This window comes from Phoca vitulina, unplaced genomic scaffold, assembly GCF_004348235.1.
Source record: "Phoca vitulina isolate PV1807 unplaced genomic scaffold, GSC_HSeal_1.0 scaffold36, whole genome shotgun sequence".
NCBI classification, from domain to species: domain Eukaryota; kingdom Metazoa; phylum Chordata; class Mammalia; order Carnivora; family Phocidae; genus Phoca; species Phoca vitulina.
In genome coordinates, this window is record NW_022589739.1 from 14,700,892 (window position 1) to 14,986,703 (window position 285,812).

General features: G+C 44.6%; 5 protein-coding genes and 1 long non-coding RNA gene across 10 annotated transcripts; 3 read left to right on the forward strand and 3 right to left on the reverse strand.

The window, feature by feature from the left end:
* Positions 1 to 19,078: 19,078 nt before the first annotated feature.
* On the reverse strand, positions 19,079 to 50,400 carry CHRDL2 (chordin like 2). 2 transcript variants are annotated; one of them, XM_032427228.1, is made up of 12 exons: positions 50,319 to 50,400; positions 39,161 to 39,273; positions 35,195 to 35,288; positions 33,050 to 33,192; positions 30,801 to 30,894; positions 29,793 to 29,848; positions 27,939 to 28,107; positions 26,868 to 27,062; positions 24,542 to 24,715; positions 23,630 to 23,684; positions 20,284 to 20,376; positions 19,157 to 19,241 (listed from the first exon to the last, which is right to left on the reverse strand). In XM_032427228.1, exons 1-11 carry the CDS (start codon positions 50,398 to 50,400, stop codon positions 20,286 to 20,288), a joined length of 1,266 nt encoding a protein of 421 aa, XP_032283119.1. In that variant the 3' UTR covers positions 19,157 to 19,241; positions 20,284 to 20,285. The 2 variants fall into 2 exon arrangements, with proteins under 2 accessions (XP_032283118.1, XP_032283119.1); XM_032427227.1 differs by lacking the exon at positions 23,630 to 23,684 and having other exon boundaries at positions 19,079 to 19,241.
* A 13,972-nt stretch (positions 50,401 to 64,372) lies between these two features.
* Positions 64,373 to 147,037, forward strand: RNF169 (ring finger protein 169). Its single transcript, XM_032426915.1, has 6 exons — positions 64,373 to 64,886; positions 94,237 to 94,310; positions 116,760 to 116,906; positions 120,650 to 120,768; positions 137,754 to 137,853; positions 138,474 to 147,037. The coding sequence occupies exons 1-6, from the start codon at positions 64,385 to 64,387 to the stop codon at positions 139,656 to 139,658; spliced, it is 2,127 nt and encodes a 708-aa protein (XP_032282806.1). The 5' UTR covers positions 64,373 to 64,384; the 3' UTR covers positions 139,659 to 147,037.
* A 90-nt stretch (positions 147,038 to 147,127) lies between these two features.
* Positions 147,128 to 211,265, reverse strand: XRRA1 (X-ray radiation resistance associated 1). Of its 2 annotated transcripts, XM_032426917.1 has the most exons (19): positions 211,090 to 211,265; positions 208,532 to 208,587; positions 205,105 to 205,202; positions 200,760 to 200,944; positions 197,356 to 197,427; positions 196,109 to 196,181; positions 193,048 to 193,145; positions 188,247 to 188,380; positions 176,615 to 176,743; positions 175,704 to 175,921; positions 167,506 to 167,546; positions 164,115 to 164,240; positions 156,566 to 156,659; positions 155,604 to 155,719; positions 153,653 to 154,000; positions 150,897 to 151,095; positions 150,017 to 150,132; positions 149,703 to 149,808; positions 147,128 to 149,299 (listed from the first exon to the last, which is right to left on the reverse strand). In XM_032426917.1, exons 3-19 carry the CDS (start codon positions 205,196 to 205,198, stop codon positions 149,046 to 149,048), a joined length of 2,403 nt encoding a protein of 800 aa, XP_032282808.1. In that variant the 5' UTR covers positions 205,199 to 205,202; positions 208,532 to 208,587; positions 211,090 to 211,265; the 3' UTR covers positions 147,128 to 149,045. The 2 variants fall into 2 exon arrangements, with proteins under 2 accessions (XP_032282808.1, XP_032282807.1); XM_032426916.1 differs by lacking the exons at positions 149,703 to 149,808; positions 155,604 to 155,719; positions 156,566 to 156,659; ... (7 more) ...; positions 208,532 to 208,587; positions 211,090 to 211,265 and having other exon boundaries at positions 149,261 to 149,299; positions 176,615 to 176,679.
* A 169-nt stretch (positions 211,266 to 211,434) lies between these two features.
* SPCS2 (signal peptidase complex subunit 2) lies at positions 211,435 to 238,212 on the forward strand. The gene is made up of 5 exons (XM_032427121.1): positions 211,435 to 211,564; positions 227,324 to 227,407; positions 228,176 to 228,336; positions 229,953 to 230,087; positions 236,873 to 238,212. Exons 1-5 carry the CDS (start codon positions 211,451 to 211,453, stop codon positions 237,057 to 237,059), a joined length of 681 nt encoding a protein of 226 aa, XP_032283012.1. The 5' UTR covers positions 211,435 to 211,450; the 3' UTR covers positions 237,060 to 238,212.
* A 9,445-nt stretch (positions 238,213 to 247,657) lies between these two features.
* Positions 247,658 to 264,382, forward strand: NEU3 (neuraminidase 3). 3 transcript variants are annotated; one of them, XM_032427233.1, is made up of 4 exons: positions 247,658 to 247,792; positions 248,288 to 248,385; positions 252,947 to 253,158; positions 259,180 to 264,382. In XM_032427233.1, exons 2-4 carry the CDS (start codon positions 248,361 to 248,363, stop codon positions 260,257 to 260,259), a joined length of 1,317 nt encoding a protein of 438 aa, XP_032283124.1. In that variant the 5' UTR covers positions 247,658 to 247,792; positions 248,288 to 248,360; the 3' UTR covers positions 260,260 to 264,382. The 3 variants fall into 3 exon arrangements, with proteins under 3 accessions (XP_032283124.1, XP_032283122.1, XP_032283125.1); XM_032427231.1 differs by lacking the exon at positions 247,658 to 247,792 and having other exon boundaries at positions 247,813 to 248,385; XM_032427234.1 differs by lacking the exon at positions 247,658 to 247,792 and having other exon boundaries at positions 247,813 to 248,385; positions 252,947 to 253,152.
* A 13,089-nt stretch (positions 264,383 to 277,471) lies between these two features.
* LOC116646332 lies at positions 277,472 to 278,276 on the reverse strand. Its single transcript, XR_004302110.1, has 3 exons — positions 278,227 to 278,276; positions 277,760 to 277,801; positions 277,472 to 277,556 (listed from the first exon to the last, which is right to left on the reverse strand). It is a non-coding gene; the product is annotated as an uncharacterized LOC116646332 (long non-coding RNA).
* Between the last annotated feature and the right edge of the window lie 7,536 nt (positions 278,277 to 285,812).

Here is a 285,812-nt window from a genome sequence, read left to right on the forward strand (position 1 = left end):
GAAACCCAGCTCCTGAGGTCACGCCGGCCTCTTTCAGTGGCTGTAATTTTGCACGGCCCCGTCTCCCACCCCACGCCCGAGTAGGCTGGGGCAGCTCCCAGGCCTTTGGCACATATCTGGGGGGAATGTGAGGATGAGACAACCAGAAGAGATCACTCAAGCCAGGTCAAGAGGAATTGTTCGTTACAGATCGTCTCCTGACCCAGCACCGGTCTGGGGGACACACAGACTGATAATGCAACCTTGTGCTCACGTCATGCCTTCACCCGTCATTCCACTTAATCCTCCCTCATAGCATCCCATTTACACTCAGGCTTTCCAAGTCAACACCACCAAGCTGCTCGTACCTCTGTCCCCCGTGCCGTGCTGACTCACATCTCTGGGGGCTTGCTTCTCTGCTGTTTTCTCTGTCCAGATTGTTCTTTCTTCCTTTTTCCCTGTCCTTGTCCGCTTTGCCTGGTTTCTCCTCCTCGTCCTTTAAGACCCAGCTCTGGCATCACCTTTTCTAGGAAGCCTGCCCTGACCGTCCTCCCACCCCCACTCCCAGCAGGTGGGCCTATATATTTCTCAGTGTGCACTCATAATAATCTCTCTTCATCACATTGTTCACAATGTTCATCACATTGTATTTTAATTACCTGCTTACAGGTCTGTCTCTTTACCCATCTCAAGAGCAGGGATGGGGTTTGGACTAGGTCTAGTTCATCTTTGTGCTGTAGCCTACAGCATAGAGCTGAGCATAGAATAAGTCACTGAATGTGGGACAACCTCCCCCCCCACCACCAAGACAGATGAGGCAGGGATTGTGATCCCCCACTTTACAGAGAAAACCGAGGCCCAAGAGGAGTTACCTGACCTGTTCAAGGGCCCAGGGTGAGTTAATATCAGAGCAGGGACTAGAATCCAGCTCTCCTGGTGCTTAGATTACTTCTCTTATGCTCCAAGGACAGCATTCACGGAATAGCCAGCCAAAGGGACCCACTGAGCCACACTAGGTGTATTACTGCTATAACAAATCACCACAAACTTAGTGGCTGAGAACACCACATTTATTGTCTCACAGTTCTGGATGTCAGAAGTTCAAAATGGGTCTCACTGGGCTAAAATCAAGGCATCAGCAGGTCTGTATCCCTTTCTGGAGGCTCTAGAGGAAAATCCATTTTCTTACCTTTTCTAGCATCTCGAGGCTGCCTGCATTCCTTGGATCCATCTTCAAAGCTAGCAATGACTGGTCAAGCCTTTCTTACATTCTGTCACTCTGGCACTCCCTCTTTTCTTTCCCTCTTTAATTTATTAGGATCCTTGAGATTACATTGGGCTCACCCAGGTCATCCAGATGACCCATCTCAAGGTCAGTTGATCTACAACCTTAATTCTTTTTGCCCTGTGATCTAACATATCCTCAGGTTCCCAGGGATTTGGAAGTAGCCATCTTTGGGAGGGGGAGCATTATTTTGCCTACCATACTGGTGGGCAAGGAGATAGTGGATCTGTTAAGGGTGGAATGACCGGACTTCCCAGTGTGCCAGGGATTGTTCTGCCTTAAAGCTGTCATCCTGAAATGATTATTGATATTGCCGTTTTCTCTCTCAAAAACATCCTAGTTTATATGGTAACCCTAGGCACAGACTATTGGAACAGGAAGTCTAAGCCTACCATTTTGCAGATGAGGAAACTAAGGCATCCAGAAAGGGAAGAACTTGCCCATTGTCACATAGCTACCGACAGAGCTGAGACTAGGATCCAGAATTTTTGCCAGGAGGAAAAGGCCAGCTTGGTGCCCCCTTCAAACTGAAATATTTCTTTCATCAAGTCAAGAAGGCTTCCTAGAGGAAGCGGTAGGCAGTCATCAATGATAATGAAAATGAATTTATTAAATACTTCCTATGCTCCAGGCACTGTTAATTAATGCTGAATGCTTTATATGTATTATCTCATTGGGTCCTCACAAGAATCTTGGGTCATTTTACAAATAGGGAAACTAAGATTTAGAGTGGTCAAGTGCCCACACCAGTAAAGTCTCAAACCCTTTTCTTATTATAAACCTAATAATCTTCCTCTCTACCTAGAGCGTTACTGGGCTCCAGGAACTAAGAGGGCTGGAAGCCGAGCCTTGGAGAGGCATGGACTGACGGGTGGGGAGGGAGAATGTGGAGGGGTGCTGCTGTTATTGAGCCTGTGAACTGATGAGGGAAAGGGTTTGAGGATGAGGTGGCTCAGACAGTTGTGTTTAATTTGCACTGAAGACAAAAACTATGGTCCTAGCAGGAAGAGTTTATTTTAAAGGGTTTAGTTATTTTTTCAATATCTGCTCCATGTAGAACATTTAGAAAATACCAGAAGTGAAAAGAAGATAGTAACAATTGCGATAATCCCATTCTCCCACAGAACCACTGTTGAGACTTCGGCAAGTTCCCCTACAGGGATTTTTTCTTAATAAAACATGTCAGCATAGGAAACAGTATAGGAATAATGTTGTCAACACCTGTGTACCTGCTGTCCCACTTAAGAACATGTGGTTACGTATAAAATTGGTGTCTGGCGTAACTTCTCCCCATTGTGTTCCCTCCCTCCCTGACAAGAGGTCCTTCCAGGCTTTCCTCTATGCATATCGCTTTTACTTGGTCGATGTCAGTGTGATTTTACAGTTTTGTACCAGAAGAGTTCAGGAGAGACATCAGGAGGTCCCTAACGCTCCCACACTCGGTGGCTCCCCCATTTTTCCTTATGAACAATAGCAAGCCCTGGCTCCACCCGCACTCCACCCTTGGTGCCTCCTGCCCGGTGTGCCGCTGGGGACGCGATGTGGCCCCTGTCCCACCTCCTAACCCACCTGTCTGACCAGCGTGTTCTCCATCCTCCCGCTCTGCCTCCACCTCTCCCTTTTCTCCCGCTCAGCCTTCTCCCGTCAGTCTCTTCCCTTGCCATCCCCATCCCCTCGGTCGGGCATCGAGGCCCCGGCCTTCCCTCCTCTCCATGGTGCTCAGCCAGTCCCAGCAGCCGCCCCGGCAGAGAGAGCAGCGGGTGCCCGAGGTCCTGCTGCCCAAGGGCTGTGAGGCCTGCCCCCCAGCCCCGTCCAAGCCTGGGATTCCTCTGCGGCCGGCCGCTAACTCCTTCCTTGTCAGGACCGGAACGGAAGCGCGCTTAGAGACTACCCCCCACCCCCACCCCCACTTCGCAGCTGGGGAGACAGGCTGAGAGAAGAGAACCAGTCTGCCTGGCATCACTAGGCAGAGTGGAACCAGAACCCAGGGGTCCCGCCCCTCATTCCGCTGCTCTTGAGACCCTTCCCACGGGCGTAGCACCCACTAGGCTGGACCCCTCCCGGCTTCCAGAGAACTGGTGTGTTGTGGGGGTGACGGGGGTGTCGGTCAGTGCCACTGTCCTGTCCGGAGCGAGGGAGCACCCGTGGCAGGAGCACGAGCAGGGTGGGTGACGGCCCGGCAGCTGCCATTCAGGAGGGGCAGAGCGTGGGAACTGGCGAGGCCTCCGGAGCCCACTCCTTCTCGGGAGGGGTGTGGCTGGGCGGGGCTCCGAGGGACTGCGCTTTGCCCAGGGTAACATTCACAGTCTGTGGCTCTCGGGCAACCGACTGCACCGAGTGTCTGTCTGCCCAAGCGGCATGCAGAAGGGGAGAAAGAAACCCGCGGGGCCTGAGGAGATGCCGGCCTCTCTTCCTGTGTCCGAGTGTCCCACCTTTCTTGTTTTCGGAGACCCCTTACTCCCTTCCCTCCCCTCCTAACTCTCCTCAGCCTCCATCCCCCCCATCCTTTATGTGCTAGAGTTCCTTGGAAAGAGGAGGGCTCCAGGTGGTGATGGGTATGAACAGGTGTTTCGGGGAAGGAGCAGACCTGCGTGGGGACAGTGGGGCGGGTGACCCTTCTTGTTGATGGTTTTGAGGTCATCCTGCTAAAAGTTTTAAATGCCAGAGGGAAAATTTGATCTTTACCCAAACGGCTGCTGTTGGATGTACAGAGTCAGGGGACAAGATTGAGGCCTGGCTCCATCATTTACTAGTTGTGTGATCTTGGGCAAGTCACTAAACTTCTCTAAGCCTCCATATCCTCATCTGTAAGATTGGATGGCGATAACATTTCACGTGCAGATTAAATAAGACAATGTGGGGCAAGGACCCAGCACAGCGTTTGGCACACACATTTAACCACGGTAAATGGCAGCTGCGTGACTCCTGCAGACATCCTGGGCTCACACGGGGCCCCTGTTGCTAAGACCCAATCTCTCAGACCCGGGGCTTGACCCCATGGAGGGTCAAAGGTGAGGGGGATTCGTTCTCTGTACCCTGTCAAACACAGAGCACCCAGTCTTTCTGAGGAGCTAGCTGCATGCACACCCAGGAGCTGCAGTTCTTACTAGCGAGGGGTCACATGTGCCGGGGTAGGGGTGGGTACTGGGAGGGAGCACCAGGAGGTGTGGGGTTGACATGCAGTTCTGGCCAGACCACGTGTTTTTCAGTAAAAGCTCAAAGTTCTGCTGTGGATGCCTGTACCCAGCAGCGGGCCAGGCCAGAGCGGGCTTCCGGGGGTGACAATGGGCAGCACCTCCCGCTGCACGCAGACCCCTCTAAAACAGCATCCACAGGCAGCCAGGGAAACTGCAAGGACCACGGTGTGGATGCTTCACTTCCATTAATGATATGGTATTGGACCAGCCTCCCAGCAGCCGCCCTGAATCTCAGGTTCCCCTTTTGTGGACGGTGGTTAATATCACCCACCTGACCGGGTGATCTGTTCAATGAGACATCATGTACAGAGCACACTGCTCAATGCGGGCAGAGGGTGCTCCCCAAAATGGTGGTGATTAGGGTTTGTGTGAACCTCACCTTCCAGAAAGACTGTGAGCCCTCAGAGGGCTATGCGGGGTGTTTTTTGTTTGTTTGTTTGTTTGTTTTTGCCTCTCAAGACCCAAATTGTGCCAGGCTTCCAACTGGGGCTTTATCTGTATCCATTGACCAAATGACTGGATCATCTGCTAACCTGAGTGAGGGAAGAAGGCGAGGATTTGCCATTTGGTGTTTTCATGTGGGTGAGGTCATAAATGATGAATCACGTGTAATTGGATGCTGAGTCTCGGTGTGGTTTCCAATTTGTGATCTCATTTTATTCACACAACCCCTGCCCCCTGCCAACTTCGTGTCTTGGGGGAGGATTTGGAGAAACTGGAATTGGTCTCCCCAATTTCCAGATGGGAAAATTGAGTTTGGGAGAGGCCAAGTGACTTATCTGGGTCACCTGGCAATCAATGGCATGGTTGGGGCTTCGCCCTTCCAGCCTAAGGGTTTTTGCAGGAGTCCAGTGGTAAGTCTGGGCTGCTCGGGTTGCAAGGAATAGAGACCCGTTGAGGTACTGTGGGGAGATGGGGGATGGCAAGAGGACTTCTCAGGCGACACAGCCTTTTTGATATCAGGGTCTAACCTGCAGTTCTGCTGGCCTGGCAGCCCCAGCTCCCAACTTAGGCCCTCCTGGTCCCATGACTCAGCCTCCCACTCGTCTGTACTCTTTTCTGCCCACCCTCTAGGCCTCCCATGTAAGCCCCCTAAGAAACAGAATCTATTACCGAGATAAGCATTTTGGTTGCAAGGACCACAGGCTCTCTCAGGCCATTTTAGGATTCCTTCTCTGGGGGTGTGGGGGTGGGTCGGCGGTTTGGGGGGGGACTAGATGGCCTGGAACTGGGGAGGGCTCAGACCCCAACGCAGCTCCAACACTCCATCCTCCTCCACTCTCATCCACTCATTGCCATGGCAGGTCCCAGGCCAGACCCCTGGAGGGAGCATTCAGACAGACTGAGCTATTCACCACCGGTGAGCTGATCACCTCACTAGACAGACTCTTCCCAGAGACCACCTTGGGGCTCCAGGGAAGTTGTGAGCTGGTGCTCTCCCTACCTCTGGTGTCATCGGTGGCCTCCCCAGTGCAAACACTTGCCCACATTGCTTCTTTGAAAGGGGGTGGGGGTAGCATAGTTGTTTCACCAGAAGAAAATGTTGGGCAGGGAAGGCAGGGCTGCGAATATCCTTAGTGCCTTCAGATTGGATTTGCCTCTACTTACCCTGGAGTCCTCCTTGGGGGCAGTATACCTGAGCCAGGCCACCTCTTAGAGCACTTAGTCTCCCTTAGATCTATTCTAGAGATGGGCGCCTTTACCTCAAGTGTGGCTAGGGTGGAAGGGGCATTTAATTCAAAGCTGGCAATTTATGGGTCCAAAGTGGCCATTCTCATCAGAAGGCACTGTGCGGGTAGCAGGATGTCTGAGGCAGGGGATGCCTCTCTATTCCAGATGGATCTCAGAGTCTGCAGGCAGAGTAGAACAGCCAGTTTATTCCCTGGGCCCACGGTCAGAGCCCTGTCAGCCCACAAGGTGTGTGATAAATGGGGACTCAAGGCAAGCATTGCATCATGGAAAGTTCTGGGCAGCAAGTGGAAAGATGTGATGAGGCACCCCCGTGGGTATGGGGGAAATGGCTGGAGTGAATGTGCGGGCCCCAGATAAACTCACCTGGAATGAGCCCATCACAGAGTAGAATTCACTGTGTCATCAAAAGAGGAAGAAATGGTAGCCAGGTCCATGCCCAGGGTGAGCGTGGGGATCTAGAGGCTACAGGGGGGCAATGCCCAGGGGCTGTTGTGAGGGACCCAGCACAGCCAGGACTCCTTGGAAGGAGGTGACCCCTCCCTGCTATGATCCCTGAACGGGGCCTGTGTGAAGGCCAGGAAAATTACAGCTCTTGCTTTACTTTCCCATTGCAGGAGTGAGCATCCGTATGCGGTTGGACGGGTCCATGGGGAGGGCTAGGGAGATCAGGGTAGAAGCTACCCAGTAGGGAGCAGCCAGGCTTCCCATACCTCTGTGAGGGCCAGGATCTACCTATGTCATGTGTCCAGGGGATGCCACTGAATCCAATCAAAAGCAAAACACGACAGGGTAATCTGGTGTTTCTGGTCATGGGCCTCCCAGTGCCCTCTTAGCTCTCATCCGTGGGGGTGTTCAGAACAGGAGGCTTCCAGGAGTGAGCAACTGGCCTCCTTCAAGTTATCCCCACTGATTTAGAAGGAACCCACGGCCTCCTGAGGCAACATAGGGAAGCTCCAGTCTCGACTCTACTGGGTGACCTCAGGCAAGTTATTAACTGCCTGAGCCTCAGTTTGCTCAGCTACAACCTGGAGAACACAATATGTTTTCTGTTTTGTGAGTTTACATGAAAGCACCTTAAATGCAGACTTCTGTTCATACCTGAACGGTTCTTGCCATTAGACTGGAATAGAATTTACTAGAAATCAGGGCCTACCTGTCCAGTTTACCATTGTGTACCCAGTGTCTGCCACACAATAGGTTGCTCAGTAAATCTTTTCTAAATATGCCAACAATGGAAAAGGGGCATTTCGAGACTCATTATTAATGACAGTCATTCCCTCGGCCAGCAAAGAGGCAGGCCTCTGAAAAGGGCATCAGGTCAGCAGACCCGAGTTTTAGCCCAGTCTTGCCACTGACTTGCTGAGGAATCCGGGGCAAGTCACATCACCAGGCCGAGCCTCAGCCTCTTCATTTGTTCGATGAAAGGGTCGGACAAGAGGAGTTCTCAGGTAGCTTCTTGGTGCTCTGGTCCTGAGGATTTGCTGGGGGTGACCATGTGCTCACCCCATCTGGGTTCATGGTGACCATGGGACCACTCTCCTGGCCGTGCCCTTCTCCCCTTGTGTTTTCTTTCTTCTTGGTATTTTTTACTCTGATTCGTCTGTCTTCACTTGCGGGAGTTTACATGCTGCTTTGGCCTTCTGTACATACGTACCCTACCACCCACCCCCCCAGTTGGGGGATCTCCCTGTGGGCAGCACTGTCTCCCCCACCCACCTTATAGGCAAGACTGTCTTCTCCCTCTGCCTGCACATCCCCACCCCCTTCAGAATGGGACAGGCCTCATCTCACTGGGTCTCTCTCCCCAGGATTGGACCCAGAGCCGTGGCCGCCCTCACGACGGGTGGGGGAGGGCAGAGTGACATGCTTGCTGACAGACTGAGGCGGTGTTCCGAGGGGAGCGGGCCAGCAGCCGCAAAGGTGCAGTGAGTGCCAGGTGGGCCTTGCCAGCCGGAGCTATTTTTAGAAGCCATGTTTGCAAATTTTGTGTTAATAGTGTCTCTGTCCAAGCCCTGGCTCCCAGGACTTAGAGAGGGAGAGAGTCTTAGAGAAACCCTCCCTCCTTGTTCACCTCCCCCTCGTTCGTGTGCTCCTCCTCACAGGTGGCTGGGATTAGAGGGGGACAGCCATCTGTGGGCAGACCCATGCACATGGTGGGTAGGGAAGGGGTAGGGGTGGAGGAGGGTGCAGAGGCTTAGAGCTCAGGTTGCTAGAGTCCAGTCTCAGAGGGGCAGCAGGACCCCCAGCCACAGGTCACCTCTGTCAGTGCCCATGTCATTGGATGGGCACTGTCAGTTGCCCGGTCTGTCACCACCTTAAGCAGTGAACTTGAGCCCCCACCAGGGTATCTCTCTGGCGACACCCACCCTCACCCCAAGTTCCCCCGACAGGACTTAACTGAGCCTGTTCTGACCTAGGCTGAGCTCTGATCCCAGTGCATCTTCCCGGCCCAGTCCATCAAGGGAGGCGACTGACTGGCAGGTGGCAGAGAGGTAAGCAAGGCCCCTATAGCCCCACCCCTGAGGGGTGATCTGATCTGACCGGGATGGCAAGGACATTGAGCACATTATTACCACTGTGATGGGTATTCCAAAGGACAAATAGTGGGCGCTGAGAGAGTAGAACTTGCTCTGCGCTGACAACTAAAGTGTGAGCAGCAATTAGGTAACAAGTGAGATGCATATGGCTGGAGCAGATTCTTAACAGGGGAGGCTGGAGTGTACAGGCCCAGAGCTGGAGCCCAAGGTTCAGTGATTCTGTGACCATGGATGCAGGGGATCCCTCCAACCACAGGGGCTTCCAAGGAGGAGGCTCCCATCTTTTCCTGGTCCCCACCCATCCACATAGACCTACACCCCACCCCACCCCCAATGCCCAAGGCAGCCCAGGATGGAAGGTGCATCCTCTGGAGGGCGGTGCCACTGTGCATAGCCAGGGATCCTAAAGATCAGGGCTGGAAGGGACCTCAGAGAGCCACCACTGGTTGTGTTAGGACGCTGCTTGAATAGCCCCGTGCTGGGGAGCTCATTCTCATGGACACCTTGATAAGGGAGTTAGCAAGCTCTGACTAGGAAAATTCCTCCAGCTGAAACCTATGAGTTCCCAGCTGGCCCTAGCCTTGCTCTGCTGGAAGACAGCCTCCTATAACTCCTGGAATCACAGGCTTGGAACATTTGGCTTTCACATTTAGAGCTTTGTGACCTTGGGCAAGGCGCTCAATCTCTCCAGGCTTCATCTGTAAAATGGGGATATTAATGAAGTCGGGAGGACTAAATAAAACGAAGTCGGGTGGGGAAAGCCTCAGCCGGGGGGCTTGGAACACAGTAAGCGCTCAATAAACATTAAGTCTCAGGAATGCTACTAGGTTACCATCATGACCACGTGATCCACGGGGAAACTGAGGCCTGGAGCGGGAAGGGACCGGTGGGCAGGGGTAGCCCCCCCCCCGGGGGGGGCGAGGGCAGCCGAGCGGGGAGCAGCGCGCAGCCGGGCCGAGCGGGGGCGGACGGCCGTGGCCTCAGGGGCCCTCTCCCGGCTCCGGCCCCCCTCGCCGCCCGGGCACCGCTCGGCTGCCGCGCTTTACGAGCAAAAACAAACACGTCCCACAAGCGGCCCCTGTGCGGCGCGGCCCCGCGCCCGCCAGCGCCGCCGCCGCCCGGTCAAAGCCGGCTTTGTGCCCGCCCCGCCACCCCCGCGGCCCAGGCGATTTTAATTAGTGTCTGGGTCTGCGCCGGGAGATGGAAATCAAAGCCCCCGTTCTTCCAGCGCCCCAGCCCCGACCCCCGCCTCCTACCTGCGGATCCCCAGGCTCCGCGTACCCCTGCTGGCAGCCTCGGGAAGTGGAGCCCTCCCGGAGCCGCCGCCTCGAGTTCGAATCGCGCCTTTTACAGCGCATGTTATCGGCGCCCCGAGCCTCAGTTTCCCCCGTAATAATAACACTCGGCTCCGGCAGCCAGCCCCTAAAATGTTGTTGGGAGGGTTGCTCAGGGCTGACTCGGCCGAGCAGCCACCAGAGGCATGGGGAGGGGGAGAAGGCTTGAGGGAGGAGGCTGGGTCGTGCATAGTGCTCCAAGTCCGAATTTTTGACCCTTAGGCTCTTCAGGGCTTCTTAAAGGGGTAGTCCGGACGGACCTTCCGGTCCGCCTGGGGTGCTTGTTTAAAATGCCAAAACCTGGCCCCACTCCACACCTGATGAATCAGAACCTTTGGGCTTGGAGCCTCAAAATCCACATTTTGAACAATCTCTATGTTGATTCTGGTGCACGAATGTGGGATTTGCAAAGGATGAAGGAGCCATATTCTGTAAGAAAAATGCAATCCTTCCCATCTCCCCAGCACCACGACTGAAGTGGGACATAAGGAAAGGGAAAGTACTACTAGTCAGTGCAAGGTCATGGTGAAGAGTACAGGCTCTGAACCGGAGTGCACAGGTTTGGAACCACATTCTACCTCTACTCATTGGCAGTATGACTCTGGGTAGGATTACTAAACTCTTTGCCTCAGTTTCCCTAACTATACAATTTGGATGGTAATAATAATGTGGCAGACAGTCCTAGGGTCCCCGTGATGTTCACACCTTGTATAATCCCTCTCTTGGAGTGTGGGTGGAGTGATTTGCTTCTGGCCAGTGGAATATGGCAAAGGTGAAGGGATTTTGCAGAATTAAGGTCCCAAATCAGTTGATTTTGAGTCACTCAAAAGGGAGATGATGTTGGGCGGGCCTGATTTAAACAGGTAAAAGCCCTTAAAAGAGGAATTGGACCCTCCCTGGAGTCAGAGACTCTGTTCCTAACTTTGAAGAAGGAAGCTTCTGTTGTAAGACCAGCTGGTGTCTCTAGGAACTGAGAGTGGCCCCTGGCCTGGCAGCCAGCAAGAAAACAGGGACTTTAGTCCTGTAACCACAAGGAGATGAATTTTGCCAATAACCTGAGGAAGCTTGGAAGTGGGTCTTTACCCCAGTTGAGTCTCAGATGGACTGTTGAGACCCTAGCAGAGAACCAGCTAAGCTGTGCCCGGACTTCCGACCTGTATAAACTGTGAGGTAATAAATGTGCTTTAAGCGGCTATATTTGTGGTAGTTTGTTACCCAGCATAGAAAACAAATACAGATAGTATCCACCTTATAGGGTTCTGGTAAAGATTAAATGAGGTCACTGAGGCAAAGCTAACGGCTTGGTACTTGCTCATAGGAGAGACTCAGTAGTCATTAGCTGCCATTGTTATTATATTTACAATACAGTACTTTACAAAAATAAATTTTAATCAGCTTATTAATGTGTTTACAAAAACCATAGGGTTTGCAAGCCAGAAAACTACTACATTTGAGCAAACTTGCTAGGAGACCTTCCCCTTGCTGGGTTATGTCTGTTGGGATGCTCTAGGCTGTAAGTACCGAAAACCTGACTAATAGTGGCTGTCTTGGGTTGGGATTCTTAGAAGCAGAACTTAAGGCAAGGAATCCTGTGAAAATAATGTATTAGGAAGTGTTTCCAAGACAAACCACTAGTAGGGAAGTAGAGAAGTGGGACTGGAGGGGGAATGTGATATCAAGCCAAGTCCCGCAACCTTGGCTCCATCTTGCCGAGGAGCTCTGGGGACAATGCAGATCACTCCTCAGAGCTGGCCAGATCAGTGAGTACAAGGCAGCTGGAGGACTGACACCTCCATACCCAACTGTCATTGGTTAAGGGCCTCCTTTCGGGTAGGGCAGGGGTGTAAATTCCCAGGCTCTTCTGGCTTTCCATGCTCATAGTCAGAGTGGGCTCCAGCAGCCTGAAGGCCATCCTCTGACAAGGCGAAGCAGGTGCTGGATGTTGGGAGGGAAAGCACAGTGGGAGCCGGTGTGTATGAAAATGTTAAAGGGATGAGAGGGTCATTGGCAGTGCTGCCGCGGTGGCATAAGCTATAAGGACATCTGTTGTTTGCTTAACAAGAAACGTAGGTGGTCCCCAGATTGGCTCAGTGTGAGTCATTGATGTCATGGAGGACTCAGCTCCTTACAGCCTTCCTCAGCACTGCTGGCTTTCATATCCTCAGCCTCATGATCACAAGATGGCTGCTGCAGCCCCATATCTCATGTGCTTAGCTGATAGCATCTGAAGTAGGAAGCAAAAGAGGGCGAGCTTAAAGGCTTTCTCTTCATGTGACTTTCTCCTTTGAGGAGGAAAATCCTCTCCTTTGATACCTCATCAGAATTGGATCATGTACCCAGCCCTAGATCAGTCACCGGCAGAGGAGAGTTGAGTTGCTAAGGCTGTCTTAGCTCTATCAGGGGTTCACCCCAGCTGCTGAGCCCCCATCCACATGGGGTTCTGTGAGTAAGGAGGAGGTAGGGGAATGACGGCTGGGAGGGCACCCAAGAGTGTCTGCCACAAGTCATCACTTTTCCTCATTTGCAAAAGGGGGATATTGGTACCTGCCTCTGAGATTTGTGGTGAGGATGAAATGAGCTGATTTTAATTGCTGTGTTCATCCACACTGTTTTTTCTCTGTTGCACTGAGCTCGCTGAAGGCAGGGGCCATGTCTGGCTCACCCTTGCTTCTGTTGATTCAACCCTCTCAATAGTAACCCTATCTGTTTCTCTCCCTGTGTTGCCACACCCTAGTCCAGACTGCCACCACCTCTCACTGGTAGCTGGGACAGCTTACTCATGGACCGCTCAGCTTCCATTCTTGGCTCCCTCTAGGTCTTTCTCCCACAGAAGCCTGATGGATCTTTGTAAAACACAAATCCGATTGAGTTATATCCCTGCTGAAAATCCTTCCAGGCTCAAGAAAAATGGCAGGGTGCAGGCCGGTAGTGATATTCAGTGTAAATACTGGCTTGGAATAGGCCCTGGGCAATCAGAATAGGCACCAACATTGACAGCCATGTCGCCACATCCGCCCTGAGCATCAGCCCTGTTTTAAGGGCCCCTAGGAGAGCTGGCCTCTGCCTACCTCTCTTGGCTTCTCTCTAGAGACTGTCTTTCCCACCCCCCATTCCCTGCCTGCACTGGGCCAACACAACTCTCCTGCCGGCCTGATTTGCTTGCCCTTCTCCAAATGTACCACTTGTCTCCAGGCTCCTGGACATGCTGTTTCCCGGGACTGGAACATGATTTCTCCACGTCTCCTGGCTTCTTCTTTAAAGCCTCCATTTGGGGCCCCCTCTTCCAGGTCACTTTCTCTGGCACTCCTCTCCCCCGTCATGGTCTCTCACGGCCCCTGTGCTTTCTTCTGGCAGAGCACTTGTCGCTCAGTCATCATTGTGGATGTCCCTTTCTCCCTCACCAGACGGGGATCTTTCTGAGGGCCCAGTGGGACACACAGGACAGCTGCATCCCCCATGCTGGTAGTAGTAGGTGGTGATAGTGATGGTAGTAATGGTGGAGGGCAGGACAATTCTCAGACCCAGGCCCCACTCTGACCTTCTTTCAGCTGCAACCCGACCCATAGTACAAGGAGTCCACGGGTTCAAGAGGATGTGTGCCCCCACCCTCCTTCCCCACACTCTGCGAACCCAGGATCCTGGAATTCTCTGCCCCAATAGCCCAAGTCTGTGTCCAGGACCATGTAGTCCTCTTCCCCAGGTTTGTCCTTTAAGCCAGAAAGGATAGTTTGCCCAGGGAGTGGGGAGGTGGGAGGTGGGTTTGGATGCAGCTTGGACATTGTTTCAGCTACTATCACTAGGTAACAAATTACCGCCAAACTGAGCAGCTTACGACACCTATTTTTTTAATGCTCATGAATTCTGTGGATCAGGAACTTGGGCAGGGCACAATGGGAATGGTCTTTCTCTGTTCCACCATGTCTGGGCCTCCACTGGGAAGACTCAGTGGCTGGGGGCTGGAATCATTGGGAGGAGTGATCAGACAGATGATGCTGGTAGCTGGCTGGGAGCTCAGCTGGGGCTGTCCCCTGGAGTATCTCTGTGTGGCCTCTCTAGGTGCTTAGGCTTCCTTACAGCATGGCGACCTCAGAGTTACTTAGCCTTCTTACATACTGGTTCCAGATGCCAAGGGCAAGTATCTCATTAAACAGGGGGGAGCGGCAGGCAGAGGGAGAAGCAGGCTCCCTGCTGAGCAAGGAGCCCAATGTGGGGCTTGATCCCTGGACCCTGGGATCATGACCTGAGCCGAAGGCAGATGCTTAACCAACTGAGCCACCCAGGCGTCGCCATTCTGGACGTGTTCTAAAACCACCAAAGACATGCAAACCGGGGTGTCTACTTATGTGTGTACGAGGTCCTTCACACTCTAGGACAGAGCTGAAATGAGAAGAGAGGTGGATTGAGAGCAGGAAGTCAGGCGCCAGAGGTTAGTTCTCTGTGTGTTTCCATGTTCTGGCAAAGAAGTCAGAAAATTTTAAGTTTGAACTTAGCCTTCTAAGTCATTAAGAAGGTATATTTCCAAGGTAGGAAGATAGAACATATTTATTTAATAGTTTGTTAGTTTGATTTAAAACTTAAATATTTAGGATATGATGTGCAGTCTCCATTTGTTTTCCATCCTGGGCCCTGCAATATGAGGGGTGGTCCCGGTAGTGGAGGATGGTAGTGGTAATGGTGGGGAGAGGAGTAGCAGTGATCATTCAAGGCTCAGTAACCACTTACTGAACATCTACTCTATGTCGGCAGTCAACCATGTCTCACCACTGTTGTCTTCACCATCAATGTCGTTCCTCCTTCCCTCATGTCCTTCTTCAACAAGCATGCATTGAATGCCTCCTGTGGATGAGGGGCTGAGAATGCAAAGATGACCGCTATATGGTCTCTGGCCCAAGAAGCTTACCGACCAGTGGGAACCGATCATTGCAATCCAAAAGCATGTGTTTGGTTACAGAAGATCATATAATGCTGGGGCAGCAGGGAGGCCCAGGGAGGGCTTTTTCTGAGGAGGACTTGGAGCATAAGCTGGAGTACTACAGGAAGAGACCAGGGAAAGACATTCCGGAAAGAGGGAACAGCATCTTTAAGGTGTGGAGGAGAGGACACTGGTTTCAGAAGTGGTCTGAAGTTGTAGTGATGGTAGCTAGGAATGGGGATCCCTTTACTGACCATTTGTGTGCTGCCCACCTCCTTATTTGAGGAAACTGCTCCTCCCACTCCAATCATGATTCTAATACCTCATCCCTGATCACCTAAGATGGATTATGTACCCAAGAGAGACCAACCAGATTCATTCCCCAGAATCTTTCTATGGGAATTGGAAGGGCAGCTCCTTTGTCCCCTGTCTGATTGAGAGCTGTTAGGAGCCCGAGCAGTTGAGAACTGAAAGAGTTGGTTGGGAAGAACAGACTGGAGTGCAGGGCGCAACAGAGAATGTCCTGATGGGGTCAGAGCCTGTGGTCCAGGTCTTCCTGGAGCTCAGGTCCATCCCAGCTTGGTCAGGTAGAGCAGCAAACTGGATCCCAGAGTGCTGCTGGGAGAGATGATGGCGAGTTGGGGCCAAAGAGGCAGCAGATCCTGAGGGGCCAGGAGGGAAGGCATTGAAGAAGGGCCTTAATGAGGGGAAACAGGGTAAGATTTGCGTTTCTGGAAGATCACTCTGGGACGGCAGGCAAGACTTGCTGGGAAGGGAGTGGCAGGGGGCAGGGGTGGCAGCAGAGGAGCTGGTGAGAAGGCTGATCTCACCTCCAGCCCCGACATCAGGGGGCAAGAGAGGGTGTGGACATGGAAGTCAGACGCTGCGGGCTCTGTAAGGGCCAACTCTAGGCCACATTGGACCTTGGGCAAATCTTGTGGCTCTGTTTTGTGTCAGAGGTGAAAAGGTAGGACTGGGGAGAGACATCAGATGTACTATGGTCATTTAAGCAGCCTTGAGCTGGGGCAGAGATCCAGGTCCTAATTCCCACTCTAGAAGGTCTGAGATAGCTCCCTGTCCACAGAAACGCATGCCACCCCCCCCCTTCCAACATCAGTCAGCCTTCTACAGCACCTCCTGTTCCTCTTCCATGACCTGGCCTTGCAGCAGGGGAAGGCAGGCAGGCTGTCTTCCAGGGACCAGGGTGCGGGGAAGGGGGGTGGCCGGGCCTGCCCTGCAGAGAGATGCCATTGTGCCTGGTGGGGCCCCAGGCCTTCCCTTACCCCCAGGACAGCCCCAAACCACAGGCCACGTCCTGTTTCTCAGAAATACTGAATTTCCCAGAGCCCAGGGTTCGTGGAGGGACAGGGGGAGGTGGCTTCAGAGCTACTGGAGGAGGAAGAAGCCTCCCCAGGAAACCTGGAGGGCAGGCTTGGCGTCATAATAGGAAGATCAGGTTTGGGTGCCAGGAAGCTACATGGGAAGGTGGAGGCTCTGAGCCTAGGTTGGTTGCACCTGCCCAACCGCAGGACCTGGCCCCTTCAGTGTTCTAGGACCCATCGGGGTATAGAATCGCAGACCTTAGCTAGAATCTAACCCCTCCAATTACCAGTGTGTGATCTTGATTAGGTCACTTCCTCTCCCCGTGCCTCAGTTTCCTCATTTCTTAATGTGGTTGCCAATCCCCACCTCACACCTCACATGTTATCCTAGGGATCAGATGAGACAACAGACTTGAACGTGCCTTGTTAACTAATGGCCAGCCTGTGGGAGGGGATGCCACCGTTTCTTCCAGAGCCCAGCCTGTGCCTCCTGGTCACCAAGTAGGACTCCCTGCTGGAGTCTCGGGGAGCCCTGGGAGTGGAAAAGCTGGGCAGCCCTGGGAGACCACCCCTTCCTTCTCCCTCATCACACTCATGGGGAGACCAGCAGGGTGGCTGAAGAAGAATGGATTTTAACTTGTCCTTAAACCTCCCCTCTTCCATCCTCACTCCTCTTCTTCTACTTTCCCTGTCATGTGAGGTCTCCTCATCACCAAGACTTGCTTACATCTCTCCCGTCTGAAAAACCCTCTTCTTCCATGCATGTCCACCGCCAGCCACTGCCTGCCTCTCCCGTCTCCTTTACCACCAAAGTTCTTCAAAGACTTGTCTGTTTCCTCACCTCCCTGACACCACCTCAGCCCCCCAAAACCTCTTCCCGCCTCCTCATTCTCCTGACAGTGCCCATTGCCACAGGCACCAGAAGCCTCCTGGTCCCTGCGGAGGACCCTTCCCAGGCCCTGTGTTACTGGACTCTCAGCCACCACACCCTCCTGGCTTCTCTCTTGCCTCCGCGGGGATTCCTTTGCTGAGGCTCTGGGGTTCACTCTACAGACTCTTCCAGGCCAGTGCCACCCAACTCCTGGCTTCAGTTACCACCTGTAGGCCAACAGCCCCCCCAGACTCCCCTGTCTCTGGCCCGACCTTCTCCCCAGACCCATAATGTACCCCAAGAGCCAGGGGTATCTCCTGAGACTCAACGTGTGCTCAGTTGAAACTTCTGGGTTCTCTCCGCAGTCAGCACATGAGACACTGCGCACTACCCTCCTCGCTTTCTCTCAGCCCTGTGTCTAGTCCGTCGTCGGTGCTGCCTTCCCTTCTGGGCCCATCGCCTCTCCCCTGCCCCGGCCATTGTCACACGCCGCCATGCCGTTCTTCACCCAGCAGGCAGAGCCGGCTTGCTAACCCACAGATCTGACCAAAGCACTGAAACCCTTCCAGGGCTCCCGGCTGCCCTCAGGATGAGGCCAGAGCTTCTCAGCTGGGCGTTCAGCCTCACCTCCCTTTGCTCTTTGCCTCAAATTATACTGTCCAGCAACAGTGAGCTGTGTGTGACTCCCCCTAGAACATGCGCTTTTCCATCTCCCATGTACCATCTCTTCTTGTGGCATCTCTGACCCCCTTCCCCCCGTCCCTCCGCCTTTTCCTCTAATCCTCCTCGTCCTTCAGAGCCAGCTAAAGTGTCCTCCGTCTGGGCAGGCCTGTGCTCCCCACGGCCCTGCTGTCGCAGGGGAGGAGGGGGAGATTCCAGCCATGTTCCTCAAACCCCAGCCTCTCAAACCAGGCCCCTGGGAGCTGGCGGAGGGTTAGTGGCATTCGTCCCTGCCCAGGGAGGGCAGCACTGATAGGCAGCTTCGCAGACTTCCCAGACGTCAGACACCCGGGTACAGAGACCGAGGCTCAGGGGACAATAGTCAGAGCCCTCTAAGTGGCTGCAGGTGGCAGAACTCCAGCCCTTAGGCCATCTTACACCGCCCCTCCACAGCTTCCAGTCCAGCTTGGGGTGGAGAGCAGTGCTGTGCTGGAGGGGAAGCACGGGTCTGGGAGGCGATGGGCCTGAGTTCTAGTCCTGGCCTCCCTCGCTATCACTGTGAGGCTTTGGGGAAGACATTGGCCCATCCTGATCCTCTGTTTCCTCTTCTCTAAAAGCGGGGTAATTCCTACACTGTTCATCTTAAGTGGAATCGTGAGCATTTAAAACATCTTTGAAATTGCAAGTAATCGTACGTGTAGGCAGGGGAAATTATTAATGTTGTCTTTAATTATAACTGTTAGGCTCTCTTCCCAGACTGTGGTGCTTATACCATCAGTGACGCAGACGGGGGGAGGAGTGCGAGCCTGGAGCAGGAGACCTGGCACCGGCTCGGCCTTTGCTACTGCCCTGCCCCGAGGCTCCGCGAAAATTACCGCTCCTCCTGAAATTCAGTTTCCTCATCGCAGAGCGTGGCTGACAACTCTAAGGATCCCTGGAAGATTCCCTGGGGAAAGTGCCTCGAGGCTCCCTTTCCCCCTCCACTGGCTAACTGGAGTCAGTCCCTTTCGTAGGCTCAGGGCCAGTGAGCTCCAGAAAGGGGGGCGCCCATAACAGCAGGAGGAACCATAGCTGGGGGCCAGGGACGGAGGCAGTGCAGAGCCGGGAGAGGCCCCGGAGGCAGACAAGGCCTGGGCAGGGAGGCTGGGGGAACAGTTTGCTCCGAGGACAGGGGCCAGCTTCTACCCCTGCCGCATCTGTCTCTAACCCCGTAAAATGGACATAACCAGGCCTGCCTTGCAGTCCCTGTGGGAACACACGCAGACTGGACATGAACTCAGCAGGCAGGGTTGAGGGGTAATGCAACTTATCATTTATTAATATATAACAACAAAAACGATAAAGCTCGTATCTGCAACTGTTTAGGTCTTTGTTATAAGGTCTTGGTTGCTTTGTCTGGACTGGCTGTGACCTTCAGCTCCGGGGTCTGGGCTAGGAAAACGTTCCAGTGACCTGGATAGAGGAAAGCAGAAGAGGGGTGTGGGGCTGGGGGTCAGCTGTGGGGTGTGCATGTGTGCATGCATGTGCCCAAGAGAGGCAGAGTGACTGGGGTGGGAAAAACTTAGCACAAGAAGGGTGGTGAGAGCCTGGGTTTGGAGTCCACAGGAGTGGTCACTTCCTCTCCCCATGCCTCAGTTTCCTCATTTCTTAATGTGGTTGCCAATCCCCACCTCACACCTCACATGTTATCCTAGGGATCAGATGAGACAACAGACTTGAACGTGCCTTGTTAACTAATGGCCAGCCTGTGGGAGGGGATGCCACCGTTTCTTCCAGAGCCCAGCCTGTGCCTCCTGGTCACCAAGTAGGACTCCCTGCTGGAGTCTCGGGGAGCCCTGGGAGTGGAAAAGCTGGGCAGCCCTGGGAGACCACCCCTTCCTTCTCCCTCATCACACTCATGGGGAGACCAGCAGGGTGGCTGAAGAAGAATGGATTTTGACTTGTCAAAATGGATGGGTATTTCCATCATAAAACCCTATCCCGATCAGTTCTTGGCTTGTGACCCCCACCTTCAACCAACCAGCATTTGGGGTGTCACCTCTTGGTGACACGCCCATCTGTGACTTCCTCTCCCCCTCCCACCCCCCCACCCCAAGCCCCACCTGGGTCCATCTTCCTCAGTATAGTGTAGGGAAAATCAAGGGGCATCAGAAGGAAAGTGCTTAGGAAGTTTTCAGTAGGAAATAGTCCCATAGAGAGGGGGTAGGCAGTGTCAGGGTGTGGGGGCTCAGGCTTCCCTCCTCCACAGCCCTCTCTCCTCCACTCCCAGGACCAAATCCAGATGGTTCTGCTTCACCTTCCCGCTCCCAGGCGCCCTGAGTTGAGAAATCTCTGGCCCCGACGCCCACTGGATTCCTGTGCCGGGAACTGCCCATCTGTGGCTGACAACCACCCCGCCCCCCTCCCAGCACCAGCGGCCGGGAGCTCCCCAAGAGGCCCCTGGCCTCTGGCCCGGCTCTCTTCCCAGGCCCCCCTGCTCGGCCTAACATCCCACCTTCATGGGTGCCGGTGAGGAGCTGGAAGTTCTGTGCCTCTTTCTGGAAGTCTTGCTTCCTGACTTTCTTGATCTGAATCAAGTGGAAGATTCCTGAGGGCAGAGGCAAGGGCATGAGCAGGAAAAGGTGGGGCCATGCAGTCCGTGGAACTGGGTAACTTAGACACAGCCCGGACCCAGTCACCCCTCCCCTCCCCTGTTCCGACCATAGCCCCATCACATCTTGCCTGGGTCACTACACTAGACTTCTGACCCCTCATACTCCCCCTGCAATCTGTGATCCTAACTGCAGTCATTCGAAACCATACCTCAGCTGTCCTTCCCTTTCCCTGACCTCTCATCACCTCTCTGCTGACCCTCCAGCTGTCACCCTCAGCATCCTGCTCTCACACTACTCACCTGTCCACAGTGTGGGGTCGGGGGGAGGGGGGAAGCCCATATGGACTGGTCATGCTTTTTTCTGGGTATAGGACGTGTGATAAAAATCAATAGGTGTGCTTATCGGACTCCCAAGAACATCAAGTGTCAGAGTGGTAGGCCCCCTTTCAGTGCGAGGCTCTGTTCACCCAGCCCCTGGGCAGCCTTCCTGTGCTCCAGCCCTAACCGACTACTTTAAAGTCCCCCGAGGGGCCCAAGCCTTTACATAGGGCACCCCTCTGCTGCAACTCCTTCTCCTACTGACTTCTGTTTCTCCTGTTGCCTCCAGAGACTCCTACTCATCCTCCAGGCTTTGGCTGGGAAGTCTTCCTTGATCTCCCCTCCTTGGGGCACCCAGAAGCTCTTAGCTGCTGTTGATGATTAAACCTATTTCCATTGTGCTATCATTGTGTCTGTTCTTGCCTCCCCTGGTTACTTCTGCAGGGCTTTTCCTCTCTGGTTCCCCTGCGCCTGGCCCACATTAGTCATTTAGGATAAGTGAACGAATGAACAAACGAGTGATGATCCCTCGATGAATGGATGGGTAAGGAAACATATGTGTACCCAATCTAGCCCGGGCCCTAAAGGGAATGAGGCATTAGCTGGATCTCCTGATGTTTGCGTCCCATGGGGAGCTGGCCCCGGGTACCACACAAGGCACTGAAACCCCGAGCACACGGGCTGTGAAGTTGCACCAGCTGTGACCGCCCGAGTCTGTGGCCAGAAAGAACAGGTGTGACGGCAAGGCCTCTGCCACCCAGCACAGCTCCCAAGAAAACGAAGAATTGGCCTTGCTTATGGAAATCTGAGTAGGAGGCCACTGAGGAGAACGGTCAGCACTAAGATCCAGGAGGCTGGGAATGTCCAGCATCGTTCTCAGGACCCCCAGTCCAGATGCCAAGGACCAGGATATGGGAGAGACTCGCTCCAAAGGCCCAGGCTATATCACAAGCCTGAGATGGTGATAAGTCCTTCTGCCCAGGCCTGCCACTGCACACACCCCAGAACGCAAATGGAGAGGAGGTGACAGGGATGAGGGAGGGTCTTCACACTGTAGCCTGTAAAGCATGATTGTAAGAACTGAGCTCTTGGACCTGGAATCAAGAGCCAGCCTGAGGAGCATGGCCATGCCTTTGGAGGGTGTGCCAGGTCTGAGGGCAGCTGGGCTCTGTGAACCCCCAGGGCAGAGACAGTACCGGCAGGTGAGGCTCAGCTCAATGCGAAAACAAACCCTTTCTAGGTGGAGCCATCCACAGTGGAGGTGGGGTGGGGGCATGCGGAGTCAGGGGCTGGAGACCATCCAGGAGACCATCCGGGAGGCCGTAAGGGGTTTCCTTCCTAGACAGGGGCTGGAATCAGGACCCCTGAGGTCCCTTCTACTCTGAAACTCCAGAATCGAAAAGGCTCTTAACAATAAGCCAGCTTCTGGGGCCCGAGTCCAGGTGTTGGTGTCTCCAGGCCAGTTCTCCCCTTCCTCTCCCTGCCCCCGAGGCCCGCTGATTCCACTCCTCTGGGTGAAGAAAGAGGGTTTCCCACTGACAGTCCGAGCTCGGGAGTGTTTGCTTTGACCCCCACGGTGTAGGGCAGGGAGGCACTTAGGCAGCCCAGCGGGGCAGGAGATGGGGAGGGGGTTTTTGCCAGTCACAGGAAGGTAGGGCCTGGCACCGTGAAGTTGAGGAGTCCCCACCACCTGCTCCTTTTCTGCTGGGCCTGGTGGTATTGAGATTGGCCTTGAGCTACAGCGCTCCAGTCTGCGCCATCCTGGGCACACCTTGGCCTTGCTCAGGCACCTCTCTGAAAGCATTAGGTCGCCTCCGTGGAAGCAGCTCTGGGGAGACTCAGACCTGGGTTTGAATCTTTGCTTGAGTGCTTAAACTGTGTGACTTTGAGCAAGTCGTTTTACCTCTCAGACTCAGTTTTATCTGCAAGATGGTGCATTAATGCATATCCCTCAGGTTTCTTCTACGGATGAAATGAAACACTTTAGCAGGGGCTACTACACACCCATCACGGGGCGGAGCACAGGGCATGGAAGCAGAGGCTCCAGGGCCGGTCTGAGGCTGTTGCTGCCACCCTTCTTTGCCTGCAAAGCGCTCCTCTTGCCTTCCTAACGCCTGTCCAGCCGCAGGCCCCTCCTCCACGAAGCCTTCCAGCCTGACCAGCTCAGCTCCCGGGGAGCTCCCACTGCATCCAAGTCACTAAGTCCTGGGCTCCCACGGACAGAGACTGGGACCTATTACTCTCTGTGGTCCCAGTACCTGGTGGGGTTGGTGGGGGTCTGGAGGAAACCAGCACCTGTCCAGGCACAAAACAATGATGAGGGCTGCTGAATCTAACTCCTCGGCTGTGGCAGAGCCCCCGCCCAGTCGCTGTTTGCACATCCCTGTGAACTGAGCTTGCTCCCCGCTTCTTTGACAGAAAGGGTCTAGGTATGAGAAAGTGCTTCCTCTCGTTGGTGGAAGCATGCTTCTCTGTAATTCTAACTGAGGAGGTGGGATGAAGATACTAATGTTAGCACCTACTGTAGGTCAGGGCTGTACCCATGTTATTTCATTTAATCCTCCCAAAACCCTCCTTCCCAATTAACAGAAGACAAAACTGAGGCCCAGAGAGGTCAAGTGATTGCCCAAGGCCACACAGCTAAGAAAGAGCAGAGCTGGGATTCAAACTCAGGTCTGTCTGATTCTCAAAGCCCCTGCTTGTCGTTCTGACCCTTGTCGTCACTCAGAACACAACCACTCCCCCTGCCTGGAGCAGTCCTTCAGAGCCAGGAAGCCAATGGTCCTGTCCCCCTGAGTCTTCTCTTCTCCAGGCTGAACGGCTCCGCTTTCTTCGTCCATTCCTCCTAGGACAGGAGGCAGAGTAGAGCAGGGAAAGAGCCGCATCTGACGTCACAAGACATGGGCTCTAGCTCCCGTCCTCCACTTACTGGCTGTGTGGCCTTGGGCCAGGTACTTCACCTCTCTGAGCCTCAGTTTCCTCATCTGTAAAATGGGGATAATAATACCTAACTCTCAGGATCGTTGAGAATCAAATGAGATAATGAGTGTGAAGCACTTTGTAAACTCTAAAGTGCTCCACACGCTGGTTATCATTATCATGACCATCCCCTCTTCCACCCCTGCCCACTCCAGCCAGACCCATCGGGAGAGAACAGTGACCTCACAGCTAATTCACACTTAAAGGGTTTAGTTTGTTTTACTCTACCCCGGGGATCTATGTTAGGCAAGAAGAGCCAAAAAGCCCAACTCTCAGCAATTCCCTTCTCAATGACAACTCCTCTTGACCTTCAGCTGGTGATCTGAGCATCCTGTTGCATCTGGTGAGTTTCGCACAGAATGAGAACTATGTTCTGATGTCCACTTACTGGAGGGATAGAATCCACCACACAGAAAAGGCTGAATGAGACTAGTCTCCAGGCCCTCCTGCTTTGAGGATGCCGTGAAGGCTCTTCTGCCTGAGAAGCTCTCCCCTCATAGCGTGCTGATGTTCTACCAGTAGACATGCCTTTTGCCTCAAAATGCCTTTTGCTTCAAAATACGCTTTTGCATAGGCATTACCCTTCCTGGCTCCTCGCAAGTGCAACAACCCCTTCCTCCCAGGAGAGGGAGCACTTCGAGGCCCTGGCGTCACCCCGTGGATGAGCTTATCAGAACTGTCAGAGAATCACAGACAGAATCTCTGTCTCCCTCTATCTTGGAATTGGAGACTTAAATCTAGAAGGGTAGCCAGAGGCAGGTCTTCCTGGGCTAGAGGCCTTTGATCCACAAAATGCCCCTAAGGCCCCTGGTAAGGGGGACATGCCAGAGGTAAGCCCGGCTGGGAGTAGGCCAATGCTCACCTTTTACCAGCTTCCAGAGGTAGATCTCCACCTGCTCAGAGGCCTCATGCTCCAGGGCAAAGCGATGTAGGTTGTCTGGGCTTGGAGCTACTGACGTGTGGACGAAGACCCGGCCTGGCACCTTCGGACACCTGGTGGCCCTGATGTCACTGGGGCCAGGATCTGCCTTGTCCTCTGGGGAAGACAAGGAGCTCGTGAACACTCTGACCCCCACCCCCACCCCTGCCTGGTAGGCCCAGGGAGCCAGGCCACGTCTGACATCCCCCTCAGGTCTTTAAGGTCCTTGGGAAAGTTCTGGTGCCCTGGTACCAGAGAGAGGAGCCGCCTCTCCCATTCACCTCCCATTGATCAGCATATCAGAAAACTTCTCATCCTTCTGCACCCCGCTCCTCTTCCACCTCCTCCAGGCAGCCCACTTGGAACAGCGTAGCTTACCCTGCTTCTTCCCACTCACAGCCTTTAAAACCCTTCTTGCTTATGCCTCCCACTCGTGCCCTTGGTCTCACTACCTTGCATTGCCTTGTAATTGTCTCCCTCGGGTATGTTTTTCTCTACAAGCGACCTACGGGTGAAGGACAGGCTGTCTTTTGAGTCACCCAGACCACCAAGCACAGGCTCTCATGAACATACACAGAATGAAAGGTGTGGGAGGAGTGAGGTGATCATGGCGACAGTGAAGATCATGGTTGTTGATGGTGGGAGAGGTGGTGGAGGGGATGATGATCCCACTGTAAGAGTGTGCCGGGTTGTGTGGGGGGATGCTGGTGATAGTGGTGATGGGTTTTGGTCCCAAATTGGATCCAGTCCTAAAGCCTCAACATGCTGGAATTCCAAGGACATTCTCCAGAATTTTCCACATACCAACATTCCCTATTTTTCAGGGACTGAAGGACTAAGTCCCTACACATACACACTTCCTTCGAAACTCTTACTAGTTATGAAGCCCTTTGAGATGTCCCGCTAAGACTTGTAAGGCTACAGTCTCAATATTTTTAAGGGAAAATGGACGGAGGTCTGTGTTTGTGAAGGAGCCTAGTAGTGAGCTACAGCCAGGCTCCAGAGACTTCAAGTTGAACCCCTACCGCTCATGTGTTTCCGGTACCACCCCGTCATGCTCCCTCTCTAACCCTTTCCCAGTAGCATATTACTCCGACCCTATCCCTTATGTTTGGATTTTGATTTACAATTTATGACACATTTTCCCTCAACTCTGTCTGAGGCTCGAGAAAGGAAAATCACTTGTCTAAGCTCACAAGAGTAAGTTAGGAAGTCAGTTGGTAAGCAAGCTAAAGTGGATGCACCCTTCCTGACGTTAAAGCCTGGGGTAGGTGGAGACTTAGGATGATTGCAGCCACTCTGTCATTTCATTTGTAAGCTATCTGAGAGGTGAGGAGTACGTGAACTATGTGAAATCACAGTAAAATACCTGGCACTAGAAGGTTCTCGGTGCATGTTTCCTTCCCCTTTTTTCTTCCTTATTCCTCTCCCTTTGGTTTTGCCGACCCAGCTGGCTAATCAGCCCGCGCCTTCTACCCCACCTGCTCAGCCTTGAGGGAAGGGGCCTGCTCCTCACGACAGCTCCTGCTGACAACCACAGGCTGTTCCTCCCACGAGATACTCTGATGTTTGCTTCTGCACGCCCACTAATCCTAGGCTCACACAACAGTGCTGGAAGAACTCAGCTGGCTAGTCTGGAAGCCTGCGTTCTAACTCCAGTTCCCCCACCACTTTGCTGTGGGACTTAGGAAAATCCCTTCTCTTTTCCCACAGGTACGTGAGGGTTGAAGGATGACCGCAGTGGTCAAGAGCACTGTCTGTGGAGCAAGACAGTCCGGGGCTCAGACTCCAGCTGCCATTCGAGCTGTGTGACCTTGGACAAGGTACTTATCTTCTCTTGGTCTGTGAAATGGAGAAAAATAGTCCTGCCCTGTCTGTGTGTTGTGAGGAGTCCGTGAATTCATGCATGCAAAATACCTACGTGGCACATGGTAAGTGCTCGATAAATATTGGCTCTTCCCCCCTCCCCAAAGTCCTAATATCCCACGATCTTGTGATTTCATAGAATCTGGAACATTATTTGATTGATTCTGTGTATATGTGCGATAGTCTCTGAATCGACCCACTAGAGCCTTAGATGTTCTCTAAGGCAAATATTTTGTGAGCCGGGCATTTTCCACTCCAGTGCATCTAAAACTCCTGCAGCCTGTGGCTCTGAGTCCATGCCCCATTTGTGTCGGAGATGTTCCAAGTACCTGTGCCCTGGGGGAGAGGGACCCTGGGCCCACTGTGGCCAGTGCCCTCCCTGCCCCCAGCATCCTTTTCGTACCTGGGCAAATCTTGCAGCACTTCCCGGCCACTTTCTCGGGGCGATGGCAGGGGTACTCAGTGGGGCAGGTCACCCGCTGGCAGTCCTGGCGGCCGTCCTGACAGGTGCACAAGATGCAGGGCAGGGGTCCAAAGGAGCGGAAAGCTGGGTGCCACACCTCCCCATGGGAGTACGTCTTCCCACTGTGCACGCAGGCTGGGCCAAGGAGGGCGGGAAGGGAGGAGGGTCAGTGCTGCAGACCTGGGCCAGAGTCCAGGAATGGGTGGGGCGGGAACTCGGGGAGGCCCTGCTCCAGTGGTCTGGCCCAGCCACACGGCCTGCAAAGTGGAGGCCGGGTATAAAACTGGTCCCCTGTCCCTGACTTCTCCCGTTTCAGCACTCAGGGCTGACCCGTGCCCAGTACATTCTTGCTGAAGATGGAGAGTCCTCCCCCTGCCCTTCACGGGCACCTCTGGCAGGGGGAGCACTGAGACCCAGTTCATACCTGGCGGTGTGAGCTCGGGCAGGTCCCTTCCCCTTTCTTAGCCTCAGTGTCCCATCTGTCCCAAAGGGGCCGCGGCAGGTACCTCCCCAGCTGTGCCTGCCACACCAGTGGGAGTCCTGCACGGAGCCTGCTTTCCTCCCCTTCCCCTGCTCCTTCCCTGCTGCATCCTGACCACCTGCCCACAGCCTCCTCTGCTCCCTCCTTCCTTTGTCCACAACTTTCTCTCACCGCTTCCTTCTATCGTAGTATTTATTTACATGTCTGGAGCCCCTAGAGGACAGGGACCATTTCTCATCTTTCTTTCATCATGTTCTGTGCCCCTCGATTCCCAGCAAAGACATGGCAGAGGCTCAGACAATATTGTCATGCTGCCCCATGGTCTTGGTTCTAGGGCTGGTTCTGTCTCACTCGGTACTCTGAACCTCGGTGCCCTTTCAGGACACCTTCAGTTTTGATGCTTTATGAATCTACAAGCTCCTGGCCAAGTTGAGGTCAGGGCACTGAGTGGGGGGTGCAGGGATGGGAGGCGGGGGCAGTCGGGGCCCCCTTTTCCCACCTCAGGGATCAGAGGGGTTTCCCATCCCCACCTTTCTTATGTTTCTCCTTCAGGACAATCTTGACTGTCGTGCTGCCTGCCCCCTTCGGTCGGAAGTGGCGAGGGATGAAGCCCAGAGGAGAGCTGAGGCCAGTGGGGGCTGGGGTGCCCAGGCCTCTCTTTCTCCCACTGTCCCCTGAACACGGATCCTGGGAACGTCTCTGCAAATGGCAGGAAGGATGGGGATCACTGATGGGCCAGTACCGGCAGGGGAGCCGTAAGACAGGGGCTGCAGTGAGGCCTGCAGCTAGACACCACCAGGACTTCCCAGTAAAGAGAGGCACATGTCAGGGATGGAAAGATCTGGATGCGGCCTAAGACGTTCTCAGACAATGGATCTTTGAAAACTCTCAGAACGGTGGTTTGGAAATCCTGCCTCCACCAAGCCCTTCTCAGGCCCGTCAGAGCCAGGGCCTCGGGGCTGGAGTGAACAAAGGTACTGAGGTCTTAATCTGGGAGACACAGCGATCAGGGACCTAGGAAACTTCCTATTTAAGAAATGGAAGGTGAGGCTGTGGTGAGGATGAGAGTCAGGAGATTTAGGTGATGGGAGAAGAGGATGGGCCTCTGAAGGTCTCACCAGGCCCCAGAATCTTCACAGGGTGGAAGACTAAGAGCAGGCCCCATCTGGACACCCTGGGTCTCCAGAGCCCCCTTTCTTGAGCCCCTGGAATCCAAGATCCTGAGACCCTGCCCCTCTAGACCAGGCCTTGGGCAGACTGGCAGTGATAGAAAAGGGTCTGTGGTGAGGGGGGTGTAATGGGGCAGGGGCATCATAGCTTATAGTTAGAGGACTGGGCAGCTCCAGGCCATGGCAGAGGAACAAGTGGGCTTATTACCCCCCTCCCTGATACCGAGTCACTCATATTCCTTCTCCTACAGCCCCTTCCTGCTCAGATAGTCTCTGAGTCAGAGACTGGCCAGACTGACCCCACAAGAGCACCCAGGAAACTATCTCAGGCCCCAGAAGAGGCCCAGGTACATAGGAGGCTCCCAGGAAATGCCTGTCAAGTGGAATAGTGGCAAGACGGAATCGAGGAGCCCAACCCTTTAATGGGACTTGCTCACGTCATCCAGTAAGTAGCTGCTCAGGGCCTGGAACTGAGCCTGGGTGAGCTTCGCTTAGCACACTGCCTCCTAGGGAGAGGATGGAATGGCAGAGGAAAAGGGGGAGCTTGCTAGTTCAGACCCCTGGGGAGTCCCTGAGCACGGGAGGCCAGCCTCCAGTCCCCCGGGGCCCAGGTGACCCAGGCTGAAAGAGGAGGTGGAGTTGTTCCCATTGTAGACATAGCACAGAGTGGGGATGGGGACTTGAGTCAGTGTGTAAGCCCATCCTCCTACCTCTTTCCTCTCTGACCAGAGAAACCTGGGCAGTTTAGTTCATCCTAAGTCCAGACTAAGATGGAGAGGGGCCAAGACAGAGGGGAGGACAGAGAGGTAGCCCCCAAACAAAGAACCAGTACCTCAGGGGCTGGGTGGGGACGGCTGGGCCAAGACAGAGACCATTCCCTCGGGGGAATGTGCTGCCCAGAGGCAGCCTGAACTAAGGACAGACACAGGCTTTGGAGAGAACAGCGTCACAGTGTTCCTCAGGAGGGAAATGGGGAAGTTTGGGGCCTGCTCTTGTACGGCATGGTACTTTTTCCCAGGCCCCTGTTGACCCAGCAGCCATGAGGCTAGGGAGAGGGGCTGGAACAGGGTGGAGCTCGTGTTGCCGACCTAGGGGACAAATGAGAAGTGAGGACAGTAACTGCTACTGACTGCCCCAGAGTCCGGGGCTCGAGGCCGTGGCTCCCAGCTGCCCTCACCACCTCTCCGCACCCTGTCAGTAAAGCTGTGCACTCACCAGCCCAGGCTGTGACTGCGTGGTGTCCTCTTCGGCTGATCTCTCACTTGACCCATCTGGAAACCCAAAGGGAAGTTGGGTCAGCCTCCAACTCCTCAGCCTTGCTGACTGGAGCCCTGCAGGCCTTCAGCCTCCCAGGCCTAGTGCCACTTGTGCAGTCCCTGCACACCAGCCCGTCCCTCTGCCCCAGTGGCGCCTTATTCCCACTTCCCACTACAACCTGTCCTTACCCTTGGGTTGACAAATTCCCTACAACTGGGTTGCTGCCTCAGTTTCCCCACACTGACCTCATGGTCACCGTTAGGACTGAACTTCTTGGCTGGGCTGGAGCATCTTATTCAGTGCCCATCATGGATGCCCAAAGGCCCAGCATCCCATCCCTGCAGCCTTGCTTAGTTGCAGCCCCCTGGGGAGCCACCCTGTCCAGCCACACTTGAGGTCACCAGGCTTTGGTCTATACTATCCACTCAGGCACCTCGGTCCTTCCAGTTGGAAGACCCCAGGACTCTGTCTTCCACCCCGTGGGGTGCCAGCACACAAGGCCCTGAGGGGGATTCTCTCTCTCCAGCCCTCACCTCACATAGAGTCTGGCTCCCTCCGAGCATTCTTGGTTCAAAGACCAAGGACGCTGGAATCAGACAGTCTGAGGCCAGCCTCTCAGTGCACACAAAACACAGCTGAGGCCCAAAGAGGGGAAGGAATCTGCAGGAATTAGCTGGACGAACCAAGACTAAACTGGAGTCACCTGGCCCCGGTCCAGTGCCCTTCCACAATGCCAACGTCTAGAGAAGCATTCTAGTATGAAGCACTCCCTTCCCCAGTCCTGCCTCCTCCAGGAAGCTTTCCTGAACTACCCCAACCCACAGGGTACAGTCTGACCATCTGTGCACTTGATTCTGCTCAAGCCATTTGCCCTTCACTGGCTGAGGTTCCCCCACCTCTAATAGTCCCTGGCTAGGTCCCTGGGGTGGGGTGAGTGGGCACTGCCAGATCTAGGGACAGACTCACCTTTGCAGGCCTGGCAGCAGGATGCAGGCAGTGGGAGAGGTGTGGGGCAGCCTGGTTCTGGGCAGGTCATGAGACCACAGTAGATCTGGCCTTCCTGACAGAGCAAACGGGAGATGAGCTCCGATGAGGAGCAGCCTTGGGGTTAGGAGAGCCCCCTGCCCTGGGGGCAAATGGCCTTGAGGTGGGAGAAGAAGGGAGCAGCAGAGCATCCTGGGCAAGGCCCAGCCAGCTCAGAGGGGGAGTCCCCTGTACCCTTCCCACTCCCTCCCCAGGCCCTGAGGTAACATTCATCCTTGAGCTTCTAAAGCGTTTTCAGACCCTGTCTCTCCCTAGGCTCTCACAGCAAACCGGTGAGGTGGGGTTCTTCCATCCTACGGATGAGGAGGACCTGAAGGGGGCCTGAACTGCCTGAAATCAGAAACACAGCCCAGTGGAGTGGACTAGAGCCCAGCCTGCAGGCTTTTCCTACTGAAGAACGCCCTCCTCCCCTGACCTGGGACAGGGGGCCCAGAGAGAGGACGGGGATCAATGGGACACATGTTGGGCTCATCGTGCTCTTACTGAAAACCCTAGGTCCCCAGCTTCAGGACCAGCCTGGAGAGGCAACACTGCCGAGGGAAGGGCCTTCTGGGAATCAGAAGCCAGATGACCTCTGGTGAGTCACTTCTCTTCTCTGCGCCTCACTTTCCTCCTCTGTGAAATGGGAGCACTCCCATCTGGGTTGTGAAGAGCAGATGAGGGAGTGGTTGTGAAAACCCTTTTTAAACTGGAAGGCATGGTGTGCCGGGCAGACAGTGGTATCACCTCGAGTCCTTTCCCTCTGCCTTTTCCCATGAGCCTCAGAAGTGGGCCAGGAGTCAAGCCAGTCCCATTTAAACAAGGAGGAGGAGAAAGAAGGGGAGACCCCGGGATCCAAGGAGAAGGGACAAGGAATCACAAGAATGTTCTCACCACCCTACCGCCACGCCATCACTTCTGTCTCCCCCCACAGACTCCTCCTCATCCGGGCCCTTGTCCCTTTACAGGAAGTAGTGCAATACAGGGAAGAAGGAAACATGAATTTTGGAGTCATGTGGTCCTGCCTCTGAATTCTGGCTTGGCCATTTAACTAGCTGTGTGACCTTAGGCAAGTTGCTTAACTGATCTGAGCCTCAGTTTCCTCATCTGAAAAATAAGAACAGTGATTTCCTGCTCTTAGGGCCTTTGGAGTGCTGTATATAAATACAAGGCATCTCTGTGAACCGGCACGTACAATATGATTAGACTGCCGGAAGAGGCTCAAGCCCTGTAAAAAATAATTGCTATGTTGATTTCTAAGTGGTCACTCTTTATTATTTGTAAATTGTTCGCTCTGCAGCACAGATACTTGAAGATTCAGAATCTCAGACGGATAGGATCCTCTCGCTGAAGAGATGGGGACGCAGGCCCCAGAGAAGTGACTTGATCAAGGTCACACAGGGAAGCGTGGCTCAAACATGGGTGTCTGGCATCTAATCTAGGCCTCTTACCCTGATGTCACTGCTAACTCAGATTAGCAGAGAGGAACGGAGGCCCAGAGAAGTTTGATGAGCAGGTGGTGTGGAGATCAGGAGAGCAGGAGTTTCTCCTGCCAATGCACAGATGAGCTAAGCCCCAGGGTAAGAATAACAGGCTGAAAGCCACCTGTCAGCCTAAAGCAGGGCCACACTGGAGCCCACCGACCTTCTAGATCAGGCCCTGCTTGGCTTCAGTCTCTGTCCCCTGGTAACACTGCAGGGTCAGTTCTGCCTGTGCCTAGGTCCAACTCTGACCACAGCCGGAGGAGTTTCAGCGACTTCAGATTAAATCCATTTGCAACGAGCCGTCTGACCCTGTCTCTGAACCCCAGGACTGATCATTCACTCATTCTCTTATTCATTCAGCAATCATTATAGACATCTGTGTGCCAGGCCCTGGGCCAGTAGCAGCAAAAGATACAAAAATGAATTGGGCATGTTCCCTCCATTTGAGGAGTGCAGAGTCTAGTGGAGAACCCAGAAATGGGCAAATGTGAGTACACGGGGGAAGCATGTTTTAACAGGCAGCTCAGGGGGACGAGGAAGGCCAGAGACGGGCAGGACATTCCCAACCCCAGCTGTTCCCTTCCCCCGGAGCCCATTCACTCTCACTTTGCTTTGACCAGGAGGACCACTGTCCCCCCAGACCACACCGCTGTGCTTTGCAGGCCTGTCTGTGCTGGCCTGGGCTAAAGGGAAGGGGGAAGGTCTTACAGTACAGCTGCAGAGGACACACTGGTTGGGCAGGCGGGACGGGAGCAGCTCGTGGGCACTGAAGATCTCTCCGTGTTGGTACATGGTCCCATTGTGCTGGCAGTACTTTGGGGGGGCCCGGAGCCCAGAGGGGGGGTGAGGTTCTGTAGGGGGGGGGGGGGGGCAAGAGGAAGAAGAAAATGAAGTTTCACATTGCTCCAAAAGCTTTGTCAAAATTCACTGCGCCACTTTCCTGAAGATTCTGCATCTTATCCTGTCTAGGCATTTAAACCAAGTTCTGGCCTCAGCCTTCCCAGCCAGTCTCCATATAAGCTAATCGAGAGGTCTCGCTGATACCTACATCTGACCATGTCACTCCCTCTCATGGGTCCCCATCATGGCCTTTCAGCCCCTCAGTGTCTGAGCTGGCCCTCACAAGAGCAAGAAGGCAAGGCCAGAAGCCTAAGCTCCACTGAGCCCCATTTGGTGGGGACCTGCGTTAGTTCATTCCCCATTCAGTGAGCATATCCATGAATCCCCTCTAGTGCCAGGCCTGTTCTAGGTGGTAGGGAGACAGCAGTGAACAAAACAAGGTCCCACGCAGAGTTAGATCCTAGTGATGTCAGCTGGATGATCTAGACTGTCCCTGTGCTTGGTGTAAGCTCCATCATTCACTGGCCACCGCAGCCCTACTCCTTAGCACCTGCCAGTTAGCCAGTCCTCATCCTGCCAGGTAGTGGGGTATAAGTCTCCAGTCCTGAGAGAAGCCACTCGTTCTCTCAAGACACCTTTACTAAGCACCTTCTCTGTAGCAGGCGACAAGCTAGGCATTGGGAATGGAATGCCCAGTAAGACCCAGCCCCTCCCACCAAGAAACTCACAATGTAATTGGGTAGAAGGACACTCTACAAGCAGTGACACTGGTATGGTAAGGGCTAGGGCGGATGGGGGCACAGATAAGGAGCCCTTAACTCAGCCGGGAGTGGGAGCTGGGGGTTGTTCAGGGAAGGCTTCCCGAAGGAGCTGATGGCTGAGCTGAGTCCTGAAGAACCGTTGAGCCAGGCGTGCAAAGGGGCAGGGCAGGGGCAGGGAGAAGGAGAGAGGAACATGTAAAGAGGAAGGGGCCAAGGCACAAAGCAAGGGGAGGTAAGGCCTCCTGGAGTGAGCCTCTGCCAAGGAGGGGACATGATGCCCCCCTCACCGGGCAGGATGAAGCTCAGAGCCTCTGCTCCCCAAGGGGACCCAGAGCCAAGAATATCTATGACCCAGGTCAGAGCCATGGGGAGATCCCTGCTGGGGTCCCCCATGGAAAATGAGCCCCTTTACACACATACTCCACACACAGGTCCCCAGCTCACCAGGAGAGCCCTGGTTGCAGAGCCTGGAGACCACAGTGTGGAGCCCCGTTTTATCACCTTCCTGATGCTTCTAAGCATTGATTCTCCTCTCAACATCTCCTCGCCTCCTGGGTTGGTCTCCCCACTGGCTGCCCCTCGTTGGCCATTTGGTTACATACACACTCGGTTATGCCAATTCCTTCTCAGACCGCCTCTCCTCTCCTCTCTTTTACCTTTACTTCCTAGAATCCCAGTCTCAGAGGCTCTTAGAATCTTAAAATCATAGAATCATAGGCATTTAGCATGAAGACACAGAGAATGCCTGAACCTCAGCACCACGAGGAATCTCCGAGTCCACGTGCTTCAACTCCTTTGGTCATTCCCAGCCCCAGGGCAGTGGTCCTGGCCTCTCCCTACAAGGCCTCCCAGCCCCTGCTCACTCATCCAGTGACACACGGCATGTCCACTCCCTCTGACAGACCAAGGGGCGGTGGCCTCTCTCTCTTCAGCTCCTCTTCAGCCAGCCAGAGAGGGATTGGGGCCCAAGTGTGCCATCCACGGGTCAACCACACCCCTGTTTCCTTCAGCCACTTTCCACATTTTCTCCCTCCTCCTGCCAAGCCCAGCTACTTCGGAATGAGACGTCTGCTGCTACCCCAGCCCTTCTGGGGGATCCACGATGTTTCTTCCCCTGAGTACCTTTGCCACCTCCAAACCTCTGATGGCTAGAGTCTGCCCCCTCTCATTCCAGGGGCCCCCCTCAGCCAGAAGCCCACACTGGGATGGGGATGAGGGTCAGTGGGCAAGGGAGAGGAAGGAGGCTACTTACCCACACACCGGGGACAGCACTGCTGTGGCTCTGTCACAGGCTGGGGACAGTGGACAGGAGGGCAGTGGAGGCGGTAACAACTCACATGGGCACTCTGCAGGGGACACGGGGGGGGGGGGGTCCTGATTCCAAAGAACCATTGCCTCCTACCTGAACCCGTCCTCTCCCCAAACCCCATCCCAGCTGTGGGACACTACACTCGTTTTATGCCTGCGGCTGGAGAAAAGCAATCAACTCAATTTGCCCAGTCCCTCCCCTTCCCCTGCTCGCACACCCCAGCACGGAGGAGGGTGCAGTGTGCATGGGTTTGCACAGACCTGTGTCCCCTTCCTGGTGTTTGAGAAATACGAGTAAAAGGCTGGAGTTATTTTGATGTTGATCTTCACTGTTGTTGTTTTAACTCGGGGATTTCCTTCTTTTCCCTCTGGGCCTGAGCTTCATGGTTAAGAGAGGGCAAGTGACAGGGATGGGGACACGACTAGAAACCTGATGTGGAGAAGACTCAGGGCTTCATGATCCACTCCCTGAATCTCTGGGAGGTTTGGGTAACCTTACATGAAGCTTTGGAGCTGGCAGCAGCAAAGGAGGGGCCCAGAGTTCTTACGCTTTTCCATGTACAGCAAATGGAAGAGAATGGGGCAGAGAAACAGAGAGAGAGAGAGAAGGGGATGAGCAGAAACAGAGGAGCTGAAGAGAGAGAGGCCACCGCCCCTTGGTCTGTCAGCCTGACCTAGGCATCCACACCTTACTCTCCCCTCCGTGTTGTAATGAACCATTTACATCGGTCTTGTCTTTTCAGCCATGGATTCCCAAGAACAAGGGCCAGGCCTGGTCTGTTCATCTCTGAATCGTCAGCTCAGGGCCCTGCTCCAAGCCAGTGCCTGTTCCGGTCTGGATGAAGGAGGGAGTGAATGAATGAGAGCCAGGAGAGGAGTGCTAGAGGGCCTCTTGGTTAGATGAATGGAGCCAGCTTTGTCCAACTGGGAAGCTGGCAGGTTTGCTTCCAGCCCCCCTGCCCACTGAGTTTCCCCGCAGCACCTCTTGCCCCATGGAAAACCCTGGACCAGCCCCCAGCCCCTCTGGGGTCACTGCTCCACAAGATGGCCAGCTCGCAAGGACTCATCAACACTAAGGGGCATCCCAGAGTCCACAGAACTGGGGCCTTCTAGAGGCCTGGTGCTCCTGGGTACTTAGAATGTCTAGAGGGTGAACTGAGCCCCTCAGATGAGTAACTAGGGTGGAGTTCAAGGAACTGTGTGACCTGAAGAGTTAGGATCTCTTTCTTGATTCTGGCCTTGGAGGAGCCAAGGGATGGAGACGATCCGCAACCTACAGCCAGAAATAAGGTGGAGACAGGCAAAGGGTTGAATGCGCAGGTGACCAGGTCTTGCAGCCAGATCGCCTCTCCGGGAAGTCATAACTACCATGTGCTGAGTGGCTACTAGGTAGGGGCTTTATCTTATATATAAATATATGACGCCCCTTCATCTTCTCAGCAATCCTCGGGGTAGGTACAGCTACCACACTTCCACAATGAGGAAAGAGCCTCTGTCCTAGAGGTTGAGTTGCCTAAGATCACACAACTGATGAGCACTGTCTCCAGGATCTGGGTGCTTTCCGTGATGCTGAGCCACCTCTGGTGGCTGGGGTGGGGACTCCTTCATGCACTCAGTATCTCTTGCGTGACTGCTGGGTGCCAGGCCCTCTTCTAAGCTCTAGGGACATAGCAGTGAGACCAACACGGTTTCTGCCCTCACAGAACGTGCATCCTAGGAGCAGGAGACAGACGATAAACAATAAACAAGTAGGAACAAGATCATTTCAAATGTTAAATTTATGACAATAATAAAGCAGGGTGATGTGATTGAGTTAACAAAGACTATTTTAATAACAGCTGTCAAAGAAACCTCATAAGGGGTCACAAGTATGTGATGAACTGCGAGTAGGAGGGACCATCTGTGAGAAGATCTTGTGGGGGAAAACATCCAGATGGAGGAACAACCAGGTAGGACTGAGGTTGAAGTGTTGGTGCAGGTAGGAGACGAGGTCTGAGAAAAAGGCAGAAGGTAGCTCCTGCAGAGCCCAACGCAGGAAATTTGAATTTTACTTTAGGTGCAACGAAAAACTATTAGAAGGTTTTAAGAGTAGAATAACGCCATCAGTTTTATGTGCAGAAAAGATAATTCTAGCTGCTGTGTGGAAGACGGACTTAGAGAGGGAACAGGGAGACCCGTTGCGAGGCTGATGTAGCAGCCCAGGGAGAGATGAAGGTGGCTTTCATTAGGGGAGCGGTGATGGTGGAGAGAAGTGGAGGGATTCCGGGTATATTTTGGAGATACCCGCACAGTCGCTTGGGTTGGGGAAATGCTGCATGTGTGAACTCTGGGGAGGGAGAAATGAATTAACTCCAGTGGATCACAAAACTTGGACTTTGTCAACTGGACCACATGATATGTCTGGAATTTTCTGTTATGGTTTTCTTTCTGCTGTCTGGCTATATTTCATAAAGTTCTTTTTGTAAAGGCTGATTGGCCTCATATGTGCTAAGGAGAACCAAGGGGAGGCGGTTGTGGGGGGCTGTGTCCACGCTGGAACCATGGGAGAAGGAGTGGGGAATCAGAGGGAAACTTCCCAGGAGGAATGAGACTCCAGTGATCAGAGTCAGGAGGGGGACTGGTCACCCACCCCCAACTTCCCAGTGCCTTTCAGAAGCTCTTCTCTGCTCCCACTTTGAGTATTGTCTTAAGGAGGAAGACTCTTACAGGCCTCCCGCATTCCTCTCTTGGCTTTGTGCAGGGAAAGACTGGCACCAAGGGGCTGGTTCCAGGTAGGTACCCTGTCTCTGCCCCCCTCCCCTCCCCCCCACCCCAGCACCAGCACCTAGACAGAAAGAGCCAAAGATCTCACACCAACCGGGCTGGGCCCCAGGCAGCTGAAGTAGAGCTAAGGGTGTTGCAAGCCTCCCAAATCACTCCCCCTCCATCCTCACCCCTCCACCCTCATACCTGGCCTGAGAATTCTGGACCACATGGGGGTCTTATTTATTCCACCTAGTTGGTAGTACAAGGCTCTGTGGAGGGTGCTGGGGTGGGATTGCGGGGAGACAGAGGTGAACAAGAAGATCTGGTCTGGGGTGCCTGGGTGGCTCAGTCGGTTAAGCGTCTGCCTTTGGCTCTGGTCATGATCTCAGGGTCCTGGGATCAAGCCCCACATTGGGCTCCTGGCTCAGCGGGGAGCCTGCTTCTCCCTCTCCCACTCCCCCTGCTTGTGTTCCCTCTCTCACTGTCTCTCTCTCTGTCAAATAAATAAATAAATAAAATCTTTAAAAAAAAAAAGAAGAAGAAGATCTGGTCTCTGCCCCTCTGGTAGGTCAGCCTCTGGCAGGACACCAAACTGGGTCTGAGTGAGCGCCCAGGAAGATCTGCTCTCAGGGGCTCCATCTAGGAGGGGCAGTAATGGACAGGCACAGAAAACTGTCATCCTTGGCCAACAATGATCAGGAGGAAGGGACAGAGAAACTTATGTGGCATCCCAGAAGAAGACACCCTTGCAGGTGAGGCATCAGATAAGGCTATTGGGGGTAGGGGGTGGCATTCGGGTGAAGCCTTAAAGAACCAATATTTGAGCCAGTGGCGTTGGGAGAACACATCCTAAGGCCGGGCGGCAAGAGAGGTGGCTGGAGGAAAGGGCCCAAGGAAAGGAAGGAATGGGAGGTCAGGACAGAGAGGCTCTTGTCCTGGGACATAGGCGAGGCCGGCAGCAGCAAAGGTGGAAGGAAGGCCGGCTGAAAGATGGAGGGCCCAGCTCCCCAGCCCGGTCCAGCCACTGCCCCGCGGTGTGCCTTATCTCTGGCAGGTGCACAGGAGCCCCCGCGCATTGAGTACTCACTGGTGAAGCGGCGTGGCCCCACCCTCCCTCTGGGGTGCCCTACCTGTCACAGGTGGCCAAGGGGCCAGAGGAACTTACTTCTGAGCAGGTACAGCGCAGGCAGTACATCAGGCCCTGTGGTTCCAGGTAGGGGTGCCAGCTTTCACCGGGCGCATATCTCTTCCCATGGAAAAGGCAGAACAGGTCTGGACCTGGCAGACCAACCAGCGCTTTGTCAGTCCCGGGAGGCTCCAGCCCAAAGATCCTGCTTCGTGCCTCCTTCTCTCTGGCTTTAGGAAGGATGTCATCTGGACCAGATAGGCGAAAAGAACCCACCAGATGTGCTCTCCCAGGCAGGGGCCCGGAATATCTGAGTCCGTCAGCTTGACTACACACTTGCTGTGTGACGTTGGGCATGTCACTGCCCCTTTCTGAACCTTAACACTTCTCTCATAGGACAGTTAGGAAGATCAAACAGTGAAAGTGCTTACAGATTTAAATTGTGGTATAAATGTTATTAGATGAACAATCTGAGGCCCCGGAGGATAAATTACACCTTTAAGGTCACATAGGAAGTCCGTCACCCAGCAGGGATGGTAGCCCACGTCTCCTGACTCTCAGTTCAGTGCTCCTTCTACCCTCATAATCACACCGGCTTCCTCTCTTTTGGTCCCATGTTGCTTATTTATTTCCTACATCTCTGCAAACACACACACACACACACACACACACACACACACATCCTTCCCACTGCTGACCCTCTCTCTCTCCACACACACACACACACACACACGCACACGCACACACGCATGCACGCACACCTTCTCTCTGGGTCCTGTGACCCACCTTTTCAATAAAGCCACTCAGAGCTCCTCCCCTGCTTTTCACAGCCTACTATCTCAGGGAGCTGTGATGAAAGGGTTTAAATTGGGAAAACAAGGGCTGCCTAGGGAAAGGTTCTTCGAAAGCTGACTTTTAAATATCCTTAATATAGTCATTGCTACTACTACGACTGCACGTCAATTGGCTATTTTTGTGACCTGCGTTTCAGTTGTCAATATGCAAGGGAATGCTTCAAGAATGAGGAAAGTTTGTTTCATTAGGTTAGATACCTCTCCTGCAAGCCTGCTTTCCTGAAACCACCTCTCCTCACTTCTCACACCCCATCAGCCGCCCAGCCTGCCCTCCCCCTCCCCTCTTACTGGACCACCACCTAGCCCTGGCTCAGGGCTCCGGGCCGGGCTTCCAGCCCCGCGCCCCATCCTCCCGCCTCTGGCCCTATCCCTGCCACCCTTGCTCCTCACAGGTAGCGGGTGATTTTTACAAGCCAGAAGGGATGCTGTCATTCTTACAGGAAAACTCTACGTTACCTAAAGAATAAGCTGAGCTCTTCTAGGGTGGAAATGAGGTGCCCAGCACAAGCTAAGTGTCCACAAAGGTTTATGGAATTAAATGAGATTGAGCTATGGAAAAAGGAGCCAACGTTTACTATCTTCTCTTTACATAAATTACTTAATTACCCCATTGACATTGTTGTTTTGAGCATTAAATTGGGTAATGCTTGTCAAATGCTTACTTACTTAGCCCAGTTCCCGACACTTGTTGAATGCTATTATTATGATAATTGTGGTAACAATGACCCTGCAAGATGGGTCATCTTGAATAGGTGATCCAGTCCCTCTAAGCTGGGTTATTGGGATCGTTACCATCATTAAGAGAAAAGGAGATGGAAAAACCGAGGATCCAGTGCCTGGGTGACTTGCTTAGGCCATCCACCTAGCGACTGGAACCCAGGACTCCACTCCCGGGCATAGCTCCTTGCAGTTCACCTCCCTTCTCCATGGCTTTGTGCCCGATCCCAGGGCCTAGGGGCTCCACTCTCTGCCTCAGCGGCCACCATACCCTATTCCCTATTTTCTTTCCTCGTCCCCTACTGGTCTAGAATCTAGAGGTCGCCTTTCACACTTCCTCCTGCCTGCTTTCTAGGTCTTTCTCTTTGACATTTGAACTCATAGAATCACAGAGAATTGAAAGCAGCACACTAGCAGGACAGCAGGACAGGAATTCCCTCTCAGTGTTGGGGGGTGGGCTGGGGTACCGTCCGACACACACCTCCAAAGGAGAGGAGCTCCACGGCCAGTCCTAACCTTTAGAGAGTTTCCCCTGTAAGAAGCTGGAACTGGCCTGCCCCTGGCTCTTTGCACTGCTCCTGCTCAGCCTCTCGGGCCTCCCAGAACAAAGATTTGAGGCCACAGTCATGATGCCTCCAGAGTCTGTGCTTCCTGGGGACCCTAAGAGCACACGGCTGAGCTCCCTCCCCGCGCCCTCCCCAGCTCCCCAAAGTAGAGGGGGGGGGGGGAATCGGACAGCAGATCCCTTTCCCAGCAAGGCCCCCGGCTGGCCCGTATCAAATGAGCTGTGTTTATCTCTCGGCCTCTGCTGGCTGAGAGGGCGGGACACAGCCCCAGCTGGGGTGCTTGTCAGAGCCAGCCCAACTCTCCAAGGACTGAATAATGTCTTTCTTCCTCAGTCCCCTCCCCCCACCAGGGAGGGGCCGATTGCGACACTACCAGGCGGCCTTAGGTCTCTGCCTTGTTGCTGAAGAAACCCTCTCCCACCTTCCTTGGGGCGGCCCCGCAGCCTGGCTCCCGTGCCAGTTGGCACCCCTCCCCCTCACTGCCTGCTCAGAGCATGGAGACAGAGCAAATGTCTCAGCCCGTGCCCAGGCCGCCCCCCCAACAGACCTGGCAGCCGCTGAGAACATGGGGGGCCTGGCAGGCTGGTCCCGCCACCCCAGGAGGCCTCCTGCGGCCACAACCCCAGCCTACCACGCCCTCCAAGGTGAGAGGCACAAGGAAGGGTGGCATTGCCTGGGGCTCCCCCTTACACCAGGGAAGTGAGGGTCCAAGGCCATGCCAACGCCAGGCAGAGGGAGGAAGGGCCAGGCCGCAGCCGCCTCCATCCCTGCAGTCCTGGCATCAGCCCCTATCCTTGCTAATGGCTGGTGGAAGGAGCTCTAGCTCCTTATGCCACGAATTCACTGTGTGACAATGAGGAAGACTCTTCCTTCTCTGAGCCTCAGTTTCTCCTCTGCAAAATAAGGGCGAAGGTGAACTTTGATCTCCAAAGGTTTCTGCACAGATACTGCTTATGAATCCATGATTTCACAATTCTAAGACTGCAAGACTCTAAGTTTCTAAGATTCAAGATTTGAGAATTCTGTGCTTCCAAGAGCCTACATTTCATGAGAACATGAAAGCTTCTAGAACTGTACAATTTTGTGGCTCTAAGATCTGATTATTTCAAGCTTCCATGATTTAGGATGTATTGATGGTCTCATACACCCAGGTTCTCAGGGGCTCCGACGTGGGCTAGGATAAGGTTCAGGGAGCCAGTGGGGCTGATCCTGGGTGGCACGAAGAAGGAGGCAAAGTCTGTCTCTCACATCCCCTCCTTTCCCATCTATTCCTTTTGGTCTTCTGTGGCCTTCCCATACCTGTCCTAGCCTTGGTCCTGCCCTGTTTCCCTCTCCACCCACCACCATGCATCATCCCATCCTCCCTCTGCCCAACTCAGGGGGGCACTGGGCCTTCTCTCAGGGATCTTTAGGAGTTAATGGCCCCTAGCAGTGATATTTAATCCAGGAAAAAGACAGTAGTGGAGGAAGTTTTCATTTGAAAAGGATAATTGGCCCTCTTCCAGGCTTGAGATAGAGAAAAATTAAAGTTGGACAGGTCTCATACCCCTCAAAACCCCTCACTCAGTGGTGGTGTGTACACAGTCCAAAGACCCTGGCTTTGGAATCAGATAGGTGGGGGCTCAAATTGGATTTGGCTTTTTTGCGGGGGGAGGGGCAGAGGGAGAGGGAGACAGAGACTCTTAAGCCGGGCCCCTGCCCAGTGGGGAGCCCAACAAGGGGCTCTGTCTCACAGCCCTGAGATCACAACCCTGAGATCATGACCCGAGTCGAAATCAAGAGTAAGACACTTAACCAACTGACCACCCAGGTGCCCCGGATTTGGCTTTTATCGGCAGCCTGAGTTTAGACAAGTTACTTAATCACTCTAGGCCTCAGTTTCCATAGCTGTTAAATGGGATTAGTAATAATCTCTACCTCTCAGGGTTATTGTAGAATTAAATCAGATAACATATGTAATATGCCCAGTGCCTGGCACATATTAGATGCTCAATTAAATAGTTGGCTATAAAACAAAAAGCAGATCTGGGTGCTGACCCCAAACTTCCCTAACAGTCTGTTTCTCATGGTATTCCTTTTACTCCCATAATTCTATGCGCAGCCCCCAGGCACCCATTAGGGCATGAACATCATGGTACCTGCCACTGAGGTCAAACCTCCCTCATTTACAACCTTACCAACCCTGTTTCCTGTGGCTCCCCACACTCTCCTAGCCACACTCACAAGCCAGACTCCCCAACACCCTCTCTGCTTACATAGACCTCAAGGCTGGGATACAGAGATCAAACTGGTCAGGATGGGCGAGAGGCTGGAGATCAGGCCAGAGAGCGAGGAAGAGGCTCATGAGGGGCCTTGAGAGCCCAGAGGGCAAAAGAAAGCCATGGAAAAGTTTTAAACCTTTAAACTGGGGCATGCCTGTGGTCAGGTTTGCATTTTACCACCATCACTGATCGGAGGGGTTGGAGGGCAAAACTGGAGGCAGAGAGGCCAGGGGAGGCTGTCGTATGGGCTGGTTTTGAGAGCTTGCTAGCCCGGACCAAGATAGAAGCAGTGCCCACGGGCTCAAGTGCAGATTTGGGGAATACTTGGGAAATACGGTGGGTGGGCTGTGGGCTGTAGGGCAGGCTGGATATGGGTGGGGAGGGAAAAGAAGCAGTCCAGGATGGGATTGCGGCTTTAGGCCTAAACCACAGGTGGATGTGGGGCACCTGACCCGCCAAGCAGGGACTGTTATTATCATTACTTATGATTTCTTAGTATCATTAGGAATAGCGATATTACTTCCTGCTATTCACTCAGCTATTGAGCTTTCGTGTATCAGGTCTTACGCACATTGGTGGGCCTGGGCCGTGACTAAGCAAGACACAGTCCCCATCCTCGAGGAGCTCCCAGCCTAATGCAGAAGATGGATAGATAAAATACAGCTGACCTTGAACAACATCGGTCTGAACTGTGCAGGTCCACTTATTAGTGGATTTTTTACAGTACAGTACTCTATGTGTATTTTCTCTTCCTTATGATTTTCTTAATAACGTTTTCTTTTCTCTTGCTTCCTTGATTGCAAGATTATACTGTATAATACATATAACATACAAGAGATGGATTCATCGGCTGTGTATGTTACCAGTAAGGCTTTAAGTCAACAGCGGGCTATCTGTTATTAAGTTTTTGGGGGAGTCAAAGTTCTATGCAGATTTTTGACTGTGCGGGGGTTGGTGTCCCTAACCTTAAGGGTCAGCTGTGCACACAGTGTGACAAGTTCTATGGTAGTGGAAGCACAGAAGCTTTAGGGAAGGCTTGCCCGAGAAGATGCAGGACCTGGCCGCTGAAGGAGTTAACAAGGTGCAGACAGAGGGGAAGGGCCTGTCAGGCAGCCAGCAGGAGCTACCCGCAAAGGCACAGGGGTGGCGGTGACTGTGGTTCATGCGAGGCCACTCACTGCAGGTGGCTGGCACGGGCTGGGGGCTAGCTCCCCTGCTTGCCTGAAGCGTCCACTTGGATAGGCCGCAGCCAAAGCGCTTCCCTAGCTTGATACTGACTGAAAGTGACTGGACTTAGTTGATCTAATTTGAACTGAGGGCATGTCACCCCAGCCTGTCGTGAGCCGGCTCTTGCCTGCTTTTCCGGCCGCGCTCGCAGCGGTGGCCCTGTGTGCAGCCTCCCCTCCTCTTGATGAATATCTCACTCTTCCACCACCCCACCGGGCTCTTTCACACTCGCGCGCCTTCCTGTGCTGTTTCCTCCACTTGGAATGTGGTTCTCCGTCTCGTGTTTGGCCGCTCAGCCTTGTTCTTCAAAAGCTTGTCCAGAGGCCACCCTTTCCGTGAAGCCGCCCCACCCTCCCAGGCCAGCGGCCAGTCCTTCCTCGGCGCTCCCGCAGAACTGGGTTCAGCCCTCTCCGACAACTCTCGTCACTGGATTAGAAGGACTGATTAAATGCATTCTTCTTCCTTACTAAACTGTGAGCTTCTTGAGAGCAGAGACCATATTTCATTAATCTGTGTATCTCCGAGTGCTCTGCCCGGATCCTACACAGAGTTGGGCGCTGGATTAATGAATGCACCATGAAAGAACGGAGTCAATGGAGAGGGGAGGTTCTGGAAGAGGAGGTGATTGATGGTCCTTAATCCTGGAAACCTCTTTCACAAAAAGAATACTTCATCATGTGATAAGGTAGCCAAATCCCTCTTAGCACTTTGACCTTGCCACCTACCAGGAATTAACCTTTGACCTCCCCTTTCCAGCTCTCGCCATCTGCCATCTGAACTCCCAAACCACACACCACCATGTACAAAAAGGTCAGGGGCCTGGGCAGGTAAGAGGATGAACAATTCCATGATCTTCACATGTAGGTAAGAATTTCTAATCTGCCCCATCCAAGGCCATCCCACAGTCTGCCTTGAAACTCTCATGCTATGATAAAGGCCTCCTAGGGGATAGTTAGGAGTGGGTAATGTGATTGGGAATTCTTCCAACAGGAAGCAGAAAAGACAACCAGAAAGAAGCTTCTGGGCTGCAGAGGAAGCTGGAGGGGACCAGAGGGTGTGGGGTGTGAGGAGAGAGGGCCGGGACTGTGGCTAGCCTGTCCCCAGCCTGCAAGGACCTGAGCGAGCCAGCTGTGCGGGAATGTGAGAACGTTCCCATCTTTTCCCTGGCGCCCACACAGCCATACTTTATTTATTTATGGTTCCCGCTCACAAAAACAAACCTGCTTCTCTCCCAGACATAAGCTCTGCTCTGGGCGCTGGCACCCAATGGGGGAGGGAATCAGAAGTGAAAACCTCAGGTCTTCAGGGGCGAAGCTGGGCGACCTAGGGAAAAGGCCCTCACTTCTCTGAACCTGACTCTTCTTCTCTGGCACATGACAGATGTTCAGGGGCACTGTCAAACCAGGAAGGGCAGCTCTGTTACCGGCAAGCGTCAGGGGGGCAGAGATGAGACTATTTACATTCTCTTCTGCCTTGGACACATACACTTAGATTCACGGTATCTTAGAAAGTTAGGGCCTGAGAGATGACATCCAGTCCTTTATTTTACAGATGTGGAAACTGAGTCCTAGAAGAGGGATCAGGACTCGCCTAAGATCATTGATATATGCCAGCACAAACTCCAGTGGCAGTCTTCGGATCTGGGGGGCTGCTTATAGGCTCATCCCTCCCCTAAGGGGGCAGGGCCAGAAGAAGAGGCTTTAAAGTGCAAACAGAAGGATCCAGGTGAGCCATAAGGAAGAATCGGGCTATAAGAACGGGTATCAGAAGAAGACTGGGACGGACGGCCTTCTCTGGTACGAGATGCAATCCTGTCCAGGGGCTTGCCTGAAATGATCTCGGCGCTGCAGCTCCCAGGGGCACCGCACTCACACCAGTCCTTCTCTTTCGGAGTCCAAGGGACCCAGGATCCCTCCCCCAGAGACCGGCGCCATGGCTAGTGGCTGGGGGAACTTGAGAGGCCAGTCCTGGAACAGGTGCAACAGCTGGAACCCTGTGCAGCTGTCGCGGGGCTCCGCCTGCTGGCGAGTGAGTGAGACAGAGACCTCTACTGGTGGGAGGGAGGAGGTGCAGAACCGCCTAACCCACCCAGGGAGGGGCCTGCCTGGAGCTAGATGTCAAGCCTTTGCTCCGGTGCCCCCTTCCCCCATGTACATCTGGACGTGTAGATGGGGATGCAGCTAAGCTGAACAGCAGGGCAGGGTCCCTACTGGTGGGTCTCCCTCCACACCCACTGTTCTAGGCCTTCTAGGTACGCTCTCCTGGTGTCTGAGGGCAGGATGACCAGGCTGTAGATCTAAACTCCCCCAACTTCCTTTTTCCAAAGTCCAGAGCAGACTCAGAATCAAGCGTCTCTGGATCTTAGAGTCTTAGAATCACAGGATGTTAAAGCCAGAATGGTCCTCAATGATGACCTGTTTGGGTCACCCATTTCTCTTTACAGCTGGGAAAACTGAGGGGCAGAGAAGGGCAACTTGTCTGGTGTCACAGCTGGAATTAGCAGAGCCAGGCTGAAGCCTGGACCTTCTGACTCCAATTTGTCCTCCGAGCCACGTCATCCGACTGGAGCTCCCTTTCTGCCCCCTCTCTACTTCTGCAGTCTGGGATCCTGTCACCTGGGGACAGAAGCTCCAATTCCTACCATACGCATTACCCTTGGAGTGAGGATAGAGAGATTGATGTTTTTACTTGATAACTGTCTCCTGAAAGCAGGATTGGACAGCGGGAGGGAAGAGAAAGCAGCAGCATGCCAGATACCTTAAGGGGAGGTGGGGGTGGGGGTAGCAATTAGTAAGGGAAGAGCACAATAGAGAGGCACTGACCTAGGGGCAGAGCACTGGAGAGGGAGTCAAGACATTACACAGGTTCTCATTCCACAGAGAGAGGGTGCCCAAACTGACTAACATCATGCATGTCTGTGGTTCCACCTGGCCAGAGTTGAGACTCCGTCCAGGTTGAACTCAATCTGTGGCTGGAAGCAGAGCCAAGGACAGAATAACCTTTGTTTGAATAGTCTTGCACCATGAGGAGCAAACCGCCATGCATGCTCACAGGCCTTTGGCATTCTGCAGGGCTGAGCCACCTCAGGAGTCTGACATGACGCAGACCTGAGAATTCCCATCTGTTGGCATCACTTCTGAAAGCGCCTGAGGCCTGTCGTGCATAAGACATCTCCTGGTGAATCTTACTTGAACTAAGACAAGGACCTTCCTAAGAGACCCCAAATAGGACCCTGGCAAATGCCTATAGAATAGGATTGTTCCTAGATTCATAGATAGTCAGCACTAGACGAAGTGAAGCTCAGAGAAGGGAAGTGATTTGTCCCAATGCACATAACCGATAAGTGACACATCTGTGTATTCTTTTCTTTAATAAATCTGTGGTGTGAACTTGGGCAAGTCTCTCCCACTTCCTGGGCTTCAGTTTAACTATAAGGGTAGGAAAATTGCAGGTAGAAGCAGATGATTTTCAAAGGCTCTTTCAGCTCTGACATCCCAGAATCTGAACACACCCCTCTGAATGCCAGTCCACCTCACCTTAATTCAAGTCTGCTCTGAGTAGTTTTCTTGCATGTGTGGAGCTAAGCTCCAGGCTGTAGGGGAGATAGAATTCTAGCAGGACCCAGTGAGAGGTAGGGGCCTGAAGGCCAGTGGAGGCGCAGAGGAAGGAGATGGAAGGGGCGTGGGTGGCCAAGGAAAGTTTGCTGGAAGAAGTGTGACCCAGCAAGGTGATGAAGGGCTGGCAAGATACGGGAGGTTGACAGGAGGGGTGTGGGTAGGACATCAGCAATCCTGCACAATGATCTGATTCTGGTTCATCTGTCAGAGATGTATCCAGGGCAGTGATGCTTGGAGAAAAGCCTTGGGGGCTAAGAATGCTGTGCCAAGAGGAAGGGAGGCAGACATGGAGAGCATTCTGTGGTAAGTCCCTTTTAAGAAACAACAGGTAAGTGTTAGGAGGAAACCTCCGGGGCCCAAGGAAGGGGAGGAGACATTTACTGAGTACTAGGCATTGTGCTGGCTAATTTAACACAGTCACCTCCTTGAATCCTCCCAAGAACCCTTTGGGTTCCAGGTGCGTGTGTGTCTCAGATCAAGAAATTGAGGCTCAGAGAAGTTGTGACGTATGATAAGTCACACAGCTGCTGAGGGCCAGAGGCAGGACTTGAACCCAACGCTGAGGTCTTTCCATTACCTATTACTAAGGACTTCTGTGAGTCTCATGCTGCCGGCAGCCCAGAGACGACCAGACATGCAGCCTGCCCTCACAAGCAGAGACAAGAATGAAACAGAATCCAGCCCCACCAGCTCCAGAAAGTCACGTGCAAAAGAAAGGCAGCAAAAGAAAGGGGGAGCTGAGCTGTGGAGAGGACAGAGCGCTAGGCTGGGACTTGGGAAACTGGGGTCTTCATCCCAGTCCCTGTGCTGTGTAACGTGGAGCAGACCCCTGCTCCTCCTTGTCCTCGGGTTCTTTATCAGGTATTTTAAGGTTTGAACTAAGCTCCTTCCTTCTCATTAAGTGAATCTTTGGTTTTGTTTTCCATCCTCACAGCATTCCAAGAGATTGGGGATGGGGAGGCGGTCCACCAGCCTCTTGCAGGGGTAGGGGGAAACTGAGGTTCAGAGAGATTATATAAACTGTTTGAGGTTACACTGCGTCTAAGTGGAGAAGCATGAATTGGGAGACTGATATTTTTACTGACGCTACCATGTACCAGCTAGTTGCTGGTGCTAGTTGCTTGACATATTTTCTCCAATTTAATTCTCACAACAGCCCTGGGATTTTGACTCCCATTTTATAGATTAGGGAACTGAGGCTTAGAGCGGTGCCCTCACCTGCTGGTATTCAAAAGATCTGGGATAGTGAAGACTGGTCTATCTCCCTGTGCCCTTGCTGCCTCCCAGAGTCTTACAACTCCAAATCAGGGTTCCTTCAGATGCTGTGGGGCAGGGGGAAAAAGCATAGGATTTGGAATTGGAGAGCTCGGGCTTTGGATGGCTTACTAGCTCTGTAAACTTAATCAAGTTTCTTCTGTCAACCTGTTTTCTCATCTGTAAAATGCAAATGACAATACCCACCTCATGGGAGTGTTGTGAGGATCACAAGGGGTAACAGAATGAGGTTTGTCTAGTTAGCTCTTCTGTCTTTCCATGGGCTCCCTTTGAATGCAGTGGTCTACATCTTCATCACTTTCATCACACCCTTGCAGCCAGACATGCCCGGCTCTCTCCTGAGAACGTTAAGCACCACCAGCAGCCAACACACACGCACAGTGTCCTGCCCTCTCTCCCACCGCCCTCAGTCCCCCGCATCCTCAGGTCCGTGGCAGCAGCCCCCTTGGCTCTGAGTTTTGCCAAGTTTCCCCAAGTTTCCCCGCAGTATCCCACACTCATCAGCCCTTACTGGTCCGCAGAGAAGTCTCCACTCTCCCTACACAGGTGCTGCCCGATGGCTGTCAGAACAGTTTGAGGTCCTGAGTCCTGGCACTTGCCCCCGCCCCCCGCCACCCCGCACATCCCAGGGGCTCGAATCCCTCCTCTGCCTACCCAGCGCCACCAGCACCCCTACTTACGGGCTCGAGCGTGGGAGTCCAAGGGGAACCAGAGCAGCGCGAGTCCCAGCAAGGAGGAGAGGACCCTTACCTCGGGAAACATCCTTCCTTCTCCCAGGGCCAGGCCGCCGGGCGCTGAGCCGGGAGGGGCGTCGGGAGAAAGTGAGATGAGGACACTGAGGCACAGGGGCACAAAGCAACCCGCAGACCCAGGGAGGGTTGCCTCTACAGTGGAGAGTCAGAGAAGGGTGGAGTAGGTGGTGAGGACAGAAAGGGAGGTCCAAGGTGGGAATAAGAGGAAGGTGGAAAGAGAACAAGGGAAAAGGAGAGAGAGAGATGGAGAGATGGAGGAAGGTGCGGCAGGAAGGGAAAGCAGTAAAAGCAAAGGAGAAGGTGAGAGGGAGGGGAGGAGGAGAAAGACGGGGAGGACAGGGGTCTGCGGAGCGCGCAGCGTTGGCCGAGGCGCGCGGGACCAGCGGGCTGTTCCGGGCGCGCGGGCTAGAAGCGGCCGGCGCCCCCTGCTCGGTGGGCTCGGGGTAGGGCTGCGGGGTCCTGGGGCGCGGCGGGGCGGCGGTACCGGCGGCGGCGGCGGCGGCGGCGGCGGCGGCGACGGCGCGGCGGCCGCGGGGGCTGGCTGAGCGCGGGCCGGCTGTGCACGCCAAGGGCGCCAGGCGCCGCGCTCGGGAGCATTTGTACTTTGCCGCGGGAAGCAGGCAGCCCCGGCCTGGCGCTGGCCTAGCGCTGGCGCCTCCTCTGGGGCACCGCGGGCTCGGTGGATTGGCCACCCGAGAAACAGGCCCACCTTTCCCCTCCTCTCTCGTGCGGGTCTCCGGGACGCACGCTCCAGGCGCGGCGCCGAGAGGAGGCGAGAGGGCTGGGGAGGGGGAAGGGGCCACCCGGACCACGGGCTTTAACCCCTGACTCTCCGCGGCGCCCAGAGCGCAGGAGGACGCAACCCAGTTAGGCTTCAGGTGGGACTTTCGGGTGGGGAAGGATGAGATGTCGGGGTGGGAGAAGGAAACCGCAAGGCGCTTAGGGCGGTGCGTGCACATCACTCTGGATGAAATCAGGACACTTGCCATTCTTAATTCCGTTTGTGGTCTTGGACACGCCTCCTCAAAATCTAAAAATGGGGATCCTAATACGTTCCACATTTTTTCCGAAGATGAAATGAGATAATGAACGTCAAAGTACTCACATCTCAAAAAGAAGGGGTCATAATTCCAGGCAGCTGGAATGACCTTCCCCTTCCTACCCACACGCTCCGTGCCTAGGTCGAAATCCAGTCCAGCGGGATTCTTGGCCCTTCCTCTGGAAGTCTTCCTCTGCTTTTCCCCCTCCCACTCCTGAAGCACGACGTGATCTCTCCTTGGTCTCTGCAAGTAAGGCCTGCACCTCCCTGAGAGTGATGGCCAAGTTCAGTCCTCCTCAGTGAGAGCTGGTTGTCAAAGTCTCAACTTTCCCACCAGAAGGTGAGCTCCCTGGGGTACAGCCCCGAAAGCCATGGTTAGTGCCCCATACCTTGTGTTGAATGAGTGCATGAATTAGTAGGACCCCTGAGCTTTCTGGACAAGAAACACCCAGGCTCTGAAATCAAAAGGGCAGGGTCCTTCTCCATGGCTCTCTCCCTAACTTGCTGGGCCATTTTGGTCAAGTTCATCCATCTGGCTTTGGACCTCAACTTCCTGCCCAGCTTCTCTTGCAGAACTCCTGGGAAGTCCAGTGAGCAGGGGAGGGGAGAGGACTGAGAAGGGTAAGAGGTAAGATGGGATACTGAGCTACATGCCACTCTGGTAGAGAATCATTTCCAGCTTCTCACACTTCTGGCTGGCCGGCTGTAAAGATATCTTCTTACAATAAGGCTGGGCTCCCCATTCCCATGTGCTGCCAGGCTAGCCCCTCCAGAACAGAGAGCACTGGGAAGAACCAGTGATCCCCAGAGATGGAGCTTCCCCAGAGCTCTCAGAATCAGGGACAAGCATAATCTACCCCAAGGTGCCCTTCAGACTTAATATCTCCCACTCCAATCTGGCCAGTCTCTTTCTCTTCCTTGAGTATACTGGATTTTAACAGATAATGAGAGCTTTGTATGTCATCATGCTTCCCTTTTTGCCTTGCTTTCAGGGAGCTCAGAATTAAATGTAGTGCTTAATTGCAGAAATGATCTCATCCCAAGGATCTGGGACAGAGATATTTTCTTTCTCCATCTTTGTTTAAAGTCTGCTGTACACATATATTCATGTCTTAGATGGATGAGGTGAATGAAGATTGGCCTGTCCTATATCCTGCCGGTTCTACTTCAGGAAAGGTCTGTACCATGAAACCCAAACACACCTCTATCCTCCTCTCCATCCTCACTGCTCCCAGTGGGACCATTGTCATCCCTTACCTGGACTTTGCCAACAGCTTCTAAGCAAGGCTTCTACCCCTAATCTGGGCCCCTCCCATGTATTTTCCTCACATGTGCCCTAAGAATTCTGCTTATTGTTTCTACTGACAAATCTGATCACATCACTTTTTCCTTAAAATCCATTATTGGAAGGGCGCCTGGGTGGCTCAGTCAGTTAGGCAATTGACTCTTAGTTTCGGCTCAGGTCATGATCCTAGGGTCTTGAGATTGAGCCCCATGTCAGGCTCCCTGCTCAGTGGGGAGTCTGCTTCTCTCCTTCTCCCTCTGCCCCCGCCCCTACTCGTGCTCTTGTGTGCAAGCACGTACTCTATCTCTCTCTCAAATAAATAAATCTTTAAAAAAAAATCCATTATTGGAAGTAAATAAATAAATAAATACATAAATAACATTAAATGCAATGTGGTATCCTGGACCGGATTCTGGGACAGTAAAAGGACATTAGTGGAAAAACTGGTGAACCAAGTCTATACTTTAGTTTATAGTTATGTACCAATCTTGGTTTCTTCATCTGGACAGAGGTTCCTTGGCTACGTAAGATGTTAGCATTGGGGAAAGCAGGGTGGAGGATATATGTTTCTTAGATAAGAACTCTGTACTCTCTTTGTTATTTTTCTATCAATCTAAAAGCTTTCCAAAATGGAAAAAAAATCTTTCCAAAATGAAAAGTTTATTAAATAAATAACAGGACAAAAATGATAGGCTTCCTATCATTTACGGAATAAAATCCAAAATTGGTAGCATTGGATTCAAGACTATGCACATTTTGACTCCTACCTACCAATACCATCTACCCTACACTCCACCACTCACTTCCCGAAACCGTCTGTGCATTTTCACACCTTCATATGTTTGTATGTGTTTTCCTTCTGCCTGCACTATCTTCTTCCTCCTCTAGCTAGTGAATTCCTTTTAACTTTTCAAAAGTCAGCACTGAGTGACTTCCTCTCTGAGGCCTTCCCAGGGTCCCCCCAATCAAAGCAATTTTTTTGTCTTTGTGTTTCCTAGAGCACTTTGTATTATAGCTACTGGAGCATAAATATGTATTTGCATTTTGGAGTAAATATTTCTTTGCGTTTCTACTCAGTACTGTGGGAAGCAGGGTCCTTTTACCATTTATATCTGTACTTCCAGCACTTAGCAAGGCCCTGACACACAAAGAAATAATTGCTTCATGAATGAGTGGAGACCTCAGTGATTTGAAAAGATATTACTCTTTCATGGGGGAGCCTTCAGCATGCCTATTGCCATTGGTTTTAGTCAGTGATTGACATAAGAAACAAGCCGTTGAGGGAAATCTCTGCGTCTTCTGTAGAATTGTGTTGAAGATGGTTGTGCATTAAGATGGTTGTCCTTTAAGAAAGGAGACTTGATAGATTCTTCCAAAATCTAATCAGAAAAAAAAAAAAGGTATCTACCCATAGCAATTTGTTGTACCAAGTTTGGTACCTGTTTCTTCCCTCTTAGGGAACTTGCTTGTTGCCTTCCAGGGCAGCCAGCCCATTGCATTATTGGACAGCTCTGTTAGAAAGTTCTTTAACACCAGTTAAAGATTCTCTGTGACTCCCCACATCGCTCCTAGCTCTCCCCCGCAGGGCTATGCAGAACAAGCCAACTCTTTTTGTCTCTTGAGAGCTCTGCAGAGATTTGAGACAGAGAACCCCTCTTCCATACTCGTATCCTTACCGGTTCCAGCCCCTGGAACTTCACACCACATTAAACTTTCTCTTTCTTCAAATGTGCTGAGCTCTTTGGCCACCCCCCCCCACCCCCGCCCCCCCCCATGTTCTGCAATGCTGTGCTTTACTAATGCCCTCCCTCTACCCACTCTTCTCTGGCAGCCTTATTTTCCCCAGGATCAAAATCGTTACCTCCTTCATGTCCAACCCTGTGCCAGGCACTGTGCTAGGTGCTAGGGACACAGTGGAGAACAAGACAGACTCTGGTGCTTGCGGGCCAAGTTCTCACTGAAGTCTCTTCTGTGGTGTCTGAGTTAGCCCTCTCCTCCATGCTTCTGTATCTCCATTAGAGCACTTACCACTTACCATATTGTATCGTCAACGGTTTCAGGTCACGTCCTCTAAAGTGAGTTCCTCGAGAACACAGACTACTGTCTTCCCTAGCCTTCACACAGCTTTGCACATAGTAGCTACTAAATAAAGGTTTGTTGAAGAACATCCTTCTTCCTTCAAATAGTCCTCTTGTGGGCTAAGGCCTCCTCCTGGGCCATCGGCTGCTTGATTATGTAAAATTAGCATAGTGATAAGGATTAGAGAGATTAGCGTCAAGGAAAGACGCTAATTCTGTAAGTAAGATTCTAAAAGCAGATTCATCTAAGAGTGAATGTAAGACTACATAATAGAGACTCTACATCAGTGGTGTGCTCATAAATGTGTAATAACCAGCTTTCCAGGGGAAAAAAGCCCTGGTTTATAGCAGTTGCCAATTACCATGGTGTAGATACTCCCATCTTGGCCCATTTCAAGCTATTGATGTGACATCACTGAATGTGGAGTTGACGATAGGGACCATTATGTAGTATTTTCATTACCAGGTCCAATAGATGTAAATAATTTCAAGAATATTGATAGTACAATGTAGTAATATAGTTAGGAGTTGAAGAGTTTGAATGTTTTAAATATAGTTTATATGTGAGTTTATTTAATTTAATGTTCAGAATGATCATGTTTAACAACCAGCTTGCAAAATTCCTGAAAATTTAACACTCAGCTCCCCTGAGCCCTTAGAGCTAGCTGGAGGACATTGCCTTTACTTGATGATGCCCAGAAAGGTGTGAACAGATTGAGTCTTTGAAGCCGGGTCCAGTTTAGGTACATTGGGAGGAAAGTCTTGTTTAAAGGAACTGTCAAAGTTAATTTACTTGTAAATTGAACAATCCCCGCTCCACTCCCACTCTTCAGCAAGGTTGGAGTTACTTATCCATATAACAAATATTTACTTAAGACCTGTTATTACTTTCGGACACATTCCTTTGGATCTCCAGATATTGTGCATATAGTTGGCCTAAATAAATGTTTGTAGAATGAATGTGAGGCTCACCTGTATTTATTTGTAGGGGATTTTAATGTGGCTTTGTGAACATTTCGAAGTCTTTTTTTCGACCTCAGTGGGCCCTCTCTTCCCAGAACCTCCTGCAAACAGAGATTCTGATGGCAAGAGGCATTGGGAAAGCAGGATGGGGGGAAGACATAGCCCTTAATTTCACAGGGCCCTCATGAGGGAAACTGAGTGCGGACAAGTGTCTTTGGAAGCCACGGAGGGGGAACATCCTTCATCCAGATCCTAAGCTCTGCTGCCAACCGGAAGCATCCTCTCTGGTGACGTGCCATCAGTAACCAAGCACAAAGGAGAATGGGACTTATGCTCCTGCCTCCCCCATGCTCGGGGGGACATTTGCAAAGCAGTCTGTCCTCAGAGACTTCTCTCCCTGGGTCTGTGATGATGTAACTAGAGTGCCAGAGAACGGCGCCATCTAACTTGGCTCCCGTAGCCAGAAGGTGGCAGGCCTTGTGTCCGCCCAAAGATGGGAATGAGGAACCACCAGTTATCTCTGTTTTTTCCCCAGCAATATACAGTTTTCTTTAATTAGTTTTTCAGAGTTCTCTTTTAAACATGTAAATCAAGTAATGTCATTTCCTTGCTTAAGACCTCCCCATTGCTTTTAGATTAAAACCCAAACGCTTCACATTTTGTAAATCCTGCCATGAGCTGGCCTCTGCCTACCCTCTGACCTCAGGCCATTGCCCCCGTGCATACTATGCTCTAGCACACTGGCCTTCTTCTGCTTCCTGGGATGCACCAGGCTGCCTGGACCCCTGAAGGGTCTTTCCCCTTGAAGTTTCTCCTGCTCAGAATGCTCTTCCCTCAGCTTTTTCCCTGACTGACACTTCATTCAGCTCAAAAACCAGTGAGGTTTCCCCAGTCCAGCCTATCTACTGATGGCCCCTACCAGTCATTTTCTATTCTACTGCCTTGTTTTGTTTCCTTTGTGTCGTTTATCATTATCTGAAATGTATTTCTTCACTTGTGTGTCTGCCTCCTCCATGAGCTCATATGAAAGCTCTGTGATAGCCTGGACTTTAATTCCTGATCACTGTTATAATTCCTAGCTCCTCGGACAGTGCCCACACATAGTAGAGTCTTACTGAATTTTAAAAATATTTATTTATTTATTTATTTATTTATTTATTTATTTATTTAAAGTAAGCTCTACACCCAACGTGGGGCTTGAACTCATGAGCCCGAGATCAAGTCACATGCTCCACCCACCAAGCCAGCCAGGTGAGTTGCCCCGAATGTTTTTTTAAATAAATGAAAATAAATGGAGGATAGAATACTAACCTGGATTATCTGATTCATGTGAGGAGCGAACCCTAGATTTAAGACTCTGAGTCCTTGGAATTTAACCACACAAGTATTTTTATCATCATTATTATTACCTCATTATCATCATACCACCACCATCATTATCAGCAACAGTGCTGCGTGGCACATGTGGGTTCTGTTTATCGAATGAATGAATGAATGAATGAATGAATACATCAATGTTACAGCTAGCCTCAAACTACCTTTCTAGTTTTATTTCCTATTCCTCCTTCCCCCATTCTAACTTCTTGCACGTACTCTGCTCCTGCTACTCAGAAACAATCATTTTTGCTTAGCACGCCATGTCTTCACATCTCTGTGTGTTGGCTTATTCTGCTGTTCCTTCTATTTGGAACTTCCATTCCTTTTTTGATGAGTTCTCTTTCTTGCTTTAGGACCCAATTTTGCATCCCATCCAGATAGTCAGTCTCTCTTCTGTGCTTCCCTGTCGCTTTGCCTGCACTACTGTTAAAAACTTGTCTCCTGAATTATTGTTGTGTGTTGACATAGCTGCCTTCTCCCTTAGGTAGAGAGCTCCTTGAGGGCAGGGACAGTACATTTTCCTCTCTGTATTCTCAGGAATCATTGCTGGGCCTGTCACATAGGAGCTTCACAGTATTTGTTGAAACCCATCTGCGGGTGTAGGCTACCTGCAGAGCCATGTGCTAGGTGCTGGAGGAGGAGATGTACAAGGCTGGTCCAAAACACAGTCCCTGGCCCTGAGTGCTTACAATATAATTGGAGATACAAGTCCTTTTCATAGGAAAAAATATCATTAAAAACCAGTGTATCCTAGAATTAAGTATGAGACAGGAGAAAGCTTTGTGCGGTAGAACATGTATAGGACCGGACTTGGTTTCTGGTTCCTATTTTACCGTGAACTCACTCTGTGGCCTTGACACATTATTTCTCTTCTTTAGACTTTGGTTTTCTTCTCTGTAAACAAATTTATTTGATCAGAAGCCTTGGATGATTTCTAAAGCCAGATTCCTGCTCTGACGTTCGGAGTTTGGCTCCATGGAAACTAGGTGAAGAGATGTGGCCAGAGCTCAGTAGTCTCAGTTTGCCCCCTGGTGGTCTCTCTGCAGCATCACAGTCGGGGAGACAGCTGTAGGCTTTTCCCAGGGATGGAGATGGCCGAGCTCAAGCCTTGTAAACAGAGAACTATGGAACAATGATCAGTCTAGAAGAGAACCAATCAGGTTTCTCACTGGTCACTGGTAGATGGGTATAGAATCCTCTCCTTCTTCAGAATAGAGGAACTTGGGAGATCATGCTCTCTGATCTCAGCCACCAGCTAAACCCACTTCATTTCTGTTTCTTTCCAAACCAGTTGGTCTTTGGGAGGCTGCTTTGTAGTCCCCCTGACTTTTTCTTCTGCTCCCATCACAGTGCTCTGTTCTGAGGCAAATTCTTCATTCTGGTCAGTATAACTATCTATCCATTTATTTATGACAAAATGGTTTTGTTTTGTTTTTTTCCTCCCTCTCACTCTTTTCCGGGAGTAGAGCCATAAGCCAAAGTGAAAGTAGTAGAAGGATTTCTTTGGTGAGACGGGGGGAAGAGATAGGCTGTGCTAGAATAAGACATGTGATTTACATTGTGAAAGGTGATCAACACTAGCCGAGAAAGAGCTGTCTTTTAGGTGTTTCACTCAAAGTGGGATTGGGGAGGACCATTTGCCCCTTTATTTCCTTATTCTCTATATGTTGAACCTAAAGGACTTCTTAGAGCCACCTCTATTCCCTCAAAAAACAAAAAAACAAAAAAACAAAAAAACCCACAACTAAATCAAAGATGGAATTGGTTGCTTGGACTCTTGGGCCAGAGCCAAGAAGAAAAAGAATAGGGACTCTGAGGGTAGGGAAGAGAGGAATAAAAACCAAGAAGAGGGGAGGGAGGGGCAGAGAGAAACAGAGTGAGGACAGTTGCTAATTCCAGGTGGATTTATAGGTATCTAGATGGGAAATGTAAGGAAACTCAAGAATTATTTTTTTCCACAAATGTGCTTGTTTGCTAAACAGAATTTTTTCTTTTCTGACAATGCACTGTGCCTTGAACCTTGCTAAACATTAAAGGCATGACTAAGGGTATAACATTCATTCATCCCACATTATCTGGAACATTCCAAATGCTGTACCTAAGCCTGCCCTGCCAAACGGGTGCAGCATCCATACCTTGCCTGCCTTGTTCACTGCTGAATTCTCAGCACCTATATTATCTTGCCATGTAGCAGGTGCTCAAAAGAGATTTGTTGAATAAATGAATGGTACCTGCCCTGTCCAATGATATCTCAATGATATCTCAACTCCACGGGGGTAGGAGGAAGGCTGCTTAGATTATTTTTTATTCCTCACTGATAATGATAGGATTGAGAGTTACCCTTTTTTAAAAAAATTTTTTATTTATTTTTCAGAGAGAGAGAGAGAACACAAGTAGGGAGAGGGGCAGAGGGAGAGGGAGAAACAGACTCCCCACTCAGCAGGGAGCCTGATATGGGGCTCGATCCCCAGGACCCTGGAATCATTACCTGAGCCGAAGGCAGACGCTAAACTGACTGAACCACCCAGGCATCCCGAGAGTTACTCTTATAAAATACAAATCCATAGTACTCCTTTGGTCCAAACGTTAAATCTTTCAATAGTCCCCCAATATCCTGAGTTTCTCTGTAAAATGGAGATAATACTATACACACCTCACAGGGTTACTTTAGGTCTAAATGAGATAGATATATCATAGCCTTGCATGTTCCTAGCATATGGTAGTTGCTCAATAAATTCTAGGTCCTTTTATTCTCTAATTTTCTAGCCTAATGTCCAATCCAGTGTTCTAGTCACATTGAATTCTTTATCAGTCCCACACAGGAATGCCAGGAAGGCCATGCTGTCTGTCTACCTGGTGAACTTCTCCTTGTCCTCCAGAACAGACCTCGAATGTACCTCTCTTCTGTGAAACCTGCATCCCGCTCCATCTTGCTTTCTGCTTCTTCATTACCCTGTATGTGTCTCAGTTACAGGGCACACAATTCTGTTATAATTTTTTCTGTTATAATTATTTACTTATACTTTCGCTTCTCTGTTAGGCTGTGACCTCAGGAGTACAGGGACCAAGGCTTATTTGTATTTGTAGAGTGTTTACAAAGAGTCTGGAGGAGGCGGGAGAGATGACAGTAGAGTTAGCTTTACAAAAAAGAACGGCTTCTTCCTCTGAAACAAAAGGGAAGTAACAGAAGATGACTAACAGTAAGAATGTAGCAAGAATCTTTAAAGCGAAAGGGAGGATGCCAAATCTCAAGGGGAAATCTGGCTTGACGGGGGAAGAATACAGGAAGAAGATGTCACCCCAAGAGATGAGGACGGTATGGGAGAGGTGGCATTGGTATGGTCTGATCCTTCTCCTTCCTAGATGTGTGAGGTCTCAGGATGGACTCAGCACCTGGGCTGGCAAGAAGGGGTTGTTGGGCCTGCAGGGAGAAACGGCCTGTCCCCACAGAATGAGGCTGAATGGCCTTGCTTCACATCTGAGTCTTTCAGTCCAGCTGGAGGGAACTGGAGCTGGCTGCTGGGGAAAGGGGAGGTTTGCAGTGATGTGTATGAGGAGTGCTGGAGGGCTAGGGTGGCGTGGAACTGTTGACGCACTACGAGGAGGAGAGCAGGGAATTTGGGCAGCAATGCAATCCCCAGAAAATATGGTAGGAGTGGCAGAGCAAAAGCAGCTGGAGAGGAAGCGTTGGTCTGGAGGCTCTGCTATTTGTTCCAATTGGCATCTTTGATGACTGCATCGAAGTGAGTCTGAGTCCCTCTTGCCTTGGTGTTCTCGTGGTACAGGTCGGGGCTTAGAAACAAGAACACATGCAACTCTGGCTCATTCTACTCTAGGCGGTCGGACTAAGCTTCTTAGATCGTTTTCCTTGTCAACCATTTTCAGGTGACAAAAACAACAGGTGACTTCAAAAACAACAAACCAGTATCTCCGTCAGAGTACTGTGATGCAAACACCAGGAACTGTGAGAAGTTCAAGAAAAAAGAGAATTTACTGGAAGGATACAGAGTTGACAGGAAGGCTGGAGAGTTGGATATGGAAGATGGGTTGTAACCTAGGAAGGCCAGGCAGCAGGCACCACAACCAAGTTCGTGCCTCAGGAACAATCTGGAATGGCCACCATTACTATGGTAGGGACCCCCCTACTCCCAACCCCTATGAGAGACCCACTGTGGTTGGACACCTACTGTCTCTGTTGCTCTGAATAATTCTAAACTTGTCAGTAGGTCTCGTGTCATTCCCTGAAGATTCGAAGTTCAGAGAGGGTGGCCAGGTGGCCAAGCCTGGATCATATGCCGTGTTCTAGCCACTGATATTCTCCCTGCTTCAGCCTCCTTAGTCTTAGCAGTACTGCAAATACTGCATAGAATGGGGCATTTCCCCCAAGTAAGAAGGACTTGAGGTGCTGATGGTGAACTAAAATAAAACAAAATGTCTACCATGCCCTCATCTTTCCTTTTCCTTTCCACTTATTCTGTTTTCATCAGTTGTCAATTGTGATCATAATCTCAGGCTCCTAGACTTGACACATTAGAATCATCCTCATCGCCCTCATTTTCCCACACAGTGAATAACTCTCCAGATTTCTTAGGTTTGCCTTGCCTTCTGTCCCTGCTACTGTTTTAGTAAGATTACTCTGGCAACGGCAGAGAGGAAAGAAGAGACTGGGAGAAATTGGGAGTCAGACTTCTAGAATGGTAGAGCTAAAAGAGACCTTTCAATTGATCTGTTGTAGTGGTCTTATCTGGGAATATTCATAAGAATTCCTATGGCACTGAGGAAATACACATGCTGGTATTCCATCTTCAGTTTTGGGGTTCAGTAGATCTGAGGTGGAACTTCATTGTTGTTGTTGTGTGTGTGTGTACATTTCTGTGTTGTGTGTCTGTGTGCACTCCGGGTTGAGAACTGCTGAATTCCAATACCCTTGTTTTAAAAATGAGGAGACTGAGGCCCACAGAGAAGTTACCTGTTTGAAATCACACGAGTTAATGAGAGGGGTAAAGGGGCCAGGACCAATCCCAGATTTGTTGGCTTTTGGTCTAGTACTATGCAGACCTCTTATGTTTTCCCTTTGTAAAAGGAAATTTCCTGTCTTTATTTGTATCCAAGAAAGCATGTTGCATGTCTATGGTTCAGCTCTTCCAACAGTAAGTAGGCTTCAGATTAAGAGCCCCAAGCTGTCAAGAGTGAGCCCAGACCAAGGGCCCCATTCCTTTTTTTTTTTTTTAAGATTTATTTGAAAAAGAGAGAGAGGGAGCGCGTGTGCGTGCACACGTGTGAGCTCACACACCCATGCTCCAGCAAACCGGGGGAGGGGCAGAGGGAGAGAGAGAATCTTGAAGCAGACTCCCCAATGAGCACGGAGCCTGATGTAGGGCTTGATCCCAGGACCCTGAGATCATGACCCAAGCTGAAATTAAGAGTTGGCCGCTTAACCAGCTGAGGCACCCGGGCGTCCCCTAAGGGCCCCATTTCTAATTGTAGTTGGCTTGCTCTCTGGATCACAGGCCTCCTTGTCAGAATCTGGGAAAAGCGTACTCAAGAATCTCAACTGGGGTGTGAAATGAGGAGGATCCATAGATAAAGGACAGTCCAGCTGAAGCCATATTTCTGTTTGCCAGGATTCTGACTGGGCCTCTGTGCACACAAGACCTTGTTTCAATTCCCCAAAGACTCTTCTTCAATTCTTGACTGTTCTTCCGCCATCTGGATCTCATCTTGGGAATCGACTTTCTTTTTCCTGCTCTATGACTTCTACCAATAACTCTGGCTTACCACCAGTTCCGACACTGTTTCCGGGCAGTCTCATGGAAACCCCGGGCCTCTGATGCCTTCCATTCCATTATGTTCCTTTTTTGATTTTGCTCTCCTTATAAAATGTATGCTTTCCTATAAAGATTCCCAACAGGAAATGCCATTTGCTTAATGTCCTCCTGTTCAGATCTGCCTTAGTGCAAAGAAAGCAAAGGGCGGGAGAATTGCTGCAGTAGAACCATCTATCAGAGGGGAGTCATTTTTTTTCTTCCATCCCCTCTGCATCCAGAAAGGGCCTGGCATCAAAGTCTGAGCACGTCCCTTGGTGATCAGCCCCAGCAGGAATGATGAGGTCAGAGCTGTCCTTTGGAAAGCAGTTCTGAGAGCTGTAGAGGATGGATTAGAAGAAGAGAGGCTGTGGGCATGAAGACAACCTATAGCAGCTACTGCAATAATCTAGGTGAGAGATGATGAGACATGAATTGGGCAGTAGGAGGGGGATGAAGAGGAGAAGATAGGTGGGAAAACAGTCATTTTCGTGGAAGAACAAGAAACTGACAGATGTGGGAGGTGAAGGAAAAGTAAACAACACTAAGTTTAGAGCTTGAGGAACTCGGAGGATAGTACCTTTAATAGGATGAGGGAAATAAGAAATAAGCTGTTTTGGAAGTAGGGTGGAAGACAGTGACTTTAGTTTTGTACACATGAGGAATGCAGACATCCAAGGTAATGTTTCCATCAAGCAGTTGAATATGCAAGGCTGGACTCAAGAGGTCTGGACTGCAGATATCAATTTGGGAGTTTCAGCTGGAAGAAACTGTGAGGTGAGGGTGAGGTGGCACCCAAAGAGAGAAGAGGACTGAGGCTTGAGCCTAGAGGAATACCTATACTTCAGCCCCAAACAAGGGGGAGGGCTCAAAAGAGTCTGAGAAATTGCTGAGGGTTTGAGAGAAAACCAGGAAAGTATGGTTTTGCCAGCCAAAGGGAGGTCCGGGAAGGATGTGGAGAGGGAGGATATGGAGATGAGGACTGACAAGAAGCTGTTATTTTTAGTAGTTAGCTGCTGGTCACAGTAGGCCTGGTCACAACAGCTACTCTCACATCAAATGAAGCACTGAGGGAGGGTTCTGGATAATTCACATATTCCCCACTCACGTTAGCCTTAGTTATCAGGGTATTGCAGAAGAAATACGTGTAATTACTTCATAAAGTTTAATATCGCTCAGAATTTCCAAATCCTCTCAGTCCTCAACTTCATCGGGCTCAATAAGAGGAAATTGCAAAGACTGGAGGGTGAGGCTGAAGACTGCATATAAGGTAAACATAAATATTAATGAGGTTTCGCCTTCCGCCAACCAGGCCCGGGGAGAACGTTCCCCGGGCTCACTGGAGCCCCGCCCCCTCATAAATATGTAGACAGCACCGCCCGCCGCGCACTGCCCCGCCCTCTACTCTTCTCCCTCGCAACGGACTCTCCCTTCAAACGGGAAACAAGATGGCGGCGGCAGGTCCGAGTACTCGGGCCTCTTCCGCGGCGGCAGCGGCAGCTCTCAGTCGGCGGGGCCGACGGGGCCGCTGTGACGAGATGGCGGCAGCCAAGACTGGGGCCCCGGGCGCAGCCTCTGGCCCCGCGCTGCTGGTGTTGCCGCCACCGCTGCTGCAGCCGCCGCCACCGCCGCGGCCGGAGGAGTCGGGCTGCGCCGGGTGCTTGGAGACCCCGGGGGAAGCGGCGGCCCTGCCGTGCGGCCACTCGCTGTGCCGAGGCTGCGCCCAGCGCGCCGCCGACGCAGCGGGCCCGGGTTGCCCGCGCTGCCGAGCCCGCGGCCCCGGTTGGGCCCGCCGTCGGGCCCGCGACGACGGCCAGGCCGACGCGGAGGTGCAGGGCGAGCGCGCCCGCCGCGGCCAGCCCGAGCGCTGCCGCCCGCGCCGGGACGGGGGCGCGGCCGCCGCGGGGCCCAGGCCGGAGCAGGAGCCGCGCGCCGCGGCCGCAGAGCCAGGTGGAGCTTCCCCTCCTCCCTTTGGGGTCCGGAGCGAGGCCGAGCGCGCCCGGCCTGGCCTGGTTAGGGGGTGGAGGGTCCCAGGCCGTACTCGAGCGGCCGTGTAGACTTTTCGTGGGGTTGGAACTGGGCTCTGTCCAGGTGCATCTGTTTGTGAATTTTGAACTTCGGAATGAAGTACGGACAGGATGGATTTGGAGGGGCAGTGAGGGGATCCCGCGCCTTACGGAAGTCAGAAGTTTGGAGGGAAACAGCATTCTTGGAACAAGTTAGGGCCAGGTTGGAATGGTGTGTGGAAGAAGGGTTCCGAACTTTGCAGGGGCCCTGGAGGATCAGAGAAGTGCTTGGTTTAGTGCTGGGTGAAGAGGTTGGGGTCGAACTGCCTGTAAAGACGTGGCTCCTGGGCCTGAATGGATCAGTGAGAGGTGTGGAGTATCCGGAGTTAAGGAGTAAGTTGCACTTGAGGATGTGAAGGGAGCTTTTCAGACTTGAGTGTGGAGTGGGTTGAGAGAATGAACTCACATGTGCAGTTTTCACAAAGTCTTGAAAAATGCATGCTTAGCACAGAGCCTGGCACATAGTGAGGAAGCAATAAATCAGGGTTATTTATATTTATAATAATTCCAAAAGTTAATAAGCTCCAGTAGTGCTGGAGACAAACAAAACAAAACAAAACAAAAAACTGGATGGGGTTTAAAAGTTTCGTATATGGAGATTGCTTGGCAGGGGCTGCTTCTATCTCCATGGCAGTGTAGATTTCCTACTATCATCCTGGCAGTTAAAAGTCTGTTGTAGGACTGTTGCTTTCAACTTCTTGCCTTTCTTTACCTTCCATAGCCTGCCACTCTTTGGTGCTGAGCTTGACATAGAAAGTGTCCTGTAAAAACCACAAAACAAAACTGTTATAACTTAGGACTCTTTTTGAGACACATCCAATCAAGACAACATCTACAGCTCTTTGATAAGAAATGCTTACCTAGGAGGAGATTTTCAAGAAGCATAATTAGGAAAGGCCAGATATTTGCACCTTTTGTGCTGGGAATTCTGCCATGTGTTATTTTAAGTAGGGAAAAGAAGGCGTTGCTTGTGTATGAAAGTGCAGTCTCTAGAAACTACAGGTTCCAGAATGCAGTGTGTTTTGAGTCGAGCGGACACCTGCCACTGTCCTAGGATACCTTACTTTTTATTTCTACGTCTTTTTTTTTTTATTTCTACGTCTTACTTTCTATATTCCTCATTATTCTTTTTAAGCTTCACAACATCCTTATGAGATAGGTACTTTTATTTCCATTTTACAGATGAAACTGAGGCCCAGAGAGGTTAAGTAACTTGCCTGAATGAAAACCCAGTTCCATCTGATTCTTGCTCACATCAAGCAAGAAGGCCTCCCCAGATGTCATCTAATTTGTGGGTGCTGTGTGATGTTCTCGAATGCTCTTTAATTTACTTCAAATTCTGAGATTATGGTAAAAAAAAAAAAGTATTTCTCTGGTCTCCCTACTAGTACTATTGATTATATGGTCAAATAGGGTAGAAATTTCTATTCTTATTTCTAAAGTCTGGACTCCTCTGTGAAATAGTCTGAAATTTGATCCATGAGAGGGAGTATGGCTCAATAATTTCTGCAAACTTTTTCCCTTGAAGAAATTTGTCATAAAGTGTATCAGTAATTAAGGAAAATTATATAAAATGAGATTCCAAATTAGGATCTGTTGAATCACTGAGTATCCACCAATTATATGTTTATGAGGACTGTGATGAAAAATATTTTTCCTTAAATGTTCTTGTTGGATCATTGAGTGTATATAATTACAGGCTTATTAAGTCAAATCATTATAGAAGAATATTGCTGAGCAGGGTTTGGGAATTATCTTCTAGCTTCAGTGGGTTGGACTTCTTGAAGGTATATACAGTTTTTTAATTTAAAATTTTAATATGCAGTGTATTCACATAATGCAAACAAAAATATAAGAAAGTATACAATGGAAGGGTTCCTCCTACCCCTTTACTCATTTCCCACTAACATCCACATTCTCATTTATTCCAGTTTCTTTATGCTTATACATAAAAATTCAAATATATTTATTTTAGTTTTTTTATCTTTTTACACAAAAGGTTGTGTATTGTATACACTGTTCTGTAACTTGCTTTTTTCATATAACAATACATGATGGAAATCTTGTCATATCACTATATAGAAGTTTTCTTTATTCTACTTACAGTTGCAAGGAATTTCATTGAATGGCTATAACAATTTACTTAACCATCTATTGGTGGACATTTAGGTTGTTTCCAATCTTTTGCTATTATAAATAGCCATTCATAGAATTGTTATATACACATGTATGTGCATTGTTATGGAGAGGTCACCTGTAGCTTTCACCACATTCTCAAAGGATTGCAAAAAGAAAGCGAGGAACCATTGTTTTAACACAGGTCCCTCATTCTACAGAAGGGAGAACTGAGGCCCAGAAGAGAGTAGAAGGTGACCACAGGCGCCTGGGTTGCTCAGTCAGTTAAGCGCCTGCCTTCGGCTCAGATCCTGATCCCAGGGTCCTGGGATCCAACCTGCTTCTCCCTTCCCTCTGCCGCTCCCCCTGCTTGTGCTCTCTCACTCTCTGTCAAATAAATAAATAAAATCTTAAAAAAAGTGACCAGCGAATGGTCATCATGAGTTAGTAGCAGATAAAGACCAAAAGAGTAACCCATAAATAAGGGCTAAAATATAGCCTAATTCCCAGTTAAATGCTCTGATGGCTTTTAATAGGGAAAACTAAAGACCAGTTTTATAAATATTTACATTGTGTTTTTGAGTGGGAAACAGCAATAGAAATAGCAATTTTAGGTATATTCAGAAGTATATTGCTTAGCAATATTCTTTTGGCATATTTAGGCCAGTTGATAAAAGAAAGGTCAGGCCTGCTTTATATTACTGGAAATTAAATTTTGTTGTAAATGCACTGGTGTTTAAGTGAAATTCTTACAGTTTTGTTGTTGAAGCCCCATGGCTCTTTTGGAATTGAATTGTCTATGAAATAAGTGCAAGAGTGTGTGCTTGTTGAAAATTTTGGTTGTGTTGCTGACATTTTTGTTTTTTGCCAGCTCCTCGGCAAGCTTTAAAGTTCAGAACCTTAAGGACTCCTATGTAAAATGTTTTGTTTTATTATATGCCTTGTCAGTTTGCTTTTGGATATAGTTATCAGTTGATTTGTGCAACATTATGTGAAGGCTATTACAACTTTATATTCCTCAAGGAGCTGTAGCTCACTGCATATATTGACATAGCATTTGGGCCATTTTGAGCAATATTCACAAGTATGTAATGAATGCCTAGGCTCTGCCAGCCAGGCACTGTGCTAGGTCCTTGGGAGACATTCGTGAATGAAATGGTCCAAGATTTCTTCCTCTTGGAGCTTATATTCTAAATTTAGAGACAGGCTTGGTCCATTGATTAAAAAAAAATGTAGCACACAGGCACAGATAGGTACCTTTGCAACTGCAGTTGACCCTTGAACAACAGGAGTTTTAACTCCGTGGATCCACCTATACGTGGATATTTTTCAATGAATACATTACAGTGCTGTAAATGTATTTTCTCTTTCTTAGGATTTTCCTAACATTTTCTTTTCTCTAGCTTTATTTAAGAATACAATATATAATGCATATAACATACAACATATATGTTAATCAGCAGTTTATATTATTAGTAAGGCATCCGGGCACCAGTGGGCTGTAAGTAAAGTTTTTGGGAAGTCAAAAGTTACTGTGGCTTTTTGACTGTGCCAGGGGTCAGCGCCCCTCACCCCTGTATTGTTCAGTGGTCAACTGTATATACAACAGCAGTCCTTAAGTCTCATTGGTAATAATTAATGAATTTTAAGAATTCATTTAGTCTTTTGATTTGAAATCAAGAGTGATCATTCTAAATTATACTGCCTTTGAACTTGAAACCAAGATCTTGGGGTGCCTGTGGGTGGCTCAGTGGGTTAAGTGTCTGCCTTCGGCTCAGGTCATGATCCCGGCTCAGGTCATGGTCCCGGAGTCCCTTGGCAGGCTCCCTGCTCATGGGGAGTCTGCTTCTCCCTCTCCCTCTGTCCCTCCCCACTGTTCGTGCTCTCTCACTCTCTCTCAAATAAATAAATAAAATCTTAAAAAAAAAACCCAGAAATCAAGACCTTTTAGGACAGTTCTTTTTCTTCTACCATGGGTAATAATTGAAGAGAAAAGCTAGACAAAGGCCAATGAATGTTTTAAACTGGCAGTTAGAACTTTAAAAAAATTTTTAGTGTTAAAAGAGCATTTCAAAAATTTAATAGTACCTCATTTATCCCTTCGCTTTAATCCTGCCCAATGTCCCTGTTCACTTAGGGTTAACGTACATTTAAAAAATGTCCTCTTTCTGTGACAAACAAGTAGTTCTGGTTTATTACTCAGTTGGCAGACAATGTTTGCTATGTGTGGAGCCTAAATTACATTTAGGACTAATGAATAATGAAATCATGTGATTGTGGTGGAAAAGGACAAGAATTTCCCTCATCTGTACAGGATTTGTTTTAAAATGTATAATGACTCAACTTTTTATCCTTAGTGACACATATTCCAGAATTTCAGAGTGTCCTTATATGTTATACTAATGCAGGAAACAGCTCAGAATGAGATGACCTCACCAACTAAATATTAATTGCCATTGAAGGAATATCTCTGTTCTATAGAATTCAGGATTGAGCAGCAGGAATTTAGGAGGTATTTGTTTTTGTTCATTCATATTTCCACTCCTGCCTAACTTCCAGTTAATCTGGATGAGTTGCTTAGTCTTGAATTCATTTCTGAGTTTTTTTGAGTGTAGGATATAGGATATGTTTGTCAAATATCATCCCACTAATTCAATGAGCATTTTTAGGGGCACATGCTCTGTAAGATAATATAATAAAAAAGATGAATAAGACGTGGTCCCCATTCTTTGAGATTCCACAGTCTAGTTGGACAAACACCTTACCAAATAACGTTACAAAGTAGTAAGTGAGGTAAATGCATAATGCCAACAGAGTATAGGAATGGGATAACTAAGAGTGGAGGAAAGCTAAGGAATTTGAGCCGTATATTGAAAAGAGTAGGAATTCATCAGATGAGGGAGGAGAGGAGGGCCATTCCAGGGAGAAGAACCTGCATGTACAAAAGCCTGAAGACTCTTGGCATATTCAGGGACTGACAAGGAGTTAAATATTGATGGAATGTGGGACTGGAATGGGGAAGGAAAAGAGAAGGGACTGTGGAAGTTAGATCACAAAGGGCATGGTATATCATGATAAAAGAATTTGGGACTTTATTCTATAGATAATGCAGAGCCCTTAAAGATATTTTTAAGGAGGGGAGGGGCAGAGGGAGAGGGAGAGAGAGAATCTTAAGCAGGCTCCACGCCCAGCAAGGAGCCCAACACAGGGCTCCATCTCACCACCCTGAGATCATGACCTGAGCTGAAATCAAGAGTCAGAAGCTTAACTGACTGAGCCACCCAGGTGCCCCTGCCCTTAAAGGTTTTTAAGTAAGTGGAATGACATCATCATAATGTGCTTTAGAAAGACAATATTGGTTGGCGTATGGAGGAAAGATGTGAATAAAAATGAAGAAGGGAGTCCAGTTAGGGGGCTATTTTAGTAGTTCAGGCAAGAGATGAAGAGGGGCTGGACTAAAGCAGTGGCTATGGGGATGTTTTCCTTCAGTCATGCATTAATTTAGTAACTACAAATAGAATAGAAACATTCTTTCTCATGTTGGTGTAGTTGGGAAGATTGGTATATAAACATGCCACTGAAATGTGTAGTAAATGCAATTATAACCATAATGCAAGATAGAATTGTAGAAGGCAATAAAGTACATATAAATAGAGCCAGTTAACGGAGCAGAATCTGGAGACAGATTGCCTGTATTTGAATTCTAGCTCTGCCATTTATAGCTGTGTGTTCTTGGGCACATTGCTTGACCTCTCTGTACCTTAGTTTCCTCATTTAGAAAATGGGGATAGTAATAGCAAAACCATTAAGGTTGTTGTTAAGACTAAATGAGTTATTAGAATGCATGGCATATGAAGAGCTCAATGAATGTTAGCCATTTCACAATGAAGAGAATCAAACTTAGATGGGTCAGGAATGGGTTCAATAAAAGTTAGACACTTGACCCTGAGTATTCAGTAGGTGGATGAGGGCAGGATAAAGATGAGGGAAATCAGTATATTTAGAAGCACAGGAGTATGAAATAACAAGGAGACTTCTAGGGATTGTAAGTAGGAGTGGTTGGAGCAGAGTACATGTGGGAGAGTGGAACGAGAAGGAATTTCAGAAATAAGCAGTTACTGGATAATAGTGGACTTTGAATGCTGTGCTCAGGAGTAAGAATCCACTGAAGAGTTTTAAAGAGGAGTTCATCTTTGCATTTTAGAGTGATTACTCCTGTGGGGTTAATGTAGCAAATGGATTGGAGAGCCCAGATTCTCTTTTAGCAAGATGGCTAACTGAGATAAGAAGACTCCTCTGCTACAAATATCCAGAAAAGCTGGATGATACTGAACTAACAATTTTTTAAAATGCATTCCTGAGCTTGCAGGAAAGACAGGAAAATCTCCAGGTTCTAGAAATACAAATGAAACTAAAAACCAAAACTTTAGTAAGCCTTGAACTCATGCTGTGTTGCCCTGGAGCAGGGTGAAGGGGTGGGGTGAGGGGTTATTTCTGGTTTTCTATTACTAGTGGACTGAGTTTTAACCATGTAGAAAAGGGAACCAAAACTAAAACTTCTGCACAAAACTGGGATTCTTGATGTGCATTCAAAGCGAAGGGGTGGGTAGAGAAAAATCTTCCCACTGACACAAGCCAGTAATAAGAAATCTTGTCTTGATTGCCTGGGTTCTATGCAGAGAGGAAATGGGAAAAAAAGCATCTCAGAAATTGAAGCACAAGACATATGCCTTGCTTATATTTGGGATCTGAGTTTCTGTTATATGGTTTAAGTATCACCAGGCTGAGAAATTAATAAAAAGAAGCTGGCTCCAAACTAGTAATACCCCTGGGTCACCTGGAGAAAGGAAAAACAAGACTCCAAGGGGTACTCCCAACTTGGAAGATTCTCTAAGAAAGAAGCCCAGCTGAAGATGAACTTATAATTAAATGTGACACATGAGGAAACCATTTTCTAACATAAATGAGAGTTAGCAGATAAGCAAGAGGATTATATCTCTGGAAACCAGGATGGTGGAGTAGCAGCTTGAACGATAATTTAAATTAGCACATTTTAAGTGACTAAAGACATTAAAGAACTAATTGACATCCTGGAAAATGAATAAGATGTTATGAAATAGGTACATTTGAAAAAGAGCTAAACATAATGAAAAATATAGTCAGTGAGGTTAAAAAAAAGCTCCGTAAATAAGCAATAGCTTACACAGATGAAGAGAAAATTAGTAAGCTGGGAATTAGATATATGGAAATCCTGAGAACACAAAACAGTAAACGATGAAGGAAAATCTGAAAGAGGTGAAGAAAAATGAAAGATCAAGAAGACCCAACATCTCATAGTAATTACAGAAGGAGAAAAATAGAATGAGGAGACATGGAATTGAAAGAGATGCTGACTTGAGAATATTTCAGAGTTAATAGAAAGACATGAATCCTTAGGTTTTAGACTTAAGAGGCCCTAGAAATAATTAAATGAACAAAACAAATAACCCCCACAACTAAACACATTGCAATGAAACTACAGAACACCAAAGGCACTTTAAAAAGCAACCAAAAAGGAAAGACAAAGGAGCAACAGACCGAGAGCGGACATCTTGTAATCAACAAGAGAGGCCAGGAGAAAATGGAATAATGTCTTCTAAGTGTTGACAGAGATCTGAATTTTGTACTCAGCTAAGTTATCATTCAAGAGTGAGGGAAAAATAAAAAATATTTTCATATAAAAATACAGAGAATTTAGCATGCTATTTCTGAAAGAACTATTATACTAAAGAATGTACTTCAGGAAGAAAGAAATGTAACAGGGAAGAAAGTAGGATACAAGAAGTCATGGTGAACAAAGAAACAGGTACGTAAACTAAGCCAACATTGACCGTATAAAACAAAAATAATTATGATTAATTTGTGGGGGCCAAAACCAAGGTGGAACTGAAATATTGGACAAGGATAAAATGTAAGCTGGGAGGCAGAGTGGTCAGTATTAAAGAGTTGTAAGGTTCTATATATAGTTCAGGAAGATAGAGATATTGATTAACTTTAGGCTCTCAGATGCATATTAAAAATTTAAGGGTAACCACTAAAACAAATACTATTCATAACTTGATCTGCTGCATTTATATAGAACCATATCTTTCCCAAATTAGAGAATATATGTTCTTTTTAAACGAATATAGAACATGCACATAATTAGGCACAAAGAAAGTTACAACAAATACCAAAGGTTGCTATATAACCATGTTATCTGACCCCAATACAGTAAAATTAGAAATTAATGACAAATATAACCAATCCCCCTCCCAGTCCGTGTTTGGAAATTAAAAATGCAAAAACAAACTTCTAAAGAATGTATGGTAAAAAAACATCTAAAAAATGTATGTAAAAGTAAATCATGGAAATTGGAATATATTTAGAATTGAATAACAGTGGAAACAACTATCTCAAAATCTGTGGAATACAGCTAAAGCAAAGCTAAGGAAATTTAAGTGCCTATATTATATTTCATTGACTCTTAAGATGCCATCTTTTGTAAGATGCACTATCATTTTCCAAACAATGCTTTCCTATCACCTAGACCTTTTAACTTTATGCTTCCTGAAAGAGCTGTTATAAATTTATTTAGATATAGATTTAACAGATCACTTGAGCATATATTTATAAAAGAAAGTGAAGTAATAAATTAGTAGGATATTCCTGTTCACAATTCTTCTAAATTTGGTTTTGACTGAATTATAGAGGTCTGTGTTTTTCTATGTAGTATTGCTTACTATGTCCTAGAGAACGTTGGTGATACAGCATTTCTTAAAAGAGTGCCCCATAGCTATCCCTACCATTTTCTTTGACGCTGCTGGCACCCGTCAGGTTTTGAGGCTGATGCTTTCTTGAGCTTGCCAAATGGCTTCAACAAAAGGTTTTCAGATGAGACTCATAGTTCTTCCTCAGATGGTCTATAATAGGCTTGTTGGCTAATATTGAGAGGTTACAGTTGTCCAGTCATGCCACCAGGGATAACACCAAATCACTACATTTTTTTTTTGCAAGCTTATTCTTTAATTGTCTATGTTTATACATAAGCAATGACCATGGCATCATCACTGCTGCCTGACTGACCGTGATTATAAGACTTCAGTTGTAAGAAATATCCCAATTTCAGAGATGTTAATATGAAGAAATGTATGTCCTAGAATCTGTAAGGTATTTGAATTGAAAGACTGAGAATTATTTTTTAAAGATTTATGTATTTTATTTGAGAGAGAGAGTACAGTGGGGAGAGGCAGAGGGAGAGAAAGTCTCAGACTGTGCATGGAGCACAGAGCCCAATGCGGGGCTCGATCTCATGATGCTGAGATCACAAGCAGCACCAAAACCAAGTCAGAAGCTCAACTGCCTGCGCCACCCAGGCACCCCAAGACTGAAAATTATTGAGTTAAGTGGCCAACTGAAGAAGTTAGGAAAGTAACAGCAGATTAAATCCAAAGGAAGTAGAAGATAGGAAAGAATAAAGATAACAGAAATTAATGGAATAGAAAACAAACAGTGAAGAGGATTAATAAAACCAAAATATAATTCACAGAAGATACTAATGTAAGATTTATATTACAGACAAATCTCTGGCAAGATTGGTCAAAGAAAAAGAAAAGGAGGCATAAATAATGTTAGGAATGAAACAGGGAATACAACTATAGATATGATAAATGTATAAAAACACCATAAATATAGAATATGGAATTTTATGCCATGAGTTTGATAAGTATAAAATAGTCAACTTCTTGGAAAATGCAACCTGTCACAGCTTACTCAAGAATAAATAGAAAATATGAATAGTAATGTAACTAAAGAAGAACTTGAACAAATAATAAAATCTACCCACTAAGTAATATGGGGATGTAATAAGCAAAATCCAGAATGTGGGAAACTGCAGGATACATGGCCCATTTTCTTCCACAAATAATGCAGGATGGGTAATCCTTATGCAGACTATTCCAGAGAATAAAAGTGTTTCCAGATTCCTTTTGGAGGGCTTTTATAACTTGTTATCAAAATCATACTAGGACAGGGTAAGGAAAAATACTGGCCAATCTCATGAATGTATATTTTAAAAATCCCAAATAAAATACTCACTAATCTAGTAGTACATTTAAAAAAAAAAAATCACAACCAAGTAGCATTTATTCCAGGAATAGCAATTCAGTTTAACATTAAGAATATAATGTGGGGCGCCTGGGTGGCTCAGTTAAGCGTCTGCTTTCAGCTCAGGTCATGATCCCTCGGTCCTGGGATGAAGCCCCGCCTTGGGCTCCCTGATTCTCCTCCGTCTGCCTCCTCCTCCCTGCTCATGCTCTGTCTCTCATATAAATAAATAAATAAATAAATAAATAAATAAATAAATAAATAAATAAAATCTTCAAAAAAGTAATCTAATATAATTATATTAATGAACTAAAGGAAAGTAAAATCATATGATCATCTCAATAGATTCTTAAAAGAGCATTTGACAGAATTTGCCACTCATTATTTAAAAAGCTAGAACACTTGGAATAGAAGGGAACTTCTTTTTTAAGTGGAACTTGTCAATAAGGATGTTTAGTGGCCAAGAACAGTCAAGACCGTTTTGGAGCACATTGCTTTATCAAATATTAAGCTATTATAAAGCTGTATTAATTAAAACAGGTATTGGTGTCAGGATAGTTGGATAACCGGTGTTAAATAGGTAAAAAATCAAAAAATAAAGAGTCCAGTAACATGCCCTCATATATTTGAATTTGGTAGATGACAGGTGGCATTACAAATCAGTGGGGCAACGACACCATTTTCAGTTGTGTAGTTAGCTAACCTTATAGAAAGCAAGAAAATAATAGATCTTTACCTCATACCATGTACAAAAAATTAATTGTCAGGTCAAACTATAAAGCTTAAAGAATACTAGAAGTATTTCTATGAAAATGGGGTAGAGAAGTATTCATACAAAGAGCATAAAGGAAAGATAATTTGGACACATTAAAACACTTTAGTATGATAAAAGATAATATAAAGTAAGAAGATAAATCACAGGGTGGAAGAAAATATTTTCAATGAAATAACTGACACGAGATTAATATGCAAAATATATGAGGAACCACAAACCACTATGACAGACACCTCATTAGAAAAACGGTGAGGGGATTTGAATAGACATTTCACAGAGGAGGAAAACTGAAAGGCCAATAAATATCTGGAATGATGCTCACTATCATTGGTAATTAGGGAAATGCAAGTTATTAAACCAATGATGAAAGGCCATCAGACTGGCATAATTTATGATCAATTATTTGATAATAATGGAGAACTGCATGCTGCTGGAGGAGTGTAAGCTGGTATAACATTTTGGAGAGCAGTTTGGCCACACCTAGTAAGGTTGAAGAGATACATTTCTTGCCATGTGGCAATTCCATCAGTTGATGTCTGCCCTATATATGAATGTGTGTATGACATTTATGACATATATTCATGTATATACACAACAAAATTTTAAAAATGCTCACTATAGTACTGGAAAAAGTAATAACAGCTGTCCTTGATAGGAAAAGGGATAAATTACGGTTGAGACAATTATTGTTTGTCTCTCCAGAGAAAACCATTGTCAATAATTATACATTTCCTGCCAGACTTTACTAGCTTTTTTACAGTGCATAATTACTATATATGGCTTTTTAATGATAAGAATTAGTAAAAGAAATGGTTTAACTTTCTTTTGATATATAGGGTCAGATTAATGATTAATCAGTTTGGTGATTAAGGAAAGTTCTGTTGCCTCAGGATATCACTCTTATATCCTGTATCTAAAAGTCAATACATATTCTCTTTAGGTCCCTTATTCTTATGGTTCTTTTAAAATGCAGGTACTTCTGAGAGAGAAATAGATAAACTTGTTCATGTAGGGTAGGGAGGTTTTATCAGATTTATGCATTCTTCAAGTTGGGATAGTTTTGGAGAGGGAGTTAGCATTTACGGAATTTACTTTGTACTAGGTCCCATATGTTAGGTTTTACAGTCTATTTACTAGACATTTTAGAGTACCCCATCTGTATAAGCCATTGAACTAGATACTTAAAAAGGATGGACTTGAAGAGAACAAGAAAGTTTAGAGGCGGAACATTGAAGGAAGAACAGTTATCTTTCACACTTAATAACTGTGCCTCAGTCTAATTTAGAAGACTGCATTAAAATAAGTATTAGACAATTGTGATGAAGATATGTAAGGAGTGTTTGCTGATTATTCATACTAATAAAGATGATGCAAGACTGTCCAATTTCAACATCTCACTATCCTTTCTGGTTTTCCAGAGGAAATGGATAGTATTACTATGAAGATAGTTGTATGCAAGAGCAGAGCTGGTTTATCCCAGATTGATACTTTCCATAAGGCTGGTATTAGCTGTTTTGATTGGAAAGATCCTTAGTTCTTAGGCTAAGTAAAGATTCTGTTTATAAGATTATACTCATTCATTAAACTCTTTTGTGCCTATATTATAAACTGACCCTGGGGAACCTTGGAGGTCCTTCTTGGTGACTTAATATTAAGAGCAGTTTGAGAGAGTGGTGGATCACACACACAAAAAGGCCCTAATAGCATGGGTTAAAGTGAGAAAGGAGAAACTGAATATATATTCTACTTTTTGGAGGGCTTTGCTGTAAAGGGGGGCAGGGAAACAGGTCAGTACCTGCTGGGGGACAAGAGCTCAGGTGTTTTTTTCTTCTTAAGAGAGATGATAATAAGTCATGTTTGTGTATTATATTTGTGTATTATCATATTAGAGAGGGAGAAATTGATGATGCTGGAGAGAGTAGAGAAAACTGATGAGTTAAGGTCATGAAGAGCTGAGAGAAGATGCGATCTGGAACACCAGGGGGAGATTGATCTTACACGTGAATAGGGATACTTCTCCCATTCTGGTGACTCTACTCATTGCTGTCTATTTGGACAGTTTTAATGGTTTGAAAGTTAAGTTTTCTAGTGAATCAAAGTCTGCTTGTGTAGTTTTAATATTCAAGTATTTAAAGACCATGATTATTTCTATCTGAATTTTTAGGTTACACTTCTTAAATTAATCTCTTTGGTTCTTCCTCCCTTTCCAAAGGTTCTGGTCATACTACATTACTTAGTGACCTTGTAATATAGTATGCTTTTTTAATCCTTTTTGATCTTTTGTCACCTATGATTATTCTGCCTGGAAGACTCTATCTTCCTGTCACATTATACTCATCTTTTAAGGCCCAGCTGAAACATAAGTGCTTTGTGAAAGTTTTTCTCACCCACATTGGAGTCAGCTACCTTCTTTTGTACCACCACATAAGCATGTGTTTCACTAACGTCACTGGATTTCAGTTCCTCATTTGTGTATCTGGCACTACAATGAACTCTCTGAGGTCAGAGATTATGTTTCTATGTGTTCAGCACTTAATATGGTACTTAGAATGTATTAGATACACAGGCAATGCTTAACGAAGGAAAAAGATTCCTTTAAAAAAAATCCCTAAAAGTTTTTGATTATATGTGATAATTCCTTTACCCTTCTGGTCATCTTTAAATATGCCACTCAGAGCTGACCCTTATGCTTTAAATAATGCCTGACTAGTGAAGAGTGTAATGGGGTGTACTGTCTCTCCATCTGGATGCTAAATTCTTCACACCGCTAAAGATTGTGTTAGCCTTGCTCATACTGAATTTATCAGCAACAAAACTGGCTTGTTTGTTATTGGCATGAACTGCTGTCAAACCATCTTCCTCGTCACGTGTATTTGCCACAAAATTTTTAAGCTTGAAGATAACGTATTTCCAGTTTCGGTTTGGTTTTTATTTTTCTGAATAGCAGTGGACTTATTTTCCCTTTACTTCTGTTTTGCCATTTCTCTTGTGTTTTGTCCAGTGTTTGGTTCTATAAAACTATTATAATAAAAACCTCAAAAGATTGGACTCTACTGAAGTTTACCTTTGCCTTCATTATAAAGAAAAGCTTTACTACAACTCCCTTCAGACAACAGATTCTTTGAAAGACTTTAGTATGAACTGGTGCTAATAGTATTAAAGATCTTTCTCATTAGTTCATTCAACAAAAATTTTTTAAGCCACTGTCTTACACTAAGACACATACATACCTAGAGATCATCCTGTCTTCAAGGAAATCTCCTAGTTTGGGGAGGCAGAGACAGAGACAAGTAATTATAACACAGGTAATAAATGCTACTATCAATGAGATAAGTGCAGAATGTTATGAGGGCCTACAGGAAGCTAATGTCATTCTCTCTGGGTTAGTGGGAAAAGCTTCACAAAGGAGAGGGCAATAGGCAGGGTTTTGAAGTAATCATATAGTGAGAAGGAGAAAAACCATTTTAGGAAGAAGTGGCATATATAAAGTCATAGAGGAGGCAGGATATGGCATATCTAGGTATAGTGAGATGTGTTAAGGCTGGGGAGGGGAGCAGTATTGCAGGAATGGAAAAATGTGGCTGGAATGGTAGATTGGGTCCCAGAGAGAAGCCAGTAAAAGTAAGCAGGAGGATGATAGGGTCGGGACTTTGTTTTATAAAAAACCAGGGAAGCAGTGTTGATGATAGATGGAAAGACAAAAATGAGTCCAACAGGCCAGTTAGGCTACCATTTAATACACACAGAATCTGTACCAAGGGGTATTGGAGGATTTGATGAGAAAAACAACCCTGTTAAGGTAGATATGAATCCCATTTTAGGGATGAAGAAACACAGACCTCGCAAGGGTAAAGACCATTAGTGTTTATCCAGTGGGTGGTAGATTTGAATGCATGTGGTATGGTTCCAAATCCTGCACTCTTTCTAATTTGGTATGATTTCACCTTGTGGACTAGTGTGAATGATTCTTTGCCTCAGAGCAGAAATTAAGTCCAAAGGATATGGTGGGGGCAACAATATGGTGGTCTTGTTCTGCCTAAATCTACAGGGCCTTCATCTCTGCAGCGTTCCTATACCTGGTGTTTGCTTCTGTGACCTCTTTTATTGTGTGTCTCCTGTTGCTTGTGAATGCTAATCCAATGCAGGCTGCCTAACTGTGTCTTACTGTTTGGGCCGTTTCTGGATTCAACAAGGAAACTTATTGCTTTCACTGTACTCTTATTTAATACCTGCTTTTGCAAATCCTGTGGATCTCTACTCTCTTACTTTGTCTTTTTCCAGTCCATGTGTCTTAGTCAATTTGGACTACTATAACAGAATACCACAGATTGGGGGGCTTATAAACAACAGAAATTTGGGTGCCTGGGTGGCTCAGTCAGTTAAGCGTCTGCCTTCGGCTCCGGTCATGATCTCAGGGTCCTGGGATCGAGCCCCGCATCGGGCTCCCTGCTCAGTGGGGAGCCTGCTTCTCCCTCTCCTCCCTACTTGTGCTCTCTCTCTCGCTCTGTCTCTCTCTCCCAAATAAATAAAATCTTAAAAAAAAAAAATAACAGAAATTTGTTTCTCATGTTCCCAGAGGCTGGAAAGTCAAAGATCAAGATGCTTATAGATTTGGTGTCTCACGAGGGCCCACCTCCTAGTTTATAGACTGTCATCTTGCTGTGTTCTCACTTGGTCGAAGGGGTGAGGGAACTCTCTAGGGTCTTTTTCATAAGGACACGAATCCCATTCATGAAGGCTTTGCTCTCATTTCCTAATCACCTTTCCAAGGCCCCATCTCTAAATACCATCACCTTGGGGATTAAGTTTCAACATACAAATTTTGGGGGGATGCAAACATTTAGCACCAGGGGTTGATAACTAGAGTCAGCAGGTCAGATCCAGACTGCTGCTAATTTTTGTAAATAAAGGTTTTTCTTGGAACATAGCTATACTCATTCATACTGTCCATGACTGCTTTTATGCTACAACAGCAGAGTGGACGGTTGTGACAGAGACCTTATGGTCTGCAAAGCCTAAAATATTTTGTATCTGGCCATGAGTTTACAGCCTCAGGCTGCTCATTATTCTTTCCAGATCAAGGTACAAATCAGATTAAATCTTTAAGCAAAGGAGCAAGATGCAACTTGAAATTTGAGTATTATCATTAATTTTTTTTTTTTTAGCAGTTACTTTAGTAAGTACTTTCGAGTTGCCCCACTAATATATATATAAAAAAAAATCTTTGGTGCCATTTTTTTTTTCATTGAATTCCTTATACTTTCCTACAATTGTTAAGAAATTTCTATCCCTGAAAAATGTTAAGTAGAATTTTTCTTTCTCCTTATGGGGAAGTTTCTAACATATAATGAATATTAGTTATATAGCCAACACTGTACCAGACAGATTACATTAAATCATGTTTAATCGTTCATAATGGTTCATTTGAGGGAGGTATTATTATCCTTTGGGGAATGGGGAAACTGAGAGCTAGAGAAGTTGTAGCGTGTCCAGTGTCACACGGGTAGGTGATAATGTCTAAGTGTTCTCCTCAGCCCAGAATCTTTGTACTTGGGGAAGTTATCAGGCATACTCATGTGGCTGGTAATGTGCTATATTAAAAAAAAACAAACACTTAACTGAGTGACTGACACAGGTAGGCGTTCCTGATAGAGTCCCCAAAGTAGCCCCTTCATACTGTATGTGGGGGAGATTCTGCCCAAATTTGGCATTGTTTTCACATAAAAGTAAAGAACACCCTATTCCCCAGTGTATCTATCTGACCTGCACAACTCTTCCAAACAACCTTTCTGCTCTAGCAAATCATATTTATTCACTGTCCAGCCTTCATACTTCATGCTTTGTTATTCACATGCATTTCTCTTTCTCCATCTCTTGAGTTACCTAAGTTTTACCAGTTAGTCTCTGCTTCGTCCCATCTTCTTAAAGCCTGCCTCTCCTTCCCAGCCCTGGTTCTCTTCTGGGGTTGGATGGGGGGGACACCTATTGATTGCGGTGTTTGCTTGTAAGCTTCATTTAGCAATTGCTTACTTTGTGAAAATCCATTTGTCATTGTCTCTGTTGTTATTTAAATCTTTTAAAAAAACTTCTTATAAATTTGTCTTCACTAATAAGCTTGGGGAAGGGGTCTCGTGCCTTATTTTGTGTGTATTTTCTCTTCCCATAGCAACTCCCTTTTTCTTCATTGATCATTCCTGCTTTAATTTCTTAATCTCTGGAAACTTTTTTCCTTATTCATACTTACTTTTATAGGATAACTTGATATCTAATCACTAATATTTTTTTTCCTTTTGTGACTTCTACAATTATATTGCTGTTCTTTTTCCATTTGTTATTGCCATTTCTATGTTTAATGTTTCTTTTTTTAAGCAGGCTCTATGTCCAGTATGGGGCTCGAACTTACCACCCCAAGATTGAGAGTCGTATACTCTACCGACTGAGCCAGCTAGGCACCCCTGTTTCATTCTTTTTTTTTTTTTTTAATGTTTGAGATTATAAGGCATTCAGTCTGGCAACTTGCATCTCTCATTTAACGTAAATGGTTTCCTATCTTATTAAAGCAATAGCTCGCATTATTCTAAAAAGTCTATATAATTTTAATGGCAGAATGATCATACGTTGTATAGAATGTCCATAATTAGCCTAACCATTCCCTCAAAATTGGACTTTTAGGCTATTCTCAGTCTTTGTTTTACAATTATGAACAAGGTTGCAATGAAAATCTTTTTTTTTTTAAAGATTATTTATTTATTTATTTGAAAAAGAGAGAGAAAGCACACGCACGAGGGGGGTGGGTGGGCAGAGAGAGTGGGAGAAACAGACTCCCCACTGAATATGGAGCCCGATGCAGGGCCCAATCCCAGGACCCTGAGATCATGAGCTGAGCTGAAGTCAGACACTTGGCTGACTGAGCCACCTAGGCGCCCCACAATAAAAATCTTTCTATGTAAAAGTTCTTCTATATTTTAAATTATTTTCTTAGATAGATTTCTGGAAATTGATTATTAGGTCAAAAGTTATAAGCATTTTATATGTTCTTGGTATGTGGGCTATGACACTTTGATTTGGTTAGTTCTTTGCTGAAGGATAGTTTTAAAATACAAGAAGCAGGGTACGTTCATGTAGTAGTAATATGTGCTGTTAATTATTGGTACTTAAGTAAGCAGCCTTAAAGTTTGGTATTAACATCTTATTAGCTTTTTAACTTTTTCTCTGTGCCCTTCTTCTTCCCAGGTAACCACTCTTTATATTGCCTGCTCTAAATTGTTACTTGTCTTGGGCAAGGGGGTAAATGAGCAGTTGCATTAGTTTAAGACAGTACTTGGCTGTCATCTGCACTCTTAGAAAGAGTAAACTAAAAAATAGATAAAAGAGAAACCACTTTAGTTTGGTTTTAGAACACATTTGTGGTTCACTCCCCATGTCTTCACCTTCCTAATTCTAAATGGTATGCTTAATTTAACATTAAGATTTCTCCTTTCACATATTCCATTTGATAGTGGTTGTGTGGTGGGTAGTATAAGCAGGTAACCTTGAGATTAGTATGGATAATGGTTTCTTATTTCCTATGTATCTCCATGCTTACATATGTTTTGTTGTAGAGGATGGACTTGGATTCACTGTCTTCCTTTTGCTCTTGTGCATGTCTACCTCTTGCTGTTCTATGCAGTTCTTCTTTTTTTTTTTTTTTAAGATTTCATTTTTAGGTAATCTCTACACCCCCAACATGGGGCTTGAACTTAAAACCTCAAGATCAAGAGTCACATGCTCTGTCGACTGAGCCAGCGAGGCACCCCTGTTCCGTGCAGCTCTTAAATGTTTAGTTTTATAATTCTGACATTCTATAATTGTCTCATTCAAGTATGTTTTTCCTTCCCTAGTAAGATTTTAAGTTTCTTTAGGACTTGGACCACACACATTCTACCTTTATTAGTAACCCTTTCTTGATTTTCTCAAAGGAATATTCTCCACTTTTATCTTCTTCCTCACTGCTCATTCCTTCTTTACTAATGGTCTGTGATTTCATGATGAAAAAATTCTTCTCCACTTCTCCACTGCTTCTGAAAAATGTAGATCTTGCTTCTGGCTATGGTGGAGCAGATTGTAGTGGACCCAAACTCCTCCTGAGAATAACTAGAAAAGTCTGATTTAAAAAAAAATATTATATGAAGGCATTGTTAAGTTGCCAAGGCAGCCAGGACTTCAGACATTTGTGGTTTCTTGGTTAATGGAGAGTGCAACTTTAAGAGGTGGAAAAGCCAGCTAAGCTTTCTTCATAGGGCTGGGGATACAAACATCGTAGTTCAGGGCTGCCAGAGCAACAAGAACTTGAGAGGCCAAGATCCCAGAGAAAAGGGAAGGGCATCCCCACCCCCCTCTTCCTCTCTACCTGCTTTTTTTTCTCTTGAGGATTTGTTGATTCTTAAACTGTGCAGGGTAAAAAACAAACAAACAAAAAAGGCTAAGAACCTTCTCAGAAAGCTATTGAAAAGCAAAGCACTCTTGTAACAGTTCTTTAGTGGAGAGAAAAGTTCAGGACTTCCTCCAAGGAAGGTAGTCTTGGTAAACACCCAGACTCTCAGTTGAACCCTTGGAGAGCTACAAACCAGGCTAGGCTTTACAAGCGTTAACACAGATTACAGCCAGCCTTGAATCAGCTCATGTCCTGATTGCATTGTGAGGTGATCTGCCTTCATTCTATCTGCTTGTGGAGAATATGATGAATCCTCTTTAGGAATATAATATCATCCAGAGTCTCTACAGCTTTTCATACACAGTGAATGACATTCTAACAAAAATTACTGGGTAAACCAAGAAACCAGACCAGTAATAAGAACAGACAGTATAGAAAAAGATTTGTGAGGGGCGCCTGGGTGGCTCAGTCGTTAAGCGTCTGCCTTCAGCTCAGGTCATGATCCCAGGGTCCTGGGATTGAGCCCCACATCAGGCTCCCTGCTTGGCGGGAAGCCTACTTCTCCCTCTCCCATTCCCCCTGCTTGTGTTCCTTCTCTCGCTGTGTCTCTCTCTGTCAAACAAATAAATAAAATCTTAAAAAAAAAAAAAAAGATTTGTGGTATTCCAGTCATCTAATAATTTATTCAGTCAGTCTCTAACTGAAGGATATTTAGGTTGTTTCCAGTCTTTAGTATTGTGATGATCCACAGTGAACATTTTTGTACGTACATCTTTGTACATGTGTATGATTTATCTTTAAGATAAAGGATACCATTGCTAACTCTTGTCTTTATCAAACTCTTTGATCTATGCTAATCTGATACAAAGAAATATTTTGTTTTAAGTTTTTAATATCTTAAAATATGATTGAAATTGAACACATTTTAATAGGTTTGTAAGTCATCTGAATTTATTTTTTCCAAAAGCTGCCTGTTCATGTCATTTGCTTATTGTTTTATAGGATTGTTAGGTTTTTTTTTTCTTTTTAAAAAATTATTAAAAATAAAAAATTATTATTAAATAGTAATAAGGCATAGTAGGTAAGAGCACAGATTCTGGAGCCAGATTGCTTGGGTTTAAGTCATAGCTCTTTCACTGATAGCAGTATAGCCTTGGGTGAAGTAAATGCTCTGTGCCTCAGTTTCCTCATCTGTAAAATGGGAGATAATAGTACCTTCCCTTTGGGTCATTATGAAGATTAGATAAGTTAATAAATACAAAGTGCTTAGAAATGAGCCTGGCATAATTTAAGTGCTACATAACTGCCAGCCACCATAATGGTCCTGCGGGTGGTGATGGAGATGGAAATTACCCAAAGAGATTTTTTTCTTTTTTTTTTTCCTTCCTTTTCTTTCATTTCATTTCATTTCTTTTCTTTTTTTTAAGTAGGCTCCATGCCCAATGTGGGGCTTGAACTCAGGATCCTGAGATCAAGAGTTGTGTGCTCTATCAACTGAACCAGCCAGGCGCCCCACCCAAAAAGTTTTTTTATTTGCCCAAGGACAAGTAGCTAGAAAGTAGGAGTATTCAGATTAGGATCTATGTCTTGGGACCTGAGTCCAAAGTTCTTATTCATCCTGATGTACTGATAAGATATTGAACCTGGGGGCGGGGGGTGGTGGTATGAAAACTCAAGCACAGTCAGGTACAAGGGATGATTATCTTTGGCTTTGGGAGTTGTTAGGGTTAACATCTTCCCAGTACAGTTGAGTGAGGTTCTCTTTCTAATTTTGTATTGAGTATGCTTTGACAATGATACTTCATTCCTGAGGTTTGGTGCAATTAGAAAAATGCCTGTCTTATATTTTGTTTTGTTTGTTTGCCTTTACTAATAAGCAGTCACCCTACCCCAGAGAAAATCCTTTTCAGGAAGGACCTTCGAGGAAGTAATGCTGCTCCTGCAGGTCACATTAGACTGAATGCAATGCTCAGCTTAGGTCACCAGCCACGGGTGGTGTCATTCTTTAAGGCATCATATCCTTAGAGAGTTTCTCTTCCTGTTAAACATAGTAGTAGTTGGACAGGCATTAAGAAAATACTACAACCATTGGATTCATTTACAAATACCAAGATATTTAGCAACTCAATGACACCTGAAGGAGTTTCCAGCATGTCTTTTCTGAGGTGAAGGAAGAAGGGTGAGTAGTTGTTTCTGTGCTGCCGAAAAACTTGAAAATCCCTATAGGAGGTGGTGGAGGAATTGAGTTTGGGACTAACTCCTCTGGACTAAGGAGGGTGGTGGTGTTTTTAGTCTCCCCCATTATCGATATCATTCGCCAAATAGATTTGTAACCAAGGATGAACCTACAATGACACATTATAATCACCCAAAGTCTATAGTTTACCTTATGGTTCACTCTTGTTGTATATGCTGTGGGTTTGGGCAAACACATAATGACATATATCCATCACTGTAATATCGTACAGAGTATTTTTATTGCTCTAAGAATCCTCTGAACTCTGCCACCTCATCCCCACCCCCCCTCCATTCCTGGCAGCCACTGATCTTTTTATTGTTTCCATAATTTTGTCTTTTCTAGAATGTCATATGGTTAGAATCATTCAGTATGTAGCTTTTTCAGAGTGGCTTCTTTGACTAAGTGATACGCATTTAAGTTTCCTCCATGTCATTTCATGTCTTTAATAGCTCATTTCTTTTTAACGCTAAATAATATTCCATTTTCTGGATGTACCACAATTTATTTATTTACCTACTAAAGGATATCTTGGTTTCTTCCAAGTTTTGGCAATTATGAATAAAGTAGATAAAAATATCTTTGTGCAGGGTTTGTATGGACATAAGTTTTCATCTCATTTGGGTAAATATCAAGGCATGCAGGTGCTGGATCATATGGTGAGACTATGTTTAGTTTTCTAAGAAACTGCCAGATACGTCTTCCAAAGTGGCTATACCATTTTGCATTCCCACCAGCAATGAATGAGTTCCTTTTGCTCCACATCCTCCCCAGCATTTGGTGTTGTCAGTGTTTTGGATTTTGGCAATTCTAATAGGTACAGAGTGGTATCTTGTTTTAATCTGTAATTCTTTAATGACATATGATATGGAGTATCTTTTTATATGCTTATTTGCCATGTGTGTATCTTTGGTGAGGTGTCTGTTAAGGTCTGTTGCCCATTTTTAAAAATCAGGTTGTTTTCTTACTTTTGAGTTTTAATAGTTCTTTGTATATTTTATTTTATTTTTTTAACATTTCTTTTTTTTTTAGTCCATTTGAATCCAATGGTTGTAGTACTTTCTTAATGCCTGTCCAACTACTACTATGTTTAACAGGAAGAGAAACTCTCTAAGGATATGATGCCTTAAAGAATGACACCACCCGTGGCTGGTGACCTAAGCTGAGCATTGCATTCAGTCTAATGTGACCTGTAGGAGCAGCATTACTTCCTCGAAGGTCCTTCCTGAAAAGGATTTTCTCTGGGGTAGGTAGGGTGACTGCTTATTAGTAAAGGCAAACAAACAAAACAAAATATAAGACAGGCATTTTTCTAATTGCACCAAACCTCAAATCTCTACACCCAACATGGGGCTCAAACTCACCACCCTGAGATCAAGAGTTGCATGCTCTACCAATTGAGCCAGACAGTCACCCCTAGTTCTTTATGTATTTTAGATAACAGTCTTAAGTCAGCTATGTCTATTGCAGATATTTTCTCCAGTCTGTGGTTTGCCTTCTCATTCTCTTGTCATTGTCTTTTGCTGAGCAGAAATTTTTAATTTTAATGATGTACACGGATCACGTTTTTGATCGTGTATCTAAAAAGTCATCTCCATACCAAAGGTCATCTGGGTTTTTTCCTGTTTCTCTGCTTTAGGAGTAGTATTACATGTGTTTCAACCATAATTTCATCTTTTGGAGAGGAGGAATCTGACATATGACCCTAGAAAGGCAGAAGAAAATAAAGAGAAAAGTCCCACATCAGCATACAACAACTATTTTATTACAAATGATTATTTTTTCTTCATTAAAAAGCAGGGAACTTGAAAGGTTAATAATGTTTGATAAATAATTTGTACAATTAATAATGTTGATTGTATACATGTTCTCCAGTCAGTTTTAAGAGACATCGTAGAAGACTCTGATTTAAAAGGGGAGACTTTGGGGGGCGCTTGGGTGGCTCAGTCGTTAAGTGTCTGCCTTCGGCTCAGGTCATGATCCCAGGGTCCTGGGATTGAGCCCCACATCGGGCTCCCTGCTCAGCGGGAAGCCTGCTTCTCCCTCTCCCACTCCCCCTGCTTGTGTTCCCTCTCTCACTGTGTCTCTCTCTGTCAAATAAATAAAATCTTTAAAAAAAAGGGGGGGAGATTTTGGGCCACCTGGGTGGCTCAGTCAGTTAAGTGGTCTGCCTCTTGATTTCGGCTCAGGTCATGATTTCAGGGTTGTGAGATTGAGCCCTGCATCAGGCTTTGTGCTGGACATGGAACCTGCTTAAGATTTTCTCTCTCCCTCTCCCTCTGTACCCCCCACCCCAGCTCACACTCTCTCTCTCTAAAATAAATAAATAAATAAATAAATAGGGAGATTTTCATTTTTCTAGCCTTTTTCTGTTCCATTTGTCAATAGTCCAAATGGATTGAAATACCATGTTTCATAAAGCTTCAAAGAAATTATTTGATATTATAGCTACTCTATATAAGTTGAAAATCCTAATAGCATTTTTACCCATCATGTTAGACTTTAACAGAGTAGTTCAGAATTTAGAGAAACCTATTGAGGGGTAAATTAAAATGAAATAAAAATATTGTTACTGAATCATTAACTTTAGAAGTTATCTAGCGAGTTGCCTTCGTGTCTCAGGTAGAAACTGAGATCTAAAGATATTTTAATTTTAGTGCATGGTGTGTGTGTGTGTGTGTGTGTGTGTGTGTGTGTGTGTTAGGAAAGCTTCAAGACCACCCAGTTAGGATGATTTACTAGGAGTACTAATAGGACACAGCATATAGTTGTACTCATGGCTATGATTTATTATAGTGAAAGGATACAAATCAAAATCAGCAAAGGGAAAAGGCACATGGGACAAAGTTCAGGGGGAAACCAGGTGTAAGCTTTCAGAGTCCTCTTTCAGTTGAGTCACACTGAAAGTGCTTTATTCCCCTAGCAATAAGTTGTGACAACACATGTGAAATGTTGCCTCTAGGGAAGCTCATTAGAAGGGGCTTTTATTAGGGGTTGATGATCCCTCTGCCTAGCATGTGCCACAGTTCCAGACTCCCAGCAGGAAAGAAGGTAGTCAGCATAACTGGATTGTTTCTACGAACAGTTTAGGTGCAGTAATCTGTACCTAATCAGTTAGGGAGGGTGGGAACTCTCCTGAAATCCAAGTTCCTAGGCACCAGCCAGCCAAGGGCCAACCTTGCTAGTGGGCCTTTTAAGACAGTCAGTCAGGCCTGCTATGTTAACTCTTTTCTGCATTCTCCGTGTATGTGTGTGTGTGTATGTATGTATATATAACACTTAGCATGTAGTGTGCTTTTATTAAATGTTAGCTGTTTTTATTTATTATAGGGATTCTTCATTGATTACTACTCCTTCTATTAATTGTGATCTTCTGCACTCCTAGGAGGTAGGTTGGCCAGTATTTTGATCTTCATTTGATCAATGAGGAGGCCAAGGCAAAGAGAAGCCTTGGCACTTAATTGACGGAGCAGGTATCAGAATCTAATATGTTCTTTTTGAAAGTCCATAGGAAAAAGATGGTTTTTTTGTTTTTTGTTTTTTGCCTTGTTGACATTTCTGCAGGGCATTAGTAAAATAGGAAATAGGATTAAATATTTAAGTTAATGTCATGTTGGACCAATTCATGTTTTATATTTAGCTATATAATTTTTGAACTTTTGGGCACAATGTCATTTAATGTAGCACAGTTCTGTTGGGGCAAAAAGTGATCTTGACTGTTTAGCATTTTGTATTCTTAATGATTTAAACATTATTAATCTTAATCCAAGATTAAGCTAATCTATATCAGTACTGATTTTGCTGAATGTAAATTGGTACCTTTACTCTCAAATTACGTTACATTTACTCTCAAATAAGTCAAGGCATAGTAAGATTTCAGTCACTATGCTGAGTTCCATTTGGCCATATATATGAACTTTGAGATTTCTTAATAGGTATCCCAAAGTGAATTTAACTTTTCATGTAATATACCTATCAAAGCAGTTGGATCATTTATCTTTGTTTCTTGTAAGTTGTACTTGCAAGTAAATCAGACCAAACCACAATTTCTTTATCTCTCCAACACCAGAGACAATTTTATAATTATTAGATTCTATTGTATGCCACTCTATTGGCTGAAATAGTATATAGTATATTTACTGTCAATACACTCATCTGATGCTCATAATGGCCTGTCATGATAGGTATTAGTCTGATTTTACAGAAGAGGAAGTTAAGACTGACTTATCCAAGGCTCTGGAAACTTCTAAGTTGGGGATCAGGCTTTTAACTTTGTATTATTTACATGATATAATGAAGATGGTAAGCTCTTTGGACATTTTTGTTCTAAATGTTAGCAAGAACCATTTTAGAGAAAGCAAATTATCCAACAGTAATTAAAATTTTCATAGGGGCACCTGGGTAGCTCAATTGGTTAAGCTTCCGACTCTTGGTTTTGGCTCAGGTCATGATCCCATGGGTTGTACGATTAAGGCCCATGTCGGGCTCCACACTCAGTGGGGAGTTTGCTTGAAGATTCTCTCCCTCTGCCCTGCCCCCCTCCCCCTCTCTTTCTCTCTCTCAAATACATAAATCTTTAAAAAAAAATTTTTTCATAATTTCCACCAGGCCATCACTAAAAGATTTTTAGTCCCTTGTAAATTTATAAGCCTGAATAAGATTATGCTCCTTATGTTGCTCCCCAAATAAAAATATTTAGATTTTTTTTAAGTAGGTAGGAGAAGAGTCTTATACTTTGTATCAGAAGAAACTATGATATTTGTTATTATATCTTGGCCTGAGGAAGGTCTTTCCAAATATACAAAATACTGAAGCCATGAAAAAGGAGTTTGAGTAGTATAACTACCTAAAAATAACCACTATGAGCAAAGTCAAGACAAATGATAAACTAGGAAAAGTATTGCTAGTCATGTGACATAAGGCTAATTTTCCTTATAGAGAGCTTTAACAAATCAAGAAGAAAATGTTAATATAAGGAATAAAGGAAATGCATAGGCGTTTCATTTCAAAGTAAACGCAAATTACTCAAACATGAAAACTACTCAATCTCACTCATAAAATATGTATATAAGTTACAGAATTTCACCTGTTAGATTGGCAAAACTAAAAAGTTTCAACACTCATTGTGTTGGAAAAGATACAAGGAGATGACACTCTCTTGCATTGCTGGTGGGACCTAAGTCAGTATAGGCTACAAAAAGGAAGGGCGACTTGGTATTGTTTACCAAAATTACAAAAGCACATATGCATATATTCTTTGACACAGTAATTCTGATTCCAGCAATTTGCTGGAAATCACTTGCAAAATGATATACATGCAAGATCATCCATGAGAGCATTGTTTGAGTAGTCTTTGGAGATTTAAACTCCCCTTGTTATCTGTATTTTGGTCCTCCTTTTTATTCTTAGTATTAGTCTTCTCTTTTTTTTTTTTCCTTAGAGGTTGGTTTATGGTCATTTTATAGTTCTGTCTAAAAGATGGAATCAGCCAGGGCTGTTCATTTTAATCAGCAGAAATCTACTCTGGCAAATTTAAGCAGAAAAAGAATTTATTGAGAAAGAATATTGGGTAATCCAGAATAATCAGCCGGGTAGCCAGAAAACTTGGCTTAGAAAATAGCAGCTAGGATCCGAGAGCAAAGTCTGTGTAAAATGAATTCTTTGAAAGTTCCTCGTGACCTGGTGTATTTTTAATTGTTCCTTGTTTACTTTAAGGAATATATATTCTATTTACTGGGTGCATACATATATATAAATATATTAGGATCAATCTGTTAATTTTGTTGTTCAGTTTTTCTACATATTTACTACCTTTTGGTCTGCCTGATCTGTTTTTAATTGTGGTGTGTTAAAATTTCTTGCATTATTTTGGATTTCTTAATACCTCGTTATAATCTTAATTAGTTTTTGCTGTGGTATATGTTCATACAAGTTCATGATTATTATATCTCCTTTTTGGGTTGCCTTTCTAATCATTATGTAATTTCCCTCTTTATCCCTATTAATGTTTTTGGTTTTGCCATGTACTAGTTTTGTGGCCTTAGGCAGGTCATTATCCTCTCATTTTCCTTATTGTAAAATGGGTATAATACCTACTTTATAAAATTTCTGTGAAGACTTGCTGAGAAAATATATATGAAGTATTTTACACGTGATAGGTTCTCCATAAATGGATTGAAAGTACTTTTTTGCCTTAAGGGTTCTTTTTCCTCTCTCCTTCTCCTTCTCTATTAAAGTATCAGATTTTAAATACTATTTGCCTATAATTGGAAATGTGCTTAAGGGATATGATTAAAATAGTCATCAGGACTTTTTTTTATAAGTGAGTGAAGGTGCTAGAATGTTTGCCTCCCACACCGGAGTCTGACAATTCTCTAGTACTTGTAGGCCTTTAAGTTACTGTTCCCTGCTTTTGCATTAGAGCCCGTTTCTAAGTCTCTTCCACATTTCTCAGGTCTACTAAATAAGAGTCTTTCAGAATAGTTGAGACAACTGAAAAAGGATAAAAGTCAACTTTTTAAGGAGCCTACTTTTCTACAACAAATATTTGTCAGCCTCAATGGGATATAGAGTTCTTAGTAAGTCTTAAAATTAATACTATATTTTGATCACTACATGTACAAAGAAGTATATAGACGTGTCATGTACATTTAAGGAGGCAGAAGTGTGTACTTTCTCCCTCCTTTTTGATCGCATTTAGAACTTGTCTTTTATTCCTATTGTTCATTTGGGTTTTTATCATCTATTTATATTACCAGCGTGTGTTGTGTGCCTTCTGTGGTCCTGAATATCTCGGATTTAAAAATATGTAGAGATAAGGGGAAAAAACAATGTCAGTTGAGAAAACAGCACGGAAGGTTTAAAAATATATGGCATGTATCTATTGTAAATTGATAGGGTTAAGAGATCCAATGCTGGAGAAAGAAGAAATTGTGATGAAGTTGTGATCCATCTTTGGAGAGCCTTGAATGATGGGTTGAAGAGTTTTGACTTCATTCTATAGGCCAATGAAAAACACAAAGGCTTTAAGGATAAAAAATCAGGTTATATACCGAAAATATTTACCGGTTGGATGCAAGAAAATACTCTGCTGGCAATATTGAAAAAGAGGAAAATACAGTGTTATGAATAAAACTGTAGCTCATTTAAAATGTTACTTGGTAACATTGAACTAAGCTTTAAATAGGATTTTTTCTTAAGGTCCTTTAACATGGGACTTTATCAGTGAGGCTCTTTCAGACCGCTCTTTATAAAATAATCTTCTTTTTTTCATCCTACATTTATTTTCCTCTGTAACACTTTGTACTACCAGTTGTATTTTATGCACACACTTGTTTGTTTATTGCCTGTAAGACTGTAAACTCCATGAGAGCAAGGGCGTTATTTGTTCATTGCTTCTCCCCAGTGCTTAGAACTTTAATAAATATTTGTTAATGAATGAATGAATATTCAAATTAAGATGACCACAATTTTTTATGTGGTTTATAATGTGGGGACAGCAGTAGGATAGGGTTTTGGGTTCTTTCCTAGAAACTCCAGTTAAAAAGTGTTTTCTTTTCCCTTTCCTCCAGAGTTTATATTCAGAGCACCAATCAAATTAAGCAAGCCTGGAGAACTTCGTGAGGAATATGAAAGCCTGAGAAAGGTACAGTATAAACATGATCGCACCACTCATTTTCTTAAAGTAAATTGAAATGATGACATTAAAGAATACTTGGTGGGAGTTTTTGAAATTTACAATGCAGAGCCTGTCTCCATACTACCTTATACTGTAGCTTTAATAGAGGTAGAGTAAACCTTAACTAAGAACCCCTTTTTAACTGTCCTTTCATAGATGAAACTGTAGCTCACCTGGCCTGTCGTATACCTGCCACAAGAACTGGCCACCAAGAGGGGTGTTCTTGGCATTTATTTACTCACTTACTTATTTAAATTTATTAGAGAGAGAGAGAGATAGCGTGCTCCAGTGTAGGGAGAGGCAGAGGGAGAGAATCTCAAGCAGACTCCCTGCTGAGCCCAGAGCCTGCCACAAGGTTTGCAGGGAGGCCTCCATGTGGGGCTCCAGTCCCACAATCCGTGAGATCATGACCTGACCTGAGCTGAAACCAAGAGTTGGATTTTTAACCCATGGACCTACCCAGGTGCCCCTATTCTTGGCATTTAAATCTTGGTTAAAAGCCAACATTTAAGTTCTAATAATAATAGCTTGTATTATTTTTCCTTACCTTGCAAGGTTCCTCTAATTACATGAAACTGGTGTTATCTTTTGTAGCTTTTACTCTGTTACGTACTGCAGACGAACTGTAGCTTAGGACAGTAAGGGGGGGAAGTAAAATAATTTTCTAGGTAGAGAACATTTACCACTGGGAAAGCTTTTAGCTATGTCCCCATCATCTTATTTTCGATGTTTTCAAGCTTATTGTCTGTGAATCACTTAGAGAATTAAGATGTCAAAAAGGCTGGTAATAAGTATGTTACAAGATCTGTTATCATCCTTCCCCAGCCCTTGTCCTACACCACCATACCTTACCCACCTTTGTAAATTATTCTACATGTGTATATTTAGTATTTTATAAAGGTAATCCACTTAATCTGAATCAGATATCATCATAAAACAGGTGAGACAATAACATTATTGTGGCATTTTACACTGAATGAAAAAATGAGTCTTTAAAAAGGTCATGTTAAAGAGAAAATAGAGAACTTTGTTTAATTACTGTATATTCTTTGACTTTCTCTTTTAAATGAGAGTGTCAAATGTTAACTTGGGTCCTCATGCTCCTTTTATATTGGTATTGTGAGAGGTTTTTTTTGGTTTTTAAATCACTTACAAAGCTTTTTTCTACATAGAAAGAAATTCTTTATAGGGACCACATCAAAAGAACCACAGATTCCTCTTAAATAAAATTCCAGAATCTGCAGATATTTAATTCTGATATACCTTTTTACAAACTTGGAGAATATGGAAATTTTAAAGCTATCAGCTTCAAGATAAAGAGAAAACAAGGAATTGGAGGTGTAAAAAGGAGGTAAAACAGAATGCATAGTAAGAGTAGAGGTTTTTATAAGCTTTGGGAGAGAGAAAGAAACCTTGGGAACTGTGCTTTTACTCCTTTTAGGAGGGAGGGACAGAAAAATGGTCTTAAAAGCATTTTAAATGGCAGAATGATGTTAAGTGAAGTTAGGACAATCTTACCCTATATAAACTGGATTGGGTTGAAAAACATTCACCTATGTTATTTGGGTTAAATAAATGACATATATAGCTCCCTCCCCCCAGCTCCAAGTACCCAAGTTGCTGGCATCCATCGTACAACCTGGAAAATGGAAATTCAAGTCAGGAAATCAAAAGGCACTATATGGCATATCTGTACAGTGGAATAATACTCAGCAGTAAAATAGAATGAATTACTGGTACATGCTACCACTTGGGTGAACCTCAAAAAGATGCTAAGTGAAAAGAATCAGATACAAGGGACCACATATTGTATGATTACATTTATAGGAAATGTCCAGAATAGGCAAATGTAATGGAGACAGACAGGAGACTAAAGGTTGGTTGAAGTAGGGGGTGGGAATGGGGGTTAACAATAAAAGGGCATGAGCCATTTAATTGCAGTGGTGAAGATTTTTAAACCTGATTTATGGTGTGTTCCACAACTTGGTAAATTTACTAAAAGTCACTGAATTATACATTTGAGGTAGATGAATTATATAACATGTAAAATATGTCTCAATAAAGTTGTAGAGAAAAATTAAAAGGCACTAGACATTTGGATGGAGACCTTGATAGAGAAAAGGTGTCTCGTAGAGTATGTATTTTCTAAAACAAAACAAAGTAAATATCTATATTACTGGATGAATATTTATGGAAGGAAAATCCTTAAAAGTTTCTATAAGCAGGGCACCTGGGTGCCTTTGGCTTAGGTCATGATCCCAGGGTCCTGGGGTCGAGCCCCACGTCCATGCTCTGCTCAGCAGGGAGCCTGCTTCTCCCTCTTCCTCTGCCCCCTCCCCCCTATTCATGTGCTATCTCCCTCTCTGTCAAATAAATGAATAAAATCTTAAAAAAAAAGTTTCTACAAGCAAGGGTTGGTGAGTGGAAATTCTACACAACTCATCATTACTATTTTGCTGCATAACACATGCTAGTAATATACTTTTTGTATGGTATATTTTATTTTGTTTAAGAGAGAGTAAAAACTTTTGTAAGGGCTATAAAAAGTTAATAAGAATTTTATTCTTCTAATTCTAGTTCTTTTAAAAGATATTTACTTAGTAATCATAGATCCTCCTACCTGCGGGTAGTGTTACACCTACTAAGGTTACTATGAGTTTCTAAATTGTATGATTCTGTGGATTTATATTTCTGAATATGTTTAAAGTTTTCTTCTTGCCATATATCATAGGTAATTTTGTTTTCTTAATAAGAAAAGCAAGGCAGGAATATGTAGAGCAAAATGTGAAAGTTCCTCTTTTCCTTATTTCTCATTCTCTTCACCATAGTTAACTAGTATCGGCAGTTTAGTGTATATCTTAGGTCCTTTATATACTTACACACACACACATATGCTTTAGTCTTTTTCAGTATAAATGAGATCATTATGTATATTGATTTATACATCAGATATTTTTTGTGTCCCTACTGTGTGCCAGGCATTGAGGATATGGTGTTGAAGAAGACACCGAAGGTCTTTGCCCAGGGAGATTCCATTCTAGTGCAGAAGATAGTAAATAATTAGCAAACAAATACTTACTATATATGAATAAGGTAGGATCAGAAGAGTTACAGGGGAATGGAGAGGAATTCAATTTAAAAAGAGACACAAAAAGACTGTTTTAGATACGGTAATCAGGAAGGTCTCTCAGAGAAGGCAATGTTTGAGTTGCTACCTGGAAGAAGTAAGGTAGCAAGCCAAATAAAGGTATGAGGAAAAAGGATTCCAGGCAAAGGAGCAGCGAATGCAAAGACCCTGAATAGAAACAAGTTTGGCTTGTTCAAGGAACAGTGTGGCTGGAGCTTGAGTGTGCAAGTCGTGGGTGGAAGGATGGTATGGGGATTTGGTAAGAGATGAGTTGGGAGAAATAGAAGGGCCATATCAAAGAAGGCCTAGTTGACCTGTTAAGGAACCTAAATTTATTTTAAGTGTGATGGGAAGCCAGTAAGATGATCTGACTCATACTTTTAAAGGTCTCTCTGGTTGTGCTGTAGGGAATAAACAATAATGGGCCTAGGAGTTAGGAATTGTATTTACTGTGAATAGTAGAGACCCAAAAATAACAACTCAAACAAATTAGGAGTTTTATTTTTCTCAAGTAATAAAAACCAGATGTAGGCAGCCTAGGGCTGATACGGCAGCTTCATGACATCAGGAAGTCAGGTTCCTTTTGTCTTTCTGTTTAGACATCTTCAAGTGTGCCTGTTTCCTTGTACTGTGGGATGGCTGATCCTTCTCTAGACTCACATCTAAACAGAAGGTAGGGGGAGAAAGGCACATATCAGCTGAATTGTTTTATTTATTTATTTAAATTTTTAAAAATCTTTATTTTATTTTTTTTAAGCTTTTATTTATTTGTCAGAGAGAGAGAGCACAAGCAGAGGGAGCGGCAGGCAGAGGGAGAGGGAGAAGTAGGCTCCCCACCAAGCAAGGAGCCCGATGTGGGACTCGATCCCAGGACCCTGGGATCATGACCTGAGCTGAAGGCAGACGCTTAACCGACTGAGCCACCCAGGCATCCCTGGGTTTGTTTTTTTTTTTTTAATTTTATTTTATTATGTTATGTTAATCATCATATATTACATCATTAGTTTTTTGATGTAGTGTTCCATGATTCATTGTTTGCGTGTAACACCCAGTGCTCCATTCAATACGTGCCCTCCTTAATATCCATCACCAGGCTAACCCATCCCCCGACCCCCTCCCCTCTAAAACCCTCAGTTTGTTTCTCAGAGTCCATAGTGTCTCATGGTTCGTCTCCCCCACCGACTCCCCCCGCCCCTTAATTTTTCCCTTCCTGCTATCTTCTTCTTCTTCTTCTTCTTTTTTTTTTTTTAACATATAATGTATTATTTGTTTCAGAGGTACAGGTCTGTGATTCATCAGTCCCACACAATTCACAGTACTCACAATATCACATACCCTCCCCAATGTCCATCACCCAGCTACCCCATCCCTCCCACCCCCCACCATTCCAGCAACCCTCAGTTTCTTTCCTGAGATTAAGAATTCCGCATATCAGTGAGGTCATATGATACATATCTTTCTCTGATTGACTTATTTCTCTTAGCATAATACCCTCTAGTTCCATCCACATCGTTGCAAATGGCAAGATTTCAGGGTTTTTTTTATGGCTGCATAATATTCCATCGTATATATATACCACATCTTCTTTATCCATTCATCTGTCGATGGACATCTTGGCTCTTTCCATAGTTTGGCTATTATGGACATTGCTGCTATAAACATCGGGGTGCACGTACCCCTTCGGATCCCTACATTTGTATCTTTGGGGTAAATACCCAGTAATGCAATTGCTGGGAGATATGGTAGCTCTATTTTTGACTTTTTGAGGAACCTCCATACTGTTTTCCAGAGTGGCTGCACCAGCTTGCATTCCCACCAACAGTGTAGGAGGGCTCCCCCTTCTCCACATCCTCGCCAATATCTGTCGTTTCCTGACTTGTTAATTTTAGCCGTTCTGACTGGTGTGAGGTGGTATCTCATTGAGGTTTTGATGTGGATTTCCCTGATGCCGGCGATGTTGAGCACTTTTTCATGTGTCTGTTGGCCATATGGATGTCTTCTTTGGAAAAATGTCTGTTCATGTCTTCTGCCCATTTCTTGATTGGATTATTTGTTCTTTGGGTGTTGAGTTTGATAAGTTCTTTATAGACTGTGGATACTAGCCATTTATCTGATATGTCATTTGCAAATATCTCCTCCCATTCTGTTGGTTGTCTTTTGGTTTTGTTGACTATTTCCTTTGCCGTGCAAAAGCTTTTTATCTTGATGATGTCCCAGTAGTTCATTTTTGCCCTTGCTTCCCTTGCCTTTGGCGATGTTTCTAGGAAGAAGTTGCTGCAGGTGAGGTCGAAGAGGTTGCTGCCTGTGTTCTCCTCTAGGATTTTGATGGACTCCTGTCTCACATTTAGGTCTTTCAACCATTTTGAGTCTATTTTTGTGTGTGGTGTAGGGAAATGGTCCAGTTTCATTCTTCTGTATGTGGCTGTCCCTGGGTTTTTTTTTAAAGAGCTTTCTCCAAAGCCCCACCCAGTGACTTCCTGTGTGCTTCATAGTCCAGTGTCATAGACTGTCTCCAGCTGCCAGGGAGTCTGGGAAGCAGTGTTTTAGCTGGGTACATTAACTTCCCAAGTAAAATCTGGGTTCTCTTGGAAAGGAAGTAAAGAACGGATAACGGGTTAGGTAGCTAGCAGTCTGTTACTCATGGGACAAGAATGGAAATAAGACCAATTACGGCACTTTGGGATTAAGCAGTATGTTGGGTTCAAGCAGGGTTAGGGTTTTACTTAGCAGTATGATGGAAGGAGAGATGCAATGGACAGGAAATTGTATACAAGGAAGTTGTTTTGTTTTGGACCATGGTTTTTGAGGAGGTTATTTAAGGAGGGAATTGAGGAGATGACGACATGATGGACAGTGAGAGCGTGGTAGGGTCAATGGATTGAGGTTTTGATGGTGATAGAGAATTGTAAAAGTAGGATCACTAGCATACCAGTCAAGCTGGAAAGCTAGGGAGTGGTGGTCTAAATGTGAGAGGCTCAAAAGTGAGACTGGGAGGTAGTTTAGTTACTGGACAGGAGAATGTTTAGAGTATGATCGGGGAGTAGACAACTGAAGTAGGATGGAAGAAAAGACTTATTTAGGAGGAAGTAAAGGAACTGAGAGAGTATACTGATATTGAATTCTTTAGGACTGATCATTGGAGTAGTTGGAGAGAAACATAGGTGCTAAGTTCTTCTGTGAATAAGGGGAATTGACAAAGAGATAGGTAGGTGTCTACCGCAAAGAGGAGTGGTGGGTGTTACAGTCTGATGGTAAATGCTTCCGAGAAGCTAGGATTTTTGAGGAATAGTATGATCTCTTCTGTAACGTGCTGTTTTTTTTCACTACAATATGTGGGTTTTTTGTGGGAGGTAAGGCTTTCATATAGATATTCTTTCATCCTGAATGGTATTTCATAGTATGGATGAGGCATAATTCACTTAACTATTCCATTATCATTAGTCATTTAAATTCTTTCCAATTTCTCCCAGTTTTAAAGAGATGTTATACTGAATACATGTGAATATATGTGAGCAAATACTTCCTTTAGTTTAGATTCCTAGAATTGAAAGTTCAGGGTCAAATGGTATATACACTTTGTATTTTGGTGGATATTAACAAATTGCCTTTTATTTTTTTAATTAAGATTTTATTTATTTATTTGAGAGAGAGAGAGAGAGCCAGCACGAGTGGGGGGAGGGGCACAGGGAGAGGGAGAAGCAGACTCCCTGCTGAGCAGGGAGTCTGACATATGGCCCTCCATCCCAGGACCCTAGGAAGCCGATTAACCAACTGAGCCGCCCAGGTGCCCCCACAAATTGCCTTTTAAAAAGACTTTTTCAACTAACGCTCTCACCAACAGTAAAAGAGAGTCCCCTTTCTTTAAATCTTTGCCAAACTTTTATCATTATTTTTAATATTTTGCTAATGTGCTAGATAAAAATGGTATCTCATTGTTTTCATTTACATTTCCCTGATTACTAGCTAGGAGGAGCATCTTATATTTGCTGGTCATTTATATTTTTTCTGTGCATTGCTTGTTCACAATCTTTGAATGTGAAAACCAGTTCTATCTTTAGAGCATTTGTAAACTTGACTACTAATGGCATGCTTTTTTTTTCTGTGCTTTTATAGATGTATTATACTGAAAAAAGTTTCTGGCTTCTTTTTTTCCCTGACATTTATGGGGTTTTTAAGTGGAAGGAGAAAATTAGCATGTACTCAGTCCTCTATCTTGTTACATTGCTTGAGGAAATAATTTTGTTGTATTCATTCTTTAATATGTGTGTGTATGTATATGTATATACATGTGTGTGTGTATAGTGTATGTACATATTCTTGTTATATTCTTGTCTCCAGTAAATGTTGAAATCAAAAAATAAATTTAGCAGATTATTTCAATATTGATATCTTTGTTTCTATTCTATGTGAGACCATTAGTCCATTTTTGTCTTTTGAAATAATTGATTCATCTCTATAAGTTCTATTTATTGGTTGGATTAAGCTTATTATTTACACCATTATTTCTTCTGCTTATATAGTTTGTTAGATGCTTAATTCTGACCACGTGTTTAAATAGTTGCTTTATGTTAGAGTTAGGAAACATATAATCCACATGCTCTTGTTTGTCTTCTTTGAATCATTGGACTCTGAAAGGTTGAAAGTAGGGGAAAAAAACAGCCTCTGCTTCTAGACTGCTTATCTCCCTGGTTTCTGTAGTGGGAAAGATGAACTGTTCTCGATAATTCTGTGGGTCACATGAGTGGTTTAGGCTTTCTCTGAACTGGTTTACTGACCTATCCATTTTCTTTTTTCTCCCTCCCTAGTGGTTCATTTTTGAGGAGTATTTTCTCTCCATTGCTGGTTGAATTATTCAAGTAGTAAGCATGCAGTTCTTAGTCCTTAGCCAGAGCACAGGGTAATCAGATATGGTCAATGGGTTACTGAAGTGAATAATGTCTCTATGAGGCAGACACTAACTTTTGTGAAGGAATTTTTTAAAGGTGAGTAAACTTTTAGGACGTAATTGTTTTTGAAATTATATATCTTTAAAGTCTCTTCTATTGGGGCACCTGGGTGGCTCAGTTAGTTAAGCGACTGCCTTTGCTCAGGTCATGATCCCCAGGGTCCTGGGATCGAGTTCCGCATCGGGCTCCCTGCTCAGCGGGGGAGCCAGATTCTTCCTCTGCCTGCTGCTTCCCCTGCTTGTGCTCTCTCTCTCTGATAAATAAATAAAATAAAATCTTTAAAGTCTCTTTTATTATCTTTATGCCATGAACTTAAAATATAATGCACTTTATTAAAACTAGAACATTTCATGGAGCGCCTGGGTGGCTCATTCGATTAAGTGTCTCCCGCTCAGGTCATGATCCCAGGGTCCTGATCGGGCTTCCTGCTCATGGAGGAGCCTTCTTCTCCCTTTGCCCCTCCCCCTGCTCATACTCTCTGTCTCTCCCTTTCTCTCTCTAGAACATTTCACTTAAATCTGTTTGGCTATTTATTGCATCATGAGCTGAATGTTGAGCTGGCCTTAGGCACCCCCCACCTCTTTAAAAATCTGCTTATTTTATTTATTTATTTTTTTTATTTTTATTTTTTTTTAATTTATTTATTTGAGAGAGAGAGAATGAGAGAGAGCAAGCACATGAGAGGGGGGAGGGTCAGAGGGAGAAGCAGACTCCCCGCCGAGCAGGGAGCCCGATGCGGGACTCGATCCAGGGACTCCAGGATCATGACCTGAGCCGAAGGCAGTCGCCCAACCAACTGAGCCACCCAGGCGCCCAAAAATCTGCTTATTTTAAAAGGAGCTTGTACTTACCTACAAAGTTTAAAATATATTCTGGCACACTTCAGAAGCAGCAGAGTGCTCGTTTAAATTTTTCTTTCCTATTAGATTGTAAAATCTTTCAAGGTGGATCTGTTTAGTCTCTTTAACTCTCCACTGCATGTAAGATACAGTCATCCCTACTGATCCGTGGGGCGTACGGTCCATGACCCCCAGTGGGTGCCCGAAACTGTGGATGGTACCAAACGCTGTATATACTGTGGTTTTTCCTGCACATACATATTTATGATAAAGTTTAATTTATAAATTAGGCACAGTAAGAGATTAACAATGATAACTAATAATAAAATAGAGCAATTATAACAATATACTGTAATAAAAGTTCTGTGAATGTGGTGTCTCTCTCTCTCTCAAAATACTGTGCTGTACTTACCCTTCTCATGATAACGTAGATGATAAACTACCTACGCGATGAGATGAAGTGAGGTGAGTAGGCACGGACTGTCGTGCAGCGTCAGGCTGCTATTGACCTGATGCTATGTCAGGAGGAGGATCATTTGCTTCCAGACTGTGGTTGACTGAAGCTGCCCACAGCGAAGTCATGGTTGGGAAGGCAGTGGGGGTGGTTACTGTAGTATCGTGCACATAGGTATTCACTGAATGCTGATTGAATCGATCGGTCAGTCATCTAGTTTCAAAGCTCCTTCTTTTAAGATAAATGACTCGTGTAGGGATAAATAGCCGGCACACAATAGAACTAGATATGTTTTAAGATTTCCAGAGTTCTTTTTGCTACAATATTTGTTATTTTTTTCTTATTCCTCGGAAATGTTATTGTGTAATCTTTGAGGAAATGCCTGCCTTTGGCAGGTGCTGATGTGCCTATTTCTAGAACCAGAAAATAGATACAGTATCTCATGGTACATCTTTAAGGGAAGGTAGGCTGTGTGGTATTAAGAAGGAAAAACTCTCAAAACAATAAATTGTAATTTTGACTGCCTGAGGGAAGAACAGTTAGCCATTGCTGAAAAATCTAAAAATGTTAAACCTGGTTGTTTTCTTCTTTTGCTATTTGCAACTATTCAGACAAGGTCAGGATCAACTTTATCAAGGAATGACTTCAAAGAAAATAACATTCGGCAAAGTCAAAGCCTGATCAAATGTAATTATAATAGCGGGCTATTCAAGTGATTTCTGCAATGTGCTATCTTTCCTTGTCTCTTTGATTTGCGAGAGGAGAGGATCAGTAGTTATAAGATTACTGGATTAGTGTAATAGTTTTTATGGTTTAGAGAATAGTTTAAATAAAGTCATTTTAATGCTACTTGTGAAAGCCAAACTAGAGAATTTTGTAGAGCAGTTGCAACTCTTATTTACAAAAAAAAATATTTTATTTTATAAAAATATCTGATTAGTAAAGATTTTAATAAGTTAAATTTTTTTTCCTGCTTATAAAAGTAAACAGAATTGTAAAAAGGAAAGACGTTTGGGTAATGAACCTCAGTAATCTTGCCACCTAATAACCACATTTACATGTTTATCATAAATTTAAGCTTAAGACTTTTCACAAAATAGATTTGGAATCATACTATACAAGCCATTTTTTAAAAGTATTTTTATTTATTTTTGCGAGAGAGAGAGAGAGAGGGAGAGGGGGAGAGGGAGAGCACGAGCAGAGGGAGGGGCAGAGGGAGAAGCAGACTCCCCGCTGAGCAGGAAGCCCAGTGCAGGACTTGATCCCAGGACCCTGGGATCATGACCTGAGCCGGAGGCAGATGCTTAACCGACTGAGCCACCCAGGCGCCCTATACAAGCCATTTTTACTGATCTTTTTATTCAGCATATCATATGAAACTTCCCATATCAATAAATTTAGATCCCTGCCAACATTTTTAATGATTATATAGAATAACAGAAAATATCACTGTAATATATCACATATACGCCAATATTTTCCTTAAGCCAAAACCATTCAAGAATGAGAAATAACTTTTAAAAATGATATTTCAAAAGATTCCACAAGATAATTTTTAAAATTTCTCATCTCTAGCCAGATTTGTGTGAAAATTCACAGGTAATCTGCTTTCATTGGAATTGCAAGCATGGTTATATTTTTCTGGATACAAATGAGAGTTTAAAGTCTCCTTTGCTGCTTCTTACATCAGAGACTCAATTTTTTTTGTTTATCTTAAACTGAAAAATAATGCATGTGTTCTACAGGTCACAATACAGATGTGGTGTGGATAATTTACACTACGATGAACGACATTATATTATAATGAGTAAGAGCCAACTGTCTGAGTTTAAATCCTGGCTCTGCATGTGAATTTGGGCAAGTTAGCTAGTCTCTCTATGTCTTAGTTCTTCATCTGTAAAATGGACACCATAGTACTTAGCTTATAGGGTTATTGTGAAATACATACATACATATGTACATACATATGCCTGGCACGTAGTAATCCATATATAAGGATTATTATTATTCTTTAAAATTTGGAATTCTGAAAAATCTAGCACAAAGTAACCCCTTCCATTGCTGCCATTTGTTTGTTTGTTTGTTTGACTAAGCAATGACTGACCATCAAAAAGTCATAGTTGGAAGCTGGAAAGTTAGTGGTATGAACCAAATGAATTCAGATTTTCTTGAACTTTTGAAGAAGGCCTGTCTTTGCCTTTTCATAATTGATTACTTAGAGATCTCTCTTTCTACTTCTCATATGTGAGTTCCCTTCCATTCACTCAGTGTTTTAGCTTGGCAAAAATAGAGCATCTGCTGGTTCAATTTATGTGTAAACTTGAATGCCTGCAATTACTTTTATATGCATTTCTGCATAATGCATGTAATTTAAAACCTATATTGGAGTAATTTTAAATACTTATTACATAAAGGAGAAAATTTGTAAAATGTTATCTTAGTATAAATATTTATATGTGCTTAATTCTAAACATAACACTCAAATTGAAAGGTGTTTGAGAATTTAAAGTGAAGGGAGTATAGTATCATCAATATGATATCTTTAAAATTAGGTAAGAATCATAAGAGCAAATCAATTGCTTTGGTGCTATTTATGTGATTGCTCAAGTGGAAATCATGGCTTTAGCCTTGTATGCAAGAGATCGTTTGCTATGATTCAGGATGCTGTGAAATGGAAACTGCAGGTAGTCCTAGTTTACCCAAAATGCTTTATTTTTGGTGGCAGCATCAGCAATAATCACCAATTAGACCCTGTAGAAGTGGTAACTGTTAGTATCAAATGAGAGTCTAGGAAACAGATAGAAGATATAAAGCATTGACTGCTCTGGATACCAAAGTAAATTAAAATGTTCTGACACTAATTTGATTAACAGGTTCATTATGCTTGAAGTAATGGTTCTGAAGCAGTGGTATTATACTCCTACTTTATCAGCTTATATTCCTTTCATAACCTCCCTAAGAATTTAAAATATTTTTAATACCTTCTATTAAAGAATAAGCCCTAGACATCAACAAAAGTGTATTCAACCCATTTATTGAGATGGTGATATTTAGTGGGTACAGCCTTATGGGCTATAAGTGTATGATTTGTAAAATTGTTAAAAATATGTTGAAAATTAACTTAAAGATTCCCATTACCACCTTTGTGAACGTCTTAGGAGTCTAGGGCCCCAGTTTGAGACACTTTGGCCCAGAGATAACTAGAAAATGTAGAAAATGAGTTAAATGTGTGTAACTTGTATAATTAACTGAATGTTTTCAATATCATCATCTTAATTTATAGGAGAACTTTGCAGGCAGATGAATGAAACACCATGAAGCTGTATGGTCCTCCAGTTGTCACAGACTATTTCTGTAGTCTATCATTGGGCAGTGGACCATTTTACCAATTCAGATAAGAAAATGAAAAAATTATGGATGAATGAGCTTCTTATCTTTAAAGTGCCATCCGGCAGCCCTCCTCCCACCAGCCCTGTGTTCTTGGCACTGTCGGGTTGGTTGGTTACCTTTTGTTGTGGATTTGAGAGAAGTTCCCCCAAAGCATGGGGACTAGTCGGTCACCACAGCAGTACAGTTTGTATCACGGAGAGTATTTGTTGGAAGGACCTTTTCAAAATTGTTTAGTCCAACCTTATTATTCACTTCAATTGCGTTCTACAAGAATGTAAGCCCCATGTGAACCCCTTTTGTCGTTTTTGATCAGGGCTGTATCCTCAGCACTACAAATATGCCTGACAAGTAGACTCTAGTGTTCTGTGATTATTTGTGAAACTGAACTTTCTGAACACAGATAGCAGTCTAGAACTCAAGCAGGAGAGGGGGAAATCAAGGATGAACAGGACATAGTTCCATGGTCCCCTTCAAAAGAAGCTCATAGTGTCTAGGGGCCAAGAGATTTGAAAACAAGGGACTAGACACAAGTAATTTATTTAAAAAATCCATGATAGAAGTACTTTCTGGATGTTACTAAATATACTTGAAAATATTTCATTTGAAATAGTGTGTGGTATATATATATTTATGTTTTATTTTAATCTCTAAGCATGGCTAGTTAGTTAACATTCGAAGTACTCATAGGGAATACACACTTTGATTATGTAGCCCTCGAAAGACTGTAATCAGAACCTTCACTTCATAGGCTCTGATAAGCCCTTCTGTTATTTCTATAATCATCTAGCACCTGAGGTTTGTTAACTAGCATAACGGATGTTAGAAATGATTTCAAAATTTTTAATTTTTGTAATAAACAAATATAAAAGTGAAGAGAACAATAAAATGAATGCCTGGATACTGGTTACCCAGATTCTACAATTTTGAAGATAATTTTTCATGGTGAAACGAGTATTGTTCAAGACAGATGGATTAGCTACAAATATTGCACAGGCATTTCCGCCCTTGCATGGGTAGGATTTAAGAATCTAGTGAGCTCAGTAGCCTGTTCTATCTATGGAACATTGCCCTGTGGCTAGGAATTTTGTTTGGCTTTGTGTTTAGCTGTTAGTGGAAAATTCACTTACCTGATTCTGACCAGGAGATTAGCTGAATCCTGCTTCTAAAATATTGCCTTGAGTGAACCTATCATGCAAGATATTTATTGTAGTATCTAAGAGGATAGAAAGTTAGCTGGAACTTCATGATACTTACAGAATAGGTTATATGACACTTAACATTTTTTAAGTGCTATAAAATATATATAACGTAAAATTTGCCATTTTAACCATTTTAAAGTGTACAGTTCAGTACCCTTAAGTACATTCACAGTGTTGTGCAACCAGTACTGCTATCTTTTTTTCACCACTCCAAACAGAAACCCTGTACCCATTAATCAATATCTCCCCATTTCTCCATCCCCCCTAGCCCCTGGTAACCTCTAACCTAACTTCCTATTTCTACGGATTTGCCTATTCTAGATTTGTAAAGATTTTATTTATTTGACAGAGAGAGACACAGCAAGAGAGGGAACATAAACAGGGGGAGTGGGAGAAGGAGAAGCAGGCTTCCCGCTGAGCAGGGAGCCCGATACGGGGTTCGGTCCCAGGACCCTGGGATCATGACCTGAGCCGAAGGCAGACGCTTAATGACTGAGCCACCCAGGTGCCCCTTGCCTATTCTAGATTTGTAAATGGAATCATACAGTATTTGTTCTTTTGGTCTGCTTATTTCACATAGCATAATGTTTTGGAGGTTTGTCATGTTGCATGTTTTAGTACGTCATTTCTTCTTATGGCTGAATAATATACCATTTTTGGACATATCACATCTTGTTTATCCATTCATCTCTTGAACACTTGGGTTGTTCCCACTTTTTGGCAGTTGTGATTAATGCTGCAATACACATTGGCGTATGAGTATTTGTTTTGAGTTTTGGTTTTCAGGTTTTTTGGGTATATACCTAGGAGTAGAATTACTGGGTCATATGGATAATTGTAGTTTAAATTTTTTGAGAAATCGTCAAAACTTTTCCAATAGCAGCTGCATCATTTTACATTCCTACCAGCAAAGTCTGAGGGCTCCAATTTCTCCACATTCTTGTTGGTACTTGTTATTTTTTCTTTAAAAATGTTTTTATGATAGTCATTCTAATGGGTATCTCATAATGATTTTGATTTGCATTTCCCTAATGAATAATGATGTTGAGCACCTTGTCGTGTGCTTATTGACCATCTGTATCTCTTCTTTGGAGAAATATCTATTCAAGTCCTTTGCTTAATTTTGAGCTGGGTTGTGTTGTAAGAGCTCTTTATGTATGTTGAATATTAAATCCTTATCAGTTATATGATTTACAAATATTTTCTCCCACTCTCTAGGTCTTTTTACTTTATTGATAATGTCCTTTGCACAAAGTTTTTAATTTGGATGAAGTCCAGTGTATCTCTTTTTTCTTTTCTCTTTGGCTTTTTCACTCAGCACAGTTACATTGAGAGTCATTCACTTTGTTGCATGCATCAGTACTTTATTTTTAATTGCTGAGTAGTATTTCATTGTATGGATATGTCACAATCTGTTTACCTTGTATGCCCATTGATCAACATTTGGGTTATTTCCAGTTCTTGGCCATTACAAATAAAGCTGCTATGAACATTCATGTATGTCTTTGTATAGATAAATCTTTTTCTCTTATAAGGGTAAATATTTAGGTGTGAAATGGCTGGATCATATGGTAGATGTGTGTTTTGTTTTTTAAGAAACTGCCAAACTTTTCCAAAGTGGTTTTACTATTTTAACTCCTACCAATAGTGTATGAAAGTTCTGGTTTCTCTCAATCTTCACCAACATTTGGTATGGTTAGTGTTTTAATTTTAGCAATTCTAATTGGGGTATAGTGGTATCTCATTGTAGTTTTAAAAATTTGCATTTCCCTAATGACTAATGATGTTGAACATCTTTTCATGTCTTTAGTTGCTTTCCATATATTTTCTTCGGTTTAATGTCTGTTCAGATCTTTTGCCTTATTTTTAAAGTCGGTCATGAACTTTCTTGCTTTTCAATTTTGAGTGATCTTTGTATATTCTGGATACAAATCTTTCATCAGGTATATGCTTTGCAAATGTTTTTCTCTCAGTCTGTCAGTGTTTTCATTCTCTTAGAATCTTTTGAAGAGCAGGAGCTTTTAACTTTCAAGAAAGATAGTTTATAAGTTTTTTTCTCTTTGTAGATTGTACTTTTAGTGTTATATTTAAGAATTCTTTGCCCAGCCTAAGTTCACAGAGATTTTCTCCTATGTTTTTCTCCTGGAAGCTTTATAGTTTTAGGCTTTACATTTAGGTCTATGATACATTTCAAGTTAATTTTTATACATGGTGTGAGTATAGATCCAAGTTCCTTTTTGTGCATATGGATATTAAGTTGTTCCAGTACTGACTATCCCTTCTCCATTGGATTGCCTTTGTACCTTTGTCAAAAATCAGTTATCTGTATATTTGTGGGTTTATTTCTAAACTCTGTATTCTATCTGTACCATTGATCTGTTTATTTTTATACCTTTACCATGCTGTTTTGATGGAATATTGTAGCTTTAGTTAGAAATCTGGTAGTATTAATTCTCCAATTGTTCTTTTTCAAGTTATCTTGGCTATTCTTCCTTCTCTATATAAGCATCTGAATTTTAGTATCAGCTTGCTAATTCCTACAAAAAAAAGCCTTCTGGGATTTTGATTGGGATTGCATTGAATCTATAGATCAATTTGGGGAGAATTGGCATCTCAATAATATTGAGTCTTCAGACCCATCAACATGATATATCCTAATTTTTTAGGTCTTCTTTAATTTCTGTCAACAATGTTTGTGGTTTGCAGTTTCCACATCTTTTGTCAGATTTATTTTAAGTATTTCACATTTTTTATATTATTGTAAATGGTATTTTTAAATTTTCATTTTCTAATTGTTCATGTGAGTAAATGAAAATACAATTGATTTTTATATTTTGCTATTCTATCCTATAACCTTGCTAAGACTCATTTAGTAGTTCTAGCAGCTTTTTTGTAGATTCTAGTGGATGTTCTAGATGGAGGATTATGTTGTCTGTGAAAAACGAATGTTATTACTGGGTAACTTTACTACCAGATTTCAGGAATTGCTATAATGCTAGTCATTAAGACAGTATGGTATTGGCATAAGGAAAAGACATATAGATCAATGGAATAGAATAGAATATAGTCCTGGAATAGACCCACTCGTATATAGTCAACTGATGTTCCTGAAGGCACAAAAGTAATTCAGTGGCAAAAGAATAGTCTTGTCCACAGTCGTGCTGGAACAAACTGAATATCCTCTGAATATGTAAAAGTGAATCTTGATCTCTATACAATATACAAAAATTAGTTCAAAATAGGTCATAGACTAAACTTAAAAGCTAAAATTATGCAGAAGAAGACATAGAAGAAAAAATTTTGATTTTGGGGTAGGCAAAGATTTTTAGACAGGAACACAAAAAATCCTAATCACAAAAGAAAAAAATCAATATATTGGATTTTATCAAAGTTAAAATTTTTACTTATTAAGGAAATAAAAGGACAAAAAAATACTGGGAGAAAATATTCTCAAAATGTATATCTAACAATGGACTTGTATCCAGAATTTGTAAAGAGCTCTTGCACCTGGCAAGCAATAAGGTTAAAAAAAAATAATAAGAGTGAAAGGTTTGACAAGACACTTCACAAAAGAAGATTTGCTTCTAAGCACATGAAAAGATGCTCAGCATAATTAGTCAGCAGGTAAATAGTTATTAAAGCCACAATGGGGATGGCCCCTTATAACCTCTAGAATGGCTAAAATTAAAAGGCTAACAATTCCAAGAGTGAGAATGAATATGAGACTATGAATCAGCTGAAACTCTCATGCATTGCTAGTGGGAGTGTAAAATGGTATGACCACAATGGGAAACATTTTGACAATTGTGTTATAATTTTAAACATATACTCACTATGTAACCCAGCAATTCCACTTGTAGCTGTTTAGCGAGGCAAAATAAAACATCTGTCCACAAAAAGACACGTGTTTTTTTTTAAAATTTTATTTTATTATGTTATGTTAGTCACCATACAATACATCATTAGTTTTTGATGTGGTGATCCACGATTCATTGTTTTCATATAACACCCAGGGCTCCATGCAGTACGTGCCCTCCTTAATACCCATCACCGGGCTAACCCATCCCCCCACCCAAAACCCTCAGTTTGTTCCTCAGAGTCCATAGTCTCTCATGGTTCATCTCTCCCTCCGATTTCCCCCCCTTCATTTTTCCCTTCCTTCTCCTACTGTCCTCCATGCTATTCCTATGTTCCACAAATAAGTGAAACCATATGATAATTGACTTTCTCTGCTTGACTTATTTCACTTAGCATAATCTCCTCCAGTCCCATCCATGTTGATGTAAAAGTTGGGTATTCATCCTTTCTGATGGCTGAGTAATATTCCATTCCATTCCATTCCATTCCATTCCATTGTATATATGGACCACATCTTCTTTATCCATTCGTCTGTTGAAGGGCATCTCGGCTTTTTCCACAGTTTGGCTGTTGCGGACATTGCTGCTATGGACATTGGGGTGCATATGGCCCTTCTTTTCACTACATCTGTAAAAGACATGGTTTTTTTAGCAGCTTTATTCATAATAGCCCCAAACTAAATACAACCCAAATGTACAACGCTTGAATGGATCAACAAATTTTGGTGCCCCCAGGTGCACTAGTTTTGACAAGTGAAGGGGGCACCTGGGTGGCTCAGTCAGTTAAGCATCTGCCTTCAGCTGAGGTCATGATCTCAGGGTCCTGGGATCGAGTCCTGCATTGGGCTCCCTGCTCAGCGGGGAGCCTGCTTCTCCCTCTGCCTACTTCTCCCCCTGCTTGTGCTCTCTCTCTCTCTGACAAATAAATAAAATCTTAAAAAAACTAGTAGGCAAAGTAAAGATATTTTCAGGAAAAAATTACATGGTATTTCTTGGTAGTGTGACTGGGTATGAGATGAATGTACAGAAGTCAATAGTTTTTCTCTAATAATTAGCATCTAAAAACGGAAGCAGTAAAAATCATTCCATTTACAGTAGCGGGCAGCTTCACTTTGGTGCAGCTTGAGATCTGGGTTAGCTCCTACTGCCTGCCTCCTGCTGTTAGAATTGGGCTTCTCTGTTATTGCTCTGGCCGTGCCCACCATGGGAACTTGCTCAAGTTGTACAAGCCAGTGTGAGGGGTATTTAACACCCTGCAGAGCAAACTTTGGTCCATGGGAGGTAGGAGTCAGTAGATATATGCTTCCCTTTTTTTCCTCACTTCAGACTGGCAGTCTTGAGATGCATTTCATGCAATTTCTCATATTGTCTTCTGTAGCCAATTACTGGACCAACTGTCACACCACTTTTATTGGCTTTCTTTCCTTGTTATTTTACTCTGTTCAGCTCCCCATAACAAAGAATTATGTGGCCCAAAAGTACTGAGGTTGAGAAACCCTGGTATGTGAAGACAGTGGTTTGCTTTAAAATTCAAGCTCTTCAGTATTCAATCTCTGCAACTTTTAACCGCTGAGTGTTAATTTTTGTGTCTACAGAATGATAATGATGGATACATACAGAGTCCTTAATGTTTAAATGAGGATAGCTCTATAAACTTAATGCCAGGAACAAAGAAGAATTCAGTACAGAGCAGCTATTGATATTTCTTTTTCAAGCGTATATGCTATTTTCTGACACGCCTGAGGCATTTTCCCTGAATATGAAAACTCTTTCCTAGAGACCAAGTTCTCAAGTCCTTATAAAAAACTACCAAAAGGGACGAGAAAATAACTTCTATAGAACCCAGTATAGAGAAGAAAGAAACATGATTCATGTGAAGATTTAAATGCATATGTGGGTTTTTCAATTTTGTAAATTTTTAGCTGTATTAAGATGACAGTGGGTTAGAGACTCAACATTGCAATGGAAAAGTGTTTTTTTTTTAATAAAGATTTTATTTATTTATTTATTTGAGAGAGAGAAAGAGAGAAACAACATGAGAGGGGAGAGGGTCAGAGGGAGAAGCAGACTTCCCGCTGAGCCGGAAGCCCGATGTGGGACTCGATCCCAGGACTCCGGGATCATGACCTGAGCCGAAGGCAGTCGCTTAACCAACTGAGCCACCCAGGCACCCGGAAAAGTGGTTTTACAAGCTGTAGTTGTTGTCAGAGTTCATTGTCAAAAATTTTGAGAGCAGCAGTAAGTATTATTAGGAAGCAGAAGGATACACTTTAAAACACTGGAAAAACCAGAGGACATAGTATGTAAACACCATTAAGCACCAAACAAAACACTAAAATATATACAATAGGAAATTTAATAGTTTAAAAACAATAGCCACGTGTGTGTGTGTGTGTGTGTGTGTGTGTTGGGGGCTATACGGTGCATTTAGGAGGTTTAGTAGCAATCCCTGGTCTACCAGTAGTACCCACACCCCACACCCTCAGCTGTGACAACCAAAGGTGTGTCCAGGCATTGTTAGATGTACCCTGGGACGTAAAATCATCTTCGGATGAGAACCACTGAGATAAGCCTAGATTTGAATTCTAGCTCCAGGACTATGGCTCTGTGAATTTGAACACATGACCTAACTCCTAGAACTTAGTTTTCTCACATGAGGTAATGTATATACATACAGTGCTTAGCTCAGCACCTGACACCAAGGACTTCGATAAATGATAGCAATTCTTTTTTTTTTTTTTAAGATTTTATTTATTTATTTGACAGAGAGAGACACAGCGAGAGAGGGAATGCAAGCAGGGGGAGTGGGAGAGGGAGAAGCAGGCTTCCCACGGAGCAGGGAGCCCGATGCGGGGCTCGATCCCAGGACCCTGGGATCATGACCTGAGCCAAAGGCAGACGCTTAACGACTGAGCCACCCAGGCGCCCCAAATGATAGCAATTCTTTTTTTTTTTTTTTAATAATTAGAGTAACAACTGAGTTTTATTTATTTATTTTTTTTAAAGATTTTTTATTTATTTGACAGAGAGAGACATAGCGAGAGAGAACACAAGCAGGGGGAGTGGGAGAGGGAGAAGCAGGCTTCCCGCGGAGCAGGGAGCCCGATGCGGGGCTCGATCCCAGGACCCTGGGATCATGACCTGAGCTGAAGGCAGACGCTTAACGACTGAGCCACCCAGGCGCCCCAAATGATAGCAATTCTTATGATGCTAAAACTTGTTCTCTTTTTTGCCACTCTGCCTCTCTATGCTCTGAAAAGAAATGCCCCTTTGTGTAGCCTGTGGTCAATTTGTTGAACAAGAATTTCTCATCTAATATCATCAAAAGTCATTGAGCTTTCACGTGGGCAGTTAGCAGAGATTTTAGGTTTGCTTTCTCCCTGGCTATGGATTTGCTTTTTTTCCTTTTGTGTTCTTGTTTGACTTGGGCCGAGTTGGGAGTACATTGTTTCATTTGAGCCTCTTCCTGACATAACATTGTGTATGGTGTTCTTTGTATATTCGTAACCTCTCGAATTAGACTCAGTGTATTAGAGACTAATTCAGGCTTGTAGGAATCAAACCTATAGAAATTGGAAAGATAAGTCTAAATCTTAATTGTTGTTTATTGTTATTGTTTTTGCTTTTTAACCCTGAGGCAACAGCCAATGAAAAATATTTGTTCTTTAGCTTTTTTTTTTTTTTTGCAAATATGATTAAAAATATTAGTAGCCTGTAATTGCTTTGATATACATTACGGCATTTAAGTTTTATTAAAACCCCAGGCAGTGAAAAGAGAATAAAAGGAGATTAAGAAAGGAAACTCTTAATGTACTATAAGTACACAGCAAGACACCACATTAAGTACTTCATATTATTATCTCATTTATTTCTTAAAACTATCTGCAAAGTAAGTAGCATTATCCCTATTTTGTAGGTGAGCATATGATCCTTTCTGATGCTTCATCTGCCCAAGATCATATAGCTGTTAACTAAGTGACAGAACCCCCAGAACCCAGGTTTTTATTCCAAAGTTCATCTTATTTTCATACTGCCCTGCTGCCTCCCCCAATTTAGGAGCATAGGCCTCTGCCTTACATTTCTTTGTAAACCATGTATTTTGACCTACCCTCTGGACCACAACATAATAGCATAAATTGCAGAACATTGGAACTGTGATAATTTTTTCTGTTGTCTCTAGGACTGGAGACCTGTCTTGCCTCGCCCAGCTTCTCTGGCCTTCTGTGGCCTACGTCTCAGCTCTTCTCCTCACTTAATACAGTTATATCTGGTTTATGGGAATAAGGAACGTTTTTAGGTTCAACCTTCTTTGGCTAAGTGAATAAATCTTATTTTTTGATTATGTGTGTTATCTTAGCTTTTATCACTTCATATTGCTCAAGAATGCAGAGCATTTAAATCTGAAGCCCTGCTATAGTATATATATATCAGCAAGAGTCAAGCAAGTGAAAGCAGACTTACTTAAAAATTAAGAGGGCTTTATATCTAGTAAGAAAAATAGTCTCAAACTGCCATGTAATCTGTTCGTTCTGATAGACTACTGAGTAAAAGATGTTTTGAAGTCTGCCGAAAACTCTCCTTCTCGGTGTGATTTGTATTTTTAGCTGAGAGAGGAAAAGTTACAAGAGGAGAAAACCTCTGAAGATCAAATTCACAAGCTGTTATCGGAGGATACGGAAACAGGGAAAAGGAAAATGGATGACCAGAAAAAGAGAGATGAGCCATTAGTACTGAAGACAGATCTGGAACATGTAAGTAGATCACGGTTTTGATGGACAGCTGGCTCAATTTCAGTCATTAGCCCAGGTGACATGGGTCTGAAAACCTGTGTTGGTGAGCTGTGAGAGCAGTAATAGTCGCTGACCGAGTAGTGGACGAGTAGTGAAGAACGTAGTGTCCAGATGGGAGCTGGAGAGAGTAACTCATGAATGGGACAATAGAGTTGTGTGGAAAGATTAAGGGAACAGTCAGGAAAGAAGGTGAGTGAGGGGAAATACCTAGCATAGAATACCACTTGTGGGAATTTGATACGTATGCTGTCATTTTGACTTATGTGTTGTTATTTGACATTTGAGTTTCGTACATCTTATATCCTCAACTAGGTTTCCTTAAAGCTTGTATTTGATTTCCCTCTATTCTTTTTAATGCCTTAAGCAACATAGTGCTAGATACAAGGTAGGTCTTCAATATTAGATTAGTTTAACGCTAATTAGATTTCTAATCTTGCCAAATCTTGCCCGAATTTTTTTCATTACTTATTTACCAAGCAAATTACTGGAAAAGGTTATAAGTGGTATATTTAATGTATGTAAGAAAGCATTTTTGGAAGGCCCACCGGATACTCAAATGGATAATTACAATTGAGTTTTTTTCTTTAGTACATCATATTGGATCAGACATTTTCTGTGGCTTGCTGTGTGTACTTAAGATAGCTTTAGAGTCGTTATCTTTTAAAATAGTTTGTGATTTAGACTTGTGAGTATTTCAGGTTAACTTTCTAATTAGCTGGGATTAATAAAGCTTTACTGTATATAAGACAGACAACATAGAATAGAGGAAAACCAAATCTCTGCCCCAGGATTCGGCCTCTTAAACAGGTCCCAGCATTGTAACAGACTGTGCGGCTTTGGCCAGGTTAGTTAATTTCACTGGGCTTTTGCTTCACTCTTTGCAAAGGCATTTTTCCTGAACTTGAGGAAATGAAATTATTTAAGCTTTCTTGGATCCATGGTATTTGCCGCTGTCAACTGTGCATTTTTGATCCCAGTTATAACAATAATAATTGTTATTATTTAATTCTTGTAAAAGTAACCACTTGCATTTTGGAGGGTTTCACCCTTCTAAAAGATTCAACTTAACAAACATGAAATGCTTGCATACTCTTAATGCTCTGTTCATTGGGAACTACAAAAGGAAAAAGACTGGAGAGGATGCAATTTAGCTAGGAAGGCAAGAGTAAAATATGATAGCTTTGTGCATACAGTGTGTTTTCTGACTAATAGCCCCAACTGCGGTCTGTGATCTCTAGACTACAACTCTGCCTCTTCACCCCAGCAGGGCCGTGCTTTAGATCCCTTAGGCAAAATGCCCCAGAAGGACCTTTCTCTTTAGGACAAACCGATCTTGACAAAGAGAGCTTACCCTCCACTGGGGTCCTTTGATAGAAAGAACCTGCTGTTTTTGGCCTGGCCAGATCCAAGTTTCCTCTAGGAAATGATCTCTAGTATTAATTCATGTCAAGGCCAGGAAATGGCTCTAATTATTTTTTCTTTTGCCACTACCAGCTTTGAAATAGAAATCAACTGCATTTTATAATCTTAAAAAGAATTGTAATCTTTTTTTTTAATTTAATTTTATTATGTTATGTTGGTCACCGTACATCATTAGTTTTTGATGTAGTGTTCCACGATTCATTGTTTTCGTAATTGTAATCTTAAAAGGAATCAGGAAGTATAAATCCTTTTTTTTGCAATAGTTTCACAAAATTTTATATGCAAAAACACATTGAATAAAGTTTTAGATTTTTGTGATTGTATCTCTTTTTCTGTTTGCTTTTGTCTTTTTGAGGACTTTTAAAGGGCTCTGATTTTGCTTTAAATAGGTCTTAAGAGTTTTTGGTACTGGAAAAATAATTTCATTTAGTCTGCCAAGACTACATTCAAATTGGGACCAAAGAGAGAGCCTCCAAGAGAGGCTCAGTGGAAAGCCAGCTGAAGGATTGTATTTTATATAGAGAACAATATGATTAGAGCTGAAGTGATCATTTTACTTTCCTGCACCAAAAGACTTGGTGATTCCCCATTTCCTATGGAATTAAATGAAAATTCTTTACCCCAACATTCAGGTCCTTAGTATTGTTCTAACTGATCTTCCCATCCTTACTCATGCCCCCAAATTCTAGGGAACAGAGCTGTTTGTGTTCCCCCAAATATATAACTTTATGCTTTTCCTCCTTAGAGTCTTTGCTGTTGCATTTTCATCTAATTGAAATGCCACCCTGCTTACCTGTTGAAAGGCTATTCATCTCTCCATACCCAGTGCAAAAGCAGTCACCTTCCTGGAATCTATAGGGATTCCTCAGTTGTTTCTCCACTCCTACCATCTACTCTCTCCCCTCCCAAGTTTGTAAATTTACAGGACTTATTTCTTTCTCCATTACATTATGCTTGTGTATTTGTGTTTCTCTACTAGATTTATAAGTTTGTTGAGTAAGGGAAATGTGTCCTAGCTATTTTAAAATCTCCCACAGTATCTTGTATATCACAAGTGTTTGATTCATGTTTATCAAGTTGAATTCAAATGGAGGGAGGAAAGTGCTTATTCTAGAGGAAGACATTACCATCTGTTGTTATCAGTTTGGAGTGGAAATAAAATGGACATGACAACTTATGATTTGTTATGGTACAGTTAATACCAATAACAGTGTGAATTATTGGAAAACAATTGGTATAACAGTTACAGTCATAGCAAAGAGATATGCTATGAAAAATTGCTCATCATCCAACAACTTAGAGACAACCCTTATGAACATTTTGGTAACTGTCCTTCTAGACTTCTTTTCTAAGTGCATATAAAGAAACTTCAAATGTAAACTGAAAGACTCAAAAAGAGTCTAAAAATGAAGGTAACTGAATGAGTATCAACAAGATGGAAAAAGCTTGACTCTAGGGGTATTTAGAAGTCCTCACAGAGAAAGTGGCATATAAGATGCCCCTGAAGGGCCAATTAGTATTTTTTAGGCAGACAATGTGGAATAGGAGCTACAGGCAAAGGGAATAGCATGCCCAGAAGAGAGGCTTTGAAAGGCTATGATGGTACATGGAGAGTAGAGTAATAGGTTATATCTGTGTGCTTGATAGTATGGTAGGATTAGAGGGAAGAAAGGCTGGCGAGAGCAGTAAGTAGATGATTGCAACAGTCCAGGCAGAAGAGGATGAGAATCTAAGGAAAGGCAGTGTCAGTGAGTATACATGGGAAGGGTTAGATCTGAACGCATTTTAGGAGTAGAGCGGAACAGGCCTGGAGGCAGCTTGGAGATGGACACTCTGGATTGAAGTCCTAGTGTTAGCTACTTATTAACTCTACAGTCTTAGGCATATTAACTATTCTGAGCCTCAGTTTGCCACAGGGAGAAGACAGGTCATCCTTTCTTAATAGGGCTGATATTAAGCGCAAATGAAATAAAATATCGAGAAGTATTGGGTGTATTCAGAACCTCCATGACTCTGAAGAAAGGGAAAGGAGAGAGTCAGAGATGACATCGAGGCTTCTAGCTGGGTTGGTAGTGGGGCTTAGAGAAGAAAAGAGTGAATTGAATTTTGGATATATTAAGTTTGAGCTACATTTGGGATACCCAGATCAGGATCTCCAAGAGGCAGTTGGAAACATGGGTGCTCCCTGAGAGACAGGAGCTACAATAGCTGTGAAACAATAGCTTTGGGAGAGTCCATGGGCACACCAAATAGACAGTGTTGTCTCCCTTGTCTCCTGCCAGTGTCCTGCGCGCCTCTCAGATTCAGAGAACGAAGAACCTTCCCGAGGCAAGATGACACAGACCCATCGCTCGGCATTTGTTTCTAAGAACAACTCCTACTCCTTAGCTTTCCTGGCAGGGTAAGAGACTGATACTGAATTCAGTTGCGATTCTTTCGTTTTGGAGTATGAGACTAAAGGGACTCGGGTGGGGAGCAAAAGTGTTTGTTGCAGCCACTTTTCGGGGAGGTGGGAAAGGGGGAAGATGTGGGAATTGGTTTTCAAATATCCATTAGGAACAAAGGGCTGATCTAAAAGTGATTTTTACCTATTTCTGGCATCCTCAGGGTAGGATTATGCTAATTTCTGTGCTGCGAAGTGTGACCTTTTTATCCTTGGAGGGAACCACAAAGACAGCTTCTGCAAACAATATCCATCCATTCTCTCTGTGGAATTTTTTCTCTTGGTAGGAAGTGAGGCCAGAGTTCATTTTATTTTCAATGCCTAGAACTAAAATATATTTTGAATAGGTTTCAGGAGGGCAAACTGAAAGGTTTTTAAGACCCTTGTCAAGGAATCTCTTGATCCTTTAGACTTTGCAGGCTGTGGGGAGGAAAGGAGGGAGAGGAAATGGATGGATGTTGGATGATGGAGGGAATAATGAAGGGACTCGGTGGAAGGAAAAAGGAAAGAAGGAGGAAGGATGGAAGGAAAAAGAGGAGGAGAGAGGGAAGGAAGGAAGGAAGAGGGGTAGAGGGATACATAAATAGGAGGAAGGGAAGAAGAAGTGGAGGAGGGATGGTAGGAAGGAATCATTCATTCAGCAGACATTCTGTGAACAGCTACTATGTGCCATGCTCTCTGTTTTAATATAAAATGAAAAAACATCATCTTATGCCATTGGGTTGTCTGTTTCTGGTTAAAGCTGGCATTACTCACCCTTATATCTGGGGTTCCTTTCCTCCTTCCCAGCAGTCCCATAAGGTAGATCTCTCTTTTTTGCTGCCCCTGTAGACATACACCTATTTATTTTATTCTTTTATTTTGAGGCTTTTTATTGCTAATCACTAATAAATGTGACCCAAAAAGCTTCCAACTTAAGGATGTTATAAAGTACGAACTATTGTGATCCCTGATGTAGTTTTTATATCTGAATCTTTTTTGTATGTGTTCTTTTGGAGCAGTCTGATTTTCCTGTTATTTCTGAGAGTAACATTCACTAACCGCCCACCTTCCCTTAAATGCCTCCCCTTCTCTAGGTAATGGTAACTCCTTCTTCCAGGAAGACTCTTTCCTGGAGTGTTTATTCATTCATTTGACATTTGTTTAGTGGTCACTGTATTGTAGCCACTTAGGTTTGATTGATGTAATCAGAACCCAATAAGTAAGATGTAAGCCAGCATACTTTCCATTTATGGTAAAGATGAAACTCTTAACGTTGTGCATATGAACTTGAACTGAAGATGCCCTCTAAAGTTAAAAAATTCAAGATTGCTTGACTAAGAATTTTTCAGCTGCTGATTGTATATATGGAGTTCACCCCATTTATAGCAGGCATATTTTAATGATTACGAGAGAGATCTACTGACAAGAGAAAAAGATCGTATCATTCATTCCAATGAAGTCACAATAAATACTCCCTAAAACAAATAAATGTTGCTTTTAGGCAGTCTGTGATTAATTAATATCTCATAATTTGAAATGACTTGGAAAAAAGAGAACTATTTATTAAAATTCAAATATGATGCCGAGGCCAAATTGCCTCAATTAGTTATCACCAATTCCAATCTCTACTCTTATAAATTCGTTCTTATAAGGGAGGTAGCAGGTTAATATGTCGTTACTTAGAAATGCCTAGCAAGGAACTTAGAAAATTCTTTCTAAAGGGTAAAACATAAAGCCCTTATGGAGGGGTTTGCTTTTTTAAATTTAAATTTAAATTTTTAAAAAAGATTATTTATTTAAGAGAGAGAGAGAGAGCACGAGCAGGAGGGACAGAGGGAGAGGGAGAGAGAATCACAAGCAGACTCTGTGCTGAGCACAGAGCCTGATGCAGGGCTTAATTCCACGATCTTGAGATCACGACCCAAGCCAAAACCAAGAGTTGGATGCCCAACCAACTGTGCCACCCAGGTGCCCTGGCGTTTGCTTTTAATTATGTGTGGTTCTGGAATCTCTGTAATACATCTTCTTTTCCTGCTCCTTGGCCCACTCTTGCCCCTACTCTGTATCATTGAGCCACAATGGGACTACTTTATAGGAGAAGAGTCACATAACATTTGACTATTAATGAGTGTTTGCAATTTGTCTTATACATTTCAGCATTCATTTTTTCCAAATATCCAAGGTTGTGGACTGAGTTCAGTTATTAGTACAGTTATTAGAACAATTCATTGGATTTGGTTGGTAGGCATATCTTTTTAGGACATAGTTTGCTGATGTCATGGAAACCTTAGGTTGGAAAATCGATTATGGTAATACTGTGAATTGCCTCTCTTATGTAGTCAACAGGTTTTTTCCTTAGATAAGAAAATATTTAAATTTCAGTTCCAAAGAATACTTAGAAAAACAATATGGACTTGTTTTTGTTTTGTTGTTGTTGTTCTATTTTTTTTTTAAGATTTTTTTTTAATTTATTTTTTAACAGAGAGAGAGACAGCGAGAGAGGGAACACAAGCAGGGAGAGTGGGAGAGGGAGAAGCAGGCTTCCCGCCGAGCAGGGAGCCCGATGTGGGACTCGATCCCAGGACCCTGGGATCATGACCTGAGCCGAAGGCAGACGCTTAACGACTGAGCCACCCAGGCGCCCTGTTGTTGTTGTTTTAAAGATTTGTTTATTTATTTGAGAGAGAGAGAGACAGCACAAGCAGAGGGAGAGGCAGAGGGAGAGGGAGAAGCAGACTCCCCGCTGAGCCGGGAGCCCGACACAGGGCTCAATCCCAGGACCTGAAGTTCATGACCTGAGCCGAAGGCAGATGCTCAACCATCTGAGCCATCCAGGTGCCTCCAATATGGACCTGTTAATGCTGAAATTGTTGCCAGGTGAATTGGGGAGACTCTCTGAGGCCCTAAGGCCTTGACCCAGCCCATCCCAAAGATGTTGCTGGAGGCTCTTGGTCTCCTTGCAAGAAAGAATTCAAGGATAGACCAGACACAACAGTTGAGTGTGCAAGTAGGAAAGTTTATGAAAATGAGAGTCCACTGTTGAGATATGAGAGCAGGCAAGCTCAAGGAGAGTGCACCCTGGGGTTGGGTTTCTGTCTTTTATTGACAGTTGTTCACTACAGGGTGGAATACTTATTCCTTGGGGAGGGGATTTCTTGGGAGCAGTGTTTCATACCTTTTCTCTTTACTTGGTCAGGATCTCTGGCCTTCTTTTCTTGGGTCCGTCTGGTTTGATCTGGCTTCTATGGCTTTGTTTTTGGAGCCAGCCAGGATGGGTCTCTAACTTTCCCTGATAGCGGTAGTGAGCCATCACACACACACGCACACACACACACACACACACCCCTCTTGGCTGGCCTGTTAAAGCCTGACTAACTGCCTACTCTAACACAATGGGATGTAGCTTATGGATATATTAAAAAATAATTAGTATGGTGATGGTTGCACAACAATGTGACTGTAAACTTCAAATGGTTAAAATGATGGCTTTTATGTTATATATATTTTACCACATTAAAAAAAGTATTAGCATTTTTAATAGTTTTTGGATATTTCAAATGCATTTTTTTCCATGTGTTAAGCAACAACAAAAGAATAGGTTTTCTCCATAAGTTCTTTTCCTCAAGAGAGGTCATATGTAAAAGCTTTGGAAGTTGTTACAACTGTATTTAAATAAAATCAATCTGCATTTGTTTTACTTATCTACTTCATAAATGTTTCTTTCTTAAGCCCAAAGGCATAGAGGTAAGAATGAGTAGGCCTGATAGGATGGTTATTTTGGAAGGAATCCATTAATCGACTCTGGCTATGAGTCTTGCAAACAACCCAGTCTCTTTTTATATGAAAAATTCAAAGCAAAGAGGGCTTTAAAGCACTATTCCTACAATTGTACAGTCCTATTGAAAATGAAACGTCTCTCGAGTAGGCAGGTAGAGTAATAGTTAATCCAAGATCATTCCTAAGTTAATCACAAAATATATGCTAATTGAAAAAAGTGAACTTGAACCATAAGATATATCATTGTAAAGTTAAACTTTTATTTGATATATTGAGAAACTGGTTTGTTTGTTCACATTTATTTCCCTTCACTCCTCATTCCCTTCTTCCTCACTAGAATCAAACAAAAAACCTGGTTGCAGATTCTTCCAAAAGCTCAGCCTAGAGAAACTTTCTCTGTTGAGATGTGTCTTTTCAAAAGGCTACATGACCACTTGCATTTTCCTCTTTGCTTTCGCTATCAGGAGGTTTAGAATTAGGGTTTTTAGTTCAGTCATCATGACTTTCCAACATGGCCTATAATTTAAAACAACAACAACAACAACAAACTTTGGTTTACTTTTTCCATATTTATTACTTAATGTGATCTCTATCCTCCATTAAGGCTGAGTCTTTATGTATTTTTGCAGTAAGTCACTATGGATTTTTCTTAGAAATAGGGCATAATCATAAAAAGGGATATAATTCAACCATCTATCCTCTTTCCAGTTTAAAAAATGAAAAAAAGAAAAAGACAGTAATGCAGTGTTCCCTGTATTGCCATTCCATACAAAATCATATCTCACGTAAATGGCGCTTAGCAAGATTTCTGGCACGTGGTAAGTTCAGTGACTATTACTGCCACTCTTTTGTTATATTCTTTTAGAATGTGGACCCTTAGAGCTGAAAAGGATCTTAAATATTATCTAATTCTTTTGTTTTATTGATGAGAAGACTAAAGCCTGGAGAGAGAAGATGGTTTGCCAAATTGCAGATAGCTAGAACAGTAGGGATCTGAGTTAGAATAGTTAGGGGCTCTTTCCACTCTACCCCATTGTCACCCATCTCCTTCGTATAGACCCCTCTGCCACCTCTGCCTGTCTTCCTGCTGGACTTTAAATTCTTTGCAAGCAGGAACAGCATCTTGTTCACCTTTATAGTTGCAATGCTTAGGGAGGCGCCTGGCCTATAGGGGAGGCTCAATAAATACTTGGGGAATGTTTGAGTAAGATAGGTCTTGTGCCTTTGGGTGGATTAAACTGGAATTTTGTCAGAATCCATTGTCAAACTTGCAGCATAGGAGGGCGGGCTCTGGGAGCTGTATAGAGGAACAGACTGGCTGGTGGCTGTTTTATAGACTAGATTCCATAGGATTAATTTGGGATATGGGGAGTCTAGTGACCACAGTGATAAGGCTCATATATTATAAAGTTGCTTTTAGCATTCTAATGCATTAACAACAGCTTATGGTGATACTTTTTATAGATTCTATAAAAGAAAAATGTTTCCCACTGAGTAGTAATTAACTCTTAATTAAGTAGAAATGAACCACATTATTTAGTTTTCATTATTTTGTCCTCATTATTTTGTCCAAATACTTTAAGCCTGAGGCTATGGTTCAGAGTGGGACACATCAAAAGAGACCTAAGGTGTTTACTATAAGGTGTGTTGGAGGAGAGATAGAGACAGCGACTGACAGATTCAGCAATATTAAATGCATGCCCAGTCAGTGTTGGAGTAAATTAAAATATGCAGACTTGTCCCTCTTCCTTAAAATGAACGAATGAAAATACAGATGCTTTCAGGTAACAGATACCAAACAGACACACGAGTGATATGATATTGGAGGACTAGCTCTAGAATTGATGAAAGGAGGCAAAGCCAGAGAGGTGGGGATGGGGAGGCTAGTCTAGGGAGATGATGGGGAAGTAGCAGTGTGAGCTCCAGTAAACTCAGTTGTTCCCCTTCTGTCTCATCTATGTAAAATGCAGGTTGTTATGGCGATCTGCCACGCAGGGATTTTTACTGGGTGGTTTCTTAGGATTTTTTCGACCTCTAAAAGTGAAGCATCTAGAAGTAGCTTAAAGTAGAGTTTTAAAGAGTGGAGAGAATGAAGCCATGGCATGAAAAGAAAGGGGTTGAGGGTAGTTGGAAAGTTCTGTAAAAATCTAAGGATTAGACTTAGCAAGTTGTGTGTGGGGAGTAGTCCAACAGTAGCCATGAGGGAGAGGAGACTGAGAAAGAAAGATGAGGTAGTGAGTTATAAGAAGCCACAGACTTGGTGACGGCCTGGGGCATGTCCTGTGCTCGTGTGTGTGTGTGTGTGTGTGTGTGTGTGTGTGTGTGTGTGTTGGGGAGGGATAAAGGAATTGAAACAAATCAAGCAGATGGCCTGGTTCTTAAGAGGACAAATCTTGTTAAAAGTCGTGGAATCTGGTTGAAAAAGGAAGCTAGCTTAAGGAGAAGTGATGTGGAGTTTAGGGAGAGGGGCAGGATTTATAGGGGTCAGTAATCTCTCTGCTATACCAGGACAGAAATACCTGCTAGTTTTCAGAGGGAGGGTTGGTGAGTTGTCGGGCTCTGTGTCAGGGGAACTAGCTTTTTTCTAGTGCTTCCTGTCATGTTGATGAATGTAAAGTACTCACATTAGTTCTCACATTAATCCTACAAGTTTTATAATACTATTCCCGTTTTGCAGCTAAGGAACATGCAGTTCAAAGACGTTAAGTAACTCACCCAAGAGCTTCTCACCTCATTAGAGTGACAGAGATGGAACTGAACTCAGGTCTCTCTTTATTTCAAACCTATGCACTTTCTCATCAAACCATTGTCAGAACCCTTGTGACCAAAGGCTCTGCACTTGGAACCTGGTCTTGAAATGATCTACCTTTGCAAAGGAAAACTGCCTTCCTTCTGTTTGTTTAATTTATACCCTGCCTTGTTCTAACAGAGGTAAGTAAGAACCTGTCCAGTTATCCTGCCATTTGAGGGGACTGAAGTGATGGAAATGTTCTAAAATTGATTGTGGTAATGATTATAACTGTGAATTAAAAACCATTAAACTGTACACTTAAGAAAAAAAGAATACTAGTGTACACAAGGCAGATAACCCAGATCATAAATATATAAAAGAAGGATTATAACAAAATCTCATCTATTTCTGGGTGCATGGCAACTACAATTGGGCCTAAGGAAGCTCCTGGTTTCATTCAAGTATGTGTGTATGTGGTGGTAGTTGGGAGGGCTCATGCACGCAGGCTAGGGGCTAGGAGGAGGCTCCTCTCCAGCCTTTAGCTTCTTGGTGGAACTTAGCTCTGCCTGACCTGAGAGTTTAATTAAAAAACTAATGTGGTTTGGGTATGTGAGAGTGATGATTGAACAGTTGAGAGGTGAGCTATCTAATGTTTTGTATCCTGTATTGCCATTTGAAAACCCTTTAAGCAGTGTTTTATAAGCATTAAATCTTGCTTTCCAGCTGCATGTTTATACTGGTTGCCTCTCCTTTTCTTTGTTTGTAAGTCAGATTCATTGTGGTTGTGGGTATTTTTAGCCTAACTCTACATCCCAGAAACCATCTGGTCTCTTGGCAATGGAAATTTTAAGCCAGTTGCCTTTCAGACAATGCTGCTTTCTCTTGTTTATGACTTCATTATGTGTTTGGAAGAGAGAGCTTCCCTAGATGTGCTGGGTCTGTTCTATGGCAGAGTAGAGTAGAATGTAAGATCAATATGCTGTGGTAGAAAGAGCACAGGCTTAGAATCATAGAGATACGGGTTAAAATCTTGGCTTCACAACTGTGTGACCTTGGAAGATCACTTCCCTCAGTTCTTTGTAAAATGAGGATGAGGATGCTTATCTCATAGGGTTTCTGTATGTATTAAATGAGATATAATATATTTAAAGCAGCTCAGTGCCTGACAGATATTACATTCCTAATAAATGTTGAAGTTTTCTCTTTTTTTCATAAGGAGGAGAGAAGTGTTTCTGTGCATATTTTTGTTCATTTATAAGAAATTTATTAAATATATCCACTATGTCTTAGGGTTTGAGGGTACAGAAATAGATGTGCACAAAGTAGTGAGAGTAGTTACTTCTTTTATTTTTTCGTGAAGATGTTGTTTGAGTTCTTCCAACCCTAAAAATATTATCAAGTTCACTAGTCTTGACTATTCTCAGCCAGTATTTTGAAGCCTCTTATCTTGACCAAATACTACAATAATAATATGTTTATGGCTATAAGATGTTTTTACCATCATGATTTTTGTGGCTTTTCATGTAACAATAACAACGTAAAAGGGAGAGAATAGAGTTATATAGAAGAAAGCTTTTGTATGCTATTGAAATTGAATTGATACTAATTTTAAAATAGATTGTTGTAAATTAAGATGTTAATTGTAATCCCCATAGCAATCACTAGGAAATAACTACAACATATTTAGTAAAGGAATAAGAAGAGACTCAAAATGGTACACAGGAAATGTCTAACACAAAAGAAGGCATTAATGGAGAATCGAGGAACAAAAAAGGTATAGGACATATAGAAAACAAATGGCAAAATGGCAGAAGTAAGTCCTTCCTTATCAGTAATTACATTAAATGTAAATAACTTAAACTCTCCAAATAAAAGAGAGATTGGTAGAATGGATTTAAAAAAAAACATCCAAATAGGGGCGCGTGGGTGGCTTGGTTTGTTAAGTGTCTGACTCTTGGTTTTGGTTCAGGTCATGATCAGGGTTGTGAGATTGAGCCCTGTGTTGGGCTCTGCACCGAGCATGAAGCCTGCTTAAGATTCTCTCTCTCCCTCTGCCTCTCCTCCTCACTCTGTCTCTCAAAAAAAAAGAAAAAGAAAAAATCCAAATATATGCTGAGACTCCCTTTAGATCCAAAGACAAAAATAGGTTGAAAATGAAAGGATAGAGAAAGATATTCTATGCACACAGTGACCAAAAGAGAACTGGCTGGAGTAGCTAAACTAATAGCAGACAATGTAGACTTTAGGACAAAATTATTACAAGAGACAACACAGGCATTGTATAATGATGAAAATGTCAATCTCTTAATAAGATATAACCATTATATGGGGCACCTGGCTAACTCAGTCAGTAGAGCATGTGACTCTTGATTTCTGGGTCGTGAGTTTGAGTCCCACGTTGGGTGTAGAGATTACTTAAAAAAAGAAGATATAAACATTGTAAACACATATACACCTAATAATAGATGCACAAAATATATGAAGCAAAAACTGACGGAATTGAAGGGAATAGTAGACATTTTAATGATAATAGTTGGAGACTTTAATACCCACTTTCAATAATGGATGTAATATACAGATGAAAGGTAAACAAGGATATAGAAGACTTGCACAATACTGTATATCAAATAGACTTAGCATATATAAAGCACTCTACCCCACAACAGCAGAACACACATTTTATTATAGTATACATGGAACATTCTCCAGAATAGTCCATATGTTATACCATAAAATAAGTCTCAATAAATTTTAAAAGATTGGGATAATACAAAATATCTTTTTTTGACCACAATAGAATGAAGCTATAAGTCAATAACAGAAGGAAAATTGAAAAATTCACAAATATGTCGATATTAAACAATACATTTTTAAAAAACCAATGGATCAAAAAAGAAATCACAAGAGAAATTAGAAAATACCTTGAGAGGAATGAAAATGAAACCCACCATACTAAACCTGTTGGAATGCAGTAAAAATAGTTCTTAGAGGGAAATTTATAGCTTTAAAGACCTACATTTAAAATGAAGAAAAATCTCAAATAACCAGATCTTCATCTGTGGATCCTCCCACCTGACGCACAGGCACTCCCAGCACTTCACACTCTTCATTCACACCTCCACCCTGTAGCCCATTTCCTCTACATATTCCCAGTGGCTGTGAGAACGAGTATTGATGACTAGTGAGCATGTGTAGAAAGCCAGTCAGACTCTGTGGGCAAAGGAGAGACCACAAACTTGAGCTTTAGTGCCACCCTTGGAAAAGCAAAAGGGAGGCTGTCAGCACTTGACCTGGTATGTTGCAGATCAAGACAAGTCATACAAGCTTAAGAATTCTGCCACAAGAGGGAGCAAGAAGCAAGGAGCAAGCCTCAGAATCCCTACCAAGGCTGATGGAAGATATTTCTCTCCCAAAGACAATTAATGAAGACTGGAGGAAGTGACTGCTATTTCAGATGTGAAGATAGCAATGCAAAATGTCAAGGGGGAACATGAAAAATCAAGGAAATATGACACCATCAAAAGATCATAATAATTTTCTAGTAATGGATCCCAAAGACATGAAGATCTGTGATATACCCAATAAAGAGTTCAAAATAGCTGTTTTCAGGAAGCTCAGTGAGCTATAAGGAAACACAGAAAGACAATTCAACTCAATCAGGACAACAGTACAGTAAAAAAAGAAATAGAAGTTTCACAAAGAGAAATCTTAAGGAAGAACCAAACGAAAATTCTTGAGCTGAAGAATACAGTGAATGAAAAGAAAAACGCAATGGAGAGCATCAATAGCAGAATGGGGGGTGCCTGGGTGGCTCAGTCATTAAGCGTCTGCCTTCGGCTCAGGTCATGATCCCAGGGTCCTGGGATTGAGCCCCGCATCGGGCTCCCTGCTCGGCAGAAGCCTGCTTCTCCCTCTCCCACTCCCTCTGCTTGTGTTCCCTCTCTTGCTGTGTCTCTCTGTCAAATAAATAAATAAAAATCTTAAAAAAAAAAAAAAAGCAGAATGGATTAAGCAGAAGAAAGGAGAATGAGAAAGAGTGAAGAAAGCCAATATGATCTGTGGGTTACCTTCAAAAGAAACAATTTGTGAATTATTAGAGTTCTAGAAGGAGAAGAGTAGGAGAGGGAGAAGGGAGTAGAAAAGTTATTTAAAGAAGTAAGAACTGCTCAAATTTGGGGGAGAGGTTTGGATATCTATGTTTAGGAAGCTCATAGGTCACCAAACAAACTCAAAGAGATTCTCACCAAATTAGAAAGCAAGAAGTACAGTTGTCTTTGTTTGCAGATGATATGATCTTATATATAGAAAATCCTAAAGACCACTGAAAAACTGTTAGAGCTAATCAATGAATTCAGTAATGTTGCTGGATACAAAATTAGTATACAGAAGTCACTTATGTTTCTACACACTAACAATGGAATATCTGAAAAAGAAAGAAAACAGCCCCAGGACACCTGGGTGGCTCAGTCAGTTAGGCATCTGACTCTTGATTTTGGCTCAAGTCATGATCTCAGGGTTGTGAGATCAAGCTCTGCCTTGGGCTTCACGCTCAGCGGGGAGTCTGCTTGAGAATTTCTCTCTCTCCCTCCCTCTGCCCCCCCCAACCCTCTCTCTCTCTAATAAATAAATCTTAAAAAAAAGAAATAAAACAGCCCTATTCACCATAGCATCCAAAAAATAAAATACACGGGAATAAATTTAGCCAAGAAGGTGAAAGATCTGTATATTGAAAACTGTAAGACGTTGATGGAAGAAATTGCAGACACAAATAAATGGAGAGCTATCCTGTGTTTATGGATCAGAGGAATTAATAATAAAAAATCCATACTACTCAAAACCATCTATATCAATGCAATCCCTATCAATATTCCAATGACCTTTTGCATAGAAATAGCAAAAACAACCCTAAAATTTGTATGGAACCATGAAAGACCCCAAATAGCCTTTGTTCTTGAGAAGAAACAAAGTTGAAGGCATCACACTTCCTGACTTCAGACTATATTACAAAGCTATATTAATCAAAACAGTATGGTATGGCATAAAAATAGACCAAAGAAATAGAATTGAGAGCCCTGAAATAAACCAGTGCATGTATGGTCAGCTAATATTAGACGAGGGAGCCAAAAATATTCAATGGAGAAAGCACAGTCTCTTCAATAAATGGTATTGGGAAACCTGCATAATTACATGCAGAAGAATGATATTGGACCCCTATTTTACACCACTCACAAAAACTAATTTGTAATAGATTAAATACTTAAACATGAGACCTGAAAGTGTAAAACTCCTAGAAGAAAACATAGGTGAAGAGCTCCTTGACATTGGTCTTGGCAATGATTTTTTGGATATGACACTAAAAGCACAAACAACAAAAGCAAAAAAGGAAATAAGTGGGGCTAAAACTAAAAGTCCTTTTCACAGCAAAAATCAACAAAATGAAAAGGCAACCTGAGGGATGGGAGAGAATATTTGTCAGTCATCTGTCAGATAAGGGGTTAATATCCAGAATATTTAAGGAACTCATACAATTCAATAGCACACACACACACACACATACACACACACACACACACAAACAACAATAACTAAAAAACCCCAAACAACCCAATTGAAAAATCAGCAGAGGAACTAAACAGACATTTTTCCAAAGAAGACATATACATGGCCAACAGGGGGCGCCTGGGTGGCTCAGTCGGTTGAGCCGTCTCGTCTGCCTTCAGCTCAGGTCATGGTCCCAGGGTCCTGGGATCGAGCCCCACATCGGGCTCCCTGCTCAGAAGGGAGCCTGACTCTCCCTCTCCCTTTGCTACTCTTCCTGCTTGGCCTCTCCTGTTCTCTCTCAAATAAATAAAATGTTAAAAAAAAAAGATAAATGGCCAACAGGTACATGAAAAGATGCTCAATATCACTAATCATCAGGGAAATGCAAATCAAAACCACAGATATTACCTCACACCTGTTAGAATGGCTGTTATCCTCAAGAGAATAAGAGATAAGTGTTGGTGAGGATGTGGAGAAAAGGGAACCCATGTGTACTGCTGGTGGGAATGCAAACTGGTACAGCCAGTATGGAAAACAGTATGGAGTTTCCTCAAAAAATGAAAATCCAGCAATCCCACTTCTGGGTATATATCCAAAGGAATGAAATTAGGATCTCCAAGAGCTATATGCACTCCCATGTTAATTGCAACATTATTCACAATAGCTAAGCTATGGAAACACTCGAAGTGTCCTTCTATGGATGGATAGATAAGGAAAATGTGGTGTCTACACACACACATACACACACACACACAGTGGAATATTATTCAGCTATGAGAAAGAAGGAAATTCTGCCATTTGCAGCAACATGGATGGACCTTGAGGACATTATGCTAAGTGAAATAAGAGAGAAGATGCACACTGTATGATATCACTTACATGTGGAATCTCAAAAAATTCAAATATTAAAAACAGAAAGGAGAAACATGGTTGCCAGAGGGTGGAGGAAATGGGGAGATGTTGGTTAAAGGATTCAAACTTCCAGTTGTAAGTTCTGGGCATCTTATGTGCAGTATGGTAATTATAGTTAACAATACTGTATTATATACTTGAAAGCTGCTTTCAAGGATACTTGGAAGTTAAATGATCTCACCACAAAAAAAGAGATGGTAATTATATGAGGTGTTAAGCCTACTATGGTAATCATCTCAAAATACATGAGTATATGAGAACAACACATTGTACACTTTACGTGTATACAATATTATATGTCAATTATATCTCATAAAGCTGGAAAAAAAGAAAAAGCATCCAGATTGCAAAGGAAGAAGTAAACTATCTCAGTTCACAGATGACATGATATTATTCATAGGAAATCCTAAAAATAATAGAATTTTGAAAGAACTAAAGCTAATAAATTTAGCAAAGTTGCAAAACACAAGATCACCACATAAAAATCAGTTGCATTTCTATACTATTAGCAATGAGCAATCTGAAAATGTAATTAGGAAAGCAGTTCCATTTACAATAGCATCAAAAAGAATAGAATAGTTATGAATAATTTTAACCAAGGAGGTGTAAGACTTACACACTGAAAACTGCAAAACATTGTTGAAATAGTTGAAGAAGACTTAAATGAAGGGAAGACCTTCTGTGTTCATGGATTAGAAGACTTAACATTGTTAAGACGGCAATATTTCCCTTGGGGGCGCCTGGGTGGCTCAGTCGTTAAGCATCTGCCTTCGGCTCAGGTCATGATCCCAGGGTCCTGGGATCAAGCCCTGCATCGGGCTCCCTGCTCCGCTGGAAGCCTGCTTCTCATTCTCCCACTCCCCCTGCTTGTGTTCCTGCTCTCGCTATCTCTCTCTGTCAAGTAAATAAATAAAATCTTAAAAAAATAAAAAAATAAAAAAAATAAAGACGGCAATATTCCCCAACTTGTTTTCCAGATTCACTGCAATACCTATTAAAATTACAGTCTCCTTTTTTGCAGAAATGAGCAAGCTGATATGAAAATTCACATATGGAATTGCAGAGGATCTCAAACAGCCAAAACAGTCTTGAAAAAGATCAAGAGTAGAGGAGTCACACTTCCTGATTTCAAAATTTACGGCAAAGCAATCAAGTGTGATACTGAAATAGGGGTAGATATATCAGTCAGTGGAACAGAATTGGGAGTCCAGAAATAAACCCATATGTCAGTTGATTTTCAATAAGGGTACCAAGAAACTATTCAGTGGGGGAAAGAATAGTCTCTTCACATTGGGTGCTGGGACCACAACTGGATATCCACATGCTAAATAAAGAATGAAGTTGGACCCCAACCTCACACCAAATACAACAGAGAAGTCAAATTGGATCAGATACCTAAATGTAAGGGCTAAAACTATACAACTCTTAGAAGGAAACCCTTGGAGAGTTTAGCTGTACAATTACTACTCTTCTTATAGCACTTCTGTGACATGTATGGTGGACTTCAGTGACTGGCTGCTCCCGTGGGTCAAGATTATCCTTCATCAGTCTGTCTCTCATGCTTTGCATGGAGTTGGTGCTCAGTAGAGTCGGCTGACCAAGCGAATGGAAGAGACAGTGACAGTGTCAGCCATACCGAGGTTTGCCAAAAAGATCTTAAATGGTCAGAAACTACTTTGGGTGTCCTTGTTGTGTGCTCCAGTCTGCAAGTACAGGTTTCCTCTCCGGGCCTTTCGTTTCTCCTTTCATTTCTCCAAAATGGAGTTTAGGGGGCATGTGAAGAGGTTCTCCCCAGCAATAGGTAACTGCTATTTGTACATCTGATAATTTGGGCATGTAGCCAGCATCTTTAAATTTGACTCTGCTACTGCTGCCAATATGGATATGTAGCCTGTTTTTAAAAATTATATTAAGCTCATTCTTAATTATGGAGTATTTGGACCTTGAAGGATAGGTGCAGCCTCAGTTTGAACACCTCTAATGACATGGAGCTCAGTATCTCCCAAGGCAGCTATCCGTGAACTGCTCTAATGAAAGTTATAAAGTTCTTTCTTATGTTGATCAGAAAATCTTTTTCTCTAAGTGTCTACTGTTTCTCCAAGGAATGATGCCAAACAAGTCATACATTTGAAATAGTAAGGCTTTCTCTTTCAGCCCTATGTTGATTCCTCCTGACCCAAAGTATATGTTGTTCACGCCAGCATTTTAATCTGTCATCCAGTTTGCTTCTGGGTGGTTTACACCACTGACAGTTTGTGTGAGTTCTGGGGATGCAAATGAATTTCAATACTATTCCAGGTAAAATACAAACCAAGCTGATTTTTAAGCAGCTGCCTTTAGAGAGTGATGTTGAAGTTTCTGAACTATTCCAAAATACATTTCCCACTAGATAGTACAACGCTCACATTATTTGCTTAGGTTCAGTGTTGAGTTTTCTCGGTCAAGTTCAGACATATGATGCAGGTTGGGCACTGTGTTCTCCTGTTGATACTGGGGCATAGATTAGATCAGCAGACTGGAACCATACAGCAAAGTGATGTGGCCAGGATGAGTGATCTCATAGGGTGAGAGGGGTTTGAATGGGAAAAACAGCACCGAAATGCTGGATTAGAAGCCGCTGTGGCCGGGTAGGACAGGCCTTTGCTAGAGATGTGGGGAGAGGAGAGACACCCTGGAAATGCACCTTGTTTCCTCCTTTGTAAGTTTTCTGAGCTAATCCTGGCATAGTGAAACTTTAAAAAAAGTAAATCTTTTGCTACAAAAGAGTAGCTATGATGATGTATTTCATTCTAAAGCTAAATAGAATCATTCGAGGAAATAATTTCTGCTTGGGATCATCCGCATCCACCTTGACTTCTGGCAAATTCTTATTTACCCTTCAAACTACATGTGCCACAGGGAGGCTTTTCCAACCCTGCTCTCACTCCATCCCAGGTAATTCATAACTCCCTCTTTTATGCCATACTGTCTCCTAGACATACTTTTTTTGTTATTGTACCATTTCACTGTATTATATTGAATTATTTATTTGTCTGCCCCACTGGACTCTGATTCCTTGAAGACCCTAAACTACGTCTCATTTTTCTCCATATTCCCAGTGCCCAGATGGTGCTCCTCAGTAACTGGCATATAGTAAGTGTGTGATAAATGCCTGTTGAATAGAGTTGCAGCAAAGGTAAAGTAACAGCTGTACACATTGGTAAAAGCATTATTCTCACTGGACGTGTATTAGGCACAAATTGGAGAGTAGGAAACAAAGGTGAATAATAAGATAATCACAAATTCAAAAAAAAAATTCCTACAGACCCTCTTGTCAATGGGGTAGGTAACAGTCATCTGCATATAATTCTTACACAGTAAGATTAATGTTATCATATGGGTACTGTGGGTTTGGATTGGGTTATAAAGTTATAATGTTGCATGCATAAACAAAAAAACCATGTGTTCCTGAAATCTCTTAAATTACCAGGATTTAGGCCTTTGGAAACTCAAATGTAATGAGTTAAGGAAGAGACTGCATTTAATTTTGACTCCCTACATAAAAATTGAGTGCACTGCTATGTATTTCAGAAGTCCTTTTGTTTCATGGCTGACTTAGATTGCTTGAGGAGACATTTGGGCCTAATAAAAGGAAAAAATTTGTTGTTTGTAAAGGTGATTTTAACACTGGATCCAACCTATTAAAGAAGGTGAATTATCCCTACATCTCTCTAAGCATGAGCGAAACAACCATTGGCCTTTTATCATTTAAGCAGGGTCTAGTTTGGAAACAAAGGCTTAAACCAAATGTCGTCTCTGGAGGGCTTTTCCTCTTTTGACAGGATTTGTTCTTAGAACGTGTTTTGTTAATAAACTAATTCATTTCCTATTGTAGCTGCCCAGGGGAATCGTCTTTCTTGGCAGGTGGCTTTGAAAGTACAGAAGAGATTGTCATTCTTTTTCCTTAGTTGGCACATGGGCTACTTTTGACTCTTGGACTTGTGTTTACTTATTTATTTAGGAACCTAAATTCCAAGGTGGAAAGGAGTCAGAGCTGCAGTGACACTGCTCAAGACAGAGTGAAGAGCAGACTCAGAGCAGCCCCGACCAGCAAAACCAAGGTACACCTCAGACACGGGCTTCTGGAGCCCTCCGCGCCCATCCGGTGGCTCCCTGCACACGGCCGTGAAAGGAACTATTCCAGATGGGCAGAGGCACAGTGGGTCCGAGGCATTCTAATTATGTTGGAGAAGTTTGCAAATAGATGTGAAGGAAGAGAGTTTGAATTAGTAGCGAAGGGTGGAATGAGGACCAGTAGAAGAACTTCTTTGAAAGTTCTAGATGAGTTTTTTTCCCCTATAGGTTTTCTTTTCCTTTCTTTTCCTTTTTTTCTTTTTTCTTTTTTTTCTTTTCCCTTCTGTTCCCTTCCTATTCTTTCTCTTTCTTTTAAACTAAAATTCAGTTAATTAACATGTAGTGTGTTATTAGTTTCAGAGGCAGAGTTCAGTGATTTATCAGTCTTATTCCCTATAGGTTTTCAATTTTATTGTTTCAGGTGTGTAGGAATTTCTGCAGATGGTGTGCAGTCTAGGTTAGGGATTTTCCCATTTCTTAGGCTCCCATCACCCTTGATCCCTTTTCTTAGCCTTCCCCTGCTATCCTTCTACCATCTTGAAGGAACTGTGAAGAGAAAAAAATATGTCTATATGTATGTCTATAGAATCTTTTTAACCTCTTTTAGGTTACGGCCATGGCCCCAGCCTCCAACCCCATCATCGGCGTCCTCCTGTCCACCCAGAACAACCGTTGCCTCTCAGCCCCTGACTTAACGGTCGAAAAACGTCTCCCCTTCAGCTCCCTCTCATCCTTGGCTTCCCTGCATAAGCCAGAACGCTCCATCAGTCCGGAGAGCAATGATAGCATCTCCGAGGAACTAAACCATTTCAAGCCCATTGTCTGCTCACCGTGTACTCCTCCCAAGAGACTCCCCGATGGCCGAGTGCTCAGTCCCCTCATCATCAAATCAACACCCCGCAACCTCAACAGAAGCCTGCAGAAGCAGACTTCTTACGAGGCTAGTCCCAGGATCCTCAAAAAGTGGGAACAGATCTTTCAGGAGCGGCAGATCAAAAAGACCCTTTCGAAAGCCACCCTCACCTCCCTGGCTCCAGAAACAGGGGAAGACTTAGCAGTGTCCGAGGTGACCCATTCTAGCAAGGAAAAGCCGCCTCTGGCTTTACAGACAAGACTGGCGGGGGGTCAGGCCCTCTCTGAGTGGGCCGGACCCACCCCCAGCGACCTCGATTATGTCCCCTCCATTAGCCAAACTAAAGGCGAACAGGGCAGCGAGAGTAAAAGGAGCCCTGAGATCCCATCGGAAACGTGCTGCTCTTCAGAACCCCGAGGCGGAGCCAGTGGGACTTCTTCGGAGAAGGAGCAGGAGGAAGGGCCGGGGCGCACCCCAGAGGCCAAGTTAGACAAAACCTCTATGAGCAAAACCGTGAACATCCCAGTGGCTAATTCAGTGCGGCCCAAAAATAGTGTTCTGGGCGGGGTCCTCAAAACGAAGAAGCAGCTGAAGACGGCCAATCATTTTGATCTGCCCAATGGTGTGCTGGCGGACAGCCTAGGTGAGGAGCCCCTTCCTTCCTTGCGCCGGGGCCGGAAAAGGCACTGTAAGACCAAGCACTTGGAACAAAACGGCTCCCTTAAGAAGCTGCGGCAAAGCGGTGGGGAGGCGGGCGCGGCTGCCCGGGCCCCGGGCCTGCGGGAGATGGAGCAGAAGCTGCAGCAGGAGGAGGAGGACCGGCGGCTGGCCCTGCAGCTGCAGCGCATGTTCGACAACGAGAGGCGGACCGGGAGTCGGCGGAAAGGGAGCGTGGATCAGTATCTCCTACGGTCCAGCAACGTGGCCGGGGCCAAGTAGCGCCCCAGGAACATGTGGCCTGTTTTTAAGAGGTCTGTGGGCCTGATCATTTATCCTGAAGAGCTGAGTGTTCTCACTTTGGGTTTCTTTTCATGGCAAAACACTGTCTGCTATGGTTCTGAGAGGTTCCAGGGCCTTTGTGGTCTCTGTCCAAGGGCCCTGTGTCTCTGCCTCCCGGTGACCACGGCCAGAAGCACTCCTCACCCCTAAGTGACCCACCCCTGAGGGCTTCTGGGCCAAATCTGGCAACACCCACTTGGAACGAGATTCAGGAGCACAGGGGCCAGAGTTAGAGATGGTAGAGGAGACAGGGGATACCTTCTGAAACTGACAGACCTCCTGACTTCTTTCAACAGGGTCTTATTTTAAATCAGCCTTGCAGATAAAAGGGAGTTCTCTCTTTCTGAGAGAAGTGGGTCGGTGTCGCTCTTTGGCAGATCCAAGAAGATCATGTTCCCCCTTCTCCTTCCCTGTGCCACAAGTAAATATACCTAATGAAATCAGTTGAGTTTACCGTCCTACAAAAGTTAATTTACCTTCCCTGTGTAAAAAGTAACATCGGATTAATGTGCTGTCTAGTCGACAGACCAACTTCACGGTCAGTGTTCAGTTTGGTCTTCCCAGGAGCGCTAACACGTAAGTGGTATCAGCGCCATTTTCGATGATGATGGAACTGCAGGGCGGACGTTCAGGTCCCGTCATTCACTAAGTGGCGTAGCCCAGACTGACTGTCGGGGCTCCTGACAACAGATCCCAGAGATTTTCCACACTAACAGGTTGAACAGGTTGCCGTAATGGACAGCAGCCCAAGGGCATGCCACGCACGGGAGCCCAGGGCAAGCTGGCTGAGCATTTGAATACTGATTGTATAAAATCCATAGGCAGATAATTGAGATCGATGGGAACTATATAAATAAATACTATGCAGTTATCCACCCTGCTCCCCCACCACCACAGTTTACAGCCTTCTGTTTTCTGGGGGGTGGAGGGGGCTTCCGCCCTGTGAGACAAATTACAGTTGAACTTCGTTATTACTCTCCACATGTCCAAGGGTTATCTGCAACGTTGATCTAAAATCCCAAAAATTTGCCCAGAAGTCAGGCAAGAGCAATGCTGAAACTCCATACTATGGAAACAAGGTATCTAGCTGGATGCAGCTGGTAAATTCAGTCCCATGGACCTTTGGGGTTTATTTTCCTTAGGAGCTGACACCATGTGTCTTTTGCATCCCTGGTGGTGCTTGGTGCTTCTGCCCGTCTGGGCTCATTGGGAATAGGGATTAAGAGATGATTTTAGGGAATCTCAGATGGGCTGGCATTCCCTGTGCATGTACGAGCTGTTACTATAAAGTCATGTGACTGGCATTTCAACAAAGGTTTTAGAGCTTATATATCCCAGTGTACATTGTCCCCCATGAGTGGCTCCAGCAGGATACTGCATAGATTTTCCAATGATGTTGCCATTGGCAAAAACATTTCTGGAACTGTCCTCAACGTCTAGAAACATCTAGAAATATAGACTCCTAAAATGTTAGAATTGGAAGGGACCTTAATGGTCATCTTTTCCAGCCTCCTCCTCTTACTAAGGCAGAAACTAAGATCCAGAACGGTGACTCACCTGATCACTAGGGATTTACCAGATCACCTTTTGATTCCTCTCAGGAGCATTCTGCCCCCTCTTCTCGGGGGAGATCTTTACTCTTTTGTGGTTACAGGAGGGAGAATTTTAAGTCTGAAACTAGTCAGAAGCTGTTCGAAGCCTCTAGAAGAGAAGGTCGGGCCAGAGGGCTTCAGAGTTATAAACGAGTTGTAGCTGTCAAGCAGTCGGAGTCATTTCCTCATGCTGCTCAGGAACAGCTCCCAGGGAGAAGTTCCAGAGATGTCGTAAGCATTTTGGTCCTCACTGAGATATGTGGAACCTCTTCGGTGACTGCTTTGGTGGGAGGGTCCCTCACTTGAATGTATGTGTTCTGTGTTCTGTGTGTCTGTGTGCGTGCACACATGCAGATGTGTGTTTAAAACACATGCATCCGTCCCATTCCTCTGTATTCACACCACTTGGGTGCCAGGCCCTGCCAGCCACACAGGCCTCCACAGGCTGCTGGACGGTCGGTCCCCAGGATAGCAGAGCCGGTGCTGGTCTGCGGAGGAAGGGGAGGGTGACTCACTGAAGGCCCTTAGAGAAAGCCTCAGTTCCTGCCATTTCCTAGAGCTGCTCGTTGGTCTGAGCGAACATCCCCGGGAGGCTCGTCCGCTCGGTGGTAGCAAAGAAGCTTCTTTTTTCCACTTGCCACCTTTTGTCTAGGTCTCCAGTCATTTGAAAAACACGTTTCAGTTGGAACTGGTTTTTGGTTTTGGAGAAAAGATAAATATTTTTAATAGAAAAAGATATATATTTTAAATATTTCCCCGAAGTCATACTTTTGTTTTAAGGAGTTGCATAGCAGTAGCAAGGAATTTTAGGTTCAGGTGCAGAGCGCAAAGCTCCCTCCTGTGAAGTGAGTATTGCAAACGCCGGATCCAGCTTGCTGACTTTCCCCCTTGCACCTCCTGTTGTGTCTAGAGGGGCCCTGACAGTTGTTCTGCAGACTTCCGGCCGAGCAGTAGTCCTTGCTGTGGAGGCAAAGCAGTTTAGGTTAAGGAGCAACAGGGCTTACCCTCTCATCTGCTTGGCTTTGGAGGAGGAAAAAACCACTAAGGTATTATCTGTATTTTAAGATGCTTCCCGTACTTAACTAACACCTGAACACTTTCTCCTTCTGAAAAACGTCTGTGTCCTGTTGCTTGCTTGCTTGCTTGTGAAGTTTATCACAAATGGTGTTGTTGACATGAATTATTTGGAGAAAGAGAAAGACAAGAAGGGAAAACAGAGTGATGGGGAGGGTTGGTGAGGGACAACGAGAGAGACTCTATTTCACAAAACAGACATTTCTCACGAATCACTGGAATCTGATTCACCATACAAATTTCCCATGTCCTACGAGCTCTGCTCCTTGTGTATATGCATTCTGTGTGTGTGGTTTTTGTTTTTTGTTTTTTTTTATTAAAGGGGAAGTTAGGAGAGGTTGGAGGATGAAGGTCATTCTGTGGTGCCCTGAGAAAGGGGCTCTCAGCCCTTTTCCATAGAGTGGGGAAGACCTTTGGCAACATATTCATGACCTATTGATTGTATCTGCTGGAAGGAGTCATCAGGGCCTGTTGGGTCAGTGTCAAATCAGGGGATTAAGCACCCAGCCCTTGGACCCTTTCATATCATTGCCTCTTTTTAAAAGGTTAATTCATCGTGGCTGAAACTTCCCAGGAAAACCTTTTGTAAGTGGCTTCATTTCTTATTTTTTTAATTTAAGTTTTAGATTTTTGTCTGGAGGAAGAACTGGTGATGAATGCCTTCTGGTTTTCTTGGTTTTGGGTGGTTTTTTTTGTTTTTGTTTTTGCTCATTTCCCCTAAAAGAAAAATGCCCTTAAGAAATTAAAGCTGCTTAATTAATTGCTGTCTGATTACAAAGTGACAGACTAAGATGGGAAGCTGCCACTGTGCTTGACTGGTGAAGCTGATGACCGAAGGCTGTGCTGTTCGCCCTTTCTGTTCCGTTTAACAGACATTCCTGAGCTTCAAACTTGTGCCAACCTTGTACTGGGTCATGGAGATACAGGATGGAAAGGACAGTTCCTGCTCTTGAGGAGCTCAGTCTCTAATGGAATGTATTTGAATGTCTGTGTGGCTGGAGTTCTGCTTCTTCATAGTGACCATCTTGGATGGCCCCATTTAAGATACTGTCCAGCATCTGGCAGGCTGCCTTGAACATTTTAGACCCCTCCCATCAGTATTTCTGAATTTGATTGCAACACTGCTTTCCATTTCCTAAGTAATTTTACCAGAGGAGAATGAATTTTCTCCTCCAGTGACACAGGACAATAATCTCTTCAGGAGAGCTTCTACTTCAGTGCCAGGAAGTGAGGCAGGGTGTGGATCATTGACATGGGCAGAGGAGGCCCACATCCCAACTCCCTGACCTCCTCACCTCTTTCCCAACCAGACCTCTCACCACAGCTGGTAGCAACTTTGGATTCCTTTTCCTTTTTTCTGCCTGGCTTTTCACTGAGATGGAAAACCAGCAGGAGAGGAAAGAAAGAAAAATTGAAGGCTGGATTATAATCATAAAATGCTATAGCTCGAAAGGGCATGGAAATCATTCAGATCAAATTTTTCCCACCTGCTGCCCGTTTTTTTCTAAGAAATAAGGAACGTGAGGTCCAGTGTCCTATGCCCTATTTTATACTGTAGTTTCCTAGGATCTAAATGGTCCGTTTAAATTACACACACACACACACACAATTTACTAATGAGGACACCCAAATGATACAGGAGGCTTTTTGTTTTAATATTAGCTTTCTCTTTCAAATTTTTTGTTAGAATTAATACCTATATCCCCTGAACACACACCCGGATAGGGAAAACCCCACAATGTGACTAATGTGAATATGGAGTCTTGGGAAGTGATATATTTTTTGATTGGAATAGTCATCATTTTAACCACCAAGGGTTTAAAACCCAGCCAGCCCTTCATTTTTCTTTGAAAAACCAAGAACTCCTTAGGGACTTAAATCTTTCTCAGCCAGCCTTTTCCCTATCAACCTATAGAGTGGTCTTCTGGCCTGGTTTTTAGAAGTAAGCATAGTTGCTTATAAATTCTTGTGAATCAGTGACAAAGCAGGTATTTTTTTTGGGGGGGGGGATGTCGAGGAGATTCTAGGGAAAGCTGCTGCTGAATAGCTTTTCCTCCAAAGATGATACAGAAAATGCATCTTTCACATGATTGTTATCCACTGTAACTTTCTGAAAAAGATTGTTCTACAGAGAAAAGAGACATAAGCAGAGGTCACGACCAGCTTAGAGATTGGTTAAATTGAAGAAAAAGTGCCAAGACTGAATGTGCACATTGTTCTATGTATGATCAGTATTTTTATTCTTCCTAAGAAAAATATTTACACACTTTGCTTTGTGAGTAAATGCTTCCTTACTGTCTTGTTAATAAGGGTGGCAGGCTCCCTCTGCCTTTTCTGGGGTCTTTTATCAACTAGTTGGACAAAGCCGAGCTAAGGCCAGGCTTATTCGTCTTCTTCCCTCTCACTTAATCGGTAAAAACAGGCAATGCACTCCTCAAAGATCAAGCTGTTAGAGCTCAAGAGTAGCTGTTTGGGCCCTGGGTCTGGAGGGCAGTGGCCAGAGTCTCCCTGGGTGGCCCTGTGCACCCTCCAACTATGCCACCAATGGGAGCAGGGCCCCTCCCTCCATCGGTGGGTCCAGCCCTTTGCCTGCAGCAGAACACTTAAACTCCTAAGGAGAGAATGGAGAACTACTCGAGGGAAAAAATTATCTTAAATGCCACCTAATGGTTTTGTTTTTGTTGTTTCTCCTGATGTGCTGTTTACTCTCAATTTGTACACACACAGTTGTCCTTAGGGCCTTTCCTCTTCTCACCTAGAAACAGAAAATGGGATGTATATTGGTTTCCAACCTGCTGTCTACATTAGAATTGGAGACGGGGCCTGGATCCTTGTGGACTAAGCTTCCTCTCCAACTCATCACCAACAGCATCTTGACAAAGAAAGACCCAGAACAGGGCAGGCCCTGTCAGGGATGCTTCTGCCAACAAAGAAACGGCACAGAATCAAACGGGACGATGTGCTGTTTGTTTAAACAGTACCAGAGTGCATTCTTCAGTGTATGTTTGCCTGCTTGAGGAGAGGCCCAAGTTGAGCACATAGTAAAGCAAACTCATGAAAGTGAATATTCTGTTTCTAGTCAAAGCCTTAACCTCTAGAGCGCAATCGCAGGCAAATCTGGGCTGAGACTAGGTGTGTTTGACTTTTGGAGCTGTCTTTGCTCTGAGAGATGCCCTACTTTGGAATGTCTTGTTTTGGCATTCAGAATGGTGGAAGAAATTAGGAGGCGAGATGGGGTTTCCATGGTGTGCTGTGTCTGAGGTCTAAGTTAAGAATGGTCTATTCAACCATTCTGACTCCTAATGAAGGCACAAGAGTCTGAGAAAAGAACGGATGTACAGGATGAGACTATCCTTGCATATTGGGGCTATACTCAAAACATCTGATTTTAAAAATACCGGCTTTGGAAGCACTGCTCAAGAATTCATCAAAACCCCCTTGGTGTCCATTTCTCACCAAACACAGAACAAATGTATCGCTGTCCCATCTAAATGTGTAAAACCGATTTGAAGGACTGATGCAAGACATGCCGTACGTGGTAAACCAGCACTTAAGGGACCTTTGAAATCTGGCCCAAGACTCTTCCAAAAGACTGTCTTTAAAATGATTTGCAAGAAACAAGGCAGCTGCATGGAGGTATACAAACAGAGTATGATTGTTCTTTGGCCTCTAAGGGAACAGAAAATGTCCTACATATTGCACTCATGGATTCCGATAGCCTGGTGTGGTGAAGGGGGTGCCCTCATTTACAGATGGGAAACTCTGGCCCTAACATAGCCTGGAAGTTGGGTCCTCTGACTGCAAAGCCACTGATTGCTTTTCCTGTTGCCCTAGCTCAGTCAGCTCAGGTGCTGCCATCCCCCCGCTCTGGTCTTGGCTAACTCTAAGGTTCCAGTTGCTTTCTGGGTTGGATCTTCTGGACTGGGCCTGCCAGGGATAGAGAGACCAGAATCTTCCCTCTGCACCCACCATAGGGGTGGGAGGTATCCTGCAGCAGCAAGCACCGTGAGACACCGTCTGCGTCTGAATCAGGTCTCAGTTCCCTCTCCTGCGGCCGTATCCAGCTCCCAGGGAGTTACTGGCATCTTGGATAAGTGGCTAGGAGAACAGGATGGCCCTACCTAGTTTTGGAGAATTAGTGGTGGGAGAAATTATTTCTTCTGGTTTGCTCACTAGAAGGTTGGAGAAGGCTCAGAAGAGTGTGGCAGCCAGCTTCCCATCTGCTTATGAAGAAGAGGGCGGTGCTGGGTGAAAGCAGCCCAGGGGGTTGAAGCCTCTAGTGGCAGATGTGCTGGGGAGAGTGAGCGTGCCGGCAGCAGGGAGGGCGGATGCCGCCCGAAAGGCTTTCCTGATTAGTTAGGAATTCATGTTCGTTTGACAATTCTAGTCAGAGGCTTTACTCATTGAGATGAGGACTAGTTCGTGTCTCTTCAAAAAAGGACAAAACTCAGGAAACCAAGCAACTGAAACCTGCTCACACAAGAGCCCTCAGAGTGTGTTTTTAACACCAGAAGGACCCACAGAGATTGCAAACCCCATTGTCACTGTGGGTAAGGCTAAATGACCTGCCCTTTATCATATAGCAAATAAGAGGGTTAAAAATCGAACCCTGGTAATGTATTAAATCCAGATCACTCTGGAGATAGAAAAGAATGGACGCATTTGGAAAATGCTTGCATGGCTTCCAGAGATGCAGCAATTCGCCTGCGCGGGAGGGCGGGTGGGTAGACGGTGTGAGACCCTGCCTCTCATACTTCAAACAGGCACTAGGAGAGGAACTGATTTATTCAGATGCTATCTTAGGTGGAGTAACTGAGAAAGTTAAAGAGCGTTTGGCCCAGATAGGTGTCGCCTCTCTGGGATGTTCTCACATTGGTGGAGGGCTCTGCCCTGGCCTGGCGGAGGGAGCCGATACACTCCTGAGCAAACAGCAGTGCTGGGCGTACCGAGGGACTTAGGCAGACAGCTCAGCCCAGTGGCTAGAACTGCCTGGTAGCTTTACCAACAAAGGAAGGGACAGCCTTTGGAGGGAGTGAGTTCCCTGTCCCCAGGGGTGCAAGCAGGAGCTGAACGATCAGTTAGGGGGACTGCAAGAGGCTTCCGGTCTTGAGGCTGGGATAGGATGTTCCCAGGAGCCTTTCAGGCCAGAGAGCCTATGGCTGGTAAGTGTTTCCGGCTGGAAAGTGCAATCCAGTTCTCTAGGCCTGGAGCCCAGCATGGCTTACAGGGTCACCGTGGGAGCGGATTCTCCTTCCTCACGTTAGGGGAAGGGTGGTTTGGGGCCCCAGGAGATCCAAGTGGTGAGTCAGCAACACACCTGCCTGCGAGTGTCACTGTCAGGTAAGCCTGTGCCACGTGTACCCGACCGGGTGCCTGTGTCACTGTGATGTAACTGACGCTGTAACTACGTGTGCGGCCGTGTGGCTGTGTGTGTGACTTGTGGGAACGCAGATGTGTGCGTCTGGTGTGACCACAGCTGGCTGTAAATAGGACACTGGCCACATGTGGGAGACTGCGTGGCCAAGTAGGAGAGTGAGCAGGTATTTCTGTGCCCTAATAGCCTCACAGTCACAATGAGCAGACATGCCACCAGGCTTCTGTCAGACCCACGGCTGCAAGGCAAGATTCTAGCTCAAAGATCACCTTAATGGCAACTGAAGTTGGAGGAGTCTGTGCCTTGCTGAGGGTCCTTAATCCTTGTGCCACTCATTCCTGGGCCCTGGGAACTGCATGCCTGCTCCCGGGTCTGAATGCGACATACCCTCAGGAGAGTAGCCTTAGGCGCAGAGGAAGACCATTCCCAAATGCGCATCTCTGGAATTCAGTCCCAGTGGCCTTCTCTAGATCCATCTCTGTAGCAGGTGCTGATTCTTGGACAGTCACAAAATGGGGCAACCCGACAGGCTGCCTTGGCCAGAACTGGAGCCCAGGCTGACCTTGTACAGCCCCAGGATCCGTTCCTGAGCCACAGTGTTTGCATATGGGACCTCAGCTGGTATCCCGGATTAGAGGGCCTTAGGAAACCATGCAAGCCCTCCCCTCAGCCTGTCACAACTTTGTGGCCATCGCCATCTGATAAGGGAATTCCCGATCCTCTCTTCTTCCTCCTCTCCATTTGCCCTCATCATGGGAAAAGCTGCCCAACAAAATAAAGCCCCTTTTCTGGGGCCTGGAGGGCTCAGTTTTGCCCCCTACCCCAGCAACATGCACACTTTGTAGGCTGTGGATGGGTTGGTTCACTTCTCTGAGCTTTAGAGTCTGTGCTGCTTTTCTGTTCCATCAACCCCCTTGTTTTCCATCCCAGTGTTCATCACAGCTCTGTTGGACAGGTGCGACTCAGGCAGGTTTCCCAAAGGACGTGTGCATCAGCCGGGATCCTTGTCTAGCCTGGGAGGCGGGCCCGATCTACAAGAAAACATGCGGGCTACCTTGCTCTATGCACCTACTCTTTATTGCTCCTGGGCCAGGTGCTGGGTCCTGCGCAGCCTGGGGAGGGGAGATCCTGACCAGTTCCCCACTCTCTGTGGCCAGCAGGCAAGGCCAAGCCAAGGTCTGAGGCCTGCACCTGGCCCACCTGGCCCCAAGGCGCGGTCCAGGGCACGGAGCCCTGGGAGGGCGTCGGGCACAGGCGGGGCAGTGCGCATGGCCCTGTGCACAGCTCTTAGCTTTTCGAGTCGCTGGCCGTGGGCCCCTGGCAGAACTCATCCATGAACTCAAGGAAGCGGCCAAACCTAGGCTGGCCCTCGCTCAGTGCTGGGCGGCCCGGGGGCGGCGCTGTAGCCCTGAACACCGTCCGCAGCGAGCAGCGCACCAGCTGCCGGTAGCGGGCCTGGAACTCCTTCAGCAGCCGCTTGGCCTCCAGGTATTGCTTCTGGTTCACCAGCCGCCGCTCAGTCCGCTGGTGCAGGACAGCTCCTGCAGGGAGAGAAGGCCGAGGGGCACCAAACTCGCTCTGGGGCCCCCTAGCCCAAAACAGTGGGGACTGTGTCCAGAGCGCCCCCACCCCCAAAAAGTGGGATGGAGTGAAAGGAGGATGCTACGGGGACTGAGAATGGCCTCCCCAGCTCCGGGCAGTAAGAAGCCGGCTGATTCTACCTCAAGCATTAGTTCTGGTCTGTAACATGCTGTGTGACTCTAGGCAACTCCCTGCCTCGCTCCAGGCAGGCCTCAGCTTCTCCGTCCGCAGAGGGGGCAGGGCGGGGGCAGACGCCAAGGGCCCTCAGCCTCCTCCCGGCAGATGAGCGAACTTCTCTCTGTCTCGGGTTCTGGCCGCTGAAGACGGGGACAGGGACAGGGATGGGGGCGGGCAGAGCTGTACCTAGTGGAGCCTCTGTAATGTTCTGGGGATCCCGCATGCGAACGAGGAGGTCATCCAGCAGCTGGGCTCGAGTCTTCCGTGGCGGTGGAACGGGGATCCTCTGGGCCTGACGCAAGGTAAGAGGAGCCTGTCACCCCAGTCCGGTGCTCAGCCTCTCCGGGCCGCACCTCATACAGACGCAACACGCAGGAGAGCACTTGGGGGCACTGGGAAAGCACAGCCCTCAGAAGGCCGTGAGGTGACAGCCACGGCTCTACCTGGGGGATCCCGAGGAGCCACTCGCACACGCAACCAGGTGGGGTTGACCCACATACCCGTTTCTCCTTGGGGACGTAGTGTTTCTGAAGTGCGTCCAGCCTGGGCTTGGAAGAGCGGCCCCGCAGGGGACACTTCAGCATGCGCTGCAGGGCCCGCGCGTTCTTCTGGATTCCTAAGGCAAAAAGGCAAGGGTTGGGGCAAGGTACTCTTCCTCCAGCTGCTGGATGCCTCCCCCAGTTTTCTCATTCCCCAGCAGCCCTGGGTGAAAGGATTTGAGAGGCCCCAAGAGGAACACACTGCCCCCATCTCTCCCTGATCTGCTGCAGTGCCAGAACCTCCATCATTCATTCAGTGAATACTCGTCCCCTGGGTGCACGGATCCTAATGGAAAAATAGCACTAGAATGGGGAAAGGGACTGGCCGCAATGTAACCCCATTAAACACAGTGGGTTACACTGCAGGGACTGACCCCCAAGAGAGCACAGCTGAGTGCCAGTTCCTTTGAAAGCACAAGTATTGTTAACACATCAGTCTGAAATCAGGGGCTCAGAGGGAGCATTGCCTCCCTTGCCTCACACCAGAGAGAGAGGATTGGGGATGTTCAATCTGGGGCTCAGCTGGGCTGGGAAGGAGCTCAGGAATCTGGCCAGTCTGGGCAGCTGTTCATCAAACCCTTCCTGGAGACACTTTTCCAGCCAGAGCAGCTAGGCCTAGACTGGCTGGAATCTTGGAACAGCTGTGGCGCCTCAAAATCCACTGAAGGCCCAGGCCAGGGGTCCTGATATGGGAGGCTCCAAACCAGGACACCTTCAGGAGCCCTTTGACAGAGGACAGCATCCTGGTCTGGAAGTGAGGCATGCCACCAGCCTTAGCTTTGCCCTGACTTGCTCTGGCTGTGGAGAGGGCCCCCGTCTTGGAGCCATTCTCCTCACATACCCTGTGGCTCAATAAAGTCTGGATCAGGCTTGGCTGTCAGCAGCTCCTCGTAGCCATGGTACTTGCTGGGGAGGGAGGCAGTCGGGAGCTTCCTCCAAGCCCTCTTTACCTCTCTGGGAGCTGTGTGGGGTGGTCTTTGCTCTTCCTCCCTCATGGATGAATCATCCCTCTGGAGGATGGAGGAAGGCAGCTCACCCACCTGTGCCCAAAAGAAAACCAGCTTCCATTAACATGTCTAAGCATTAGCTCTGTGCGGGTCCCCACCCTGGGCCCTGTTAAGGGCAAGAACCAAGACCGGGGTGAGAGGAGGCAGCCGTGAAAGCAGACAGTGATTGTGCACCTTGGTAAGCGCCAGAGGAGAAAGGAGCACAAAGGTTCTGGGTGAGCCCAGGAAGCCCCCACCCCGCCTGCCTGCGGGGCTCGGAAGCTTCCTGGAGGAAATGAGGCCTTAACCTGCACAAAGTCTTGAAGAAGCAGGATGGCCCCATCCCCAGGCAGGGATGGGGAGAGGGGTGGGCTACAAGTGCTGGGGAGAGAGGCCTGCTGCGGGCCAGGAAGAGCAGGGGCCGAGCCACCCATGTAAGACCCGGCAAGGTGGCTCTGGGGGTACCCTAAGTTGGTATCTTTGGGGTGTACTGTGAAGAGATGGGTGACTGGAGCAGTAAGCAGGCCTCAGATCAGTAAGAACTTTTAAAAGCCAACCTGAGGGTGTTTCTTTTGTTTTTGTTTGTATTTTCTTTATCCTCACGGCGATGGCAAAGCCACAGAGGAGTTTTAAGGGGCTGAGTGACCACTGTCTGAACTCACATTTTTAGCCTACCCTAAGGGCTTTATAAGAAACATATTTATGAGACCTGTATTTCATGTAGGGATGTTATTTATACACTTCATGAAAGCTTGTGGCTAAGAAGAAATAGAAAATCTGGACAGATCTGTAACAAGTAGAGATCTCAACAATTCTCACAAAGAAAAGCCAAGGGCCAGGTGGCTTCACAAGTGAATTCTACTAAGCATTTAAAAATTAACACCAATCCTTCACGAACTCTTCCAAAAATTAGAAAGGGGAACACTCCCAGCTCATTCTCTCAGTTATTATCCTGAAACCAAAACTAAGGAAAGACATCACAGAAGGACAATACAGACCAATATCCCTATGAACATAAACACAAAAATCCTCAAAAAATACTAGCAAACTAAATTGACAACCTATAAAAAGGATTATATACCATGATCAAGTGGGACTTACTGCAGGTAGACAAGCTTGGTTAAACATCTGGAAATCAATCAGTGTGACACACCAATAGATAAAGGATGAAAACCACATGATCATTTCAGTACACACAGAAAAAGTATTTGGCAAAATCTAACACCCCTCTGTGACAAAAAAAAACCACTCAACTAGGGATAGAAACTTCCTTGACCAGGAAAAAAAGGACATTTATGAAAAACCCACAACTAACATCAGAATTAATGGTGAAAGACTGAAAGCTTTCTCCCTGAGATCAGGAATAAGACATGTTTGCTCTTTCTGCTTCTATTCCACACTGCACTGGAGGTCACAGCCTGGGCAATCTGGCAAGGGGAAGAAAAGCTTTTCCCATCACGGTGACTCCCAGTTGATTGTATTCCTTTGGCTCCTAGGAAGCCCAGAATTGCATTTTGGCAATATACCTCTGTAACGAGAGCACCAGGGCAGATGAGCAGGTTAGAGTGACCGAGACCTTATTTCCTTTCCTGTCCATATTTTCCTTTCATCCAACTTTCTCAAGCTCATTTTATTTTTTTTCAAGCTCATTTTTAAATATTTACTTATACTCTGCTTTGTTCTAAAAGGTTCTGATAGAGTTCATAAAGACAAGTTTTATACCATATAAATGTGTATGTCACTATAAGTCATCTGTGGAATAAGGGATGGATGGAGTCAGGCATAAATGTATGCATGTGCATCTTGGAAAGATCTGGCAGACTGGAGGCATGAGATGGGAGGTGGGGAGCTGAGGAAAGGCAGTGGTACAAGAATAATGCTCGCGGGGCCCTACCAGCTCCTCCAGCCTCCTATTGCCCTTTTCCTACATGTCACCTGTCTGCCGCCCAGACACTGAACCATCTGTGGTTTCTGCACATGCCACTTTAATTTCTGTCCTCTGTAGCCTGCTTCATGCTGTTTGCTCTGCGCAGGATGCCCTTCTGCCCATGTTTTCACGTTGTCACTCCCTACTCAGCCTGCAAAGCTCAGTTCATTGGAACCTCTTTCAGGAGCCCTCCTGGTCTGGGCAGAGGATCCTTCTTTCCCCCAGGCTCCCAGCGCCTGGGTTTCCCTTAGTCTCGGCACTGACTGCGTGCATTGTTCCTGCACTCTCCCATCAGACTGAGGACATCTCGAAGGCAGACCTTTGTCTTGGCCATCTGTATTCCCAGGATTCAGAGGCAGCATCAAAAGTGATGTGACCTTATACAGATAGGCAGAGGCAGCAGCAAACCCTTCCGAAAAACTGGTCAGAACCGTGCCCCAGCCAGACCCCAGATGCTGTCGGTGCCACAGGACCGGGACTTGTCTCCATGGGTATCCCTACCAGGAGCCTTGGCTCAGCGGAGCTCCCGGAGGGGCTTGCGGGGCCTGCCGGGGGGGGCTTCCTTCTAATTTCCGGACCTGTCTTGGACTCACTTCCGGCTGCCTACCGCAAGCCAGCTATGCCAAGGTTGTATAGGAGCCTCTGGGAGCTAGGAACAAGGCAGGGGAAGGGGGGACCAGGCACCTGGGTCAAGAATATGGACTCCATGCTCCTGGTGTCCTCGTCTGACAGGTGCTGCGGGCTGACGTGGCCAGGTCTGTTGCTGTGGTGGGACATGGTCTCTTCACTGTACACGGTGGAATCAGAGCAGATGGGAGGCAGGGGCACGAAGGTCCGGTGGGACAGGGAAAGGCCCTCCACGCCCTCGATAGGTATCTGTGACTCCAGAATACTGCTTCTGGCAGCGGAGAGCTCTTTAGTCGGCTGTGCCTCAGACTCTGGGATCTCCTTTGAGGGAGACTGGACCGTGGTCATAGGGAGGTGATGGAGAATCAGAGGCTGCTTTGGCACCTTTGGGACTTGGGTTTTCACCTGTCATGGGAGAAAGGCTAGACTGGTTTGCTTCCTAATCAGAATCTCTCCTTCCAGACCTCACTGGACTAAGGCTACTTGGTACTGTGATCAGGGTACTGGATGAGGGCTCATAGGGGGAGGGAGGGAGCCAAATCCCACTAACTGGGCATCTACAATGTGCCCTGTACATGACAGATGTTGCTTGATTTACACCTCAAACTACCCAGGAAGTAATTCTCCTTATTTTATAAAAGTGGAAGCCAGGGCTCAGAGAGGTAAGATGACTTGTCCAAGGTTACAGAATTATTTGGTGGCAGAGCCTGGACTACCTGATTTCTGCCTCATTCTATATCCCTGATCATATCACTCTGGCTCTCAACAGCCTTCTTCTGATCAAGGTTTAACACGGTGCCCTCGACTTTCTTCAGGGACTCCTAGGAAGACCTGGAGGAGATGGTCCTGTCCCTTATGGAAGGCAGCAGCACCAAGCCCCTTTCAGGATGCTGGTCCCTATACCTTAAATGAAGTTTCATAAGGCAAATCTCTCTCAGGGTTCAGAACCAAGGAAATAACTTCTTTCCTGTTGAAATTCTCAGCTTCCTTAATTAGCGAAAGCCCGTCATCCTGGGAGAGAGGATTATGTACTTAGCATTTGGCTCACTCTGATTGTGCCCCTCTCAGGCTGGCTGATGGGAAGGAGATACTCCAATCCTTAGAGGAGGCAACAAACAAGGGGATGATGATGGAAACCTTTTGAATTTCTGTCTATTTCTGGCTTTTAATTCTGTGCTGGTCCTCTAAGGGCTCCAGACTAGAGTTTGGCTGGACAGCGACAGGCTGCAGAGGGGGTAGAAAGGGAATAACTATACTGAAAGGGAACTGTAGAAACGGAATAAGCTGGACTGGGCATTCCCAGTCCAGCTTTTAGTTATAGGAAGGCTAAAGTTCAGGAGGGAGAAGCATTTCACAGAAATTTCTGCAATCCTTTTGATACTGTATGGCATCCCAGAAGGTAAGTCTAAGACCACCGGCTGGGGTTGGTTTGGGGGGGCAGATTGCTCTCAACATAAGGAAATGCTTCCTTATGTGTAAGAGATGTGTATTCTAGGCCTGGCAGCCATCCATGACTCCCACAGGTGGTTAGAACTTGCACAGGTATGGATTTGGGGGTTTATAACATATTTTCGTATCTGTTGCTTCATCCAGTCCTCTCAGCAGCTCAGGGAGGCTTGGAGTTGAGAAGCTGAAGCTCAGAGAGTGAAGCTCTTGCCCAGGTTCAGGCAGCTGTGGAAAGTGATGAAGCCAGGCTTATCCCCGGGTCTTCAGACTGATTTCTCCCCTACTTCTCCATAGCTCCTTCTCGGGGCCTCAGTTTCTCTGTCAAAGTTGGGGGTAGGATTCCATGACCTTCATAGCTTCTCCCTACTCTGGCAGCTGGGTCCCTCTGTCTTGTCCCTTCTGGGTGTATCTGTGTGTAACAGACATGGAACGGAGAAGACAATGCTAGGACTGCAGACCTAACAGAAGGAATCCATGATGAGTGGGGAAGGGCACTCTCTCCCCAGGTCAGTTCACATGCAGTAAAACAGGCTCCACTTCCTCCAGGCTTGGCAGGCCTTACCTTCCTCGAGTCCTTCCGAGGCATCAAAATATGATGCTTGGCCTTTACTATCTTCTTGCGAGTCAGGTGGATCCCCAGCCGCTCCTGGAGGAAGCTTTTCAGCAGTGGAGGGACCCCTGGAGTCATGATGGGAAAGATTACTATTAGCAGATATTTACTGGGGGCTTACTATGTGTCCCGCACTGTTCAAACTGCCAGACATGTATTAACTTACATTAATACATCATTATTATGTAATGAATACATAATTCTCACACCAACCCCAGGAGATAGGTACCTATATTATTCCCATTTAATAGGTGAGGAAACTGAGGCACGGAGAGGTTAAGAAATTTTCCTAAGGCAACAAGGATAGTGCAAAGCAAGGGTGAGAACTCTGCTGGTGTCACTCTAGGACCCAGGATTCTAAGATGCCTCCAAGGTGTAGCGCTGAGGCAGCACCCACCGTACCAGGATGCAGCACCCATTTCTGGACACAGTCCATTTGAAACCTCGTGCGTGGCCCTTTACGTTTCTCATCCCCCTCTCCTGCTCAGCCATGCCTCCCCTGCAGGCCCCTCCCCAGCTGGGAAGTAGGAAATGAGGTCACAACAGACCTGCTCTACAAAGCCAGGTGGCACTTAAAGATCTCATGCAGGATCTAGCTAATTCTGTGTTCCATTCCCAGCACTGCCTCCTTGTTGTGGGACCTTGGGTAGATCATGAACCTCCCTGGTCCGCAGCATCCTTCACTGAGCACGGGGACAATGACGCCTGCCTCACAAGGTTGCTGTCAGGTAAGCTGGTACACAGCAGGTGGTCAGCAACGTCTGTGGTTCTTTCTGTCCCCAAATGCACCATGAACCACGTCCACCCATGACCCACAGCAGAGCCCAGGGGCTCAGCATCCATGAGGTGGGGCTGAGGGTGCCCACACTGGCCCTGGGCACCGGGGTGGGAACACAGGTTTGTGGGCACCGTACCTCGTGTATGGGCCACCAGAGGGTTGTTATGAAAGATGAGCTCGCAGAGCGACGGGAAAAGAGCTACTGGCAGGATGGCATCTTCCTTTGCGATCTGTAAGGAACACGGGGAAAAGCTTCAGGTCGGCACCGCCCCACCTCTGCCCAAGTGCTGCCAGGCCCCACACCGCGGGGCTACATGCTTGCTAGGGCAGGGGTGGGGCCGGGGACGTGAGGCTCCTGTACTGGACTCAGTGCTGGGCAGGGTCTGCTCCTGCGATGTCACCTGCTCACACCCACAGATCAGGATCCTGTCTGAAATTCCACATCACTGTTTCACATTTGAAAGTTAAGAATTGTTTTCTCCACACTGGAAATGTAGCCAAGACCAAGGAATGGAGATGTTGGTGACAAAATAGGAACAAGCACAAAGAGTCTGGAAGTTTGGCAGGGCAATGACTTTGACTTCAGCATACAATTTGTCTGGCACTTCACCTTCCTCAATGCAACCTCTACACACTCTGTCAGTCTGTCAACAGCACTCCTGATGGTCTCTTTCATTAAGGCCTGTTCTGGGCACTGAGCTGGGGATGGGCAGGGGGCAGGCAGTCAGGGGGGACCCATTCATCTAAGGGATAAGCCGAGCCAACGATAAGGAAGACCTCCCGGCTGTCTGGGGCCCAGAGGCTGCTCTACCTCCGTGAGGCCAGCCTCTGAAGGGCGAATAATACCCAATCCTTGCTGAGCAGAGTGGCTGGAACAACCTCGGGGAGGGTGTCTATTAGCAACAGAACAGTATCACAGGGGCCACAAGTGGGGCAGTGGCCGTTCAGATGCCTGGGCACCCTGAACGTTATTGGGTTAGACTCAGGACCCGTGGAAGGCAATAAGGCCCGAGGACTGCGAGAGGGAGGGCCCTTCAGTTTGGCTTCCTCTGGAGCCCCAGTGGGTAGCACTAGATGCCCACTGGGCAATGAACCTATCCATTATCTTTGTGTTCATCCAATCAATAAGTATTAGTGAATGCCAACACGTGTCAAGCACTAGGTTGGAAATGAGCAAAACCACTAGAACTCCTGCCCTCAAGGAGTGCTGCCTGGGGGGACACAGGCACTGAAGCCGTAACAGGAAGGATGGGAGCTCTGCAGCTGTAATCAGCGCCATGAGAGAGGGCGTGGGAAGTCCTTCCCTATCTCCCTGGTCCACGCAGGGAGATAGGGAAGGCTTCCCTGAGATTTGAAGGGTGAGGAGGAGGTAGGGACAGAGCGCACAGCACAGAAACCTCTGTATTAACCAAAACCGTTCTCTCTACTTTCTGGGCACACAGCCAGACTGTCTTTGTGCCTCCTAGGCAACTAGATGTGCTCATGTGACTCAGGTCATATGCAACAGGGTAGAAGGGACCATTTCTGGGCACAGCCCATTTGAAACCTCCTGAGTGACCCTCTATGCTGCTCACCCCCCTCCCCTGCTCCGCCATCGACCTGCCAGATGCAGAGGAGCGAGTAAAATCCCCTTCAGGCCCTACGGGAGGACAGAGCCACAGCCAGAAGGGAGCTGGGTCTCTGCAAGATCACATGGGAGGCCCCCAGCCCACCTGGAATACCCACAGTGGATTTTGTGAAAGCAAGAAATAGACTTCTATTAAGGGAGGTCCCTGGGAATTGAAAGTGTGTGGCAGCAGCTCACGGTGCGTGCCCCACCCACTGCAGAGAGGAAGTGCCCCATGGGAGAACCATGCAAGAAGGGCCTCACAGTGAGGAGGAGGAAAGCCAGCTGGGGGGCGGAAAGAAGGCCACTTTGATTAACAGCAGAGAGAAAATGAGGCTAGAGATGCAAGTCAGGGCCAGACAAAAGCTAGAAAGATCTTGGTCCCTGGGGACCTAATACGTGCATTTTCAGAAATATGAGGACCTACATATGACCAGATTTGGTCACAGATTAGATATGCGTGGTGAGGAGGGACATAAAGGAGAGAGAAACATTAAGGATGACAGCCAGATTTTGGCGTGATGGAGCTCTTCTCTAAGATCCGGGGCAATGGAAGACCTTCAAATTTGAAGATCATTAATTCACTTTGGATACATGTACTTTGGAGGTACCTTTGAGACCTCCCAGTAGAGATTCAGGTAGGCAGTGGACACACTGGTCTGGAGTATGCAGGATACTGGTTTTGTGTTGGAATTATAAATTTGTGAGCCACTGTTCGTGGGCCAGTGGGTATGTGAAGGCATCTCAGGGAGAGAGTCGAGAGTGAGAGGTGAGGGACGAGACGCGGGCCTTGAGCAGCTGGAACATTTGGTCATCGAGACCAGGACTTGGCACAGCTTTTCTGTCAAGGACCAGACAGTAAACGCTTTAGGCTTTACTGGCCATACCCGCTGTGTTGCAGCTACTCCACTGGGCCGTTGTAGCACAGAAACTGCCAGAGACAACTCATAAGTAAGTGTGATGGCTCTTTTCCAATAAAACTTTAGTGATGGACTCTGAAATTTGAATTTCATATCATTTTAATGTGTCATGAAGGATTATCCTTCTTTTGATTTTTCAACCATTTAAAAATCTAAGAATCAGTCTTAGCTTGAAGGCCATACAAAAACCAAGGTCGGCAGATAATGCCTGTGGGCCAAATCCGTCCCCCCCCATCTGTTTAATACAGTTTCATCAGATCACTGCCGTGCTCATCCATTTACACATTGTCCTCTGTGCTACAAGGACACGATTGAGTAGTAGTGACAGAGTAATGTATTTATCTGGCCCTTTATAGAAAACATTTGCTGACTTTTTATCTAGACTCTAGGGAAGGAGGGAAGGAGGATGAACCTACAAAGAAGTCTAATATGTGTTGATAAATAACTATAAAATGGTGGCTAAAGAGGGTGCAGAGTCTCTCTCTTTTTTTTTTTTTTTGGGGTGCAGAGTCTCTTATATACAAATCAGGTCGTCAAGAAGCACGCACAACAGAATAGGGGAGGGAGAATTAAATTTAATTTTGTCAGGATGCAAAATTCCATCCATCCAAATCAGGCAACTAAAGAGTTGAAGAAAGTTACAATTAAAACTGATAGAAAGTTGAAAGATATCCATGGCACGGATGTCATATTTTCTGTGAAATTAAGTCCCAGCTGAAAGATATGGGCTTAGGATTCTGGCTGAGGTAGTGAGGAAAATCTGGCCATCATGCTAGCCTATCCCTGTAAGGTGAGTTGAATGCCACTGATAATAAATTCAGGGTCCAATGACAACTTAGTATTTCTGTCCAATTTCATTGGGTTAAGGCAAATACAACTTAATCTGTCAAATTTATGAACTAAGTAAATATTAGTTAAAGGTTGAATGAAAGTGATTATTTTACTTTTTTTTTTTTTTAGAGACAGAGGGAGAGAGTGTGTGAGCAGGAGGAGGGGCAGAGGGAGAGGTAGATAGAAAATCTTTTTTTTTTAAGATTTATTTATTTATTTGAGAGAGAGAGACCGTGTGCATGCGCACAAGCTGGGGGAGGGACAGAGAGAAGGGGGAGAGAGAGAGAGTCCTCAGGCAGACTTCCTGCTGAGTGTAGAGCCCAATGCAGGGCTCGATCCCAGGACTCTGAGATCATGACCTGAGCTGAAATCACAATTCGGATGCTTAACTGACTGAGCTACCCAGGTACCCTGAGATAGAGAATCTTAAGCAGGCTGCAGGCCCTGACATGGGCTTGATCTCAGGACCCTGAGAGCATGACCTAAGCCAAAATCAAGAGTTGGACCCTCAATCGACAGAGCCACCCAGGCACCCCATTGATTTTACTTTTGACACAAAACTTACTAGATTTCTGAGTGGATATTCTAGACATTTAAGTTCTGTTTGAACACAGAATTGGTTTTAAAATTTGTAACTTTAATAAACTGAATATTAATTTCAACACAGGTAGCATGAGTATTCCTTGATGTGATCAAAACATCATTCATTCATCAAACAAACTTACTGAGTACCTATCATGTATCAGGTGCTATTCCAGATGATGAGGATATAGTTATAAGCAAAACAAAGTCCTACTCTCAAATAAACCTACATTCTGGCAGTAGACAACTGACAATAAAGAAAAAGATATATATGTTAGGTGATAACTGTCATAAAGAAAAATATAATTTAAAAACTCAAGTAAGCATATAGAAAAATGGAGAGTAGGGACGCCTGGGTGGCTCAGTCGGTTAAGCGTCTGCCTTTGGCTCAGGTCATGATCCCAGGGTCCTGGTATCGCGCCCCACATCGGGCTCCCTGCTCAGCGGGGAGCCTGCTTCTCCTTCTCCCTTGGCCTGACTCCCCCGCTCATGCTCTCTCTCTCTCTGAAATAAATAAATAAAATTAAAAAAAAAAAAAGGAAAGTATTGCTCCCCTCCTAACAACAAGAAAAAAGAATAACTATAACATCATAACTTTTCTTGCATCTCCCAGAGAGCTAAGGTCTCAGGGCGACCATCTGGACTGGAATCTAAGGAAAGATGGGCACCTCCAAGAAGCGATGGGCCATGGACACTGGCTCACGTGTGGCAGAACATGGGAGGAAGAGATGGCAAGTGCCATATAAGCAACTAGGAAGAAATGAGCTAAACATTTTAATGAGCCACTAAAGGCTAAGTGTGGGCCTCTTAGAGTAGAAGAGAACTCTCAAGAGTTGCAGAGAGAAGGAGAATTCATGGCCACTTGTACGCAAAAGACTGGACCCAGGGAGCAAGACTGGAGAAAGCCATCCCTGAGGCGTAGGCCTGGAGGAGAAAAGCCCCTGCCACTATCAGAAAGGCAGGAAGCCTTGCCACCCCTCTCCCTAGAGAACAAAAGCCTTAAGTTTCTGAGGAAGGTCAGCAAACCCTGTCAGGCCCATGGCCCTGCATCTGGGGGAGGGAAAAAATTAAAACCTTCTGCTCCTGGGGTAGGGGCAGGAAACCAACCTGGGCCTACTACCTGAGAGGTCTCTGACTGCTTGCGGAGGGGTAGGACCACTGAGAAGGCCCATCCTTGAGACACAGGAACCCAGGGCCTACTTAAGAGTGGGGTTGGACCCTCCCTTTGGCCCTCTACCACCAGACAAGCGAGCGCTAAGTAACAAGCAAAAGCAGTCTCCTGCTTGGAGAGAGGAACACGAGCGTGGAGATAAACGCTTGTGAAGTGCAGGAGCATGGGGAAGGCTGCACCCCGAGGACAGAGCAGGAACACAGAGAAAAACGCTCTGGCACCCCAGCAAGAACCAACTATATGCTGTCCCCAGGAGATGGACTTGAAATACAAAGCTATAAAGAGGTTGAAAGTAAAAGGATAGAAAGAGACTATGCAAACAGCAAGCATAAGAATCTATATTAAAATCAGACAAGACAGGGGCACCTGGGTGGCTCAGATGGTTAAGCATCTGCCTTCGGCTCAGGTCATGATCCCAGGGTCCTGGGATCGAGCCCCACATCGGGCTCCTGGCTCAGCAGGGAGCCTGCTTCTCCTTCTCCCTCTGCTTCTCTCTCTGCTCATGCTCTCTCTCTCTCTGTATCTCTGTGTCTCAAATGAATAAATAAAATCTTAAAAAAAAATTCAGATAAGACAGATATCAAGACAAGAAGTTTTGTTCAAGGCACAGGGAGACAAGTCAAAATAATATAAGGATTAACACATCAGGTAGATATAAAAATTCTAGGTGTTTATGTACCTGATAGTAAAACTTCAAAACACATGCAGCAAAAACTGACAGAACTAAAGGGAGAAATAAACAGATCCACAGTCATGACTGGGGATGTTAACACGCTGCTCTCGATAACTGGTAGAACAAAGAGACAAACAATAGTACAGAAATGATCTGAGTTATACTACCAACCACCTTAACTTAATTGATATTTATAGAACACTATTCCTCAAAACTGCAGAATACACATTTTTTTCTAAGTGCACACATAACATTCACCAAGATAGAATATAGGATGGGACATAAAACAAGTTTCTTTTTTTTTTTTTTTTAAGATTTTATTTATTTATTTGAGAGAGAGAAAGCATGAGAGGGGGGAGGGTCAGAGAGAGAAGCAGACTCCCTGCCGAGCAGCGAGCCCGATGCGGGACTCGATCCTGGGACTCCAGGATCATGACCTGAGCTGAAGGCAGTCGCTTAACCAACTGAGCCACCCAGGCGCCCCAAACAAGTTTCAATAGATGTCAGAAGAATGAAATCTTACAGGTTATGTTATTTGATCACAACAGAATTAAAGTAGAAATAATAAGTATAAAACATCTAGAAGATCTCCATATATTTGGAAACGAAGCATTTCACTTATCTAAACAATGCATGAGTAAAAAAAGAAACCACAAGAATTTAAAAAGTTTAAAAGAATAAAAATAAACACACAAATCGTAATTTGTAGGATGCAGCTAAAACAGTGCTTAGAGAAAAAGTTATAGCTTTATATGCTTATATTAAAGAATAAAAAGGTCTAAATCAATGATTTACAATTATACTATTTAGGACACTAGAAAGAGAGGAACAAATTAAACTCATGTGAGTAGGACAGAAATCAAGTTAGGAGCAGAAATCAATGAGATGGGAATACAGATAGGTAGAGAAATCTAATGAAACCAGCAGTTAGTTTAGTTTTTTCAATAAAAGACACAAGTGACCAATTTCAAGAATCAAAGAGGGACCCATAATACATCTATGGTCCACTGATTATTGACAAGGGTGAGAAGACCATTCAATGGGGGAAAGAGCAGTCTTTCTGATCAATGGTGTTGAGGAAACTGCATATCCACATATAAAAGAATGAAGGTGGACCCTGTCTCACACCACATATAAAGATAAACTCAAAATGGATCAAAGATCTGAATGTCAAAGCTAAAATGATAAAACTCTTAGGAAGAAAACACTTGAGGAGTTCGGCTGTACCAACTGCTTGCCTTAGAAGCAATGTAAGCAGAGTACCTTAAAAGTTGCCTACATTTCAGACTTGAGTAGAGCTCAGTTGGTGGCGTTTATAGAAGTCAAATAGTACATGGCTACTGGAAAAATATGCTAACATAAAACATGAAGGAAAAACACATTAAATTTGTCCCATGGACTTTACATCTGCTGTTCCCATAGGCTAGAACATTTCCCACTTCACTCTTCTCTCACACTTCACCTCACTACACTCACAAAACCACTCTCTTGAGAACCTTCCTTGATCCCAAATATTAGGTTAGACTGCCCCTGTCATATACTTCATAGCACTGTGAGTTTATTCCTAACACTATGCATGCTTATATTGAGACCACTTGTCCTGTACCAGTCTTCCCTAGGGGTGACAAGCTCCAAAAAGCAAGAGGCCCGATCTTTCTTTGCACAGCTGTGTACCTAGTATGCAGCATAGAGTCTGGCACATGGTATTAAATAAATATCTGTGACTGAATGGATGGACTCCTGCCTTGGTCTGCACTCTCTCCACTTCCCCCTCCCTGAGAACTCCTGAGCCCACATATCTGTAATGGGGAATTATAGGGCTGGCCTTCAGGCTAGAGCAGATTGCATCCCACCCTCCCATCTGTGCCCCTGAGGAAAGAGGAAGAGAAGCAGAAGAGTCACCTTGTTGTAGGCCAGGCTAAGGTACCTCAGCTCTGGAAAGGGCGGGGCCAGCGTCTGGTTCCTGGCCTTCAGTGACTTCACGGGAAGAATCTCGAATATGGGAGGAAGTGCACATACCTTGGTTGCCTTAGAAGGAAAAAAGGTCTATTGTCAAAGTGTCCTGATGATAAGAAGCTGAATGATGTCAAGGACCAAGAGACCCTTCCTATGAAGGGTAATGGAAAGAAGTGACCATTCTAGAAAGGCTTGGCCAAAAGAGACATCTAGGGTCATAACGGGAGATGTTACCAAAGGCCCAGAGTTCTGGTTCCAAGTTCTCTGAGGTCACATGATGTGCTAATTCTCCGTCACCCAAAGTTCAGGTTTCAAGTGCTCTGATACCGAATGATAATATAGCAGTGATGTAGACATCAGAAGTTCTCTGCCCCCACCTCCCACTTTCTGCCCTACAGCTTATCCTGAAATGGCCGTTCTCTACAGTTGGGCTAAAATTTCTCCAGAAGGCAAAAGGACAGTGCTTGCATTTTATTTTATTTTTTTTAAAAGATTTTTAAATTTTTAAGTCATCTTCACACCCAACATGGGGATTGAACTCACAACCCTGAGATCAAGGGCCCCAGCACACTCTTCCGACTGAGCGGGTGCTTGCATTTTAAAGGGGACTTTTCCTAGTGGGGAGATGGAGAGCACGAGCGACCTGAGCCTTGAGTACCTGGTCTGATGGGCTGGCTAACATCCTACAATGGAGGCTCTTCATTCCAGGATAAATCAATAGCTAAGTCCTGGATGACTTCAAGCAGGCCTTCAGGCCTGAATGTGACCTGGTGCACCCGTGTCACTTGTAGGGTTGTGGTTTTTCAGCACAACCCAGTCTGCCTCAGGATCAACATGTTTAATTAAGCAGAAAATAGAAGGTACTGGGTTAATCATGCCTGACTCGGTTCACTCACTGATTCCTTGAGTTAGATGGGACTAGAGGAAATTACAGGGTGAGATGCTGGGCTAATAACTGGGTTCAAATGAACTAGATTCTGTTCTAAGCTCCATTAATTGCTGTGTAATCTTGAGCAAGTCACTTAAATTTCACTTGTTCATTCAGTGAACAGTAGCGGAGTGCCTACTCAGAGCCAAGTATCTTGTGCCCTCCTAGGGTCCAACTCGTACACCCACACAAGCGGGACAGGTGAGTCATGGGTGAGAGTAAAACAAAAACCAGTGATGGTGCTTGCGCATGTCTGTGACTCTCCCCTCCAGGTGATCCAAATGCAATGTGCCAGAGGCCACAGGGGAAAGCGGTGGCAGTCTGGTAAGGCATTCTCCTCCACCGTGCAATTCCCTATCTGGAGCATGGCTGTGTGACCTGAAGGGGGCAAGTCAGACTGCCGCACAGAAAAGAAAGAGCCAGAGAGTGAGGCTCAGGGGTATCTAGCACTGTCCAGGGGCATGAGTGTCCTGCCCTGAAGGCATGAGGGATACACACCTGACTTCTACAGAAAGAGGCCACTATAAGTCTCCACCATCTAACACACTGTCTACATGCTCAGATGCCAGAGCGCTGGGATCTGAGCACTGAACAACCTACCAATTATCTTTGACTTTTGTGGCCGACTGTTTAACGGCCCACAGGCCCCTCTATGCCGTATGTATGCCCTTCGGCAGTGTGACCTTGGCGCTCCTCTCATTCAGAGGTGGAGTCTGTACCTCTATGCCCTCGAACCTAGACTGGCTGTTGTATAATAAAGAATTTGTCTGGTCTCTGTCCCAGGTTTTTGGCATTGAGCTTCCAAAACTCTTGGAACTTCCTGAGTGATAGGAATGTCTTTGTTATTCATGAGCCCTGGGTTCACACTTAAGTTTATGCTAATGAGACAACTCAGGATGAGGGCTGGCTACACCTGAAAGACAACCCCACTATTAGAGAGTTGGGGTTTTGAGCCAGCCTGACCTCTGGGCTAGAGATTAAGTTCAGTCCTGTGGCCAGTGGTTCAGTCAGTCATGCCTATGTAATGAAACTCCAAAAAAAAGCTCCGGACACTGAGGCTTGAGTGAGTTTCCTGATTGGTGAATACATCAGATGTGCTGGGAGGGTGACACACCCAGATTCCACAGTGAGAGGGCACAAAAGCTCTGCATTTGGGACCTTCCTGGACCTCACATTATTTATCTTTTCCATCGGCTGGTCCTGATTTGTACCCTTTATAGTAAAACTGTGATTATAAGGATAGTGCTTTTCCGAGTTCTATGAGTTCTAGTAAATTACTGAGCCTGAGAAGGTTGTGTGAACTCCAATATTTATAGCCAGTTTGTCGTAAGTGCTGATAGCTTGGGGCCCCCCAAACTTGCAGCTAGCGTCTGAAGTGAGGGCAGTCTTTTTGGGAAATGTGCCCTTCACCTGTGGGGTCTGTGCTATCTACAGGTAGCTAGCATCAGAATTGTACTGCCCTATCATACTTAATACTTGCTTTGACCAACAGAATGTGGCAGAAGGGCCACCATTTGAGTTCCAGAGCCTTGCAATTCACTCTTGCCCTCTTGGAACCCTAAGGGCACCATGCTGTAAAGAAGTCCATAATAAAAAGACTCCGTATAGATGCCAAGCCATACCAGCTATCCATGAACTCAGGCCCTAGCGAACCAGCCAGCTGCATGAATGAGCCCCGGCAAAACCAGTGGAACACCTAACCAGCCCAAATAATTGTGAGAAATAATAAATTGCTATTGTTTTAAGTCTGTAATTCTTGGGTGGGTTTGTCAGGTGGCAATAATTAATTGATATAATTTCTCACCCAGCTTTATCCGTGGGGAGGGAGTGTACTGAGCTTCCTCTCAAGGATGCAGGTTGGCTAAACGTGTACCTATACTTCTTATTGTAAATGAATAAATCAATAGTGCATCAGTCCTCGTGAGCTTGGTTAGTAAGCATCTAACCCTGAAAGAAAAACCAATTTGTCTGTCCAGACAAAAATCAAGCATCTAAACCTGTGACGCCAAGGATCAGACCCTAGATGGTGGTATATTTGGCAAGGATGAGTGTAGCTTTTGGGGGCCCTTACTAGGGAGCTCCAAGGTTCCATCTTGGTGGCTGCCTCACTTCAATGCCAGCCTGATCACTTAAGGCAGCAACCATTCCAACTGCACACATCTGAGAACAGCAAAAGCGAGCTTGTGGGCTGTGTGAGGTCAGGGACCTGACTCTCTAGTCCACCACTGTATGCTCATAGGCCAGCACAGTGCCAGGCACATGGTAGGTACTCGGTAAATATCTGTTCAATGAACGGGCTTCTTCAGTGTGATATATATAAATGCCTCTCATAGCTTCATTAGCTTACTTTTGTTTTTTAAAATGAATGTTCTAACTTAAGGACACAAATATAAAATAGGCAGTTCCTACCTCTGAGGTTGAAAATCCAGGGTAAGATGAGAACACAACCTCTGAAACAAAAGAGAAACAGAATAAAGTTTGATGAGTGCACTGACTGCCCCCAGAGAGGCTGGGGTCTGGGTCTCCCATCCACTGTGTACAGGAGGGTGACCCCTAGCAGGGTTCTCACTGGTCCTCATCTCTAACTCTAACTGGGAGGAGGAGTTGGCTGTGATACCTGTCAGGTGGTGAGTGGCACTTAGAATAAAATCAAAACTCCTTGGCCAGGCCTCTGAGGTCCTGCCTGATCTGGCTCCCACCTAACTTCTCCAATCTTATCTCATCCCACCCTGTCCTTCACTCACTACATTTCAGCCACATTGACCTTCCTTCTGACTTTGCAACATGCAAGCTCTTTTAGCCTCAGTACTACTGGGTGGACAGACAGTACTGATCAGAGAAGGCAAACCAACTGTCTTAGAAGAGAGAAATGTATATAAAAGATTTTTTGTCAAATGATTTGAAAATACTCTTTGTTATGCGAGTAGAAATAGAATATATTAAGACAGTGAATTCAGGAGAGATACTAAGAATAACCAGCAGCACAGTATAGTAAGGAAGAGGTTGTGGAGTGATTTCATTCTTGGCATCATCGGAATGAGATGAGCCAATAAACATCTGAGTTCAACCATAAATCAAAGCATCTTCTTGGACTGGATCCAAGTAGTGCAGGCACTACTCACCATTGCCCTGGCTAATAGATTATATTAGTGATATTATACTTCCACACGTTAATGATATACTGATAAAAGTTACATGTTAATGATATTAACATGTTAATTATACTGATAAAAGTTACATGAAAACGATATTATGTTAATGGTATTATACGTCCACATGTTAATGATATTATACTGATAAAAGTTACATGAAAATGAAGTAAACAGTAAGAGCGATGGAGCATCACATGGCCCAAATAACTTCTCCTACAACATGCGTCTGGAAAGGATTGGAGGATGGGTTTGTACAAGGAACAAAGTAGGAGTTAGCAAGAGGATGGGCCATGGTTGCAAGTGTGGCTGCTAAAGAGTGATCCCGTGGGGAGACAGGCCCCACATCTAGAAAGATGAGCCATGTATACTCTGCCTGAATGTATATCATCTCCCTATAATCTCAGGTTAGAAAGGTTATTGGGTACAAGTTCAAAATTTCTATGTACTAGCAACAAACAAGTGGAAATGTAATACAAAAAAGCATCACCATTGACAATAGCATTGAAAAAGACCAAATACTTAAGAACAAATCTAATGCAAGACCTCACCACTGAAGACTACAAAGCACTGATGAGAACAATTTTAAAAGACCTAAAACATGGTGGGATATATTATTTTAATGAATTAGAAAACTCAATATTGTAGTAAAGATGTCAATTCTCTCCAAATTAGTCTATAGGATCAATACAATTCTTTTATCTTTTATTTTTATTTTTTTAGAGAGAATGAGTGAGCGGGGGAGGGGAAGAGGGGCAGAGGACAAGGGAGAGAGAGAATCTTAAGCAGGCTCCACACCCAGCACAGAGCCCAATCTCACAACCCTGAGATCATAACCTAAGCCAAAATCAAGAGTCAGACACTTAACTGACTGAGCCACACAGGTACCCCTGATCAATGCAGTTCTAATCAAAATCCCAGCAGGATTTTGTGTGGAAATTGACAAGCTGATTCTAAAATTTATATACAAATGCAAAGGCTTTATAATAGCTATAGCAATTTTTAAGAACAACAATGCAGCTAAGGAACTTCACTATCAGTTCTCAAAATGTGTTACAAAGCTACAGTAATTTCTTTTTTTTTTAGAGAGAGAGTGCATGTGCACGATCAGGGTGGGGGGAGGGGCAGAGGGAGAGGGAGAGAGAGAATCCCAAGCAGGCTCATGCCCAGCACAGAGCCCCATGGGGGGCTCGATCTCACGACCCTGAGATCATGACCTGAGCCGAAACCAAAAATTGGATGCTCAACCTACTGAACCACTCAAGCACCCCTAAAGCTACAATAATTTAGACACATACAGAACCCACCTTACCATAATACCTCACTTACAACTCAGTGGGGAAAAGGATATAGTCTTTTCAACAAGTGGTATTGAGTCAATTAGATACCCATATAAAAAAGTAAACTTTGACTCTACTTCACATCATACACAAAACTTCTAGGTAGATCATAGATCAAAATATAAAAACTAAAATAAGCTTCCAGAAGAAAATATAGGAAAATATCTTCTTGGCTTGAAGCAGACCAAAAATACCTAAACAGGAAATAAAAAGCACTAACCATAAAAAATTGAACTGAACTTTTATTCATCAAAATCAAGAACTTTTATTCATCAAAATTCATCATTAAGCACACGAGAAAGCGGGCACCTGGGTGGCTCAGTTGGTTAAGCGACTGCCTTCGGCTCAGGTCATGATCCTGGAGTCCCTGGATCGAGTCCCGCATCGGGCTCCCTGCTCGGCAGGGAGTCTGCTTCTCCCTCTGACCCTCCCCCCTCTCATGTGCTTGCTTTCTCTCATTCTCTCTCTCTCAAATAAATAAATAAAAAAAATCTTTAAAAAAAAAAAAAAGAACACGAGAAAGCAAGCTACAGACTGTGTAAAGATTTTTGTAATATACAGATCTACAAAGGACTTGTACCTAGCATATATAAAGAACTCAAGCGAATCAACAAGAAAAGGACATATAACTAATTTAAATATAGGCAAAAGACTTGAATAGGTACTTCCAAAAGAGGATATCAAAGTGAGCAATAAACATATGGAAGGTACTTAAGATCATTAGTCACTTAAGAAATGCAAATTAAAACCAGAATGAGAAACCACTACATACCTACCCTAAACAGGTAGTATTAAAAAGACTGACATTACCAGAGAGAGCCTAAAAGTAACATAGACCAGAAAGGAACACAGACAATATACAGTAACAGTCACCTTACAGGTAATGCAATGGCACTAAATTCATATCTTTCAATAGTTACTCTGAATGTAAACGGTCTGAATGTCCCAATCAAAAGACACAGGCTATCAGATTGGATAAAAAAAACAAGACCCATCGATATGCTGTCTGCAAGAGACTCATTTTAGACCCAAAGACACCCCCAGATTGAAAGTGAGGGGGTGGAAAACCATTTACTATGCTAATGGGACACCAAAAGAAAGCTGGAGTGGCAATCCTTATATCAGACAAATTAGATTTTAAACCAAAGACTGTAATAAAAGATGAGGAAGGACACTATATCCTACTTAAAGGGTCTATCCAAGAAGAAGATCTAACAATTGTTTGTTTTTTTTTTAAGATACTCAGATGTTCTTTTTTTTTTTTTAATGTTTTATTTATTTATTCATGAGAGTCAGAGAGACAGAGAGAGAGAGAGAGGCAGAGGCAGAGGGAGAAGCAGGCTCCCCACCTAGCAGGGAGCCCGATGCGGGACTCGATCCCAGGACCCCGGGACCATGACCCGAGCTGAAGGCAGACACCCAACCATCTGAGCCACCCAGGCGCCCGAAGATCTAACAATTGTAACTATCTATGCCCCTAACATGGGAGCAGCCGATTATATAACCCAATTAATAACAAAAGCAAAGAAACACATCGACAACAATACAATAATAGTGGGGGACTTTAACACCCCCCTCACTGAAATGGACAGATCATCTAAGCAAAAGATCAACAAGGAAATAAAGACTTTAAATGACACACTGGATCAAATGGACTTCATAGATATATTCAGAACATTCCATCCCAAAGCAACAGAATACACATTCTTCTCTAGTGCCCATGGAACATTCTCCAGAATAGATCACATCCTAGGTCACAAATCAGGTCCCAACCGGTACCAAAAGATTGGGATCATTCCCTGCATATTTTCAGACAATGCTTTGAAACTAGAACTCAATCACAAGAGGAAAGTCGGAAAGAACTCAAATACATGGAGGCTAAAGAGCATCCTACTAAAGAATGAATGGGTCAACCAGGAAATTAAAGAAGAATTTTAAAAATTCATGGAAACAAATGAAAATGAAAACACAACTGTTCAAAATCTTTGGGATCCAGCAAAAGCAGTCCTAAGAGGAAAGTATATAGCAATCCAAGCCTTTCTCAAGAAACAAGAAAGGTCTCAAATACACAACCTAACCCTACACCTAAAGGAGCTGGAGAAAGAACAGCAAATAAAGCCTAAACCCAGCAGGAGAAGAGAAATAATAAAGATCAGAGCAGAAATCAATGAAATAGAAACCAAAAGAACAGTAGAACAGATCAACGAAACTAGGAGCTGGTTCTTTGAAAGAATTAACAAGATTGATAAACCCCTGGCCAGACTATCAAAAAGAAAAGAGAAAGGATCCAAATAAATAAAATCATGAATGAAAGAGGAGCGATCACAACCAACACCAAAGAAATACAAACAATTATAAGAACATATTATGAGCAACTCTATGCCAGCAAATTAGATAATCTGGAAGAAATGGATGCATTCCTAGAGATGCATCAAATACCAAAACTGAATCAGGAAGAAATAGAAAACCTGAACAGACTTATAACCACTAAGGAAATTGAAGCAGTAACCAAAAATCTCCCAACAAACAAAAGCCCAGGGCCAGATGGCTTCCCAGGGGAATTCTACCAAACATTTAAAGAAGAATTAATATCTATTGTTCTGAAACTGTTCCAAAAAATAGAAATGGAAGGAAAACTTCCAAACTCGTTTTATGAGGCCACCATTACCTTGATCCCAAAACAAGACAAAGACCCCATCAAAAAGGAGAATTACAGACCAATATCCTTGATGAACATGGATACAAAAATTCTCACCAAAATACTAACCAATAGGATCCAACAGTACATTAAAAGGATTATTCACCACGACCAAGGGGGATTTATACCTGGGCTGCAAGGTTGGTTCAACATCCGCAAATCAATCAATGTGATACAATACATTAATAAAAGAAAGAACAATGGGGCGCCTGGGTGGCTCAGATGGTTAAGCGTCTGCCTTCGGCTCAGGTCATGATCCCAGGGTCCTGGGATCGAGCCCCACATCGGGCTCCTGGCTCAGCAGGGAGCCTGCTTCTCCCTCTCCCTCTGCCTCTCTCCCTGCTCATGCTCTCTCTCTCCCTCTCTGTATCTCTGTGTCTCAAATGAATAAATAAAATCTTAAAAAAAATAAAAATAAAAATAAAAGAAAGAACAAGAACCATATGATCCTCTCAATAGATGCAGAAAAAGCATTTGACAAAGTACAGCATCCTTTCTTGATCAAAACTCTTCAGAGTATAGGGATAGAGGGTACATACCTCAATATCATAAAAGCCATCTATGAAAAACCCACAGCGAGTATCATTCTCAATGGGGAAAAACTGAGAGCTTTCCCCCTAAGGTCAAGAACACGACAGGGATGTCCACTATCACCGCTGCTATTCAACATAGTATTAGAAGTCCTAGCCACAGCAATCAGACAACAAAAAGAAATAAAAGGCATCCAAATCGGCAAAGAAGAAGTCAAACTCTCACTCTTTGCAGATGATATGATACTTTATGGGGAAAACCCAAAAGACTCCACCCAAAACTGCTAGGACTCATACAGGAATTCAAGCTCTATTACAAAGCTGTAATCACGGGCGCCTGGGTGGCTCAGTTGGTTAAGCGACTGCCTTCGGCTCAGGTCATGATCCTGGAGTCCCTGGATCGAGTCCCGCATCGGGCTCCCTGCTCAGCAGGGGGTCTGCTTCTCCCTCTGACCCTCCCCCCTCTCATGTGCTCTCTCTCATTCTCTCAAATAAATAAATAAAATCTTTAAAAAAAAAAACAAAAAAACAAAGCTGTAATCACCAAGACAGTATGGTACTGGCACAAAAACTGACACACAGATCAATGGAACAGAATAGAGAGCCCAGAAATGGACCCTCAACTCTATGGTCAACTAATCTTCGACAAAGCAGGAAAGAATGTCCAATGGAAAAAAGACAGTCTCAACAAATGGTGTTGGAAAAATTGGACAGCCACATGCAGAAGAATGAAACTGGACCATTTCCTTACACCACACACAAAAATAGACTCAAAATGGTTGAAAGACCTAAATGTGAGACAGGAGTCTGTCAAAATCCTAAAGGAGAACACAGGCAGCAACCTCTTCGACCTCAGCCGCAGCAACTTCTTCCTAGAAACATCGCCAAAGGCAAGGGAAGCAAGGGCAAAAATGAACTACTGGGACTTCATCAAGATAAAAAGCTTTTGCACAGCAAAAGAAACAGTCAACAAAACCAAAAGACAACCGACAGAATGGGAGAAGATATTTGCAAATGACATATCAGATAAATGGCTAGTATCCACAGTCTATATACACACACATACACACACACACACACACACACACACACACACACACACACACACACACTGGAATATTATGCAGCCATCAAAAGGAATGAAATCTTGCCATTTCCAGCGACGTGGATGGAACTGGAGGGTATTATGCTGAGCGAAATAAGTCAGTCAGAGAAAGACATGTATCATATGATCTCACTGTATGAGGAATTCTTAATCTCAGGAAACAAACTGAGGGTTGCTGGAGTGGTGGGGGGTGGGAGGGATGGGGTGGCTGGGTGATGGCATTGGGGAGGGTATGTGCTATGGTGAGTGCTGTGAATTGTGCAAGACTGTTGAATCACAGACCTGTACCTCTGAAACAAATAATACATTATATGTTAAAAAAAAAAAAGATAGCAGGAAGGGAAGAATGAAGGGGGGGAAGTCAGAGGGGGAGACAAACCATGAGAGACTATGGACTCTGAGAAACAAACTGAGAGTTCTAGAGGGGAGGGGAGTGGGGGGATGGGTTAGCCTCGTGATGGGTATTAAAGAGGGCACGTTCTGCAAGGAGCACTGGGTGTTATACGCAAACAATGAATCATGGAACACTACATCAAAAACTAATGATGTAATGTATGGTGATTAACATAACATAATAATAATTAAAAAAAGACTGACATTACCAAGTGTTTATGAGGATATGGAACAAATGGAAATGAAATCTCTTACATTAATATGGGGATCAAAACTGTACAACTGCACTGGAAAAATACTTGGCAGTTTTTACTAATGTTAAACATACTTTTATACTCTATGACACAACAGTTCCATTCCTGGGTATATACCCAATAGAAACGAGTGCTTAAGTCCACCAAAAGAGGTAAAAGAATATTCATAGTAGCTTTATCCATAATAGCCTCAAACTAAAAATAACCAAAATGTCTATCAACAGTAAGAAGGATAAACAACTTGGAATACATAAGAGAAATGAAAAATAGTGAACTACCAATATATGCAACAACATGAATGAATCGGACAGACATAATGTTGAGTGAAATAAATCTGACAAAAAAGAGCACATGCTGTATAGTTCAGTATTCATAAATTTCAAATCAGGCAAAACCTATAGCTGGTGATAGAAGTCAGAGTGGTGATTATTCTTGGAGGAGGTACTAATCAGGAGGATACCACATGGGATGCTGGAAATGTTCTACATTGTAATATGGGTAGTGGTTAGAAGGATGTATGTATGTATGTAACAATTCAAGCTGTACACAATATTTCTATATTTTTACTTTATGTTGGTTATTTCTCAATTTAAAATAAATATTAAGAAAATAGTAATAGATAACTAGATCAGTAAAGCAGAATATATAATCCAGAAATATACTCATGTAATAGAGATTTTGGTTTATAATAAAGGTGACATTCCTTTCCTTTTCTGCCTCTAAAGTTGCCATTTGGATACAGTTCTTGGCACCATGGTAGTCATCTTGAGACCTCAGTGGGAACCAGCCTACAAGGACAAGCAAGCAGGCCAAGGATGGCAGAAAAGAGGATGCAAAGAACCTGACTCCCTTGAGAATATCAATGCACCCCAGAATTAGCCATCTCTGGAAAGTCTTACTTCTGAGTTTCTTGTTATTTGAGATTTTTAAAAATCTACTTTTAATTGGATTTTAAAAGTATCTTAACAGAGAATCAGTTAGGAAGTCATTGAAATCATTCATGGGGGATCTCCACCTTTCCAGGCCAAGCAGCTTCAGCGCAGCAGCTCCTCAGGGAGCTACAGACCTTCAGAATAAGCTCTTGGAAGCTTATTCCCACCATGGGGCTTGAGTCTCTGGAACAAGGGGCATCACTCACCTGTCCGGTCAACATCCTTTTTCATGGGCAGTACAGTATAATCTGGTTGCTCGTCTGAGACCTCAAACATCCATGGCTTGGGCTGTCTCATGGAATGGGGCTCTTTCTGGGGACTCCCCCTGCCTCCAACCCAGTCCCCTGACCCGTCTCGGAGCTGAAACTGCTGTAGGTACGGGATCCGGAAAATCCTGTTTTGGTCCAGGCTTAACTTCTTCAGTCTTCAATTAAGGAAAGGGAATACAGAATCACAGCAATAATGATACCTCAGTGGCATTTACCAAACAACTTTAGGGAAAAAACATGGATTCAGGCTTGGACACTTACTCTTCTGGTGTGACCTTTAGCCAGTGACTTACCCTCTCTGGGCCTCAATATCCCTATCTCTAAAATGGGGATAATATTCATTAACCTTTCAAGGTTCCTATGAAGATTAATAAGACAATGTAAATGGCCCACCACAAAGTAGTATTCAGTAAATGGTAGCTGAATCCAAAGTAAATTTTCCAGGGATCTAAAGCTTAACCATATAAATGCCAGCATTTTCATTACTTTAATCAAATAGGTAGAATTCAGCAGTTAACCTTATCTTTCTGATTCCATTTTTTTTTTTTTTTTTTTCTGTCCCCTCTATCAGGGGTCAGGAGCCTATCTCTGGTAATATCTCCTTTTACCCTCCTTTCTCTTTGCCACTTCTAATCCAGTCACTTGATCAGAAATGTCCTACTGATGCCCCACTTTTATGGCTGAGCTAAAGCTCAGAGGGGAGAAGTTAATCACCCATGGCCACACAGCAGAGATAAGTGGTGGAGCTGGGATTTAAACCCAGGCCTTCTGGATTCCAGAGCAGCACTAGGGTGTGGGCCAGGCTGGGGGTGGTAGGGGGCCCTGCAGAGAGGAGATGGTGGCTTTACCTTCTGAGCCCGGCCAGGCTGGCAAAGCAATTGGGGCTGGAGAGCTTGTTGTCATCCAGCATCAGTGTCTCCAGCGCTGGGAACCTCAGGATGTACCTCCTGCTTGTCAGTGACGTCACAGATGCTTCCCTGCGAGTGCAAGGATCCTGGGTAATGAGCAAGGGCAGGGGACAAACTCCACCATCCCCAGGAAGTAGGAATGGGGATAGGAATAGAGATGGAGGACAGGGAATCAATCAAGAGGCATAACCAGCTTGGGAACTTCTCTAGTGCCCCTGAGACGTCCCTGCAGAGAGGGACCAGAAGGTCCCTCCCCAACTGATCCCTTCCCTGAATCCCACTCATACATCAGTCTTCTGTATGGAGAAAGGCTGCACACATTCACAGATGGACTCAGTGAGACTGGGTTGGGGCAGGATGGGGGGCACTAGTAATGCTCATGGAAAATACCAGAATGAATGAGGCATGACCAAGTTGAGGGAAAACATTCTGCAGAAAGAATACTGCACAATTTTGGGTCAGGTCAGACTCCTGGGTATGCTGCATCACCCCAAGGACTGGTAACCATAGGAGCATCAGGAGACAGAGCCCTTGGCAGGGACCACAGCTTTGATTCATGTAGGGTAAGGTAGGCTGGCCACAGTGAGGTTCTCCTCTAAAGAGACTTAATAAAATGCACACATCAGTAAGGAGTTGAGAATTCTCTTTTAAAACTCAAACTCTCTGGGGAGTCCCAGAAACACCTGACAGTGGAATTTAATGGGCTGAGATCCTGAATCACACAGGTGGGGCAGGAAGTGGTGGCATTTTAGGTACTACCATTAACGTGGCCTCATTTATGTGCCCAGGTGGATGAGACCTAGGTAATTCTTTATTTTTTTCAACCTTTTTTTTTTTTTAAGATTTTGTGTTTTTAAGTAATCTCTACACCCAATACGGGGCTCGAACCTACAACCCCAAGATCAAGAGTCATATGCTCTACCAGTTGAGCCAGTCAGGCGCCCCTAGGTAATTCTTTTTAAGTACACAAAGGCAGATGACTCAAATCATGTTTTCATTCCTCCCTCCAACTCTCTCCCCTCCATACACCCAAATAAACACTCAACACACTCAACCGAGAAGGAAACAAGAAGCCTTTAGTTCATGGTATTTGAAGGTCACAGATGATTCTTTTTCTCTCTTGAAAGGACCAACTTTCATGCACTAAATTTTTAATTTCTACCTGAGAGCAATTACAGGAGGGTGCACAGCAGCTCTGCTGATTTATAATTAATTGACCAATCTTTTTACTCCAGTCAGATATGAAAGAGCTAAAAAATAAGCCTTCAAAAAATTCCTCTTATACCCGATAATGGAGAAGCTGGCTCTGTCCTGTCTCTTGTGACAAGTTACAGTGGTTTGCCTTTTAAAAGTTTCACCCTAATTATAACATATAAAAAACTTCATTTTGTCTCTAAAACTGATGTCTTAAAATAGGGGGGCAGTCAATAGGTGGGTAAGGAGGACAAGATGCAAGGCTTCAGAGGAAAGCATCAGGCTCTCCCACTGGGTCCTTCCCAGGGCAGTTTTGGGAGAAGAGCTCTTTGAAGCAGCAGGAGTCTATTAGTATGGAGAGGCTGAGGTTTCCAGGTGTTCAGAGTGGTGCTATTTTTATCATACCTTCTCTTGGCAAAAGGAATTAATACCATTTAAAAATGACGGATTTGACTAATTTGTTTAGAAGCTAAGAGTATGCCCCAGTGACTGGATTCAGGAATGGGAACTGGTGTGCCGTATTAGAAGAAGCTTGGGAATGCGGGTCAGCAGCCCTGGGCTCTGGTTCTGGTGCTGCTGCTGCTTGGCTTGCTGGGTGACTTCTAGCTGGTGTTGAGCATCTCTGGTCCTGGTCAGTTCCTCTATCTACACGATGAAAGAGGATTTCTTTTATTTTACATTGTAAGACTTTGCATGAGGCTAAAAATATTGCTGACCAGGCTAGACAAAGAGCTGCAGTAAAACAGACGAAATTTAGCAAGCTCTAATGTCCATGAAAATGTTAGGTCAGCTTCTGTGATAAGATATAGAAAACCCACCATGTAAAATAGAATGAGGGAGACGGACGTAGCTTCCCAACTCACTTGTGTAAAAGAAGATTTATGATGTGGCTGCTAAAAAAGCTGGCACTCCTTTAGGTGACATTTTGAGGAAAACAGTGGTTAGAAAAAAGAAGGTAACCATCCCCCTCTGCTCTGTGCAGGTCAAGCCTGAGAGGGGGGACCTGTGCCGTCCAAGGGGGGACAGGGAATAGGCCTCATGGGAGACCCAAAGTCTCAGATGCCGATCCAAACAAGTAATAGGGCAGGCTGATGATGGAGTAGGTCAGATATGATCCCCCTAACTCACCCAGACATAATCATGTGATCTATCCAGAAATGGAGACACAAATAGTTCAGAATAGATGAGGTATGTGGTGAAATGGAAAAAAGTGAAGAGAAAAGAGGATGCAGAAGCAGGCAGAGTCAGGTCATGAAAAGCCCTGTGATCAATGTTAATGGTGTTTATCTTTAGAACTCCGGGAAGCTGCTGAAGGACTTTAAGCAGGGCAGTGATAGAATCAGAGGTGCCTTTTAGAAACATCCCTCTGGCTGATGGTAAAGAGGGTGGGTTGGGAGGTGATAAAGAGATAGAAAAATGTGACAGGTCCTTAGCTGTATCCCAAGTAGCAGGGGCTGTGTTGATGTGCTACAGCCAGACTAAACAGGAGGGAACAGAAAGGGCCAAGTTTGAGAAACATTTAGGAAGCACAATTCATAGCCTCTGGTGACTGAATGGATGTACAGGGTGAGGGAGGGAAGAATACAGGCTGATGCCCACATTTCTCACTTGGACAACTGCACAGTTGATGGAGAGTAGCTCCCGTCACTGAGGCCAGGGACACAGGAGGAAGAGATCTCGGCATGGGCATGTGTGTGATGACTTTGGTATGATTAGGTAAAATATATGGGCTCATAGTTTAGAAGATGGATGTGAAGTAGAGATATAAAGAAGACTTGGGAAAAGATGAAACCATGAAGAAAGATTATAAAAATTAAGAAAAACAGTGGGTTGAGAGTGGACAACTAAGGACTATCAACATTGAAGAGGCTGCAGAAGAAGAGGAATCCACAGAGCATTTTGAGTGTGGACACACAAGTGGGAAGAGAATGATAGTAATACTTGTTTGGAGCCTCACAGCTTTCAAAGCACAATTATTTCAATTGATACTCTGATGTAAGTAGGAGTACATTTATTCTCCCCATTTTATATATAAGGAAATAGAAATACCTAGTGGTGGAGCCTTGCCCTACTTTATGCAACAAGGCTTCCCACTGAAAACAACTAAAATGATGAATAAAACCTAAAAAGAAAAAAGATTCATTTAAAAACATGTAAGAGATGTGAAGACAGTAAAGCAGTAGTATGCCAAAATCTAAAAATCCAGAGACAGAAACCAAGCATAAGAAGCCACATTTGCCTTTCAGACACTTGCTGATCTTGTTGAAACAGCATGTAATTGGAGACCCCCTACACGAATGTAAGATCCTAAAGAGATATACACTCAGGAGAGCGAGAACTAGCACTAAAGCCATGCTCCTCATCCCACAGCTAGGGGAAAACCACCTTGGAATGAAAAGAAGGAAAGGGGGAGGGCAGACTGGTCCTCTTGCAAAATTGTAGCCCAAATTTGTATCATCTGAGTGGCTCAGAGAATATCCAGCTAGTTTAGTTTAGTTTAAAATGGTTCCATACTGAGTGCCCCTAGGCACCTGGCCAAAATAAATGGAAAGGTTTATGGTATTGCAGACTAAATAATGTGGGCCAACTCTCCCTTGAGTATATGCTAGAAAATCCAGACAAAATATATATATTAAAAACAATTTTCTTTAAGGCATCTGGGAACTAACAAGCTGTGAGAAATTAGGGGGCTAAGATTTAGAAAAAGAAGGAAATCAAAGGGGATCTTGCAACATTTGGGGTGTCTTTTCCCCTAGGGCTACCTGCTAACTCCAGAAGTGGCAGAGAGGCTGAGATGCTGAGCAGAGATTCTGACAACCTTGCTAGTCTAGGGGCCAAGAGTCCAGGGTGCACCAGAGAAGGGGATTCCTGATAAACTTGCTTTAAGTTAGGGCAATGAAGGACTAAATCCTAGGGGGAGGTGTGACCTAGAAACAGTGTGGTCCTTGCAGAGACTGAAGACTAGCTTCAAATAATTATGTGTGAATCATACAATCAAAAAAAAAAAAAAAAATCTAGAGCTGGTGGGAATAAAAATGATTTGAGTTGCCCAAAGGGAGAGTCACAGCCTCTCACTCAGTTTCCTATTTACATTTAAATTAAAAACAATTAAACTTAAATAAAAGTAAAAATTCAGTTCTTCAGTCACACTGATCATATTTCAAGTGCTTAATATGACTGATGGCTACCATATTGGACAATGCAGATATAGAACACTGCCAACATTGCAGAAAATTCTATCAGACAGTCCTAAACCAGGCCTTTCAAGGATTACTAGACAATATCTGCAAATCGGTGCTAATGTCTGGGGATATGAAAGGTATGGTGGTCTATCACTCAAAGTAGGGGATTATGGAAGAATGGAAATTTAGCCTGTGAATGAACCCAGTGAAGTCATCAACCTACTTTGTGATTACCTCCCCGGTTCCTGAATGTATAATTAGAATAGACATATTAAGCAACTGACAGAAGAACCACCTTTGTTTACTAACCAACAAAGTGAGGGCTATTATAGAAGGAAGGGACAAATTGAAGCCCCAGGAAATCTGCTTCTAGAACAGTAAGCCTACAGTTATTCTGCATCCCTGAGGTAACGACAGAGACTACTGCCATCACTAAAGATAAGAAAGGTAAAAGGATATTGAGTCTTATGATATTCCTGCTTAACTTGTTTATTTGGCTTGTGTAGAAGACAGATCATGAAGAATGACTACAGATTACTGCAGACTCAATCAAGTGGTGACTCCAATTTCAGCTGCTGCCCCACATGTGGACTCTTCTTACTACAGTTCATTAACACAGCCCCTGGCACTTGGGATACAGCTAAGGACCCATCAAATGTTTCTTTCTCTTTATCGATGAATAAGAACTGTCAGGAGCAGTCTGCTTTTGCCTGACAGGGACAACAGTACATCTTTGCCCTCTTCTCTCAGGGCCACATCAACTCTTTCAGCCTATCATAATCTATTACACATCTATTGCCAATCTGTTTTGGTATTCCACAGAACCTGATGTTGATTGGACCTGATGGGCAGGAAGTTGCAAATACTCTAGATGATTTAGTAAGATGCATGTGTTTCAAAGAATGGAGGGAAACCCCACAAAAATTCAAGGAACTACCACCTTATTAATTTTCTTGATGTCCAGGTATCTGGGAGCATGCTGGGATATACCTCCAATGTGAAAGACATAGTCCTTTACCTTGCACCACCTCTTACTTAAGAAAAAGGCACAAAGCTTTGTTGGCCTTTTTGGATTTGGGAAGTGATGCATAAAACATTTCTGCTGTTCTGATCTATTTACTGAGTATCCCATGAGGATGCCAGTTTTGTGTGGGGCCCAGAGCAAGACAAGGTTTTGCAACAGGTCCAACTGCAGTGCAAGTTGCTCTCTGGACATTATGTCATTGGGCAGTGGCATTGGGCAATATGACTCAGCAGGTCCAACTGTGCTCTAAATGTCTAAGGCAAATAGGTGTGCTGTATAGTACGGGGTTACCATACATCCTGGTTTTCAAGGACATTCTGGGTTTTCACCTGTTATCCCAAAATAATTAATAGTGTTCCTTTTCCCTCTCAAGTTTGTCCTGGTTAGATGGATAGGTTACATGGTCTCTCTATGAATAGAGCCTTTTATAGGCCCCAATTGCAGAATTATTTTTTAAGTTTTTTTTTAATACCCCACGTGGGGCTCGAACTCATGACCCCAAGATCTAGAGTCAAACATTCGTCCAACTGAGCCAGCCAGACGCCCCTGCAGAATAATTTCTGAGCAAAGTTATGCCCTATTCTTTTTTTATTTGAGAGAGAGAGAGCATGAACAGGGGGAGGAGCAGAGGGAGAGGGAGAGGGACAAGCAGACTCCCTGCCGAGTGGGGAGCCCGACGTAGGGCTTCATCCCAGGACCCCGAGATCATGATCTGGGCTGAAGGCAGACACTTAACCAACCGAGTCACCCAGGCACCCCAAAGTTATGCCCTATTCTGTGGATAACTATTTTCCTTTTGAAAAATAGTTTCTGGCTTACTACCCTATGTTGGTGAAGACTGAACAGCTGATCACAGGAACATGAAGTGACCATGTGACCTGAGCGGCTCATCATGAACTGAAGGTGCAGCAGAATTCCCTCATCAAGTGAAAGCAGTATGTGAGATCCAGCTCAAGCAAGTCTGGGAAAATTGTGTGAATGAATATGGCTCAGATTCCTATGATGCCTACTCCTGCTGTACTGTTACCTCTCCATCAATGCACAACTAAGGTTCTATGAGCAGCTGATGTAGGAGAAAACCCCCTGGGTTAACGAATGATTGTGCATGATATGCTGACACTAAAGATAGACTATTACAGTATTACTTTATACGGGGGTGACTCTGAAAGACAAGGGAAGAGAAATCCTCCCAATTGGTAAAACTTAGAGCAATATATCTGACTGTCTATTTGTTTGGTTTATGCTGATTCATGGGCAGTGGTGATGGTTAAACTGCTGACAGGGAAGTCTAAGGGGAAATTATGTGATTGAACCTCTCAGAATGGATAAAGAGTATGAGGATTATTTGCATCCCATGTGAATGCTTCCCAAAGGCTATCCACTTTAGAGGTGGACAAGATGACCCATTCCATGAAGTCAGTTGGCCTCTCTCCTCGGATACCCTAGTGCTTGCAAAATGGCCTTAGCACAAGCATGGAGGCTACACACATCCCCTGACTAACGCAGATCTGGCTACCACCCCTGCTGAGTACCCAAACTGCCAATAGCAGAGGCCAATGTTGAGCCCCTAACATGGCACCATTTCTGAAAGAATTAGCCATCCATCTAGTTAGTGGGAGGATGACTATAGTGAGCACCTTCCTTCATAAGAGGAGCAGTGATTTTTTTTTTTTTTTTGCTTACCAGAATAAACACGTATTTTGGATATGGATTTACATTCCCTGATATTCTGCAGCATCACCATCTGGGGACTTACAGAATGTCTTATTCTTTATCCTAGTAACTCACATAACATTGCTGCGAACCATGGAACACATTTGATAGCAAATAAGTGTGATAATGAGCCCATAAACATGGAATTCACTTTTTTTTTTTTTTTTTTTTACCATGTACCCCATCATGTAGAAGTAGCTGATCTAACAGAAAGGTAAAGTTGTTTTTTAACAACTTATTTATTACACCAGTTAGGAGACTACCCCCTGTGAAGTTGGGGCTCTGACTACTTATAGGATAAGGTTTCACATAAACCAGCAACCAATACTGATGCTGTTTTTCTCATAACCAGAACATAGGATCTAGGAATTAATGGAAAGAAATGAGAATAGATCCTCTTATAATCATCCACTTGCAGAATTTTTGCCTCCATTCCTGCAAGTAGAGGTCTTAGTTGCCTAGGGAGGAATACTTTTACAGGGGACACAAAGAATAGTTTCTCTTAACTAGAAGTTGAGATTGCTACTGGCCACTTGGGTTCCTCAATCCACTAAACCAATAGGCAGAAAAAGAGGAGCTTACTATATTGGCTGATTGATACTAATTATCAAAAGTAGATATGATTGCTGTTACACCTTGAGGACAAAAAGAAATATGGCTGGAATCCAGGGAATTATAAGGTGTTCCTCTTAGAAGTGTCACGTCCATTAGTCAAAGTTAATGGAATTTTTGCAAGATGAAAAGAGTTCTGAAGACGGATGGTGGTGATGGTAGGACAATAATGTGAAGGTACTCTTGTGAATGCCACTGCACATTTAAAAATGGTTAAGATAAGGGGCGCCTGGCTGGTTCAGTCAGTAGAACACCTGACTCTTGATCTCAGGGTCATGAGTTTGAGCCCCATGTTGGGTATAGAGATTTTTTTTTTTTTAAATTTTTAAATGGTTAAGATTGTAAATTTTATGTTACGTGTATGATACCACAATTTTAAAAAGCATTAATAGAAGACTACCACAACCCAATAAAAAAGCATTCATAACTCTGATCCTTTAGGAAAGACCATTTAGGATATCACGCCAGTTAAAGAGACCAGTCAAGGTGATAGATAAGGGAGAAGGAAACATTAAGTAGGTGATGGAGGAAGGATTCATAAATATGTACTATGGCCTCCTGACCAGTGAAGAAAAGATTATTGTAGGGGCGCCTGGGTGGCTCAGGTTGTTAAGCGACTGCCTTCGGCTCAGGTCATGATCCTGGAGTTCCCGGATCAAATCCCGCGTCAGGCTCCCTGCTCAGCCGGGAGTCCGCTTCTCCCTCTGACCCTCCCCCCTCTCATGTGCTCTCTCTCTCTCTCAAATAAATAAGATCTTAAAAGAAAAAAAAAAAAAAAGATTATTGTAGCAAATATGCATATTTTCTTCCCTGCTTATTGTGTGTGTGTAAACTGCTAGTGGTGAATGACTTTGCAACTTAGTTTTTAGGTTATAAAATATCCACTTGGCACTGTGACTGCTTTAGAAGAGAAAATATCATCCAGAAATGGATACAGTGACCCAACAGACGGTGTCTCATCCCTTTATAGAAGAGGGTGAAAGTCTCATCCCTTTATGGAAGAGGGTGAAAGTATCTTCGCGGGAGAGGAAAAGTTCCTTCATGTAAGATGAAAGCATATTGTGGTTGCTAGTGTTGTAAGGAAATTAAATATGGAGAGAAAGAGGAGAGTAGATGCTGGGTTTCCAAGGGTTGGGTGGCACCAGTCATCTGCCTATTTGCTCTTGAACTTTATTCCTTTCCTCTGTGTTCTGCTAGGTATTATTAGGGGCCACCCCTAAACTACACTTCCTAGACCACCTTTCCATTTGGCTTCCAGTGAGATACTGCCAAGGGAGGGACTGGTGAGACTGGAAGGCCAGAAGAGGGGAGAAGCAACTCTCTCCTTTGTTTCTGACAGCTTGCTGGCGGCACCAGTGCAGCACCAGCGTCCGTGCTGGTGGAGGTTCCAGCCCTGATTGAGGCAGCACATCTGCAGCAGATCCAGAACTACAGCAACAACCTCTCTAAAAGCCCAGCAGCAGGGACAGGCTTGTGGGCCCCAGTCCAGGAGTGTGGGGGCATCTGATCTCTGGGTATCAACCTTCTTCCTTCTTGCTCTTCCAGCCCTTCCACCGCCTATGTAACCAATTCCCTCTATTTATTGTTGCTAATATTTAGGTGGAATAAAGGTACTCTGATTGTTTTCAAGAGCCCTTATCTTTTAGAGGTATACACTGGATTATTTACAGATGAAACTACATGAATCTGCTGTATTCATTTATGGCTGGATATGTCTGAGATTTTTCTGAAGAATAATTTAAGGTGGGGCGCCTGGGTGGCTCAGTCGGTTAAGCGTCGGCCTTCAGCTCAAGTCACGATCCCAGGGTCCTGGGATCGAGCCCCATGTTGGGCTCTCTGCTCAGCGGGGAGCCTGGTCCTCCCTCTCCCTCTGGCATTCACCCTGCTTGTGCTCTCTTGCTCGCTCTGTCAAATAAATAAATAAAAGCTTAAAAAAAAAAAGAATAAGGTTGGGTGTGGCAGGGTATAGATGAAACAGGATTGGTTGTGACCTCAGAACTGTCAGGCAAAAATTGTTAGGTGATGGGTACATGTAAGTTCATTTTGCCATTGACTCTACTTCTATGTGTGTTTGAAATTTTCCATAATAAAATGCCAACTATTATCTCTCCCCATGAAAAACAATTAAATCCCCTCAATTTGCAATACCTGAAGTGGTTTTTATATTCCTGACTAGACCCTGACTGATGCGTGTCTGGTCATAGAGAAAGCCTGACTTAGATGAAGCCAATACCAAGGGAAAAAAAAAGATGTGTGCATGTGCCTGAGAAAGCGAGTGAGAGAAGACAAGACAGAGGTAACATGCATGCTCAAGAAATACACTGAGATGCACGTGGAGCCCTGACAACAGCCTGTGCACAGGTATCCAGCCATATGTGAATCCAGCGTTCACCTTAGGACTTTACAGGTACATGAGCCAATAAATTCCCTTTTTTATTTTTTAAAGACTTATTTATTTTAGAGAGAGAGAAAGAGCACACATGCTAGTGGAGGGAGAGGCAGAGGGAGAGGGAGCGAATCCTCAAGCAGACTCCCCACTGAGTGCAGACCCCAATGTGGGCTTGATCCCATGACCCCAAGAGCATGACCTGAGCCAAAACCAAGAGTTGGATGCTCAACCAACTGAGCCACCCAGGTGCCCCATAAATTCCCTTTTTGGTTGAGCTAGTTTGAGTTGACTTCTGTCACTTGCAAACAAAAGGAGCCTAAAGAAATCCCTAATATAATGATCATTACTATTATCCAAACCCCTTGGGTAACTAACCAACCACTATAGTCAGTATAAACTCCATCACATCTGCCATCATCACAACAAACATCATCACCATGACTTTCGCCTTCACCATCTCTAAATCGGCTAACATCCATTGAATACCTACATGCAAAAGCACTGGATCCTCATCCAGGTGCTTCAGATCAAAGATGACTAAGACAGAGCCTCTGCCCTCATAGTGCTCACAATCCTTTTGGGAGACTATATGTATATCATCAATTTATCTATTATTTACATATATGTACATATTTGTGAGACATAAGTCACAACAGAATATATAAACTTCTAAAGTAAGAGGGAAAACATTAAATTCAACAGATGCTTAGAGAAGGGAGGAAGAAGTATGGTCTAAAGCAGTCAGGGAAGGCTTCTGATAGGGAAAGGAGGAGGGTCTGAGCAGGCCCTTGGAATACATGCAGAATCCACATAAGAAGAGAATGTAATGGTCATAAGCATGGTCTTTGGAGTCGGATGGACCTCATTAAATTCTGGCTGAGTCACTTATCAGCAGTTATTTAACATATCCGTGCCTCATTTTCTCATCTGTAAAACACGGATAATAACAGGACACCTACTTCATAGGGCTGTTTTGAGGATTAGATGAGTTAATATGTATAACGTGCTGAGAACAGTGTCTGGCACATAGTAAGCACTAGGTATATGGCATTAGCATTATTATACATTCTGGTCAGAAGGCATAGCCTGAACCAAGGTGCAGAATGGGAACATACAAAGCTTAGTAGGTTTGTGAAGGGGAAGAGTCTGGCAAGAGCAATATCCACAATTTACCAATGACCAATCAGAGACAGGGAAAGTGACTTGCTAGATACCTGAGTGTCTCCTAACAGCATAGAAGAGTGTGAAGACACCCATCTGAGGCCTAATCATTCTTTGGGGCCCCACTCCCATGACTGCCTTTCCTAGGAGCTTCAGTAGGCAGCATTTTCCCAGCTTTGAGCACTCATAGACTATCTTTATAGCACTTCTGAGCTGCTCTGGGCTATTTCCTTGCATACTTGCACCCAAAGGTTCATGAGGGAACACATGGGACGGATCCTAGGATGTAGAACTTACTGTTCTGTGACAGCCAAATTGGGTGGCAGGGAGGTGAGCCCATTGCCTGTGAGGAGCAGGACACGGAGGTGTGGCAGAATCCCCAGATCACAAATGGCCTCTGCAGTCAGGCTGTTGAAGGAAAGGTCCAGGAACTATGTACAAAGATAAAAGATGAGAGAACGGAAGCACTATACATGACAATGATGCTCATACATGAGGTGGGAGCTAACTATTTTTTTTAACCTTCTAGGCAACCCCATCTCTCATAAACCTAAAACCTTCTTGACTCTCTCTGGATTAACATTCAAGGCCTACTATAGTCAGTTCCTGGCCTATTTGCTAGCTTTAGCTCCCACTGCAAATCTTAATTTATCCTGTGGAGCTGACCAAAGTGACTCCTTCCCCATTCCCTGCACCACCCCACCTAGAGATCTTTGCTTGAGCTTTTCACTCAACCAGGAGAACTTTTCCCTCTCCATGTATCTTAATCTAAGCCCCAGAAGGCCAACTCAAAAGTTGCCTCCTTATAAAACTTTTCCTAATTCACCAGCCAGATGGAATCTCTTTCTCCCCTGAATTAGAGTGCTTTATCTAGGGAAACTTCTCATGGTCAACCAGGTATCTGATAGGTAGATACACATCTGAGGAATAGGGATGTTGGTACATGGATGTGCCTAGCATAGTCTTGGTACACAAAGGTAGGCTAGACCATAAACTCCCTGGTCAAGGGCCTTGCTACTGTATCACTATATCCTTGTAACCTAGCATAGGACCTGGTACATAGTAGGTGCATATAAAAAATCAGCTGAAATGAACTGGCTTATGAGGGCAATGACCGAAACTGTCACTACCAACCACTTTCTAACTGGCCACCTAGATTCATGAAATAGTTCACTGGGTCAGGGGCCAGTCAGGAAACTGAATTTCTGTCTGCAAAGACAAAGACAATTGGGATAAATGATATAAAACCCAATCTTTGTTCTTTCTCTTTTGGGCCTCTCTACACACTCACTTTAGCTCTTATGTATAAGTCTGCTTCCTTTCCTCCCCTTCTCTCCACACACAGTCATTGAAGCCTATTGAATGGGGGCATTTCAGCATCTTACCCAGCTGGTTGACCACATCAGTGTTACATAGTCAGTCAGACATATAACCAAGTGGCTGTAGGTCACTGCCAGAGGAGACTGAATTTGGTCTGACTCCACTGTAGTAATCAATTGATGGATTCTGTAGATCTGAGTTTAAATACTGTCCAAATGTGTGATTTGGGCAAATTACCTAACCTGAGCTTCTATAAAATAAAAATAATAATGAATTATTATGAGAAATTATGTAACATAGCAAGTGCTTAGTTAATGTTGGCTGTCATCATTATAACCATCTCTTCATTCAGGGATGTATGCTGAAGGCTTACTCTGTACCAGTCTGTCCTCTGTTAACTCACAACCTAGCTGGTCAGCTACTAAGTAGCAATGCTGCTGGGATAGAGGTCTGAACACAGACCAATGGAAGCACAAAGAAAGGAACAGTCAGCTCTACCAGAGGATCCAGCAGGCTTCATGGAGCAGGTGACGCTCGAGCTGTCTTCAGAGACTAGTTGGTATTCACCAAATTGTTAAAGGCAAAAAGAGAGGCAGTGCAGCCGGGAGACAGGAGGTAGCCTACCTTGTTCTAAGAACTGCAAATAGCTTGGGTATGACTAGAGTCCGTGGTATAACAGAGGGTTTGATAAGACTGGGCAGGCCGTGAAAGGTGCCAAGCACCAAAGAAGTGCTGAGTTCATGCTGCCATCAGCAAATTCCAAGTTTTGAGAGTTCACACAAAGGGGTGATTCCACTTGGCAGGGGCAAAGAGAGAAGCCTTCAAGGAGAAGACCTAGAAAGCTGGCTCAGATAATCGTAGATAAAGGTGGGAAAATCCTCTCCCTCATACCCATATGTGGGCAGTCAATAAGACCTATGGATTCTGTCTCCTTAATATCTCTCATTCTGTTCCCTCCAACTCATGATTCATGCAGTGGCCATACCTATCATCCACTGGATACTTCAAACTCCTTAGTGAGGCCTCCAAGGCTTCCTACAGTCTCTCTTCTGCTACCTCTCCAGGCTCATCTATCACTACTCTACTGTGTTTCACTTTCCATTCCAACCACACTGAGCTGTTTCATCAGTGTGCTAGCTCGGGAGTTGGTACACTAACACCTCTCAGCCATTTCCATCCTGCCGCCTGTTTTGTACGGCCCGTGGGCTAAGAATAATTTTTGCACTTTTAAATGGTTGAAAAAAGATCAAATGAAGACTGCTGTGTGAAAATTATGTGAAATTCAAATTTCAGCATCAGAAAGTTTTATTGGAACACAGCCATGCTCATTTTTTTATGTAGTATTTATGGCTGCTTTCCTTCTAGAACAGCAGAGTTGACTAGTTATGACCATACAGACCACAAAGCTTAAAATATTCACTTTACAGAAGAAGTTTGCTGACTCTTGTCCTCGCTGATTTGGCTACTTAATGTTGGGGCCAAATTTGCTCTCCACAGAATTAAGAGCAGCTCAAAGAAATGAATAGTCTTAGAATAATAGGTCACAGAACTTCAGAGCTGACCCAGAATTTGAAGAGGGGTATACTTAAGTCCCAGAGAAGGGAAGTGATTTGGCCAAGGAGCTATGTCAAAATAGTGGCAGAACCAAGACAAGAAACAAGGTCTCCTAACTCTCAGGGCAGGGCTCCAGCCGAGCCTTTTTCAGACTGGTATGCAGAAAATAAAATCATGGCAAAGTTAAGTTTTTCTAAATTGACTGCTGAAGAATTCTACTCCTTGGGTGGCAGCCTTTCTGGCAAACAAGAACAGAAGATTCCTAACCTACTGCATCTGCTGAGTCATATCAAGTTTTATTATACATCAAAATATTCATTACTGTGAACTGCAAATTCAGGACTTTTGACAGTTTTATGCTTTTTCTTAGAGAGACCTTGTAAATCACAGAGATAGAAACCAATGATTAGCCAAGAGATTTCCTCTTCTCATTTATATTCAGCATCTTGACTTTGGTCTGCTCTCTTATGTAAATAAATTCCCCTGGGTAAGGCTGGGTCTGCCTGATAAATAATCTTTATCAGAAGCTATCAAACTAAGAAGTAGGGCATCTAAGTCAATCATGATCAATCAGTAGATCCAAGCTAGTCAGCTGTGGGGTCAGAGTCATGTCCCCTCCCCAGGGCCCATGGGCACTTGAAATAGGGATTTGAAATAGTACTGGTGAGGAAGACAAGATGCCTGGCACAATGCATGACAATGCATGACACAAATAACTACTTTTTTAAAAAGTAAAATAACAAAAAAATGGAAGTTCATAAGAAGCTCCCAGGCCTGTAGGTAAAAGAAATGGCTACCTGTATCTCTAGCATCAGGAATCTGTTTCCCACTGTTTATATTAAAATCTAGTATATAGATTTTTTTTAACATAGCAAAAAATTACACCAGTTATTGTCAATTTATACTCTATTTTATTGGACTTTCAAGAGCTCTGCTTATTGGACAAATCTGAGGACAACTCCTGTTCCAAATCACATAGTAAATCACCCCTATCCTCAATATGACTTGAAACCATGGAGAGAAGTTACCATTACATCTAGAATATCATGTTTTAAGAACAAAAGGACATATAATCCATTTTAGAAGATTGCCATCCCAAGCAGTTAAAGCTTTTTAAAACTTTGGCATACAAAGGCCATCAAGTCTGAAAGATTCATTCTTGTGGAAGAACCCTCTCTCTCTCTGGCAAGACTAAGTTAAGTGAGGCTTTTGTGAAGAGTGGCTGACCCTTGATGCCCTTAATGTTGGCGGATTAAATAATTTAAGTTACCAACTCTTTGGGGTCAACCCCAAGGCTTATGACGCACAGACATTCTGCTGAGATCTGAATCTAAAACATTTGTACTATAAGGCCAACACCTGGGGAAGAGCCCCTTATTCAGTGAATGAGCCTGGCCAGAAGCCCGGCCCCACACCTTGCTCCAACTCTAATCTCCATGCATGCAGTGACTTTCAGGGAGTGACAAAAGCTTTGTTGCTTTGTGAAAAATGGCCCTAAAGTTTTCATGGAAGTTGAAGAGGTGATTAACTTGAAGTATGAGAAGATGCATAGAAAATGCATCACCATAGGAAACTTAATTTAGGAGAAAGCCAAGGATGCAAACAAATTTTTCTGTATTTTTGAATCTGGGGTTTGGAGAACAGCTATGGATGTACAAATGTCAAGAGTGTGCTATAGAACTCATAGGATTCCTGTTTTATTTCACAGTCACCTCTGGGCCTATAGATTAGGCCTTTAGCCTCCCTTACCTGAGCCCACTGGAGCCAATCTGGCTCATTTGGACCATGATGGGTCTCCGGCATCAGTCCATAATGCCTCTAGTTCAGCTGGTCTGATCTGCTGTGCCTCGCACTTAACCTCCAAGGCTCCTCAACCCCCACTGGATCCAGATCTCCCTTCAAACTCTCCTTCCTAAAGTACTCTGTTTAAACTCAATTTTCTACACGGACTCCTTTGGCATGATGTTTGGCATTTATTCTCTAGGACCATGCACAATGGCCATAGGTATGATACAGTCTCACCTATTTGCCACTGCTGCCATTCACAACCACTACCCTCATCATCACCACCAACCCTACCACCCTTTGCAGAGGACTGCTGTGAAGCAAGAGTCTGGCTGTAACCAGAGAGCTCCTTCCCAACAGTTACAATCAGTAGAGACCTCTATACCCATTCTTTATAGGGAAACAGGTGAGCACCAAAAACTCCCTACCTCCAACTTACTTCCAAGAACTTAAAGTCTCCATATTTCACGTAGACTGTTTTGATTCCATTAAATGCAAGCTCCAGTTCCTTTAAGGTTGGAAATGTATGAAATGCCTCTACAGGAGAGGAGAAAGAGAGAATCAGCTACTTGTGAAGGATGTAAGAGCAAGATGTTAACGGTGGTCATTTACTGGGTTCCCACTGGGTTAAGCCAAGCTTATGGTCAGATGCTTTGTACACATGGCCTCTGAATCTCTAACAACCCTGAACAATAGGGATTACTATTCTCATTCTACTGCTGAGGAAACTGAAGCTCGGCTAGGATAAGTGATTTGCTAGAAATGGAATTGCTGGGAAGTGAAAGAGCCAAGAATTGAATCTATGTCTAACTCCAAAGCCCATTTAAAAATTATCTTTGTTATTCCTTATTATAAAAGTAAAACATGCCTACCAAAAAAAGTTAAAAAATACAGAAAAACAAAAGTTCCCTTTAATCTCAACACCCAGACATAACCATTGAAAATTTCATGTATAATACTCCAGAGTTCTTCTCATGTGTACAGTGAAACACAGACACATCTTTTTACACAAATGGAATCACACCATACACATCGTACTGTGATTTGCCTTCTTCCCTTAACAATATGACTTAAAGATTGTTCCATGTTGGGGTGCCTGGGGGGCGCAGTTGGTTAAGTGTCTAATTCTTGGTTTCGGCTCAGGTTGTAATCTTAGGATTTTGAGATTGAGCCCCAGGTTGAGCCCCGCTTTGAGCCCTGTGTCAAGCCCTGCATCGGGCTCCACGCTAAGTGCAGAGTCTGCTTGACTCTGCTCTCCCTCTCCCTCTGTCCCTTCCCGCCTCCACCCTGTGCTTCCTCTGTCTCTCTCAAATAAATAAATAAATCTAAAAAAAAGCTTGTTCCATGTCAAAACATAAGGATCTGCATAATGTCTGAGTTATGTTCTATATTATAGACATACCCTAATTTATTTAACCATTCCCCTATTGATAGCCTTTGGGCTATCTGGATAAAAAGAACACTTTTCCTCTTCTGCATGAGAACTGGACTTTGGGTTAACTTTCTAGCCCCTTTCCCTGGTAATCTGAAACAGATGGTATGGTACCATAGTTAGGCAATATTATTATGGTAAAAATGATGCCAGACTGGCAAGTCACATCTGGACTAGGAGAAACTCTAAATGAACTACAAACATCTGAAGGTGCACCATAACTTTGGGCTTCCCTGTGTGTGGTGACTCCCATAATTAGTCATGTCCTTTGCCAGGACTCTAGGAGCTATGTCTATGGAGTGTTACAATAGCTATTTGCTCCTGTGGGGAATGAGGCTTCTAAGCCAGAGTGGCTCCTACATCTACTGAAGAACAGTCTTACTGTCTTGAACCTGAGCAGCGGGCTGCAGAGAATGGCCCACAGACGGCTGCATGGACTGCTGCTACCGGCACTGCTGTGAGGACTGCTCTGAAGAGAAACTGCAGATGCTGTGCTGCAGGGATACTGTGCGGAATGACAGAGCTTTCTGGTGTCAAGTGGGGCCTATGGTGGTCTTGGGAGTCAGAATGTTCAGTAGAGCCCATGAAAAAGACTGCTTGGTAGGTATTTCAGGATGTTTCCAATGAACGTCCTCATACAAGTGTGTTTCTGTAGAATCAATTCCTGAAAGGGGAACTACTAGATTAAAGGCAATGACTATTTTAATAGACATTGCCAAACTGTCTTCCAAAGATGTTGCATCAATTTATTACACTTCTGCCAGTTGAATGTGAGAATATCCGTTTCCCCATCAATGCTGGCTGTCATCAATCAGTCCTTCTCACGTTTGCCAATATTTCACAGGCAAAAAATAGGATTTTGATGCTGTTTTAATTATTAGTGAGGTTGAACATCTTTTCATATGCCTATTGGCCTTTGTATTTCAAGCCCACCTTCCTGACAGACTGTACTCTTTCCTCAAGGGCAGGGACTGTGTCACAAGCTTCTTTAAAAACACCCCTCAACCTCAACCACTAAAAACTGAACTCATCTTATTTCTCCCCAAACTCCAGTGCTCTCTGTTTTCAGTGAACCCCCTTGGCCCATCAGCTACCAAGTCCTGTTATTTCTACCACCTCCTGAATCTCTCTTGCAATGACCCTCACCCCTACTGCCTGGCTCAGGCTTTCCTACCCCCGCCCCCGGGAAAAATGAAATCATCTCCCAGGTTTCCTGGTCCCCATCTTCTTCTCTTATCATTCACCTTCCTCACGGCCCCCACTGAAATTCTCTACTTAAAAGCCTTCCAAGGCTCTCTTTTGCCTGCAGGATTAGTGACAACTCAGGGCCCTTGATACTCTAGTCCCTGCCAGGCTTTCTGGTCTCCATTTTCCCCTATTCACATCCCATGCAAACATACAGAGCCTCTTCAGTGTCCTGATCAGGCACTGCTGTCCCACATCTGCTCCGCTGGACTGAAATACCTTCTAATTCCTGTTCATTTTTTCGGTCTCAGCTCGGTGCCCTTCTCCTCAGAAGTTTCTCCTGACACTCTGGTCTGGGTTGGTGTCCGCTTATATGCTTGCATAGCATTTTCTGATTCCCTCTATCACTGCACTTACCATATCCTGCTATAATTGTCTGTGTCTGAACCCATCTTTCCCACCAAACTATGAGCTCACCAGAACAGGCACTGATTCGTTTCTAAAAGCCAAGCATGCACATAGTCCTGACACCCAGCAGGGGTCGCTGTGGACTTGCTGAATAAAGGAGAAGCCTTTATGCTCCTGTAGGAGCTCTTACAGGCTTAAAAACAATTTCATATACCCCTCTCATCTCAGCCTACTAGGCATCCTGGCTTGGGGAGGAAGAAAGGAAGGGAACTGTCTCCATTTACAGACAGAGAAGCAGCATCTCAGAGAGAAACACTCTAAGTAGGTAGTGCCAGCTCTGGGCCGAAATCCTGGACTGGGCGTTCTCCAGCACCTAGCCTACGGCACTCTAAAAAAGAGATGAGCAGCCAGTCATGAATGGACTGACAGGCAAGTTCTAACAGGAGTGACTGGCTGTGCTGGCTGAGAAGCTTACCTAGAGGAAGCAGGTTTTCTGAGGCATTGATGTAAATCACCGAATGAAAATGCTTGAAGTCCTTTTCCTTAGCCTGTGGGAAAGCATTTCAAAAGAACACAAGATTAGTGCCCTGCCCGGAGGTCTTGCCAAAGCTCCAGAGCTGCTGTCAGAAGGCACAAAGACCTACAGGGATAAGCTATATTCTTAGCAAAGTACACCCACTTGCTAAGGGCCAGAATGGCTTTTCTGCTGCTTTTTTTCTATTATGAAATAGTTCAAATGTACAGAAAAGTTTAGTGAACGATACTTTGAAGACCCATGTAACCACTGTCCACCTTTATATGAAGATTTTGCTGTCTCCGCTTCAAATTTCCTTAAAGAAATAAAATACTAAAGAGTTGACCCCACCCCCCACCCCCACAATCTTCCCCAACTGTATTCTTTTCCCCTTCTCACAGATAACAGCTATCTTGAACTGGTGATTATCATTCTCATACCTGTTTTATACTTGTATTCTATATATGTGTATCTATAAACTATATATAATATTATTTGTAAGTTTTAAAACTCTATATTAGATGCAATCATACTGTGTCATTCTGCAATCTGCCTTTCCCACTCAACACTATGTTTTTGAGATTTACTTGTGTTGATACACCTAGATCTTTTGAGATTTACTTACGTTATGTTACTTGTGGTACTGATTTATTTATTTTAATTGCTGTATATTTTATACCACCAATCTCTCTTCATATGCCATGGAAGGCCTATAAACCAAAAACATATGGCACAATATCCTGCATATATACTGGCTAATGGGGGGGGGCCCACAAATGTGGCTCAAGCTACCTATTAGCCAATGTAAGAAAGAAACATGACTCATTACATGAGTCACCTAGTGTGTATAAGAACAAACCAGCATCTTGGGAGAACCATTACCACTCCTGACACTGAAACTTGAGAGAAATTTCTCCTACAGGCTCTTCTAATGGGAACTCAGTGTCACCCCAGCAGAAGTCTATGACAAATTCAAACCAACTCCCATAATGCTACTTCCTTTAATTCACCTCACATGGGCCAATGGCAATAGCAAATTCACAGCAAAATATTGTGTCTGCATGTTGTTTCTACCCAGTGAAGCTTTGTCTGACGCCCCCCACCCCAAACCCCCAGTCCTCAGGGACTCTGGAGGTACAATGGACAAACAGCCAGGAGCCACCTCAGGTCTGGCTCATCCCAATCACATCTCTGCTGGCTGGCCCTACCTTGGAGAACTTCAGGCCGCTCACATTAATGTTGACCAGGTCTGATGGCTTCCTCACACAATGGTGCTTCAGCTGGAACACAGTGCAGAGAGTCAGGTCTCAAGGCCCCAAGAAAGTTTATATAATTGGCCAAGACAACAAATGACTCCCTGTTGAGAAAGGGGGCCTAGTACAGCGCAAAGAGCATGGGCTTTGGGAGTCGCTCAGAACAGAGCTGCCACCTCAGCTCTTCCACCTCTCAGCTTCCCGGCTGCAAGATGCGGATAGTAACACTGACTTGACAGGGTTCGTAGGAGGATTCCTTCCTCTCTGTTCCTCCTCTGTCTTTTCTGAGCCCCGCTTATTCTACCTGGCTCTTCAAAAAATCTGTATTTCTGGGGCCTTACCAATCTCTTCATGTTTATAATAATTTGCTTGTTTATTCGTTTGTTCGTTTTTTTATTCACTAAATATTTACTAAGTATTGCTTTGGGCCATGTATTGTGCTAAATACATCAATACATTTTCTTCTAATCCTAACTAAACCCTTTAACATAAGTATGATCACTTTTCCTTTTTAAATGAGAAAAATAAGGTTAAGAGAGATAAAGTGCCTTGCTGAAGGTCCCACAGCTAGTAAGTGATAGATGATTTGAATCCAAATGTGTTATCATTAAACTCTGTGCTCTTTTGACTACCATATGTTGCCCCTCATAAGTAAAAAGTTAAAGGAAAACTCAGTGTTGGAGCTTCTATTTCTGTTTAACCAAACCTCATTCTTTTTTTTTCTGTTAATCATTTATTTATGGTATCATGTTTAGGCATGGAATTAGGTGTTTATTATATTCTATTCATAGAACTTACGACAACATGGAAGCCAAGTAGCAAACAAGAATTTATAAATGTGATAAATATTTTTTACAGTTTATTTTTTATTTATTTTTAAGTAATCTCTACACCCAATGTGGGGCTTGAACTCATAACCCCGAGATCAAGAGTCGGATGCTCTACCAACTGAGCCAGCCAGGCACCCCTAAATGTGATAAATATTTTAAAGGAGAAGTTCAAGAAGCTATGGGAGACAATAACAGGAGGTCCTAACCTCATTCGGGAGGAGAGGAAATATTTAGTTGAGGAAGTAATATTTCAGGTGAGACCCAAAAGCTAAGTAGGAGTTGGTCCCATGAAAGTGGGTGGCAGGCAGTGAAAGCTATCAAGACAGGTAAAAGCCAGGTGCTTTTGAGAGGATGAAAAACAACAAGGCCAGGGGGGCAGCCACTAAATCACCTGGGTCCCTACTGGCTATGTAAAGGAGTGTGGATTTTGTTCTACAGTCAGTGGAAAGCTAACAGACTTTTTTTTTTTGGCAAGAGCTGATAGCAATTTTATAAAAATTGCTTTGTCTGATATACATAGAAAGGATGAGAAGAGACCAATACACCAGACATTGTTAATTACCTTCCCTAGAGCAACTTCTCTACTACTTCCTTATTAAAGAATCCCAACGTTATTCCATTTTTCTGAGTGGATGTGTCCTTAGGCCCCAGCTCCAAGGGATAAGTCCTGACAGTCTAATCCAATCTTGGAGGTTATGTTCCCCTAACCAATGACTGTTGGGACATATGATATAGGTCTGGCCAATCAGACAGACACCGGCTGCTGGGGGTAGGAGGCCAGTTCTGGGGAGCTCTTTCTTACTTTTAAAAATAGACATAAGACAGTGACAATCCCTTTTGTACCTTTGGATATTATCCTTTATATATGATGACCGGAGTTGCTGCAGCCATCTTGGGATCAGGAAGGCAATTAGCCCAAGAAGACAACATGCTAAGCACATAGAGCAGAAAGATGAAGGAACCTAGGCCTTTAACAGTAAATCAACCTACCCTGGAAAAACAATGCCTCTGGCTTCTTTTTATATGAAATAAAAGCATCCTAGTTGGTTCAGACTAGTTAGGAAGTTACTGAATTACTCTAATAAAAGATGATGGTGGCCCAGAATGGGGTAGAGGCAGTGGAGTTGAGGAAAAGAATACAGATTTGACAACTATTCAATGAAAGTGCCAGGGCTTGGTAGTGGCAGTAGTGGGGTGGTGAGGGAGAGGCAAGTGTCAAGGATAACCCCAGATTACTGGCTTGGTGACTGGATATCGCACCATCACAGAGGCAGTATAGTAAACACTAGAAAAGAGGTATGTCTTGGGACCTGGAGTAAGGGGATTGGTGCAGTAGTTCAATAGGAGGTGCCAATAAAACATTCAAGTGGAACTATGCAGCAGGTAAGCAGGTATCCCATTACTGTGAGAAACACTCTTGTTGCTTCTGGTATACAAAGCCGCAACGTGGGTGACAAACCATCTCCATTAATGTGGGAATGTATATGTTGTAGGAAACAAAAGGGAAAAGAAGACTACTATGGTGTTTTCTGACCTTCCTTAATACTGTCGTTTCAGTCCTCCGCACACCCAGTGAGAAGTGGACATTACAACAAAGGACACACCATGGGACTCTGCAAAAAGCTTACACTACCCGCTTGAAGTGAGTTGCAACCTCAAAGCTGCCTTCTCAAAGCTCTCCTTCAACATCTGATCTGTATAGAAAGCCACTCTTGGGAACCATAAGCAGAGTCTAGGAACAAAGCAGGATGCCAGAGAGTTCTTCATAGGGAGCTATGCGAACTGGACTGGACGTTAATATGAGTTTACAAAATATGTCTTTCTTTGCCAAGCCACCAAGGCATTGCAAAGAGCAGATGTGAAATTACCTGGCTGGTCTCCAATACAGCCACCCCAGTCTTCTTTGTGAAGCCTGCCCCAGACACTGGGTACTATCTGATCAGCTCCCCCAGACTTCAGCCAGATACTAAAACCAAAGGACAAAGGTTGTGGAGTGTAGAATCTCCCTAGTTCCCCCATTCCTGGAAAAATCTCCCCAGAGAAGAACAGGAATCTCTACCCCCTACCAGGCAGGAATGGAATTTTCACTTTACTGTTCCCTGGACCTACTCCTTTGCCTCTCCAACTCAATTAAAAGTTTTTTACCTGATATACTAAAAGGCACAGGCTTTGGAGTCAGTAGACCAGAGTTCTCATCCTGAGTAGTTCTAATCCTGAATAGACAGAGTTCTAATTATTAGCTGTGGGACCATGGCCAAGGCAAATTACCTCTTCAGGGCCTCAGTTTTCCCATCTTCACAATGGCAACAACATAATAGGGACAATAATACCTATCTCACAAGGTGGATGTAAAGAAAGCTTTGGGTCCCTTCATCATTCTGACTGTGCTCAATTAGCCAAGATCACTCTAATAGTTTGGGGGTGGGTTGGGGGTCATGGTATCAGAGTGGAACAGAGCAAGTCCTTGTCCCCAACCAAGACAGTCATCAGCTGATTCTGCCAGCCATTCCAGGATACATTTACTCTCACCAGAAAAGCCTGGTCCAGCACATGTCCAGGAATGTCCTCTTGGTTTTCCTGTTGAAACCCTTTCTTCCCCCGGACCTCAGAAGAAACCTTCTTCTGGCTTTCCTGACCCTCAGCTGGTGCCTCAAGCACACTCTTGGGCTTCTTCTTGAGGTTACGTTTCCGAGCCACTAACCAGTGTCCTTGGCCTGTTGAGAAGATCAGAACAATGAGGAGGAGCAAACCCCTCTAAAGCTACAGCTTGTGTGCTTACAGAATATTTACCTATAATACCAAAACCAAAAATAGCTCCTCATTACCCGATATGCACCAGATACTGTTCTGCTGCTGCAGCTGCAGCTGCTGCTGGTGGGGTGGGGGGTGTCTGCATAGCTCTCTCCTTTAATTGGCCCCAAACCCCAGTGAAGGACGTGTTACTGTCCCCATTTTACAGATGAAAAGGCTAAGACTCAAAGAGGTGGAATGACTTGCCCAATTCTCACCTCCACACTTTTGTCTCCAAACGCTCATGTTCCTTCAAGACCCCAAATCAAGTATTTCCTATTCTGCCTTCTCGGACTCTCCTCAGCAGAGCTGATTATTCTTTCCTATGCGGCTCACTACTCTCCCATTTGTCATCTCTTGGCATCTAAATGAGTGGCATCAACTCAACAGGCTCCATCTTGCTAGACCTTATCCTGAATCCCATCACTATAGCATAAAGGTTGTATTAGGAGCTCAATAAGAAAATGATAGGACAGTTGGAACTTTTAAAAAATCCAATACATGTTCACTGTAGAAAGAACTTGAAAATTTATGTAAGCGAAAAAGAATATGAGGTTTACTAGTAAGCTCACCTAACAAAAATCATGACAACATTCTAGAATCTGTTTGCTCCTGCATCAGTTTTTTTACTCCAAGGCATTCATTGCAATCTGTAATTATTTTGTTTGTTCACTTGTTTATTGTCTTGCCCCTCAGAACAGATTTTGTCCAATTGATCCATCTCAGTATTCCCAAGGCCTCACAGAGCTTACCATATTGTGAGCATTTTCTGAGCATCTACATTGCGCTAGGAACTAGGGCTGTGGGGATGAATTAAGATGGAGGCCCTGACTCAAAGGAGCCTAATAATAGAAGAGGTGCTGTGAAAGCACAGAAAGGGGAGCTACCAGCCTAGGGCATGAGCTAGATCCAATAAGTTTAAGGTAGACTAGATGGAGATGGAAAAAACAGGCAGACTTGGCAGAGGGAAGAGCACCAGAAGTATCCAGAAGCATAAAATATCAGAACGATACAGAACAGCACAGAGTTGTTGGAGCCAGCTCAGTGCCTCTGATCATTGGCTCCTTGCCCTCATAGCCCACTACCTCTGCCTTGAGGGCTTGCCCTGGCTCACCTGACCACAGCTGCCAATCCTTACTCCTGGATGCAACTCCCACCCTATGTCTGCTGTGAGTCATTTCCCATTCCCACTCTGGGCCTGAGATTCCAGACACTCCATTTCCCAGGGTTGCCCCCATCTGGGTCATGGATCTTTGTTCTATTCTAATAGCCCTGACTCCCGGAGACTCCAGTGTGAGTTGGTGCCCAAACTCCCAACAGGTTGAGAAAGTAAGGCCCAGACTGTTGTCTGGAGATGAACCTGAGGGAAAAGAGATGAGGCTGGGGAGGTCAGCAGAGTCAGATCAGAAGAAGTCTAGAGGACCAGAACAAGGACCTTGAGTTTACTGGGGTAGGCTTTTAGCATAAAGAGTATCCATTGGAACGTTTTCCCCCCGGTAATTTTTCATTTTGAGGTAAGTTTAGACTTCCAGAAAAGTTGTGAAAATAATACTGAGTTCCTGTACAGCTTTCACCCAGTTCCCCTAATGCTAACATCTTTTATTATAAATTTCTAAAAATTTAAATTAATTAACATATAGTGTATCACCCAGTTACCCCATCCTCCCACCTCCCTCCCAATATTAATATCTTATATAATCATACTATAATGATTTAAGGTGGTAAGTTAACACTGGTACAATATTAGTAACTAATCCATAGCCCTTTGAATTTTGCTAGTTTTCTCACTAATGTCCCTTTTCTGTTCCAGGGGGATCTCACATTTTATTTAGTTGTCATGTCTTCTTAGAATCCCCCAATCTGTGACAGTTCTTCAGTCTTCCTTTTTTCTTGTGAGATCTTGACACTTTTGAAGAGTACTGGTCAATTATTTTATAGAAAGTCCCTCAATCTGAATTTGTTTGATGCTTTCCCATAATTAGATTAAGGCTCTGTGCTTTGACAAAACTATCACAGAATTGATGCGGTGCCCTTGTCAGCGCATCCTATCAGACAGCAGGTGATGTCAGTATGTCTGATGACTGGTGATGTTAATCTTGATCACTTGGTTAAGGTGGTGTCGGCCTACTTTCCCTACTGAAAAGTTCCCTTTGTAATTAAGAAAGATACCTTAAGACTATGCAAATATCCTCTTTCTCACCATACTTTGACCCACTAATTCTAGCATCTGTGATGGTTAATTTTATGTGTCAACTTGGCTAAGCTGTGGTAAGCAGTTATACAATCCAACACTAATCTAGGTGTTGCTGTGAAGGTATTTTATAGATGTGGTTAACATCTACAATCAGTTGATTTTAGGTAAAGGAGACTATCCTCAATAACGTGTATGGGCCTCACCCAATCAGTTGAAAAAACTTAAAAGCAAAAACTGAGGTTTCTCAAAGGAGGAAAAACTTTTGCCTTAAGACTACAGTATCAGCTCTTTCCTGAGTTTTCAGCCTACCTGCCCTATAGATTTCAGTCTTGCCAGCCCCATAATTTCATAAGCCAATTCCTTAAAACAGATAATGTGTGTGTGTACACACATATGAATATGGAAACAGAACGAGTAGGATATAAATACATATCCTATTGGTTCTCTTTTGCTGGAGAAGCCTGATACAACATCTACAGAAGCTTCTTACCTGTAAAAATTATTATTGTGATGCTTTAACAGTGATTTTCTATTTCCTTCATTCCTTCTACATTTATTAACTGAAATTCTACTGTAGGAAGAGTTGTTCCTTCTCCTACACTTATTTACATATTCAAATATTTATTTGTATCAATATGGGCTCACGGATACTTATTTATTGTATAGTTTACAACCCAATTCTACCTTTATTTATTTTGTTGTTCAGGTTGTCCCAGCTTTGGCCATAGGGAGCTCCTTCAGGTTAGCTCCTATGTCCTTCTGATACGCACTCATCATTTTTCTGAGCACTTCTGTACTTCCTGTTACTATACGATGTTCCAGGTGCAATTTGTAATTTTCTGGCCTCAAACCTGGAAACAACTATTTCTCTGAGGAGCCCTGGCTCTTTTTATTGGAGAATTGTATCCAGAAACCAAAATCTAGGGACCAGGTATGCTATTTGTGAATGAGGTGTCATTGCACTCAGTGGACTAGGAAATATACATATATATACTAACACATGCAGATGCACATGGCTGTATTTATTTCTCTGTTGTCCATCTGTGTGTGTAAGGGGGCGTGGAGATGAAATCATGAGTTCCTACTGAGAGCTCCACGGAAGGGTTTAAACAGGTGGGGAGGATGGATTGGAGGAGAAAGTTCTTCCAATATTCCACATATAGAGTAACCAGCAAGTCATTTCATCTAGAGTAAAGAAGGGGTACTTCCCCCTTGCTCTACCCTTTCAAATCAACAAATCTAATCCAGTGAACTCATACTTCTCGGCAGTGTTCCATCTGTAGAGCTCTGCTCGGTGTTATGAGGAGTCCCTGCCCCAAGGGAGTTTTTAACCAGATGAATGTTTGAAAAACTACTTAGCAGAGTCATTTTATTTAGCCATTTTATTTAGGATCCTGGCAGAATATGATTACTCAACAAATAATAAACACAGAGAGGAAGACAGCTCACAAGAGAGTATGGTCACTGAGGGCTGGAGTAGCTAGACAGGGCTTATTGGAAAAAGAGCTGGGCTTTGTGGCATGGAAAGAGTCTGGATAACTGGAATGATAGCTGGAATATTCTGGGCAAATAAAACAAGCTATGTAAAAAGAAAGTACTATGGAATAGAGCATAGGTAAAGGAATGGGGTTGTGGCAAAGGATAAGGGGAGGTTAGACTGTGAACACAGAGTATCAGGTAAAGGAGTCAGCAATGAGAAGTCACTGAACAGAATAGGACACTGTGGTTCGATGTGCACTTTAGAAAACTCCCTGAGGCTGCTGAGGGAAGATGGATGGGAAGGGATAGGGCTGGGTAGTGCAGGGAACAGGAATAAATGGGTTGGAGAGGAAGGAATGGATGTAGGAACTGAGTGTGAAGCAAAGGTATCAATCTGAGAAGTCACCTGACCTTTGTCTGGCATCCGAAGGACATTTTTGGCTGGAAAGCAGTTGTTCAGGTAAGGCTTCCCATTATCCAGCTTGTATATTCCTGAGGAGGCCATCTCCCTGAGAGTCAAGCAAGGAAAGTGAGGAAGTAGAAGCACTGAGAAAGGGCAGCATAGTTCTCTCACCCAATGTGGCTTGTGAGTCCACCAGGAGGACCACCATACCCTATATCCACCTTAAGTCCGAGGTCCAGGAGGCCCCTCCCCTGTTTCAGAAATGGGCTGGCCCTTTGAATGAAGAGGGAGACCAAGGCCCGGGGTTTTTTGGTTCAAATCAGTCCTAACTCAGTGGAACACTACACAGAACACCTTTGGATACAGACAGACCTGGTTTGAATTCTGACTGTCCTTCCTCACTCTTATGACTGGAAATGTTCCTCTACCCCTCTGAGCCTCAGTTTTCCCCCCTTTGTAAATTGGGAGTAATAACATCTACCTTAATAGACAGATGAGAGGATCAAGTTATAAAGGTAGTGCCTAGTACATATTAAGTGCTCACTAGAAATGTCCTTTGTTTTAACAGATTTCAGGGAAGAAGATGCTCATGTTTTTAGGCAAGATGTTGTGAAAATAATATTTGAGAGATAAACTGAGTTTGCTAATAAAGGATAAGCATTCCAAATAAAAAGGGCCACAGGACTAAGGGCATAGTAGTGGGCACATTTGGTGCAGTAAAGAAACAACCTGATGCAGGAAGGAGAAGGATGTGTGTTTGGGAGTTTGGGACAATAAGGCTGGACAGAAAGGATGGTGTCTGCTCTTGAAGGCTTTCAGTGCCAGGCTAGGAGCTCAGGCTTCCCCTGGTAGGTAACTTGAGAGCCATGGATGGTATCTGAGCTGGGGAAAGCCATGACCCAAGCTGTGCTTTAGAAAGAGAGGTCTGATAAAAATAATGCTAGGTGAAATGGGATTCCATCAACTGGTCACTGAGTCAAGACAATTCCAGCTCAGGAAAACTGTTCCAATGTAATTTTCTCTATCTCTCACTGTTTTCATTAAATCTTTTACCATCTCCCACCTAGAATACTGCAACAGTCTTCTGATCAGATTCCCACTGAACAACGTGAGCCTGCTCTTGAAGGCCTCTGGAGTCCCATGTCCTAACCTTTCTAGCTCCAGTCAGCCCTGCCCATCAGGCTTACAGAATCATTTTCTATTCTCCAAACACATTCAGTCTTCCCTGCCTTTGTTCCTTTGGCCTAAAATAGCCTTCTCCATCATTACCTGGTTAATCTCATGCTTTAAGATTCAGTTCAGGGGCGCCTGGGTGGCTCAGTTGGTTAAGCATCCAACTCTGATTTTGGCTCAGTCATGATCTCAGGGTTGTGAGACAGAGCACCCCATTGGGCTCCACGCTGAGCATGGAGCGTGCTTAAGATTCTCTCTCTCCCGGGGCACCTGGGTGGCTCAGTCGGTTAAGCATCTGCCTTTGGCTCAGGTCATGATCTCAGGGTCCTGGGATGGAGCCCCGTGTCAGGGAGCCTGCTTCTCCCTCTTCTCCCCACTCACACACTCTATCTCTGTTGCTATCTCTGTCTCTCTCTCTCAAATTAAAAAAAATAATAATAAAGAAGATTCTCTCCGTCCCCCTCTCCCTCTTCCCCTCCCCCCATCCTCTCTCCTTCTTAAAAAAAAAAGATTCAGTTCAAATGCTACTTCTGTTAGGAATAAATCAAAGATCTAAATTTCTTAAAACTTGAGCTCTTAGAGATTTGAGATTTTTCTCAAAGAGATCCAGCCAGCCAGGGGTTGCCTGGGTGGCTCAGTCAGTTAAGTGTCTGCCTTCAGCTTAGGTCATGATCCTGGGGTCCTGGGATCAAGAGTCTGCTTCTCCTTCTTTCTCTGCCCGCCCCACCCCCTTGTGCGTGCACGATCTCTCTCTCTCAAATAAATAAAATCTTTTAAAAAAAAGAAAAAAGAGATCCAGCCAGAGGCACCTGGCTGGCTCAGTTGGTAGAGTGTTTGACTCTAGATTTCGGGGTTGTAGGTTTGAGCCCCACATTGGGTATAGAGATTACTTAAAAATAAACTCTTAAAAAAAATAAAGAGATCCAGCCATTCCCAGATCTGCTTTGGAACAGATGCAGACAATTTGGGGTAGCAGATTTTTGGGAACCTGTAAGTCCCTGGCTGGGGCAAGGATGTGGTCCCTGAAATGGAGGGTCTGGAATGAGATTCAGTGAAAGGAAGGAGCAGAGAGATAGGATCAGGTGTCCTGGGAAAATGTTTTCTGGAAGTGACAAATATGCAAAGTAGAGTGGTGCAGTAGGAAGGGCAACAATTTTGGAGACAAGAGGCTTAAATTTGAGTCTAGTTTCTGCCACTAAGCTGAGTGACCTTAGGCAAGCCCTTTACCTCTTTGTGCCTCAACTTTCTCACATGTAAAATGAAGATAAAGACATGTGCCTTGGAGAATTATTGTAAGAATTAAATGAGGTAATAAATTTTAGAAACCTTCTAGATCCAGTCCAGATGCCACCCTCTCCACAATGCCTTCACTGAACCTTCCAGAGGGAAATACTGCTACTTTGGCTAAGCACTGGAGTATTTCTTCTATATCTCTTTCATGGCTGGAGCTCTTTCTACTTCATAAGATTACTAAAAATCATGGAGGGGTTCCTTCAATGGTTTGTGGACCTCCAAGTCTGGAAACATATCCAATTCACCATCTCTCTTCCACCTCTGGAATGCTCAAAGGAAATAACCCATAAACATGTGCGAGCCAAATGAAGGATATGATGTACTCCCAGGGCCCAAGGGTCTTTACACGTATTTCTGATCTTCCTAACTAGACTCTGAACTCCTTTAAAGGAAGGAGAGCACCTATAGAGTTCATTTCTTTATTCCCAGTACCTAACACAGCACCTAGCACATAATGGATTCACAATTATCTGTGGAATAAATAGGTGATGTTGGTATCTCCTTTGGTTCAACACAGGGCACTGTGAATTTCCTGATCTGTCACCATCCCAAAAAGGGTAAATGCCCTTCCTGTATGTTCCCACAATACCCTATACTTCTCCTAGTATAGTGCTTATCACTTTATTATAATTGTTCCCCTTAACCAATTTCTCACCTGCTGTGGGTCCTATGATATCTTATTCACCTATGTAATTCCAGAGCCTAGCATTGAACCTAGAATTCACTAAAAATGTGTCAGGAAGATGAATGGATAGAAGGATGGATGGATGGGGAAAGATCAATAGTTACTCAGTCAATCTGTCTTTCAGGAAATCTCTCTTGTGACCAACCACACCTATCTGCTACATAGGTGAGTGAATGAATGAGTAAATAGCTGGCTGGGAAATGTTAGAGATGATGACTGTTGGGAGAAGACTCCAGTAACTTACAGAATATGAGGACCTTGCATCTGATCTGCATAGTACTTACTTGATCTTTGACCTTGGGAAAGACCCCTTGACTTCCTTTTTTTTGTGTTTCTTCACCTGTAAAACAGATATTACACTCCTTCTTAGCCTGTCATTCAGAGCTCTTGAACTTTCTCATTAGTTACATCCTACTGAGACCCTTGCCTCCAAAATGTGTCTCAGCTGGGGCCTAAAAAAAACCCCACAAAACTAAAGATCCCAGAAATAGATAACTAGAGATGTAGAGATAGAGACAGAAACATGGATGGGAGGAAGGTAGAACAAGGGAGTAATTTTGTGATGATGGGGTGGGGCTAGAGTGCTTAAATAAGATGTGCAAATCACAAATCAGGAAGGATCTTTTATATGATCATTAATACAAAATAAATCTACGATAAAAGTGCAAAGACAGAATTGAAAGATAAGACACAATCTGGGAAAAGGTATTTGCCCTACATATATAAAGGATGAATCAGACTCAGACTTGTGGAGGGCATACACACTCGGACACAACTAATCCACTGGGAAATTCCAGTTCCCAATGAAGAATACCAGGTGAGAAGGTGTGGATATACAATTAATGAGCTAGGAAGGGCACACAATCCTGATGTTACATTGTCTAGAAAGTAACCCTAAGGAAAGTATGAACTTTATCTGCATGGTGGAAAAAAGAAAGTCCAAGTTCCAGACTTAGAGGCTGCCTGCCTAGTTAGCTTCAGATACCTCGGGTCTCTATCTCAAACTTGAAGAAGCTAATCTCAGTCTAATTGTAATGTCTCCCAGCTCCGACACACACACAGAGTAATGGTGCTCATTTGCATACATGTGCTGCTCCATTCCTTTGGCCTATGACACTTCTGCCACTTCTTCTTTGCCTGACTCATACAGACAGCTTTCCTGTATCTCCCCCTCCTCAGGTTGACCCTTCTCTGTGCTACCATCTCAGCCCACCTCTTAATGGAAACACTCTACCACACTGTAGTACAATGGCCTGCTTACCTGTCTGTTCCCCACTCCTCACACCCCCAATCCCAGGCTGAGCCCCTCAAAGGCCAAGCCTAGGTCCTACCTATATCTTTATTCCCAGCACTTCATACAGGGTCTGGCTCACTGAAGAGGTTCAAAGAGTGTTTACTGAACTAAACTGAATCATAAACACAATGCCATGGAGTTCTTCATTGTGTCTGCAAAGAAGAAAAAAATAAGGATCAGGAAAGTTTCAGAGCAGGTGACATTAGAGCTGGGTCTTGAAAAATGAAAAGGATAGTATAGAAGATAAAGAGCAAAAAGCTATTGGAGCGTCTGACTGGATTGATTCACAGAAGTGAAGAAATCCCATCTAATAGTAGTTAGTGATAATTATTATCACAGGAATGTTCGCTTCACCAAGACAGGTATTTTGCCTAGACTTTGTTTATTATTTAGGAATATATCCCCAGTGCCCAGAACAGTGACTGCTACATAGTAAGCACTCAGTATTTGTTCAATATTTTGACACTTAGGAGGGATTTATGGTGATTAAAAAACAAACAAGTGATGCAATGTAAGAGATCATGGTATAGGGCGCCTGGGTGGCTCGGTTGGTTAAGCGACTGCCTTCCGCTCAGGTCATGATCCTGGAGTCCCTGGATCGAGTCCCGCATCTGGCTCCCTGCTCAGCAGGGAGTCTGCTTCTCCCTCTGACCCTCCCCCCTCTCATGCTCTATCTCATTCTCTCTCTCAAATAAATAAATAAAATCTTAAAAAAAAAAAAAAAAAGAGATCATGGTATAATATAATCCCGTCATGTGATAACTCTAGGTCACTAGAGTAGATGTTCCAAGAGAGTAGTGAACAGGTCTGTCTTGATCTTCCAGTACCCCTTAGTACTTCTGAGCAATGCTGGTTGGTGCTCAATAAATATTTGTGGAAAAAGGGTGCCTGGGTGGCTCAGTTGGTTGAGCAGCCGACTCTTGACTTTAGCTCAGGTCATGATCTCAGTGTGGTGAGATCAAGACCCCTGTGAGATCAAGTCCCGTGTGAAATCGAGCCCCCAGTCGGGTTCTGCTCTGCGCGTGGAGCCTGCTTAAGATCTCTCCCCCCGCGCACTCTCTCTCTCAAAAAAAAAAAAAAAAAAATTGTGGAAAAAATTGAATTAATGAAAATCTAGAATACTATTACATCCTAAAACGATTAAAAACAGAGTGGCAGAGGGAACATACCAGGGGGTTAAAACCCCCTGGCTTCTAAACCAGGTTCTGATACATGCTGTCCGGCCTTGGGTAAATTTCTTAGTTTTCTCTTCTGACTGGGCTGTTAAGGGACTACATGAGAGGATGAATATAAATGTACACGGTACACAGCCTTTCAGACGGTAGACACTCAGCAAATGTGAGTTCTCTATTAACACGAAAACATTACTAACAAGTTGACAGTCACCAGAGAAAACCAGTAAGTGCTGTAAAAGGGGTAGGACGGATGAAGAACGAGCTTCTGCCGCCCCTTTGGAAACTTTTAGGGCAACGGAGACCCTAATCCCTCACTCAAATTTAGGGCAACGGAGACTCTAATCCCTCACTCAAACTAAGTGTCCAGCCGCACCTGCCTCCGTCGTCGCTTCCGCCTCCGAGGCGTCCGCAGAGGCTGCGTCCCGGCAACGCGGGATGCGCGCCTGCGAGACTCCCGGAAATCTCGGAGCCGCTCCACGGTGGCGCCTACCACTACCTTCTCCACTCCTTGGTAACCGCGAAGCGGCCGCAGGCCGTGTAGGCAGCAACCGGTGGACGCCGCTTCTAACTACTATAAGTCCCGGCAAGCCCCGCGGCCACTTCCGCTGGTCGCCTCTCGTCAGCCAGCCCCGGACTACGGATCCCGACGGACTCCGGGCGGCGTGTCACGCCGTCAGCTTCAGCCAATCGGCTTCGGACAAGTAGGAGGGGAGGGAGACGCAGAGGCAGACAAGATGGCGGCGGCGTCTGCACAGGGCGGGAGGATTGGTGGTGGCGGAGGCGGTAGTGGGGCCGGCGGTGGTCCCAACTGCGGGACAGGCAGTGGCCGCAGCGGCTTGTTGGACAAGGTGAGGAGCCGGTTCTTGGGGACAGCCGAGACCTGGGGAGGCCTGGGAGGCGACGAACCCACCTTCCCATCCCCGCCCCCCTTTTCTTGTGTGGTTTCTTAGCGGGTAGACCTCGTCTGGTCCTCCCTCGGAACCCTACCGGCGCATGTAGTCCGGTCTCTCCACACCTCTTTCCTCTTTCCTCTTTCCTCTTCAGGCCTCATTTCTTCTTGGTAGTGTGCTTGGTCCTTAACGCTGGCCATCACAGCTTCCTAGGATAATGTGATTATTCCTGTATTTCAACGCAGCCGTCACTTTTCTTCGGAGGTGCTGGGGGGCCACAGTCGATGTGCCCATTTCACTGACGGGGAAAACAAGCCCGAAGGAATGAACGCAGCTATTCGTAGTCAGTAGTCCCCAAACTCTCCATCACGACCACCACGCTGGGTTTCGCTACAGATTCCAAGTGCTCCTTGACCTTTTGCTTACTGAAGTTTCTAGGCGTTTTATCACGATACTCCGAATACTGAATTTACTTGAGTATTTACTTACCTTACTGAGCTGACAGGAAACTTCTAAGATTTTGTTTTTCCCTCTCCTTCACCCTTCCCCTTTTTGCCCCTCTGCCCGCCACCAAGTGCAGTAAGTGACTCGGATTCATGAGCTTGCTGCCTGCTCTAGTTAGCCTCTTTCCTTCTCCGCCCATCCATTCTTTTTTTTTTAAACTGCGGTCCTAGCAACGAGGCTTAAGGGAAAAGAAAAAAAGGAAAACTGTGCTCCTCAGTTGGCCCTTCTTGCCCTTTTCAGAGCATCTTGGAAGAAACAATTGTATGGTGATGTAGGTCCTAGTATTGGTTCTGCCTCTAATTAGCTAGCTGTGTGACCTTGAAATATGCTTGCTCTCCCTATGTTGCCTCTAAAATGAGGGACTTAGCCTAAAGTACCCTTAGTCCCTTCCAGTTCTCTCATTGTAGGGCCCTGGGCCAGTTTGATGAGAGATGTTAAGCATGGGGGGCTATTAATATAGTAAGGATTTTTTGCTTTAATGGAAAGCAGCTTTCAGACATCCTGTGCCTAACGCATGATAGGTGCCTAAGAAACAAATATGTGATCATATTGAGGGGTTCAGATCCAGGTCTTTTTGCTTCTGTTTTTGGGTGTCATTGGTTTTGAATCACATGGTTCTCAACTCTAACCATTTTTAAGAGAGGGGAACAAGTTCTGGGGATTGGAATGGTAAATTGCTCCAAGACATGGGAAAGTATTGGGAATTGATATTTACTTTCATGCATAAATCCTGCCTTTCTGCTGGTGAGCATCTTACAGCCTATGCTCATCCTGTCCCATTGACTGTTCTTGCTGTCTCCTCCGTTTGGATCATCACCAGCAAACATTAAGCATGGGCATTCTTTACTGAAGAGTATATGGCATCATTGCATTATTCAAAGAACCTAGATTTGAGGATCAAAAGATACAGGCTTTGCTACTTTCAAACTGTATGAAGACTGGCAAGTCAGTTAACCTCACAAAGCTTACCTTCATCTGAAATAGTACGGTTTTGGGGAGAATCAAATGAGGTGATATACATGAATGATCTCTGTAACACATGTTACATACACATATGCAATAGCAGAGGGAAAAAAAATCAAGAATCCTACTGTCAGAAAGTATTCAGTATAGCTGATTATAGGACATAGAGGTACCCCAAATATTAAAAGTATTTGGTGTATTCAGATGTGTGCTTTTTACAGAAATTGAAATGAGAGAGAGAATGATCCCTGGGATCTAATTGATAAGGGGGTGAGGGCCCCAGGGGAAGACCTCATGTCTGAGAGTGGAGCTGGGACCTTATTTTGGGAGAGAAGGATGGCATACTACGTAAGAATGTCCTTGAGCAGATGGTGCCTGATGTTTCAGGTAGTGAGTTGACTGGACTGTTCTCTAAGAGACCTGTTGTGATATGAAGGTAGAATCAGATTAAAGAGGGGGCATGGATTGCTTGGAGTAGGAAGCTGTTGAAAGTTTTTGAGGCTATATAAAGTGGTTTTCAGAAAATTAGTTTGGAGAGGTAGAAATTAAAAGCTTTTGAACAGGGCGCCTGGGTGGCTCAGTTGGTTAAGCGACTGCCTTTGGCTCAGGTTATGATCCTGGAGTCTTGGGATGGAGTCCCGCATCAGACTCCCCGCTTGGTGGGGAGTCTGCTTCTCCCTCTGACCCTCCCCCCTCTCATGCTCTCTCTGTCTCATTCTTTCTCTCTCAAATAAATAAATAAAATCTTTAAAAAAAAAAAAAAGCTTTCGAACGAGGTCTTATACCATTCTAGTGTGTAGGGTTTATTATAAAAAGAAGTTTAAGTTCTAGTATAGCTTGTTAAAATCCACATGGCCTTGGGTAGGCTACATGATGTTACTGAACTTAAATTTCCTTATGTAAATAATGTGGGTTCCCATATGTATTATGGACTTGTAAATATTAAATTGTACAATATTGGTTAAGTGTTCTTTGTGAACAGCTATAAAAATAGAATGACCCGGCAATGAGAACCCCAACTTGAGTAGCAGCAGTAGATAAAAGGCCTCACAAAGGAGCACTTGACAGAATTAACCAAGGTGTGAGGGACATAGAGGATAGAAAATAAGATCTTTTTAGGTGCTTTTTCTTGGAAAACTTCATTTTAGCTTTACATCAAGTTGTTCCTCCTCTGAATTCTCTAGCATTTATTGTGTATGGGAATTAAGCTGTCACTTATATGACATACTGTCTTATATTTTTCTACCAGTTTGTATTTGTCCAGTTTCCCATGAAAGGTCCTTATAGTGCTCTGAGGCAATAAACACAGAATAAGTACTTGCAGCATTAAATTTAGCAGAGGAAAAAACTCTCAGATCTGCCCCCTCCGTCTAAAGAAACTGCCTCTAGTTGTCTGAAAACTGAAGGTACTGTGGAAGAGAAGATGGGGAAAATGTTATTCTCAGGGGAACAGGATCTGAATGAATAGAGAAGCTTTTGCTCTGCGGGGATTGAGAGGCTGTTATCTTACAATCTCTTTAATTTTATTTGTCTTTTTTTGGGGGAGGGTTTTTATTTCCTGCAGCTGTAGTTTCACTTGCCATGAAGAAATGTAATAAAGAGATGCAAATGTGCTTCAGTGTGCTTCTAGCTTTCTCTAAGCAGATGTGAATTTCTGCTCCTATGAAACTGACTTTGAGAACAAAGCAATTCTAGTTTCCTGATCTTAAAAATAGGTATGCAAATGTAATCTTCCAGCCTCCATCAACAGAATAACTTACTTAGATCATTGCAGTAAGTTATTTTGCCTAAAATACATCAAAGCATTTTGTTCTACATATCAGGCTGTAAAGAAAATTGCTTGCTTAATTGTTTTAGCTATTAAAATTGACATGTGGTATTAAACCATGCTTTCCAGAACTATATCCAAGTCCTTTTAACCTTGTACATGGATTTCTGTCTCCTGGCTGGATTTGTTTAGGCTATTAAAATTGTTTTGGCTATGAAAATGTGGTATTAAACTGTGTTTTTTAGAAGTTGTATTCAGACCCTTTTAACTTCATACCTGTTTAACTTCATTTCTGTCTCCTGGTCGGACTGTCATCCTGATCCTAAAACAGAGCTTTTATATTTTAGTAGTTGAGAACGCAGGCTCTGGAGCCAGCCTATCTGCCTGGCTTTGAATCCTGGCTCTGCCATTTAGCAGAAATGTATTCTTAGGCAAGTTAATAAATTTCTTTGTATCTCGGTTTCCTCATCTGTAAAGTGGGAAGAATAATACTTACCTTAAAAGGTGTCTGGCCCTATGTCTAGCACATAGTAAGCACTTAACAAAATATATATATAGCTACTACTAACTAGCTGGTTACTCTGGGCTTCAGCTTCCTTAGATACATATTTTTTCCTAACATCATATAAAGGCATCAGACTCCATTGGGGTTTTAGTTAAAAATACAGATTTCTGGACCTTATCCCAAACCTGAATCAAATTCTCTGGAGGTGGGACCTGGACAGCTGCTTGTTTTTACACATGGCTGTTTATTTATTTCTTTTCTCTACATTTTAACAGTTACTTCCAGGTTGAGAACTCTCTTAGATTACTTTTTAAATCCCTTCTGGTTCTGATATATTAAGGGTTTTTTGTTTGTTTTTGTTTGGTTTGAAACTGTTCTGCTTAATCAATAGTGGTTTCTCTAAAATGTTTATAATGAAGAGATTTTGAAATTCATCTGTTCCAGCATCCTCGTTTTATAGCCATGGACACAGTTGAAGAGGGGAAGATGAAGCAGCTTGCCCAAGATGAGACATTGAGTTAGTTACAGTTCCAGAACCTGGCTTCCCAGTTCTTTCTTAATCCAGTGCTCTTAGCTTACTTAGTACATTGCCCCTCATACTAGAGCAGGCCCTGTGCTAACTAACTACTGCGGTAGTGGAAAGGACATCTGTTTTGAGGTTGGAAGACCTAGGTTCAAGCCTTGGCTTTGTCACCCATCAACTATGTGTCCTTAGGCCATGTATCTCCTTTTGCTGTCTTCAGTGGTATCTTAGCTTAGATTTCTGGGTGGTATACCTGAACCCTAACCCACCTCTGACAAAGAAGATGAACAGTTTTATGGCATTGCTGTAGTTTGTGTGTGTGTGTATATGTTTAAGGAAACAAGGTGCTGGCTTTTTTTTTTTTTTTGAGAGAGAGAATGAGAGAGCACACGAGAGGGGAGAGGGTCAGAGGGAGAAGCAGACTCCCTGCCGAGCAGGGAGCCCGATGCAGGACTGGATCCCAGGACTCCAGGATCATGACCTGAGCCGAAGGCAGTTGCTTAACCGACTAAGCCATCCAGGCGCCCCAAGGTGCTGGCTTTTTTTTTTTTTTTTAATTTTTTTATTGTTATGTTAATCCCCATACGTTACATCATTAGTTTTAGATATAGTGTTCCATGATTCATTATTTGTGCATAACACCCAGTGCTCCATGCAGAACGTGCCCTCCTCAATACCCATCACCAGGCTAACCCATCCTCCCACCCCCCTCCCCTCTAGAACCCTCAGTTTGTTTTTCAGAGTCCATCGTCTCTCATGGTTCTTCTCCCCCTCCGATTTCCCCCCCTTCATTCTTCCCCTCCTGCTATATTCTTCTTCTTTTTTTCTTTCTTAACATATATTGCATTATTTGTTTCAGAGGTACAGATCTGAGATTCAACAGTCTTGCACAATTCACAGCGCTTACCAGAGCACATACCCTCCCCAGTGTCCATCACCCAGTCACCCCATCCCTCCCACCCCACCCCCCACTCCAGCAACCCTCAGTTTGTTTCCTGAGATTAAGAATTCCTCATATCAGTGAGGTCATATGATACATGTCTTTCTCTGTTTGACTTATTTCGTTCAGCATAATACCCTCCAGTTCCATCCACGTCGTTGCAAATGGCAAGATCTCATTCCTTTTGATGGCTGCATAATATTCCATTGTATATATATATACCACATCTTCTTTATCCATTCATCTGTCGATGGACATCTTGGCTCTTTCCACAGTTTGGCTATTGTGGACATTGCTGCTATAAACATCGGGGTGCACGTACCCTTTCGGGTCCCTACTTTTGTATCTTTGGGGTAAATACCCAGGAGTGCAATTGCTGGATCATATGGTAGCTCTATTTTCAACTTTTTGAGGAACCTCCATACTGTTTTCCAGAGTGGCTGCACCAGCTTGCATTCCCACCAACAGTGTAGGAGGGTTCCCCTTTCTCCGCATCCACGCCAACATCTGTCATTTCCTGACTTGTTAATTTTAGCCATTCTGGGTGCTGGCTTTTTAACATTGTTTTGCAAACTAAACTTTAATAACATCTCAAAACTCATTATTTTTTACTTCATCAAAATTAAAAATTCTTGTGTCAAAGGACACTATTAAGAGAGTGAAAAGATAGTCCATAGAATGAGAGAAAATATTTGCAAATAATATTTCTGGTAAGTGTCTACTATCTAGACTATATAGAGAATGTTACAACCCAATAATAAAAAGACTAACAAAAAAAGATTTTTTTAAGTGGGCTTCATGCCCAGTGTGGAGCCCAATGCAGGGGCTTGAACTCACGACCCTGAGGTCAAGACCTGACCTGAGATCAAGAGTGAGCCACCCAAGTGCCCCAAGACAAACTAATTTTTAAAAGAATAAAGGATTTGAATGACGTTTCTCCATACGAAGATATACAGATGACCAATAAACACGTGAAAAGATGCTCAGCATCATTTGTCATTAGAGAAATGCAAATCAAAATCACAGTGAGATACCACTGGAATGGCTATAATAATAATTTTAAAAAGAAAAATAATCATTGTTGGTGAGGATGTGGAGAAATTGGAACCCTCCTATATTTCTGGTGGGAATGTAAAATGATGCAGCCACCTTGGAAAAAACAGTTTATTAGTTCCTCAGAAAGTCAAACATAGAATTACCATATGATTTAGCATATTTCACTCCTGGGTATAAACATAAGAGAATTGAAAATGTATGTCTGTACATAAAAACTTGTACACAAATGATCATAGCAGCATTATTCACAGTAACCAAAAGTAGAAGCAACCCAAGTGGCCAGAAAGTAGATTAGTGGTTGCTGGGGGCAGGGGATCGGGAATGACTACTTATAGGTTATGGGGTTTGTTTATAGGGTGATGAAAATATTCTAGAATTAATGGTGATGGTTGTACAATATAATAAATGAGATAGTAAAAACCACTGAATTGTACATTTTTATAAATGGTAAGTTTTATGGCATGGGAATTATATCTCAGTTTTAAAAACTCATTTCTTTTTGTCTTGACAGTGTTTGAGTAACCTCTAAGGCTTCAAATTATTATTCTTTCCTTTTTTTTTTTTTTTTAAGATTTTTAAATTTATTTGACAGAGAGAGACAGCTAGAGAGGGAACACAAGCAGGGGGAGTGGGAGAGGGAGAAGCAGGCTCCCGGCTGAGCAAGGAGCCCATTGCGGGGCTCGATCCCAGGACCCTGGGATCACAACCGGAGCCAAAGGCAGACGCTTAACGACTGAGCCACCCAGGCGCCCCTATTATTATTATTTTCTTAACTAGTCATTCACAATTATGTAACACAGTGATATCACAGATGTTAACAATCTCCATCTGCCAGGTCCTTTTTTTAGCTGTTGTCTGCACCATTTCTTGGCTCTGATCTCTGTTTTGTCAAATTTCAATAATAGCTTTTTGTATTACTTGAACTTTCAGTAGCATTTGAGTCACTGATCACTTCTTTCTTGAATGTTTTTTTATGTGGCTTCTAGAAGATAATTTGCCCCTGGTTTTCCTCCTCCTTCATTGCTTCTGTCTTTATTGTCACTATTTTGTTTTCTTCCTGACCTGTAAATATTGGCAAGCCCCTCTTCCTCTATTTGCACTCATCCCAAGGAGGTAGCAGTGTCATGGCTTAAATACCATCTGTAAATTGATGACTTCCACATTTGAATTTTCAACCTGGACCTGTCCTTTGAGCCTTAGACTTATATGTCCAACTTCCTACTTGCCCTGTCCACATGGATATCTAATAGGTATATTAGACTTAAGTAGCCAGAGCCAGTCAACTTACCTGGTTTCTCTGGTGTTGGCACTAATGTTCATGCTCATAATTAACACATGGTAGTTTCTAACATCCAACTTAACTCCAGTAATAAATGTAGCTGTTAATAAGCCACTATTAAGTAATTTTCTTTGTAGTATTTCGTGGTCATTTTTATAAAAAAAAATAGATTGAAAATTAAGTATGTTGCCAAGAGCTATAATCTCTCTTTGAGATATCATGATATTTCTGAGTTAGGATCTAAATTTGGTGATGGTGCCCATTCTCAAGACAGACATTATTTTCTCCCCAGATTGAACATTTTTTTTCTTATTTTGAATGTATGAATATGGGTGGTAGGGTCCATATTTCCAACTCAAATAGTAATCTCACCTTTCAAGTCTAATACCAGTTTTTATAATCTTAATTTTGGTTTAGAAAATTCTGAAATCAGTATAACTATAGAGTTTAAAGATCTCAAAGTCAGCACATACAAATGGGTATTTCTCCTCTTTGCGTCTGTGTGCCTTTTTTCGGAAAATGACATGATAGCTCAGCTATCTGAGCCTGAATTTTTTTTATCCCCTTGCTGCTGCTCTTATTCAGGCCCTGCATCTAAATCAATCCCCATCTGATGTATTTATCTCCACTGTTACTCCCTTCTAGACCATCTACCAGGTTGCCACTAAAAAAGAACAAAACATAGGGGCGCCTGGGTGGCTCAGTCGTTAAGTGTCTGCCTTCAGCTCAGGTCATGGTCCCAGGGTCCTGGGATCGAGCCCCACATCCAGCTCCCTGCTAGGCAGGAAGCCTGCTTCTCCCTCTCCCACTCCGCCTGCTTGTGTTCCCTCTCTCGCTGTGTCTCTCTCTGTCAAATAAATAAATAAAATCATTAACAAAACAAAACATAATTTGATTGTGTTGTTCCTCTGCTTAAAATATTCTCTATTGCTTGCCTCAGAATAAAGTCCAAGCCCCTTAGCATAGTAAATAAGACTACCTAGGATATATTCCCTCTGTCAAGTGCCTCATCTCCTATTACTTTTCCTCTTTTGCAGCTTATATCCCCTTTCTAAACTGGAGAGACCTTTCAAAGAAGGGAGAGAGAAAGTGTATTAGTTTTTCTTAGAGCCATACTTGGCTCTTTCTAAATCAGAGCCGGGTCCTTTTGGCACTGCTCACCCCTGGTAGCCCTCATCTCTTCAGTGCGAATTGAATCTTTTGAGTCTTACTACCCTTTGTCAAGTGAAGGAACTTTATGAAGCAATTCATTGAGGTCTTTATCACTGCATAACTTCTGTTTTCACTTCTATTAAAATAAGAAAATAGAAGTGTTCATGCTGTTGTTTCATACTCAAGACAATTTTGTATTACTGGACATACCCTTAATGACCAAGGATTTTTGTCCTTTTTTGCCTTTAAGGCCAGAAGATGCATGGAGAACAGGAAAAGCCTGTAATCCTCAAATCGTTAAGTCAGAAAATGCCTTCCTGCACTATTTACATATGCTCAAGACCTGGATTGTGTTTAATATTCTTCCGAAGTCCTTAGAAAGTGGAGTTCTTAATGCCATATCTGCAGTGAAATGTCTTTGTAGAACTTTTTATTGTTCAAATTTGCAGCAGAGGTTCGTAACTGAAATGAGTCTTTGTAATGTTCTGTCAGAGCCATCTAATGCGTATTTTCTGTGAATTGGTTAGCCATCTAGGTCTGGCAGCAGGTATGCTGGTCCAATAAAGTGTTTTATCTCTTACGTTGGTACTGACAGGGAAGTGATCTCTTTAAACTTGGACTTTCCGAGCTATATTTTCAGTTAAATTGCAGTTGGTTTTAAAGGGAGGGAAATGGGGGCGCCTGGGTGGCTCAGTCGGTTAAGCGTCTGCCTTCGGCTCAGGTCATGATCCCAGGGTCCTGGGATCGAGCCCCGCATTGGGCTCACTGCTCCGCGGGAAGCCTGCTTCTCCCTCTCCTTCTACTGCTTCCCCCTGCTTGTGCTCTCTCACTCTCTCTGTCAAATAAATAAAATCTTTAACAACAACAAAAAAATAATAATAATAAAGGGAGGGAAATGGAAAATTCAAATATATTTTGTGGGTTTCGTTGGCATATTCAAGATTAAAATCTTCTTAAGATTTTTTTTATGTTATTAATTATAACTTATTAAATAGGAATCAGGTTACTTTGTATGGCTGTCACTTCAGGGATTTGTGTCTTTTTCTTTTGTTTTTGATGACTAATAATTCCTTTCCTTATACCTTGTGGGAAGCAGTGTGGAATAGTGAGAAAGAGAATGGGTTTTGAAATCATGAAAACTCAGTTGAATCCTGGCTTTACCACTTCCTGGCTGTCACTTTTTGCAAATTTCTCGAACCCTTAGTGTCATCTGTAAAAGGAGGATATTAGTTTGAGCTGCTTTATCAAAAATACCATAGATTGGGTAGCTTAAACAACTGAAAGTTATTTCTCGTGGTTCTGGAGCCTGGGAAGTCTCAGATCAGGGTGCCAGCATGGTTGGGTTCTGGTAAGGGCCCTTCTACTGTTTGTGGACAGCCTTCTTGTATCCTCACGTGGTGGGAAGCAGAGAGAGAGTGGAAGCAAGCTCTCCTGCCTTTTTTGTAAGGGCACTAATCCGTCTCATGAAGGCGCTACCCTCGTGACCTAATTACTTCCCAAAGGCCCACCTCCTCATACTATCTACATTGAAATTAGAATTTCAGGGGAGACATACATGTTTGTCCATAGCAGATGGTAATTGTTCTTAATAGGGTTTTCATAAAGATTAAAAGAGATGGTGTATATAAAACATTTAGCTCAATACATAGGACACATGCACACAGTAAATTCTGTGGACAAGAATTGAGTGAGATTATTTCAGTCATGTATGCATTTGTTAAGTTTAAACTGAAAGTTAACATTTTATAAATCTTTTCCTTCTCTTTTTTCTGCATAAGAGTTCAGACATCTTTTTAGTAGTGGCTGTTGATGCTGTATTGTGTCCCTGACTCTGAGAATGTTAAAAACATATACTTCCTGTTACTGAGGGAGATGTTATCTAAATCCAGCTAACCGTGATGCAGTATATTAGTTTTACATAATTAATAGCAACAACAGTAGCTAATTTTTAATAAGTACTTGTTGCATACTAGGCATTTTGCTGTGTCTTATAATTACCATAATTAATCCTCATGGTAACGTGTGAAATAGATATCTTTATCATCTTCATTTTACAATTGAGCAAACTAAGGCTGTAGAAGGATTAAATCATTTGCCCAATATCATCCATTAAGTGGAAAGGTGGGAATTAAAACACAAGTGGTTGGACTCCAGAACTGTAGCTTTTAACCACTATATTGTGCTCCTTTGCACAATAAGGGCCCACCTAATTGGGTGAAGAAAGAGTGCATTTGCCTCCATCTGTTTGTAGTCAGTCTGAAATCAGTTAGGTTCTGGTTTGATTTATAGTACGTCTTTGAGAATAAGGCCACAAACAGAATCTGCCTTGGAGTTGAGTTCAGAGATTAAGACAAGTTAAAAGTAAGTTTCTATCACTGAAGACGGGACAGTTTTATGGTGAGCCATGTATTTGTAACTTAGCCCTAAGTAATTTTGTTGGCTTCACTTACTGGCTGTGTGACACTTAATATCCCTGAATGCTAGTTTTCTAATTTGAAGGACATTGGTTTCCAGATTGAGGATCTGCTTAGGGCCTAGCAGTGGTACTAGCAGTTTAACAGTGGATGAGAATTGACCTGCAGAAAGACATCATCTTGAAATTTTAGATACACAACATAAAGAACTTTGTTTAAGTTCTTCCAGAAGGGAAAAAGCATTGTATGAGGATCAGGAATCAGAGTGGCTTTAGGAATCCCACAAACTGTTGAGACAGTGGAATAAAACTTTAAAATTTTTGAAGAGAACTTATTTCTCTTAAGTGTGAGGGTGGAATAAAAAGACATTTTCAGGTGTATAGTCTCAAAATTTATTTCCCATGTGCATTCTTCAAGGAAGCCACTAGAGGATGTGTTCACCAGATCAAGGGAACCAAGAAAAGAGTAAAACATGGTGTCTAAGAAAAGGAGGTCCAGCCCATGAGGAAGTTAAGGGAAATAGTAAATAGTAATAGTAAAGGGAAATTCCAGGGTGACAGCTACACAGCAGGCCTGGAAAGCAGTTCACCCAGATCACAGCAAGTCAGGAGGCTCTAAGACCAATTTCTCTAAAAAGATGAAATTCACAGAATGCTGAATACTTTTGCACATATTGAGAGGAGATTTAAACAATTGGGAGAGAATTCGAAACTATACTGGTGACAAACATATTGATTAAAAACAACAACCAAAACAGCAGTAGCTCCAAGGAAAGCAAAAGCTATCGGGAAAGAAAAAGTAATCCTGGTATGCTACATGACTCATCTGTGAATAGCATTTATAGTCATAACATTATTCAAACTGTATAATGATCTAGCCAAAATTAAGCTATTATATAAGACCAAATCACTAGTGATCTGCTATGGCTGTATTAAAAAAATGGTGGGGAGGAGCAGGAAAAATTAATGTGAGTGTGGCAGGGGATGAAATGGCTAAATTTCCTCTTTCATAGTGAGAAATCTATAGATTTAATGTCAAAAACTGAAAAATTAAGAAATAACAATGTAAATTTTTTTTTTTTTATAGAGATGAATATATTTAAAAAAGTTAAAAGGAGATAAAAGTAGTGTGTCTTTCTGGGGAATGGGATTGACAATAGCAATGGTCTTAAAGTCAATACCTGTGATTGTTGATTGGGCCCAGTATACATGTATCTGTAATATGCGGGAGGGAGTGTGTGGGAAAGAAGAACTGTGTGAAGTTACAGCATCTGCTATATCTTAATTGGCAATATATTGCCTGTATCAGGGATCCCCAAGACTACTTTGTTCAGTGATTCACTAGAAGGACTCACAGGACTCAGTGTGTAGTTGTACTCATGGGCAAGGTTTATTTCAGCAAAGGAAAAAGATCCATAGGATGGAAGTCTGGAGGAAACCAAGTGCAAGATGCCAAGAGTCTTCTCCCAGTGGAGTCCCATAAGTTGTGCTTAATTCCTCTGGCAACAGTGATCTAACAGTACATGTGGAATGTTGTCTGCCAAGGGAGCTCATTAGAAACCTAGTGCCCAGGTTTTTAACTGGGGGCTGATTAAGTATGCACCCTCTGCCTAGCCTGTGCCCCCCAAATTCCAGACTCCTAGAAAGAAAACTTGTATTTAGCATAAACCACATTATTTATATAAACAGTTTAAGCACAATGAGCCACTCTTAATCACGTAGGAGAAGTTTTGTATCGGTGTAGGAGACTGTTTACCAGCCAACTTTCCAACACCAGCATTTCTAGCAGGCCTTTCTAGGGATGGCAGTCTCACACCTACCTATATTACCTCTTTTCTGCACAGAGCCTTTCTTCATAATTTATCCTGTGAGGCCCCACATGAAAGAAGCCAACCTCTGCTTTGCCATTTTATTACAAAAGGAAAGCAATTTGCACTTACGGTTGAGGAAGGTAAGAGTGAGAGAAAAAAGTTTCTAAAATGCCCTGAATAGCAGTAGAGAGAAAATAGAAGAGTAGCATACATTTTAGTTGATGAGCAGTTTTGAGAATGACAGAAAATAAATCAGAAAAATAAGCGCCTAATGTCCACCCTCCTGCCCTTTTTCCAGAAGTCTCTGTACTACAGCAGAGATGCTGTTTCCTCTGAAATAGGCTGAAGGTTTTTTTCATGCACCCAAAATGGACGATGCTCCCATCTCTTCAGAAATCATATAATAAACTTTCTTTGAGATTCAGTAGAAATGTTCCTGTGCCACTTACTGAAGATTGCTTCTAGGTACCAGAACTGTGGAGGTAGATCTAGGGCTATTTCATCACCTGCTGTAATGGCTTCTTCTGTGTTTAATCCCCCGAAGTTGCCAATAAATTGTCCTCTGAATTGTAAAGGCAAGTTTCTTTTCTGTAATGCCCTGCAGGTAGTAATGTGCAGCTTGAGTGTCTATGAGAATATGATTTTTCTTTTTGGAATGACTCCAAAATTTTTTAATGACTTTGTTTCACAAAAATTTGAATTGTGGATTGTGGCTGTACAGGTTTCTTTTGCTTGCTGTTATCAAAATGGAATTTACTTAACTAAGTGTAAGTGAGCTATTTAGTAGAAAGCCTATTAATTTCTTCTTGGTTCAGTCTGTATTTTTAAAAGTAGGTGTCGAGTGTGATTTGTAGGAGGAATCACTATTATAGCATGCTGCCATGAGTAATTTGCTCAAAGAAAATTCTTGTTTTTATCATACATGAAAGGGAAAAAACCTTGATTGACTTTTTAATCACTTGAAACATGACTGTTGTAATTCATGTATTTTCACTCAACAAACTTCATAGTTTTTCTTCTTTGTGTAATAGTATATAGGATCACAATTTTTAAAAAAGCAAGTTTGATGAATTCTATTTCTACATTCCTTTAATATCTTCTCAATTACTTTTTATAGGTATTCTGTCTCATTTCTTGTATACAGTATCTCTGATCTTGTGCTCAATCAGAAAGATAAATACAAAGTTCTCTTCTCTGTCTTTAGGTAAAATCCTTTCTAAAGCCAAGTGAATTTTGGATTGCCTGCTGGTTTGTAATTTTTATGAAATATGGTATTTGTTCACTTGATATAAAAAATTAAGAGTTGAGCATTATGATCTATAAAAGACAGGTTTATCAGATTATTTGTAGTACCCTGTTCCACGTAAGCTACGTTCATGTAATCATTTGCATTTGAGAACATTTTTTACTATATAAAATGTTAACGTGTTTAAAAATTTAAAAGGCATTCTTTTTAATCAAATAGTTTAAAGTGCTTTGAAAAAAATAAAAATCAAAAAAGGCATACATTGAGAAGTCAGTCCCACTCTTGTCCCTCGACCTTCTCAAGATATCTGGGTGCACCAGTTTGTTTAACCAGTCCCCTATAGTTGAGTATTTGAGTTACTTTTCACTATTAAAAACACTGCTGCAGTGAGTAGCCTTGTATATTAGTTCATGTGTATGCAGATACGGAAAAATTCCCATAAGTAGAATCCAAGGTGCTAAATTGTTTTAGTATATGTTGTACCATTTTGAATTTCTACCAACAATGTGAGAGACAATCACTTGATTCTAACTAGCACAGTATTGGGAAACCTTTCTATACCTCTGTAGATGAGGGAAATTGAAATGGGGTTTGTCCAAAGTCATACAATTAACTGATAATAAGACTTGATTTTTTAATTCAAAATGTTCTTTCCAACAGACTGCACTGGACTTGCTGTTTTCCTACAGTTAAGATATGCTGGTAAAATATAAAAGTTGTTAGCTGACAAAGATGTATTAAAAGAGACCTTCCTCATTTTGTTAGTGTCTGAAAGTTCATGGATGTAAATTGTCTAAGTTTTGTGGTCATAGAATGAAAGGATGAACAAGTGGAGCTTTTTTCCTTGTTCCCACATTTGGGTAAAATGAGGATGGAATATGTGAGTTCACACAGTAGTCTCTGTAACCCAGGTAAATGTTCTGGTTTGGGGCTTGTAGATTTAGCTTTCTAGCATGGAGACTTGGCAACATCATATGAGTACCACCTGATTCTAGTGACCTAGTCTCCTTCAACTTCATTTTTTTAAGTGTTTGTCTTTTAGCTGTCCAACATCAGGGGACAAGGAATAAATGTACATATACTTGAAGATGCTCTTGTTAAGTAGAACTGCAACCAAGTAAATTTTAAAGATCTGATTGGCTTTAATAATAGATTCATGAATTGGGCAGCATCCCATCCAGCAAGTAGAGGGAAGCTCCAAAAGGCTACAGAAATGGAAAGATTTTTAAAGCTAGAGAGGGAGTGAAAAAAAGGAAGTTATTAGTGAAGAAACCATTGTTTTAAGGAATGGAAGGGGTCGGGGGGTCTATCAGTAAATTTCCTAGTGCTGACCAGGAAGTTCCTCTGTTGACTGGTTAAAGGATATATTTCTTGGGGGTTGAAACTGCACTTAGGTTAGGTACTAGGTGTTAATTTACTGACTTGAGGTCTTAATATAAGTGACACCATTTTGGGCCTGGGTCAGGGGGTGGGCATTTAAACACTCTTAAGGAAGTAGTTCGTTTTACTTTCAGTAAGATGCTGTATCTCTTGGTGCACAACTTTTCTATTTTACAGTGGAAGATTGATGATAAGCCTGTAAAAATTGACAAATGGGATGGATCAGCTGTGAAGAATTCTTTGGATGATTCTGCCAAAAAGGTATTTTCTTGAGGTGGAATTCTGTTAGCATATATATAGCTTATGACACGTCTGCAGGATCTTTTTTTTCTGTGACTTGGAGTGACTGTAGTTGTTAGTTTTAGGAATTGAGCCATAAAGCAGTTCCTGAAATCCTTACAGTAAATGTGGGGAACATGTGTTAAAATGTTAGCTACCTCAAGCCTCTGTCAAATTCTCTAATTTTTGAATTCCAGAAAGCTGGTGATCTGTTGTTTTTGAGGTTAATTAGCCTAGAGCCAGGAGGGTTGAGGGAATATAGGACATTCATTCATGATTGGTCATCTCTCTATTTAAAAAGGGAAGAGGGGCACCTGAGTGGCTCACTCGGTTAAGCCTCTGACTCTTCATTTTGGCTCAGGTCATGATCTCAGGGTTGTAAGATCAAGCCTCACGTCAAGCCTCTTGTTGGACTCTGCAGTGGGCGTGGAACCTGCTAAAATTCTCTCTCTCTCTCTCTGCCCCTCCCCCCTTCTCTCTTTAAAAGAAAAAAGCGGGGGGACTTTTAGCTTCGTCCCAGGGGAGAAGTTGGGGATTAAAAAAATGTATGAGAAGTTGATGAACTTTTTCTCTGGGCTCATTGTGAATAGCTTGAGTCTTTTTTTGCTTGGAGTGGTAAAATCCTGATTGGAGAGAGCTGTTGGTAATTTATATGGTTCTTAACATATTTTAATCATGGAAATTAAGAATAAAAGCAGGTACTAGGAAGGAAGCAATCCTGTGCACTTGATTCCTTGTTCTTTTTACTAGGTACTTCTGGAAAAGTACAAATATGTGGAGAATTTTGGTCTGATTGACGGTCGCCTCACCATCTGTACCATCTCCTGTTTCTTTGCCATAGTGGCTTTGATTTGGGATTATATGCACCCCTTTCCAGAATCTAAGCCTGTTTTGGCTTTGTGTGTCATATCATATCCTTTTATTTATGCTCAGGTTTGTTTCTGTTGTGACTGCTTATTAAAATCTCTACTGATAATTCTCCCTGCTCCCTACAAAAGACAAACTGATTCCAGGGCCCACTAATGTTAGAATTTAACATTATGAGCTATGGCATCTGTAATTTTAGTTATTATCATTGATATTTGAGATTTAATGTGGTTATTTTATCTTTAATTCTGTTTAGTTATTGTAGAGATCATTATCTTAGTATGAGTGCCTAATAGCAAAACACACATTATAGTGAGACCCAGTTCTCATTTCTAGCCTGCCACATTCCCATTATACCTGGTCTGCTTCAAGAAACTCATTCCAGGATATTAGGGAAGGATCAGACTTTGGAGGTTCAGGTTTCCTTGAAGCTGAAGGGCTGGACTGGACATGCTCATATTGAGCATGAGATAGAGGTGTGGCTTGTATAACACAGAATTAAATTCTGTTCTGGAGCTCGAGAACCTGGGTTTGAAGTCCAAGCTGTTTTGTGATCTTGTGATAATAAGAACTTAACTTACTGGAGACGTTTGAATGCTGCTCAGTTACAAATATGGGCAATACACATTCAGAATTAAAAAGATTAAATGAGACATGTTTGGTAATGTAATCTGCTCTCAGATTCTTTTCTTTCCCCTCTCCTTTTATGATAAAAGTAGAATCATGTTTGTTACCTATCCACCTTGATTATTTCTCAAAAAACTAAATTCAGAGAACTTTTATTATATTATTACTATAATTATAAAAATTCTACTTGTTCATAGTAACAGTTTTCTTGTGATTCCCACCACCTCCTCCCTAAGTCAATCTGGACATACTGCACTTTGTAACTTAAAAAAATATATTGGATGTCTTTTCATGTTGGAATATATAGGACTGCCTTATTCTTAATATCCACATAGTATTTTTGAGTGTCTGCTATGTGCCAGCACTGTACTAATTTAAAACAAATCATTTTGGTAGGCAGTTTACTTTTCTTAACAGTGCTGCCACTACCTGAAGTATTTCTAAAAAATGTGCTTTGGGGATTTTTCTTCTAGCAAGCCATTTAATAAAGCAGGCCCTGATTATAAATGGTATTATCCAAATTGATAACAAATCATAGTCCCAGAATTGGCACCTTCACTCCTTTTAGTAATCAGATAAATCATCCCAGTATGATTTTTTTCACCATTAAGGCAGTTCCAAAGAATATGCCATAGGTTCTGGAGGCAGTTCCCAAAGGAGTTCCAAAGAGGTTTAAACCATGAGGGCAACATTATTTACAAATATATGGCCTCCCAAGAGAACTACCATGATGACATTTCATTTGTTTGGTGTTTAAAGCAAAACATCTTGCTGTTTTTATAATCATGTCAGTTTTACATATAATGGTAATGACTTCTCTGTGCTAGACACTGTGTGTGTGTGTATATATATATGTATACACATACACAAGGATGAAAAATAAAATAACTAAATTTTCAGTGTTTTTGCAGCAAGATGAAACTATCTTCTCTAGGATTATCATTATGGAAGTTTTCATAGCCCTTACTTGTCAGTTTGTGTTATTTCTTTGTGTGTGTATGTTTGTGTGTTTTCTCCTTAACTTTATCTGAACCTATTTTGTGATGATGGGGATCCTGACCATTTATACCTCATATAAGGAGAAGAGCATCTTTCTTGTGGCCCACAGGAAAGATCCTACAGGAATGGATCCTGATGATATTTGGCAACTGTCCTCCAGTCTCAAAAGGTATGACTATCCTCATCATAGATCCTTTAATCCTGCCGTTGGATTTTCTCTGGCAGTCAAGTCATCTTCAGCAATAGACTATTTTATTGTATGCTTATTCCATGCAGATCATAGTGCCTGTCGTGTAAAACAAAGTAAGGGGTATGAATGGTCTAGAAGGTTTTTCCTAGCATTGTACTTCTGAGATTGTGTCATCACAGAAGTGCTCTGAGGATAAATGTGGGAGAAAGAACTTTGGTGGAAGGATGAAGAATGAGTCTTTCCCTCTGGCCAATAAATTGAGCCAATTAGAGTACAGAACTATGAAGGCCAAAGGTGTGAAGTGAGTTATCATTGAAGAACCCCATTAGCTTCTATGTCTTCTGTGATCTTGACGGCAGTCTGTGCAATCAGGAATTTTTGCAGCAATGCACTGGGCAACTCAGAGAAGCACATTTCAGTGTTTCTGACCAGCTGTGGGTATAACTTCATGCAGGTGATACCTGAGGTCTTTTTAGGTATCCAGAGCTGGGTTTAAATTCCAGCTCTTCTCTCTCTAGCGGTATAACTTCCTGTATATCATGTAAACTGTTTGAGCTTTAGTCAAAACTGGATCACGAGTGACTCATAGAGTTGTTGAGAAGATGCCAGGTGGTATATATACCAAGTGTAAAAATAGCAAACGTCTGTGGAGCATTAACCATATACTGGGTATCATGCCAAGTGCATTATCTCATTCAAACCTTAGAACAACCCATTTTATAGATAAGAACACAGACCCAAAGGGTTTAATTAATTCTTCCAGGGTCCTAGAGCCCAAAAGTGAATTCTAGCAGGTGTTCCGGCCCACTTCTGAGTCCAGACCTCATGCTCTTAGTTAGTATCCTAAAAACACAGGGGATAGGTCCTAGCACCTGGTAGGCTCTTAAATTACAAGTACAGTTATTCACATATACAAAGGTAAGTGTAGCATCAACACCAAACAGCCTCTCTCATTACCAGCTTGTGAAGATGCTATGAGGAGGAGTGGAATGTCCTTCTGGGGTTCCAGCTGAGTTCTCCTGGTAGGGCTCCCAGCTGCCTTTTGACCTCAGCCATCATAAATCTATGATGCCAGGCCCCTGAAACAGAGTTGCAGAATTCTAGACCCTAGCAACATCTTGATTTCTTTATTTTCATTCATACATTCCATTTCATTCATACGTACATTCATATACAGAGTGTGTGTGTGTGTGTGTGTTTTAAAGATTTTATTTATTTATTTGAGAGAGAGACCAGAGTGAGAGAACAAGCACGAGCTGGGAGGAGGGGCAGAGGGAGAGGGAGAAGCAGACTCCCCGCTGAGCAGGGAAGCCTGACATGGGGCTCGATCCCAGGACCCTGGGATCACGATCTGAGCCGAAGGCAGATGCTTAACTGAGCCACCCAGGTGCCCCTACCCAGTGTATTATTTTTTTAACAGCTTTACTGAGATATAGTTCACTTACCATACAGTTCACACACTTAAAAGTGTACAGGTCAGTGGTTTCTAGTGTGTTTACAGATACTGCAGCCATCACCACAACCAACTTTAGAACATTTTCATCATCTCAAGAAACCCTGGGGGCGCCTGGGTGGCTCAGTCGTTAAGCGTCTGCCTTCGGCTCAGGTCATGATCCCAGCATCCTGGGATCGAGCCCCGCATCAGGCTCCCTGCTCGGCAGAAGCCTGCTTCTCCCTCTCCCGCTCCCCCTGCTTGTGTTCCCTCTCTCGCTGTGTCTCTCTCTGTCAAATAAATAAATAAAATTCTTTAAAAAAAAAAAAAAAAAGAAACCCTGTACCCTTTAGCTATCCTCTCCCTATCAACCTGCCCCATTCCCTCAGTCTTAAGTCACACCACTGATCTACTTTCCGTCTCTGTAGATTTCTCTGTTCTGGACATTTCATATGAATGGAATCATAGAATATATGGTCTGACTGGCTTCTTTCACTTAGCATAATGTTTCCAAGGTTCATCCATGGTGTGGCATGTATCAATATTTCATTTCTTTTTATGCCAAATATCCCATTACATGGTTATACCACATTTTGTTATCCATTCATTACTTGATGGACATTTGAGTCATTTCAACCTTCTTGGCTATTGTGAATAATGTTGCTATAAATAATCACATACAAGTTTTTGTGCGGACATACGTTTTCATTTCTCAGATAATGTCCTAGGAGAGGAATTGCTGGGTCATATGGTAACTCTTTTTTTTTTTTTTTAGAGATTTATTTATTTGAGAGAGCATGTGCACGCACACACACACACACACAAGCAGGGGGAGATGGGGAGGGACAGACAGAGAGGGAGAGAGAATCTTAAGCAGACTGGCGCCAAGTGCGGAGCCTGACACGGGATTTGATCTCACGACCCTGAGATCATGACCTGAGCCGAAATCAAGAGTTGGGTGCTTAACTGACTGAGCCACCCAGGTGCCCCATATGGTAACTCTTTTTAATTGCTTGAGGAATTGCCAGACTTTTCCAAAACCACTGCACCATTTTCAATCCCCCTAGCAATGTACGAGGATTCTGATTTTTCCTCCTCCTCGCTGATTTTTACCAGCTGCCACATCGTTTCCTGTGGCGAGGAACTATGCCACCCCTGTTGCTTCTCATTTCAGTTAAATACAGATTCACTTCTCTTTCCTTGAAGATAGCTCCTGGCTCATTGGCACTCTAACATAGCTCCTTTTGGAAGTCTTGGTCATTTCATTATCCAAATAGATGATGGATTCCAGTTCTCTGGCTTCTCCTCTGATCATCTTGTTTTCTACCATGTCTTAAACACTTATTTCCTGGACATATCCTAGACTTTGCTGATAACTAATTACCTTCAATAATTTCAGTTTTGAGTATCCCAGTCTCTGATCATTGCTTCCTCTTTTTCTGGTTCTCTTGTCCTAGTGGTTCTTCAGCCCCAATGGCATCTTTGATCCATTGAGCCTCCCAGCTTTTCATTGTCCCTTTTCTCCTTCACTGTCTCACTTCTTCCTTACCCAACTTAGATTCCATGGCATTTCTGTAGTCTAGTTACTCTCACTGTCCTAGAGCATCTTTCATACCTTCCTCTGTCCTCAAACCTACCCTCCTCTCTCATCTTTACTCTCGGCTTCTTTTGTTGCTGAGAAGATCAAAGCAGTCAGAAGCCTCCCATCATTACCTGCTTGCAGTGCTCTTCAGTTGGCTTTTTCCTGAGTTCCTGTCTACAGCCTTCTGTCCATTTGTCCACTAGGTTCTCTCCCCTTTCATTTACTTGATGTTTCCCTCTCTGCTGGATCATTCCTTGTGGCATACAAACATGCTGTCATTTCTCCCAACTAAAAAAAATAGGGTTTGTTCCTCTTATTCTCCTCACATGGTCTTATTTCTCTGCCCCCCTTTTCTTCTGTCACTATCTCTTGGATCTGCTTGTCTTTATTTCTCTTTTCTCATCTTACTCGACCAGCATTTGATAGTGGATCACTCTCTCCTTGTTATACTTTTTTTTTTTATACTAGGTTTCTAGGATACCATAATCTTCTAATTTTCTTCTTAATGTCTGCTTTTTAGTCTCCTTTGTGATGCCTCTAAATTTGAAATGCTGCTAGTGCTTGTTCCTAGCACCTCTTCTCTTTCTATATTTGCTCGCTAGGTGTAATCTTATCTAGACTCTGAAGACTTTAAATACCATCTATATGATGAAGATCTCTGAATCTGTATTTTCATCCTACACCTCTGTCCTGAACTCCCAGATACATTCATTTCCTGTTTGACATCGGATCCTAATAAGCATTTCAAAATCAACACATTCAAAACCTAACTCAGCTATCCCTCATCCAAACCTGCATCCCTCCGGTTTTCCCCATCTCAATAAATGGCACTTCATTCCTTCTAGTTATTCAGTCCAGAACTCAGTCATTTTGACTGCTCCCTATTAGTCTTTCCAGTAGTCTGTCAGCAAATCCTGTCAGTTCTGCCTTCTAAATGTAGCAGTCTGACCACTTCCATCTCTTCTGCTACTTCATCTCTCAGTTAGGTTACTGTAATAATGTCTTCATGGACCTCCACAGCTGCTCTCCCTGCTCATAGTCTATTTCCAGTACAGCAGGCAGAGTGATCTTTTTAGAACAGAAGGCAGATCAACTCAATCCTCCGCTCCAAACCTGTCACTCTGAGAAAAATCTAAATCCTAAGCCCAGCTTAGAAGTCCATACTCATCTGTTCTCTGCACCCCACACACATAATGCACACACACCCCTTATCTCCTGTGGCTTCTTCCTCTCTCATACCATTCTGTTCTTCAGACATTCCATGCATGTTCTTGCCCTAGGGCCATTGCATTTGCTGTGAACTCTGCTTGGATTATTCTTTTTCCAGATAGCTTGTTCTTCTCTTCTCTTCTTCAGGGCCCTGCTCAAATATCTGCTTAATGAAGCCTTTCTTGTCTACTATATATAAAACATCATATTTTATATTTTATTGTTGGTTCTTTCATATACACTAAAGTAAAAGTCCCAGAAGGCAGAGTTTTGTCTCTTATGTTCACTGCTATATATCCTTAGCATCTGAAACTGCCTGACATGTAAAGTTAGGACTGAATAAATATTATGTAATTATTCTATAATAACATATTGTTATATTTTCCTGAAAATATTTTAGATGTAATAATTATATGTTATGTAATTATATAATATATAAGTTGTATACTACATATTATAAATACTAACTAAAGTGCATCAGATCAGAACTCATCAGATCATGTCCTACCATCAAAGCCATGGAACTGCCAGTGGAACTGGGCCTAAAAGTTCCGAGATCATTGTGAAATCAATTAATGGCAGTTGACTCGAGTTTGAGAAAAGTTTTGAGGTGTTGAAAATAGTTTAAGGACTTTCAGTCATATCTATCCAGGTTGGGAGTAACTGGGTAGACAACAATTTTTTTTTTTTTTTAGTATGGTTGACACATGATGTTACATTAATTTCAAGTGTACAACATAGTGATTTAGCATCTCTGTAGTTAGCTCACCACAAGTGTAGCTACTATCTGTCCCCATGCAGTGCTCTTACAGTATATTGACTTTTATCCCTGTGACTTATCCATTCCATAACTGGAAGCCTGTGTCTCCCACTCCCCTTCACCCATTTTGCCCATCCCCCCAGCCACCTCCCCTCTGGCAACCATCAGTTTGTTCTGTGTATTTACAGGTCTGATTCTGTTTTTTGTATGTTTAATTCATTTGTTTTGTTTCTTGGATTCCACATATAAGTGAAATGATGTGGTATTTATCTTTCTCTGGCTTATTTAATTTAGCATAATACCCTCTAGGTCCATCCACGTTGTCTGTCACAAATGACAAGATCTTGTCCTTTTTTGTGACTGTGTAATATTCCATCATTTATATATACCACACCTTCTTTATTCATTTATTGATGGACACAGTATCTGAGTTGACACTGCTTCCATATCTTGGCTATTGTAAATAATGCTGCAGTAAATATAGGGGTATGTATCTTTTCAAATTAGCATTTTCGTTTTCTTTGGGTAAATACCCAGTAGTGGAATTACTAGATCATATGGTAATTCTATTTTTAATTTTTTGAGGAACTCCCACATACTGTTTTCCACTGTAATTGGCTGCACCAATTTACATTCCCACCAGAGTGTTCCTCTTTCTCCACATCCTTACCAACACTTGTTATTTCTTAGACAATAATTTATTGAGCTATGATTTTTTGAGCACTGGTTAATAATAGGCACTGTTTTAACCATGACAGTAATCCTGAAAACTAGATGGTAGTTTTCCTGTTTTAAACATGCAGGAACAGAGGCTCCAGCAATTGCTTCCTCTAAAGGTAGTAACAGCTTGACAATCCACTGAATGTGCCCTAATTAAATGGAGACAGAAACAAACAGGTCACAGTCAGGGGGAGGAACATCAGCCTGCCAGAGGTTGATTTTTATAAACCCTCTTGAATGGGTAGAGATAGCGAAGGCCTTCAAGGTACCTTAAGACATAGGTAAGGAATCTCTGGAATTCATGTAGTTAAAGATATCTCTGGCCTGGAATACGGGTAGAACCTGGAACTAGATTGATTACAGGGAACAAGGACTGAGCAGCCTGGAATTGGTGAACATCTCTGGAAAACAAGGTTCTTTATTTATTCATAAAATTTGGTTGTCTACCGAGTGCCAAGCTGGGAATAGAAAACAAATAAGACTGAATTCTTGTCGTCAAGAATCTTTGAGTTTAGTGAAGAACACAGATACATAAACATCATTTCGGTAGATAATTTGATTGACAGCATGGGAGCCTAGCATTAGACCTGGCATATGCTAGGTGCTCAGTATCTGAGTTGACAATAGATGGTGTGGTGTATGACAAAGAAGAGATATCTGACCCAGTTTGGGAAGGGTATCCCAGAAAAGTTTATGCCCTAATATTAACAAATGGGAACTAGTCAGGTGAGATTAGAGAGAAGTGTCTACTAGGAAAACTCTTCTAACATAACAAGTGTAAAGTTCAGAGGTAAGAGGGTGGGGGTCCATATAACTTAATGGTCTATGACAAAGTAAAGGAGGTACACAGTAAATAAGGCAGACATGGCAGTACCTATGAATCAGAACTCGTATTTTGAAGGCAATTAGGCACCCTGGATTTTTTTTTTTTTTTTTTAAAGAATAGCTCTGTGTGTTACCTGTATCACCAATAACCAGCTCAGCCCTATTCTTCAAAACCACTTGATGCTCTAGTGTTACTTGTTGAATCTCTATCTTTGGTTTTTATTATCTTTGCTTAGGTTCGATGACAAATACACTCTGAAGTTGACCTTCATCAGTGGAAGAACAAAGCAGCAGCGAGAGGCCGAATTCACCAAGTCCATTGCTAAGTTTTTTGACCACAGCGGGACACTGGTCATGGATGCATATGAGCCTGAAATATCCAGGCTCCATGACAGTCTTGCCACAGAAAGAAAAATAAAATAGCCAATTCTAAAAGCAGCCATCTTTGCTGGATCGTGCTGAATTTCGGGGTGAGGGAGAAGGACACAGAACTTAAAATGGATAAAGTAAGATATGTTAAAAATGTCCCTGTTTTGTCCTGAAATTTTAGTCCATTCTGGATAAATAGGATTTTCTAGTTCAGATATGAGAAGTTGTAGCTCTGATATCTAGCTTTAGCCTTGGTCTTCTGATTGTGTTGTTTTGATTTGCTTTTCTGGAAAAGCATTTTTGCTAGCAGCCATACAGACTTCGTCCTTCATACCTAGCAGTACTTTATATCGTATAGCTTTGTGCCATGCAGCATTTGAAGGCTCAGTTTTTGAAATTGTTAACCTGTTGCTGACTTTATTGTGTTAATTCCTATTTCAACAGCTATTTCCCTTAATTCAGGATACAACTTCTTGTGTATGACAGCTTTCCTTCACACACCATTTTTGTGGGTGTGTATATATCTGACTTGGGGAGAATTGGAAAAAAACACAGCTTTTTAATTTGTTTAAAACAGACCTTCTGCCTGTTACATTTTGTGCTCTTAACCAATTAAAGAAGCCAATGGCATTTTTAATTTTATATTGTCTATGTTTTCCACTAGTATATCCCTGTTGATTTGTTTGTGCCCTTTATTAACTGCCATTTTCTAAAATTTTTTTCAATAAAAGGAAAGAAGATGTGAAAAAATGGAGTCATAGTCTTGATGGAAGAAACAGAGCAGCAAGTGTTAACAGTCTCACTGTGATAGGTTCCTTTTGTTTTTAGGCAGTTTTACTGGTCAGAAACCTGTGCGCAACTGTAGGTGAGGAACTGCTAGCTTTCCAGGGATAACAATTATGACACTCAGTACTTCGTGCCAACCAGTGTTCCAAGTGCTTGACGTGTATTAACTCACTGATGCTCACAGTCCTGAGAAGTAGGTGCTGTTATTATCCCCATTCTATAGATGAGGAAAGTGAGGCACAAAAGTTGAATAATTTGTCACACAGCTGGTGTTGGAACTGGGATTTAAACCTGGTTTGTCTGGCTCCAGAGTTGTGAGTTGGCATCTTTTCTAGTGTTTTCCCACTGTAGTCAGAGAAGGACTGGCACTTACCCAAATCCTGTAACCTATGGAAATATTGTCCCTCTAGCTTACAAAAGTACAATTCCAACTGAGCCTAGTACTTAAAACTATATTCAGTTTATAAGAAATTAATGCTTACCACATTTTCCTATGGGAATGTTGCCCTATCCATTGCCACACAGTGGGGGATTATGAAACCTCACTGCATGGGGAGTTGAAGCCTTGGATTCTATACTCTATATTCTTAAAACCTTGGGCAAATCATGTAATTCTCTGAGCTCCTAGTTTCCTTTTCTTCTTTTTCTTTTTAAGGTGATAATCCTATTCTGTCAGCTACTTGGAGCTTTTGAAAGTGTGTAATTGGATAATCGTATTTTTACAACGAAGGAGTTACTATTAGACAGGGGGTTTCCAGGGCTTGTGAGTGTAGGGAATAACCCTCTCCACTGTCATACCAGGTGTGCCTTTTTCTTTACATCACAAACACTTGTCGTCTTCTTTCTTTCTTTCTTTTTTTTTTTTTTTACAAAAACTGAATTATGTTGAAATATGTTCTGTAGTTTTTGTTTGTTTTTTCCTGCTCCTTTCCCCCATCTGTAGTTTTTTTAACTTAATATTTCTTTTTTTTTTTTTTTTAAGATTTTATTTATTTGAGAGGGAGAGAGAGAGTGAGTGAGAGCACAAGAGCAAGGGGAGGGAGAAGCAGGCTCCCCGCTGAGCAGGGAGCCCGACGCGGGAACGCGGGACTCAATCCCAGGACGCTGGGATCATGACCTGAGCTGAAGGCAGACGCTTAACCAACTGAGCCACCCAGGCGCCCTTAACTTAATATTTCTTAGGTACTTTTCCTGTTAGTATATATAGGTCAAACTCATTTTTAATAGCTGCATAATATACCATATCAATATAAATGTTTTAAATTTAACTCTTTCCCTATTGGAAGGTATGTTTGCTTTCTAAGAAAGTTTTTCACTATCCCAAGGGACGAGTGGGTTTGGAAGAGAGGAAAAAATAGATCCTCAAGTGAGAGAGACCAGAGACCTGGGTTGTTTCCAACTTTACTCTAACTTGTGACCTCTGGTAAATCTCATTCCTTCTCTAGGAACGTGTCTGAACCTGTCAAAGAGGTTTTAGATGATGTATGTTTTGAACTGATTAAAGCTCTTTACCTCCCAGAAATGCCCACATAGAAAACATTTCTTAGGAATATGAAGATAAGAGTGCTGTAATCCCTTCAGTCTGCCCATAAACCCCACTTTGAGATTTCATAGGCTGTGTGGATCTCTTAAGGTTTTTCCCTGACTCCAGAAACCATTTGAGGCAGTATGATTTTCTAAATAAAGAAGTGGATTAGCAGCCTAGCAATGTGTTAACATTTGGTCACCCACCTCCCTGCCACATTTGTGGTATTTTAGGACAGTTTCCTCTCACTTGAGCAGGGTCAAGCCTCAGCATGGGTTTGGGGGTTTATGGGTTTGTGGAGCTGCAGAGCACCTCAGGTTGGCTCTCAGCACATCCATTGGCCAGTGGTCACTCCAGCCCCTTTTGAGTGCCTCTGGGCTGCTCTTTTCCCTCTTTAGTAGGTCTGCAGCACCCCTCCCACCAGCACACCCTGACACCCATCAACTTCTCCTGGCTCTTAACTCCTCACACCCGCCTAGAATGGACTTGGGTCTTCCAAAATAGATGAGACTGTGAGGAGAGTGGGGAAAGATATCTAATGTTCATTATTTGCAAATTTCAGCTGCTAATGTGTATTTGATGTTTGATGATTTTATATATTTTTAGAAACCATCTTTTTGCTTCAAAACAACATGAGGGAATGGCAAAAAATGCAGTTCCTTTGAGTACTTACACCAGTTATATTTTTCTCTGGGTCCAGTTTCCTCCTCCGTTGAGAGCCCTTTCCCTCACCGACTATTACCTTATCTCCACCCTTGGCTAGACACCCCTCTCCCTACCTCAAACTTTGTCTGCCTGATGGAAACCATTTGAGAAAACTGCTAAATCACAATATTTTTTCTAGAACGTATCGTTGTCCCCACTGACAGGCTCTTATTAAGTAGAATGTTCTTAACCCAGCCTGAGAGTACATGTGCCCAGATGACTTCTGATATCCACAACTATGTTGAGAATAATTGCAGGGATTCACAGCCCTTTTTTTGCGCCCTGGTTCTTTTTGACAGTCTGGTGTTGTCTATGGCTCTCTACTCAGGATGATGTTTTAAATACATGAATATATTATTGCCTGTTACAATGAGGAGGACTGGGGAAGTAGGTTCAAAGACAGTTGCTCAGAAGGTGCCTTGGCTGTTGCTTACTTGCCTCTGGGCAGGAGGATTTCCTCACTAATCTGGCAGCCTTGGCTCTGCCCTATTGTAATTACTGACACTGTTATTCACTAATATTCATTGTGAGTGGGCAGCAGGTTTCTCCTTTCAGACAGCAGTTATAGGGAAACCCACCTACACGAGCATGAAGAGAAGTAAATTCCCTGCTTCTGTGGGCAGAAACTAGGTGAATTGTTAGAACTTCAGCTGGTCTGCTTGGGAGAGAAGTGATTTCGGTACAAAATGCTTGTTAAAGAAGAATGGCAACTGTTTCGTTGTCTTGCAGCCAGATCCCTCCTACAGTCTATCAAGCCAACCTTAGATCTGTCCGAAGACCACAGTAAGGAACTCGCAATTTTTTGTAGTGGGTCTTGTCTCCTGTGAGGGAGGTTTGGCCCTTGGCGGGGGAGATTTCCCTCTGACAAACAAACCCTGTGACAATGGGAAACCATTGATGAGTATTGAATAGTATTCAGGCCCTTAGTTCCGCGTATTTGGTTTATAATGCTGTAGAAGGTGACCCACTGGAGAATGAGAAACTGTTAGGAGAGGCAATCTACCATGAGCCCTGAGTACCCCTGTGTGTTCTTGCTTCGTATGAATGTAAGACCCTGACCCCTTCCTGGGCATATCTCAGTGTTCTGTTGACAGCAATCTTGAGAGATGAAATAATGTCTCTTCCCAAGGAGCAGGTTTCCCTACTGTGCATTATAAAAATGTTGAATCCCCTAAGCTCAGGGTTCTTTCCCTATGACACATTCCCCCTGCATGTATGTGTAGGTATCTGTCTAGGCCTACCCCAAGTCACTTTTTTGGGGGGGCATGGAGAACTGGCACAAACATCATTCTCATGTTGCTTCTTGTAAGCGTAAAGTTCTCTTATCTCTGATCTGGGAGTCTCCTGTCACTTGCCAGTTGCAAGTAGGATAAAATTCCAGACCTTTCATAGATTACTCTGACAGTTTGGGTAACGAGGATGGGATCCTGACAGACATGGCTTTCTAAAAGAGAAAGGACATGGGTCCGGTGAGGGAATATGAGAAAATAACCTGGGGTCTAGTAGGAAATGCTGCTGAGCAAGCGGGTGAGTAAGGGTCCCTCATTGTCCCACCTGTTAATGAATATTTCAAGGCTAAATAGCAAGAGGTAGGATTGAAACATATTGCCCAAATGGTACTTAGGTTGTTACTCACTCTTCTCTGGACAGGAGGAGGAAAGGATGTTTTGATAACAAGGCAGCATGCTTGTGGCCCCAGCTGAAGGCCCTATGGCTGTGACTGATGAGTCGAGGGTTCCCCAAAGGCGAAATAGATGGTGTCAGCAAAAAAGATACAGAGCTTTGAGTGGACCAAATATATTCGGAGTTTGTTGAGTCCAAGGAGGTAGCCATTTGAAATGAAAGTAAATACATGACCTTGTTTACTGGCACAAGGTCAGTCTCCCTCTGTAAACCCCTAATCCTTCTCTCCCTCTTTTTTAAGGAAAGACGTTCTTTATGCTGGGGATTTTTGAGGAGGAGAGGGACTCTCTTTTTATAGCTCTGTTGAATATAAGCATCTAGGTCACTATCCTACTTGGTCCCATGGAGACAGGAAGCCCTGGGCACAGGGATGGTCAGAAGTACCAAGGAGCGTGGAGCAGATCCATGGTAGTAATGCAAGGCAGGCAAAAAAACAAAAAAAACAAACCCAGCTCCTGAGCCCTAGGTGCTTGTTGGAGCCAAGAGATACACAAGGAAGAGGAGGCACTGACCCTGGAGCAGGAGTCTAAGGAGAAGAGGCCTTCCCACTGACCCAGCTGCTCCCTGCAGGCTAGCCTCTCCCACTCCCTTCATGTCCGCACCCTCTTTGCTGGGATGGAGTATAATCTTTTGGTGGCTGTGCCTTCCAATCTTAGATTGCCTGGTTTGAGTTCCCATATTTGGGGGCAGGGGGCGGTGGGGAGAAGTGCCTGAATTCATGTGGCAACATTTGGGCAAAGTCTGTAGTGGGAAAGGAAAATGAGAGCGACAGCAGGGGAGCCTCTGAACTGATTCAGTTACTACTGTTTTATGGCTTTCACAGTAATGTGTTACTGGTAGCAATTATCCACTCAACTGAACTGTGAAAGTTTGTAAGTCTCCCATTCAGGGACTACTGCATATAGAGAAGTGATTCCTGGCTTCTCTTGAGTAGTGTAACAAACTATAGAATCCTAAGAGGAGAGAAAGGAAAATGAACAGCTTTAGTTGAAAACTTGGTGACTGCTGGAGTACTCAGGCCATTTCCCAGTATAGCAGTGCTACATGTCCTTTGCAGGCACCAAGTACACCCTTTTAAAAAGTTGGACAGCCAGAGGCACCTGGGTGGCTGAGTGTCCAGCTCTCGGTTTCCACTCAGGTCATGATCTCGGGGTCATGAGATCGAGCCCTGCGTCAGTCTCTGTACTGGTTGTGGAGCCTGCTTAAGATTCTCTCTCTCCCTCTCAAAAAAACAAAAACAAAAATTGGACAGCCGGGAGGCTATTACTGAGCTATTGCTGAAACAATATCCGACCCATGGAAGCCTGGTAAGTGACCTAACACCCCCATTTTGGGTTATGTGAAATTAGAGGTGAAACTAACAAAAAGTGCAGCAGCCTTCCCTAGTCAAATGGAAATGATGTGTTCTGGGGATGCAGCCAGCCGTCCATCTTAGTTTTACCTGAAGTGATAAGTCACTCCTTTGGAAGAACTGTATTCCCCACTCAGCTGCCTGAAGCAAAGCCACTGGCTCAATAGGACCCTTAATTCACAGAGACTTCCCTAATCAAATGCCTGGGCCTGGTTCACTGATGGTCCAGCTAAGTTAAGAGCTGTTGGTGTCAAGTGATGATTCTGGAAACTGACCACAGTAAAGGCTGATCAGCACAATGGGCTGAATTGAAAACTGTTACCCGTGTCCTAGACAATCCCTAGGGACCAGACATGTTAAATTTTTACTAACTCAGGCTGTTGCCAATGGCCTAGTCTTCTGGTCTGTCACTTGGAAGACACAGACTGTCAGATTAAAGACACCCTTCTTGGGGGCCACAAACTAAAAATTGCAGCTATTAAACTGGGTCACATGTAAATGTCCATCGTGGGGGTTCATTCTCCAGTGAGGCCAACTGGGAATCAAGTTGCCGACGGAGCCCGTAACCACTCAGATTGCCACCATGATTGCCTGGATTCATCCTCATAGCAGTCATGGCCTTACATGCATCATCGTAGCCTGGGCACAGAGTAAAAGATTGGTGGTTCTGATGCAGAGGCCACCACTACAGGCCAAGCTTGTGACTCCTGTTAAGTCTTCTTTGTCTAGCACAGGCCTGGCCTCCACCCAGTCCTGACTGACTCTATCAGACCTTTGGTTCCCTCTTGGGGTTATCAGTAGTGCCTCAACACTGTTGCCACTTTTTCAGGTTACAGTTTACAGTGTTGCTGTTCTAGTCAATCAGCCAACTCCAACCACACTGTTTTGATTTTGAAACTAATCTGTCTCGTGTTACTGTTTTTCTTGACCACATACAGTCTGACAATGGTGAATCTTCTATTACAAAAACCACTCAACAGAAGGCTGATAGTCAAGGTCTTTGATGGGCCTTCCACTCCATCCACAAGCATCGACTATCATTGTATGTTGGGACTGACTACTCAAAAAATGTACTCAAAAGATTTCTACTTACCTCATCCTGGTCAGTACACCTTCGTAAGGCAGTTTGGCCACTGAATATGGCTGTTCCCAGAAAGCAGTCACTTTTTACTGCCATACTAGAATTCTCCAGGAAAGAAGAACCAATAGTTTGTGTATATATATAAAGAGATGTATTATAAGAAAATGGCTCTCATGATTATGGAGGCCGAAAGGTCCCATAATCTGCTGTCTGCAAGCTGGAGACCCAGGAGAGCCAGTGGTGTAGCTCCAGTCTGAATCAGAAGGCCCAAGAACCAAGAGAACTGATGGTATAAGTTCCAGTCCAGAAGCAGGAAAGGACTCATGTCCTAGCTTGAAGACAGGCAGATAGAATGAATTCTCCCTTACCCCAACTTTTGTTCTATTCAGGTCTCCAACAGATTGGACAGCAAAAACATTTTGCTTTACTGAGTCTCCTGAGCCAAATAGTAATCTCATCAAGGAACACCCTCAGACGTACCCAAAATGTTGTTTAACCAAGTATCTGGGGACCTCGTGTCCCGGTCAAATTGACATGTAAAATTAGCTGCTTGTGGTGCAATGATCAGAGAGACTGGAGAGTGTTGTGTAGATTTATTCTGGAAATTCAGTATTCTGCCCTGACCATTGCTAGGCATGATGTTATCTTTGCCCTAACAGCATCCTCAGGTCAGCCTTGTTGCTACAACTTCCAGGTGGCAGCCTAGCCAAAAGGAGGCTAGAATATTCTCATTCAATTCTGGTTCAGGCACCTGGATCCTCTTGTTGGTTGACATGGTTCTTGGAGCCTTCCTCTCAAAGGAAAATGGCCTCGTACAAGTCTCCCAAACTATTGCAGACTCCTTAAACTTGACTGACTGGTTTGACATCCCCTGCTAGATGGCTGTCACCATAATTTAGTCATTAACCTACTGAGAAGTCTATCAGAAACATCGGGGGCACTTTCAGCTCCCATACCTCTCCTGCAAAACACGTCACAACCTGTAGGTGTCTCCCTAACCCCCATTCTAGTAGCTATTGCTCTCTTTTCCTATGGGGTGGACAAATGCCACCTGGCTGGTAGTGTGTACCTGTGGGACAGTTTGGGCCAATTGCCATCAGGCTGTCTTTCCAAAAATAAGGACTGTTTTCAATTATTCTAAGTTAATGGGAACTCTGAAGCCTACCAGGTGCCCAGGAGGCCTCATTAGTGACAGTCAACTGCTGTTCCCTGAATGATGTAGGTCCTACTTGGGAGGCCCCAACAGTTTAAACAGGTATCGCATATGCCCTCAGGACTGTAACTTATATGTGGAAGCCAGACATTAACTTGCTCCCCTCCCTGAAAACATGGTGCCTTGCACCATAGGGAGGATCATAAGCAACCTTTAAGTGTAAGGAAGCACCATCATTAGATCATGTATCCCTCAGATGACTGTGGAGATTGCTCCAAAATGAGGCTACCTTTGGTTACATGGAGGAGCTTTCTGGAGGGGTGGCTTATTCATGCACATTCTGCAAGAAGTTATCTGCAAGAAGTTTTGATTTTGAAACTAATCTGTCTCGTGTTACTGTTTTTCTTGACCACATACAGTCTGACAATGGTGAATCTTCTATTAGAGATTCATCTTATTTGAGATGTCATCTTATTTGAAATGTTAATATGAAATTCATCCCTAACTTTAGCTGAAGCCATCAGTGATACCACCTCAGCCCTGGAAGGCATTCAGGTGAGTCTCAACTCACTGGCCAGTGTGGTTATGGGTGATAGAATGGCCCTCGACTTCTCTGTGGGCCAAGGTAGGTCTCCAATCACGAGTACATCCTGCTGTACCTGGATTAATCCCTCAGGCTGGGTATAGAGCCAATACAGAAATTAGAGAATGCCACCTGGCTTTCTAAGGCAGACCTTGATGTATGGTTGGGTTTTTTTGGATGCCATTTTTCTAGCTAGTTGAGTCCTGGCCCTCGGTTGATTCCTGACCAGTTCTGCAGATTGGTCTCATCCTGTTGCTTGGAGTCCTGTTGATAGTATGCTAATTAAATGTTGTATGAAACCATTAGAATGGATTTGGTCCCTTTTCTGTCAGATTAATCAGTGGCCAATAGAAAATTCATCAGAAGTCATCTGTACAAGTCACTGTGAAGGCTGGAAGAGGAGTAACTTTTAAAGCATGAAAGCCTGGGAGGTTCTCATATAGGAAGTGAAACCTGTTTGATCTAGCCATGAGTGAGGATTAGTACCAAGTGTGTCCATTTTACAGATGAGGAACCTAAGGCACAGAAGGTTGCCAAGGTCACCGAGTTCGGGAGTGGGAAGTCAGGATTTAAATCTCTTTCCCTCCAGATATAGGGATTGCTACTCACTGTTTCGGGCATAAGACTGAGACCACCAGTCAAAGAAGAATTGAGAAAAATTTGGCATTAGCTTTAGATATTTTTCTTTTTTTTTTAAAGACTTTATTTATTTATTTGAGAGAGAGAGAGCATGGTGGGGGGAGGGTCAGAGGGAGAAGCAGACTCCCTGCTGAGCAGGGAGCTCCGTGTGGGACTCGATCCTGGGACTCCAGGATCACCTTTAGATATTTTTCTAAAACTGACTAGGTGATTGATCTACAGAGTTGGTGTTTGTGAGTTTGGAGAAGTCTGGGTGAAGAACCCTAGGATTTTGTATGAGCCAATCTTTGAAAACTAAGATATTTTAAAAAAATTTTAAATAAAACTGAAATATTTAATAAGATTTAAAGAAGAATAAAATGAACCACCTTAAGATAAATTACCAATACAATTGAAGTCCCTTGGGTATCCTTAATCATATCCTACTCTCTGCACTCCCTGAAGTAACTACTACCCTGAATTTAGTATTTGTTATTCCTATGCATTTTCTTCATGTCTGTCCATTAATATATGTTACTGTTTTATATGTTTTAAAACTATATATGGTATTTGTAGTAGTAGTCCCAAGACTACCCCTAGGTTCATAGACCTGCTAGAAGGACTCACAGGACTCAGCATTATAGTTGCACTCACAGCTAAGATTTATTACAGCAATGTAGTAAGGACACGTTGGCTCATAAGAAAAAAAGACACAGCGGAGTCTGAAAGAATCCATGTGTAGTATTTCTTATGCTTCTCCCTCTCATTGAGGTGTTGCATTAAGCACACTTTCCCCCCAGCAAGGAAAATGCAGCATGTGTACCATGTTTCTGCCTAAGGAATCCATTAGAGACTCAGCACTCACAGTTTTATTGAGGGCTGGTATGTGGGCACCCTCTGCCTAGCATGTACCAAAATTCCAGACTCCCAGAAGAAAAGCAGGTGTTCAGAATAAACCATATTGTGTTCAGTCTGTGCACATTCTACATTAATTGGAACTCTAGTGTAGAAAGAGCTGTCCTCTCTCCTCCATTTATTTATTCAATTATATCAATATGAACTCGTGGGTTTTTATTCAGTGGCTTGTAATACTATTATTTTCGCACTCGATATATAATCATGCAGACCCATTTAAAATTATACATATAATTTTTATTTTTTTAAGGACGGGTGTCCATTGCTCTGGATCTCCCGTCCTTTTTGCGGAGTCCTCTCTTGCCGGCCGGAACCTTTTTTTGGCTCTCAGGCTGTCCGGGGAAATTTTAGGCGGTGATACCTATCAACTGACAGGCGACCCAATAGGTAAGAGCGTGGGACTAGGGGACTGAGGGGAGGGAGAGAGAGGGAGGAAGTGAAAGGGTGCGGGGCGGAGCCAGGGAGCTGCGCGGCCGGGGGGAACCGCGGTAGGCCCAGGGCCTGAACCAAACTAAGGGCTGCCCTGGAGCGGGTGGTGGTCGGAGAGGAAGAGGCAGGTCCCGCGCCGCTTCTGGGACGCTGCTAGAGGCGAGAGACCGAAAGGACGGCCGCGGCTCGGCAACGAGGGGGCGGGGCCTCGGTTGCGTCCGTCCCAGGGGCGGGGCTGAGTCTGGGGAGCGGCCAACCGCTAGTCCAACGGCCGGCGGGCTGCGGCCTCCGCGCGTCCCCGCCCCCGCTTCCCGGCCTGCTAGTCTGGGAGTCCGGGGACTGTCGGTCTCCCCGTCTCCCCGTGGGTTTTGTCGCCCTGTAGTTTTCGTGGCTTGCTTCCGAGTCCTCTGCAGTCTCTCTCTCTCTCCCCCACTCCTGCCTCCGTCTCCCCAGTCTGGCTCATTCTCCCGCGCTTCGGTGTCCGAGACCTGAGGGCTGCCCGGCGCCGAGCTCTGCCCCGAGAGAGATGGAGGAGCCGGGGTCCCGCGCAGGTGAGCGGGGCTGCGACACTGCAGATATCCCCCCAAAGTGGGGCACTGTGAGTGTGGGGACAGGTTCGGCGGCACCGTCTGGGCTTAGGAAAGCCAGTCTGGGGGAGAATATTGAGTCAGAGCCACGATCTCAGGCGTGGATCTCAGACGTGGCCGGAGAGTATTCTTGGCTGGTCTATTTTTGTTTTCCTTCGAGTGAAGCCAAACCTAAACCTTAGACTTACCATTTTAGAGATGAAAGGGAACTGAGCCTGGGGCAACCCTTCTTTCTAGAGAGGGGTGTGGGGGTCGTAGAGAGAGTCCCCAGCTGGAACTTAGAGGACCTGGATCTTGGTCCAGGTTTGCTACTGACCTACTGAGAGGCCTTATATAAGCTATTCCGCTCTGTAGTCCTGAGTTTTCCCATGTGTACAGTGAGGGGGTTTGGAGTACTGGATCTCCAAAGGCCTGACAAAGGATGGGTGCTGTTTAAATATTAGTTGTTACGAGTAAATAAGTGAGTTAGGGAGGCCTCCTTCTGGGGTTCACTGGAAGCTGCCTGGTGCCCTGAATTAACTGGAACCTTTGGAATTACATTGTTCATTACAGTGCTGAGAAATAGGTGGCATTATCCCCTTTACAAGCGAGGAAACAGAGGTACAGAGAGAAGGCAGACTCCAAAGTCCAGGCCACACTATACTCTCTCCCAGTAAGAGAGCAGGGGGACTTGATTGAAAGGTGATCATATGGAGCAGCAATTAATAACTTGAGTTCTTGGCTAAAATGAACAACTCCAAAGCAGAACTCTGATTCTTCAGAAGATACTGATTCTTCTCCATCCTTAGTTCCCAGTATATGGTTTGTGTGAAATAGTTTGGGTTTCAGTGCCAGAGTCATCATCTATGTTACGTAACCACTGTCATCAACGTGATCAGCATAATCATAATTAATAAAATTAATAAAAAAAAGTAATGATAGTGACTCCAGTTGTTATAGTGAGAGCAAAGCCATAAGTGAAATTTGAAGACATCAAAATTTATAATACTTACATAGTGCTTTAAAGTTTGTAAAGCACTTTTGAGTGGTTCTTCATATTGGTCATCTTAGGTAGGTATTATCCACATTTTACAAGCCAGGAGTCCAAGACCTAGAGAGATTAAGTGACTAGCCCAAGGTCACACAGAAGTGTAGCTGGGACTCGAAGTCCCGTTTGACAAGCTGTGCTTCTACTTTGGTGCTCTCCCTGCTTCCTCTCCCTTTCCTTTTTCCTAGTCCCACCTCCCCACTCCATGCCTATCCTGTGCTCTGTTCTTATCACCCAGAGAATTCCTGTTTTCATGTTAACTAATAATGTTAACTAATAATCGATCATATGTTGACTGATGATTAATAGTGTTGGTAGTAACTCATAATTAAAGTGTGGATTCATAAGAATTTAAAATATGATCTTTCCCAGAGGCATAGAGGGATTTAAATGCTTTTAAGAAGAGAGTTGTTCACTGTTATCATCACCACCCACAGATTTCAAGGAATAAAAACTACAGTTGACCCTTGAACAACACAGATTTGAACTACACGGTTTCACTTATATAAGCATTTCTTTCAGTAAATGTAGTACAATACTATAAATGCATTTTCTCTGACTTGTGATTTTCTTAACATTTTTTCTCTAACATTATGGTAAGAATACAGTATATCATACATATAACATGCAAAATATGTGTTAATTGACTTTATATTATTGGTAAGGCTTCCAGTCAACAGTAGGCTATCCATAGTTAAGTTTTTGGGCACTCAAAAGTTATACATGAATTTATGACTGCCGGGGGGGGTGGTTAGTGCCCCTAATCCCTGTGTTGTTGAAGGGTCAACTGTAGAATGTGTAGTGATTGAAAGTCTAAAAATAACTGCCATATATCGAGCTCATACTATGTAATGGGCTCTATAACAGCCACTTTAACTTTTTAACTTAATTCTCTCAGCAACTCTACTGAATTTTATACATGAAGATCCTGAAGCATTAGGAAAGTTAAATAACCTGCCCAAGGTCATGTAGTCCCTAGTGTGGTCCAAATCCTGTGTTCTTAACCATTAAACCAGCTTGGCTCCAGGACAGATGTTTACTTAGAAAAAGCCACATCCTCCCTGGCAGGAGAGCCTGAATTGAGGAGAGAGAGGTGTGCTCTAGTACTGTGTGAAGAAGACATTTCACACTTGTTTTTCAATTCTGCTACTGAGTGCCCAGAATTGGAGTGAGGAGAGGCTTTTCTTCTGGACTCTGGAGACCACTCCCCCAGTCCCCTCATGATAATGAGCCATGGTTCTTCTTTCTTGTAAGTCAGAAACAAGTGACCAAATGAATCATTCATATGCTCTTGGATAAGTTTGTTGCGATTGAAACTAGGCAGCTCTAGCCAAAAGCAGTGCAACTTTTTCTTTCAGTTTATTACCCACAGGCTACCTGGGAGATTGGTCTAAAATGCATACTTGATCATGCCATTCCTCTGCCAAAAACTCTTGCGTGGCCCCCTCTCTGTGTGATAAACACCTTAATAAGGTATCAAAGCCTCCCAGGACCTGGACTCTGCTGATCCCTCAGTCCCACCTTTGCACTCTACTATAGTCCTACCACACAACCAATAGTCCCCACAGTTCACTCTGTTTTCTGTCCTTTATAGGCTTTTCACATCCACTCCCTCTGCCCTTTTCACCTCCCAGCTGGCTGACCATCCTTTAGGATCCAGCTCACCCACTCATTCAGTCATTCAGCAGGTTTTCATCAAGTGCCTGTCAATCACCAGGCATGGTTCTGGGTATAAAGATGTAGCGGTGAATAGAACAGACCTATCCCTACCCTTCATGGCTTCTGTTCTGTAATATGTATTAAACAAGTATGATCTGGATGATAAGTGGCATGGAGAAGAGAGCAGAGAGAGGGGATAGGGAGGAGCAGGAGAGTTGTCAGTGAAGGCCTCCTCAATTAGATAACATTTGAACAGAGCTGAAGGAGTTGAGGGAGTGAGCTCTTGGTTATCTGAAAGGAGAATGTACCAGAAAGGCACGGAGTGTAGGATATGAGACAGGAGCTCACTTGGCTGCCCTGATCTGGACAGATGCTCTTTTTCTGTTTTCCTCCACACTCTCATGGTTACCTCTAATGTGGCACTTACTGCATGGTATTGTAATTGTCCATGTATGTCTGTTTCCCTCACTTGGATGCGGGTTTCTTGAAGGCAGGGACTTCTGATGCCTTTCTGTCACCTCAGCACCTATGTTATGGCCTGACTTGGGAGTGGGCACCCAGAAATATTTATTAAATAAATGAATAAGGCTTTCTGAGCCTCGTTTTTATAGCCTGACAATTTTTACAGGTGATTTATAAAAGAAGGGTTGGATGACAGATGGTGAGAGGGAAAAAAAAAAAAAGAATTCTAAGCCTGGTTCTGTCTGGCTTAATTCCCTTTTTGGGACTCTGAGAAGTAGAATACCTGATTTTCTTTGAGAAGCATACCTGGAGACTTACATTTTCAGCATTTATAGCAGGCTAGCTAACCCGTACCATGGTGGATAAAATATAACAAAGTCCTTTATAGCTGAAATTGCAAGGCAGTAAGAGAAATTCCCAGGGGCCTAGAAACCAATAGTAAACTGAAAACCAGAGTAGTTAGCCCCTTAACCTGACCTCAGCTGCCTGGGTGTTTGCTCATCTCACTTACGTAGAAGTTTGGGCTTTAATAGACCTGGTGTTGCAGTGAATGCAACTGTGGGCCCACATGGGTTAGACTCTCATTGGAACTGAGATCCCTGCATGAAGCTAAGTCCCTTGAAAGTCCACACCCTTTGATGGGGTGAACTAGGCAAAAAGAATTCTCACTACTGACCCGGAGAGATGACAAAGAAGATTGCCTCATATCCTAAGCTCTAGTAGAGGGAAGAAGTTTCCCCAGAGAATTCTTAACCACAGGCATTTCCTCATATGGATTTGGATTTATATTTACATTACACGAATGGCCTAAGAACTCCAAAGATAGTGACATTAGAAACCATCCAGGCTGGCGATACCCCTGGATGCTTGCAGAAGCACATGCAGAATCTCTCTGGAGAGACATACTTTTTTTTTTTTTTTTAAGATATTATTTATTTATTTATTTATTTGACAGAGAGAGACACAGCGAGAGAGGGAACACAAGCAGGGGGAGTGGAAGAGGGAGAAGCAGGCTTCCCGTGGAACAGGGAGCCCGATGCGGGGCTCGATGCCAGAACCCTGGGATCATGACCTGAGCCAAAGACAGACGCTTAACGACTGAGCCACCCAGGCGCCCCTGGAGAGACACACTTGACACAGGCTCAGGCTATGTAGGATTTCCATAGAGTCTAGAGGATAGATTTGTTCAGTGAGCATGCGTATTGCTTGCTTTGTGCTTTTGAGACCATGATATTACTTTTGTATAAAAAAATTAACATTTGAGTAAATCTTTGCCTCCCTGCGTGTGATCTCCAGAAATGGGATGATAGAGCAGAACTTGTACGCAGGGCAGCATTCGGATATGGACACACATTTAGCTGCCTCCTGTCCTTGCAGAGGTCATGGAAGAAGTGACATCGTGCTCCTTCAACAGCCCTCTGTTCCAGCAGGAAGACAAGAGAGGGGTCACCTACCGGATCCCAGCCCTGCTGTACATCCCCCCCACCCACACCTTCCTGGCCTTTGCAGAGAAGCGCTCCACGAGCAGGGATGAGGATGCTCTCCACCTGGTGCTGAGGCGAGGGTTGAGGACTGGGCACTCGGTACAGGTGACTCGTCATCCCAGATCTGGCTCTGAGCCCCACTCTCTCTCCACATTGCTTAGACTACTTCAGGGTCTGTGCCGTTTCCTGTCCGTGCTGGAAAAGCCCTGTGTGGAAGGAAGAAAAAAAAAAAAAACCAATAAAAGCAATGGCTCTCACTTACTGAGTACTGACTGTGGGCCAGGCACACATTGGATCCCCAACAGCTACTCTGTGACATAGGAACGGTTGTCAGTCACATTTTACAGATGAGGAAACTGAGGCTCAGATGTTGCCACTTGTTCAAGGTCCCACAGCTATAAGGAAGCACAGAAGCAGGCTTTAAATTCCATCTCTGATTCCAGAAGCCTCCGTGGTTCATTCAGATTCAACTAACATGCCGTGTGCTTTTCATTCACATTCTCTTTTGTTCTTGTAAGTCAGCCAGGGAGGTAAGCACTGTTGGTTCAGTTTTCTGGTGAGGAATCCTGGTCCTCCAGGAGGTAGGTAGCTTGTTCAAGACCACAACTCGCAGATGGTGGGGGTGAGGATAACCACAGTCCTCCTTCCTGCGTGTTTTATGTGAGGTGCATAGTAGCCCCGTTGTACAGGAGGAAAGAGGATGAGTGATTTGCCTCAGGCACACGCCTCCCAAGCAGCAGAGCTGGGGTTGGAGGCCTCACCTCTAAGTGGCACATCTTCACTGCGTTTTTAGAGGACAGTGTTTGCTGCCTCTGGGACTGTGAGGATAGGGTTATTTCAGATCCCATTTGTCTTTTCTCCTGCAGAGCCGGCTCAAGTGAGGATCAAATGAGACAATGGATTTGAGAGTCTTTTGTAAACAAACAAACAAACATAGATGTCTTTATAATAGGCACTCTAATCCCCCTAATCTGCTCTGGTTTTCTACCCACAGAAATATCACCACTTCTTTCCAGACCATGCCTGTCCCATAACCTCAGTGCCCAGCCGTCACAAGCATTCACAGATGCGTCCATTTTGACTCATTCTCCCTTCTCTGTATTTTATCACTTTCATTCTCTGATTTACCTGATTGTAGAATCTCGAAGGTAGAAGAATCATCAGCCTAACTTCTTTCCCAGTGCAGAGATCTTCTGTTTTCCCTTGGTAGCTACTAAGAGCTTAGGGGTTAAGAACATGGCTTTGGAGTCAGGCTTTGGGCACCATTTATTGGCAGTGTGACCTTGGATTTGACTCTTGTCTGTTTCATCATCTGTAAAATGTAATTAATAATAGCAGTTACATAGTAGGAACTCAACATTAGTCATCTCCCCGTAAAGGGTCTGCTTACACAACTCCTCGAGTGAGGAACTTGATCCTGTGGCAACTGTTAACTTTTGTTTTTGGAATGAGACAACCTATACTTTAGAATCACCCATTGGTCTTCTGGGACATTTAATCTATATATAATATAAAGTCCCTTTTCCAGAGAATGCTCTTTGATGTACCTAAAAGCAGTGTTCATACCCTCTGAGCCTTCTGATTTCGGGGCTCAGCAGCTTCAGTTCTTTTAGTGGCTCGTGAGACCACAGTCTTGATTTGCTTTCTGGTCCCTTGAAAGCTATGATTACTGCCTTTGGGATTTGATCTGGAATGTCCGCGTCCTTTTTCAAAGAGTGGTACTCTGAATTTCGGGCTCCAAGGATAGACTGACCAGCTCAGCAATGAGGTGGCTATACCACTTTGTATCTCTTTAACTCAGTCTAATGTAAAGTAGCATCTGCGTTTTGTGGCTGCTGCGTAATGCAGGGTGACTAATATTAAGTAGACTGTCAGCCAAAACCTCTGAATCCTTTTCACATTTACTGCTTTTATAAAAAATTTTAAATTATAGTAAAATATACCTAACATAAAATTTTCCATCTTAACCATTTTCCGTGTACATTGCAGTATTGTTAACTAGAGGCACATTGTTGCGCACCAGATCTCTAGAACTTTTCCATCATGCATGGCCGCTACTTTATACCCTTCAAACAACTCCTCGGTTCCCCCTCCCCCAGCCCCTAGCCACCACCTTTCTTCTTTGTTTTTACGAGTTTCTAGATACTTTATTTATTTTTATTTATTTATTTATTTTATTTTAAGTTTTTTTTTTTTTTTTTTTTGACACAGAGAGACACAGCGAGAGAGAGGGAACACAAGCAGGGGGAGAGGGAGAAGCGAAGCAGGCTTCCCGCGGAGTAGGCAGCCCGATGCGGGACTCGAACCCAGGACCCTGGGATCATGACCTGAGCCGAAGGCAGATGCTTAACCGACTGAGCCACCCAGGGACCCCGAGTTTCTAGATACTTTAAATACCCCATATAAGTGGAATCATCCAGTATTTGCCTTTTAGTGATTGGCTTATTTCACTTGCATAATGCCCTCAAAGTTCATTTGTGTGGTAGCGTATGACAGGATTTCCTTTTTTAAGGCTGAATAATATTCCATTGTGTGTGTATATACCACATTTTGTTTATCCATCCGTTGATAGACACTTGTGTTCTCCTACCTTTTAGCTATTATGAGTAATGCTGCTATGAATATGGGTATGCAAATATCTCCTGAGGACCTTGCTTTTAATTCTTTTGGGTATATATCTAGAGGTGGAATTATTGGGTCATATGGTAATTCTATATTTAATTTTTTGAGGACCCTCCATACTGTTTGCCACAATGACTTTAATATCTTATATTCCCACCAAGAGTGTACAGGGTGCCAATTTCTCCATACCCTTGCCAACACTTATTATTTATTTTTGATAGTAATCATCCTAGTGGATGTGCAGTGATATCTTGTTGTGGTTTTGATTTCCGTTTCCCTAATTATTAGTTGATAGTGAGTGATATTTTCATTATGCTTGTTGGCCATTATGTTTGCTGTTCCTTATTTTTTTTTTTTTAAGATTTTATTTTTTTGAGAGACAGCAAGCATGGTGGGGGCAGGGCAGAGGGAGAGGGAGAAGCAGACTCTCCATTGAGCAGGGAGCCCGACACGGGGCTCAATCCCAGGACCCCGGGGATCATGACCCGAGCCCAAGGCAGACACTTAACTGGTTGAACCACCCAGGTGCCCCTGTTTGCTGTTCTTTAATCATGCTTCTCATCCAGATTTTCAAACCCAAGACTTGATCTATCTCTGTCAAGCTTCAGCTTGTTTATGTCCCATTGCTCCAGCTGGTTGAGATCATTTAGATTCTAATGCTTTCATGTTTCAGTTACTGTTTCTTTCAGCTTTGTGTTAACTTTATCTTAGACATATCTGGCCCAGATCATTTTCTCCTCTTAGCCAGTAAGAATGGTTGCACTTCTGACTTCACACTGACTAGACTGGACAATAACTAAGTTGAATTTGGCACATATGTTTGAAGTGTTTACAGTGCACCAGGCACTCTGGTACAGAATGGGCTGCCCCAGAGATATTGAGTTCCCTGTCCCTTGACCAGTCAAGGAGAGACTGAATGGCCTTGATTCAAAAGGCTTAGAGGGAAATCTTCTATAGGATGGAAGTTAGTTCTAGGTCCTTATGACTCTGAGATTCTCTGATGTGAGCTTTGCTTAATAATATGTTTTGCCCATTTATTCAGGAATTAAATGTTTTGTTTCGCATAGTTAATACATTCATGTGGCATACATGGTATAAAATGCTATAAAAAGGTATATATCCCATTCTTAGTGCCCTACTTCCTATAGGTTGTCACCATTGTTTCTTATGTACCCTTCTAGTGCTTCTTCTTACAGAAACAAAGAAATACAAGTATATATTCTTAATACTCCCCTTTAAAACTTTTTAACATGAAGTGATAAAACACATATATAGAAAACATAAAACATAACATAAATGTCCAATGCATAAAACATGAATGTCATCCCTGTGAATTGACAAATCCAACACTTGTGGACTCATCACTTAGCTCAAGAAATAGAATATTACCAGCACCTCAGAAACTTCTCTTATCCCCCCTGTCTTAAAGGTAATTGCTATCCTGATTTATAGCTCTAGAGTTTAGTTTTGCTTGTTTTTTTTTTTTTTTTTTTTTTAAGTAGACTCTACACCCAACAGGGGCTTGAACTCATGACCCCAAGATCAACATGCTCTACCGACTGAGCCAGCCAGGTGCCCCTAGTTTTGCCTGTTTTTCGTCTTTATTCTTAATGTTTGTCTTCTTCTGTTAAGTATTTTTGAGGTTTATCCAAACAATTGTGTACAGGCTGCTCTGAATATTCTTGAGTGTGTTTCGCTACTGTGTGCGTGCATTTTTGTTGGGTTTCTATCTAGAAAGGGCATTACTGGGTCATAGGGTAGGTTTACGTTGCACTGCAGTAGATAATGCCATCCAGTTTTCTAGAGTGGTGGCGGTGAGAGCAAGTCTACGTCAGTTTCACCCTTACTCTATGCATTTAGCTCTTTAAAGTTCCATCTTAAAGCATTGTTTTAATGTTTTATCTGTCATCTCTAGTGTCAGTGAAAGCTTGGTTCAAATTACCTAGTTTGCTGTTATTGGATTTTTCTTCTTATTTCTTATGCAAAAAGTAGCATACTGCATACATTGCCTGTACTTTGCTTTGTTCATTTAACAATATATTATGGAGATCTTTCTATCTCAATGTGTAGAAGCCTTCCTTTTTTCTTTTTCATCTCTTGCGTTGTATGTTCATTTAACCAGTCCCCTACTGATGAATATTTGGGTTCACGATGTTTTGTTGTTCCAAGCAATACCACAGTGAGTAATCTTGTATATACTTAATTTGATGAGCAGAGATATTTTAGGATAAATTCCCAGAACTGGGCATGCTGGGAAAGGATAAATGTGTCTGGAATTTTGATATACCCTACATTAATGTTGAACCATTTTGCACTTCGGTCCATATAAGAGAGTGCCTGTTTCTTCAGATTTTTGTCAACAGAATAGTGTCAAAGTTTATGATGTTGCCAGTTGGCTAGATGAAAAGTACCACCTCAATTTTAATTTTAATTTGCTTTTCTCTTTTTATATGTGAGGTTGAACATGTTTTAATTGTTTTTCCCTCTTTCTTTGAGTCGCCTGATCTTGCTTTTTGCCCATTTCATTTCGGTTCCTGGAAATTTTCTTACCAATTTCTAATACAGTTTTTTAGAATATATTAAGGAGATTAGGTCTTTCTTTGTGATATGTCTGATTAGGCATTATCTCATTTTAGCCTTATACCAACTCCTGTGTGAGCAAGTTATTACTGCTTAGGACCGTGAGCATGTTATTACATTTTCCATTTAACTGATGAAGAAATTGAGGTAAAGTAAGTTTAAGTAACTTGTCCAAGGTCACACAGGAAGTGATGAGGGCTGCTTTGAACTAGGTAACTCTGACTCCATGCTTGAGTTTTTAATGACAGTGTTATGAATTGCCTCCCCAGGATAGTAGAGGAAGGGGAAAAAATCTTTGTTTTAAATTTCCCTTTATTTGCCTAAATTCCATATTTGTCCGCCTTGCTTTGCTTTTCTTCATTTTCTTTTTGTTTTTCCCCCCTCTTCCTTCCCTTTTTCTTTCTTTAAAAAAATATTTATTTTGCTCCTATCATGTGCTAGGCACTGGAGATACGAAGTTAGAATAATTTGATTTCTATCCTCAAAAGACTCATAATCTAGGAAAGGAGCCAGTCACATAAAAAATTATGATTACTATATAATAAGTGCTATAACTCTTCTGTATGTATAAAGAGGAAGCCACCAATTGCTTTTGGGAGGGGATGGGGGGGAGGAAGTTTCATAGAAAGCTTTACAAAGGAGGTGACTTTTGAGTTTGGAGGGTGAATTGGGCATCTAGGCAAAGTGAGGAAGAGTGTTCTAGACAGAGAGGACAGCATGTACAGTATCTAGCATTGCCTCTTCCCAGCTTTATAAATCATCCTGTAATATTTGAGAATTAGTGAATATTAGTGAATACTTCATGATTCCATAGATTTTAATACCATTTATTTCTTATTGCTGAAAAATACTAATGCTTTCAATGAGCCTCATGTCTTCCTATTAGTCTCTCACTCCTGCTCTCTCTCCCTTCCCCTTGTCTAGTGGGGACCCCTGAAGCCGTTGCTGGAAGCCACATTACCTGGGCATCGGACCATGAACCCCTGTCCTGTGTGGGAGCAGAAGAGTGGCTGCGTATACCTATTCTTCATCTGTGTGCGGGGCCATGTCACCGAGCGTCAACAGGTCATGTCAGGCAGGAATGCGGCCCGCCTCTGCTTCATCTGCAGTCGGGACGCTGGCTGCTCATGGAGCGAGGTGAGGGACCTGACTGAAGAGGTTATTGGTGCAGAGGTGAAGCGTTGGGCCACATTTGCTGTGGGCCCGGGTCATGGCATCCAGCTGCAGTCGGGGAGGCTGGTCATCCCTGCATATGCCTACTACATCCCCTACTGGTTCTTTTGCTTCCGGCTACCATGTAAAGCCAAGCCTCATTCCCTGATGATCTACAGTGATGATCTAGGGGCCACATGGCACCATGGCAGGCTCATTAAGCCCATGGCAACAGTGGAGTGCGAAGTGGCAGAAGTGACCGGGAGGGCTGGCGACCCTGTGCTGTATTGCAGCGCCCGGACACCAAATAGGTGCCGGGCCGAGGCTTTCAGCATTAACCATGGTGAATGCTTTCAGAGGCCAGCCCTGAGCCCTCAGCTCTGTGAGCCCCCGCATGGCTGCCAAGGCAGCGTGGTGAGTTTCCGGCCCGGGGAGATCCTTCAAGTGTACCAGGACCCTAATGGCAAAGATGCTCCTACCATTCAGCAGAGCCCTCTGCTGGACAGCGCACTGAGGCTAGAGCAGGAAGCTGGAATGCTGTCTGAATCTTGGCTCTTGTATTCACACCCAACCGGTAAGAAGCGGAGGGTCAACTTAGGCATCTACCTCAACCAGACCCCCTTGGGTGCTGCCTGCTGGTCCCGACCCTGGATCTTGCACTGTGGGCCCTGTGGCTACTCTGATTTGGCTGCTTTGGAAAAGGAGGGCTTGTTTGGGTGTTTGTTTGAGTGTGGGACCAAGCGAGAGTGTGAGCAGATTGCCTTCCGCCTGTTTACAGACCGAGAGATCCTGAGCCACATGAATGAGGACTGCAGCAGCCGTGGTAAGAGCTCTGAGCCAACTGAAAACTAAAAATTGGCTTAGGCCCCAATTTTCCTTAGAAAGGAAACCACAGAAGGCAACCACAGGATGATGGAGGCCAGGTTAATAGAGGTTATTGAAGTCTACAGAGAATCCAAAAACTTAATATTCTGCTCTCCACTTCTTTTCACTTCTCCTCCAAAGAGCAAAAGGAAAATTGTGCTGTAGTTACTGCAGTGGGAAGAACTATGTGTTGGGAAACCATGATGTGGTCCTGGTTTGCTCTGGGACCTTGGACGTGTCCCCTGAACTCTCCGGGCCTCAGGTCGTCTCCATCTGTAAAATGAGAGGATTGGCTCTGTGATTTTTCTTCTTCCCATTCCTAGGAAAGGCAGAGTGCCTGCATGCTCTGTGATCGGCAAGTCCTGGCTGCATGGGTCTCTGATAGGACTCTGATCTCTAAGTGGAAGTCAGAGGACTCATCTTTTCCGGTGACTCACCACTCATCCAGGTGTGAGGCCACAAGCAGGTGTCCTGGCACAAAGGAAGATCTGGATGGTTTGTTCTGGATTTAATAACAAATACACCCTCACCCTTCTAATCATGCTCAGAACTCTGCAGGCTCTCTGTCCTAGAGGAATTGGGCAGAACAGTAGAATCATGAGGTCACCTACCTTCTCCAGCTTTGCAGCTCTGCTCAATCTTCCCTTCCTCCTCCAGAACCCTTATTTCCTAGGGAGAAAATAAGAAACTCAAAGCCAGTGGCCCCTCATAATGGTACTTATTGTTTCTGAGGGCATTACTCCTATGAAAGATGACACTGAAGTTCATGTACTAGGATGGTTCCTGATGAGAAAAGGACGTGGATTAGGACATTAAAGCATTGGCTAGCACTTTCCATGGTCTCTGCCCTCAAAGAGCTCACAGTTTATGGGGCTAGAAGTGGGAGAAAATTCAAGATAATCAATGCAGCTGGTTTGTAGATGTTGGGCTTTAAGTTGGGGTTATGGTAGCTCCTGATGTCATTGTCTTAGTTGCATCTTCATTATGCTTGGAGTCAGCTGTCCCAGGGCTTGGCCACGCCACTGGGTTTTCCTCAGGTATGTTTTTCTCAGAATATTGTTCTGGCCTAGCCACTCCTTTACTTATTAGAAAGGTCTCTGGACCCCAGACCTCTGAATCAGGCCTATTTTTTTGTACCTACTACAATCACTATTTGTGAAGTAGGGGTGCCCCTTTGTTTGATAGGTTTGGGGCTGAAATTTGCCAGTGCTGGGTATCTCAGATGATACTAGATTGGTTGCTCATATTTTAGAATCTTTCCCCTGTAGCCTGTTATTGTAACAGAAATTTGATCATGAAAGACTTGGGTTTTCTCCCTATTTTAGGAGGAAGAAATACCTTTGACTTGTATCAGATAACTAAATTTGGTGCTGAGTAATGGCCCGGAGAGTGAGTCTTAGTTGTAGAATATAGCCCAGGAGGCTGGAGGCTGCAGTTGCACTTGTCATATGGGGGAGAGCCCTCCAGGATGAAAGTAGGAGATTAACTTCACATACTTCTGCATATGGCTTAAGTCCATGGCTTAGAGTGACTTTTTAAAATTCCCTTAGCCTCTCTTCCATTTGTCAAAGTTATCCACCCAGTACACAGTTATGCTCACTCATTCACTCATTTATACATTTATCTAAATATTCTTGAGAGCCTGTGCATAATGTAAGGTGCTTTCTGTTGCCATTCCCTGGTTGAAAAGCATCTGTGGCTCCATTTGCCTGCTAGAGGGGGTTTACATTTAGTCTGGCATGTAGGGCCTTCAGTTGTTGGGGGAGATAATGCATACTCATCTCTGCTGCTTTGTATGAAGCCCACTGTCAGAGAAGACCCCTGTCAAGTGGGCAGTGGAGGGGGCGGCAGAGTTGGTGGTACAGGGAGGAACCGGGGAAGGGCAGCCCTCTCCTGAGTACTAGAAGCTTCTTGTTCTGCAAAGCTTTCCTGAGCACCATACCCCCAAAGAGATAGGAACAGCGGGGATGGCTTCCTTCTCCAACAAGGTCTAAAGGATGAAGAGAATGAAAATAGCAAGACTTCCTTGGGGCCATCCAAGAAGGGAGTCGGGGAGGGCCCTCATCACATGCCAGTGTGAACCACAGATGTCCAGGACCAGCCCTCAAAAGATGTCTTATCCTTCTCTGAACTGCCGTTCCCTTTCTCCTTCCCCTTTGCTTTATGTTTGCTTCTCCTTAGTGATTAGCAGTGAAACTCTTGATAGGCAGAGGGCCTGTGTGCATCGTTCAGGACTGGCAAGCAAAGAGGGTTTGGGGACAGAGGTAATCCCAAATGAGGATTAGGGAGAGGAACAGAGTGGGCAATGGCAGCTATGGAGAAAAAGAACAGCAGGGTAGGAGTCCCGGCACCTTTAGGAAGAGAGAGAAACACGGCCCAGGTAAGAGACCTAGGCTGGAGAGGCAGTGTAGGTGGTGGCCGCTGTGAAGAAGAAATGACAACAGGCTGGAGCTGTTTCCCGACACGTGTGGGAAGGGCCAGAGGCCCGCACAGGCCAGCAATTTAGGCTACAGATACGTTCCTATCCAGCCCTGTCACCTGAAGCTGGCTTAACTTGTTCATGTTCTGGGTGACCAACAGAGACACCTGTAGGCACTCCTGACTTGTTTGTGCCAATTCTTCAAGGACTTCAGGGCCCTGGGACTGATCCCATGACACTGGTATCCTAACTGAGCCCATTCCAGGCCCTCTCAGGTTGGTAGAATGAAAAAGATGGGGCAGGTGATGGCAGTTGTGAAGAAAAGAAAAGCAGACTGGAGACCTCTAATCTAGAGGCATGAAGAGAGGCCTACAGAGGCTCTGGTCCCTTTGCCCCCACATGCAAGCCCCCCCCATCTTTGGACCCTTAGAATGGATCCATCCAGCACACACGGTGCACCACTGGGAGAGCAAGAAAGCATAGGTAGGGGCCTCCTGCTGCTGGTAGGTATCCAGATCCACCTCCCATCCCTTCAACCTGCTGAGCCTGCTCAGGCTCCCAACCTCCTGATGCCCTCACCCCTAGACCCCTACTGTTTACTTCAGGCCCTGCTTATTTGGGTGCTTTACTTGGATCTGTTTCTCCCGGTCACCAGTCTCCCCTCCTATCCTTGGGATATCATGCAACTGTAGCCATAGATAAGAGACATGGCACCCTGTCTGTTGGGTAGCCCAAGGGACCCACAGAGATCAACCTAAGGCTGCCCCGCCTCCTCTCCAGGGCAGTAGGCTTCAATGCTTCTGCTTCAGCCAGCTTAGGCTGCTCAGTCTTCTTCAGTAGGCTGTGCATTTTCCCCACTGCATTAGTCTGTGGGTGTCGTGTCATCCCTTTCTGTGCTCCCACAGTGCCCAGTTAGGGCCTCCCTTTAGCCATTACCACAGGGTGCAGTGTGTGTTACTGTTGTCTGTCTTGTGCCTTCGTGGCCTCTGCTAGGCTGTGAATTGAGGGCCAAGTCTGTATGAATCCTCTCTCCATCCTTTTTACCTTGAATTACAACGATTTCTTTATAAATATAGGCTTTTTCTGTTGTGTTCTGAATTCCCTGAAGGTAAGGACTGTGCCTGATTCCTCTCCCTGTCCTCTGCCCCCAGTACAGACTGGACAGCAGTAAGGTTCTGCCCAATGAATCAAGGAGTCAAAGAGCCTTGGCCTTCTGGAGCTAAGTGAGAAGGCCAGAGCGAGCCCCCCCCCCAAAGGGAGGGGCATGTTGCCTCCCTCTGTGAATTGGATAGCGTTCTAAACCCACTGAACACCCATCCGAAATGAGTCTTCTCTCTGCTGGCCTGCTTCCAGGACAGTCACAGGACTTCCTGGTAAAGAGCTTTTCTCTGGCTTCAGCTGAGTCCTGCCTGAGTGTCTCAGGATCACAGCCCAAGCCCAAAGCCAAGCCTCGGTTTGGGTTTTCATTTCAGTGGTATCGCCGCTATGTCCCTGATTGGCGTTTCTGTAACTGCCCCTCCTCCAGGACTCCGGGGGCGACACTGTGGTTCAGTGTGTTCTGAGCATGTCTTGGTTCTGTGATACCAAGTTCCAGAAGTGCCCTCTGTACTGTAGAAACTACCAGGACTCTTGGAAACAAGGGAGATGAATAAAGAGCTTAATTTTGGTGACTGCTGTTTGTGTGTTTTGTTGTTGTTGTCAAACTGTGAGGTGATTATCATCCTAATATTTATATCTAGTTTGTACCCAGCTTCTTTCGAAAAATGGATTTGAGGCCTTTTCTTACTTTCCATAAGAACTTTTACTTTCGGAAAGTTTTATTAATAATAATCCTTTGGGGGAGCCTGGGTGGCTCAGTTGGTTAAGCGACTGCCTTCAGCTCAGGTCATGATCCTGGAGTCCCAGGATCGAGTCCCACATTGGGTTCCCTGCCTAGCAGGGAGTCTGCTTCTCCCTCTGACCCTCCCCTCTCTCATGCTCTCTCTCTCTCTCAAATAAATAAAATCTTTAAAAAAAAAAAAAAATAATCCTTTGTACTTTAGCACACTGTCATTGGAATACAGTTGCCTATTGAGGGAAGCCGGGCAGAGATTACCATGACTGATAAGATTGGGTATTACTGGTTTGATTGCATATGACACACGAGCTATTAAGTGATTAAGTGGGGGAGCTGGGATACACAGAATCACCCCGTCCGGTACCAGCCCCGGGGCTTGTCACTGCACGTCTTACTTATTTTTGCAAAACACCCTGAGATTGTTCCCAAATTGTAGCTGGCAGGGCCACAAATGCTTACCTCAGTGACGTGGGGTGATAGCTTTAACTCACTCCTCTTTCTTAAAACAAATTGACTGTTGAAAAGTTTTAAATGGGCATCTCTTTCATCATAACACTAAGAGTTGTATAAGGATGAAAGAATCAATGTACAGAACTGCTAATTTACCTCCTAAAAACAGTTTTATAATAATTATTGATATCATTTAAAAAATCCAATGATCTATTTTATTTTTGTGTGTTTTGTTGGATTGCCTGGGGACCTTTGGGCTTGAGAGGAATATGCACTACTCCATAAACTTCAGTGCTCAATTTCTTTTTTAAAGATTTTATTTATTTGAGAGACAGAGAGTGCAAGAGAGCACAAGCAGGGGAAGTGGCAGAGGGAGAGGGAGAAACAGACTCCCCGCTGAGCAGGGAGCCCAACACATGGGGCTCCATCCCAGGACCCTGAGATCATGACCTGAGCCGAAGGCAGATGCTCAATTGACTGAGCCACCCAGGAGCCCCTGGTGCCCAATTTCTTAAACTCCTATTCAATAAAACATTGAAAACCTCTTAAATATTTAAACAATAACAAATTTGATTAAACTGCCTTCAACAGAAATACCAGTTACAAATTTAGTATAACTGATCCTTTTGAAATTTCAAATACCATAAATAATAGATAAAACATAAGTCCAATGACTCTAAAAGATATCCTTATACCAAAATGGAGTACAGAAGAGCTAATGCCATAGATTTAACTTTGTTAGTTATTGTTATTACACCTTTTGGGGGGTTCTAACTTTTAAACCTCTCCAGGGTTTGAGTGGCTTCATCAGGCTTCCCCCCCCACCACACCTTCCTAGCTCTTTAGTAATAGCAGGTCCAAAGGGAAAAGAGTACCATTTCAGACAAGTACCATTTCCACTGGGAACATTAACATGGGAGGTTGGAGGCCTGGAACCACAGACAGCTGTCTTCTCTGTGGGTGGAGAATACCTGAATGCAGGAGAAGCCTGAAGGAATGGAGCCAGGCAGAAACAGTCCTAATTATCTGTACTAGGCTTCTCCCTGTTATGGGACCTTATAACCAGCCCCCCAATGTTTTTTTTGACTTTTATTTATCTCTTAAGCTAGTTTGAGTTGGGTGTATACCGCTTGCCAGCAAAAGAATATGAATACCCATCCTCACAGGAAATTTGATTACTTGGTACCCCAACCTGTGAGTCACTACCTGAAGCAGAACCCCATTAACTTTCAATGCAGTCTACTAAAGTTAACAGCATTACCTAAAGGGTACATTACCAGGAGAGTCCTTGGGATAGAATGGAGGGAGGACTGAACTAAGAGGGGTCGAGAGTCCAGGGTCTTTGTCCTAGAGCTTGCCACTGACCTGATGGGCAACTTTGTGCCAGCCATTGGCCCTCTCTGGGAACCCATTTATTCAGCTATAGCAGGGGGATAATCCTTGCCCTGCCATCACCAGGAGTTATGTGGGTCTGAGGAGCTAGTGAATCCTCAAGAGGGTTTAGGAACTGATGCAATGTCATGCAAATAGAGGACAAATTACCATTCACTCCTTGATCTCCATCATCCATCAGCATTGGCGACATTTGACAGTCAAATGCTGAAAATGAAGGTGATGGATGGAGGGAAGGAGGAGAAGGCAGGGCCCACTGAGGAAGGCACTTCAAGGCTGGACAGCGATCTTGCCTCACCTCTGTCCTGTCCTTAAGCAAACTGCAGGCTTCATGGTTTTGCCCAACCTTCTGATTTTGCCCCAGACCTTTTGCTCCCTTCCTATGAGGAATGACCCAGCCTGGGTATAAAAGAGGGAAATCTCAGCCCCAAGTAGGAAGGGACTTGGTCTGAGTCATCTGTGTTTTCAGTGCCCACCATAAGGCCAGGCATAGCACATACAGGAAAGAAGGATGCAAGAGGAATAGCATTTGTAAGTTGCCTACCGTGGGTTGAGTTATACATACATCATCTCATTCAACAATCCATTTTATAGATGGAAAAGTTGAGGCCCCACAAAGGTACAAGATATGATCCAATGTCACACACCTGTAAGTGATGAAGTCTGATCCGATTCCAAACCTATATTTTTGTCATATGGCAAATAAGAGGCAGAACTGTGAGGGACGCTTACCCTGCAGATTGACGTGAGGCAGAGACAGGGCCTCTTAATTCCTTGGAATTAAGGTAAGAGGCCACCGGTAAGAGGCTAGTGATGATGACCCCTGTAGTAATAACAGGTCTCACAGTTGTACTAAAGTGGCCTCTCAGACCAAAGGTCTTCCCCTTTTATTTCACTCAAGAGAAATGCATTAGGGGCGCCTGGGTGGCTCAGTCATTAAGCGTCTGCGTTCGGCTCAGGTCATGATCCCAGGGTCCTGTGATCGAGACCCACATCGGGCTCCCTGCTCAGCAGGAAGCCTGCTTCTCTCTCTCCCTCTGCCCCTCCCCTCCGCCCATGCACTCTCTCTCTCTCAAAAAAAATTTTTTTTTTTTAATTAAAAAAAAAATCTTTAAAAAAAAGAGAAATGCATTAATTTCTTTCCTTGGAAGCCCAGATCTAGCTGGAGATTATTTTCCAGTAGCTCCAAACTTCAGAAGAGCTGCCTCCCACAACCCAGAGTCATCCTAAACATAGATTGTATTGTCATCAACCAGGAATAGAATCAGGGTGAGAGCATGGATTCTCTTGAGGGGTAAACATAGAACTTGGATGGCAGGTGAAGCTGACTTAGTGCTGAGTGAGGTCAGGGCCAGCAGGCGCTGGGCAGGCCTCGGATTGAGCCACAGGTTGGAGATAGCAACCCTTCTCTGCCTTTCCCCACTGTGGGCGGGTCCCTGGAGCTGTACCCAGTGGCCAGGTCTGAGGCTATAATGCACTGGAGATGGTCCTCCCTACATCGTCTCTAATCCTCACAACAACCAGGGGAACAAGGCATTATTGTCCCCAGCCTACAGACAAGGAAACTGAGCCTCAGGAAAGTTAAATGACTGGGCAAGTATCTTAACTATAATTTCATCTGTAAAAACTAGGATAATAAAAGTATCTCATAGGGTTGTTGTGAGGGTTAAGTGTAAATACTCTATGTGTATTTAAACTTAGATAAAAATTAAAAAGTGCCTGGCACATAGTAGATCGTCAAAGAATGGGATCTGCTGCTGATTATGATTTTTCCCTGTAGTAATCATATTAGCCCATCAAGTGGGCAGAGTGTGGTCACAGTACTTTTCAGCTTATGTGTGCATATGAATCACCTGGAGAAGTTAAAAAAGATAGGTTCCTGCCCCCACTCCCACCCCCAAGAATCTACTCCGGTAGATCTGGGTGGGGCTTGAAAATTTGCATTTCTAACAGGCCCCCAAGTCATGCCTGATGCTACAGGTCCATGGACTACTCTTTGAATAGCGCTAATATTTCAATACTCCCCCTCTCCATCCATTGCCCCACCTGCCTCTTACTCACACCCTTGCCAGCTCCAGGTGCAGGAAGAACATAGCCTGCTATTACTAATGTCCATGTGGAGCCCATTTTATTTCCCAAATAGGTGTCTAACTTCGGTCTCTAGGCTGCCAGTGAGCTGCATCTTGCCTGGGTCAGAAATTTAGCTTTCCCATGGCGTGGTAATTGCCTGGGATTCCTACTGATTTCTTGCCAAATCTCATGGAGCTTAAAGGTTGACACCACAGCTTGGGCACAGACCTGGGCCTGTGGGCACAGGACGATTTCCATCTGTAAAGCAGATTTGTGAGACTCCTGTACTTAGCCAAGTACTGAGGAAGCAGCGGAAAAAGAGGCCCTGGGTTAGCTGGGCTGCTGAGGACTCAGCTCTGTGAAGAAGGGCTTTTCATACCTGCAGAGGGGAGAGTGAGGGTCAGCACAGAGCATGAGCTAAGACTGGAGAGTTGCCAAGCTAGAGATTGCTGAACTCTATTAGTATGAGGGTCGAAGGTGAATAATCTGACCCTATCTCTGGTCTAGACTGTTATTTTCTGCTCTTGGTGACCTCACAGTGTGTGCCATAGGCAAAGGTCCTCCTTACCGTCTCCTGATAACCCTCTCCTTAGTTCCTTCCCCTCAGGGTCCCCAGGCCCAAATCTCTTCGGATCGAGATGTTGGAAATGACCAACAATCTGTATTGTGCCCTTTTTGCTCCTCTATGTTCCTGATTTGAAAGCTGAGGTTTCTGTATTGAAATTGGAAGATGGTTTTAGGCCATGGAGTTTGGGTTAAGGTCAAGTCCTATGGGCAGATAGGAGCTTTGAGGGGAAGGTACCATGTCCATTTGTTCACCATATTATTCCATCCCCTGGCATAGTAGGGACTCAATAAAAATTTGTTGATTGAGTGAATGAATGGCCATTCCACATTCAATCCTCCAAAATTGGGAACTCAAAGGTGGATATTAGGCAGGATAGGACACGCTTGCCTTTCCTGACCTCACTCCTTTGGTTTGAGGACTTGATGGCATCTAAATGACCCAGAAGATGATCCCTGGTAGCCTGAGTTAAAGTGAACCCTGGATTCAGGGAGGTACTATTAAGAGGCTCCCAGGCCAGAGCTGAGGAACACCTTTGTCATTCCAGTAATCCGGGTTTGTTCCACGGTCTTTGTTGTTACTGGAAAATCTTTCCTAACGCCTGATCTGAACACTGTAGTTCGGCATCTGCTGTGTTGTTAAACATTGAGGGATGCTTGCGTGAGCGCCTTGACCCGGAGCCTTGAAAGTTGAGAGCGAGGCTCCCAAGGTCAGCGTGGTGGTGGTAGCAGGAATCAGTGAGAGAAGACCTAAAGGAGAAGCTGAATCAGGAGGCCAGAGTCTGGTGTGTCAGCTGCCTTCCACCTCTCATGTGAAGAGTCCACCTTGCTGGAAAGTAACAGTTTCCTTAGGACACTCAGGAGGGTCGCGGTGGGGCTGGGGGGTAGGGTTCCAGGTTTGTTTTCCAGGCCAATGAGTATCCCAGTGCTTCCAAAATTGCAAATGGAGGGCACAGGCGTCCTATTAAGCCCAGAGTCAGGAGGTGGGCAGATCCTCCCTCATCAGATCTCCCCGAACCCAGTGGAGCCTGACAAGGATCCGCAGCGGCAAACACACTTATGCTTGCCCAGGAGCTGAGGCTGATCCCACCAGCTAGGGACAGTCGGGTTCCAGATTCAGGAGCTCAGGTAGGTGATGTGTTGGGCAGGGCTGCTGCTTTTGTTGCGTCATACAGAAGTGCCTGGCCGAAAGCCAGCCAACGCGGAGCTCCCCAACACATGTACCTGTAGGGCTGCAAATGTCTGTTTTCCGACTGGTACTGGGTAGACCATGGAAAACCCCGGGTTTGGGTGTCTGAGGTGAAGCTAAGCATGACTTCCTGAGAGCTCTGGACTGGGGAGCCCATGCTTAGCTTCTTTGGGAGGTGCTGGGACCAAGGGCTGCCTCTCCTCCTTGCCGTGTCTGAGAGAGGTTGACCCGGGCCTGGGATAGGGCTGCCCTGTATCCAGACCATTCTCAAAAGAGGCCTGTGTACTTGACAGTGGGACCTCTGGTCTGTGGGTAGGAATTAGTAACAGACTGTGGAAGGACATCTCACTTAAATGACATTTAGGAGAATGTACTTCATTGAATAGAATCTTACAGAAAAGAGCAAGATGATAGGAAATTAGGGTTATGCCGGGAACCAAGAGGACGCTTGGAACAGCAGTAAAGGCTTTTAGTCTACCTTCTTTTTTTAGCTCTCACTCCTTCCTCCTTCCTTTCTTTCTTCCCTTTTAAAAAACAAAACAAAACAAAACAAAAACAGCTGAGTGAGACCTTGGGCAGTTTCTTAAACTCGTTGAGCCTGCATTTCTTCTCTGTAAAGTGGGCAGAAGAACGTGAACCCCAGGTTGTTGAGAGGATTCAGAGTGTGTCTATGTGATGCAATGGGGCAGGGATGGGCAAGCTTGTCTTCACCCTCCCTGCCTTGTTCCCATCTCGTTTGCGTCTCTGGGCAGCGCCAGGGGGCCGGAGGCAGTTTGTCAGTGAGACTAGAGCCATAAGGGCTCTCTCTCGTATCGAGGGGACCACAGGGACCCACGGAGGAGGCCTGGCTCCTGGCAACTGGAGGGGCTGGTGCTAGCGAAGGCAGTGAGCCCCACCATGTCCTGTCAGGCTGCCCAGCCAGTCCTCACTGCTCGTCTGGGGCGGGAGTGAGTACCTGCTTTGTGTAAAAGAAGAAATAGAAGCGTAGACTTGCCCAAGTACCAAAGGTCACACACAGCAAGTGATGGAACTGATGCTGGAACCAAGTTTCCTGGTCCGGAGGCTCTGTGGAGTCAGCACTCCACCTCTCTGCACTTCTGTAGCCCCAGGAACTGTCTAGGCTTGGGCTGAGGACAGTTCCTGACACACGGAATGACAGTCCTGGGTGGAGGCTGTGAGAGAAACCTGAGGAGCAGGGATCTCTGTGAGTTTGCCTCACCACCCCCCTCCCCCCGCCCCCCAATCTCCTGGGGCTGACCCTTGCTCAGAGTCCTGCTGGAACAAGATCCGGTGGGTCAAACCTTTACTGAGGGCCGGCCCAAGACAGGTACATCAGTGCGATTGGTTAGTTTAATGCTCACCATGGCCCTGTGAGGCTGGCCTCACTAGCCCACGTTTTAGATGACAAAAGTGAGGCTCAGAGAGTGGCAGTGATTTGCCCAAGGTCACACAAAGTCAGGAGCCTGAGCGCTCGCAGACCAGGGCTTCACCTGTAGCCCCGCGGCACTGCCAACATCGTCCACCAGGTGGCAATCTCCCCCAACTTGCTGCGGGCGGCCGGCGACCTGAAATCAGATGGCAATGCCTGTGGTCGGTCGCTGATCCCAGTCCTTTCTGCCTGGTGTTTCAAAGCCGCCCCGAAGCATCACTTAGTAACCATTGTTCCCAGCGGGAAGTGAATGCCCTGAGAGGGGCTGTGGCTTCCCAGGGAAGGAGGCTCTGTGTGTGTGCCTGAACACGGCACTCGCTTCAGTCCAGTTCCATTTGTGACTGGTGCACCTGCTGCCCCGTCCTTAGCTGAGATATGCTGGGCCTCATTCCCTTGGCATCTCTCCGCCCCTCTGTTGTCAGGCCTCGCTCCGTGGTGGCAGCTGAGCTGTCCCTTGACTCTGGCAGAGGTCCAAGGCCCAGCCTCTTCTGTAGGTGGGGTCACCCTTACCTGGTTTGAGGCTGTCTGGACAGCCTGATGGACCCATGCCCTGTTCTAACCTGTGATCTTCTTCCACGCCTGCCTACAGCCAGGAAGAATTAGGAGGGGGTCCTCTGCATCCTTCCTGGAACACCTTACCACTTCCTTTCATCACTGCTGGCTGGAACAGCCCCCCTTCTCAGAGGATTCCTGCCACTGGATTGCTCTACTAGAAACTTCGTCCCGGTCTCTGTGCTGCTCAGGGTGGGCCTGTGGGTTCCCAGCTCAGCAAGTTTTCTGCCTCGGTAAGAGAGCGAGGTTCCGCTTCTGGCAGGCATGCCCGGTTTCTCTAAGGAGCTCTGGAATAGTTCCCATTCTCCATCACGGCAGTCACTTCTCCACAGGAACAGAGCGCTCCTCACAGGGCTGTGCTGATGTCCCCCGGTTTTCCCTCCTAACACTTCCGTGTGTCTGTTTATAGAGTGTCTCCATAGAGTGTGGTCTTAGAGCCTCCTGTCCTCAGCTGGGGGCCTTCACAGCAGTTCCACAAGCCTGAGACCTCAGGGGAAGTCCTACTCTACATCCTGTCAAGCAAAGGTCATTTACGGACACAAAGGGTTTAGTTTTGAAGTGAGGGAGACTAGGAGCTCCACAAAGGCAGGGACCTGACATTTGAGTTCCACGTTGCCAGCACCCATCACAGGGCCTGCATGGAGTAGGCCTGGGCAGATCTCTCACATGAGTGAGAGTCCCTGAGGTGACCTCTCCCCGATGCTGGATTAGGTTGGGTCACCTCTCAGAGCAGGATGGCTCCCCTCCCTCTGGAGCCCCCACATTCCCCTCTGCAGGAAGTGGGAGGATGGAGAACAGAAGAAATATTTATGGCTGCCGGGTTCCCGTGCTTCTCTTGTTCTCATGCCTTCTCCATGATTTTTGCTAAATCTATGTATTCTTAATATTTTTCTTTAGCATATTTTATGTATATGCCTAATCTCACTATCTCCTAAGTAATAATATTCATGAAATCATAGGCTTGATATGTTAGTTTTATTTTTTTCCTAATACACACTGATATAAATATGTAACTATTAAAAAATATTAGCAGAGACCACCGACAAACATCCTGTGTGCTCCCAGTGAGGCGTGTACCGCACTTGGGGTATTTATTTTTCACAAAACCCTATGAGGTCAGTGATGTTATTTCTGTGTTACAGAAGCTCAGAGAGGTGAACTGCCTTGGCCAAGGTCACATAGAGTCTTTTGATCTTGACCTTACCGCCTCCAGATAGGAGAGGGGAAGGGAGGCTGTGTGTGGAGGGGAATGCGGGGTGGAAGGGGATGCGGGCAGCTACCAAAGAGAAATGCTGGTGGCGGAGAAGACAGGCGGTGGGGGCAGGACTCCACGTCAGAAAGGCAAAGGGCCTGAGTGCCCGACGACCTATGCTCAGTAATGGCCGTGCAGATAGCCGCAGACTGGCCTGCATGTGTGTGACGAGGATTGATTTTGCTAGCGGGCCCGGTAATTGGATGATGAAAGCTCTGCAGCTGGGACCGCTCGCTGGAGATTAATTATTAGGAAGGAGGGGAGTGGCCGGGATGACGCTGGGCGGTGGCGTCTGTGACCCCCCTGCAAGAGCAGGCAGCCAGACCTCAGCAATCCGGCGGACCCCTCCGCATGCAGCTGCTACCCAGAGAGGGAGGCCGCTGGTCCAGAGCCACAGCCATGCCATGTTTCATGGCAGAGCGGGGGTGCGGGGTTTGGGAGGTCCCCAGGAGGAAGGCCATTCCTGGGAAGGAGCAGCAGCTACGGCAGCAGGAGGAGCCTGGGCTTGGAGTCAGGAGGCCAGAGGGGAAATCCCAGCTTTGTCGCTTACTGGCTTTGTAGCCTTGGAAAGGTGGCAATATCTTTGAGCCTCAGGTTCCCCAGCTGTAAAATGGGAGGACGGTGCTGACTTCACTAGGAAGTTGTGAGGATCCAAGGAGATTTTTGGGCCCTCTGGACCTGGGACCCACTCTGGGGAAGCTTTTATCTTCACCCCCACTGCTCAGGTCTGGCCCTTGTCCCCCCACCTGGGGCCTGCGTGTCCTTCCTTATCCTCCCCAGGGCCCTAAAACTTGGTGCCCAGCCACTGTGGGTACTTTCTGCATGAATGTCAAGGTCCCCAGCAGGATGGGGAAGCCAAGGGGTTGGAGGATCCCAAGAGGAGGCCCTGAGGGGAAGGCAGGGTTAGAGAACGAGTCAGTCCTGAGTCCAGCCATCTCCAGGCTCTCTAGGAGAGCCTCTTGCTGGCATCCGATTCTGCTCACACTTTGCAGGACTCTGGCTGGGCTTTGAGGGATTTGTCATCCCCCTCCCTCAGAGGCCTCAGGGTCTGAGGGTAAGGGCTGGGGATGAAGAGAAGCAGCCCTGGTTCACCTGGGGCAGGAGGAGTGGGCTCAGGAGGAAGAAGCTCTAATTCCAGCTCTGCCATTTAGCCAGCTAGCTGTGTCCAGCTTTTGCTTACACATGACCTTTCGTGGCCACAACCACCTCCATGGCTCCTCCCTCCGCGCCATCTTGGAGTCTTCACTTCTTCCTGCCAGATGCTCCCATCCTTCCCAATTCATATGCATGACAGAGGGAATCTGGCCATGATCAGGGGGTCACAAGGCCCTCATAGATCTGTGGGAGGGACAGGCCCCTGGACTGCCATGCCTCTTAGCAGACGAGGGTTGAGGTTGGACGAGCTCTCACACCACAGACCTTTCTCCTGGCCCCTTCCTTTTGCCTTCACCCTCGTGGAGGCCTCCAGCCTTGGATTCCCTGACCGCTGAAGTTTTTCTGGGCCTCTCTCCCTCTCCCCGCCAGCCTGGACCTTGGGGGGGCGGGGTGGCACTGTCCCATCCAGACCCCTTGCAGTACCCTGCACCCCCCATCCCAGCAAACCTCCCCCCACTTAAAGTTGCAGACCCCAGCTCTGCTGTCGTTCACAGACCTCCTGCCAAGGTCTCCGTCACTGGGAAGGGAGTAGGTGACGACTGTGAGGATTCACTGAGCACCTCTAAGCGCCTGGCCCGCTGCTCAATGCTTTCCCCATTAACGTTATGAACGCTTTACAGTCCTCCTTGAGACGAGGCTTTGCCCAGATGAGAACAAGGAGGTCTGGCCAGGTGAGAGGACATGAAGCCAGCTCTAACTACAGATCCTTGGCTCACGAGGCAAGCCGCTGGTGGGAGCACTAGCATCATTAAGCTTCCACAGGGCACACTGGCATTTCCCGCCTTCTCTCTAGCTTTACAAGGTCAGTTAGCTAACAGCTAACTTTTATCGAGCCCTTTATGCGTGCCAGGCACTGTTGTAAGCACTTTACGTGTATGTACCAATTCACTGTGTCTTCTTCATAACTCTAGAGGATAGGCTCTGTCAGTATCCCCGTTTTGGAAACAAGGAACTCAGGTTCAGTAAGTTGGCTACAGTCACGTCATCCTGATGGAGCCAGGCCCTCTCCCTGCAGACCCCCAGCTCACAGCCAGGCCGTATCCCTGCAGAACCCCAGCTCACAGCCAGGCCGTCTCCCTGCAGAACCCCAGCTCACAGCCAGGCCGTCTCCCTGCAGAACCCCAGCTCTTGACCACTGTGCTACAGCATGGGGGCCACAGAGCTGCCCCCATTTCAGTTCAAGGCCCCGGAGCCCATTTTCTGCCCACTTCCTCCAGGAAGGTTCCATCAGTCATTCCCTACCCAACCCCCACACCTTTAAGTTCTCTCTTCCCGCTGGATCCTTGTGACTTTCCCATGCCGACAACGTCCTCCATCTCAGGTTACTCTGCAGCTACTTCTCTCTCTCTCCCTTTTCTTTTTTTAAGATTTTATTTATTTATTTGACAGAGAGAGAGCAAGAGAGGGAACACAAGCAGGGGGAGTGGGAGAGGGAGAAGCAGGCTTCCCGCTGAGCAGGGAGCCCGATGCGGGGCTCGATCCCAGGACCCTGGGACCATGACCTGAGCCGAAGGCAAACGCTCAACACCTGAGCCACCCAGGCGCCCTTGCAGCTACTTCTCTTCCTTTCCTCCCCTCACAGCCCAGGTTCTGGAGAGAGTTTCTCCACGTGTTGTCCACGCTTCCTCACCCCTCTTCCAAACTGACTTCCACTCCTCCCACTCTGCCCTAAGCAGATGGAGACGGCGCCCTCCCCTTTCCAGAGGAAAAACTGCGTGCCCATCCACAGCTGAAAAGAACCTGTCAACCAAACATGAGATCAGCTACGTAAGTTGTAAAACATGTTACAGATCTAGCAGTTCCGCGGCAAACGCAATCAAGATTAAAAAGAGGATCAAAGGCAAGAGCGCTGAGTCCTTTGGTAAAACCCGACTGGCGGTGAGGCTTGAGCCGAGTCTTCTCCATCCCACCGGAGTTCTGAACACCTCTCTGCTCCCGCGTGCTAACGTCTCAGCCACCCCGGCTCCCCAGTGTGGAGGCGGCGACCCATCCTGGCGCTGTCCCGTTTCACTGCGGACACAGCCTTCTTCCGCTTCCTCGCCCAGTTAACATTCGGCCGTGCGGACTGTGGCTTCTTTCTTGGCAACTACAATTACTGGAAAAGAGCATCAAAATAAGTCTCCTGTTCTTCTTGGTGGTTTTGCAGTCACCATACTTCCCTAATGGCCTTTAGGCATTTCTCAGCCTTTCTCCCTTCCTCCTACAATCTTTGTTCTTTCCTTCACATCTGGCCTCTGTCTCCCTTCCTAATGCTCTACTTGCCGCACTGGGCTCAGGGTTTCTGGGAGAGGTTGGATAGGAGTCACTAGTGTGCCAGCCCTGAAAGATGACCCGGGGCCTAATTCAGAGAGAGAATTCAGGGTCATGGGTAGGGTGTGTACAGACCCCTCCGACCGTTCGGTAACAGTGGGCCCAGGAAGACTCCATTGCCAAGGTTCCCAACGACTGCTCCACGGAGCTCCCCTGCCACCCTGCTCCCTGCGGGACCCTCAGCCCAGGTCACGTGGCAGCCTCAGGGCCCGCTTGCTCCTTGACGTTCGGGAAGCAATTCCATTCCTCATGGGCCAACATCACATTGTACCACTCTGATTCCTTATCTCTCTTCCTACTGCTCAATCTCTAAGGACTGGAATTCTAAGCTCCAGCCTGATCTTCCATTTGCTGTATACATTCCCTCTAATGACCTAATCCACTCTCACAACTGTGGCTACCCTTTGGTTAGCCATTCCCGAATCTCTGTCTCCAGGCTAGGTCTGGGCTCCATGCCCACATACTGAACTGCACTCTAATCCCCTGGCCAAGACCAAGCCCATCGGCTTCTCCCAAACCTACCCCTCCTTCTCTGCTCTCTCTCCCCACCCCACCCCCCTGGCCAGAAGCACTCACAGTCTCCGTGAGTCCCCTGTCCTTTGCTTTCCATATCCAAGTCACCGCAGAAATCAGATGGATCCTGTGCCCTCATAGACTCTCTGGAAACTGTAGAACATGGTTGAAAGAATGTGGGCTTTAGGGTTGGACAGACCTGGGTTGAAATCCTGCCTCTGGTACTTACTGACCATGTGACTTGGGACAACTCTCTTAACTTACCCAAGGCTTAATTTCCTAATGTACAAAATGTGGGTAATAACCTACTTTGAAGACTTGTTTTGAGGATTAGAAACACTGATGTAAATACTTACCCCGTGCCCGTCCCATCACGACACTTGCCGGTAGTATTCATCCTAATGATGGTAAAGATCATTATTATTTCTGGATTCACGTTATTGCTCTAATCTAGGGCCTCATCTTCTCCTTTGTGGACCACTGATGGCATCAGCCTCCTCACAGAACTCTCTGCCTTTGTTCTCCATCACCACCCCCAAATCTGCTTTTCCAGCGATAGGTGGAGAGATTTTTCTAAAATGCAGATCTGCGGGTGCCTGGGTGGCTCAGTCGGTTAAGCGTCTGCCTTCGGCTCAGTTCATGATCCCAGTCTCCCTCTCCCGCTGCTCCTCCCCCTGCTTGTGCTCTCTCTTTCCCTGTCAAATAAATAAAATCTTTTAAAATAAATAAAGTAAAATAAAATGCAGATCTGATCATGACAGTTAACCTGCTTAAAACTCTTCTCTCCCCCATTCTGTCTGAACTGTGTCCCAGCCACACTCACAGGTCTCCGAGCACACAGTGCTCACTCACAGTTCCCTCTGCCTCTGCCTGAATGTCTCCTTCCCCTCCCTTCCCTCATTCCCTGCCTGATACATCCTCCCCCCTCATGTCCGGAGCCACGCCTGCTCCCCCTCCACGTGGGTGTCTGTGTACTTGGAGTTGATTGGAGGGCAGGGGTCAGGTCTGATTCTGCTCTGTGCTCCCTGCTTGCCTGCACAGGGCTTGGCATAAAGAAGGGCCTCACAGAATGTCTTCAGAGGCTTGCCCAGGCTTGAACCCTGGTCCCTTGTCTTGCTGCCAGGGACTCTTTCCACCAGACCGGTCACTCTGCCCCAGCAGAGAGCAGGAGCCCAGAGCTGGTGGCCTGGGTGGGGGACCTCCCCCTGTGACGGCAGCAGTCGACCTGAGGACACCACACACCCCATCTCAGTGCTGCACTCGATAAGTGGGGGAAGGATAAAATTATCTACTGCCCACATCCTGTATCTCCCCATCTGACACGGAGGAGAGAGAAAAAATGAACGGCACAAAATCCAATCTTCCTTGGCGCAGAGGTGTGGGGGCGCGGCGGGGGGGCCTGGCGGCCCAAGCAGCAGCTCCTCGCGCAGCACATCTCCTATTTATTGGCTCATAATTGAAGGCAGCCTGGAGATGTCCCAGCCCTGGCCCCCGGCAAGACAGATGGGGGCACAGTGCCGGCTGAGGGAGGGCGTCGGGATGCACATCCTCACAGGACTGCCGCAGTGGAGGGGAGGACAGAGAAGGGGAGGCAGCTAGCTGCTGCCCCGGCCCTGGGGGTCTCACCTGCGCTCAAGGTCCTGCTTCTGCCACCTACTTGTGATGACCTTGGGTCAGATTCTTCCTTCTCCAGGCCCATCATTTCAGCCTTCTGTGTTTCATTACCAAGGGTTAGGAGAGCTGCCCTGGGATTTGGGGGAAATCCAGGCTACTAACTTGCTTTGTGGCTTTTAGGTGAATCTCTTCACCTCCTGAGCTTTGTGCCTTCTCCTAGTAAAGACGAGAGGATGCTTCTGTCTTCCGTGTGAAGACTCAGGGGGTTGGGGTGGCCTACAAGCAGCCGAGTCGTGCATTTTAGCAACAGCACTGGAAGTCTCCCTGTTGGGGAGGGCAATGAAACAGGAAATGTTGCCAAATAGTAAGAATCTGCTTTGGCTCCCATTTGCTCATGGGAATGATCCAAATTCTCAGGCTTGGCATTCAAGGCTCTACCTCTGTTTTTTGTGCCATTGTGGGGAAAGGGTTTGGGGCTGGGGGCCAGGAGGCCTGGGACCACTCTCACCACTATCTTGTTAGGTGACCTTCAGCAGGGCTCTGACCCGCTTCCAGTCTCATTTTCCTAGTCTGTAAGATTTCTGTACGTGATCTATGAGGTAATTAAGGTCTCCGAGTCCAGGGCCAGTCAGTGACTAAGTCCTGTCATCTCTCCCTCTAAGTGTCCCCAATCCTCCCCTCCCCCCCTCCGATAATGGCTACTACCTCACCTCAGTACTTACCTTTTTCTCCTGGACCAACGCAGAAGCCTCCTGGCTGATGTCCCAGCCTCTGCCCACCCTTCTCCACACTCCGGTCACGTGACCCTCCTAAAGCACGTTTCGGACCCTGTGCCAAACCCTACTTCAGCTTCCTTGACATTTAAGGTCCTGCATGACCTGGCCTGGTCTTGCCCTCCCGTGCCCCACCTATCTGCACCCTTCAGGCTGGCCTCTTCCCTTGCCTCTTCGGTGCCTTTGCTCAAACTCTTTTCCCAGACCTCCCCCCTGCCCTCTCTTCAGCTCTGACATGGGGTCTTCCCAAACTGGTCCCTGCTCCAGCCTCTCGAGAAGCTTCTGGAGTTCCAAGCCCCACAGGGGACGTGTTCCACGGAATCCCCACAGCCTCAGGTATGAATAATGCTGCCTCTTCTCCCTCCTGCTGCTGACGACCAGAAGTGTCTGAGCCACAGGGGCCCCAGAAGTGACCTCCTCTAATCTCCCATTGTACGGATGAGAAACGGAGGCCCAGAGAGGGGCAGTGGCCACATAGCAAGTCAGTGTAGAGCCAGGGCTGGGGCTCCTCCAGTGCCTGCCGTGTAGGGCGGGACACAGGGCTCGAGCAGAACTGCAGGAGAGACAGAGAAAGGGGATTGGGACATCCTGGCCACCTACCTCTCCTCTAGTGGTCAGGGTGAGCTCAGCAGGAGAGACTCAGGGATCGGGGGAGACTTCACTGACCGAGTTCCCATCCTCACCGGGCCCCCTGCTGGTTCTGTCACATCAGGGGTTGCAGGTCTCAGTGCTTTAGCTGACCAAGGCACAGGGTAAGGTAGGATTTTCCCAGTTGCCCCAGAATGTTAGGACCAGGCCTGACACCAGAATCCAAGACCCCAGGAGCCCACCCAGCATACCACATTCCCACTCTGGGGCATGGGGTGGTGAGCACCTGGACACTGGAAGGGTCCCAGTTTCCTCCCTGGCTGTCCCAACATCATTTCCATCTCTGGTCAAGACTTTTCCCTACCAGCGGTAGCCACCCATTCAGTGTAACGAGCTCCTCGGCTGGGTGTCAGGGACACTAGGTCCTTGCCCTTGCATCTCACAGGCCTGGAGATGGGAGACAGGGACCCTTGAGGGGAGAGAAGATGAGGCTAAATCATTGCAGCGGTGGTGGGTGGAGATGGACAGGAGGAGGCCCGAGAGGTAGAGTTGGCAAGAGGGCCTGTGGTGTTCAGGATCCTGGGTGCCCAGGGGTGACGGTGGCCAGGCCTTAACTAGGCTGCACAAGTATGTGGCTCAGACCCACAGGGCCCTTCAGAGGAATGAGTCCTGATCAGAAAGCTGGCCCCTACCAGGGGAAGGGCGGGGAGAGTCTCCCCAGCTCCCTCTCCATATTTCAGGGAACATTGTCTCAGGGCTGAAGTCTCTGCTTTGGATGAAAGCCTGTTTTATGCAGGCGGGCTCAATGTGATGGTCACATTAAGTGGCGCCATAAGGGAGCTTTTCCAAGTGTGAGGTTATTAGTTTCCTAGATGTAATTTCACAGGAAGAATATGGCCAAAATGGACCCTCATCAATCTAGCAGCTGAGCAGCCTATTTAAGACCCCCGGTCACATGTTACCTCCATAGCATGTCTGTCCGTGACACCACAGACCCCGTGTTCATTCCACAGATCATCACAGAGCCCTGGGGGCCAGGCTCAGCGCAGGCTCTGGGAATGCGCAGTCCCCTGCCTACATTTCCTTTCATTTTTATAGTTTCATTCTTGCAATCATTCTTTAACATACCTAGGGTTTATTTTGGAATATGATATAAGGTGAAGCTTTAAAATGATTTTCCTCCAACGGGACTGAGTACCTGTGAATTGTGATCTACGTCAGAATTTTCCAGAGTGATTCAACAGTATACTGATCCTGTAAGATGCTCAGGAGTCAAAAAGATCTGTAGTGAGAAAGTGTAGGAACTGCTGCATCCTCATAACCTTCTCGGAGATTTACTAGGTTTGGATACAAACCTAGTAAAGGCTCTGAGGAGTCCTGCACGTGAGGAAATCTTTAGGTCTTGTTTCCTAATTTTCTTTGACTGCAGAAGCCATTTTTAAGTTACAGCTATAAACACAAGGCAGAGAGCATCATCCACTTTGGAGTAAAGATGATAATAGAGCAGAACTAAGAGTGTGGCCTCCTCTGCCTCGGATGCGGCTGCTACTCGCTTATGGATCTGGGGTCGTGGCCAGCAGATACGCACACAACCAGCTCTGCTCCAGGCCCTCAGCACTAAGCGCTCTGCCAGGAGCCACAGACCAGGGGTGCCCCACGGAGGGTGAAGTGGCCTATTGGCCCTGGGCTAAGACTTCACTGAAGAGCATTTGCTCTGGGCCTTGAAGGATGAGTAGGAGTATGTGATGGAGATAGATCTCGTGAGGGCAGGACCTCCAGCAGCGACAACCTGTCAGGGCAAAGACACAGACCCTGCCTCCAGAACCATGGGACAGAAAGAGCTGTATGAACAGACATGCCCATGGGGAGCCAGGTGAGAACGCTAATGCCCATGACATGGGGCACAGTGGGTGTGGACATGCAGCCAGAACAGGGCCTGGGAAGGCGCCTGAACATTCACCTTCCAAGTTCGGGGTCTGCTTTGATGAGCCAGGGTCTCCTGGGGCCTCATTACGATAGTCGGCACAGACCACACATGGGATCCCCTCCCAAGGCCTCTCCTTCCTCAGGGAGTCTGCAAAGTTCCTTTCCTGTCTGGAACAAGTAACTGGGGAGTTGGAGTGGAGCAAGAGGAAAATGTGGGGAACCGAATTCCTAGGGATTAATTAGGGCCCTTCAATGAGATCTGTTTCCCCTCTAGAGGCCAATTAGGGCATCTGGAAGCTTGGAAGAAGAAAGGTAGGTATGTGTGTATGTGCTCAAGGCAGGCCCATCCGTCCTGTGCTGGGCTGGGTCCCTCTCAGGGAGAGCAGGTCTCAGGGGCACCCTATCCACTTACAGGAAAAGTACAAGTGCAAAGATAACCACAGAACAGTTTTCATCCTCAAGAACAGGACTTCAGTGTTGCACTGTGTGAAGTGCATTATCATCATCACAGAAATCACCGTCCCCTGGGTAGCATTGTCCTACACTGAGCCCTCGCTAGGGACCAGACTCTAGGCGAGGCCTTTGCATTCAGGAGCCAACAGCAATGCAAAAGTGTTCCAATTTTTCCACATCCCCACTGACACTTGCTATTTTCCGTGTGTGTGTGTTTCTTAACAACACCCATCCTAATTTGTGCGAAGTGGTTTCTCATTTTGGTTTTGATTTGCATTTCCCTGATAACTGGTGATGTTGAGTGTCTTTCCATGTGCTTATTTGCTATTTGTATATCTTCTTGAAGAAATGTCTATTTAATTCCTTTGCCCACCTTTGAACTGTGTTGTTAATTTTTTTGTTGTTAAGTTGTAGGAGTTCTTTATATATTCTGGATATTAATCCCTTGTCAGGTGTATGTTTTGCAAATATTTTCTCCCATTCTGGGGATTGGCTTTTCCCTTTCTTGATAGTGTCCTGTGATGCACAAAAGCTGAAACTATTGTTTTAATTGGGAGATACACAGAGACTGTGCGTCGTGGCAAGTGAGCTGCAGGCAGCAAACATTATTATTGTTATTGTTGTTGCTGCTATTATTTCATGTCTGCTCCTGAAAAATGTTTAGGAGGGGCCACAGGGACACAGTGAGTGGGGTGGAACCAGCCTGGGATTCCGCAGCACCACAATCCGCTGTGATTCAGTCAATGTTCCTTCTAGAAAAGGAACTGAAGATGAAAAGATGTCCTGAGGCTCTGCCGGGCACACAGGAAACCACAGTCCTGAACTGAAACTGAAACTGGTACCAGAAGAGAAGTTGCACAAGACAGAACTTCAATAGTAACATGGTGATACTTGTGGAGTTGTTAATCAGGTGGTAGTAGAGTAAAGAGCAAATAAATAAATAAATAAATAAATAAATAAATAAATAAATTTCCTTCCACGTTCCCAGGTTAAATTCTAATAGCTTATTGGGGCGCCTGGGTGGCTCAGATGGTTAAGCGTCTGCCTTCGGCTCAGGTCATGATTCCAGGGTCCTGGGATCGAGCCCCACGTCGGGCTCCTGGCTCAGCAGGGAGCCTGCTTCTCCCTCTCCCTCTGTCTACCCCCCGCTCATGCTCTCTCTCTCTCTGTATTTCTGTGTCTCAAATGAATAAATAAAATCTTAAAAAAAAAAATTCTAATAGCTTATGGAACTCAGAGGCAAGGCAACCTAAGTTGTCTTTTTTAGACCTTGAGGATTGTGGTCCCATAGAGGTCTAGACGCCGATTTCAAGGACGAAGGCAAGTGCTGCAGATTGCATACCATTTAAATAGAAGAACATGAGTCACGATTCCAGTTGCTTAGTGCCAGTCAACAAGGAGACCGAGAGCCTTGCTATCATTCTGCTTCAGGAAACCCTTTCTTTGTAAATTTTTTTTTTATTTTTATTTTTTTTAAGATTTTATTTATTTATTTGAGAGAGAGAGAGAGCACAAGAGGGGGGAGCGGGAGAGGGAGAAGCAGACTCCCTGCTGAGCAGGGAGCCCGATGCGGGACTCGATCCTGGGACTCCAGGATCATGACCTGAGCCGAAGGCAGTCGCTTAACCAACTGAGCCACCCAGGCACCCCAGGAAACCCTTTCTGACCATAATACGATGGGCAAGACTTCGGAACACGGAGTCCGAGAACAAATCATACCCTTGGCTGAACTGCATCAGCAGTTGAATTCCCAGCTACCTTGGGTTTTATGCAACAGGAAAACGGTTAAAATTAGCGTCACAAATGGCAAAAACTTGAACCCTGGAAATTGGGATGAGAATATCTGTGACGAGACAGAGATGAGGATATCTGTCTCCTGGGTCCCCCAGACACTTTCACTGTATGGTCTGTAATGTCCCCAGCTGGACAAGCCAAGCAGGTCCTCGAGAGACAATCTGGCATGGTGGGGGGGAAGGAAATAAGGAACCTGGCCAGGCTGCTAAGGCCAGAAAGAGGAATACATGGGACTCTTTTTCGAGAAAGAGTAGAGGTTGTGGACACAGCATATTAACCATAAGGGGAAGCTTCTCTACTTGGCTCCCCATTGTTGTGGAGTGGCTGAGAAATAAAAGAACTGTAAGGCTTCGATGCCCACACAGGTTTGGGAAGGAACACCCCTTGCTAAGCAGAAGCTAGAAGAAGGGCATGCTCGACTTTTACGACAGGAGTGTCTAGATACCAGAGGTAAATTTCCCATGTGACTGGTGTTACAATATTCGTCGTGGCAGTGAGTTTTTAGGCAACAAGGATTGATGGGGTAGCAGTGTCAGACTTTTTCCTTGAAGGGGATTTCTGAGTTGCTACCACAGCAGAAAAGGGCAAGGCTGATTCACGCCATCTGTCAGCAATCCTGGGGACATCTAGAAATATGCGAAGAAGAGACACAAGGGGAAAGACTGAATTTCTTGCTTGTCAAATACTTGACGTCTCTGAGATTCAAAATTCTTTCAACTAATGGAACTGTGATCACAGTTATCTTCACAGTCTTGTGAGATTTGGGATTTACAACTTAAAAATTGAATAGAAAAATCCTTTATGTTTTAACTGCGAATTAAGGAAAGAACATTATTTTATTACAATGGAGGAGAAACACCTAGGACTGTATTTTGAGATTTATTGTTCTATCTGGCTATCTGAATTGTCTACTTTTCCTTCTATTGTTTACTGGCATTTGTGAGAAGATCAAGTTATACCTGTGAATCAGGGTTCCCCAGCATTCTTTGGGTCCTGAAGACATGCCATTCTGGTGATGGCTGCTTGGACATCCTTGTTCCTCAGCGTGTAGATGAGAGGGTTGAGGACAGGGGTGAGGACAGCATACACCACATTGCCTATGATGTGAAAGTCGAAGGGCAGGTCAGCCCTGTAGGCTACATAGGCTATGGCAATGGATGAATAGTAGGTGCCAACCACCAGGAGGTGGGAGCCGCAGGTGGAGAAGGCTTTCAAGCGTCCTTCTTGGGAGCTGATGTGAAGCACTGAAGCCAGGACGTGG

What these genes read in the sequence shown, in the direction of transcription:
- SPCS2 (XM_032427121.1), top strand. Translation starts at nt 211,451, where the DNA reads ATGGCGGCGGCGTCTGCACAGGGCGGGAGGATTGGTGGTGGCGGAGGC. An exon ending in GCAGCGGCTTGTTGGACAAG is followed by an intron (nt 211,565 to 227,323) that starts GTGAGGAGCCGG and finishes TCTATTTTACAG; the next exon opens with TGGAAGATTGATGATAAGCC. An exon ending in CTGTCCTCCAGTCTCAAAAG is followed by an intron (nt 230,088 to 236,872) that starts GTATGACTATCC and finishes ATCTTTGCTTAG; the next exon opens with GTTCGATGACAAATACACTC.
- CHRDL2 (XM_032427227.1), bottom strand. Translation starts at nt 50,400, where the DNA reads ATGTTTCCCGAGGTAAGGGTCCTCTCCTCCTTGCTGGGACTCGCGCTG. An exon ending in GGACTCCCACGCTCGAGCCC is followed by an intron (nt 39,274 to 50,318) that starts GTAAGTAGGGGT and finishes TTGGTCTGCCAG; the next exon opens with GTCCAGACCTGTTCTGCCTT. An exon ending in GTGCTGTCCCCGGTGTGTGG is followed by an intron (nt 33,193 to 35,194) that starts GTAAGTAGCCTC and finishes CCCCCCCTACAG; the next exon opens with AACCTCACCCCCCCTCTGGG.
- XRRA1 (XM_032426917.1), bottom strand. Translation starts at nt 205,198, where the DNA reads ATGGCCTCCTCAGGAATATACAAGCTGGATAATGGGAAGCCTTACCTG. An exon ending in AATTTGGCTGTCACAGAACA is followed by an intron (nt 176,744 to 188,246) that starts GTAAGTTCTACA and finishes TTGCACTCGCAG; the next exon opens with GGAAGCATCTGTGACGTCAC. An exon ending in CTGGATTTTCAACCTCAGAG is followed by an intron (nt 164,241 to 167,505) that starts GTAGGAACTGCC and finishes TTTCCTTCTAAG; the next exon opens with GCAACCAAGGTATGTGCACT.
- RNF169 (XM_032426915.1), top strand. Translation starts at nt 64,385, where the DNA reads ATGGCGGCGGCAGGTCCGAGTACTCGGGCCTCTTCCGCGGCGGCAGCG. An exon ending in CGCCGCGGCCGCAGAGCCAG is followed by an intron (nt 64,887 to 94,236) that starts GTGGAGCTTCCC and finishes CCTTTCCTCCAG; the next exon opens with AGTTTATATTCAGAGCACCA. An exon ending in TCCTTAGCTTTCCTGGCAGG is followed by an intron (nt 120,769 to 137,753) that starts GTAAGAGACTGA and finishes TTATTTATTTAG; the next exon opens with GAACCTAAATTCCAAGGTGG.
- NEU3 (XM_032427233.1), top strand. Translation starts at nt 248,361, where the DNA reads ATGGAGGAGCCGGGGTCCCGCGCAG. An exon ending in GGAGCCGGGGTCCCGCGCAG is followed by an intron (nt 248,386 to 252,946) that starts GTGAGCGGGGCT and finishes CTGTCCTTGCAG; the next exon opens with AGGTCATGGAAGAAGTGACA. An exon ending in GGACTGGGCACTCGGTACAG is followed by an intron (nt 253,159 to 259,179) that starts GTGACTCGTCAT and finishes CCCCTTGTCTAG; the next exon opens with TGGGGACCCCTGAAGCCGTT.